Source organism: Podarcis tiliguerta (assembly GCF_965153285.1).
Source record: "Podarcis tiliguerta genome assembly, chromosome: 10".
NCBI lineage: Eukaryota > Metazoa > Chordata > Lepidosauria > Squamata > Lacertidae > Podarcis > Podarcis tiliguerta.
The window spans coordinates 10,609,620-10,837,287 of NC_139543.1; the positions used below are offsets into that span (position 1 = coordinate 10,609,620).

At 43.3% G+C, this 227,668-nt stretch overlaps 2 protein-coding genes and 1 long non-coding RNA gene across 3 annotated transcripts; 1 reads left to right on the plus strand and 2 right to left on the minus strand.

Moving 5' to 3' along the window:
* Positions 1-18,698: 18,698 nt before the first annotated feature.
* LOC310658326 lies at positions 18,699-135,650 on the minus strand. The gene is made up of 2 exons (XR_014502235.1): positions 135,428-135,650; positions 18,699-21,143 (listed from the first exon to the last, which is right to left on the minus strand). It is a non-coding gene; the product is annotated as an uncharacterized lncRNA (long non-coding RNA).
* On the minus strand, positions 23,828-69,990 carry CERK (ceramide kinase). Its single transcript, XM_083399808.1, has 13 exons — positions 69,621-69,990; positions 56,137-56,250; positions 54,224-54,346; positions 52,903-53,028; positions 48,991-49,054; positions 45,307-45,452; positions 37,517-37,591; positions 36,433-36,585; positions 35,818-35,923; positions 32,784-32,854; positions 30,255-30,463; positions 25,701-25,909; positions 23,828-24,025 (listed from the first exon to the last, which is right to left on the minus strand). Exons 1-13 carry the CDS (start codon positions 69,766-69,768, stop codon positions 23,941-23,943), a joined length of 1,629 nt encoding a protein of 542 aa, XP_083255934.1. The 5' UTR covers positions 69,769-69,990; the 3' UTR covers positions 23,828-23,940.
* On the plus strand, positions 102,535-224,114 carry TBC1D22A (TBC1 domain family member 22A). Its single transcript, XM_083399843.1, has 13 exons — positions 102,535-102,848; positions 109,541-109,597; positions 116,078-116,415; positions 117,701-117,880; positions 132,469-132,539; positions 137,730-137,858; positions 139,192-139,254; positions 140,773-140,887; positions 164,981-165,087; positions 169,876-169,951; positions 178,840-178,967; positions 194,182-194,277; positions 220,549-224,114. The coding sequence occupies exons 1-13, from the start codon at positions 102,787-102,789 to the stop codon at positions 220,675-220,677; spliced, it is 1,551 nt and encodes a 516-aa protein (XP_083255969.1). The 5' UTR covers positions 102,535-102,786; the 3' UTR covers positions 220,678-224,114.
* The last annotated feature ends 3,554 nt before the right edge of the window (positions 224,115-227,668 follow it).

Below are 227,668 nucleotides of genomic sequence, written 5' to 3' on the forward strand. Positions count from 1 at the left end.
TTCATCTTTGGGTTTTTAATTCTTCCTGAAGTTTTCCCATTAGCAACTTGGAAACATGCTCCCTGCACACTTAGTACCATTTTCTTCTTTTTTAAAAATACATGATTTGCTTGCTGGAGGCTGAGTGAGTGCTTAGGGAAAGGCCACATATTTTGACTTTGTACTAGTTTTTTAAAAAAAACTAAAATTGGAAACAGCTACGTACAAAAGCACATAAACCATATTCACATGCTTCCAAATAAATAAATAACGCCTTTTATATCCTGTTGCCAGATAGGCTATTGTTAATCAGATAACTGCAATAACTTTAATTTCATTAGATTATGAATTGTATAGCATTGTAGGCTGCAAATGACGGTTTGCATGCAGCTAAGCATTAATTGGAGTAGACCCATTGAAACTAATGGACCTAAATTAGCCATGCCCCTTAATTGGGTCTCCTCACTGATAAAGCAGTACTGGAGCGTTGTAATTGCTGTTCGTCTCTGCGTGCGCTTGCATGGGTGCAAAAGGAAAAAAAGGGAGAGCTAATCTTGGCACAAAAGATTTGTGTTTCAGAACAGTTTCCAACCAAACAGTAGATTTGAACTTTCAAACCTTTTTGCTCCTGTGTTGCTGGAAAGTAATTGAAATGCTTTACAATAAAAGGGAGGAGGGGGAAATGGCAAAAATGCGGCGGCTGTCTGAAGTGGCTAAAATGAAGACGGACAATCTTGTAGAAGACAATCACTCAGCCCCTCCTTTTTCCAAGGATACCCAGTAACAAGCTAATGTATGCCTTTGATTGACCACACTAAACATCTGGGCATTCAGGGACATGATGGAAAGTACAGATTAAGCTGTCTAAGGCAGCGCCTGCCTGCACTTGGGCTTGTTCATGGAGACTGGAGCTATGGCTATCTGGCAGCTAAATTTATCTAGCTCTTTTGCCGCACTGAACAGAACATTTTAAGGCCTGCAATTCCCCAGCAGGTATCTGTCTCGCTGCATTTTTAATTAACGGTCAGTCTTGCGGCGAGGCTCTCTTGACTAGAATATGGGAAAGAAAGGTTGCGGCCTACTTTTTCAACGGGAACTAAAAATGGACAGGCATTTTAGGTTAATATCAACAGTAGCTTATATTGTGCCACTCTGAAAAATACCTCTCTGGAAAAAAGTCGTGCGGTTGGGCAAGAAACAGCCTTTAACAACAAAGCCCATTTCTGGTTCTGTGACACAGGATGCTTGGGAATTCTTTCAGTCAATTATAGTCTTGGGCATTTGAACTTCTCCATATATATATATATATCTCACATTCACTGACTGTATTCACAAAGAAAGAACGTGCTACTTCTATTCAGGCTCAGTGTGTGAAAATCTATTTCTGTTTCTGTAACAGCAAGTTTATATGATCAAGGATTCAGAGACTATTATCTGAGGGATGACACAAACACCTCAGGTTTTGGGGAAAAGCGATTCCAGCTTCAAACTGTTGATGGTTGACCCAAGGTAATCGCAGGTCACGTCGCCTCCTGAGGGAAATTTGCATGGCACCCACCTCTGTGAATCTGAGAAAACAACTCTGCTCTTGTTTGCTTTGTGAGGAAATGGATTCAGACACACTGCTGGGGCTTGACTGTTTAAGGTGGAATAAGCACCACATAGGTAGGTTCGTGAAGAGAAGGTAAGGTAAAGGTAAAGGAACCCCTGACCATTGGGTCCAGTCGTGGCCGACTCTGGGGTTGCGGTGCTCATCTCGCTTTATTGGCCAAGGGAGCCAGCGTACAGCTTCTGGGTCATGTGGCCAGCATGACTAAGCCGCTTCTGGCAAAGCAGAGCAGCGCACGGAAACGCCGTTTACCTTTCTGCTGGAGTGGTACCTATTTATCTACTTGCACTTTGACGTGCTTTCAAACTGGTAGGTTGGCAGGAGCAGGGACCGAGCAACGGGAGCTCACCCCGTCACGGGGATTCAAACCGCTGACCTTCTGATCAGCAAGTCCTAGGCTCCGTAGTTTAACCCACAGCGCCACCCGCATCCGTTGAAGAGAAGGTACCTGGGGTCAAATGAAACTGTTAAATGGTATTATCTGCCCCTGCTTGCATATTATATTCCCTTGTCCGTCTGTGAGATCAGCCCTGAGGGAATATGGCCCTTGATGGTTGTTGTTTTTTTAAAAAAAGGTTCGCTGCCCCAACTTAGATCCAAAGATCTAAGTGTTAGTGACGTGTATGTTTTTTGAATTGCAATGCCCTCTGCTCGATTCCATATGGGATAGTTCCTTTGAAACGGATGGGAGTCTCAAAAGCAGTTTGTATCATTTGGTGTTCTTTTTAATTCATTAATTAGCAAACTCTTTTGAGCGTGTTGATTCTATTGGGCAAGCCTAGAGTCCTAGCCTTTGAGTCCTGGCCACGGAGTGGTAGACCTTGAATCTGTGTTGCCAGTGAGAAGACATATGCTTCTAGCTTATTTCCATTTTTTACCAGCATGAACCAGAATCCACATAGTGGACTAAAAACAGCAAATAAGTAAGTAAGTAAGTAAGTAAGTAAGTAAGTAAGTAAATGAATACCTTGAGAGCAATCTATAATGCATGCTTAGTAGAGGTTCTCTCAATTGGTTCAAATTATTGCCTTGTTGAATAATAACCTCCTTTCCCCTCTCTGTGATGGAGAGAAAGCACATAATGCATCTCACCACATGGTGCAATGGAATGTGGAAATGAAAATACTGCAGCTCAAGTGCACGTGAGCACACACACACACACACACGAGTTGGGACAGCAAATCGTCAACACTATAAATGCCAGAAAGTGGAGATTGCCAACCTGCCTATTGATCCATGCGTACTGCGAGTCCAGTGGGCTCTTATTCCAAAGCAACTACCGTATTTTTTGCTCTATAAGACGCACCATACCACAAGACACACCTAGTTTTTGGAGGAGGAAAACAAGAAAAAAAATATTCTGAATCTCAGAAGCCAGAACAGCAAGAGGGATCGCTGCGCAGTGAAAGCAGCAATCCCTCTTGCTGTTCTGGCTTCTGGGATAGCTGCGCAGCCTGCATTCGCTCCATAAGACGCACACACTTTCCCCCTTACTTTTTAGGAGGGAAAAAGTGAGTCTTATAGAGCAAAAAAATACGGTACTCTGTTCTGAACTTAAAAATGGAAAGCGTAATGCTGGTGGTTAACAAAAGAAGCTTAAAGGCTCTCTCAAGGCAAATCTAAAAAAATGTAGTATAAACACCGACAGCTGGGAAACACTGGCCTGCGAGCGCTCCAATTGGAGAACAGCCTTTACCAAAAGTGTCATCGGGTTTGAAGACACTCAAACTCAGGACGCAAGGGAGAAGTGTGCTAAGAGGAAGGCACACTTGGCAAATCCACACCGTGATCAACTCCCACCCAGAAACCTATGTCCCCACTGTGGAAGGATGTGTGGATCCAGAATTTGCCTCCACAGTCACTTACGGACTCCCTGTTAAAACCATGTTTATGGAAGACAATCTCACTCGGCTGCAAGTGATTGCCAAAGAAGAAAGAATACTGCAATGCAAATATAGCTACAGTGCTGGCAGACTATCAAGGAGGCTTTCAGGGAATCTCTCAAGCAAAAGTGATGCAAACATTATCTGTCACTCATTGTGTTGAAGGATTGATCCTTTCAAGAATCTGTATAAATCCCACTTTTTAAGACCTCCACTTTTGGCAGAAAACGCTGAAGATGATGTGTTCATAGGTGGGGGGTTTTCTGAATATGTCTCGGGAAGGCATACTTTTCTTTTTAAATTTTATAATTTTCATAATCACATAAACAAAAACAAAACATTAAATTAAATTGAACGTGAACTTCCTTTCCCCCATTCCATGGTTCCTTCTGATTACCCCTTACTGCGGCATATTCTATTTATTCCATGTTTTCCCTTTCTCATTTTATCTCAATGTATATATATATATTTACTGCTGCATTTGCTGTAATCCTGCTGACGTTCTAACCTGTTTACAATGCTTCTTCAAATATTCTGCAAACCTTTTCCAATCTTCCTTAAATAATTAAGACATATTTTTCTGATCAGGCTTTCCCTGACCCATAAGATGGGACTTTTGCCTTTCTGAATTCCTGTTTTCACCTGCTTATTTTTTATAATGCTGTTTTTAATTAAACTGTTTCTATTATACTTTTTTAAAGGGACGCGGGTGGCGCTGTGGGTAAAACCTCAGCGCCTAGGGCTTGCCGATCGCATGGTCGGCAGTTTGAATCCCCGCGGCGGGGTGAGCTCCCATTGTTCGGTCCCAGCGCCTGCCAACCTAGCAGTTCGAAAGCACCTTCGGGTGCAAGTAGATAAATAGGGACCGCTTTATAGCGGGAAGGTAAATGGTGTTCCGTGTGCTGCTCTGGTGCCGGTTCGCCAGAGCAGCTTCATCACGCTGGCCACGTGACCCGGAAGTGTCTTCGGACAGCGCTGGCCCTTGGCCTCTTTGAGTGAGATGGGCGCACAACCCTAGAGTCTGTCAAGACTGGCCCGTACGGGCAGGGGTACCTTTACCTATTATACTTTTTAAAAAAAAACAGGGCTAATTTTGTATTCTGCTTAGAGATCTGTTGTGGATGAAATCGCATGGTGTCTTCACTGTGCAAATGTGTCTCAAATCCAATCAGCCTTGTCGCTAGGTGGGTACTTACAGCAACAAAAAGCAAATTAGTAGAAAGGACTACCAGTACAGTACAGTCTTTGTGTACGCTACTGGGGATGAGGAAGAAGTTTGATTCAGGTCTCATTTGAAACAAAATCTATAAAATTAGCACTGTCCCAAACATTATGTGAACTGAAACACAACGTTCCTTCAGTATTCACACTTGTCCACATTTTGCTGTGCCAACCAGTGTTCCCAAAAATGCAAATATTCAGTTGAAGTATGCATAAAAATGAATATAAAGGTAAAGGTAAAGGTACCCCTGCCCGTACGGGCCAGTCGTGTCCGACTCTAGGGTTGTGCGCTCATCTCACTTAAGAGGCTGGGAGCCAGTGCTGTCCGGAGACACTTCCGGGTCACGTGGCCAGCGTGACGAAGCTGCTCTGGCGAGCCAGCACCAGCGCAGCACACGGAAACGCCGTTTACCTTCCCGCTATAAAGCGGTACCTATTTATCTACTTGCACTTAGGGGTGTTTTCGAACTGCTAGGTGGGCAGGAGCTGGGACCGGAAGACGGGAGCTCACCCCGCCATGGGGATTCGAACCACCGACCATACGATCGGCAAGTCCTAGGCGCTGAGGTTTTACCCACAGCACCACCTGCGTCCCTAAAAATGAATATAAGTAACACCAAAATTAGAGGAAACTGCTTGCAAAAATGTGTATGTTGCTGCATATAAAAATGCTGATGATTTTCTTTTTTTAAATGCAAATTGCTGCAAAATGTGACGGCATCTTAAGATTATAAAAATGAGAATCTGAAAGAATCAGATAGATCCCTCTATCCCTAGACCACTGCTGGGCTTTGCTACTCTGCAACTGAGTGCTTCGACCTTTGCATTTTAAATAAAGGATACTGCACAGGTGTAAAAATGGGGCATCATGCATGATAAGAGTTAAAAACATGGCAACAAAGTCAGCCCAGGCAGAACGGCCGGGCAATGGACAATGGCAACAGCCCCTTAAAACTCATTTTATTCCTCATGTGTGCATGGTCTGCACCTTGATTTGTCATGCCTCTTTATTTAATTATCCTAGCTTTCGCCTTTATTTTGCATCCGTGCTACATTAAGTACACAAGCTTAATTGTGATACAAGGAAACACAGAGATAAAGAATGGGCAGTTTGTCTTTGTCAGTTCCAGACAGTTAATTAAACAGGCTGCTGCGCACACTTTTCTCGGCAAACAGAACCTTTTGGAAAGGGATTTGCCTCTTCTGAGTCACATCAGCACAGTCTCTCCTTCTTTCTGCGGCTTGGATCAAGTGTGCGAAACCTAAAGGTGTATAATGAAGAAGCATGGCAGAATGACCACTAAGTTTGAATGATGTGTGGACAGTCTAGTATAAATCCACCACAAATGTACCATTATTGAGCCAATGATGCGGCAGAAAGCACCAGTGGGGAGAGGCCCTCAGCGCAGACTGCAGGGCTGTCCCTGGTGGCGCTGTGGTCTAAAACACTGAGCCTCTTGGACTTGCCAATCGGAAGGTCGATGGTTCAAATCCCCATGATGGAGTGAGCTCCCATTGCTTTGTCCCAGCTCCTGCCAACCAAGCAGTTTGAAAGCATGCCAGTGCAAGTAGATAAATAGGTACAGCCACAGCAGGAAGGTAAATGGCATTTCCGTGCGCTATGGTTTCTGTCACGGTGTTTCATTGTGCCAGAAGCGGTTTAGTCCTGCTGGCCACATGACCCGGAAAGCTGTCTGTGGACAAACGCCGGCTCCCTCAGCCTGAAAGCGAGATGAATGCCACAACCCCAGAGTCGCCTTTGACTGGACTTAACTGTCCAGGGCTCCTTTACCTTGGGACCGTTGTGGTTGTGAGACCTTCTTTAGATGACTTTATCTCCCCTGCCTCTGTTCTCCCTGCTCTCCGAAGGCATTTTGGTGCCTGAGTTGAACCCCAAATTCCTCCCCTTCCCACCCACCCCCAAAAAAGGGGTGAGTGTAGATCTACTCTGGGAACAAGGTGGGAAGAATCAAATCAGTCTTACGCAACAGTTGAACTGGGAATCAGAGGAAAGGGGCCTGCTGTGAATCACACTGTGCGGGTGCAGAGACCAGGAGACCCCAGAGGGAAGCCCCTGCCATTTCCTCCCTAGGGTTGCGAGGAGACAAGAAGCACATCCTATTCACCAAGAGACAGTTGTAGAGGTGGTACTTGGTGTTAAGTTGTGGGTGAACATATCAGACGACACAGCGATTCTTCAAACAGCTCTTGTTTATTCACAAGCCCAGAACAGAACTGGGCTGAAGGGTTCTGTTTATATAGAGCTTATATAGAGCTCAACTACAAAGCGACAGTAACAACTTTCTGTAACTATCCAATCACTGAACGTCACTTTCAATTCCTTATTTGCATATGTGGACCTGAGTGAAAACTATCTACAGTATCTCCCTGCAGGCCCAGGGTTAGAACTTCAGTACATAACATTTTGGTGGAGGGCTGCCAAGGAGACGGCAGATCCAGTCTCCCAAGAAGTTTATAGTACTCATTACTGCCATTGTAGCAGCAGCAGTGGCTTATGCGTTCCATGCCCCTGTGGATCCTGCCACCTGAGGCAGCCATCTCACCTTGCCTCACGGGTGGGCCGGTTCTGCCTCAAAGAATAATAGAATTGCAGGGTTGCAAGGTACCTCAAAATTCCCCTAGTCCCACACCCTGCAGTACAGGATCTTATTAAACTTCATATCTGAATATACTACGTTCTGTCTTGTTTTCTCTTGGTTTATCCTTTCTGGGAGCTTTAATTCCTTCATGGCATCGTATAGGTTAAAGATCCCAAAACATGTCTGTTGGAAGTTCATGTGTGGGGCTGTACTTGAGGATGAGCACTGTGAAGGGCCTGTGGTAGCAAAAGGCATAAACAATTGCAAAAGTTGCATAGAATTTAGCAGCACTCTTAGACATCTTAACTGCAAAGTGAGCCCCGCTGAATTCATGGTTGGGCTCTCCTGCGGTATAAATCACCCTGGGCACCATGTCAAATAAAAGAGACAAAGGACGAAATTAGTGAATTTGCAAATTAAAACTTGACAAATTTCTTTGGATAGAAAACAAATTAAAAGCTGACAAATTTCTTTGGGCAGAGAGCATTCATCAAAGTGTTTGGCCTAAGAACTATTAACTAAAATATCCCTAGAATCCATTTCGCTGGAAGGTGACCAATGTAGAACCAATGAAAAAAAGGCTAATGTCCAGAAAAGAACAATTCTGTCAGCCTCTGCTCCAAGTCAGTTGTTTTAAAAAGAAGAAGCATGAGTAAAGTTTTGATTGTTGAATACTTAAGGGAAGCAAGCATAACTCAAGGAAGTATAAGGCAGTATTATATCTACACAAGTGTTTTTCAAACGTAGGTCTCCGGTGTTGTTTTTGACTACAATCCCCATCATCTCTGATCACCGGTCTTACTAGCTAGGGATGATGGGAGTTGTAGTCCAAAAACAGCTGGAGACCCAAGTTTGGAAAATATTGGTCTACACCGGATTTCCAGAAGCCGTGTCTCCCAGCCCTGTATCAGGAGAGGCCAGGAGCTGAAGCTGGGAGCTTCCACGTCTAAAGAAGATGTGCTACCATTGAGTCATGGTCCTTCACCTTATCCATCATAACTTTTAGAAAAATAATTTTGTAGAAAACAAATTTCTTGGTGAGTATCAGTAGGTGTAGAGTGATTCAGCAGACTTGCCCTTGCCCCTCAGCTTTCTTGGTTCAGCCAGGACAGCTCTAACACTAAGATTAGGAGACATCAGGGTTGCGTACAAACGATGCATTTAAAGCACCTGTCCCCAAGAATCCTGGGAGCCATAGTTTACCCCTCCCAGAGCTACAGTTCCCAGCAGCCTTTGCAAACAACAGCGGCCAAAAGCAAAACTAAGGCAGAGCTTAGTTTCGGCAACACCTCTGTCGAGTTAAGGCAAAACAGGACATTGTGGTGGTGTTGTTTTCTGCTAATAAAAACCTGGCTGAATTCCGGGCCTTTTGTGTGGGTGCCTGCCCTGCGGGTGACCTGGCTCCTTGACAGCTCCTTGACAGCTTTGTAGGCAAGGGGCAAGTGGAAGTGTCAACTAAGTGTGTGATCGGTGCCACCCACAAATCCTTTTCAAGTTGAAGGGGTCCAGGGAGAAACGGTGTGAAGACACTTCTGCTTCCTCCGCAAAGCAAGTCAGTGTGGTGTAGTGGTTAAGAGCGGTAGACTCGTAATCTGGTGAACTGGGTTCGCTTCCCCACTCCTCCACATGCAGCTGCTGTGTGGCCTTGGGCTAGTCACACTTTTTTGAAGTCTCTCAGCCCCACTCACCTCACAGAGTGTTTGTTGTGGGGGAGGAAGGGAAAGGAGAATGTTAGCTGCTTTGAGACTCCTTCGGGTAGTGATAAAGCGGGATATCAAATCCAAACTCCTCTTCTTCTTCTTCTTCTTCTTCTTCTTCTTCTTCTTCTTCTTCTTCTTTCCAGGTTTGCTTGACAATCTGCACTGAAGGATCCTCATTCATCCTTAGTCTTCTCCAATGCGCGAGCAACTGGAAGATGAGGGGGGAAATGCTCTTCCCTTATGTCGTTTGGGAAATCAAAGGCTAACGCCAAGCCTTTTCACAGCAACTTCACATTTGAATAAGTGCACATTTGCTGTTACCGAGGAAATTAAATGGCAGCGTGCGTGTTGTTCCCAATAGATCCCTGTTACATTATGCAGTGGGCAATTGACATTGCTGCATGCCAGGCTGGTATGAATGCCAGGTCTTCTTCTTCTCCTCCTTTGGCGATAACTCATAGCCAAGTAAGATTGTCTTCCATAAACACAGTTTTAACACTGAGTCCATAAGGGACTGTGGAGGCCAAGTCTGGATCCACATGTCTTTCCACAGTGGGGACATTGGTTTCCCGGTGGGAGTTGATCACGGTGAGGGTTTGCCAAGCGTGCCTTCCTCTTAGCATGTTTCTCCCTTTTGTCCTGAGTTTGAGTGTCTTCAAAGCCAATGACACCTTTGGTAAAGGCTGTTCTCCAATTGGAGCGCTCGCAGGCCAGTTTTTCCCAGTTGTCGGTGTTTATACTTTTTAGTAGTGATGTATGGAAGTGAGAGCTGGACCATAAAGAAGGCTGATCACCAAAGAATTGATGCTTTTGAATTATGGTGCTGGAGGAGACCCTTGAGAGACCCATGAACTGCAAGAAGATCAAACCTATCCATTCTTAAGGAAATCAAGCCTGAGTGCTCACTGAAAGGACAGATCCTGAAACTGAGATTCCACCTCATGAGAAGAGAAGACTCCCTGGAAAAGACTCTGATGTTGGGAAAGATGGAGGGCACAAGGAGAAGGGGACAACAGAGGACGAGATGGTTGGATAGTGTTCTCGAAGCTACCAGCATGAGTTTGACCAAACTGCGGGAGGCAGTGGAAGACAGAAGTGCCTGGCGTGCTCTGGTCCATGGGGTCACGAAGAGTCGGACACGACTAAACGACTAAACAACAACAGCAAATACTTTTTAGATTTGCCTTGAGAGAGTCTTTGAACCTCTTTTGTTGACCACCAGCATTAGGCTTTCCATTTTTAAGTTCGGCTAGGTAATCAACCCACTGCTAGAGACTTCCCTGACTATGGAAATCCCTGTGTTACTACAGACGTATCCTGGGGGGGGGGGGATGACTTGGGCCCCTCTTTTGTTGCATACCAATTCTGCTAGTGTCACTCTCCATAAAGCGCCGCTGAAATCAAAGGAGTTGTGTGCACATGCTACGGATTAGTTCTTCGCCTTAACTGCTCCTACCCATTGTGTGCTCGCACAAAGAGGAGTGCGAAACCTGGCTGCTTTCTGTGTTGCTAGCATTTTTGCAGGCTGAAAAGGCTCCGTTAAGACTCTCTTGAACTTCAAAGCACTCATGTAACGGAGCGGTCACACATCCAAGGCTTCAAAGGAGAATCGGCTTGGATTCCATAATCAACACGCCACCGGCCATTGCCTTCAAAGCAGAGCTGAGTACACTTGGAGAGGCTTTGCGTTTGATGGACAACTTTTTCTGTTAAGTAGCTTTATCCCTCTCCTTCCCTATGGGCAGCGCAGGAAAGATACTTTGTCATGCCTTTTGAGAATCTTCTGTTCTGGCTCATTTCTGCTTCAGGCTGCAAAGATCTTAGCACTATTAGGTGGTTGCTTTTATATTATCCATGCTCATCACAAAATATACAAAAGCTTTCTAGCATCCCATTTATTTATCGTCCACGGCTGCTGATGAAATGTGCTTGCAAACATTAGGGTGCTCTATAGGTGAAATTTTGAATTCCATTGATATCAGGCTGCAATGTTCAGGACACCACCACAGCTGCTTTCTGCAAAATCGTGCTTACTCTTGCATTGTCTTTGCCTTGTAGTGCTGGAAAGCAAGGCTGCTGGTATTCACAATGTCCCTACACTAGCATAATCTCACATCCAGGCAGCGACCAAAGTCAACATCTGATGTGTATGGGCAGCTGCCAAGGCTGCAGCACTGGTTATTGGAATAGATCCCTGGTACTACACACACAGGACACGGGACATGGGTGGCGCTGTGGGTTAAACCACAGAGCCTAGGACTTGCCAATCAGAAGATCGGCGGTTTGAATCCCCGTGACGGGGTGAGCTCCCGTTGCTCAGTCCCTGCTCCTGCCCACCTAGCAGTTCGAAAGCATGTCAAAGTGCAAGTAGATAAATAGGTACCACTCTGCCGGGAAGGTAAACGGCGTTTCTGTGCGCTGCTCTGTTTCGCCAGAAGCGGCTTAGTCATGCTGGACACATGACCCGGAAGCCATACGCCGGCTCCCTCGGCCAATAAAGTGAGAGGAGAGCCGCAACCCCAGAGTCGGTCACGACTGGACCTAATGGTCTTTACTACACTATACCCTTTACTATACCCTTTACTACACACACAAAAATTCACCACAATAACCCAGAGCACCCAACATAATGCTAATTCAGGGCCATGGTGGTCCATTTAAAACTGGCTGCTTGGTGCTGATCAGAGGAGCAGTGCCACTGAATCTGGGAGCTGGATGGACAAGACAGAAGTATTTTAGATGGGCGGTTTGTCCAACTTGGCAAATGGCTGGTTACACCAACTGGGAGGGCCAAGGAGGGGAGCTTGCCTTATTTTGACACTTTCTCATTCTTAGTGTTATCTAAGACTAGTGTGGCCAGGTCTCCTACTTTACAGAGTATGGCTCTCTGTTTGAAGGTGTGCTCCGTTTGAAGAACTGTCCGGCCCAAGTCTTGTTTGAGATGGAAGAGCAAGGGCTTGAAGTTGCCTGTCACATTTAGGACCTGGGCAACAGACTGAGCAGACCACCCAGTCACAGTCTTCACCTCTGTGGTGAGCTATATTGGACCTCTGTTCTATTTATCTGTCATATAGTCATCATTTCTAAATTTGAAGCTATAATCTATATAAATGAACAGGCACAAACCAGTATGAGGCTGACACCTAGATTTCTCTCTCTTTTCTTTTCTCATTTTTGTATATAATTTTCATTAAATTAAATTTTCTGTTTTACAATTTAAAGTACTCATTTTCACATCCTTAAGATATCGATGACAGAAACAATGGGAATGCGTAAATGAATATTTACACAAACAGGAATCAAACATGAAAGTTTGGTTGTGCTTAGACTAACCTTCTGAAGAATACAAGAGAATACAAAGATTAGATGGACTATGAAAGAATTTAAGGAAAGGAAGTGATTGAAGAACAGATGTCAAGGTGAATTAGATAACCAAGAGACGTGTGGTGAATGCGGTGGAAGTCTTTTATAATATTTTCACTAGGATTTAAATATTGTAATGTTTGAAGTATGAATTTGGAATAGTTTGCATTCTGGAAAATTGTGTAGATAAAATGTTTTTATGTATGGTTATGTATTGCTTCTATTTCTTTTTTTTTCTATTCATTTTTTTTTTGGTAACATTTAATAAAATTTAAAAACAAAAAAGATATCAATGACTTCCCTTCTTCTCTTTCCATGCTTCATTTTACATATCATAACCCCCTGCATATTTTACAAAAACTATACCATTCAGTATTCCATTATGAAATCCATCAGAACTTATTTACGTTGTTGAATTTATCTAATGCTGCCAGGGTACAAGAAGGCAGGCTGGAGGTGGCAGTTAAAAGATGCTATTACATGAAACAAAGAGTAATACATAACAGTCACTTGGGTTGGTAGGACAGTGATTCAGAAAAAGAGAAAGGTGTTACATCTTATCTGAAATTTCACACACATGCTGTGAGTTCTCGAAAAGGGAGCTTGATGAAATGAAATCTTTTAAAAAGGAACTTGCAGCAGAGGGTGCCATAGGACAAAACCAGCCTCTGTAGATTCTACAACACATTTATCTCTATTAATTCCTGCTTGAGCTATTGAACTGCCTAGCCAAAAGCGATGTTCAGCGACTGGGTGAATATTGGGATTTACTGGGAAATCTTACCGTGTGCTTTGGGGCTGATGAGTATAAATGCCACTTCTTTCTTTTTTTTAATACTGACAGTTTTGTGATTTACTAAGGCAATATCCAGAATTCTGAAGGCAAACGTTCAGTTTTCTAATTAGCTGCCTAATATTATACATCATAAAAGCAGTTGTAAGTTTGGGGGACCCCCCCCAAACCCTAGAAATTAATACATGTTAGGGTTTTCATTATTTGGGATGTGAAGGGAGAAATGCATGCTGCAGAAGAATTCCTGAGCTGGCCTAGGCAAAATGAACTGGCGAAGCTAAGACCATTAAGAAACAAAACAGGGTCATTGAGGACCATTGGCAATGCAAGAAAACTGTAACCATTATATTCATTTGCCTTCAGCAATAAAGCTCTGCTGGATGAAATACAATTGCCTCTGGTCTATATTTTGGGAATCTTGCAACGTGTTTAAGTTTTTACTGTGCTAACTACACGTCAGAGTTCTGCTCTGGATCATATTGAATCAGTGGCGTAGCCTGGGGGGTGCAGGGGGGGCCGGCCGGACTGGGCGCAACATCTGGGGGTTAGGGTTAGGGGGCGCAAATCCACGGGTTAGGGGGCGCAAATCCACGGGCTAGGGGGCGCAAATTACTTGCCTTGCCCCGGGTGCTGACAACCCACGCTACGCCACTGTATTGAATAGAATTTCAATGAGAGTTGGACCAACTCCCATCAGTCCCCCTGAGCCAGTGATGGCCAAACTTGGGCCTCCAGCTGTTTTGCGACTACAATTCCCACTGTCCCTGACCATTGGTCCTGTTAGCTAGGGATGATGGGAGTTGTAGTCCAAAAACAGCTGGAGGGCCAGGTTTGGCCATCACTTCCCTAAGCCAACATTGCCAATGGTCAGGGATCATGGGCGTTGGGGGCCTATGGCTTCTCCATCTGTGCCCTAGAGGAAGAAGAGTACACAACTGAATACCAATCGGTGGGCAGCAGGAAACGCCCCAGGTCTTCATGCCCTGATTCTGAACTTCTGGCTGGGAACAGGATGTGAAGAGCCTTTGGTCTAAACCAGCAGGACTCTATTGAGTAATTAAGAAATGGAAAGATTTAAAGTAAACCCAGTACAGACACTCCTAAACAGTTGGGCTAGCTGTTCTCGTTGATGTTTGCCTGACACTGATCGTATCTGCTCCAGTTATCTCCCCATTGGACTACTGCAACATGCTCTACGTGGGGCTACCTTTAAAGGTGACCCGGAAACTACAACTAATCCAGAATGCGGCAGCTAGACTGGGAGCAGCCACCAAGACCACATAATGCCGGTCTTGAAAGACCTACATTGGCTCCCAGTACGTTTCCAAGCGCAATTCAAAGTGTTGCTGTTGACCTTTAAAGCCCTAAACGGCCTCAGCCCAGTATACCTGAAAGAGAATCTCTCTTTTTTTATATAAAATATTTTATTAAGTTTTACATAAAAGATGAAACAACAAGAAATACACAACAACAAAAACAAAGAAAACACAAACACAAAACAGCAAAAAGTATAAAAAAACAAAAAAAAAAACAAAAAAAAAACAATTTTATCTTCTTTATAATCCTTGCATTAACTTATTTCTCCGACTTCCCCAGACCTCCCTTCCCTGTATTCCAAATCATACATTCAAACAACAAATCCCTGCCCTCTGTCTTAATTAAATTTTAAATCTTAATTTTAGTATCCTAATATAACTTGATCTTCTTGTATCTTAAAAAATTAGGTCTTTTAATTTTTTTTAACTTTTTTACTAAAAACCTTTTACCTTCAATCTGATGTCTTCTAACATTCATTAATCTTATAATATTTCTGTAAATAATCTTTAAACTTCCTCCAATCTTCTTTCACCATCTCTTCTCCCTGGTCTCTGATTCTGCCAGTCATTTCAGCCAGTTCCATGTAGTCCATTACTTTCATCTGCCATTCTTCCAGAGTGGGTAACTCTTGTGTCTTCCAATACTGTGCGATGAGTATTCTTGCTGCTGTTGTTGCATACATAAAGAAAGTCCTATCCTTCTTTTGCACCTGTTGGCCAACCATGCCCAAGAGAAAGGCCTCTGGTTTCTTCAGAAAGGTGTATTTAAACCCTTTTTTTATTTCATTATAGATCATCTCCCAGAAGGTCTTAATCTTCGGGCATGTCCACCAAAGGTGAAAAAAAGTACCTTCGGCTTCCTTGCATTTCCAACATTTATTATCAGGCAAATGATAAATTTTTGCTAACCATGTACCATCTGTATATCATTTTCATAATATTCTCTCTAAGGGCATTACATGCCGTAAATTTCATGCCAGTGGTCCATAACCGTTCCCTGAAGGAGAATCTCCACCCCCATTGTTCTGCCCGGACACTGAGGTCCAGCGCCAAGGGCCTTCTGGCGGTTCCCTCGCTGCGAGAAGCCAAGTTACAGGGAACCAGGCAGAGAGCCTTCTCGGTAGTGGCACCCGCCCTGTGGAACACCCTCCCACCTCCGTATGCCCCACGGAGAGCCTCAAGGTCCATGAATAGCAACACCCTAGTGGTCCCGGGCCCTAAGGAAGTTAGATTAGCTTCAACCAGAGCCAGGGCCTTTTCAACACTGGTCCTGTGATGAGGCTGCATTTTAATATTTTAAAGTTTCAATATTTTAATGTTGTATTTTAATTCTGTTTTTAAGTTGTATTCATTCAACTTGTTTTTATTATTGCTTGTTAGCCGCCCTGAGCCCGGCCTTGGCTGGGGAGGGCGGGGTATAAATAAAAAAATATTATTATTATTATTAATTATTTCACGCAGCCTTTTATTCCAATGAAAACAGGGACTTTGTGCGAGCCTCTCGCTGGAGGCTGGCTCTTTTCAAAAACAACGTGACGGTGATATAATATGGCAGAGCAATTCATTTTCATCTGTTCTTCCTCTCCACTTTTACCTCTCTGATTCGTGATATATATTTATGCTGGCACAGCAACGGGGACCCTTGATCTGTACTGGTTTTCTGGACACAGCTGTGGAACCCTCAGGCTGCGGCTGCGTCCGACGGAATAAGCTCTTTTCTGCGCGAGGTGCACCGCACAATAAATGTGCTCATCTTTAAGGTGGCACTGGGCTTGGTTGTTAAGGCAGGGCCCATAAAATGCCCGGGTCAGCAAATACAAAACAGAACCTTGCCCTGCATTTGCCTTGCCCGTTTCCCCTGCAGCATGGACATTTCTTAGGTCAAGCTGCGAAGGGGTGAGTCTGGGCGTACAGATCGACAGGTAGACTTCACAACTTGTGCCTCGGTCCAGTATATCTGAAGGAGCATCTCCACCTCCATCGTTCTGCCCGGACACTGAGGTCCAGCACCGAGGGCCTTCTGGTGGTTCCCTCGCTGCGAGAAGCCAAGTTACAGGGAACCAGGCAGAGGGCCTTCTCGGTAGTGGCACCCGCCCTGTGGAACGCCCTCCCACCAGATGTCAAAGAGAACAACAATTACCAGACTTTTAGAAGACATCTGAAGGCAGCCCTGTTTAGGGAAGCTTTTAATGTTTGATGTATTATATTATTTTAATATTTTTTTGGGAAGCCGCCCAGAGTGGCTGGGGAAGCCCAGCCAGATGGGCGGGGTATAAATAATAAAATTATTATTATATGATGATGATGATGATGATGATGATGAAACTAATTCTGTGCAGTTACAAGTGTTGTGTGTCGACAACTCTGCCCCTGTAATTGATGAATCCATCCCTTCTGACCCAGGCATAGTGCAGTAGAATGGAAATGCAACTTGATGTAATATCTAAAAAGTGGCAAAACACATACGGCTGTACACAATGACGGCTCATATTTCAGGACGTGGCTTGCAAATTGTATGCTTTCTGTCATTGACTGGACCTCTGGGATTTATTATCTACGCTCCATAATTTATTTATTTTTTAAAGGTGAGGGCCTGAGCTCACACAATGTAAATTTGAGGTTTCCCCCCCACATACATACATACAGGCGCTAGAAATTATATCTTGCTACGTCTAATGAATCAAAAACGTATATTCCTCTAAAATGGTTAAGTGCTGACTTGCTAACCTCAAAGTACTGGAGGTTTTGTACACCCCGTAGAAATTATAATTTACTTTGTTGGCTGAGGCTTTCAACGCCTTCAAATCATTCCACACTGCAGACTCCCAAATTATGGATGTTTATGCATTTTTCTTCTGATTTGAATCCTTTCAGTTCCTAGGCAATACTTAAAACCTTTACTTTCGATACTCAGTAGACATAAACAGGGAAAACTAGCAAATGGGCTGAGGGTTATATACTTCACATAATATTTAACTAAAGATTGTTTATTTACAATACTCTAGCCCAGTCTGGAAAGAGGAGTCACATGCTATCTGCCAAAGCTACATTTGACCATATACATGTCTGTCTGTCTGTCTGTCTGTCTGTCTATCTGTCTGTCCGCCTGTCCGTCTATCTATCTATCTATCTATCATCTATCTATCTATCTATCTATCTATCTATCTATCTATCTATCATCTATCTATCTACAGTGGTACCTCAGGTTAAGTACTTAGTTCGTTCTGGAGGTCCATACTTAACCTGAAACTGTTCTTAACCTGAAGCACCACTTTAGCTAATGGGGCCTCCTGCTGCCGCCACGCCTCTGGAGCACGATTTCTGTTCTCATCCTGAAGCAAGGTTCTTAACCTGAAGCACTATTTCTGAGTTAGCGGAGTCTGTAACCTGAAGCGTATGTAACCTGAGGTACCACTGTATCTATCTGAGGTAGGGCAGAATGCAACAGTCACAGTACACCATTCCAGTGGACAAGAGTTTTGGACACATTTGGTGGGAATGCAAATATAAAAAGGTACTTTGGGACAATATCTAAATCAATAAAATAAATGAAGGGATCCACACTTCCAAATTAAAATTAGATCCTCTGGAGTTTTTTTCCCCTTTCCTCTTTCGGACTGGGCAAAATAATAATCCCAAAGATACTGAGAAATTATTTGATAGCAACTCATATATTAGTTGCTAAACACTGGGAAAAGGAAATTCCCATCTATGAGGGAATGGGTCTTAGCTGTTTGACACAGGGTGCATATACATAATATCATGTATAAAAGGTTATGGGAATGTGCACTAAATACTCAAAGAGCCATTAAAGTTCATAATATACTGAATAACAAATCTCAACATAATAATGCCTGAGCAATATGAGAAATAATTTTCTATGAATCAAAATATCAGATAAACTCTAGAAACTATTAAACCTAATTTTCTAAATCACTTTGGGTTTTTTGCGTTAACTTATGGGAATACATAAATTATTTGTGATACAATCTCCTTTTCTTTCCTACTTCTTTTGATCAAGCACGTCTCCACTGTCATTTGGCTTTCGTGTTCGTTTTTGGAACGGTAGTAAGTATTTGCTTTATAATGTTTGGATTTTTTCCCCCTTTTTTCTTAAGGTCTGGAATATAACAGCAGCAACAACATCACTGAGCTGGGAGAGAATTCTGGGAAAAGGCTGTCCATCACCTTAACAGAGAAACTTAAACACCAAACAGAAAAACACGCACAACGCCTGCCACATAGCTGTTTATTTTGAGAAGAGTTTCTTTCCATCACTCAAGAACAAAACGTTGCTTTTCAATCCTGAAACCAGCAAGATTGATATAAAGAAAAAACAAGGCCCCACAAGCCAACATGGAGTCGTCGTCCCACATCAACAATGATCATGTTGCAACATTCTAGTTTTTTTAACTCCATCTTAAACAGTCAGATACAACCCAGTCTTTGCTCGTTTATTAGGCAGCGACCCTCAAAATATTCAGTGGGGCTTATTCCCAAGGAAACATGCATAGGATCATCAGCTACAGGTTCAGAGCTCTCTTCCTAACTTGAAATGCACCCCATTAAAAGAGGACTGTGCTTTTGTTAGCATATGAAGCTACTCAGATATACAGCAGTCTGAAGCAACACGCTTGATTCTCAAGATGTTGAATTTTTAGCCCAACTTGCAGGGACTGAGCTGGGTTTTCTAATTCTCAGCAGTTACTTTCGCAACGCTGCGTTTATTCGCCACCAGCAGTGAGGATCCTCTAGCCTAGGGGTCAGCAAACATTTTCAGCAGGGGGCCGGTCCACTGTCCCTCAGACCTTGTGGGGGGTCGGACTATATTCTGAAGGGGGGGGGGGAATGAACGAATTCCTATGCCCCACAAATAACCCAGGAATGCATTTTAAATAAAAAACACACATTCTACTCATGTAAAAACACCAGGCAGGCCCCACAAATGCATTTTAAATAAAAGGACACATTCTACTCATGTAAAAACACACTGATTCCTGGACCATCCGCGGGCCGGATTGAGAAGGCAATTGGGCCGGATCCAGCCCCCAGGCCTTAGTTTGCCTACCCATGCTCTAGCCTGTGGACCATTTCAGACCTGATACCATTTGACCTGCAAGACCGCTTTGGCCCAAGGTACGTCCAGCTAGCCCTCCCCTTTACGTCATAAATGGCCTCAGGTGTGGTGCAGGATTGAGTCATCTGATACCACCAATGACACCTGGCAGGGGCTCCAAACTTAGCCCACGGGATGTGGCAATCCTGTTCTACATTACCTGTTCTTTGGAACAGTGATGATTTCTCACAATGGTTTGGCCCTGAACTCCCAGTCGTTCGATGGGTCAACACATCTGGTTGTTAACCAGAAGGTTGGTGGGATGAGCCCACCCAGGAATGGCTGTGGGCAGGATCCGTGCGTGGCAGGGGCTGGGGCTGGATGAGCCTTGGGTCCTTTCTGACTCTACAATTCTAAGGCTGGCATGTTGCATTCAGCTGGGAAGGTTCACGAGTCATGCAGACCCACCTTAGCACAAGAGTCTGCAAACATGTCCCACTTCCCCACGGGTCTCTGAAGATCTCCTGCTAACCTACCAGCGATCTGAAATGGTTGACATTTCTAAAGTATCTGTAGGCTAGGATACCAAAGCGCTTTGACAATAATACAGAACCAGTCCAAAAGCCAAACAATTAAAAACAAACCCAGCAAACTTGGTTCAGTATAGGTCTAAGCAGTTTTTTAAAAAAATCAAGCCACATCAAAGAATGATTACTTCACTTGATTCTTCTGATTGTGCAAACTGGCTTCAACCAAGGAGTCTGGATAGCTCAGTTGGTTAGAGTGTGGTGCTGGCAACGCCAAGGTTGCAGGTTTGATTCCCAGATGGGGCAGCTGCGTAATTCTGCACTGCAGGCAACAGATTAGATGAACCTTTCCAAATCTAGAATTTGATGATTCTAAGGAGTCGTTGGCCACGATCCTAAATTGTTCCTCCGATCATGTAAGGGGAGGGGGGGGGATATTTCTGCCAACTCTCCCTTCCACCTGCAGTCCACTACACCAAATCCTCTACCAGTCCCAAGGGTGACCCAGCCTCCAGGGACTGCAGAGAAAAGGGAAAGCATGTCCTGTGTGCACGAACTCTGTTGCATTCATGGAAAGGAAATGAAGACCCAAGCTATTTTGTTTTCATTTAAAGCACGTTTTACAAGCGGACAATCTGCTGGTGTCTTGCATCAGTTACTTCCACTTTGTCTCTTTTCTGCATCTCTCAAGCCCTGTGGAACAGCTGTCTGGCCTTGCAACCCTTTCAGACAATCCTTTATTCCCTCCTAGAGATGTACAGAAGGGCATCACAGTATGTTTTTGTACGCAAAGGTGTTCTACGCAACACCCTATTGCTTTGAAGCCAGGCCTGTGTGTTTGAATTGCATTGATAAGTTGCAGGCGTGGCTCTGCTCACGCAACAAAGGGGTTTCAGTTATACTTTGGGGAGGGAAAAAATTGGAGTGAGTGATGGCCTGAGAACTTTGATACAAGGGAGCCTTTAAATCAACACGTCAGCTACAAAGCCATCGTAATTCAGCTGGTCGTTTCGAACACACGCACAGCGTTTGGTTTCAAGCAGCTCCTAAGGTGGAAATTACCGTATTTTTTGCTCTATAGGACACACTTTTCCCCCTCCAAAAATGAAGGGGAAATGTGTGTGTCCTATGGAGCAAATGCAGGCTCCTTGGCTTCATCGATAGCAACAGGAAGCCTCCGAAGCGCAGAGGGAGCGCTCCCTCCGCGCTCTCCAGGCTTCGCGTTGCTTTCGCTGAAAGCGCCAACTGAAACTTCAGGCAGTTCACCCCGCGCTCCGAAGGCTTGCGGATAGCAGCCTGCAGCCTGAGGAGTGCAGCGCCAACTCCCGCTGCGCTCCCCGGGCTTCAGGCAGCTATCCGCAACCCTTCGGAGCACGCCCCCAGCCCCGCAAGCTCTAGGAGCAGCGGCAAGGCTGCACACAACCTTGCCACCGCTCCCGGACCTGTTCTGGGGGCTGGGGTCGGGGGAAGCTCAGGCTTCCCCCGCCCCAGCCCCACGGCTAAAAACGAAGCCAAGACAGCGAGCGGGATCCCACTAGCTGTCTTGGTTTCTTTGCTCTTTGGGCCTGGGGGGGAATAATTTTTTCCCCTTTATTTCCCCCCTAAAAACTAGTTACGCCCTATGGTCTGGTGTGCCTTATGGAGCGAAAAATACGGTATTTGCACAAGGGCACCAGTGGTGCAAAACGACATGCCGGCCAACTTTGCACTTAACAACGGAGGGAATAGTCCTAGCTGGCAGCCCAGTGGGACTTTATGGAGTGTCAGGGGCACTGCCATATCTGCAGCCCTGATGGGGCTGGGTCGGAGGTAGGCAGATTGCTATGCCAGCCTGGAGCTGATCCGTAAGGGCTCAGCTGTACCCCTGGGAAGACCTACTGGTGCTGTTGACGGGGGTCCTGCTGTGGGCAGAAGGGGGCGCTCACTAAACTGGCAGCAGCCGGTGAGAGCCGACGGTGGCTGGCTAAGCCAACCCGCTCCATTGCCTGGCAGCCATAAGCAACAAGGAACTCCATGCAAGTGAGTTAGCTTGCTGCAGGAGGAACAGTTCCTCCTCTATTGGTCCACTTGATTTCTGTACATGGGAAGGAAAATTGCTTCATAAATAAAGGTAAAGGTAAAGGGACCCCTGACCATTAGGTCCAGTCATGGTCGACTCTGGGGTTGCGGTGCTCATCTCACTTTATTGGCCGAGGGAGCCGGCGTACAGCTTCCGGGTCATGTGGCCAGCATGACTAAGCAACTTCTGGTGAACCAGAGCAGCGCACGGAAATGCTGTTTACCTTCCCGCTGGAGTGGTACCTATTTATCTACTTGCACTTTGACGTGCTTTCGAACTGCTAGGTTGGCAGGAGCTGGGACCGAGCAACGGGAGCTCACCCCGTGGCGGGGATTCAAACTGCCGACCTTCTGATCGGCAAGCCCTAGGCTCTGTGGTTTAGCTTGAAAATGCAGGGGTCTGGCAGAGGGGAGGATACATCGCTCCATCTGTCTTCCACTTCCTAGAAGGATCCTTTCCCACTTTAACACTAGCCTGCTATGTGGCTGGCATCCTGTATTTTCATGCTGGCTACAAAATAAATGACTATGCCTTTCTGGCCAGTATGGAGATGCATGATACCATCCTCTTAGCAGTCTGATATTTTTGGAGTGGTGGTGGTACCAGGGGGCAGCAAGCTAATAAGGCTGAATTACTGCCTAGTTGTTATTGGAGCATAGTCGCAGGAGGAAGGGCGAAAATAAAGCATGAAAATGCAAGCCATTTGCTCCCTCCAGGCCCACGCAGAGGGGGCCCCAGCCAGATACACTTGCCCCAGGCCTCTGACATCTAAGTTGGCCAAGGGGCTCTGCTAGGGACCGGCTGCTTTTTTGTTTGAGCTGAGTAACTTTATTCTAGCAGGATTCCAGCCCTGGGGCCTCCGACAAGCTACGCTCGCCCTGCTCTGTATCAAATACTCAAGTCTATGTACGCATAGCGGCTTAAAACGCAGTGAGGTCGTTTGTCACATTTGCAAATGTACGGACCAGAGAGGGGTTTGGGGAGCCCATTTCCTGGTTTGAGCCCTAGTCGAGGAAGCTGCCGGCACGTGCGCAACAGCTGCTGGAAGTGGGCGCACCTCAGGCTTGTGTTTTCAAATCAGGGGGAAGCTGGTTTGAGGTCCCTGGCGCCATCTCTGTGGGGCCAAGAAGAAGAGGAAGAAGAAGAGTTCGGATTTGATATTCCGTTTAATCACTACCTGAAGGAGTCTCAAAGTGGCTAACAATCTCCTTTCCCTTCCTCCCCCACAACAAACACTCTGTGAGGTGAGTGGGGCTGAGAGACTTCAGAGAAGTGTGACTGGCCCAAGGTCACCCAGCAGCTGCGTGTGGAGGAGCGGGGAAGCGAACCCAGTTCACCAGATTACGAGTCTACCGCTCTTAACCACTACACCACACTGGCTCTCTACAAGGTTTATTCACCCCCAAAAAGATATCTGTGGGGTCAAGCACGGAGCTGAGAGTGGCACGTCTTCAGTGGCCGGCTCCAGAGGAGCTGCCAGTCACTGAAGCTGCACCCTGTTGGGCTCCGCACTCGACCTCCTCCCGCCACTGCGATGTCACATGCGCACATGATGTCACAAGCACACTGGGCCCCCTCAATCTGGGGCGCAAGTTGGCGCCTCTGCTTGAGGTGATGTGTACATAGCCTCGCTTTCTTCACATGCATGAAGTCTAAAATCTTCGAAGGCATTTGCAGAGAATGCATATGACCAAAACGGATTCTTTTACCACAAAAACGTCTTTGGCTTTAAAAGGTTTATTGACGGGCCTGAGACGCTTGTTCGTCCAGGCGGTTGCCTTCCGTTGCTTGCTTTTCGTTTTGTTTTATGGAGAACGGGCTTCGGTTAACTCGCTCAGCAGAGCTGCCTCTGAATTGCTTCAAGTGTGGAGTTCCTCTCTATTCCTCTTGCAAACAGTTTCATGAGTTGGCAGTGGACCCTGCAAAAGGGAAGAAAAGTGCGGAATAAATGCAGATGTATTAATTGTGAACTAGGCCCGTCATCAGGAGGAGCAAACCCCTTTGCTATTCCAGGGGAACTGGTTGTTCACAATGGCACCCCAGAGAAAGTCAGAGAAAGCCATGGTTGGCTTGTCATATTGGTGGTGAAGAGCTTGTGTTCCCTAGATGAGAGGCAGAGAATAAATGAGCATTGCTGTTGTGGATTTTTTTCAGAAATATTTAATTATGTTACTTAAAATGTGGCATTATTATGGTTGCTATTATTAGTACAGTTGTACTTGAACGCCTTGTGACTCAAACGCTTTGGCTCCTGAACACCACAAAGCTGGAAGTGAGCGTTCCAGTTTGCAAACATTTTTTGGAAGTCGAATGTCCGACACGGCTTCCGATTGAATGCAGGAAGGTGCTGCAGCTAATAGGAAACTGTGCCTTGGTTTTCAAACATTTTCAGAAGTCAAACGGACTTGCGGAAATGATTCCGTTTGAGAACCAAGGTACGACTCGAGTATCGTTCAGTTTGGAATGTGGAATGTTGCATTATATTTCTTCCACTGATTCCCTTTTGGTTGGGAATTACAAACCGCTTACAGATTTCTGCAGAACTATGAACGAAAACAAAACATTTTGGCCACAGTCCAGCCAAATTTGGGGTCAGTTCCCACAAACATACACCAGGACTCATTAACTGAACAGCCACTCGACTAGTCTTTATATTCCTCAAGACATAGGGCCAAACTATGTGTGATGCTAAACATGCAGCGAGGGGTTGCATGTACCATTTTGAAACTGTAAAAGCAGCTGCTGGTTCCTCTGAATTAGGATAAAGACTGTGAGAAGTGGGCTTTAACTTCCTCCTCCCTCACTGAGGTGCCAATGAACTGTAACTCTGCCTTCCTACTGCAATGCGCTCTACGTGGGGCTACATTTGAAGGTGACACAGAAACTACAACTAATCCAGAATGCAGCAGCTAGACTGGTGACTGGGGGCGGCCGCCGAGATCACATAACACCGGTCTTGAAAGACCTACATTGGCTCCCAGTACGTTTCCGAGCACAATTCAAAGTGTTGGTGTTGACCTTTCAAGCCCTAAACGGCCTCAGTCCAGTATACCTGAAGGAGTGTCTCCACCCCCATCGTTCTGCCCAGACACTGAGGTCCAGTGCCGAGGGCCATTGCGAGAAGCAAAGCTACAGCGAACCAGGCAGAGGGCCTTCTCGGTAGTGGCACCTGCCCTGTGGAACGCCCTCCCATCAGATGTCAAAGCGATAAACAACTACCTGACATTTTAGTGTATTTTTAGTCTCTGTAGAAGCCGCCCTGAGTGGTTGGGGAAACCCAGCCAGATTGGGGGGGGGGTACAAATAAATTATTATTATTATTATTATTATTATTATTATTATTATTATTATTATTATTATTCCCTCCAACACAGGAAGTTGCTATTCAGCACAGAGGCAGGTCTGAAAATTCAAGCATGTTATGACCTCTCATTTTCAAGACTTCCCGTGTATGGCTTTGTGTGTGTGCCAAATAACAGATTTCTATCTGCTGTGGAGACCATTTTTTTGCAGCTCCCATCAATTAAGGAGCGAGTGAAACTGCTGCATCTTTAAAAGCACAGATTCTGTTTTTCCGGAAAGGAAGATACTCACATGACTTCAATTGTTGAACAATCCAGCGTCTCTCCGTCGCAGTTCCAGGTGCTGCTGGGAGGAACACAACAGCAAGCAGGGTGGTCTCTGCAGAAATGGCCAAAGCGATTCTTCTGCATTTTCTTGGCATCGCAGTCACCGTCCTCTAAATGTTTCGATGTGAACTGAAACTTCTTGATCCGATAAACCTCCACAAAGCTGAAGTCAAACTGCAGAGAAGGGAGAAGAGGCAATCAGTTGCAATTGTTGACTTAAAACTCAGCAAACCGCTTCTGTTAGTTCAAAACAAGCCAGAGTCCAGCATAAAGAAAGATGCAGGTCACGGATTTCACATCTAAATTGGGACAATTCTGCTCACCCCCATCGTGCAACCCGAACACTGAGGTCCAACGCCAAGGGCCTTCTGGCGGTTCCCTCACTGCGAGAAGTGAGGTTACAGGGAACCAGGCAGAGGGCCTTCTCGGTAGTGGCACCTGCCCTGTGGAATGCCCTCCCAGCAGATGTCAAGGAAATAAACAACTATCTGACATTTAGAAGACATCTGAAGGCAGCCCTGTTTAGGGAAGTTTTTAATGACTGCTCTTTTAATGTATTTTTAATCTTTTGTTGGGAGCCGCCCAGAGTGGCTGGGGAAACCCAGCCAGATGGGCGGGGTAGAAATAAATTATTATTATTATTATTATTATTATTATTATTATTATTATTATTATCCTTCAGTGTTCACCTGGGCCACGTTGAACCAGCTGGATGTCAACAATGGTGGGTGGCTAGCCATTTACAAACAAACTTGGATCTGGGTCCTCCTTTAAAAATCCCGTAAGGCAGGTCAGAATTATTCCCATTTTACAGGTGGAAAACTGAGTGTGAAATACTGAGACTTGCCCACACTATCCAGGAAACAGAGTGACCCTCTGCAAAGTAAACGGAAGGCACATTGCAAAATGTATGGCTGTCCCTAGAATGGCGTTTGAGTGGCTCCTATGACAAGCTCAGGAAGAGGCACTGTCAACTTTTATTCCTTGATATTCAATAGATGCACCTTCGCCTATTCTTAACTATAATGTAGGAAATGAATAAAATCTATTCATAACAAAATATTCATATACCACCATTTATTTTAAAAGAATATTCATAGAATCATAGAATAGAATCATAGAGTTGGAATAGACCACAAGGGCCATCGAGTCCAACCCCCTGCCAAGAGCATTCATATACCACCATTTATTTTAAAAGAATATACAGAAAACTATACAATTAGAAAGAAAACCATATGGAAAAGTTAATATCGGAAATCAGCAAACTGGGGTGGAAAGATGTGTTCTTAATTATCTGCAGAAGACTGATGGAATCTGCAGAAGACTGATGGAAGAGAAACATTTTCAGCATGGTGAGATGCTAAGCAGGTTGAGAGAACATTTTTTCAAAGCTTGCTCCTGATCTACTATCCTCACTGCCAAACCAAATTTGACCTACCTATTCTGAGAAGGGAGTGAGGGGATATTTCCTCCCATATAGCATTCCCTTCTCCAAGTTTCTAACCCAGCTTTGGACCTTTCCTGCAGTCCTGGAGCTGCCTTTAGAAAGTTAAAAAGGGATGTTGCTGCCATCCACTTCGTGGTGAAAGTTGCGGTTGCGCCGCTGGTGGGGACGTTGTGCCCCCACTCCCACACTGCCCATCTCCGAAATGCAGTCTGCTGCTTTCCCCCCGCTAGGAATGAATGGCAGCTGCTCACTTATGGAGAACCAACCCATGAGAACGGTGTATTCAGGGATGCCACTGGATCAGGTGCCAAGGAAAAAACAATGCTGTCCAGGGTTGTAAAGACTGCAGAGAGAATAATTGGGTGCACTCTTCCCACCTTGGATCAAATCTATGCCTCCAGGTGTCATAAGAAAGCTGCAGAGATAGTGCAGGATAGTGCGCACCCCGGAAATGATCTCTTTCAGCTTCTGCCTTCTGGAAGAAGGTACAGGGTTATAAAGACTAGGACTAGCCCCCTGAGAAACAGTTTCTACCCAAATGCAATTCTGGTTTTAAACACAGTATAAGGAGTCTCTATGGGAGTATATTGTACTTTAAAAAGGGGTTTCAGAGTTTTTAGGGGTTATTGAATGTCTTATGTAGATCTTTTCATTATTCTGTATGGGACAATGACAATAAAGATATTGTATCGTAACTTGATCCCTAGCCTTGGTGATCTCTGCCACTGAGGATCAGGTCTGTGTCTATCTGTGGAGACTGCGCGCAGGAACTTTGCAGGGCTTAGTTTATTGTTTCATACAAATATTGTTCCATAGATTGTAAATGCTGTAAGGTAAAAGGTAAAGGACCCCTGGACAGTTAGGTCCAGTTAAAGGGATTATGGGGTTGTGTTGTTCATCTCGCTTTCAGGCCGAGGGAGCCGGCATTCATCTGCAGAGAGTTTTCTGGGTCATGTGGCCAGCATGACTAAACATCCTCTGGTGCAACGGGACACCGTGACGGAAACCAGAGCGCACGGAAACACGATTTACCTTCCCACCACCTATTTATCTGCTCGCACTGGCATGCTTTCGAACTGATAGGTTGGCAGGAGCTGGGACAGAGCAACGGGAGCTCACTCCGTCACGGGGGTTCGAACTGCCGAGCTTCTGATTGGCAAGCCCAAGAGGCTCAGTGGTTTAGACCACAGTGCCACCCATGTCCCTATAAATGCTGTATTGGTTTGTGAATCATATATGACTTTTGCTGCAATTGGGATGATCAGCTTATATTTTTTAGTTGCTGCTTTGTTAATAGTGTTTTATATATTATTTTTCTGGTGAACTGTTGATTGCTCTACATGATTTATACTGCGTTTGTGATGTTCGGGAAGGTAAACAGTGTTTCCATGTGCTCTGGCTTCCATCACGGTGTCCCATTGCACCAGAAGCGGTTTAGTCATGCTGGCCACATGACCTGGAAAATCTGGCTGAAGACAAATGCCGGAACCCTCGGCCTGAAAGTAAGATGAGCGCCCCAACCCCATAGTCAAATTCGACTGGACTTTACCATCCAGGAATCCTTTACCTTTACCTGTGATTTTCTGTTATTGTTATATGTTGTCTGTAAACCGCTTTGGGATTCACTTGAATGAAAAGCAGCGTAAAAATATAATATATCAAATAAAAATCAAATCAACAGACCCATCCCTTCAATTGTACAGCTCTGGGTGGGGGGTGGAGTTCTGTTTATTGGAGCCTAATGGAACGCTGGGAGCTGAAATCATTATTTATAGAGTGCCATAAATGGTTGTGGCACTTTGCACTTTGCAGATTTACACTAAGTAAAACAAGAAAAGGCTCCTGCCCCAAGGAGTATATATCATGCATAAAGTACAGAGCAATGGAGAAACAAATAACTGCCTTGTTTGTAAGTAGCTGTCTTCCTTCGATGTTATTAACCAGTTTTGAATTTGGCCTTTTAAAAAGAGGAAACATAATAGTAATTTTTTTTGGGGGGGGGGTGGATTCTGAAACTCATTTGTCGGCTGTAGGGGGCTGGAACCCAAGGTACAGTGGTGCCTCGCAAGACGAAATTAATTCGTTCTGCGAGTTTTTTCGTTCTGCGAGTTTTTTCGTCTTGCGAAGCACCGCTGTGTATTGACGGTTTCCCATAGGAATGTATTGGCGGTTTTAAAAAAAAAGGCGCAAGACATTTCGCCTTGCGAAACAAGCCCATAGGGAAATCCGTCTTGCGAAGCAACTCAGAAAACGAAAAACTCTTTCGTCTTGCGAGTTTTTCGTCTTCCGAGGCATTCGTCTTGCGAGGTACCACTGTAGTTCAATATGCATCAGTGCAAGGAGAAAAGAACTGTCAGAGCTGGGAGGCTGCAGCAAACATGTACTATCCAGACAGGGATCTGAGCCAAGATAGGCGAGCCAAGCAGGTGGGCAGTCAAGCTGGTCAGCAAACTCAAGCGCCTGATCCTGAGAAATGAGCAGCTCGGGCCAGATGCTGGACTTCTGACTCCCATCAAGACTCCAGCTAGCATGGCCAAGAATCCGACAACATGCAAAGGACCACAGCTTCCTCACCGCTGCTGTGCAGGGCCAGGTAGGACCCGTGACCCCTTTGGCCGCTTGCTCCTTGCTGGGAAAGGTCGATTTCATACAGCAGTGGAAATCTGGCCAGCTCTCTCCTCTGGCCAGCTTCTGCAATAGTGCAGTCAGTATCAATAAAGCACTTGGCTCCCCCAGTCACTACTTTTGAGATTCCTAACGCATTACAAGAACTTCCACCTGCCAAACTTTCCCCCCTCGCCACAGACCAATTAGCGGCGCAGAAATCCAATTCAGGCGAGCAGCTGGCAACTCCACTTTTGCCGGAAAGGGTTTTAACGCCATAGCCAATCCAAATCCTTGGTGTTTCTCCTCCCTCTCCCCCACCCCCCAAAAAACAACCCGTAGGCTGCTATCGGAGCTTCTTTCAAATTATGCCCAATCTACATTTGTGTTTTTGCAATGGGAGCGCGGGTCGGCATTGAATGTCACAAGGCATTTCAGCCCTTTCAATCCGCCACAGCAGATACACACCTGGTCATCCCGGTTCGTGTGCCTGATGAGATACCTTAGGAAATTGAACCGGGAGCATTTGCGAACCAGAATGAGGTCTGCAGAGCCGTCTGCCAAGTGAGCAGCTGGTGAAAGGCCTTTCGGGCTCCGTGGGCAGGCACAACTTATATTTGCGATGTTGATGGCCAGAAACTTTCCTCGGATGACCTTCCATTCTCCTTCGTCATCCCCTTAAAAACGCAAACAGGTATATTTAGCACAGAGGCAGTGGGATGGGAGCAACAAACATGACCATTTGGATTTCTAAAGATGTCTTATGGCATCGCCGGTTCTCTTACGTGTGCAATAATAAAACATGGCACAAATTTATGACACGTTCTTTCATTAGCAAGCTATCCAAGTTAAAAACACTGCACATTTTCAAATACCGGTTGTCCACAAGGCCAACTGGCTGTGCATATTTGTTCTTGGGAACAGGGCTGCAAACTAACTGGCAGGTGAGGTCAGACAGAAGACAGTGTGTTGACTTGTATCTTCAACAAGGTTTGGATGTGCAGGAATCAGAATGCTTTTTATAGCACTTTTATAGCTGTTGGCACCTGATTCGCTCTCGTTACCAAGAGACTGAATTGCTCTAGAAGAAAAGTTACGGGGCCAGAGGCAAGAGAAGGCAGAGCAATAAGTGTTTTTGCATTGTAAAAAAAAAGGGGGGGGGGCAACTCTACTTTAAAATAGAAGGTACTGCCAAAGTCAGTTTTATGATGCTAGAACAACAGGGGTTATGGGTATTCTCTTCTAGTATGTCTGTGGCTGTACTTTAAAATGGACATGTTGGGTTGTATCCAGACTAAGCTGGATGCCTCGGTAATGGACTGGATGAGAGCCAACAAACTGAAGTATATCTGAAGGAGCGTCTCAACCCCCATCGTTCTGCCCGGACACTGAGGTCCAGCTCTGAGGGTTACATTTCCTCTGAAGGAGAAGGTTCGTAGCTTGGGGGTCCTCCTGGATCCCTTGCTGTCGCTCGAGGCTCAGGTGGCCTCAGTGGCCCAGAGTGCCTTCCATCAGCTTCGGCTGGTGGCCCAGCTACGCCCCTATCTAGACAGGGATAGCCTAACTACTATTGCCTATGCTCTGGGAACCTCAAGGTTAGATTACTGCAATGCGTTATACATAGGGCTGCCTCTGAAGATGGTTCAGAAACTTTAGCTGGTGCAGAATTCAGTGGCCAGGGTGCTCACTGGAGCAAGATGGTTTGAGCCTATTATACTGATCCTGGTCCGACTGCACTGGCTACCAATTAGTTTCCGGGCCCAATTCAAAGTGCTGGTTTTGACTTATAAAGCCTTAAACAGCTCAGGATCGCAATACCTAAAGGACTGCCTCTTTCCATATGAACCTACCCGGACCCTGAGATCATCTTCTGAGGCCCTCCTTCGTGTCCCCCTCCTATAGAGGTTCGGAGGGTGGCACCACGAGAACAGGGCCTTCTCTGCAGTGGCTCCCCATCTGTGGAATGCTCTCCCCAAGGAAGTTCACCTGGCGCCTTCATTAGACACCTTTCGGCACCAGGCAAAAACGTTCCTTTTTAAGCGTGCCTTTGGTTGATCTGATTGACATCCTATGCCCTTTTAGAAATGTGGCTCTATTTTGGGTGTGTGTTACTGGGTTGTTGTTTTTATTTTGATTATATATATTGTGGTTTTTCTGTTGATCTTATCTGTGAACTGCCCTGAGACCTCTGGGTATAGGGCAGTATATAAATTCAATCAATCAATCAATCAATCAATCAATCATCCTTCCCCCTCCCCTTTTATGAAGATCACCCGCTCTGAGACCCCACAGCTAATTCTCCCCTGGCCTCCTCGCTGGCCCAAGTAGGACCAATTCAGCCAGCTAGCCTTGGGGATTATCTAATTGATTTTTGAATTTTATTGTTATTCATGTTTTTATACTATATTTTATGCTGCTTTTATAATTAAGTTTTTTAAAGTGTTTTAAATTTGTTGTAATCCGCCCTGAGCCCTGTTTTTGAACCGGGAAGGGCGGGGTATAAATAATAATAAAAGTAATCTGCAATTTGGTCCTATAAAAACCAATGGAGCAAGTTAGCCATGACTTCCGTCCTTGATTTCAATAGGAACTATGTTCAAACAACTACAACTCGCGTCCTAGGTATGTCTGCTCAGAAGCAAGTCCAACCCATTCTAAATTGGACACTTCAGTGGAGATGTGCAAACAGAAAGAAAGAAAAGCACTCTCATATGAAATGCAGATTTCGCTTGCAGGGGCCTGTAGCTTCCATCACAACCCTCATCATTCATACCGAACGATCCATAAATGATGACAAGCAAAAAAGCATCATTTTGAAGACAGCTTACCTGGTCTGAAACCCATGTGAGTCCCTTCTGGGCTTCTGGTTTAATTCATTTTCTCTAGTCATCCAAATTTGCCCTTGCATTTGTTGCTACATCACCCGGTGCATTAAGAGGCCAAATGAACAAATCTGCTAACCATGCGGGTCTGGTCTTCCATATAGTATAAAATTACCTTTAATCTCTCCCCCATTCTTCTTCTGCTCTATCTCCAGCTGTTGTTTACTCTGCTTGCAAATGTGGCACCTGGAGAAGAAGAGTGAGCCTCGTTTTTTCCCCTCTGAAGTCTGAACCGGGCATTAATGTTTCATCCGTTTAGCCAGATTGTCTGCAGTATGTCAGGCTGTGTTGTAAGCAACATTTTATATGTCATTTAAATGAGAAGCAAGCTAACCTCTGGAGCAGCCTTTGGGAATAACCAGAGCCATCTTGAGTTCTGAAGCCACGTTTTCCAAATATATGAGATTTTGTTTGGAGGCAAACAATGAAACTTATTGCCTCTCTTTCGAATACAGTGGTACCTCGGGTTACAGACGCTTCAGGTTACAGACTCTGCTAACCCAGAAACAGTACCTCAGGCTAAGAACTTGGATTCAGGATGAGAACAGAAATTGTGTGGCGGCAGCAGGAGGCCCCATTAGCTAAAGTTAAGAACAGTTTCAGGTTAAGAACGGACCTCCAGAACGAATTAAGTTCTTAACCCAAGGTACCACTGTAGTTGTCACGTGCTTCAAAATTTCTAGCTGAAGCCCTGCAGTGTTATAATGGATGCCTATCTTTTTTCTTAATGGTTCTTTAAACAAAAAACAAAAAAACCCCGAAATAATTGGCAGCCAAAGCATTGCAGGTTCTGAAGAGTTACAGAAAGCTGTTGACTCTTGTTACTGCTTTTTTCTTGTTGACTTTCACAGTGAACCGACACAGAAAACGATCGGTTGCGCTAGAGCAGGAGTCAGCAACGTGCGGCCTATGGGCCAGATGCGGCCCACAAAGACCGTTTTACAGGCCTACGAGCCGTCCCTGGATTGAGTTACCCACTCGGTGAGTCCCCTGCGTGCTGGGCTAAACCGGCACAGCACAGCGCAGGGACTCGCTAAGCAGCGCCGGAAATCACTGTTAGGATTTTTATCTCACCAGCTGCTCAGCAAGCAGCACTATGGTTGTTTGTATCATGTGAGTGTCTGAGAGCGTGAGACAGGAAGTCTCAGTACTGTCGGGTACTGATAGTTTGGTTTGGATTGGATTTGATATCCCGCTTTATCACTCCCCTAAGGAGTCTCAAAGCGGCTAACATTCTCCTTTCCCTTCCTCCTCCACAACAAACACTCTGTGAGGTGAGTGGGGCTGAGAGACTTCAGAGAAGTGTGAGTGGCCCAAGGTCCCCCAGCAGCTGCATGTGGAGGAGCGGGGAATCAAACCCGGTTCACCAGATTACGAGTCCACTGCTCTTAACCACTACATCACACTGGTTCTCTCACGCTGGCTAGAGAAGTTACTTTCTGTGTGAGATGTTGTTTCTGTACTGCTGCTGAGAGAGAGCAGACATGCTGGTGGGTTCTCTGTATATAAGGACTGTAAATAAAGTAGTTTATAGCTACTGATTGTCTTTTTCTTCTGCAATGAGATGTCAGAAGACGGGCGTGCTCCTCTCAGGAGGGAGGGGTCGCTTATCACTGGTCTCTCTGGGCTGAGGAAGATTTACAGCCAGAGAGTGAACACCGGAGAGACGCCCCGGTGTCTTGGGAAGGAAGTGGCCTTCTCGGGTGTTTTCACATCTGTGCACGCGCAGATACCGGAAATCGCATCTGCGTATGTCCAGACGCCGAAAATCGCTTCTGCGCAGGGACCATTTTCGGTGTTGTGCTGCGCCAGTCCGGCCCACGTACAATCTCCGTGGGAGTGATGCGGCCCATGGCTGGTAAACCTTGCTGACCCCTGTGCTAGAGGGGCAATTGGATGACCTCAGGGTGTCCCAACCATGCCTGATGTCCGCTAGTGTGGAGCACCCCAATGTCCCTGCTGCTACTGTGGGCAGGGGCTACTGCCAGCAGTAGCCTGCAAAAATAAAACACCTCCCAACAGGGGGTTTCGATGAGAAAAGGTGGAGCTGGGGTGGCAAGAGATCTTCAGGATCCTGATCGAGCTCTGCTACCATCATGTGGCAGCAATGATCCCAGGCATCTTTGCTGCAGGAGCAGGCATAAGAAAAGGACATATTTTCTTCCCTCCACCTTCTGCTCTAGCTGGTGTGAGCATCAACGTTGCGCATGCAATCACGGGTTGGAGGGAGGTCGCAGCTCAGAGGCAGATGAGGGGGAAAGCTGGGAAATCATGGGTGAGCCAGAACAACACCCAGCTGACACAGTGCCATTAGAAAACATTCCAGACCCACCATCTCCCAGAACCCGGCAAGCCTTAAAAGTAGGAGAGCAAAGAGCATAGAGACAGAGGGCACGTAGCAGCACTCGTAGAAGTGATGAATGAGGAAGTGGGAGAGAAGGGGGGTGGAGATTCACTCGGGACAACATCATTATCCAAGAGGCTGGGTTCTGTAGCCTCTCTCTGTAAAGAATGAAATTAAAAAGGTTGGTAAGAAACCTTCCCTTGTCTTTATACAGTGGTACCTTGGTTCTCAAACGCCTTGGTTCTCAAGCAACTTGGAACCCAAACACTGCAAACTTGGAAGTAAGTGTTCCAGTTTGTGAACTTCTTTCAGAAGCCAAACGTGCTCCGTTTTGAAAGTTACACTTCCGATTTGAGTGCCACACTTCCGTTTTGAGTGTTACGCTGAGATCTGTCTGTTTTTGCTATTTATTTTGCGTTTTTGTTTTTCTGACTGTGTGGAACCCAGTTCAGCTACTGACTGATTGATTGCGTGACTGAGGTATATTGTTTATTGCTTTAATTCTATGGATCAATGGTCTTGTTAAGATAGTAAAATTCATGTTAAATTGCTGTTTTGGGGCTTGTTTTTAACAGATTAACCCATTTTGCATTACTTCCTATGGCAAAGTGCGCCTTGGTTTTGGAATGCTTTGATTTTGGAACAGACTTCCGGAACGGATGAAGTTTGAGAACCAAGGTACCACTGTACTTTCTTGGGCAACCAGCTGGGAGCCGCTGGGAGCATCCTGACAACTCAGTGCAGTGACCTGGGAGCCAGATGTGCTAAAAACAACAACACCCGAATGCAATATAGTTTAGCCTACCCACTTCTGCAGTGCTTCTTATCTCTTGGAGACCCCACGGCGTGTGATGCTGGTAGAAGGGATATTGTTCCCTCGTAGTAATGATGAGAGAGAAAGGTCTTGAAACCTGGGGGGTGAGGAGAATTAAGAAACGACGATGTCTTATAAACCAACACAAATTATTTCTGTCCATTCTGCTAATTCTCTTGCAGAAGTGCACGGAGACACTCGCTCAGCCATCTTCTTATTGATTTTTTTGACATCCCAAGCTTGTTGCTTCCTTCTCCCACCGTTTGGCTCATATGCAGTTGTATATTTAAGCATTAGCCTGCCAGCTTCAGGAGGAGATGGCACCGCATGCAGAGGTTGGCAGAGGAAGGGTCTGGCGCCTTCTGTCTCCTGTGTGGTGGGAGCCCCTGTGCCCATAAGTGGGCTGCTAACAGACGGATGAACCCCTCTGCCTTTCCTTTGCCAGCCCTCAGGAAGCCCGTAAACATTTTTGCAGGCTGGTAACATTCACGGCCTTTTTATAGCAAGGCTGGCTCAGTAATGGTTGTCCTTAGAGAAAAATACTGGTTTTATTGGCAACTTGGTTCTCTGCAGGTTCATACAGAAGGACGAAATACGAAAGGTTACCTGAGAGGTCGTATCTGACGGGTCCCATCCAGCGTTTCCCCTCGCTGTCTTTCAATATATCGCCGTAAAAACCATACCCCAAGAGGGAGACAAAGTATTTCAGTAACGTGTCGTGGTGATGCACTGAAGAGACATCGAGAGGCTGAGTGTCTCCTGTTGACAAGAGACAATTCAGATTATAAGGGAGGCTGCAATTGCATCAGTCTGAAAGTCCAGCATTGAGGCAAAAGGTAAAAGACCCCTGGACGGTTAAGTCCAGTCAAATTTGACTATGGGGTTGTGGTGCTCATCTTGCTTTCAGGCTGAGGGAGCCGGTCTACAGCCCAATTTTCTGGGTCATGTGGCCATCAGGACTAAACCGCTTCTGGTGCATGGAGCACCATGACGGAAGCCAGAGCGCACGGAAACGCCCTTTACCTTCCCGCCACTGCGGTACCTATTTATTTACTTGCGCTGGTATGCTTTCAAACTGCTAGGTTGGCAGGAGCTGGGACAGAGCAAAGGGAGTTTACAGGATTCGAACCGCCGACCTTGCAATTGGCAAGCCCAAGAGGCTCAGTGGTTTAGACCACAGCGCTATTCGCATCCCCAAATCCAGAACTGAACTGAGAGATAAAGAGAGTGCTGCATGACACTTTGGGTCTGTGAGAGTGGTGGAGAACAACAACTGCTCAGGGGAACTAATTCGGCCATTTGGGGGCAAACCACACTCAGCCTGCCAATCACTTGTCGCCATGTGAACATCAGGCACGGGAAAGTTAAAATTATAGCTAACAGCTATGCCGAAAAAGTTTCTACATTGACCGACATATTAAGGCAGGACACTCCACAGAATTCAGGTGCCAGAAGCAGCGTTAACTAATAATTGTACATTTTATGAAGAATGCTTCTCTGTGACTGTCTGACAGAGCAATATTACATAACACGTATTCGTGCCATCACGCCACCAGTGGAATGGTCTCTGGTGTGTACCCAGTCTGGGAGAGGGAAACACATGACCGGAAAATACAGAAACAGTGTAAAATTGGTGGACATTCCCCTGGAAACGCCACCCAGGGCACAAAATCCATAGGCGGGGACTTACCCACAATGATATGCAAGGCTGAAGTTACTGGGTCATTGATGCCAACCGTTGAATAGCAAACACAGTCCGTTGAACCTGGAAAAGGATTTTACAGCACGGTGAAGACACATAAAGAAAACAGCCACTGCTTTCCCCTACCCCCAAACCCACGATCATCTCTTGTCCCTATGAACTGGCTCACTTGCTTGAGTTATCTAGAGCTGGGCAATCTTGAAGCGCCAAGGTTCTGTGCTGTCTACTTGCGCTGTGTGCTTTGTAGGAGTGAGTCAGAGGATGAGAGAGAGGAAGGAACTACCTTAGGGTGGTAAATAGTTTTGCTTAGCTGCCTGTGGTGCTCTGGGCGATCAGGCAGGAAGATATTTTGAAGCCTTCTCTTCCTCTTAGGCTATGAGTGAGCACTGTAAGCAGGTGAGCAACTCTTTTTGCAGCCCAGTAACCTTTCTGAGCTTTTCTGCTGAGCATCTTTACTCATTTCCAGTCCGGTGATTCTAACTTATTGACAGGGATCTTCGAAACCCATTGTGTGAATCCAAATCTGTACAATGTACAGTGACTTAAGGCAGATTCCTTTTGGACGTTCTCCTGCAAAAGCCTTGCTTTTTTAAAAAAAGAAAAGTATTAACTAATTAATAAATTTTACATTCCCCCGCCATCTTTCCTCTGAGGAGCTCAAGGTAGTCTGCATGATTTTCCTCCTCCCAAATTATCTACACAACCAGCTTGCAGGCTTTTTAATTGAACTTTGTGATTTTACAGTTGTAACGCATTTTTTAGTCTTACTGCGTTGGATCTCTTGTACGCTGCTTAGAGATGACTGGGATCAAGTGGTTTACAAATTGTTGAAATAAATAGGTAATCCGGTGAGCTTCGTGGCTGACTGGGGTATCTGAATTCTGGTCTCCTAGATCCTAGGCCAACGCTCTAACCACTACTTCACACTGTCTCTCGATACTTATTTACGTGAGTCTTGCACGGCAGTACACAGATAAAAATGAATGACAGAAATACTGAATGCTTAAAATGTGCTGGAACTGGGAGTGACATTCCAGATAAGTCTTGACCAGCACAGAATAGACTGAAAGTATTACTTCCCATGATGATGTTTCTTTTAATGCAGCCGGTGGCGCTGTGGGTTAAACCACAGAGCCTAGGACTTGCTGATCAGAAGGTTGGCGGTTCGAATCCCCGTGACGGGGTGAGCTCCCATTGCTCGGTCCCTGCTCCTGCCCACCTAGCAGTTTGAAAGCACCTCAAAGTGCAAGTAGATAAATAGGTACTGCTCCGGCGGGAAGGTAAACGGTGTTTCCATGTGCTGCTCTGGTTCACCAGAAGCGGCTTAGTCATGCTGGCCACATGACCCGGAAGCTGTACGCCGGCTCCCTCGGCCAATAAAGCGAGATGAGCGCTGCAACCCCAGAGTCGGTCACAACTGGACCTAATGGTCAGGGGTCCCTTTACCTTTACCTAATATCACATTCGCTTTTTTAGCAGATGCATCAGACTGCTGGCTCGTGTTCAGTTTTGCAGCCAGTCAAGACCCCTGGATCCTTTTCACACGAGCCAGGCCTCCTCCATCTTTTGTTTCTGCTCAGCTTTGCAATGAAGTTCGATACATCTGTGTACGTTGATGTTCACCTTGTTGGTCTGCCTAGATTCGAACCTGTTTTCTATGGTGTTTGCGATCGGTCTCAGATTCAAGTCATCCACAAGTCTGCAGCATCCTTTCTACGTCTGAATCCAGGTCATTTATAAACCTGTTAAATAGCACAGGTCCAAGAACTGAGCCCTGGAATTCCTGAAAACAGACATATATCCCCCCCGCTTCTCGGACATATACTAAGGAAAGCTGACTGCTCCATTTAGGTGACATGTCAACGTTCGCTAGCAACTATCTGAACTGTCAGACACTTTGGATTTTCCCCTCTTGGGGCTGTCTGCTTCCACATGCGAATGTCGACATATGCTGAATATCCAAAATGTGACGAAACAGGATGGAATTGCTTAGGGCATGGTAATGGCCCTGGGACAGCCGAATGTAGAATTTTCTTCCTTTCCATCCAGCAGACAGGAGAGACATTTCCTTCCCTCGCCTCTCTCGCTAACCGTTTTATGCAGTTTGACAGGACAAAGTCGTGGTGTTTGCTTTCTCCTTGATAACTCAGGCAGGAGGGTCAACGCAATGTTTCGAGAGAGGTGTAGAGGGAGATTGATCTGTTGTTAAAGAGCTGCGGTGGAAATCCTTTTGTCAAGCTGACGCTGTTTGTCCAGGGCAGAACAAAAGAATTAGGCTTAGTGCGTGCTTAAGCAAAATTTTGATTTGTCAGGCAGGTGGGTGGAATGAAGGCAGCTAAACAGAGGGAAAAGACAGGAACAGTTTGAGCTGCCCTTTACCGGGCAGGCCAGTAAATTCATACGAACGAAATCTCTGCAAGTTAATAAACATCAAGGTTATATCAAGCAGACATTTCTGACCCGGGGAGATACATCCACGACATTCTGAGTCCGAAAGCAAAGGTAATATCAAGCAGATATTTCTGACCCGGGGAGATACATTTTGACTCCGAAAGCCCACCCAAAAACCCCTGATTCATTTGGGTTCAATTTTTGATTGCGGCACTTCTCTCCGTCTAATAAAAGCTGAAAATCGTAATAGGACGTCCAAGCAACCAAAGTGTGTTTTTAAGGCAGAACATAAGGAAATCAATCCATTGGGGAAAGAGTCGTTCTGGAAACGAGACTGAAATTCAGAATGTAACTTAGTGCAAACAGGATAAAATAATGTAAAACTAATAACAGCCTTGTTAGCTTAGAAGCCCTACCTTCTCATCCTGGGTGTATGGGGACTAGAGAAGTTATTCCTTTTTGAGACCCTCCTCACTGGAAAGCCGACTGATATAAGGAAGGAACCCCCCCCCCAAAAAAATGTGGGGAATGGTGGCCGGGACGTCCCTCCTCATAGAGGTACGACTGGCATATTTGTTCTATAGTGTCTGCTGCATGCCAAAAAGACACCCCCGGCCTTTGATGGTTAAGGCATTTTGTTTTGTAGGACAAAACAAAATATGTTTTGCTGAATTTATATTGTTCTGTGTTCTGTGTGCTTTACTTGGGGTGTTTTTTCTCTCATATAAATGTTTTTATCACTGTATATTCTATTCCTGGTATGCAGGTTAAGATCCTACCTACCCGCAGACTGTCTTGCCAGAGTGGTGCATGCATCCTGCTTGGACTACTGCAACGCGCTCTATGTGGGGCTACCTTTGAAGGTGACCCGGAAACTGAAATTAATCCAGAATGCGGCAACTAGATTGGTGACTGGGAGTGGCCTCCAAGACCAATAACACTGGTCCCGAAAGATCTTCATTGGCTCCCAGTACGTTTCCGAGCACAATTCAAAGTGTTGGTGCTGACCTTTAAAGCCCTAAACAGCCTCTGTCCTGTATACCTGAAGGAGCGTCTCCACCCCCATCGTTCAGCCTGGACACTGAGGTCCAGTGGTGAGGGCCTTCTGGCAGTTCCCTTGCTGCAAGAAGTGAGGTTACAGGGAACCAGGCAGAGGGCCTTCTCGGTAGTGGTGCCTGCTCTGTGGAACACCCTCCCAGCAGATGTCAAGGCAATAAACAACTATTTTACTTGTAAAAGACAACTGAAGGCGGCTTTGTTTAGGGAAGTTTTTAATGTCTGATGCTGTATTTTTTTAAATATTCAGTTAGAAGCCACTCTGCGTGGCTTCCCACTGAATATTATTATTATTATTCCTGCAACCCGCCCTGGGTGAAGGGCAGGTGAGGAATGCTATTTAAAAAATTAACTAATTAAATAAGATGACCGTGACAGAAACCCTGCTAGTGAAAAACAGGTTTCTGAGTTTTGTCCTGGCATGTGACAAGCCCTGCTTAAACTGACAATTAATTTACGTGCCAAAGGTACATCGGTTTTCTGGTGAGCCACTGTTCACCATTGAGCTTTTTAAAATGATACGGAAGGGGCCATGACACCTCCCCTGTCCTCCATAATCCCTCAAGCAAGGTGTCAAGACCCTAATCCTGTCAAATCACTCTGCCAAGCCTTTCCTCCGGGCAATGCCAGGTGGCAGACTATGCATACATGGACCATTGTCTTCTCATCACCGGTACTCAGGATGTGCTTATCTGCGCATATCTCCAGCTCTGCATATTCCCCCCTCCCTCCTCCATATGTTAATTCTGTGTAACCCAACCTCTTCTTAATGTATTCATGATGTAATCTGTGTAACCCAACCTCTTCTTAATGTATTCATGATGTAACTGGTATGTATTTTGCACTGTATTCTGGGACATGGAGGAAGTTTCAAAAGTTCATGTCACCCCTTTCTCGCTGTTCAATCTCGCCTTGAACCTGTTGCGCAATAAACTTGGATCTTCTGCAGTTTGCTCCTGTCTCCGGCTGAGCTCATTTTCCTCCGCAGGGACCCGCGGACTTAGTCCGACGAGCTGGGTGGCAGAGCAGCCTCGCACCCAGATTTTACCGTAACAAAAAAAAAAATAAAAAAAATGAATAGTAATTATACACCCTGTGAGTGGCACTATTCAGTTAGATATCCCTTCGGTGAGAGGTAGTAGCAGCTGCCACCATCACAATCTCCTTCCACGGAAAGGCCCATGGCAGTAACTCAAGTTGCCGCCTAGCAACAAGGAGTGACGGCAAGGCCAATTCCCTCAGCTTCAAGGGACCAGTGCTCCTCTCCTCAGCCCATAGGGCATCGGGGCAGATGGTAGCTGGACTCCGAAACGTCTGGAGGCCACCGGCTTGGAGAAGGCTGGACTACTGCATTAGTGCACTACAAGGACTGCCCTTGAAGATGGTTCGGAAACTGCAGTTAATCCAAAACACAACCGCGAAGCTGTGATCCCTGGGACCGGGCATTGTGATCATGGCACACTTGTGCTCTGCCAACTGTGCTGGCTCCCAGGTCATTTCACGACTTCAAAAGTTGCTTGGGGGCTTTAAGGCCCTTCATAGTTTGTAAGACCTACAACAGAGGTCCTTCACTGGGTGTCTAAGGTGTGGCAGGTATCTGTGCCACAAGTGAAGACCTTTTAAAAATAAAGGAGAATAATAAATCCTGGCTTCTATGTCATGGATAGGCAAACTATAGCCCGGGGGCTGGATCCGGCCCAATCACCTTCTAAATCCAGCCCGCAGATGGGCCAGGAATCAGTGTGTTTTTACACGAGTAGAATGTGTCCTTTTATTTAAAATGCATCTCTGGGTTATTTGTGGGACCTGCCTGGTGTTTTTACATGAGTAGAATGTGTGCTTTTATTTAAAATGCATGTCTGGGTTATTTGTGGGGCATAGGAATTTGTTCTTCTTCTTCTTTTCAAAATATAGTCCGGCCCCCCACAAGGTCTGAGGGACAGTGGACCAGCCCCTGCTGAAAAAGTTTGCTGAGCCCTGCTCTGTGTTAAAGTTGCCTTTCTCTCGCTTTGCATTCGCTTTTACATCTGAAGGCAGCCCTGTTTAGGGTAGTTTTTAATATCTGATGTTTTATCTTGTTTTTAATATTCTGTTGGGAGCTGCCCAGAGCGGCTGGGGAAATCCAGCCAAATGGGCGGGGTATAAATATATTATTATTATTATTATTATTATTATTATTATTATTATTATTATTATTATTGCTGCTGCTGCTGCTGCAATTGCTGCCTGTGTTTTAATGCTTTTGTCTTAATTTGTTTAGCACCATTTAAAACTTTTTGTCAGTTTCCCTGGGAAGCTGTTGAAAGGCGAAGTATAAATCATGTCCATAACCAAATAAAAATAAAGAGACAAGTTTGGAGGATACTTCCCGATTTAAAAGGAAAGCGATAGATTGAGGGCTCATGGGGCAGGTGTGAGGTCCAAACTATTCCTAGCAAAATCCACCAAGATGTGTTCTTTCTTTAGACTAAATCCTGACGTGTCCATAGCTCTCGAAATAGAATTCGCTAGGAACACACATTCAGGCAAACCTGAAAGGCTTGCCTTTACATATAAATAAAAGGACTAGGGTTTGTTCCGGTGGGAATAGACAGTCCCAGAAAAAACATGTCAAGGGTACTAACAGCCCACAAACAACAAACAATGAGACAATGTTAAATCTTCACAAAAGACAAAACGATCTAAATCTAAAACGTAGCCCAAACACTATAAATTTGCTAAAACAATGTAGATTAAATGTAGGGTGGTAATCCTGTGCTGTTCTATTTGCTATAAGCTCCCTGAACTATGGAGGGACACCGATGGAAAACTGAGATGCTGTTCCTAAGCATAGGATTCCAGGCTCCTTTAAATAAGGTCCTTCTGGGGTAAAATTGGCTGGCCCAAGAGAAAGGGGAAGAATGCCGGTGATAATTGGGTAGCAACACGAGAACGGGGCCTTCTCTGCAGTGGCTCCCCATCTGTGGAGCCTCTCCCCAGGAAAGTCTGCTTGGCGCCTTCATTATACACCTCTCGGCACCAGGCAAAAATGTTCCTTTTTAACCAGGCCTTTGGTTGATGTGATTTACATCTTAAAAAGGTAAAGGGACCCCTGACCATTAGGTCCACTCGTGGCTGACTCTGGGGTTGCGGTGCTCATCTCGCTTTATTGGCCGAAGGAGCCGGCGTACAGCTTCTGGGTCTTCCACTTCTGGCGAACCAGAGCAGCGCACAGAAACCGTTTACCTTCCCGCCAGAGCGGTACCTATTTATCTACTTGCACTTTGACGTGCTTTCGAAGTGTTAGGTGGGCAGGAGCAGGGACCGAGCAACGGGAGCTCACCCCGTCACAGGGATTCAAACCGCCAACCTTCTGATCTGCAAGTCCTATCTTATGCCCTTAATATATATATATATATATTATTTTTTGGTGGGGGGCTATTGGGTTGTTATTTTTATTTTTATTATGTATTTTGTGGTTGTTGTTTTTATATTTATTCTGTGAACTGCCCTGAGACCCCTGTGTATAGGGCGGTATATAAATTTTAATAATAATAATAATAATAATAATAATAATAATAATAATAATAATAAAGGCTCAATTATCTCACATACTCTGTCTCCTTGAAATCTTAATACAGTGGTACCCCGCAAGACGAATGCCTCGCAAGACGGAAAACCCGCTAGACGTTTTTCAATGTGCTTCGCAGGACGAATTTCCCTATGGGCTTGCTTCGCAAGACGAAAATGTCTTGCGAGTCTTGAGATTTTTTTTCGCTCCCCACCCCCTTTTTCTAAGCCGCTAAACCGCTAATAGCCTTTTAGCAGCCAATCCGCTAATCCCTTAAGCCGCTAACAGCCGCTAAACCGCTAATAGCGCTAATCCGCTAATAGGGTTGCTAGATGCTAGACGAAGAGACTCGCAGAACGAATTTATTTCGTCTTGCGAGGCACCACTGTATGCCATAACAGTTAGAGCTGATCGCACATCCAGCCATGTAGAATGATCACACAGAAGAGAAATGAGCAGGAAGATATCCGCATGCTCCAGTCTCTGACCTCTATGTATCCATCCATTATCTGTGAACAGAGCCATTCATGGGTTTGGCTAAACGCACAGAGGTTGGGGTGATGGAGGTCTGGCAACAGGTTGTGATCCTGTCGTTTCCCTTCACGTGCTCCTTTTTACACAGATACAGGCAACGTTGAAATACCAGCAGCCAGTTTCTGCCCATGTTGTGTTTCTAGGCTAGGTTCCTTGCCGCACAACCTGGAGGCTGATGAAACATGTAATAAATCATAACCGCAATATAATGACGTATGGCGAAAGTGAGCCGTTTTGTGATTCTTACCAGCCGGGATTATGCCAATCCTGATATTGCACTGGACTAATGGTGCTTTGGGGTTATTTTGATCTATGCCAGAATCCTTCTGCGTCCTTCCAATCAAACCATGCATCACTTCATTGAACATGCCGTCCCCACCAACACAAACAACACTGCCGGAAAATACACAAATTAAAATGCACACTCACAGCAAACGAAGGAATCAACAAATATGTCAAACACTCCCGACACAATAGATATGGTTCGCTTTATCAAGGAAGAAAGAAAAAGAAAAAAAAGAAAAACCTCCCTTATCAAGTTCTTCAGGCTGGTTTACTGTGTGTCTTGAATTAATCCGTTCAAAATGTAATTTCAGATCACAGAACAGTTGTAAACCTGTTTTAGAGGGGGAGGGGGCAGAGTTGGGGCTAATTGTAAAATAATTCTCCTCTAGTTTATGCTGTTCCTTTGCGAGTTCTCACAGACATCGGTTGAAAACAAAACAGTAAACACAAGGCAGACATCAACATGGAATACTGTTCCTCTTCCAACGTACAGATATTTCACCTAATGAGTTATCATTCATAATCCCTACATAAACCACTGCTTCTTATCATCTTACAGCTGGGCTGCTGTTCTGGAGATTTTACCATGGACAGCAAGAGTTCATGAGCGACTGAATGGTCCTTTCAGCGATCCCCCAGGTGTACAAATGTCTGGGAGATCATTTAAATAACCCAGCCACACTGGAAGGGACTAATCCTGCAAATATTTCCAATCAAATTCCTCACCAGTTGGTACTGCAAGATACAGCGGTACCTTGGTTCTCAAACGCCTTGGTTCTCAAATGCCTTGGTTCCCAAACGCCAAAAACCCGAAAGTAAATGTTCCGGTTTTCGAACATTTTTCAGAAGCAGAACATCTGATGCAGCTGTCGGCCATTGTTTCCGGGGCGCCTGCACCAATCAGAAGCTGCACAGTGGTTTTTGAATATTTCGGAAGTCAAACGGACTTACAGAATGGATGAAGTTTGGCGCTTTTGTTTTTGCCATTTATTTTGCGTTTTTGTTTTTGAGGCTTTTTCGGTTAATTTGTTTTTGTGACTGTGTGGAACCCAGTTCAGCTACTGGGTTCAGCTACTGATTGTGTGACTGCAGAAATGGATAAATGCCCCCCATCCAAACAATGACTATCATCAGTGCAGGTAAGAATTAATTTTTAAAAATCATCTACAATACTGTCTTATTTATTTTATAGTACAGTACATTGATTATTGCTTTCATTTTGTGGATCAATGGTCTCATTAGATAGTAAAATTCGTGTTAAATTGCTGTTTTAGAGGTTGTTTTTAAAAGTCTGGAATGAATTAATCTGTTCTGGATTACTTTCTATGGGATAGCGTGCCTTGGTTTTGGAACGCTTTGGTTATGGAACAGATTTCTGGAATGGATTGAGAACCAAGGCACCACTGTACCGGCTTTCTGCAATGGGGGAAATCTTCATTTGGGAAAGTTTTCAAGGGATGCTGAGCTGCCAGGTTGTTCCATCTTCATGTGATGTTTAAACGCACAGCAGAAACGAGAGTTAATTCGTTAGAGGCGGCTGAATTCTCCTACAGTTCAATAGCTGGCTGTGACATGTCGCAGAGACAGACAGAAAGCTCTACATGTCACATTTGGATAACAGGAAAGCCATCATCTCATCTAGCTCTGCATTTGCTGCCTCATCATCTGCTGTGAGATATCTGCCTATATTTGAAAAGGCAAATTGAAACACATTTCCCCCCCTACCGCAACTGCATTATCGTGAGCATCCGCTGCTCAAAGTTAACACCTCCTATCCAAAGCTCTCTCTTACGTTCGTGAGACCAAAGGGACAAAGACAGCAAGCGGAAATGATGCGGGATTGGTATAGAACGCTGGTAATTTGTCTGCTTGTAAGCGCCGGCCGATCTGTCTATAACAACTAGAGCGTCCATATATTCCGAGCCTCGGGAATGATCCAGGACGCCTGTCCCGTCCTACAACCATTTCCATGCCCGGCATAATTGGAATCTCAATACTATTTGACTCGGCGTTGTAGTAATTAGGGGAGGATTAATGCAGGAGGAATTGTGACTTGATGAGAAGGCCTTGCATTAGCAGGGCGCAGGGCGGTTTAATTAATCTCCGTCTTAGCGGGCACGGCAGAAGCAGCGAATTAGCATTCCTATACCAGGTGCCCACGATCCTGAGATCTGTGTGTGTGTTGCAGGATTCAGGGGGAGGGAAACAGAGCTGGGAATGCAGGCAATGCTCTCCCATCGCCAGCGACAGACAAGCCCTGCTATATGCATGGACCAGTTCTGCTGGATTATAGCCTGTATGCGCAGAAATAGGAGAGCAGAAGGGAAATTGCCGTATTTTTCGCTCTATAAGATGCACCAGACCACAAGGCGCACCTAGTTTTTGGAGGAGGAAAACAAGAAAAAAAATATTCTGAATCTCAGAAGCCAGAACAGCAAGAGGAATCGCTGCGCAGCGAAAGCAGCAATCCCTCTTGCTGTTCTGGCTTCTGGGATAGCTGTGCAGCCTGCATTCGCTCCATAATATGCGCACACATTTCCCCTTAACTTTTTAGGAGGGAAAAAGTGAGTCTTTTAGAGCAAAAAAATACGGTAACTTGCTTGGGGATATCTCCCCACAGCCCAACCCATCTTCCTCCCCAAGGGCGATTAGAATTGGCTAAACTTTCTGAGAATATACCGGTGAGGATTATAAACATGCACAATGATAAATAAATGTGCTACGCCGTCGATAAGAGGGCATCATTAGGCATTACAAAGCTTTCCTGGAAGATTTATGGGCCGAGAGGAACTTGTTTCACTGGGCATCAATTAAGGCATCGCCGTTTTTCATGCGTCTCCTAAATTATCAGAAAGCAAAGGCAACAAGCATTTGAGCAGCACGCTCCGCAGTCTGGAAAACTAGCTGCTAGAGAACCATGAAAATTTGGGTCCCGGGCTTTTGGGACTCGTCTACCCACATGTTATCTGAAACCAAAGCGTCACATTGGTCGCCAGATGTGAAATACCGTATTTTTTGCTCTATAAGACTTACTTTTTCCCTCCTAAAAAGTAAGGGGAAATGTGTGTGCGTCTTATGGAGCGAATGCAGGCTGCACAGCTATCCCAGAAGAGCAAGAGGGATTGCTGCTTTCTCTGTGCAGCGATCCCTCTTGCTGTTCTAGCTTCTGGGATTCAGAATATTTTTTTTCTTGTTTTCCTCCTCCAAAAACTAGGTGCGTCTTGTGGTCTGGTGCATCTTATAGAGCGAAAAATACGGTATGTTGGCATTATTTTCAGCTCTCCTACGCCACTAGAGAAAATGCAAGGTGTGCCAAAGCCCACTCGGCAGTACGATGCCCCGATGGTTTCAAAACATCACAGGGACATCTCCGTCCCCTAAGACTGCAATACTAAGCAGGCTCTCTTTGGGGTTCGTTTATGAATCAATAGGGACTGCGGCCTCAGCAGGTGCCTGGGAATAAGGTCAGAAAGAGAGGCGCTAAGCTGGGTGGCCGAAGCAAGCTCCTCGCAGCAATCTGCACACTAAAGGGTATTCCCAAATTATTGGGCAGTCATTCCACTTGTCTACTAAGCAGGGCACGTACAGACTGTGTACTTTATCTTAAAAAAAACAGATTAATGTAAGAGAGAAAGAGAGAACTTACCCATCGTATTTCTCTAGATTAACTTCAAGTAAGTTATCCCTAGCATGATTAGCGCGTTCAGTGACTGAGGGGGGAAAGAAAAGGAACAAACAGCTTTAGGACATAATATTAAAAGGAGGATCATATGTGCACATAAATGGCTAAGGAAGGGAGAAAACTACTGGTTTATGACCATTTTGGTTCCTGACACTTATTGTTGTTGCAGCTGCCTGAGGGAGGAAGCAGTCTAGGCTACTGTAAGGCGCCAGGATTGTGATAAACCTTATCATATTTCACCAAGCTGCAACTCCACCCATTGTTACATAGGGTGTCATCAAGGACTAGCCCATCTATTTTACGTACTGTAACTCTGCTGCCATTTTTTATTGATTACAATTTGGTAATCATTCGCTGCAATCGCTGAGAGTGAATTCCTGTTAAAATAACCTGCTGTTATTTTGAGAGTTCATCTAGCAGTGCATTATTATATTCTTATGGGTTACTTATTACTTTATTCAGTACAAGATCATTTAAAATGCAAGAGTTTTTCATGACCAGGTTGCGTGATCTTCGTTGCATGTTCTGTTGTTTCTTCTGCCTGCAAACCACCTTGTGTATAGCAATATAGGAAGCTGTTATGGAATGCAGGTATGGCTCATTCGTGAAACAGGGCAGGGCTGCAGTAATAATAATAATAATAATAATAATTTTTATTTAGACCCCTCCCTCCCCAGCCAAGGCCGGGCTCAGGGCAGCTAACAAGCAATAATAAAAACAAGTTGAATGAATACAACTTAAAAACAAGATTAAAATACAACATTAAAATATTGAAACATTAAAATATTAAAATGCAGCCCCATCACAGGAGGAGAAAGGAAAAAGGAAAAAGAAAGAGGGGGAGGGAATCAAACTGGCTCCAAGCCAAAGGCCAGGCGGAACAACTCTGTCTTACAGGCCCTGCGAAAAGAAATCAGATCCTGCAGGGCCCTGGATTCATGAGGCAGAGCGTTCCACCAGCCCAGAGCCAGTGTTGAAAAGGCCCTGGCTCTGGTTGAAACTAATCTAACTTCCTTAGGGTGCAGGACCACTAGGGTGTTGCTATTTATGGACCTTGAGGCTCTCCGTGGGGCATACCGGGAGAGGCGGTACCATAGATACGAGGGTCCTAGGCCGTGAAGGGCTTTAAAGGTCAAAACCAGCACCTTAAATCTGACCCTGTACTCCACCAGGAGCCAGTGCAGCTGGAAAAGCACTGGGTGAATATGCTCCCATGGCAGAGACCCCGTGAGGAGCCTCGCTGCTGCATTCTGCACCCGCTGGAGTTTCTGGGACAGCTTCAAGGGCAGCCCCGCGTAGAGCGAATTACAGTAGTCAAGCCTGGAGTAAACTCGCCTCCATGGGCAAACTGCAACCACAACGTACACTGCCACAATTGTGGCATGCCAGCTTCTTCACTTCTTGCTTGTATGATAGCATACCCCGCAACATTCCTCTGATGAAAATAGGGACGTCTTATTCCATAATGATACCGTATTGACCCGAATATAAGCTGCACTCTCAAATAAGCTGCAAAATTCAAGGGCTGCTCAGGGGAGCCTTGGGAGTGGGGGGTGGGCTGGGCAACTTTGCCCCACGCTTCCGGGCTGCTTCCTGGGTGGGGGGTGGGGGTGTCGCTCTCGTAAGGCCATGAATATAAGCCACACTTTAACTTTCACAGTTGGGATTTGGGAAAAAATAGCACAGCTCATATTCAGCCCAGTATGGTAATTTTTATATTTATACCCCACACATCTTACTGGGAAGTTTCCAACATGTATATAAAAACATTATTAAACATTTTTTTAAAAAACCCTTCCCTATACAGGATCGCTTTCAGACGGCTCGGGGCTTGGATAACTCCATACCCTCCAACATTTCTCCAATGAAAATAGGGACTTCCTAAGGAAAAGTGGGACATTCCGGGATCAAATCAGAAACTGAGATGGCTTCTCTAAATCAGAGACGGCCCTGGAAAATGGGGACACTTGGAGGGTCTGTGATAGAGCCTGGCCTGTAGAAATTTCACCAGATTTCCGCCAGCCCCGTGGCCTCAAACGCTGTTTCCTATTCCCAGCTAGCAAATGCTTCCCTTTGGGGCAACGACCCAAGTTTCCTATGGAAAAAAATGGACCGTTATTCCAGCAAAAGAAGGAAGCGCATAATAGCTGGATAAGAAAAGGGGTAAGAAGCTACTCCGTGGTCATCGGCCTCCTTGAAAGGAAAACAACAATCCTGTAATCTATATTCAGCGTGGATTTGGAAAATATCTACGCCAGTGCCAAATCTGAGGTGAACCCTGTACAAACAACATGGCTGCAAAATGCTTGGAGTTTTCACAGCACCTTTCTAAAAATACACACACATAGTAAATTGCCAGAAAGCCTTCCAGCACAAAGGCCTGTCCCAATCTCTTAGGAGTCTTTCTCAGCCTAGTGATGGCAATCTGAACTCGAGCAAGGCTGTGTACATTTAGGAAAGAGGGAGAGGCTCAGGTGCCACTGTGCAGTGCTTGTTCTCTTGTTGACAACTGAAAACGCGCATGCAAGTGTTTTCAGGTGGAGTTTTCCTTTTGTGATATGCATGCTTCTTTGTTTATTTGAGGACTGAGAAAGCACTCTGCATCCAGAGAATTAAATGAGCACTGTGGAGCTTCCAGGGAGCTGCAAAACCTTGCAGCTGTTTCTCAACAAACGGGCATTTTGCGCTACAATGCACTGGGGGTTGACCTGAGATCCAAGCCCAGAGGTTGGATGTGGAAATGCAGCTAGGATGTGGAATCTGCACCATGGTTTGTGCAATCAGAACCAGTGAAGGCCCTGTGTGAATGTCTGGAGGCGGTTGGAGGATGGATGGCGGCTAACAGATTGAGGTTGAATCCTGACAAGACAGAAGTACTGTTCTTGGGGGGACAGGAGGCAGGCAGGTGTGGAGGATTCCCTGGTCCTGAATGGGGTAACTGTGCCCCTGAAGGACCAGATGTGCAGCCTGGGAGTCAATCTGGACTCATAGCTGTCCATGGAGGCACAGGTCAAATTTGTGTCCAGGGCAGCTGTTTACCAACTTAGCTGGTACACAGACTGAGACCCTATGTGTCTCGCCAAAGTGGTGCATGCTCTGGTTATCTCCCGCTTGGACTACTGCAACGCACTCTACATGGGTCTACCTTTGAAGGTGACCCGGAAACTACAACTAATCCAGAACGCGGCAGCTAGACTGGTGACTGGGAGCGGCCGCCGAGACCACATAACACCGGTCTTGAAAGACCTACATTGGCTCCCAGCACATTTCCAAGCACAATTCAAAGTGTTGGTGTTGACCTTTAAAGCCCTAAATGGCCTCGGTCCAGCATCTCCACCCCCATCGTTCTACCCAGACACTGAGGTCCAGCACCGAGGGCCTTCTGGCGGTTCCCTCACTGCGAGAAGCCAAGTTACAGGGAACCAGGCAGAGGGCCTTCTCAGTAGTGGCGCCCTCCCTGTGGAACGCCCTCCCATCAGATGTCAAAGAGAACAACAACTACCAGACTTTTAGAAGACATCTGAAGGCAGCCCTGTTTAGGGAAGCTTTTAATGTTTGATGTATTACAGTATTTAAATATTTTTTGGGAAGCCGCCCAAAGTGGCTAGGGAAACCCAGCCAGATGGGCGGGGTATAAATAATAAATTATTATTATTATTATTATTATTATTATTATTATTATTATTACTACTACTACTGGGTTGCATTGCGGCACAACTTTCCTTACCGGAATCGAAAAACCCCTTTTGTAGGTTCAGCGGCAAACCTCTGTTGCGTAACAGCATTGACATGGAATTAAGTTAAAGGCAGTTCTTTCTAAAACATGCATGAGATGAAGGAATGCATTTTATAACAGACCATTTTTACATTACTCACCTATAACATCTGTTGAAATGGAGGCTAGGCTAAACAATGGAGCTACCTTTTGTTCATAGATCTTCTCTCCTTGTTTTTTCCCACCGTACGGATTAATATATACAAGCAAGTGCTTTGGTCTAGAGGCTGCCAAAATGAAAAAAGGGTATACCAGTTAAAACTAAATAGTTTTTAGGATTATTCGCTCCTCAATTCCTTCATGCGCATCAGCGGGTTGTTTTGTTGCTGTTGTTTTTACAAAGCAATTTAGAGGGCCAAGTTCATTGGAAAGAATGATGCAAATCTAATAAATGCTATCATGACTGAACAGAGTACCAAAAGATTCTCACAAACTTTCAGTCAATTTTTTTTAAATTTTTTTTTGCATTTTAAGCCCTATTCCAGCATTCTTTCCCTTTTTCAGTTTTTAAAAAAGATGTTCAAGTAATAGGCCAGAAAATGGGTAAAGTTGCATGATTCTTTTGGTGATATGTATAGTTAACTGAACTATAATAACTTTGGATAATTTTATCCCATTTTCCCCCAATAAATTCAAGGCAGCCAGGCTACTTCTTCTCCCCCCACCCCTTTTTAAATTTATTCAATGCTTTATTAACCATGGTTACATCCATACATCAAAGACATTTCATAGTCTGTAAACCAAACTCATCAAGATAAAAAATCCATCCAAGAGGTACAAGATATATCTTCATAAATTTGACTACCCATCTTTCTCAACATCTTTTCACTCTAGTAAACCTGTTGCCTAAATTTATCAGCAAAATCATAAATAAAATATTAATATGCATCTGTGTATATTATATATCTGTTTTAACCCATTTAACCTTTATTTACAGAGCTTATTCAAAAGCTGCTACCGAATTCAGATTGCAACTCCTATTTTTTAAGTAACTCTTTAGAGGTCTCCGGTTATCAATGAACTCCTGTTTCTTCTTATCTTTAATCTGCTTCTCCTGCACATATGTCCCAGATGGTACTAGACTTCATGCATCATCCCTGACCAATGGTCATGCTGGCCGAGGCTGCTGGAAGTTGGAATAATGCCACAGGAGAGGACCAGAGGTCCTCCATCCCTAGTCTACAACAGGGCCATGTTAACACTATACATTATTTCTGTGCCCGGGGCTACAGTTCCCAAAATTCCCTGCAAAGAGGGATTGGTTGTTAAACCAAATTGGTAGCTCTAGGAGGCAAATGGGGGTTCCTAATGACTCTCGGCACCTGTAACAAACCCCTTGCCCCGTTTTTCGTTTGCTGTACTCTAGGATTTTGGTCTCCATCCAAGGCAGCGGAGGAGACAAGTTGCGCATCGAGAACTTACTCTGCAAATCAAGTAATTCTCTGAGCGCATGCATCCACTGATTACACAGTTGCTCATTCATGCACCAGAAGGTCACATCTTTGCAACGCCGGCGGTGATTATGTACTCTCTTCGCATAGTGCACTGCAAACAAACAAAAAAGGGTCATGTACACAGGAGGCAGAATTCCATCTGAAGAGTCCTTTAAACGCGGGGCGAAATTAACTCCAGAAAACATAATGGAACTTAGTATTTATACAGAGGTTGGTAGGGTTCAAAGAACTCTGGGTGCATTATCTCATTAAAACGTACAACAATCCAATAAGATAGACCGGCATCGCTATCCTTGTACTGCAGCTGGGAATTTGAGGGAGAAGAAAAAAGAAAAAGACGCCGTATCCAGAAGTGGGCGTGGGCATAATTTGACTAGCTCCTCCCCCAGGGTCACATGTCCCAAGTAGCCCCACCCCATGGGATCTGGAACCCAGAGCAAGGCCTCCCTCTCTGCAGACATTCACACTGTATACACGGAGACTTGGGGGTGGGGCTATTTGTTATGGCCTCACCCACTTATTAGACCAATGCATGAAATATAATTCTGACTGGGACGAGAGAGACCACCAAGTCAGTTATAATACAGCATAGATAGATCTGACTTCCTAATCAACGTTCCTGTCTTTCAGTTGATATGTGACAGTAGCTTCAAGGTATGGGCACCACAAATGGGGAAGGCATTCCAAATCAAACTGTAATTTTATAAAGCTGGCTGAAGGTCTTTCGGGAACAGCCTCCGACTTTCCAGATTTGGGGAAAAGACCCTGGAAAGTCTACTTTCAGGTGTCAGCTACCACTGCAAAGCATGGAACTCCCCAAACTCAGCCCTCCAGATGTTTTGGAACTACAGTTCCCATCATCCCTGACCACTGGACCTGTTAGCTAGGGATGATGGGAGTTGTAGTCCCAAAACATCTGGAGGGCCGAGTTTGGGGATGCCTGTCCTATGCAAACAAAGTTATATGTAACAATTCATTTCAAGGTACCCAGAATGTCTCATATTCCAACACTGTAAAAGGAAAATCCTCTATTTATTCAAAAGGTATTAAAAGGAATAAGAAACAAATCGAGTGCTTGCCCTTTCACCTCAGACAGGCAGGGCTTCTAAAAAAAATTAGGTTTATATTTTGAAGTCAAGTAGGTCTTCCTCTTCCTTTGGGGGGAAAAAAAGAAGAATCTGTTGTGAGGAAAACCACCTGTCAGAATGTGAATAATTACCATTTTGTAAAGTGCAGATACAAGGCAGAAAACCCTGACCATTTAATGGATTCAATAGGGGCAAGATTTAGCAGGACTTTAGGTTAAAAACAAGCAAACACTTTGGGCATTTAAGCAATCAATAAACCCTTGGTTAAGTTTATAGCTATGCCATCAATTTAAAAAAAATTCTTATAAATTATATGTACATAAAATATGGAGCACGTGTGAAAGCATGGATCCTGTCGCTATTTCAAAGCACTTAATAATGCCCTATAATTTGAAGGTTGTGTGGGGTGAAAATTCACACACACTAAGTCCAGGCATATACCCAAGTGGGTCAAAAGACAAATTCAAAACCATTTATTGCTTGCTTTCCCTTAATATGCCCCCAAAGGACCGTTTTCTGCAAGATAGGCAGAGGGGTAGGGTAGTTAATGATGCTATTGTGTTCTGCAGTGGAAATCAGAGTAGTTTTGCGGCAATTTCTCCACTCAGAATTGAGGGTTGGTGAGGGTGGAATACAGATTAGGTTATGCCAAGTGAACTTACTCCAAACGATTTCTTGGCGAGAAATCCAAGAAAGCAGATGAGTGGTAAGATTTCTCTCACCGCTTGGAAGAATATTGCAAACATTTAGCAAACAGGTGTTTTAAAAAAACGGTGCTGCTGTTGTGTTTTACCTGTGAATGCATGCGGCTTTGCCATTTTCTGCCATTTGCCACTATTAGATTGTTTCTTATCGATTTCTGTTTCCTCGACAGCAATAATCTCAGATATGGGCACGGCACAGCTCTCTGCGAAAAAGAGATAGAACAGTGTTGTGAGGAAGATCTACACAGCATCAGAGTCTTTCGGCTTCTGCTTCTAGAAGAAAATGCGAAAAATTAAGAGGTACGATTTGACATGCAGGTATAAAGGCCGGACCAAAATGCAGTACAGTGGTACCTCAGGTTAAGTACTTAATCCGTTCCAGAGGTCTGTTCTTAACCTGAAACTGTTCTTTAATATTTTTTGGGAAGCCACCCAGAGTGGCTGGGGAAGCCTAGCCAGGTGGGCAGAGTATAAATAATAAAATTATTATTATTATTATTATTATTATTATTATTAACCTGAAGCACCGCTTTAGCTAATGGGGCCTCCTGCTGCCGCCGCGCCACTGGAGCACGATTTCTGTTCTTATCCTGAAGCAAAGTTCTTAACCTGAAGCACTATTTCTGGGTTAGTGGAGTCTGTAACCTGAAGCGTATGTAACCTGAAGCATATGTAACCTGAAGCGTATGTAACCCAAGGTACCACTGTAATGGAAAGGTGTGCCATTTTATTGGGAGGTAACTACCAAGAATATTCAGGATACTCTCTGAGAACAAAAGACTTTTAGAGAAGATGCTTGACAAGTCATAATGACGGCATTAAAAAGGTAAAGGTAAAGGACCCCTGACAGTTAAGTCCAGTCGCGAATGACTCTGGGGTTGCGGCCCTCATCTTGCTTTACAGGAGCCGATGTTTGCAGGCAGTTTTTCCAGGTCGTGTGGCCAGCATGACTAAGCCGCTTCTGGTGAAACCAGAGCAGCGCACGGAAACGCCGTTCACCTTCCCACCACAGCGGTACCTATTTATCTACTTGCACTTTGATGTGCTTTCGAACTGCTAGGTTGGCAGGAGCTGGGGCAGAGCAACGAGGAGCTCACCCTGTCATAGGGATTCAAACCGCCAACCTTCCGATCGGCAAGCCCAAGGCTCTGTGGTTTACACCACAAATATGAGAGGCTACCTACTTTATACCAAGTTAGAGAATACAAGATGATTGTACTCTGTCTAACAAACCTTCATGGGCCCAGAGATCTTCAATGGAGGCCCCTCTCTTGGTCTCTCCCTCACAGTCCTCACACTAGGTAGAGCGGGGGTTCGGGGCCTTTTCGGTGGCTGCTCCCAAACTGTAGAACTCCCTACCTAAAGAAATTAGACTGGCTCCTCTTTGTTGTTCTTTTTTCTGGCAGGTGAAGACCTTATTCTAACAGACTTTTAGAAACTGACTTGGGCTGGTGCTGTGATGTTGTTCTTATCTATATTTTTAATAGATATTTAATACAGTGGTACCTTGGGTTAAGTACTTAATTTGTTCAGGAGGTCCGTTCTTAACCTGAAACTGTTCTTAACCTGAGGTACCACTTTAGCTAATGGGGCCTTTTGCTGCCGCTGCGCCACTGGAGCACGATTTCTGTTCTTATCCTGAAGCAAAGTTCTTAACCTGAAGCACTATTTCTGGGTTAGTGAAGTCTGTAACCTGAAGCTTGTGTAACCTGAGGTACCACTGTATATGTGTTGTTTTCATTCTGTGAGTGTTTCATTATGTTTTATGGACTATCTTTTCATTGTTTTTAGTTTCTTCTATTTTATCTGTAAGCTGATTCCTGGTCTGAGGAAAAGGCAGGTAATAATAGTAATAATAATAATAATAATAATACAGTGGAACCTTGGTTCTCGAAGTTGACAAACAAATAGGCTCCTGAACGCCGAAAACCCGGAAGTAAGTGTTCTGTTTTTCGGAAGCCGAACAGCCAACGCAGCTTTCGTTTGAGTGCAGGAAGTTGGACAGACTTCCAGAATGGATTACATTTGAGAATAATAATAATGATGATAATAATAATAATAATAATAATAATAATAATAGTAATAAAGATGATGGTAATAATAATGATGATGATGTCATGCATCTGACTGTGCAAGTCCTCTAAGGCAGAAAGCAGGTCTTTCCCTTTAAACAGATGTTTCCCTTCAAGCCAGAAGACGGAAAACCCTTTGCTTCCAAAATATTGTTACAACGGTTGGGTGCCATCCACAATCTGTGCCAAGAGTCCAGCCACTCTGTGCTCCTTTGAGTAGCAAGACATGGCAGAGACTGTCACAGCTTTAAGAAATATGATTTACCGTATTTTTCGCTCTATAAGACGCACCAGACCATAAGACGCACCTAGTTTTTGGAGGAGGAAAACAAGAAATAAAAATTCTGAATCTCAGAAGCCAGAACAGCAAGAGGGATCGCTGCACAGTGAAAGCAGCAATCCCTCTTGCTGTTCTAGCTTCTGGGATAGCTGCGCAGCCTGCATTCGCTCCATAAGATGCACACACATTTCCCCTTACTTTTTAGGAGGGAAAAAGTGAGTCTTATAGAGCAAAAAAATACGGTATTCACATATTTACACCGGAGTTGGGAGGGAGTGAGCCTGGAACTTGCAACACAGTCAATTCAAGAGGGGTTGTTTCCCACCGCAGTGCAGCACTGGAGCTGAAGCCATCTCTGCCAGCCTGCCAAAGTCTTTTTTTCCCCTCCCTTCTTCTTTCCAGCACACATTTCCTGTTATCGCTCCTATAAATCCCATCACCTTGGCAACCTCTGTTTGCCCAGGACCAAGGATTCCTTTTTGTCATGTTAACACCTCTATCCCAGGTGAGGCCCTGGCTTGCAAAGGAAGCTCGGCCTGTTATTTCTCCACTGGCTTCCCTCCAAAACTCCAAGTATAGGGTTGCCATATTTCAAAAAGTGAAAATCCCGACACAAAAGTGCATGGGCTGCCCTGCGTCCAGATTTCCCCAGACATTTCAGCGATTTCTACCCAGATGCTGTTCACGAAGGCTGAATACCGGCTGTGTCTGGGAAATTCCTATCAAATATTAACTCGATTCTGACGTTCATTCATTTACTGGGTTTAGGGCAGGAATCAACAAACTTTTTCAGCAGGGGGCTGGAACACTGTCCCTCAAACCTTTTGGGGGGCCAGACTATATTTGGGAGGTGGGGGGGAAATGAACGAATTCCTATGCCGCACAAATAACCCAGAGATGCATTTTAAATAAAAGGACACATTCTACTCATGTAAAAACACCAGGCAGGGCCCACAAATAACCCAGAGATGCATTTTATATAAAAGGACACATTCTACTCATGTAAAAACACACTGATTCCTGGACTATCCATGGGCCGGATTTAGAAGGCGATTGGGCCAGATCCGGCCCCCCGGGCCTTAGTTTGCCTACCCATGGTTTAGGGGGGTCTTCCCTCCCCACCCATCAAATTCATAACAATATGTTTAATCGCTTCCATGGAACCCGGCGCAATTCTGCCTTCAATTTAAAGCACATATCAACAATAAATACTATATTTCCAAAAATGTGTTAGTCACATACTGCAATCCTGCTAACTGCAGCAACATGTAAAAGTAACACGTGATAAAACGAGCATCACTGATCACAAAAACTGGAACAGCAATCCAAAGTAAGAATTTGAAGTGCCTGAGGATGATCGCTTAACGTATCTTTGGCAGGTCCACTAGATGGAGAGCAAGTTGACTCCAAAATCTGCGTAACCCGCTATGAGAAATGTCAGGGGTTGATGGGACACACACACACATACAAATGATGAGGATGATGATGGTGGTCCATAAATTATGTGCCTCAGCTATTCATTACCGTAATTATTATTCTATACTAGGGCCAGCTCCTGGTTTTCATACACCGCCAAGGGCCTTCTGGCAGTTCCCTCACTGCGAGAAGCGAAGTTACAGGGAACCAGGCAGAGGGCCTTCTCGGTGGTGGCACCCGCCCTGTGGAACGCCCTCCCATCAGATGTCAAGGAGATAAACAACTATCTAACATTCAGAAGACATCTGAAGGCAGCCCTGTCTAGGGAGGTTTTTAATGTTTGAAGTTTTATCATGTTTGGCTGGGGAGGCCCAGCCAGATGGGCAGGGTATATATAAATAAATAAATAAATAAATAAATAAATAAATAATATTCATTTATTGGGGGGAAAGGACAACACCCACAATAGGATTTACAGGGGTACCTCGGGTTAAGTACTTAATTCGTTCCCGAGGTCCGTTCTTAACGTGAAACTGTTCTTAACCTGAAGCACCACTTTAGCTAATGGGGCCTCCCACTGCCGCTGCACCGCCGGAGCACGATTTCTGTTCCCATCCTGAAGCAAAGTTCTTAATACAAGGTACTATTTCTGGATTAACGGAGTCTGTAACCTGAAGCGTATGTAACCTGAAGCGTATGTAACCCGAGGTACCAATGTACTATAATCTCTACATTTCTAAATGAACCTAAAGTTAAAGGTAAAGGGACCCCTGACCATTAGGTCCAGTCGTGACCGGCGCTCATCTCGCTTTATTGGCCGAGGGAGCCGACATACGGCTTCCGGGTCATGTGGCCAGCATGACCAAGCTGCTTCTGGAGAACCAGAGCAGCGCACAGAAACGCCGTTTACCTTCCCACCGGAGCGGTACCTATTTATCTACTTGCACTTTGATGTGCTTTCGAACTGCTAGGTTGGCAGGAGCAGGGACTGAGCAATGGGAGCTCACTCCGTCACGGGGATTCGAACCGCCAACCTTCTGATCAGCAAGTCCTAGGCTCTGTGGTTTAACCCACAGCGCCACCAGCCTCCCGCAAATGAAACTGGCACCTGGCTAATTTTGAACACTGTCTGGGGGTGGAGGAAACTGTGGCCCTCCAGACGTGGCTGGACCGTTAACAACCTGGCCATCGGCTATGCAGACAATGGCTGATGGGAGATGGAGTCTAAGAACATGTAGAAAACCAGAGATTCCTCACCCCTGTCCAAGGGGTGGGGGGAAACTACAGACACTGATGTTTTTGGCAAGCCTGGTACTATTTAAGGGGCTGGTGATGCAATGCCGTTCCAGCTTACGTAAGCGTAAATCTCCCTATTACAAAAGCCCTTCATTCTTGATTTGACCTATTTTTCCCCCTTCACCTTTTTATTCTTGTCTAACTGCGTAGGGCTGTGTTGTGTTACAGGGCTTCCTGTTATGTAAGAGGCCAGTCTCACCAGACAGCTCACCAGCTGATACTTCCCTTATGTATTAATCTTCCTCAGGTAAACAATGCTTATTTTGGCAGGAGATCAAAGCATGCAGCAGTGCACTTTATTATTGCAGAGGGCTTTTTCTCTCGTTCCCAAAGCCCCGCATTGTCTCGCTTGCGGGTTCTTCGATTCTCTTTCAGTGTATTTTTGGTTGCAAAAGGAGAGCTTCCTGTTTCCTGCAATGGCCTGATCAGATGAAGATTGAGGAGTAGCGTTACAAATCTTTTAAAATGTTGAGTTAAATAGCTCCAGAAGTAGGTCAGGTTCTCAAGTTCATTAAAAAAGGCCATATTCAACAGTCCTGGCATTTTACCACTTATTGACACACAAAGCTTAAGGTGGATTTGAAAGTATTGATGTGAGATGAACAAGTGAAGCAGAGAGGTCTTCTACAGTTACTTGAAGAGGCCATAGAGATATTTAAAAGAGAGAGAGAGGGAGGGACAGAAAACAAATGAAGAAGCCTGTTCTCTGGCTTTTAAGATCTTTTTATCTAACAGAATGCCAGTGGCTTGTCAAAATTTCTCTCAATCCAGCCCCAATTTCCAGCCCTATCATTAGGCACAGTGAGATGATCACTTCAGGCAGCAGATCTTTGCTGGGCTGGGAAGGGCAGATGGATAAAAACCAATGATTAAAAAATAAATAAAAAATCAGATTTTTAAAATTTAATCAGATTTTTTTTTATTTAAATCGGATTTTTAAAAATTTGAATTGGAACTTTTTGATTTAAATTGGATTTTCAAAATAAAATGCTTTTGGAGGATTTTTTCCCCTAAATATAGTTTTCTATTTAAGTTACATTATAGACCAAAGGCTGTTCATCAGGTAATAAGGATTTGTTTTAAGTTTTGCATATGTGCTAAAATTCAGTCTGGTGTTTTTATAAAAAAAAAAAATTGTTTAACCACATCTGTTAACAAACATGGATACATATGCTATAATGTTATTGTTTTAGTTAAATAAATTGTTTAAATTGTTAACAATTTAACAATTGTTAAAGTGTTAAAGCTGCGCACCTTTCCGCTGCTCCCCGACCTACTCTTTGGGGCTGGCGGTGGGGGAAAGCAGCGCTCCCCCCCCCACCAGCCCCACAAGCTTGGCCCCAAAGAGCTAGCCCCAAAGGAACCCGAAGCCTTCACTGAAGCCTGGAGAGCGAGAGGGGTCAGTGCGCACTGACCCCTCTTGCCCTCCAGGCTTACAAGGTAGCCGCCTGAAGGCGACTGAACACACCTTGAACTGCACCTGCCGCTTCGCTGAAGGGGCGCTGGGCAGAGAGGGGGAGATTTTTTTTTCTTGTTCTCCCCCTCTAAAACAAGGTGCGTCCTATGGTCGGCTGCGTCCTATAGAGCAAAAAATACAGTAACTGTAAAAACTACTCTGAGAATTTATTATTCCGAAAACGAAACCTTCATCTGGTTGCAAATAATAGGTTGATACCAGCAAGAATGAGGCTTTCTGTAAAAAAACACACACAACAAAAATCAATTTCCCGTATTTTTTCTTCTATAAAATGTCCCCATGTATAAGACGGCCCCTATTTTTGGGGACTCCGATTTAAGAAAATGGGGGGAGATGTATCCGTGTATAAGACCCCCGCCCATTTTCTGACATTAATTTTTAGGGTGAAAACCTGGTCTTATACACAGAAAGACACGATAAATCAATTCTTACTAACTAGTGATTTAAATCGATTTGATTTAAATCACATCCACCCTGAGGAGGACCAGCATAGAATCATAGAACTGTAGAGTTGGAAGGGACCCCAGTGGTCATTAGTCCAGCCCACAGCAATGAGGAAGCAAGCTCTGGAATACTGAAAGATCCTGTGCTAATCCTACTTCCAAGTGCATTTGAAAGTTTGCTTGAAATTCGAGACTTCCGGGTTGGCGCTTCTGGTAATGGCGGATTTCCTCTGTTTCGGAGGAATCTGCTCCTTGGAAATCAGGGTCTGATTGCCACGGCGAGGCGGAGACCCGCTAGAAACCACGAGCGGAAGAAGCTCGTGGACTTGGGATTCGGCAGGTACCTTTTGCGCCTCCCCTACTCGTGGGGAGACCTGGTTTCGGGGCTTCCATGAGAAATTCAAGGAGCTTCCATGAGAAGGGCTTAATCGGTCATAAACCAAACGACCTAATCTTAGCGGCTCACCTAATCTGATCCTGGAAACAAGGGATGGATCCAGCAGAATGGTGGGAGGCCAAAGAGACCTCAGTTTTAGTGGGCTGTGGGAGATGGTGAGAGAACCTCCAGCTTCAGGCCAAATCTGGATCTGGCCCCTGGCACTCCTCATAAACCAGTCCCTCTTCCCTGCTTGTTGCCTCCTCAGCAGGTAAAGCAGAATGCTCTGTTCCTGCTTGACAAGCCTGATTGGCATTGTATTTTGCTTCCTCAGCAGTACAGAAGCCAGCAAAGCAGGGACAGAACTCTTTGCTTCTCTGGTTGGCTATTATTTCCATACGATGCCATTGAGAAATGGAGCATGAAAGTCAAGGGAGCTGAATGGGGGTGTCTCTATGTGGCCCCAATCCACTTTCCTCGGAGGGAAATGCAGCCTTGGTAGAGCCAGGTGGACTAGGGGGAGGCACCCCTGCAGGAGAAATAACCAGTTGTCTTCAAATCGACTTGGGACTCTGGGAGAAGCCATGGATTGTATGAGATTATTTATCCTTATATGAGTTACTAAATACCGTATTTTTCGCTCCATAAGACGCACCTGACCATAAGATTCACCTAGTTTTTAGAGGAGGAAAACAAGAAAAAAAATATTATGAACAAAACAGTGGATGTATGATATTTGTGGTTCATGCTGTAGCCACAGACATTTGATTTGACGGTGAGTTTGGGGTAGCCCAATGCAAAAATCCTGAGGATCCATGTGGATCCGTGCTTTGTAACCACGTTTTTGCGCCATTGCAGCCCCACGCAACAGTGGGTGCATGCTTTTTTGGGTGCAGGCTGTAGCCATGGACATGCTATGTCATCTGACGGTGAATTTGGGGTGACCCAATGCAAAAATCCTGAGGATCCATAGGCTTTTACCTCCCCCCTCCCAGGAAGCCTCCTTTATCAGTAGCGTCCCCTATCTCCCCTCTGATCCCTTGCCGATCAGCTGCTCAGCGGCTTCGTTTCAACACCCCCTTCCCTCTTTCTAAAAAAAAAAAAAGCATGACCTGCTTTTTGCCCCTGGGCAATTCGGCTCCAGGGACCACGCATTCGCTCCATAAGATGCACAGGCATTTCCCCTTACTTTTTAGGAGGAAAAAGGTGCATCTTATGGAGCGAAAAATACGGTATATGCCTGTCCTGTTTTTCAGTGAAGTCAGTTGCATAGCGGCTAATAATAATAATAATAATAATAATTTATTTATATCCCGCCCTCCCCAGCCGAAGCCGGGCTCAGAGCGGCTAACAACAATAAAAGTAACACAGTTTACATAAAATCACAATCAATTAATTGAAGTACATTCTAAAATCAATTGATTCTAAAATCAATTCAGAATCAAATTAATGGCAACCATTGGGCTAGAGTTCTGTGAGGATTACCAAAGGAGGGGGTCAGAATGTGCCCTGGCCAAAGGCCAGGCAGAACAGCTCTGTCTTGCAGGCCCTGCGGAAAGATGTCAAGTCCTACAGGGCCCTAGTCTCTTGTGACAGAGCGTTCCACCAGATCGGGGCCACAGCCGAAAAAGCCCTGGCTCTGGTTGAGAGCAGCCTAACCTCCCTGTGGCCCAGGACCTCCAAGGTGGTTTTGTTTGAAGATCGCAAGGTCCTCCGTGAGACATACCAGGAGAGGTGGTCCCGTAGGTATGAGGGTCCTAAAACAATAACAATACAGCGGTACCTGGGTCTACGAACAGCCCTATTCACGAACTATTTGGCAACCAAACTCTGCAAAACCAGAAGTAGGTGTTCCACTTAGCAAACTTTGCCTCGGAAGCCGAACAGTGGAAGGGCACTGGCAGCGGAAGGTCTCAGTAGGGAAAGCATGCCTCGGTTTAAGAATGCTTTGGTTTAAGAACAGGCTTCCAGAACGGATTAAGTTCGTAAACCGAGGTACCACTGTACTAGAATAAAAAACTGGAAAATAGTGATGCAATAAAACAGGGCAGAGTAGTGGTTAATACCCAAAAACCGATCAAAGCAAACGTGGTTTTGCTGTGAAAAGGAAGCAGCTGTTCAGACTCCCCCCCGCCCCAGAAAGGTGTGTCCATAGCTTTGGGGCTGCAGCAGTAAAGGCTCTGCTCATGGCAGAGACGAAGAACACATTGACTTGGGTCTAACACAGGCTTCCTCAGCCTCGGCCCTCCAGATGTTTTGGTGCTACAACTCCCATGATCCCTAGCTAGCAGGGTCAGTGGTCAGGGATGATGGGAATTGTAGCCTCAAAACATCTGGAGGGCCGAGGTTGAGGAAGCCTGGTCTAACTGCAGCACAGAAGAGAGGTTGTTATGAAGCCAGAAGCCCCAAAAACAGAGTTGTGATAGTAGCGGCCGGTGGGGAGGAGCTGTAAACTGAGGCAGTGCTGGGAGGCCAGGTTATGTTTTGTTGTTGTAAACTGCCTTGTGTACCGTAATCTAGAAAGGCACCACTGCCAGCCCTTCTTGCAAGCTGCTCCTGAGCTTCTGGGATGACAGGAAGACGGAAGGTGCAATGCCTGGCATGGCTAAGGCTGAGGGTGTGGGACTTTAAATGTGATGCAGGATTATTGCTGTGCGTGCCCTTGCAGAACAAACATACCTGAGTCACCTTGAAAGGATGGCCCAGATCTGTCCACAGTGCACTGCAAGAGAGTTTGGGAACAGCCTGATATACACTTATCCAGGAGTAAGGCCTATTTAACTCAATGGGACTTATTTCTGAGTATGTCCAATTTAACTGCAGTTTAACTGCAGGATCCGCTGCTTGATCTGAGTTCAGAGTTAAGGCCAAGGGTGAAAATGGGATTAGAAGGAAGGAACTGAGGAGAAGACTCCTGTGCTCTCCATATATTGTTGGACTACAAGTCCCATCATCCGTGCCCATTGCCATGTTGCTGGAGCTGAGGTCAGCTGAGGTCCAGCAATGTCTTGAGGACCACAGGTTCCTTGTTGCTGATCTAGATGCGGGGGTGCTAATAATAATAATAATAATAATAATAATAATAATAATAATAATAATTTAATATCTATACCCCACCCATCTAGCCGGGTTTCCCCAGCCACTCTGGGCGGCTTCCAACAGAACACTAAAGTACAATAACCTATTAAACATTAAAAGCTTCCCTAAACAGGGCTGCCTTCAGATGCCTTCTAAAAGTTTTGTAGTTATTTTTCTCTTTGACATCTGGTGGGAGGGCGTTCCACAGAGCGGGTGCCACTACCGAGAAGGCCCTCTGCCTGGTTCCCTGTAACTTGGCTTCTCATAGCGAGGGAACCACCAGAAGGCCCTTGGGGCTGGACCTCAGTGCCTGAGCAGAACGATGGAGATGTAGACGCTACTTCAGGTATACTGGACTGAGGCCGTTTAGGGCTTTAAAGGTCAGCACCAACACTTTGAATTGTGCTTGGAAACGTACTGAGAACGAATGCCTGGTTTAAACAAATTTGTACATAGGAGCATATGCCAGGTCAAAAACTTATTTATTGTGTGGTCAAAAACTGTAGTGTGAACAGGCTCTCAACAGACTCCAGTTCTGATGTGCAGCATGTGGAACTGACACTGAACTAGGCCAGGCCATTTTTTAAAAAGTTGACCTACTGTAATGGGCAAACAGGGACAATTAACTGCTTAAGACTGACAATCGTAAAAGAACTTATACTAGCCATTGTCCAAACACCCTGTATGTAGCAGTGCAAATCTCTCTGTGTTCACTCTTAAAAAATAAAACTGCTAAGACTTTACAAATATATAAAATACAAACACAGCCAACGGCAAAAAATAAAACGAAGCATGTGGTTTTCTTAGAAGGCTTGGGAGCTGTGGCCAGTTTTCAGAACCAGTGACGTCGTCAGCACATCTTTCATTCACACAGACTCTCCTCCCCGCATATCTGACTAGCAAATATTAAACAGGAATGTGAAACCTTTCAGGCTGTGATGCTGACAGATGATGCAAACACTAATGAGAAGAGAACGAAGTTCCTTGCATGGGCCCCTGAATAATAACAGCTTGGGATAATTCATGCCCCAATTTCAAGAGATGTCTAAACTGGGCAGTGGTAGTGGTGCCCTTATGTCAGGGCAGCCCAGCCATGAGGCAAAGTGAGGCAAGAAGACTGCCTCAGGCGGCAAGATCCACAGGGGCAGCAGATCCCAAAGTAGATCTTTATTCCCCCCTTGTTCCTGATGTCAATCTTCACTCATCACTACCCCCCTGGCAGGGAGGGGAGTGCCATTTTGTGGCTCGCCTCAAGTGGCCAAATATCTTGGGCCGGCCCTGCCTGATGCTGATTATCACGGGCCACCAAACAAGACGGCTCTGTATGAGTTAAGTAGCTCAACCATTTTCCAGAGGTATCTGTATTAGCAATACCCCTAAGCAAAGTTTTTAAGTGATGCAGGATCAGCAAAGCTGGTGCACAGTGTTTCAAATCGGTTTGAACCAAAGCTGTTTCTCGATGCTCTATGGCAGTAGCCTTCAGACCTGGGATCCTACTTGTGAATCAAGCATATGGGGATTTCTTAATATTTCCCCATTTGCACAAGGACCAGTCCTGGGTTGTGACAATAGGCCACCTGAAGCCCTTGCCCTGCTCCCAAGCATCCTCAGCGCTCTCCAACAGCCTTCAAAGTCTTGCCCAGCCTTGGGCCCCCAGATGTTCATGGACTACAACTCCCATCATCTCCGGCTACTGGCCATGCTGGGCAGGAAGAGTGGGAGGTTGTAGCCCAACAACATCGGAGGACACAAGGCGATTGCCTTTTGGCGGCAGCACCTTGCCCAAGTGAAGCCAACCCGGCGCCCAGCAGGACAGAGGCAGGGTATAAATGTAATTTAAAACAACAACTTAACAACCATAATCAACAACAACCAGTGTTTAACTGGGAAGGCCCAGAAGTCCCTCTGAAAGTCAACCGAGTTGTTGTTGTTTTACCTAAGGGGGAAAGTGGCAATTCCTTGGTAGTGCTGGTGGGGAGGGAGGGGTGGCACTCTGCACGTGGCTCAGAACCCTAACTCCAACAACATCACAACAACAACCACTGTTTAACTTGAAAAGTGGTGAAAACAGAAGTTCCTCTGAAAGTGACCCTTGTTGTTTTACCTAAGGGAGAAGTGGCAGCTCCTTAGTGGTGGGGGTGAGTGACACTCTGCACATGGCTCAGTGCCCTGAAAAACACCAGAGGCTTTTTTTTTTTTTTTGCCCTAAGGGAAAAAGTGGCAGTTCCTAGCTGGTGGTGGGATGGGAGCAGCACTCTGCACATGGCTCAGAGCCCTGAATCCGAAAGCATCACCACAACCACAACCACAGCTTAACTTGAAAAGAGGGGAAACCGGCAGTGTCTTCAGCACCGGGAGGGAGAGAGCGGCACTCTGCATATGGCTCAGAACCCTGAAAAACACCTGAGGTTCTTTTTGTTGTTGTTGTTTCCCTAAGGGGGAAAGTGGCAGTTCCTAGCTGGTGGTGGGCTGGCAGCGGCACTCTGCACATGGCTCAGAACCTTAACTCCAGAAACATCAGAACAACAACCATTGTTTCACTTGAAAAGGGATGAAAACTGGGAGGGCCCAGAAATTCCTCTGAAAGTCCCCCTTGTTGTTGTTTTACCTAAGGGAGAAGTGGCAGCTCCTTAGTGGTGGTGGGGGTGGGTGAATGACACTCTGCACATGGCTCGGAGCCCTGAAAAACACCCGAGGTTCTTTTTTGTTGTTGTTGTTGTTGCCCTAAGGGGGAAAGTGGCAGTTCCTAGCTGGTGGTGGACTGGCAGCGACACTCTGCACATGGCTCGGAGCCCTGATCCCGAAAACGCCACCAGCACCACCTTAACTTGTAAAGGGGAGAGGAAAGCGGCAGCGTCTTGGAGGTGAGGAGGGAGGCGTCGGCGGCACTCTGCACATGGCCCGGAGCCCTGATCCCGAAAGCACCACCACCACGGGAAACGGCAGTGTCTTGAGCACCGGGAGGGAGAGAGCGGCACTCTGCACATGGCTCAGAACCCTGAAAAACACCGAGGTTCCTTTTGTTGTTGTTGTTTCCCTAAGGGGGAAAGTGGCAGTTCCTAGCTGGTGGTGGGCTGGCAGCGGCACTCTGCACATGGCTCGGAGCCCCCTCGCCCCCCCTCCAAGCGACCTCACCTTTCCCCCCGCGCGGCTGCGGCTGCTCCGTCCACTCCAAGGCGCCTCTCTCCGGGTCCAGGGCGACCTCGCAGGCGCGCTGCCCCAGCACCAGCGAGGAGACGAGCCGGGTCCGCCGGCCAGCCGGAGGCGGGGACCTCTCGCCCATGGTGGCTGCGGTCCCCTTCAGCGGGGCTCCGGCAGCTGCCTCCGCCCGAGCGGCATCGCGGCTGACGGAGGGCGGCCCTCGCTCGCTGGCGCGGCCCGGCGAGGATGGCGAGGCTGCCTGGCGCCGCCGCCGCTCAGTCCGCCTGCGCGCGCGCCTCTGCCCAGCCTGGCATTTTAGAATCTGTTATCCTTCAGAATTTTCGCAGGTCCCATCCCACGGAGCATGCGCGTGGGTAGCGGCGGCGAGGGAGGGGAGCGGGGGGGGGGGAGAAGAGTTCGCGCAAGCCCAGCGGCCGCCCATGAAGCCGCCGCCTCTTGCCCTCAAACCGGAGTTGCCCTCACTACTTCTTCTTCTTCCCTTTGGTTGTTGGACGGCAGGAGGAGGAGGAGGAAGAGGGAGGAGGAAGGCGAGTCTCGGGGTGGGGGGCTGGGGAATCTTCGCAATGGGACCCCCAAGGGTCATCTAGTCCAACCCCAGGCAGTGGTAGCATTTTCATCTGGAGCATCCAGGACACCAAGCTCTTCTTTAAAAACTCCAAAGAAGGAGAGTGCGCCAGCAGGTGCAAGGAAATAATAATAATAATAATAATAATAGACAATATATTTATTATTTATATGTTCAGTCATCTGACTGGGACGTGGGTGGCTTGGTGGGTTAAACCACTGTGCTGCTTGGGTTTGCCGATCAGAAGGTCGGCTGTTCGAATCCCCGTGATGGGGTGAGCTCCCGTTGCTCGGTCCCTGCTCCTGCCCACCTAGCAGTTCGAAAGCACGTCAAAGTGCAAGTAGATAAATAGGTACCGCTCCGACGGGAAGGTAAACGGCGTTTCCGTGTGCTGCTCTGGTTCGCCAGAAGCGGCTTAGTCATGCTGGCCACATGACCCAGAAGCTGTGCGCCGGCTCCCTCGGCCAATAAAGCAAGATGAGCGCCGCAACCCCAGAGTCAGTCACGACTGGACCTAATAGTCAGGGGTCCCTTTACCTTTTAAGGAGAAAAGGAGAGGGCAACTAGTTTAGTTTAGTTTAGTTTAGTTTTTGTTTGTTTGTTTCCCCTAAAACATTTACCGTATATGCCTCTTGATTGTAGACCCAAGGATAAATAAATAGATAAACATAATGACAATATATTTATTTTCTCCCATCTGACTGGGTTACCCCAGCCACTCTGGGCAGCTTCCAACAAATTAAAACACAGTAAGGAGAAAAGCGGTTTAGTCATGCTGGCCACATGAGCCAGAAGCTGTATGCCAGCTCCCTTGGCCAGTAAAGCGAGATGAGCGCCACAACCCCAGAGTCGTCTGCAACTGGATCTAATGGTCAGGGGTCCCTTTACCTTTAAGGAGAAAAGGAGAGGGCAACTATTTTATTTTCTTGTTTGTTTGTTTGTTTCCCCTGAAACATTTATATGCCTCTTGACTGTAGAAAAATGACAACAACCTCCAAGTGGTTTAGCAGAGGAGGGGGAAAAGATAATAAAATCATCATCATCATCATACAATCATGATTCAAAACATACAAAAAGTTTCAAGTCAGGATAAGGCTAGAACATGCATAGGCCAGGCATAGGCAACCATCGCCCCCCCCCCTGATGTTTTGTCTACTACTCCCATGATCCCTAGCTAACAAGAACAGTGGTCAGGGATGATGGGAATTGTAGTCCAAATCATCTGGACTATGCCTGGGCTACAAGAAGCTGAAACTCATCCAGGGATTGCTGCGGATTATAGGGTGGAAAGAATCAGGAACCCATATAAAAGAACACATATAAAAGCCTTCCAAATTCAGCTACATCTTATTTGAAGGCTGGGAAAGAGACACCGTGCCTCAGAGGGCTCAGTGTAGGTCGGTGACAAATTCTCTTGTGACACCCCACTTCCCTGTCCGTTAAATTTAGAATCTGCCAAAGAGCATTGCTAAATTTGACACCACCCTGTTTGTCACCCTGATGCAGACTGTCTAGGATCTGACAACACGCAAGATGCAACAAGGAAGTGGAACGGCTCTGAGTAACAGATGAGGCTCAAGATACCATATTATTTTCAGGAACTAGCTCAGTTTCATGTTTTGCAAAATGCATTCTGGTTTGGTCCCTCGGTTTACCCATCCCAATACGTTCTTCTCGTCTGGGCCTTTGTGGCAGCCCTTGAGACGTGACGCTTGATACAACCGTCAACCAGTGAGGTGGGCTTGTTCAGCTTTTGCTTTCCTGCTTGGAATCTTACTCCCCGCTGCATAATGGGGTCCGTCAGCTAAGCCAGCCTAGACCTTGTCCCAGCTGGCATGTGGCGTAGCAAATTTGTGTGTGGGTTTGTGGGTTTCTTCAGTTCTTTCATGACTTAACGATGCTGAATTAAATGCACAGATTTTTAAAAAACAAGGTGATTTTAAATTACAGGGGTGGGGGTTGACTATGAAGGAAACCTCATCGCTGCAGAGGTGGCACCATACTTGCCTTGCCCCGGGGTGCTGGCAAACCACGCTACGTCACTGCAACCATTTGAATTTCCCACTGGGGCATTGTAGGTACTAACACTCTAGGATGTCCCAGTGCTAATCATGGCACTGCTGCTGTCTGGCACTGTCAGAGCAACCAGGCTAAGCCCATTAGGGCTTGCTCACATAGGAGGGTGGCAACTGATGTGTCACTGTGTCACTCACTTCTGGTTTGTAACACCCATCATCTTCCTGCTTGGAAGGAGGCAAGCCTAGTGAAATCACTTGCGCTGATAGATAGTGGGTATCATCCTCTGAGGACAGAAATCCTTGCATAATCCAGTCATGCCAGTCAGACCTTCTGCATCATTACTCATCCCTAGCTAATGCTAATTGAGAGGCGACAAGCCAGAGGAGTGAACTGTGACAATATAAATACAGTAGACCCAGGGCAGATCCACATTGTATATTTAAAGCATATTCAATCTACGTTTCGATCATGGGATTTCCTTCCAAAGAATCCTGGGAGCTGCAATTTAGCCCTATAGGGCTTCTCTCCCCAGGACCCTCAAAAAACTATATATATGAACCTACCCTGACCCTGAAAACATCTTCTGAGGCCCTTCTTCGTGTGCCGCCTCCACGAGAGGTCTGGAGAGTGGCAGCACGAGAACAGGGCCTTTTCTGCAGTGGCTCCCCATTTGCGGAACGTTCTCCCCTGGGAGGTTCACCTGGTGCCTTCATTGGACACTTTTAGGCGCCTGGCAAAAACATTCCTCTTTAACTAGGCCTTTGGCTGATTGACATCCAATGCCCTTTAAAAATGTGTTGGGGGGTGTTATCGTTTTTCTTTTTATTATATATTTTGTCTTTTTATATTGTGATTTTATGTTGTAACAACCCTGAAACTGCGGTTATAGGGCAGTATACTACTACTACTACTACTACTACTAATAATAATAATAATGTGGTTGAAATGTGCATTGAATGTGCTTTAAATGTAAAGTGTGGATCTGCCCCAAGTCTCCTTTTGCAGATGGGTTCCTTGAGCTCCTTGGGAGCATTTATGTCACTAAAAATTTTCTCATTCAACTTAGCAGTTTGCATTGGGCTCATAGTCTGGGGAAAACTGGGCTAGACGATTGCCAGGATCTTTCTATTCTGAAAGCCCTCTAACTCAATGAATGAGAAAAGAAGACTTAAGATGAAAGGATGCAGGAGACCCACGCCAGGCCCATAGGAGGTATGTAGAGTCAAATTCATTCTGACTTCATATGCCAAAAACCATTCTAAGCTGCTTTTCAGTGATCAGAACGCAGGGAAAAACCGAACAGTCTATAAGTGTATGTGAAATGTCCTTTGATCAATGAGCGGCATTACTCACTGTGAGCGCTCCTCTGAACGGTTTTTAGCCGTCTTTTAAAATAGCATAGCGATTATTGGAAATAGCCTCGTCTGGGTTGGGGAAGAGCTCCCAACAAATCCCTGTCAAGAGGGATTCCAGCCTCTTATTCATGCCATTTTCATTTTAAGTGAAAGGCAATTGAGGGAAAGTTATTGACATAGCAGAGGGCCTGGGAACGGGTCCAGCAGATAATTTGCTTTCCTGTGGATGCAAATACCACAGACGAATATGATCCGCTGAGGTTTCAGCAACAGCCTTTCCCTTTCAAAGCTTGTAAGTGCCCCTAAGAGGCGGAGTGAGATGCTAAAGAGAATCTATACGAAGTCTCTGTTTACGGCTTTAATGGGATTAAGACCAGGCATTAGCCCTATTAAGGTGTCCCTTCTCACATGCTTCTCATTGCTGCTGCTTCTTTCTTCTTTGGCGATCACTCGTAGCCAAATAAGATTGTATTCCATGAACACAGTCTTAACAGTGAGTCCGTAAGTGGCTGTGGAGGCCAATTCTGGATCCACACATCCTTCAACAGTGGGGACATAGATTTCTGGGTAGGAGTTGATCACGGTGAGGGTTTGCCAAACGTGCCTTCCTCGTAGCATGTTTCTCCCTTGCGTCCTGAGTTTGAGTGTCTTCAAAGCCCATGACACCTTTGGTAAAGGCCGTTCTTCAATTGGAGCACTCGCAGGCCAGTGTTTGCCATTGGACAGGTGTGGCTGCATCTCACCAACACACACACACCATTGCCAAGGACTGTCTCATTTACACACCATTGCCAAGGACTGCCGGATTTACATATAAGCTAAACAAGCTATGGATTAGGGCCCCACTCTCTTGGGGCCCCCCAAAAAATGAATGGAAAGAAACAACAACTGGATCTACATTTCCAAAATGTAAGATAAAATAAAATAAAACAAAGCAACAGTGTTTTGTGTTGTGTAGGCTCCTATGATGTAAGTAATGGGCCCCACCTGCTAGCCGGCTCCCTAAAATATCACTGGTTTGCTCCTTTCTATATATAGGGTAGGGACGCGGGTGGCACTGTGGGTTAAACCACAAAGCCTAGGACTTGCCGATCAGAAGGTTGGCAGTTCGAATCCCCGCGATGGGGTGAGCTCCCGTTGCTCGGTCCCTGCTCCTGCCAACCTAGCAGTTCGAAAGCATGTCAAAGTGCAAGTAGATAAACAGGTACCGCTCCGGCGGGAAGGTAAACAGTGTTTCCGTGTGCTGCTCTGGTTTGCCAGAAGCGGCTTAGTCATGCTGGCCACATGACCCGGAAGCTGTACGCTGGCTCCCTTGGCCAGTAGAGCAAGATGAGCACCACAACCCCAGAGTCGGTCATGACTGGACCTAACGGTCAGGGGTCCCTTTACCTTTATATATAGGGTGCCTACATTCTGCATGGACTGGTTGCATGGCAACATGTGCAAATGGCTTGAGACACCTATTAGGTCCATAAATTACCATATAGCATATATTCAACAAAAAACCAGCGGCAATTTGTTGTTGACAAAGGACCGCTGGACATATAAAGGGCCCCATTACATTCAGTAGCTTAGGGCCTCATCAAACCTAAATCCGGCCCTGGACTGTCTCCACCTGTTTTCAAATGGGCACACTGTGGAGTAATGCAGAATCCATCTGCAGGGAGCTTTTATTTTCAGAACGAAACCACTTTCTCAAGAAGCGCTTCACAGTGGGCAAAATAAAATAATGACAATGCAATAGATCTAGATTGTGTATGGACTACACAGGGTGTACTCAAGTCTTTGTTGAAAGTAGAATCAAATGTGTGTATGGAGCCCTAATCTCTACCAGACGGATGTTTCCACATTTGCTTCTTGCTTTTGTTTTTAAGGCCCTAAGATTGAGGATATGTAGAAAAGATTGGTTTTGTTTCAGCTTTCGCTAAACTAGATTAGCCACACAGCACATTAAAGACAATCTGGGAAATTACGGGATCGTTAAATTAGTGCAATTCAGGGGACGCACAAGCCTTAATTTTTTGATTGTGGCAAACTTTAAATGTTTTGCCTTTTCCTCTTCCTGGTTGAATGCAGAAGGAGCTGGTGTTTTTGTGTCTCCTATGCCATGCAATCATGGTGGGAACGGGGGTGTTAATAATCAGAATTGAATTACAGCTAGGATGGAAGCAGAATGATTTTGAACTCTCGCTGGTTGCATCAGAAATAAAGTTTAGCTGATTAGCCAACGCTCTTCACAGGATTAAAGAGCTAATCAATCAGTGTTAGCAGGGTCAGATTTCAGTGTAAGTTGTTGTTAGTACTAGACGTGGGTAGTACTGTAGAGAAGCTGTTAATGCTATTATGCTTTACTGGCAGATCCAGCACAATCCATTCATTCTATCCTTACTTAACCTGGCTCAGCCCATCTGAAATGTGGAGACTGTTTCCTTTATCATTGTCTCGCTTCAAGTTGCTGAGTTCCCTCATCTCCGACCCCTGGTTGATGGGCATTGGTGGAGTTCAACAACAGGTGATCCGCTCTTGATCTATTCTAAGGCATGGGTAGGCAAACTAAGGCCCAGGGGCTGGATCTGGCCCAATCGCCTTCTAAATCCGGTCCGCATACGGTCCAGGAATCAGTGTGTTTTTACATGAGTAGAATGTGTGCTTTTCTTTAAAATGCATCTCTGGGTTATTTGTGGGGCATAGGAATTCATTCATTTTTTTTCTTCATCAAAATATAGTCTGGCCCCCCACAAGGTCTGAGGGACAGTGGACCGGCCCCCTGCTGAAAAAGTTTGCTGACCCCTGATCTAAGGGGTTGTTCCAAGTGGCACAGAGCAGAAACACACGCATTCAAGGTCAAGGGATAAGCTAAATGCTTCATCTTCTTCCAGTGGAGTTCATCATACAACTGGGCAAATTGCCAACTTACATTCCTCACATTGATTCTTTTTTTAAAAAAAAGAAATATTTTTTATTAGTTTTTACAAGAAGAAATTTAAAATAATAAAAAGAAAAAACTTTTAACATATCATATATGAGATTCTCTGAATCCCGTGACTTCCCCCCATCCCCTGCATGGGTCCTTAAAATAATTTTTCTAAGGCTACATATCATTACGTTCTCCAGAGTTTTCATCAATCTAAATTACCCATGTCTTTCGTTTCTTTACAAGTTATTTTTAAAGTCCAGCTAATGTTTTCATTTGTTTACAGTGATCTCCTGAGTAAGTTATGAATTTCCCGCATGCTCTTTTAAAGTCATTATCTTCTTGATTCCTGAGTCTCCCAGTCAGTTTTGCCATTTCAGCAGAGTCCAGCAGTTTGGCCTCCCATTCTTCCCTAGTCGGGATTGTTGGTTCTTTCCATCTTTGGGTTAGTAGCATCCTTGCAGCTATTGCTACATACATAAACAGTCTTTTCTGATCTTTTGGGGTGTCGGAACCTGTAATTCCTAATAAGAAAGCTTCTGGTTTTGTTTTGATTTTTGACAAATGTTATTTTAAACATTTTGTTTTCAGTTCATTATATATCAATTCCCCCAAAAGACTTTGTTATCTTATATTACCACCACATATGATAAAAGGTACCCTCCTTCTCTTTATACTTCCAACAAATATTGGAGCTTGTTCTGTGCATTTTAGATAACTTCGTAGGAGTCAGATACCACCGATACATCATTTTCATATAATTTCATCCCTTTATTCCTGGTTAGGAGCTGAGCAGCCATGGCTGAAGAGGTGAAAGATCTATTTCAGGTTGGTTATATTATCCTAGGGGATGCGGGTGGCGCTGTGGGTTAAACCACAGAGCCTAGGACTTGCTGATCAGAAGGTTGGCAGTTCGAATCCCCGCAACGGGGTGAGCTCCCGTTGCTCGGTCCCTGCTCCTGCCAACCTAGCAGTTCGAAAGCACCTCAAAGTGCAAGTAGATAAATAGGTACTGCTCCGGCAGGAGGGTAAACGGCGTTTCTGTGTGCTTCTCTGGTTCACCAGAAGCGGCTTAGTCATGCTGGCCACATGACCCGGAAGCTATACGCCGGCTCCCTCGGCCAATAAAGCAAGACGAGCGCCGCAACCTCAGAGTCAGCCACGACTGGACCTAACGGTCACTGGTCCCTTTACCTTTACTATATTATCCTAGATCCCAGAAATGGGGGGAAAGCAGGGGCTAGACCAGGCTTCCTCAACCTCAGCCCTCCAGATGTTTTTGAGACTACAATTCCCATCATCCCTGACCACTGGTCCTGCTAGCTAGGGATCATGGGAGTTGTAGTCCCAAAACATCTGGAGGGCCGAGATTGAAGAAGCCTGCTCTTACCTCTGGTTCATACCATTGGTTCGTATTAAATGGGAAAATGTGAATTAAATTGTGAAAACCTATTTCTCTTTTTAATCAAGGCACTCAGTTAAACTTTTTGGCCTAGATACTGTTGCACACTATTGCAATCTATCAAACATGTCCCATTTGGTGACCCAATGCAACAGAAGACAAGTTCTTCCATAACCATCACATGAGACTGACAGTAGAAATAATTCTTGTTCAATGAAGCTAGGCGTTCCTGTAACCAATCCTTACCTATCAGTTGTCGCCGAGGCCAAACTAATTTAGTCAAAATATAATTCATTTAGTTTTGTAACCCACCTTTCTTGAATGAGAACACTAGCCAGGTAATACTCAGAGAGGGGGAGAGGGTAATTGCCTCAAAAATCAATTCAGATATAGATGATTAAACCTCCAAAATTTAATTTTGTAAAAAAAAGAATGCACATACATTTCAAGTCTGCTAAACAGTGCCACAGAACTAGAGGCCTGTCCGGAAATCCTTTTTATTGTGCATTCATGATTTTTTGGCAATCCTCACAGAACTCTAGCCCAATGGTTGCCATTAATCTGATTTGAATTGATTTTGTAATGAAATGATTTTAGAATGTTGTATCATTTTAATGTTGTTAGCCGCCCTGAGCCCGGCTTCGGCTGGGGAGGGCGGGATATAAATAAAAATTTTATTATTATTATTATTATTATTATTATTATTCGTGTTCATTTACGGTATTGTTTGTCTGTTTCTATCCTGCCATTTCCTCAGAAGCAGGATTCAAGAAATGCAAATAAAATGCAGAGAACTAGAAACGTATTACAAATTATGGTTAAAAAGCAATTCAACTATCTACGCAATTAAAACAATGTCGAAAAAAGTCTATTTAAATGCAGATTTGATGGTATTGGAATATATATGATCCAGACTTCAATGCTGTTTGTGCCTGCAAAGGTTTTGGGATAGACCTAGTGCTTTGTTTCTGATGAGTCCATGCTCTGTAGCTTCCTGCTGACATCCTGTGATTTGGCACAAATCATTTCTGAGTTGCTGTTCTTTTGTCCTGATTGGTTGAGCTATAGTGCAAAGAATATCCTTCCAGACAGCGATGATGCTGTAACATCGGGGACGCATTACAGAACAACAAATACAGTGGTACCTCGGGTTACATACGCTTCAGGTTACATACGCTTCAGGTTACAGACTTCGCTAACCCAGAAATAGTGCTTCAGGTTAAGAACTTTGCTTCAGGATGAGAACAGAAATCGTGCTCCGGCGGCGCAGCAGCAGCAGGAGGCTCCCGTAGCTAAAGTGGTGCTTCAGGTTAAGAACAGTTTCAGGTTAAGTACGGACCTCCAGAACGAATTAAGTACTTAACCCGAGGTACTACTGTAAAGCAGAACGACGTGTGGACAACAGTCCAGTATAAATCCACTACAAATGCGGTATTAGTGTGCCGGTGACTTGTTGCAGAATTCACCCACGAAAGACAGCAGTCTGTAGCACCCTAGAAAGATACGTTTCCAATTCTCATTTAGACTTGGAGTTTTGTGTGACCACCGCTTTTCAAAGTTTGCTGAAACCTCACACCATGGGTAGGCAAACTAAGGCCCAGGGGCCGGATCCGGCCCAATCGCCTTCTAAATCCGGCCCACCAATGGTCCAAGAATCAGCGTCTTTTTACATGAGTAGAATGTGTCCTTTGATTTAAAATGCATCTCTGGGTTATTTGTGGGGCCTGCCTGGTGTTTTTACATGAGTAGAATGTGTGCTTTTCTTTAAAATGCATCTCTGGGTTATTTGTGAGGTGTAGGAATTTGTTCATTTCCCCCCAAAAAATATAGTCTGGCCCCCCACAAGGTCTGAGGGACAGTGGACCGGCCCCTGCCTCACACGGAATGGGAATTAAGCTCATTTATATGCTAATCAATAGCACAAATGACTTCAACTAGTGTATGCTAATTGTTTGTGGAAGGAGGAGCTTGCCAATGGAAAGAAGAATCTTCAAGAAATATGCAAACTAATCTCTCCCTTACTCCGTTCACATCTTCAATTGTTATCAGATATACTGAGAATTAAAGCGAGTTGTGTCTGAACGGAATACTCTTCACTTTGATCGTTGTCCGGCTGAATATTGAAGTAAAGATGAAGATGACAGCTGGTTATGAAGTTGTCTGAATTGCTGATACAAGGATGCAAATGAGCTCCGTTGCTTTGCCTAAAAGTGCAGAGCTTAGCTTTTTCCACACTGTGTCTTTTGACAACTCAGCATATACGTTGGGCCAAGCTGTCTGGCTTTCGCTCTCATTTCCTTATAGCATCAGATGGATGTCTAAGGATGTCAGGAACAGCATACATAATTAGCCACAGTCAATTAAACGTGCCTCAGAAAGAGGAAAATATTTATCTCTGCAGATTAGGGTTGCCAGCTGACCGGAAAAAAACAAAGCCCTGGCCTGCTCTTCTGCTTTTTAAACTGTAGTCGAAATCAGCATGTGGTTTATTTATTTTTTCCGGAATAGCGATAACCCTGATCACTACTAATGGCTGCAGATCAAGTTACTGCTAAAATGTAGGAACTACAGGGGAAATGGCAAGTTAAGTCAGGGAACACTGCCATGGTAACTGTCTATTCAGTGCAGAATACTGCCATCTTACAGGAACTAATCACCCCCCCCCTCCAGTAAAAATCTGGGAATATTGACTGGCTTTTATTTGTTGGGGCTGAATGAAAAGATTATGAGGGTCTGGGCACCAGCAGTACAGTGGGAAAAGTGCACAATTGCCTCTCACCACATGACCCAGAAGCTGTACGCCGGCTCCCTCGGCCAATAAAGCGAGATGAGCGCCGCAACCCCAGAGTCGGTCACAACTGGACCTAATGGTCAGGGGCCCCTTTACCTTTACAGAATCACTGCGCAGGAGCTTCTGCTGTTTTTCGGGGTTGAAAAATGGCCTGGGTGGAGGCTGGCTGGTTTATTGACATAAGTGGCTGCTGACTGAGCAGCAGGAGCCTGTTAATACCACATTTTTGGTGGGAATATGGGGATTCAGGGCCGGCCCTACCATTAGACACGGTTCCATCCCCACCATCAAAGTAAGATTGACTTATTTACTTATTGCATTTGTATTCCAGCTTTTTATTTATACCCCGCTCTTCCCGGTTCAGAAAACCGGGCTCAGGGCAGCTAACAACAAATTTAAAACACTTAATTGTAATACAACATAGAAGCAGCATAGAAGCATAAATAACAATAAAATTCAAAGTTCGAAAATCAATTTGGGGGAAATCCATCCAATAAACATTAGATAGTCGCCAGGGCTAGCTGGTGAAACTACCATATTTTTTGCGCTATATGACGCACCAGACCATAAGACGCACCTAGTTTTTGGAGGAGGAAAACAAGAAAAAAAATATTCTGAATCTCAGAAGCCAGAACAAGAGGGATCGCTGCGCAGCGAAAGCAGCGATAACCCTTGCTGTTCTGGCTTCTGGGATAGCTGCGCAGCCTGCATTCGCCCCATAAGACGCACACACATTTCCCCTTACTTTTTAGGAGGGAAAAAGTGAGTCTTATAGAGCAAAAAATACGGTAGTCCTTGCTGCAGCATTATGCACCCGCTGGAGTTTCTGGTACAGTTTCAAGGGCAGCCCCTTTGCAGCAATAATGCAACAATTGTTTAAAATAATTAAACTCTGTAGCTCTGTGGTAGAACATCTGCTTTGGTCCAGTCCCTGGCATTGTCAGGTGGTGCGGGGAAAGAAGCCTGCCTGAAACTGCCTGAGGCAGTACTGACCAATGGTTTGATTCAGTAAGGGCAGCTGCCAATGTTCTTCATAAAAATGCTCCCCAGAATTCTCTGATGATCCCTTCCTTCTACACCTTCCTTCTAAGTCACCAAAGGGACATGGAATCCATTTGAAAACATCAGTATAAAGCTGAAGGCAGAGCTAATATAAGAGCAAAGGCAGAGCTAATATAAGAGCAAAGGCAGAGCTAATATAAGAACAAAGGCAGAGCTAATATAAGAGCAAAGGCAGAGCTAATATAAGAGCAAAGTCTTCAACCTGCCAAGCAAGCCCTGATTCACAGCTGAAGTTCCTTATTCAGGTTGCTCACTCAGGTCTGTCCTGAGCTTTTGTGGGAATGGGAAACCAGTAGCTAGTAACCAAATTCAGCCTCGTGCTCCACCCACTGACTTGGCCACCTTTCCTTTGAAGAAACATTTGCTGGGAGTGTATTATTATTCCATTTCTCTACAATGGGTATAATTAGGTTACTCAGTCATTCTTGATAGGAAGGCTTGGCATAATTACTGCCTGTCTTCAGAGGAGACATGGCCAGAACAGCATCTCATGCAGAAATACAGGGGAGTAGTTCATCTAAGGTCAGCTGGTCCCAGGACTTAATGGTCAAGATGTGGTCATCTAGCCTAGTTGTTTTGGAGAGAGCTCTTGCTCATTCTGCTGAGTGGGGCCCTGGAATTTTGCCCCGAAGGCTTACGCTTACAGTGCCACTATAGTTAGTTCTTTTTTTTCAACCCTACATATCGCTCTTTGGGGGTGTAGGTGTGTGAGCGAGAGCTCAATTCAGACAAATGTGTGCTTCAGTCATCAGACTTTGGAGTTTCTGTGTCTCAATAGCTTATTGTCGCTGGCAATATTCCCAAAGTGACAAGGACTCTGCAATTGTGGGCCACAAGTGAATCTTAATAATAAGCCATCTGCTAGCAGAAGAGTCCCTGTTGTTCTAGTTAAAAGGCGGTTTGTGCCTCTCGGTAACCCTCGGAAAGAGCAAAAATGTATAAATTGGATTTCTCCCGCCAGAATGACTGCACTTCTTTTGTCATAGCGGTTTCCAGTCTCTTTTCTGTGCCTCGGAACGATTTTTGGAAACAACACTTTCGCCACCCACAATGATATGAGAGAGCTCTCTTACCACCAGCTCTTGGAAAAGCCCGGCAAGGATCCCGAAACTGAAAACAACAAGGAAATTGTTATGTAAGTACCATTGGGAAGAAGTTTCAAACCGAACGCTGGAAGGAGAAAAGGCTGTGTACACTGAACCTGTGTAAGACTGACGTCAAGAGAACATTGGGGAATATACTTTAAGAAGAGATCAGGAATGTAGATGGTTTCTCTGCAAAATTGGGAAGGGCAGCTCTGAGCAGATCCTTCTTTGCTGCTAGCTGCTAGCCAGACAGAAATGTCTTGGTTCCTTTCTTCATCGGGCCTGCATGGACACGTCATGGATTCATCTTGTTTCACCCCACCTATTAATTCCTGGTCGTTGACATTCCTTGTGTTACCCAGCCTTCTTCACGCTGTTGCCGTGCCCTTGGCATTTCTGCTTCTAATGGATATTAACATATAAAGGAGAGCAGTGAGGCTTCCCAAAGTGAGCTCCACTTGCAAACCTATTTCTGAATGGCTGCACTTGCAACGAGGAATGAGTGGATATGCCAATTTTGTTTTTTTCCTCAGTTTCTCCTTTTCCCAATCTTAAGTTCAGTTCTCTTCATTTGCGCATCAGGGACGCGGGTGGCGCTGTGGGTTAAACCACAGAGCCTAGGACTTGCCGATCAGAAGGTCGGCGGTTCGAATCCTCGCGATGGGGTGACCGTTGCTCGGTCCCTGCTCCTGCCAACATAGCAGTTTGAAAGCACATCAAACTGCAAGTAGATAAATAGGTACCGCTTTGGCGGGAAGGTAAACGGTGTTTCCGTGCGCTGCTCTGGTTCGCCAGAAGCGGCTTAGTCATGCTGGCCACATGACCCGTAAGCAGTGGCGTAGCATGGGGGTGCAGGGGGGGCCAGCCGCACCGGGCGCAACATCTGGGGGGGGCGCGCTCGCACTCGCAGCTCTCTGCCCCTTCCTGGCTCACTCACTCTCTCTCACTGCAGTGCTGGCTGTGCGAATCCGAGCCGAGCCGCCGGGTCGCCGCCCACTGTGGAGGGGAGGGTGCCAGGCGTGCGGTGCGGTGCGGAGAGAGAGCGAGGGACTATCTGGGGGAGCGACAGTGCAGCGGGGGGGGGCACAAATTACTTGCCCTGCCCCGGGTTAGGGGGCGCAAATTACTTGCCTTGCCCCGGGTGCTGACAACCCATGCTACGCCACTTCCCGGAAGCTGTACGCCAGCTCCCTCAGCCAATAAAGTGAGATGAGCGCCGCAACCCCAGAGTCGGCCATGACTGGACCTAATGGTCAGGGGTCCCTTTACCTTGCAAATTCTGCAGATAACCTGCTTCTGCTCATCTCTCTTCACTCCTCTTCTGGTCCTGGGAGACAGTGAAGCAGGATGAGGAGCTGTGGAAGCCTTTGACTCTACACCAGCCTGGCCTCTCTCCCCCTCCTCCTGCACCTGTTCTCCAATCCTCCAGCTCTCTCCAGTCTTGCATCTTCTCCTGCCTCTGCCTCCCATCCCCTGGCTATTACAGGCTCCTCCACATCACTGATCCCTTCTTCTGAGTCAGTCTCCAGACCCCCTTCTCCACCACCAGCCAGTCCCCAACATCGTTCTGGAGAAATGCCTCTCTACAAAACCCACGTGCAAGCACTCAGAACGAGGCATCCTAAATTGGGAATAGGGACGCGGGTGGTGCTGTGGTCTAAACCACTGAGCCTCTTGGCCTTGCTGATCGGAAGGTCGGCAGTTCAAATCCCCACGATGGGGTGAGCTCCCAATACTCTGTCCCAATTCCTGCCAACCTAGCAGTTCGAAATCACACCAGTGCAAGTAGATAAATAGGCACCACTGCAGCAGAAAGGTAAACAGTGTTTCTGTGCGCTCTGGCTTCCATCACAGTGTCCTGTTGCATCAGAAGTGGTTTAGTCCTGCTGGCCACATGACCCGGAAAGCTGTCTGTGGACAAACACTGCCTCCTTCGGCCTGAAAGTAAGATGAGTGCCGCAACCCCATAGCCACCTTTGACTGGACTTCACCTTCCAGGAGTCCTTTACCTCCCCCCCCCCTAAGTTGGGTGTGTGTGAGAACCACAAACATCAGGTATCACAGAGATCAGTATGTTAACTATTGATTTCCCAGCCCTTCCCTTGTGAATAGCTCAGATGTCTGATTGGAATTCCGTGTTTCTGTTCCTCCCGAGCTGATTGTTCTCCGGCCCCGGAAGAGCAGAGAGGAGCTACGTAAATAAGCTCCTCATCTCCAAGATGGAGATTGCCAAGGTACTGCAAAGCAGTCGCAGCTGCTATCAGCTCTCTTGCTAGCAGCCCCCAGGGGCATCTATCATTAGGATCTCATGATGAAGTCATAACGGGTTCCTCTGGGGAAGCCACTTGCTATTCTTCCTTCAGAGGGCAATAACAGCAGGCTCAAAAGAGGCCAGTTGGTTTTGTCCTGCTGCTAGACCCGGCGCTTGTTCTTACAACAGCACAAATAATTAATCCTCTCCTCTGGGGTTGCCATGGGGAAAGAGGAAGGTTGTTCAGCGGTGCTTGGGGAGGGCAAGGACTCTTCCTCACCTGCCTTCCCAACCTCGCTGCTCCTTCTGCTCTAGATAACAAGAAAGGCACTCTCTCCTATTCAGGCGCCTTCAAATAGATTCAGCGTATGGCTGTGCTGCATTTGCCAAGAGCTCGTTTCTTAGCCCTTTCCATTCCACCCAAAGCCGCCCAGAGGATCCAACACCAAACAGAACCAACAACAGAAGAGAAGCAATGGATGGAACCATTAACTAAGACTGCGAGATTGAAACATTAGGGTGCATTTATCCTCCCAAACTGCAGCAGTTCATTCCAGCCTGCAGCGGTTTGCAGTTCGCCACACTCAGACACAGTTAGAAATAATGGACCAGTTGATGCTGGTCCATTAGGGACACGGGTGGCGCTGTGGGTTAAACCACAGAGCCTAGGACTTGCCGAGCAGAAGGTCAGCGGTTCAAATCCCCGCAACGGGGTGAGCTCCCGTTGCTCATTCCCTGCTCCTGCCAACCTAGCAGTTCGAAAGCACGTCAAAGTGCAAGTAGATAAATAGTTACCGCTCCAGCGGGAAGGTAAACGGCGTTTTCATGCGCTGCTCTTGTTCGCCAGAAGCGGCTTAGTCAAGCTGGCCACATGACCTGGAAGCTCTACGCCGGCTCCCTCGGCCAAGAAAGCGAGATGAGTGCCACAACCCCAGAGTCGGTCACGACTGGACCTAATGGTCAGGGATCCCTTTACCTTTAGATGCTGGTCCATTAGGGCGTATGGGGCACTGCCCCACTGATTTCCTTTTACCTTCAGCCACCTCCCGCCTGTCTGCTTTATTTCTCACATTCAGTCCAGCTGCCAGTGTAGTCTCAGTGTTGCTCTTGTAGAACTCAGCAGGGAGAAGGATGGGGACAAAACTAGAGTTCCTTGGCTCTGCTTGTCATTGGCTCTAGTCATCACTGCTTCCCATTCCACTGGCAGTGCAGATGGTACAGAACAGAAATATTTGTCTGGTGGAGTTAACAGCTGCTTGAAAGAATAGGCACTCTTGTTCCCAAAGGGTACCTCTGTTGGTTCCATACAGATCTTTGGCCCAGTTGTAATGTTACCACAGGGATGCAGTGCTTTGGGAGTCCTTTGTCCCCTCAGGTAGCATGTGAGGTTCCAGCTGACGTGCGAGGAGCCTATTTATTTATTTATTTTCTTGAAAATTTATAATTCCCACTACACACACACACATACACAAGGTGTGACTGGAAAGTTCGGTGAATGGTCACAGAAATTGGACAGCAAGAAATATTCTGTCCATTACAGAACTACAGGGGTAGCCCCACATCCAGACCAGGTGACTGATCGACTTTTATTTTATCAACAAGGCCAAGTACCACTATTGGCCTCAGTCCCTCAGATTTCCTTTGTGTGAACAGGGACCGGGATCCGCCCTGTATCTTCCACTGCAAAGACAGACACCAAGAATTCATTCAGCTTCCCTGAAACCTCTTTTTCTTCCTTCAGCACACCCTTGACTCCAGCCATCTCTGCAGCAGGTCTCTTGCAGCTTATGTATTTAATGTTTGTTTGTTTGGTTGGTTGGTTGGTGGTGCTCTGTAGGTTCTTCACAAGTGCCCTCCAAATTCTTCTTTTCTAAAAGCACCTCCCCATTGTTCGCTTGCATTTCTCTTGCCAAAGTCTGCCTTCCTTTTTTTGTTCTCCTCATTTGCACAATTTCCCAAAGAAAGCCATCTTGCCTCTAATAGCTTCTTTGACCCTGCTTGTTAACCACACTGGCATTTTTTTGGCCCTGACGCTCTTTCCTGATCTGCTGAATGTCTTCCATTGCGGTTTTAGAGAGATTTCTCATTAATAAGGATATTTCTCCCTTCCCTTTTTCCAATGGGTTTATTATTTTCAATTTCACATCTGCCTTGATCAGAGTTGTTAACTGTAGCCTTTCCAAAGACAAGACAATTCAATTAACCAAAAAATGAAACAACCTTTCAGTGTACAGTGGTACCTCGGGTTACAAACGCCTCAGGTTGCAAACACCTCGGGTTACAGACTCCACTAACCTGGAAGCAGTACCTCAGGTTAAGAACTTTACCTCAGGATGAGAACAAAAATCGCACGATGATGGCGTGGCGGCAGCGGGAGGCCCCATTAGCTAAAGTGGTACCTCAGGTTAAGAACGGTTTCAGGTTAAGTACGGACCTCTGAATTAAGTTCGTAACCAGAGGTACCACTGTAACATGTTATGCTAGAGGCTTTCCAAATACTGAGAGATTAACAGCTTTAAAGGATGACACCCTTACCAGATGAAATTGGGGTGGGGTTTTTTTGTTAATTAAATTCAATCGACTGTATGTTCTGGGTTGTTACATTTCCTAAATAAATAAAATAGTTCAAATGCTCAATGTGATCTGGTTTGGGCAGCTTCCATAGTAATAGGAATAGCTTAGGATCCATGTACCTACGGGACCGCCTCTCCTGGTATGCCCCGCGGAGGACCTAAAGGTCCACAAATGACCACACCTTGGAGGTCCCAAGTCGCAAGGTGGTTAGATTGGTCTCAACTAGGGCCAGGGCCTTTTCAGTACTGGCCCCGACTTGGTGGAACGCTCTGTCACAAGAGACTAGGGCCCTGTGGGACTTGACATCTTTCCGCAGGGCCTGCAAGACAGAGCTGTTCCGACTCAGTCTGACCCTTATGTTTCCCTCCCCTTATGGTTTTGATCTATGGGCTACTATTAAAATGAGGCTGCATTTTAAATTATATTTTAACCTGTATTTTAAATTGGTTTTTGTTTCATTGTAATTTTACTGGTGTTAGCCACCCTGAGCCTGGCTCTGTCCGGGGAGGGCTGGGTATGAATCATCATCATCATCATCATGTCACGTTCCTATGTTCATAAACACCGTCAAGCATGTTTAAGCAGAGTCCTGCTGCTGCAACTTTTGGTAGGCAATGTCAACATTTTTCTTGGCTCATTGGACAGGCTGGACAACAGAACAGCTGGTTATTCTGGCCAATCAGTGTCATAGCATAGCATGGGAAGGGCCACAGGGGCGGTTGTCCTGAGCGCAAAATTCTTAGAGGCACAACATTTTAAAAGAAAAAGAAGGAAAGTAGAAAAGTAGAAAGTAGAAAGCTAAAAAAGCCAATGCAATTCTGGGCTGCATCAATAGGAGTATAGCATCTAGATCAAGGGAAGTAATAGTGCCACTGTATTCTGCTCTGGTCAGACCTCACCTGGAGTACTGTGTCCAGTTCTGGGCACCACAGTTCAAGAAGGACACTGACAAACTGGAACGTGTCCAGAGGAGGGCAACCAAAATGGTCAAAGGCCTGGAAACGATGCCTTATGAGGAACGGCTAAGGGAGCTGGGCATGTTTAGCCTGGAGAAGAGGAGGTTAAGGGGTGATATGATAGCCATGTTCAAATATATGAAGGGATGTCACATGGAGGAGGGAGAAAGGTTGTTTTCTGCTGCTCCAGAGAAGCGGACACGGAGCAATGGATCCAAACTACAAGAAAGAAGATTCCACCTAAACATTAGGAAGAACTTCCTGTTAGTAAGAGCTGTTCGACAGTGGAATTTGCTGCCAAGGAGTGTGGTGGAGTCTCCTTCTTTGGAGGTCTTTAAGCAGAGGCTTGACAGCCATATGTCAGGAGTGCTCTGATGGTGTTTCCTGCTTGGCAGGGGGTTGGACTCGATGGCCCTTGTGGTCTCTTCCAATTCTATGATTCTATGATTCTATGATTCTATGAAATAACTTACACAGCAAATCTTCCAATGTTTGTGTGGGCAGACTGAGGAGCAGATTTGGACAGCGGATGGTTTCTAGGGCACCCTCTGCACGGGGTTTATGAAGATACCCCTCCTGACCAATTCCCCATCCCACTCTCCGCCGTGCTCGTCTCAAGTGATTTGATACCCTGAAGTCATGGTAGAGTCTTTCATTGACTTTATTCAATACTGGACTGGTGGGAAGGACTCAGGGAGTGCTAATGGTCCATGGGTTTCGGGGCGCAATACTTCGCTTGCCCCGGGCACTGTAAACCCACGTAATGCCACTGCTACTCATTGATGTCTAGGAGCCAGGACCTTGTTTGGGACCCCAAGGTGTGGCGTTTGCCTCCTAGGATGGGTCATAAGGAAAGGGTTAAAATAGGTGTGATGTGATTGGCCAGTGAGAATGCAAGGGGCAATAAATATTAGAGTGGGAGGTTTTGAAAGTCAGTGGAGGTTTGGGAGTTGAAGAAGGAAGAGGGAGGTTAGGTGTGGGTTGATAGAGTTGTATTGTGAGAGTGAGAGGAATTGTTAGGTGGAGTCAGATAGATAGTTGGAATAATCAGTTTGGAGTTGTTAGGAACTAAGAATAAGAAACTGACAAGAGAAAAATTAACGGAAACCATAAGGTTGTTCCTGCATTTAAAAATAAACTTGATTATTTGTTTACATTAACAACTGACTGGACTCCGTGTGTCCCCGTGAGATACGGGGTGGTGGCAGCGGAAAAAGCAATCGCAGTGGCGGCACAGGGTCAATAGACCGTCAAACAACCGGGGGCCCTGTGTGTGATCACCACACAAGGATATCACAACTGGGCCTTTAATAAGAAATGTTGGTTGTATTCTAGTTTCACATTTTGGGATAAGAGTCATTCCCTTAAAATGAAGGAAGAGCGAGTAGCCTTTGGCCTGCCAGATGGTGCTGATTCACAGCTCCTACTCTGGTCATGACATTTGGAGCTACAAACCAATGTACGCAGTGTTACAGATGTGGTGTTGATGAACTACAGCTCCCATCAGCACCAGCAAGCATAACCAATGCCAGGGAATATGGGAGTTGTAGTTCAGCAGCGTCTAGAAGGCCAGAGGTTCCCCATGCTTGCAATATAAGAATGATATTGTATTTTTAATATTCTGTTGGGAGCTGCCCAGAGTGGCTGGGGAAACCCAGTCAGATGGATGGGGAATAATAATAATAATAATAATAATAATAATAATAATAATATATCATGACTAGTAAAAATATATATCTAACTTCTCCCAAGCAATTCATAAAGCGGGCAGCAGGTCTGGTTCATAAGGAGCGAAAGAACAGTAGGGGATTTTTATTTGTATTTCAAACATATCTCACTTTTCCACTGCACTTTGGAGAAGTTTCTCAAAGATGATGGTGAATGACATACTCATTTCCTCCGGCTACTTGTGAAATCTCATTTTAATGATCATACACGCCAGAAATATTTCTACAGTACTTCAGTGTCTCACTAGAAAAGATTAATCCTCTGAGCCTTTTCCATTTAGAATGCTTCTGACTTCTGAGATAGTCTGGTTGCCCTCTCATCTATTTCCCAGGAAGCACGGATTCTCTGGTGGTCCTCCGCCTGTATTCTAAGGACACTTCTCGTAATAAGATAGAAAGACCCTGAAGCAATTGTCAAGATCTTTCGAGTGAACTTGAAATTGAATTACTGAAGATTTAGAAACTAACCTGATCTCGCTTTTGCATGATTTTCAGCCTCATTCAGAGAAGCATCTAAGGGAAGTGATATGAGTGTTGCACTCTTTCGTGCAATTGCTCGCCTGCTGGCAGGCTTTCTTGCACAAGCCCCTATCGCAATGGATATGAAATTGATTAGCAACACGTAAATCAAAAGGACTTTGTTGATGCATTAGGAGTTTGGGGGGGGGGGGGGACGATGACTGAAAACCAGGCCTTTCTTTTAGGATTTAAAGCACACTGGCCTCCAGCAGTCAAAGCCGGGAACTTTAGACTCCAAACTTAATGACTATATGGTGGGAGGGGCAGGGGTGTCGCAAGGGGGGTGCGGTCCACCCTGGGTGTCATGCCTGGGGTGTGTGTGACAAAATTCCCCCGGACGGATCGGCATGGCAGCACTCGCATCCCTGGCGGGCATATATTCACGATTGGCGTGATCGTTGCCGTGAAAATCCACCCACAAATCTGACCGGCGATCAGCCTGGCACCCCCCGGTGGGCGGCACTCGGGTCCCTAGCTGACACGGTTTTATGTGATCATTGGTTGGATTTGCGTGATCTGTTTCGTGGCCAACCCTCCCTAAAATTCCGCCAACAACCTTGGGGTACCCTCCTTTAAAAAAGCTCAACAACTCTCTGGGCAACATTCCCACAAACTGCTATGTGGGGGAGGGGGTGACAACAATTTTTTTTACATGGAAATGTAAAGAAAAAGAAGGAAATCAGCCGTGAGTGCTCACTGGAAGGACAGATCCTGAAGCTGAGGCTCCAATACTTTGGCCACCTCATGAGAAGAGAAGACACCCTGGAAAAGACCCTGATGTTGGGAAAGGTGGAGGGCACAAGGAGAAGGGGACGACAGAGGACGAGATGGTTGGAGAGTGTTCTCGAGGCTACCAGCATGAGTTTGACCAAACTGTGGGAGGCAGTGGAAGACAGGAGTGCCTGGCATGCTCTGGTCCATGGGGTCACGAAGAGTCAGACACGACTAAACGACTAAACAACAACAACAATTTCTAACACTGGAGTAAAGGGCATGTCTGGCTGTCCTCATAGTTCACAGGGGGCAGCAATGAGGCCCAATAAGTCTCCAGAAGGGCCCACATGAGTGGGGGGCATGCGCTTGAACATGAACATGAACATTAGAAATCTTCTGCAATGATGAGCCAAAGTTTGGTGGCACCTGTGTTCCTCAGCAGGTTGATTGATATGGAAAGGATTTTGTGAAGTTGGAATGGCAGCAGCAGACCAGCTGACAAGGGTATTTCATGTTGCGCCATCATGTTGTTTCACTGCACTGTCAGCTGTGTAATATGAGGTAATGCATGTTCTTTGTACTTTTGTCCATTTACTGTATTTATTTTTCCCAATTTGAACTATAAAATGGTGATTTTCTTGAGTCAAAATGAGAGGACCCCTGAACATTTTATTTTGTTTTTAGGAAAAAAGCACTGGATTATATATCCAAGTTTTTAACACTGCTTTGCTCATTGGGTGGATATTTGTCATTCTTGCAGAAGCTTGCCCATCATTACTAATCATGTCGTCAACGGATTGTTGATGGTACTTGGAAAGCCCATGAGATGAGCATTTGAAGACCATTGTAAATGAGGAGCCCCTGAAACCCACTCGTCTGCATTTTTAAAAAAATACATTTCAAAAGCCTTCTTTCATTGTCTAGCAGCGGCAAGAGAGCCCGCTCCCCCTTCCTCTCCTGGGTTGAGAACGTGTTGGTTTAATTTGACAATCTGCTGAAGTTGTGCCGCTCTATAATACGGCACTTGAACTTTTGATGCATGTGCTTGAGGGGTGTGTAATGAGATAGATGTGGGAAGGAAGATATGGTCATTCCTTTTGATGCCAGGAAAACCTCCGTTGGACACTCTTTCCTTTCCTGTCTTTGGCCGTTTCCCTGCCGATTGTTGCAGAGTTTAAGGGAACTGTTAACAACCCTTCATTGGATTATTGGACTCTTTGAACAGAAAGGTGGAATAGATACTTATACATGTATGGACCTTATGCATGAACTGACTAGAGAATGAACTGATCTACTGGGTCTTCTGCTTTTCTCGTTGAACTTTATGAGACTTTTGTTGAAACCTACAATTTGATACAAAGGAGGGGACATTTTATCATATGTGGTGGGATTGTAAGATAATTAAACAATTTTGGGAAATGATATACAATGAATTGAAGAAAATGTTCCATTTAACATTTGTTTAAAAACCCAAGGCATTTTTGTTGGGGATTGTAGGGAAAGACCTGCCAAAAAAGTTGAAAAACATCTTCATGTATGCAACAACGGCCGCGAGAGTTCTGGTAGCACAAGGATGGAAGACTGAAGAAACCCCAACTAAAGAATCATGGCAAGAAAAATTGATGGACTATGCAGAACTGGCAAAACTGGCAAAAAGTTACGGGACAAGGATAACTGTAACTTTAAGGATGAATGGGAACCCTTTACAAAGTATCTGAAGATGCAACAAAGCGAACTGGACTCCTTGGCAGGTTTTGAATAAACATTCACAAACCTTTTATTGATAATAATCAGCTAAATAGTTTGAGGATCTATACAACTTCATAACATGCAGAAAACAGCATTCTTAGAGAAACCAAAGACTGGAACTGAGGGAAGTCGGGGGGTGGGGTGGGTGGGTTTTGGGGGGGGAGGGAGGAAAAATGGGGGGGGGGAACAAGGATGATATGTTTTTGGATAATATGTCTTGTTATAATTTTGAATAAAAAAAATTAAAAAAAGAAACCTACAATTTGATACAATGAATAGTATACCTTATTTATTCAAAAGTACAGCCGGTTACGTCTTGTGTGTTTATTGAATTGTTTAATGGAACGTCAAAAGGCTAATGCTCCCTGGTGCACAACGGTCTGCTATAGGTTGCGACTCAAAATGACATGTCACTGCATCGGTTGAACCATTGCAACATTAACGGGGGGGGGGTGAGAAACGAGCTCCTTCTCTTAAAAACAACAGTGCATTAAGCGTAGACATTAGCCGCGCCGTGTGGTTGAGTGACAGCTTTTGTTTTAAAAACTACCTGCATTGATTACTCATCTTGGGAGAACAACATTGAGCATTAACAGACATTTGTCTGCAGGGCAATGCTTGTTTACAGACTCTCCATCTGCAGCACGTGTCTCCCCACCTCCACTTCTGATGGAGACAGAGTAAAATGTTGTTCAGGTCAATGAGGCCGAGGCAAGAGCAGAATGGTTTGAACTTCTCTGCCCCTACTCAGAAGCAGCAGCAGGATTAGAACCCTGTGCTGCTGGGGTATTACGCAGGCACCTCCACCGCTCCTCAAAACAATGTTCGATGTGCAGGCATACAAAAATCCCCACCCTTTTCAAAGCTGCAATCCTATACACACTTTTTGGGGAACAAAGGTCCATTTAACTCAGTGGGGCTTAGTCAGCAGGCAGGCAGAGGAGTGAGTTATCAAAATCGGCAAAACGTCCGGGATTTTGAGTACAGTGGTACCTCGGGTTACATATGCTTCAGGTTACATACACTTCAGGTTACAGACTCCGCTAACCCAGAAATAGTGCTTCAGGTTAAGAACTTTGCTTCAGGATAAGAACAGAAATCGTGCTCCGGCAGCGCTGCAGCAGCAGGAGGCCCCATTAGCGAAAGTGGTGCTTCAGGTTAAGAACAGTTTCAGGTTAAGAACAGACCTCCGGAACAAATTAAGTACTTAACCAGAGGTACCACTGTACTACTATTACAAACAAGGGGCTGATCTGTGAACTTGTGATGACTAAGTCCTACCACAAGGCAAGAGAGATTTGGGAAGCAAGGAGGACCACTAGGTAGTTTAACTCTGTGTTCCCTTGCCAGGGACTATTGTACTGAATAGGACTTGCTTCTAAGTAGGACTGCCTATTCAGTTTCAGAGACTGTTTGGATCGTCCCTTCTTGCTGCTTGCTGGCTTCTAATGAATGCCTATGTTCTTGGGTAGAGTGAATTCCACTCTTCTTTAGAAAAAGAAAGATAAAACATCAGAAGATTTAAATCTCCACTCAGACCCATTTTGGCTAAGCAAGGGGGAAACTGAAGCATACGTTTTGTACAAGGTGTGGGGATTACCTCTGTGCCACTCTCCCCAGTTACACGCCTGTCAGTCAGTCTTAATATATTAGCCCATATAAATGGCAGTGTGTCAGAAATCTGAAGGGTAGACCCCCACAACACACCCCTGCCAGAGTCTACATAAGTTGATATTACGTCTAGAGTGGCAGCCTTCTTACATAAAGGGCACCATAAATCCAAGCACATTGTGTTTCATCAAAGTACGGTGTACTAAATGAATATTTCATGTATTATTCTTTTACTTTTTACACTGTTTACTGTCAAATGTAGTTCAGGTTTTTGTGGAAAGTGACACCCCTGGATCTAATTTCAATTTATCCGGTTAAGACTCAGTAACGATTTGCTCATGACCTTGTCATTCACTCCCAGTCAAGTCCTAGCTTCTGTTACTGGAGGCAGTTCATATTTCATTAAGCCTCTTGTATAACCTCTGAAAATCTAATATTAAAGGTCAGTAAATATTTTAGTGAGCTTGCAGAGCCAGAACGAGAACTGAACAGTCTGCTTGGAGCACAAAAGAAATAAGCCATTAAATGTAAGCTGAGTCTGGAGAAATGTATTTGAATTTTACTCGTCTGCTCACGAATTTCAGCTACAGGGTTTCATTTGGGAGGGCTGGGGAATCCCTGGCAAAACTGGCATGTTGTGGTATCCCAACATGAGCACCCACACCTGGATAAGTTTATTGTGGGTGGTACAACATACCCACTACCGTTTCCAATGAAAATAGGTGTTATGTGTTCAGTGGTCTGTGTTTGCCTGAGCTTGAGTCTGGACTAAAGATTAGTCCAGAGAAGCGGACACGGAGCAATGGATGCAAACTACAAGAAAGAAGATTCCACCTAAACATTAGGAAGAACTTCCTGACAGTAAGAGCTGTTCGACAGTGGAATTTGCTGCCAAGGAGTGTGGTGGAGTCTCCTTCTTTGGAGGTCTTTAAGCAGAGGCTTGACAACCATATGTCAGGAGTGCTCTGATGGTGTTTCCTGCTTGGCAGGGGGTTGGACTCGATGGCCCTTGTGGTCTCTTCCAACTCTATGATTCTATGATTCTGAGCCCCTGTGTTCTGATTTGATACATGATCTCCAATCACAGAACATTTCAGGATTTGGGACTCTGCCATTGGTCCTTAAACTCTGACTTATGATTCGCAGCTTGGAAGTTTGGACAGCCAATCATGTTGGGAGTGGGCGTGGCCCAGGTCCTTAGAAATGTATACAGTGGTACCTGGGGTTAAGAACTTAATTTGTTCTGGAGGTCTGTTCTTAACCTGAAACTGTTCTTAACCTGAAGCACCACTTTAGCTAATGGGGCCTCCCACTGCCACTGCACCGCTGTCATGCAATTTCTGTTCTTATCCTGAAGCAAAGTTCTTAACCCGAGGTACTATTTCTGGGTTAGCGGAGTCTGTAACCTGAAGCGTCTGTAACCCGAAGTACCACTGTATAAGCTTTGCTCCTGTTGTTCAGTTCTGTTTGTTCAATAAATGTTCCTGCTGTTATCACTGTGTCTTGCCTCGTGGGGATGCCCTATTCCATAAAAATTATTATTATTATTATTATTATTATTATTATTATTATTATTATTTATACCCTACCCATCTGACTGGGTTGCTCCAGCCACTCTGGACATAACAGATATAAAAACACAATAAAACATTTAACATTTAAAAACCTTCCCTATTCAGGGCTGCCTTCAGATGTCTTCTAAAGGTTGTATAGTTACTTTTCTCCTTGGCTTGGGGGGATCCATGCCCTCTAAAATTTCTCTGATGAAAATAGGGATGTCCTAAGGAAAAACAGGGGTGCAGGTGGCGTTGTGGGTTAAACCACAGAGCCTAGGGCTTGCTGATCAGAAGGTTGGCGGTTCGAATCCCCATGATGGGGTGAGCTCCCATTGCTCAGTCCCTGCTCCTGCCAACCTGCAGTTTGAAAGCACACAGTGCAAGTAGATAAATAGTTACCGCTCCGGTGGAAAGGTAAATGGCATTTCCGTGCGCTGCTCTGGTTCGCCAGAAGTGGCTTTGTCATGCTGGCCACATGACCCAGAGGCTGTCTGTGGACAAACACTGGCTCCCTCGGCCAGTAAAGTGAGATAAGCGCCACAACCCCAGAATCGTCCGCGACTGGACCTAATGGTCAGGGGTCCCTTTACCTTTACTTTTAAGGAAAAACAGGACATTCCAGGATCAAATCAGATATCGGGACAGCTTCTGTAAATCTGGGACTATCCCTGGAAAATAGGGACACTTGGAGGGTCTGGGTATAATGATCAGCAGTGGTCAGTGGGTGATTGTGAACCATTCACCAGCCTATGTTTTCTACAAATGTCTGGATATGGCATTACTAACAGGAAGTTTAAAAAACAGCAAGTGGCTCACAATTGCAGGGCAGGGGTGACTCAGTTTGCAGACATTGGCACTGCAGCAGCTGCCTGAGGATGCAAGTCCTAATGCCAGGCTTGCTCTCTCCGAATATAATGGATTCTCCCTAGTATATTTTTGTTAATGAAAATTCAGTGGAATTTTTTGCCCCCCAACAAGTCACGGCTGTATGCTGCAAACCTTTTGACAGAGGTTTTGTGCAATCTGTTCCCAAGAACAGGAGCAGTACTAACAATAGCAGCCATGTGGTATTTGTAAATGTCTCAGGAAATGGCAGAACGGACTGATAACTCAGCTCCTCAGACCACAACTCTTCTTTTTCTCAAAACGTTGCAAACACTTAAAGCCAGCAAATCAGTCCCTATCAATGTTTCAAAGCGAACCTGAATGTTATCATCGGAGCAGGAATTCAGTACGTACAACGGTTATTCAGGGACAGAAAAGAGATGAGCAAGCCCTGCAAAAACTACAGGTAAGAACCAAGAGCAATGTGTTCACTCTCCTCACCATCTCACTATTAGGAAAACTTGCTTCTGTTCTTTTCCAAGCAGAGTCAAAATATCTCTGTGTGTCAGTCTATCTGTCCTGCTTTTCTCTATAACAAAAGAACTCTCTTGACTGCAGCAGAACAAATCAAAGGAATATAACTGTTCCCTGCCCTTCCCCTCTATTTTCAAGGGTGGTGATCAGACAGGACAAAAAAATTAATTTATAAGTTCTGTTGAAACAATTTTTAGATTTCTAGCTTGCAATGTAGGCAAAGCCGCCTTGCTTTCTCTACAGAACACAGTGGAGGCTTCCATGTCCAAACTCATGTTACTCCATTCAGTGTGGGATTTAGGGAAGGAGAAAGGGAAAATGCAAATTATAAGGCTCTCTGACTGGTTCCAGTGTTATCACACTACCCTCTCTTGGGTTTTGCCACCAATGGAAAAGATGCTCTCAATTTGCCCTGGTGGCTTGTGAGTGTGATAGCCAAACAGCACCTGAGAGGCTACTATCTGTTTGGAAAGATTTGTTTTAAATAGATCAGTAGAAACCCAATTAATACATTCCAGCTCATGAAAGATATAAGCGTAATGGAATCAAAGGGAAACCAATAGCATTTTATATGCAAATGAATGTTGGGAGATGGAGAAATAAGGAACAGTGTGTGCAAGTAATAATTACGTGTAAAAACAAAGTAGAATATGAATTTGCAACATAGCTAATTACAGTGTACACTTACTTGCACACACGTAGTAAATTCCAACACAGCTGTGAAACAGGGACATCCTTAAGATATCAAAATAGATACAACTGTCATATATGGTTGTGCATTTCCTGATTTCTGGTGTTTTTAAAGAAATTGTTGTTATGGATGCTAGTTAAATTTTGCTCAGGCCTGAACTTTTCTCAGATAGTTGATGACCTAGCTTCCTTTTCCAGACCCAAATTCCAAAATCTCAAAGAGTAGTTTCAGAGTAGAAAAGGATTTCCTTGCATTATTCACTTCCCCGTGCTTTTTAAAAAGCAAAATAGCCCTCTCCTATTTGTTGAATTAAATGATAAGAACATGTTGCACAGCTAGCTCTGGGGGGAAACAGGATGTGACTAAGGATATTCTGTTAACAATGGGCAAATGCATGCGCCTGTCTTTTAATTTTAATTACACTGACTTTACGCCAACTCTGGCAGCAAAATATATCACAGCAAAGCATGCTGAATCTATTTGCTACAAGTGATACCACCTGGCCATATTCAGGTCAGGCATGTATTTAAAGCACACGCCTTGTGGCGAAAGCTAGCAAGGAATTCCAGAGAGGTGAGTGAGCAGGGTGGCAGAGGAGAGGTGGAGTTTATCATCCTTCCTTGGTGCCAAGCATGGAAACCAAGTTGGCTTCCAGAGGAGGGAAGCCCTTTCAACCACATGCTGCAGAAATGTACAGTGGTACCTCGGGTTACATACACTTCAGGTTACATACGCTTCAGGTTACAAACTCCGCTAACCCAGAAATAGTGCTTTAGGTTAAGAACTTTGCTTCAGGATGCGAACAGAAATCGGGCTCCGGTGGCGCGGCAGCAGCAGGAGGCCCCATTAGCTAAAATGGTGCTTCAGGTTAAGAACAGTTTCAGGTTAAGAACAGACCTCCAGAATGAATTAAGTACTTAACCCGAGGTACCACTGTAATAGGAAAAGGAGAGTTCTCTGTTCTTCCTCTGCCAGACCCTAGAAATCTAGTACAGTGGTACCTTGGGTTACATACGCTTCAGGTTACAGACTCTGCTAACCCAGAAATAGTGCTTCAGGTTAAGAACTTTGCTTCAGGATGAGAACAGCATCCTGGTGGCGCGGCAGCAGCAGGAGGCCCCATTAGCTAAAATGGTGCTTCAGGTTAAGAACAGTTTCAGGTTAAGAACAGACCTCCGGAACGAATTAAGTACATAACCCGAGGTACCACTGTATCACTTTCTGCAGACTAGCAACTTTTGTGGCCTTGTTTGCAAAGATGTAATATTGTGTTGTAATAATGAAACTTTCTAAGCAATGTGCCAAGGGTCACCGACTCTACAGAGGACCGGGCTGCCTGAAAGCAGCTGGAGCTGGAAGCATCTTTATTTATACAGCCATTTCACTTTTGAACAACTTCCCCCTGTCCTAACAATGCCATATCCAAGCAGGAGCAATCTGTTTTATAGTCAACCACGCTTAGAATTGCAGCCTTAACAATAAAAGGGAGTAGACCAACCAAGCAAGAGCTGCTTTGCCAAGAAATTAACTGGAAGGCTGTGAGTGCCCAGTGCTAGCCAAAATTTAAACAGAACCCGTTGTGCCTTAGGTTTCATTACCCAATAATCGGTATGGAGATCAGCCTGCACTTTCTCCCTTCAGAAAGCCTTTTAAGCCAGCGATGAGAAGTTCCTGCTCTCCCCCCCCCCCAAATCTTCCAGTGCTTGCAGCTTTCATATTCTTACACGCCACCCCAATCCCCAGAAGCAGTTTCAGGGGTTGCAGGTGTACTTACCAGGATCTGTCTTCCCTTTGGGGGCAATGAGGCACAGCAGAGACAGTGGTGCCTTTATGATATATGGTTTTATTTACACCGACATACAACCTGCCCCTAGATGGAGTGATTGCAGAGCATTCACATCCTATGAGCAGCTACCCCCCAATTCAAGTAAATAAATAAAAATACTTAACTAACTGACCAATCGCGTCACAGATAACTCGGTTCTGCGCCCCCCCCAACATTAAGCATGCCCCTAACATAAATCATGAGGGACGTGGGTGGTGCTGTGGGTTAAACCACAGAGGCTTGCCGATCAGAAGGTCGGCTGTTCGAATCCCCGTGACGGGGTGAGCTCCCGTTGCTCGGTCCCTGCTCCTGCCAACCTAGCAGTTCGAAAGCACGTCAAAGTGCAAGTAGATAAATAGGTACCGTTCTGGCGGGAAGGTAAACGGCGTTTCCGCGCGCTGCTCTGGTTCGCCAGAAGCGGCTTAGTCATGCTGGCCACATGACCCGGAAGCTGTACGCCGGCTCCCTCGGCCAATAAAGTGAGATGAGTGCTGCAACCCCCGAGTTGGTCACAACTGGACCTAATGGTCCGGGGTCCCTTTACCTTTAACATAAATCATGGCTAGACCCATGTGGGTTTCCGTATTTGACAAAGTTTGATCAAACCTTCATGAAGTCTGACTTTTACTAAATCCAGGAATTATGGGGAGTCTGCTCCAACCACCGCCCCAAATTCATAACAATATACCAGACTCTCCAAGTGTTCCTGTTTTCCAGGGTTGGTCCTGGATTTACAGATATCGTTGTGGTTTCTGATTTTATCCCAGAATTTTGCTTTTCCTTAGGACGTCCCTCGTTTCATCAGAGAACTGTTGGAGGGCATGAGAATAATATAATAATAATTTATTATTTGTACCCCACCGATCTGACTGGGTTGCCCCAGCCACTCTGGGCATCTTTCATCCTATATAAAAACATAGTAAAACATCAAATCTTAAAAAGCTTCCCCATACAATCAATCACCCCCAAAACAAGAAAGGGCTTTAATAATAATAATACTTTGATTGATCTGATTTACATCCTATGCCCTTTTAAAATGTGGGTTTTTGTGTGTGTGGGGGGATTGGATTGTTGTTTTTATTTGTATTATGTATTTTATGATTTTATATATTGATTTTATTCTGTAAACTGCCCTGAGACCTCCGGGTATAGGGCGATATATAAAATCAATAAATAACAACAACAACAAAACAACAACAACAAATAATAATAATAATAGGAAGATTGGATTAAATTTAATGATTATTTAGTTAAATATGTTAAATTAACTGGAAACAGCTTGCAGATACTTAATTGGCTTAGGATTTTATTTAAGTTAAGTGATGAATTAATATGTTTAATTTCAAAATGAAAAGATCTAAGGATGTTAATGGACTAAGTTTATAAGAACTGTGATTTGGAAAACCATTAAAAGGACATGCAATGAAATTCAATAAAGGGGAAGCGAGGAAGTCACATAACAATGTTAATAAGTGTAATTTTTAATAAGGTTATGATTTATGTTTGTTTGTTTTATGCGTTTGTTTGTTTATAATTTTGTGAAAACCAATAATTTTTTTAAAAATAGAAATAAGCCAACCCTTTGGCTGGTTAGCATACTGTACCATTTTAATGTGTTGGTAGGAGCTATTGTTCTGTTCTTGTTTTTATTATGAATTTTGTGCTTTTATCTTGCCTTTTTATGCCGTGAACTGCCCAAGATCTCCAGAGGAAGGGCGGCATAAATAACACAATAAATAACAGAACAATAATAATTTTTAAAAATGCACGTTTAAGTAGCTCTTGGAAACCAGAGAAAAGAATCAAGGCATGAAGGAAGTGCATATCCGATGCTTGCGGGTGGCGCAAGCCGAACCCCTTTGAAACGTGACTATTCTATAAGGGATGTTTTTGAGTCCTAGCGTCTAATTGACGCCGATTTATCAGTGCTCAGCTGTAAAGACGCCAAGCGCCTCCAGGCAAATTATAGCCACTTCAGAGTAGGCGGGGTCAAGCGGCGCGAGGCCGCCAATGAACAGCCGAGAAGCAGCGAATGCCATAACACCTGGGCTTCCATTGGCCGAAATTCCAGCTCCTCCTCAGATCTGATTCGAGGATTTTGATTGGGCGAAAACCGAAAAAACCCACATGCCAGGCAGTACGCTCACTCGCGACTGGGCGTAGTCGACAGCTGTTCCCCGGCAGCCAATGGGGAGAGGGGTTGTTGCAGGGTGCCAAGATGGCGGCGCGCTGCTTTCTGTCAGGGAGAAGAGGGGCAGGGATGGAGTGAGGGCCGCGGCGCTCGGCTTTGGGGTGGGGGTGGGGAATAACGGTCGGGGCCCCCGGTCTGGCTCCGGACGTCCCTGCGCTCGAGGCCGCGGCGGCGGGGGGGGCTCTCGCTTTCCGGGTGAAAAAGGCTATGAGGTGACGGGAAGATGGCGAGCGACGCGGGTAGGAAGCAGTTCTGGAAGCGGAACGCGTCCCGGGTGCCGGGCAGGTAAGCGAGGGCGCGGGTGGAAAAGTTTCTCCCGGGGGACGGGAGGCTCCCGCTGAGGCGGAAATCTCGAAATGTGACCAGCTTGCCCCTGTTTTCTTGGTTTTCGGTGGGGCTTTGCGCGAAGTAAACATGCCCGCCGGTGTGGCGCTCGCTGTGGGGCGGCAGAAATTCGCGAAGGGGGGGGGACGGTTGGGGGTTGCTGCCTCTATTGTGGTACAGAGCACGGGCAGGATTTGTGTTAGGGGTGGGGGCAGGTAGCCAGAATGTAGGTCGGGGAGGTGGACCAGGAGTCCCAGTGCCGGATTTGTTGTTGTTGTTTAGTCGTTTAGTCGTGTCCGGCTCTTCATGACCCCATGGACCAGAGCACGCCAGACAGTCTTCCACTGCCTCCCGCAGTTTGGTCAAGCTCATGCTGGTAGCTTCCAGAACACTGTCCAACCATCTCGTCCTCTTGTAGCCTTATGAGGCTTTGCCCTCGGGTGGGAAAAATATTGCGCCTGGGAAAGGGAAGTGGGAGTCAACAGACACTCAAGGAATATTTTCAGAGAAAAAGGTTTTATTTCTACCATCCATGAACCGGTAGAAGGAGCAAGTGTGATAGTCCACAAAAGCATGCACGAGTTCACAATCATGTGCACAAGCATATATACCCCTTTCCAGTTCCCTCCTCCTTTCTCCTCCCTCAGGAGTCCTGCCCCATAATGTGTTCCCCTGAGCATGTACAGAAAGCTGTCTTGGAACTATTGTGGACTCTTGGCAGGAAAGGGGGTGAGGGGGTTTCAGTGTGTTCCAGTTGTTTCATTCTTGTGCTTTGGCATGGTTCCCGGACAGAAAGCAAGTTGCAATGTGGTTCTTTAGCAAGGCCAGAAGGCATGAGAAAGGCCTGAGAAACAATGGACTGTTCTCTACCTTTGTTACAGCAGAGCGGAATGTTTCTGATGCTTAGCTGCTGAGAAAATGATTTTGAGAAGCTTTGAGCCTGCTTTGGTGGGGGGGGGGGTGACTTCGGGCCTAGGTGAGGTCACCTGTCCTCACCTTCCTTCACTCTGTCATCCCCTTATCCTTGTGCCCTCCATCTTTCCCAACATCAGGGTCTTTTCCAGAGAGTCTTCTCCTCTCAAGAGGTGGCCAAAGTATTGGAGCCTCAGCTTCACGATCTGTCCTTCCAGTGAGCACTCAGGGCTGATTTCCTTCAGAATGGATAGGTTTGAATGGATAAGCTCTGCTTGTTGTTGTTTAGTTGTGCCCGATTCTTCGTGACCCCATGGACCAGAGCACGCCAGGCACTCCTGTCTTCCTCTGCTTCCCGCAGTTTGGTCAAACTCATGCTAGTAGATTCGAGAACACTGGTACCACCTCACCTTCCTACGCTTCTGCAGCCCAGGACCTCCAGACACACTGCCCAGACTAGCAACCCAGGGAGGTTACTTTAGTGCTACTAATGCAATGGTTTGACTTCACCCCCAGAGGCACACTGTCTCTTGAGACAGATGCATGGCAATGCTATTGCAATGAAAAGGCCTGTGTTGAATCAGAAATTTGAAGTATATTAGAATGGATATTGTGAAAAAGAAGGAGAATGAGTGAAGAAATAGAGGTGGCAGGGAGCATATGAAATTAAGTGTGGGGATACATTTTTAAGGTTCAAAGGAGTCTTTTAGTGAGTTCTTCTAATGCAAAGACTAGGAATGTGGAACAAAGACAAATACCTTGCTTTGCTGTTGTTTAGTTGTTAGGTCGTGCCCGACTCTTCTTGAACCCATGGACCAGAGCACGCCAGGCACTCCTGTCTTCCACTGCCTCCCGCAGTTTGGTCAAACTCATGCTGGTAGCTTTGAGAACACTGTCCAACCATCTTGTCCTCTGTCATCCCCTTCTCCTTGTACCCTCAATCTTTCCCAACGTCAGGGTCTTTTCCAGGGAGTCTTCTCTTCTCATGAGGTGGCCAAAATATTGGATCTTCAGCTTCAGGATCTGTCCTTCCAGTGTGCACTCAGGGCTGATTTCCTTCAGAATGGAGAGGGTTGATCTTCTTGCAGTCCATGGGACTCTCAAGAGTCTCCTCCAGCACCATAATTCAAAAGCATCAATTCTTTGGCGATCAGCCTTCTTTATGGTCCAGCTCTCACTTCTATACATCACTACTGGGAAAACCATAGCTTTAACTATACGGACCTTTGTTGGCAAGGTCATGTCTCTGCTTTTTAGGATGCTGTCTAGGCTTGTCATTGCTTTACGTATAAGCTAAACAAGCCATAGCTTAGGGCCCCACTCTCTTGCCCCCCCCCTGAAGCATCTGTATCCCGAGGTATGATTGTACAATTAAGAAGTATATTAATAGTGAAATAATTTTGGTAGGGAAACATAATTTCTGACCTTTTTTTTTTTTTTGCTTAGAGTTACTTATAGCATTCAATGCTTGGGTCTCTCTTCTGATATGGTTCCTAGCTAGAAGAGGTGAAACTATTTACAATGGTTCACCTTTATGCTAGTGAGAAGGAAGCTGTACCTGTTGAGTTTGTGTGTGTCATGTATCTGTTAAGGATATGTGGACTCTGCCATAAACAAATGTGAGAGTTCAACAATGGGAGTATGTTGATAACAAGAAAATCTGTTGAGGTGCCTGTGCATTTCATTGACAGTAAAGAATGTGATGCCAGAATAGGACAACAAATACCCATTGGAGAAATTGAGGCGGTGAGTTTGCTTTGAACAGTATGAATTACAGTACAGTATGTTCAAGGCTGTTGTGTGGGTTTCTCTACCTCTTAAAAGTAGCATAGTTAGTAGAATGTCTACCATTTATGGAATCCCTTTCCTCCCAGGTCTTGGCGCTGGCCATTATCTTATTTCAGCTCAACTTTAAAACACGTTTATTTGCCCAGGCATTTGTAGGGTGCTATTTCTTTCCAGCCTAAGGGATGCTCTGCAGCCTTATGGATATTTTATGATCGTACATATTGTAGACTGTTTCTCTGTGGTTTTATGAATGAACTGTTTCGTTTTAACTTGTTTAATCTTTGTTGCAACCTGCCTTGGGATTGTTAGATGAAGGGTTGGTTAGAAACATTTAAAACACATGCATTATAGTGTTGCAAACAGCAGGTGTTGATGACTACAACAGAAAAGAATGTTCAGATTGCTGGGGTGGGGGAGCACATCTCATTACCTTTTGTGATGGCCTGTTGACAACTGTCTTTAGAAGGTAATAGGCATTAATTGGCTAAAATTGAGAAGACAGAGCTTGTGGATTTCATTAATAATTTGAATAGCTCCTGGAACTTTTGTTCCCATAGTAAAGCCCTCTGTACTTAGCTAGAGCAGGGTGAGAATATTTGGCTGAGGTGGTTTCGAATACTAGTCTAGGTTAAAATGGTGGGGATTTTTGAAAGGTTTATGGGGTGTTAGGAGAGTGATAGTACCTCTGGTGGGGACATATCATGCTCTTCTGAGGTAGTTTGTCCACCTTTGGTCCCCACCCTGCTCAGATCTCACCTGTGACTCCTAGAAGCTGTCAGCATGTGACAGCAGCAGGAACAGCTTTGACTGGTCGGCTAGGCTAAACCAGGTGAAGGTAGCCGATGGGTCTCATACCATTGGTGAGTTAGGGACTTCGTCTGCATGCGAAGCCAGAGTCTGGTGGATTGAGCAGACAAGACCAATAGTGGGTCCAATGGTCAAGAAGGTGGTTTCAGCACGTGCTGTCAAGGGAAGTGAGGAGCAGATGGGGCTCGTCAACCTGGGTAGGTAGCCAACCTAGGAGAAGGAAAACTCTGATCCTAAACCTCCATTGCCTTGCGGGATATCTTTGGAAGAAGAAAAGGCTAAGGCTTAAACCCTACACAAATCCGGAGTGGAGTCCCTAAGACAGTTGGATAGCACCTTGTACTGTACAAGTACAAGGCAACTCTGGCAACTACTGCAGCTAAACTAGTGCCAAACATATTTCTTCTTTCTATTGGACCACATCAGCGAGACTAAGAGGGCAGTCTTGACGTCTAGGCAACCCAGGATCTCCATACACACTGCCTAGGTTTGCACCTTGGGGAGATCTCTTTAGTGCTGCTAACACAGCGGTTTTACTCTACCCCTCCACTGTCTCTTGAGACAGATGGATTCCAATGCAATGATAACGACACATGTTGATTATCAGACATGACTGTGGAATAGATTACAGTGGTGCCTCGCAAGACGAAATTAATTCGTTCTGCGAGTTTTTTCGTCTTGCGAAGCACCAATGTGTATTGACGGTTTCCCATAGGAATGCATTGGCGGTTTAAAAAAAAAGGCGCAAGACGTTTTGTCTTGCGAAGCAAGCCCATAGGGAAATCCGTCTTGCGAAGCAACTCAGAAAACGAAAAACTCTTTCGTCTTGCGAGTTTTTCATCTTCCGAGGCATTCGTCTTGCGAGGTACCACTGCACCATTCTCTGGTTCCCTATAGATTTTACTAACCTGAAATAGAATCTTCATTTCATTCATAAGAATATATTGAAAAGGAAATCTTTTGAACATGCTATTTTACACGACTAATCTTAAATTATATTGGGGATATATACTGAAAATTCCATAATACTTTGGAACTGGACAGATTTCTTGTATGTGTGAGAGAGACTGTCGCAGTGGGTAGTGCTGGTGGGAATGTTGCATATCCCCATAATTTATAATAGGGTCAAGGAAGGAAGATGTTAAAGCATGCATGGAAGAATACCCCCCTAAATCAGGGGGACTGTTCTTCAGGTCCTCTCCTGGGGCCAGTGCTTGGCCTCGTCTTCAGATGAATAACCAATGAGGTTCATCTGAGACACGATTATTTACTAATAAGTGCTGCCAGGTAGTTTGATCCTGTCCCTCAGTAATCACATGGGGTCCTGTTTATGTAAGGAATGTTTGAAGGATGCTAGTGTCGGGCTAGGAGCATTGTGGATTCCTGACACATGGGATGCACTAGAATGTTTTTCATCAGCAGGCTGTGTCCATAGCATAGGAAGATGCCCGTTTTCCTCAGCAGATAAAGAGTCACTTGTAACAGCACTTAATAGTCTACAGTTGTTATACCTCTTACTTGGCTTCTCCACCCACATCTCCCAGTCCCAGTCACTGACTTTCTTGCACAACCTCTCCCTGGCAGCATCCACTGAATCAGGTTATGGTATATGAATATGCAAGTGATATATTAAAATTCACTATAGATACTTGCATAGTATTTCTACATCTAATCTTGAAGAATGTGGTATGGTGTGTGATACTGGAGAAGGAAATGTGGACAATACCACATGTAGGAAGTTCTACACTACAATATATGCAATACTTGTAAAAACAAACTGTAGATTTATTTGTTTCACAATTAGCCTACTAGGATGCAATTTCTTAGTAATGCAATATTCAAAATTAGTGAGTGCTTATGACTTCTAACATGGTATATAATTCCAGCATTTAAAACTTTGATGAAAAGGGGTGTGATGGAGATAAGTCCTTGAAGTATTAATTCTAGTCTACACTAGTAAGTTGCATTCAAGTATTTTGAGTTGGATGCTTTCTATTTCAATACTACTTTAAGCAAGGCACTTAAAACATCACAAAAATGAAATTAAGGCATATTGAAGTTGACTCTTGTGTTTTTTTATATATATAATGGCCGTGCATGATTTTTCAGGAGAGTTCTCCTGGAAACATCACAGATGTGCAAGATGTGCAGTGACCAAATGTGGCTTTTGACTATTATTAGGCTAGTTGGGTTTGCTTCACTTGGTCCTGGTCTACCTAGTTATTTGATAAAAACCAATCCATTAAATTTTGCAAGTAAAGCATTAGTGTGGTACATTGTGAAATATTCCCTATAGTTAAAAGAAATAAGTCCAGGTGAAATGATGATTTGGGCTGAAGCGGTAGCAAATTTCAGTTTGGTAGGGCCTCATCCTTGTTACTTACACAGTATTTTAAACAGCGTTAATGCAGCAGTAGGTGAATCTTTACCTATTGTGTGATCATCAGCTCAAAGGTCTATCTAGTGCTTTTCAGTACAGAATAGTTTAACAAGCTTGTTGTTGCTGAAAGCATTTTAATGTGGAGAGGGCTGACATTGTTGTCTTGCTTATCTGATAATGTTAGGGTTTTGTCTGCGATCCGACACCTACTACACCACTTCTATTGGCCATGCTGACTGGGGCTGATTGGAGATGTAGTCTTAACAACCTATAAGGGTCTTGGTTTCCCTGTCTCTGATGAGTGTTTGCAGGTGCTTTCAGTATAGCTATGATCCAAATCTTAAAAGGATGTACAGAAGGTGACCATTTTATGCATGTCCAATTGACACTGTTCCCGTTTTGGCAGATGGGGGCAGGGCAAACTTATATGCGCACAAGGGCCAGGAATGGAAACTCTGCATGAAATGGTTGCCCCCGTATGTTTATTGTCTTAAGCTGGATGGCCTCATCTGTTTATATAAAATACATTTCTGTTAAAGAGTGCAGCATATCCCTTCTTACCAATGTATGGTTTAGTTTAACTGGAGTACTGTTTATAAATAGTATAAATTTATAGTATAAGACTTCTTATTGTATAAGAGAAGTCTTGAGTTATTTTTGAAGCCTGCTAAACATACTTATTAGGGAGTCAGCTTCATTAAAATTCCATGTAAATAGGTGTTGGATTATGCTGTAATTGTACTAAACATTCTTTCTTCCTTTTTAGTATTCAACATGTATACGGAGCTCAGCATCCTCCTTTTAATCCACTGTTGCACGGAACGTAAGTTTTTTTCTTTTTCAAAGCAGATAAAGGACTTAAATCTTCTCAGTATCTAATCTTTTGTTGAAGTCAATGCTTTAGTCATCTTCTCTTTCTGCTTCTGACCATATTGCTCTCTTCGTTCCTGCTTTCCACTGGCTTTTTGAATTTTATTGCTAAACATTTAATTACTTTGGCTTAGCTTGAAAGTCCCTTCACTTTATGGAATAAGCTAATCAGTTTGTAATGCCGTATTCTGTTAAGTAATTTTAATTTAAGCAACTGTGTTTCTTTACTATTGACAACTGTTGCCAAAATTAGGGTAACTTATTTTCATTTTTCAAAGCATTTGACTCTGTTTCAGCTGGCTTTATTAATTGTGTTCATATTACAGATTTGCAAACAATGTTTTAACATTTCTTGGACCAATGCTATATTATATTTGGGAGTGGTAATTATTTTTCCTTATGTCAAACTAATATTTTAAGTTTTGTGCTTTGTCGATGTTTTCTCAAGGGCTGCTTATTATTTATTTGTTTAATTTAAGAATATTTTTAATAGAGCTATTATCTCCCAGTTTAGCCTGGGAGGCTGTCCCCCCCCCCCCCAACTGTGCCTGCAAGTTGACAAAGTGGGTCGTGTCAGCACTTTTGAAGTTGTTATTTGACAGCTTAATAATGTCGGGGGACAGACAGGTGAGTTGCCCCATGCAACTGTCAAAATGGCTTATGGAGCCCTCAAGCTGAAAAAGGTTCCCCATCCCTCACTTAAACCAAGAAATGTATTATATATTGTGCACAATGAGCTGACATAATGTTTCCCGTTGTTGTATGGACCTCTTAAAGAAGCTCTGGCCATTTGGGAGCACGCTAGCTGCCTCCTCAGTTTCCTTTGCGTGAGGGTCTCTTGTACTACAAGTTCACTGGATATACGTGAAGCAATATAGATACACATCCATCTGTATTTACATTGCAGTCTTAATTCCTACATAGAAGTTTCACTGTGACATCTTGTTTTTTTTTGTTCTTTTTTAAAAAAATAATATTTATTAGATTTTTTATAGTTGTAAAAAGAAAAACGGTGGAGAAAAACAATACACAGATTCAACAGACAATACATCAACAATAAAAAAGATACAATACAACAGTACAACAACAACAAAAAACAAAAACATTTAAACACACATCCAAATTTCATATCTATATCTTTCATTTGCTTGTTTCCTCGACTTCCTCGCACCTCCCTTTTTTGTATTCTAGTTCAAATTAGCTGGTTCAACAAATCCTTTCCCTCTTCTTCAATTTTTCTTCTATAATTTATCCTAACACAATTTAACTTTAAATTTTCCACTTTAGCGCATTAACAATTAATATTCATATAGTTCTTAATAACACTTCTGCTAAAACCATGTAACTTCATTCCAATATTCTTCTAACATTCATTAATTTTGCAATATTTCTGTAAATATACTTTAAATTTTTTCCAATCTTCCTCCATCGACTCTTCTCTCTGGTCTCGGATTCTGCCAGTCATTTCCGCCATTTCCATATAGTCCATAGGTTTTTTGAGAGGTTCACTGTGACATCTTGATTGGTGATGGTAATAGGAAATAGTTTCCCCCCAGTCTTACTTGTAAGAAATACCATGTATGGTCTCAACAGTGGCAGGAGACACGTTTTTCCTCCTGTAGAGCTAATACAACAAAATAATTTTGTTTCATTGATAATGCTACTCAGCCCTGGATTGCCCACCAGATTTTAAAATTGGTCCCTTTTGCTTCTCCGATCTTTCGTATCACTGCGGCTTTCCTTCTTGCACAGGCAAACTAGCTTAAGCAGATATGAACTGAGAAATAGCAGGAGGTGAATTATTTGAGAGGCTTGCTTTCTGTCGGCTGGAGGAGAACCAATTTATGAGCTGGCAAAAAGATGCAAACTGTAAATGTCAAGTCTGGAGGAACTGAACTAGAGTATGGATTTTATCGCTCCCTGTTCATACTACTATTATTTCTGGAATTGGAGTAGTTTGGCAGTGCAGCTGTAATGTGCTGATCTCTTAACCATTTTTAATACATTGGGATTAGTTCCTTTCCTCCCCCGCCCTGTGGTGTGAATTCTCCCTCTTTCCTCTGCCCAGTTTAACAGGAGTCACTGTCACGTATAGCTACACTCGCTATGGTTGATGGTTACCAAGCTTTGAAACCAGTTTGTACACCCTAGTTAGATTAATCATACTTGTTCACATACTGATGGTAAGCCATAGTTGAGACTGGGAAGGTTGGTAAAATCTCCCGAGGAGCTAAGAGAGTGGCAGTATTATTTTGACACAACGTCAGGCAATCTCTTGAGGCTACTGAACTTCCTGACAGTAAGAGCTGTTCGACAGTTGAATTTGCTGCCAAGGAGTGTGGTGGAGTCTCCTTCTTTGGAGGTCTTTAAGCAGAGGCTTGACAACCATATGTCAGGAGTGCTCTGATGGTGTTTCCTGCTTGACAGGGGGTTGGACTCGATGACCCTTGTGGTCTCTTCCAACTCTATGATTCTATGATTCTACTCTGCGAATATAATACCGTTTATCAACCTTGTTGGGTAGTGACCTGGATGGTCAAGATTTTTACATGTTGCAGTAGGTCTGTGAATGATTAAAAATTGCAAGTATTATATTGGGTTTGCAAATGACCGCTTGTCTAGTGATGAGGAAAACAAGCTTTATAAAAGTTCTGTTGAATTAGGTAACTTTCTGACAAAGGTATCTCTGGCAGGTTAGCTTAAATAATTTACAGACTTGTTTGTGGAGCTGAAATACACCATCTTTTTTTTTAACCATTTGTGAAACGTGTAATGTGGTTCCTACCTCTTTATTTTAGTACTCTGTAATTAATAAGTTGTCACAAAGGACAATGAAGAATCTGAACAAGCTAGGAATTGTATATTGTTGTATAATCTTGCTCTCTTCCCCGCCATCATGATGCTACGATTTTACATTGTCTCTCTGATTCAGTGTCTGTAGTATAGGCATCTAAAAGGTGCATGGTAACCTTCTGTATAACAATAGTTTGCACCTCATGGAAAGTCTTTACTTCACTGGGATATTTTCTTAAGCAGATAAACTGTGGTTCTGCCTTCCCATACCCAAAAGTGAGTGTGCCTTCTACTATTTGAAGAAGAAGAAAATGTTTCCTGACAAGCAGCAATAATAATTTGTATGTCTATCAAACATGACAACACAGTGTAAAAGAAATGATTCTTTAAACCTACTTGTTTCAGTGCTGCTTAAGATTTGTATTTTAAGGCAATTAAATTAGGCAGGTTCCTTAGACTTGACAGTGAAGTTTTCTTCAGCTTGATAAAAGCTAGGAAGATCTTGGAGGCTAAAATAATCAGGGCCATTGTGCACACTGTATTCTGCATACAACCCTGCATGGAATGGTAGCTAATCACAGCTTTCTCACTAGTGTGTCTTTATGATGTCTGCCATTCCCACTTTACTTGTTTAGACTTGTATTTACAGTGCAGTCGTACCTTGGAAGTCGAATGGAATCCGTTCCGGAAGTCTGTTTGACTTCCAAAACGTTTGGAAACCAAAGTGCTGCTTCTGATTGGCTGCAGGAAGCTCCTGCAACCAATTGGAAGCCACGGAAACCTCATCAGACATTCGGCTTTCAAAAATAGTTCGCAAACCGGAACAGTCACTTCCAGGTTTGTGGCGTCTGGGAGCCAAAACGTTTGAGAACTAAGCTGCTTGAAAACCAAGGTACGACTGTATTGTGTATGTGTATGCCAAAATTGATGAAGTAGCCCTCACTTATGACTCCTTCCCTTTGTGTAAAACAGAAGTTTTGCCCAGTAATTCCTATGAGACGCAAACTGAAATCTGAAATAGTTGCCTTTAAAACATTACTTGCTAGGCTTTTTTTTTTTAAAAAAAGCATTGCTCCTATGCAGTAGATGACATGGCTCAAACACACTTTGAATTCAAAAGAAAAGAAGAAGGAATAGGTTTATATGTCTGGAGAAAAATAACCCCTCTTTGTACGAAATCATTTTTTTTTAGCCTTGTGCTACTGTCATGTGCACATTTGGGACATGGTGAGGTTTACTTTGGAGAGAATATGTATGGAAATGGGATGTTGAATAGTCTGAAATAAAATTCAACCAGTAGCTAAACTTTAACAGGATTGCACTTGGTTCTTTGTACTGAGCTAAAGGTGTTTCAAGATAAGCAAGCTAATTCTCCTGCAATCTCTTGAGGTTCAGACAGTTTCTACGATATTTAAAGGGAATTGCTCACGAGGTCCTTCACCTATCAAAGCAAGCACACACAATGCAAATATGTCATTTAATGTTCAAGACAATGAAACAATATCTTTGAAAGGCTGTATGAAACAATAGGTTTGTGAACGCAGAAGGAAATAAAGGAGTAACAAACACCTTTTGACCTACATACCTTTCTTGGTTTACTTTATAGAATCTGTCCCCCCCTTTTTTTATTAAGCTAGCAAAGCTTTCTCATTTATAAGCCTTAAAACATAAAATTACAAATAACTCTGGGAAGCTTTCCTGTGCGAGTCCCATTGAAATGGACTTACTCAGCTCAATTAAAATTAATGGGGCTTGCACAGAATTTACCAGAGGATTGTGCTTGAAATAAGCAGGAAGTAGCGTAATGGGGAGAGAGAAGAACTGGATGGAAAAGAGGGACTGGAGCAACTCTGAGTTTATGTAGATGATCTGGGAAATGGATCAAAATGGATTTCAGTCCTACTCTTGTGTGGCTAGCAGTACTGAGCAGCATTCTGCTCAATCCCTCTTGGATTTGTTGAGCTGTAATGGTAGGCTATTCTGCCCACATTTACTGTCAGTGATTAGTGTAATAGAGAATTTTGGAGGTTTCATTAAATGTTTGTTTTGCAGAAAAATGTTTCGAAGCCCCTCAAGTTTGAGTTTGTGGGTTTTTTTTGGTAAAAAATTTCTCATAAAAATTGTTCAAGTTAAATGACTTTGGGAAGTGAAGAGTAATTTATTTTGAGTAATTTTTAGGCATGAAAGAATGGGGAGCAGGGAAAGGTCCTGGGTTCAGAATTAGCACGGTGCCAGGCACATTTTGCGCCTAAAGATTCTCCGTTTGCGAGCACCTAAAAATGTCTGGGTGCCATTTTTTGCGCCTGGCTGATACTGAAGGGTTACTGAAATGCATGTGCTTTAAAGCCTCAAAGTATATGTTAAGGATAGACAGTATGTTAAGGAGTTTAACAATAAGGAGGAGAATGTTTTGAAAACTGAAGTGGAGTACCAATATTTTTATTGTAAACACCAAATTAAACATGCATTAACAATATCTGCTAAAAATGTGATATAACAATGTGTCACTTATGTAAATTGCATATTAGTTCATGCTTATCAAAACAATAAAAAGAGTTGCCACCCCCCCCCCCCCCCAGTTTTGGCACTCACAACCCAGGTTCCAGGAGCCGTTCGGCTGCTAACTTTTCTATTCCACTTTCTAACACTGGAGAGGGCAATACTACAATGTAAAAGAAATGGATAAGTGAAGGGAGAGGCAGGCTGTGCTTGAAAGTAGCACTTAATATGTGAAAGATGGAAAGTATTTTGTGCAAAGTATCTTCTTGAACAAGCTATTATTTATGAACTGGAAAAATACACACAGAGAAGAAGAGGAGTTTGGATTTGATATCCCACTTTATCACTACCCTAAGGAGTCTCAAAGCAGCTAACAATCTCCTTTCCCTTCCTCCCCCACAACAAACACTCTGTGAGGTGAGTGGGGCTGAGAGACTTCAGAGAAGTGTGACTAGCCCAAGGTCACCCAGCAGCTGCATGTGGAGGAGCGGAGGCGCAAACCCGGTTTCCCAGATTACGAGGCTACCGCTCTTAACCACTACACCACACAGCGATCCCTTGTCCAAGACCCTTGTCCAAAATATGCCGGGCATTCTTCACAGCATCACTGCTTCTGAGCACCAGCTTGAGACCAGCCTCTTCCATTGCTCTTCAAATTTAAAATCCAGAAATATCCTTTTAGTTGGAGCTAAAATGGGGTTGTATCCAGCAAAATCACCCCCTTAGTGCAAGAACTTCATCTGTCTGCATGCCCCTGGTGGTCCCCCAATCTGCTTTAGGGGGTTGGGGGAACCCCCAGAACAGATTTAAGTGGGTGCAGGTCATGGGAGGGAGAGGAAGTCATGTTGTGCTGATGGAGGGCCTTGCAGTAAGATACAAACCACAGTAACTAGATATGCCAAATGCTATGGAAAACTGAAAAAGCTGCACATCTTAACTAATTTTTGGTTAGCTGCACATTGTTTGCTGATTAGCAGCTCACTTCTTACCAAGTCTTCTCAGAAATATGTCCCGTTGAATTTGGGCCAGCCTTAGTATAACTTTTTGCTTTAGTGGGGATGAACTAGTTACTTAGTCAGGTAGCATAATAAGCACAAAAGTGCCTGTTCTTGTGTAAAGTGCTGGTTTTTCTTTTAAACAGCTTAAAACCTGGAGCCAAGCCACCAACAACTCCAGTGAAACTGAAGAAAATCAGCACGTTTCAAGAATTCGAAAGCAACACGAGCGACGCTTGGGATGTTGGGGATGATGACGACGAACTCCTAGCGATGGCTGCAGAAAGCCTTAACACAGATGTAGTCATGGAAACAGCTAACAGAGTAATTCAGAATCACAGCAAATTACAAGAACAGCACAAATTGCAGGAGGAACAGGTGGAAAAGGAGCAACCACAGCAGCTTTCAGAACTGCCCTCAGCTGCGTGTGGTGACAGCAGACTGGTTAAATCTGTCAGTGAAAGCAACACATCAAGTTCTGCAGGTATATTAAACCTCAAACTCCATTGCCATTCATTGTTTCTCTAGGTTGAAAGCTGTAGTGTATGCCTTGTTCCAGGATTTCTTGAGGGCTTGGAAGCTTTCACTTCCCTCTTAAGCCAGACAGTAATTGAAAGGGTCATGTTATCCATTCAAAAATAAAAATAATGAGAAGTTGGGAAAATGTGCTAGTAGTTCTTGTACTTTAGACTCTAAATCTACCCCACTAATGTCTATGGGACTAATCCAAATAGTGGCATTTAAGGACCATAACTCAGAAGGGCCATTTAATTGAGAAGTCCCCTTTCCAGTCACCACTTGCTTCGCATGTGATATTCATTCGTAGGGGGTTCTCCATGATTACCTATATGTGTGGGCAAGTTGATGAAGGAGTAGGAGTTCAGACACCAAGCCATGTAGGGCCAAAGCTCAACGCTGCTACAAGTCAGTGTAGACAATGTCTTGGACAAATGTCTTGACTTGGTATAACGCAGCTTTCTGCATATACTATTTAAACTAAGCACCAGCACTTGGTTTGGAGTTCACAAAGCGACTAGAAATCAGTGGAGCTTTCAAGCACTGATGACACACCCAGTTGTCTTTCATAACCTCATAACTGTAATCTTCTTTCTCAAGGCTGTCTTCAAAGGCAGCCCCACAAACACCACATTGTGACAGTCCTAATTTTGAGGTTATAGGACCATAGATAAGAAAGTGGACAAAGTAAACTTTTCTACTCTGAACTGCGAACAAGGCGCTCTTGACATGAATACTTGGTAGCAGGCTGCATGTCATACAAAAAATATCATGCATGACTATATTTATGGAGGTGTTTTTAGTATTTTCATGTAATCCTGAAGAAATGAGTCCCGAGTTGTTTTTAAGACACACAAAGCACTGTTTCCTCTTTGTCTTGGAAGCAAAAAACGGGAAACCCTGCTACATCACTGTGGAAGTGTTTAATAGAAGAAAATATTGTAGGAACCATTTAAAACATTAATACTTGAAGTGTGTGTGTTTAATGCCATTCTATATGAATAACCCATCAGTTGTTCTCGGCTGCTTCTTCACAAACGTGAGATTCTTGGTATTGACATGATGACAGGGAGTTCTATTTTTATAGCTGTTTTGAAGCCACAGTGGATATAACATTTTCTGTCTCTAACCAAACAACTGTTACAAATACTTGTGTCCCAGTGTTTTTCTGTTTTAAATTAAAGTTTTACCTTTGCATTATAAAAAATAGATCACTTGATGTCTGTCTGTTTGCTCCTTTATATACTCTACAGATGGTGCTGATGAAGTTATTTCTGTGCCAAGATCTCAGTCCCTTCCACAAGCCTCCACTGTTACTCTGGTGGGTGGAGTGACAGACCACAGTAGCTCAGGTATCCCTATGCTATCGGAAAGAGAGGCATCACGTTTAGATAAATTCAAGCAACTTCTGGCTGGCCCCAACACAAACCTTGGTGAGTACTGCTTAACCATTGGTCTTCAACTGGTGGGTTAGGACAGAGGTCTAGGTTGCGACCAGAGGTCACAACAGCAGTGCTGCCAGCTTACAGATATATGGCAACAAGTAGTGGGTTCTTCAATGCATGCTTTAAGTTGAAGTTGGGTCTTGTGTAGCAAGGTTATCTCTGGCAGTTTGAGCCCTGCTGAAGTGTGATATGTACTTCTCTAGGGATTTAGTTATTTTGTAAGGAACAAAAGTTTTGAGCTTATCTATTTCAGCCTTTCAAGGATTTTAAATTGTGATTCTGTTTTATGGCAGGTCTTAATTGGTGTTACAGTGAAATTCCCTTTTTACGTGTTTGGTACTGAACATTGATTTATTCTCTGGTTTCAACTGCACTAGTCATGAATGTCCATTTTTACACCACTTCAGCATACATGGTTTCCCCCAAAGAATCCTGGGAACTGTAGTTTTTAAGGGTGCTGGGAATTGTTAGGATACTCCTTTCCTGCTCGCAGAACTACAGTTCACAGAGTACTCTGGAAAGAGGGATTGTTGTTAAACATGTTTAAGTTTGTGGTGTGGGCGTGCCCCTCACCCTTTCAGCCACCTTGAATTGTGTTCGATTTGAAATCAAATATTCTAGTTTTATAAAGTAGGGCTTGATTTCATAACCTGATAAGGACTTTGTTCACGTAAATAAAGGTTTATATTGCACCGTCTGTATATAAATTGTATAAACTACATAACCTTGTATGCATTGACTGTTTTGTATAACACCCGCTTCTGTTAGGCAAGGGGAGCAGCAGGGAACTTGAATTGAATTGAATTGAAATTGAATTCCTTCCTATTCATTTTATATTTATTCTGGAAAGTGAAAATGTGTAGTTTCTGAGTTGTTCTTTTTCACTCCCCCGCCCCTTTCATTACTTTGTTCTGTCACCTTCGAACCTTTTGAAAGCCTGGCAGCTTATCTGTTGGCAACAATTTGAAATCCATGTTCACTTTACAACCAAGTTAAACCCATGACATCAGTTTCATTTCAGCGTTTGATTCGGTTACCCACATTTTGTAGCAGCCCCTCTCAAACTCCCCAAGTGACGCCTAGTCTTTCCCCCTGATTTCCTTCCCCAGCTCTTTCTAGATCAAATGTAAAGCTGATCACCACTCATGAACATTAATGGAAATGCAGAGCTCTAGTTATCTGACAGAAGATAGTTAAAAAGCCCCGAGGTCAGTTTGCCATAATAGAGCAAATGGTGAAGACTGCTCTGATTTGGAATAGCATGATGGATGGCATCAAAAGCTGCAGAGAGGTGCAGGAAAACCAGTAAGATTGCAGTCTCCCATCAATTCCCTCGTGCAAATCATCCACCAGAGTGACTAAGGCTGTTTTCTGGCACGAATCCAGATAATCAGTATCTCTCCTGTGGAAATTGGACTGGAATTTCACCTCCCAGGACACACAGGCTTGGTGGAGGGGCAGAATCTTGTTTCATTTCCAGATGCTTCTAAGAAGGCAAGAGGTGGATGCAATTCCTTGCACTTTATGCTGAATTCTGAAAGTTCCCCCTCCAAGAGGAGGAAAAGATGGAAATTGCACTACAAAAAAGGAAGAGCTGCTCGCTGCCTTCCTCCATCAAGTGTTTATCTCTCCCTAATGACTAGATCTTTTTAGTGCCTGGGATTTCTGCTCTTTCTTGCTTTTTCTGTGCCTTGTTGGTCAGAGAACCATAAGTTTCAATAGCATGTGCTTAGGTGGTGAGTGTCAGGCTTGGTGGGCTGTCTCTAAAATGCAGCAACTACCATTAAGCCAGCTCTAATATGCCATCAGCTTTCCTACCTCACTCCTGAATGACAGATAGTTTGTAAAACCATTAGGCACCTTATGTACAAGAAGTGTGATCATGGGAATTGCAACAGTGAAATGCCTTTATAACTCTCAATAATGGGACTCAATTGTTGAGAGATTTGGCCAGGTTACAGACACATTTGGAGCTTGCTTAATTTTTAGAATTAAATTATTTTTTTCAAGGATGTGGCATTAGGCTTTCTGGGCATTTTGTAATTGCCAGGGACTTGTCTCATCAATTGAGAGAAAGCAAGAGTCTTCAAATCTTGGCTAGCTCTGGTCACCAAACACAACCTTTTGGTTACTATGAGCTTACCTTTCCTGTTCCATGCAACTGTGTGGAAGTTCAAGTCCTGCTATGTTCAGTTGGGTTACTCCCAGAATGGTATACATAGGATTAATGTCTTGGTTCCTGATGTGCTATATAGTGGTTTGACTTCACGCCTAGAGGTGCACTCCATTGTCTCTCAAGACAGACGGATGCCAACCAACCAACACCAGTGCAGGAAGCACAGTGGTACCTCTGGTTACGAACGCTTCAGGTTACGAGCTCCGCTAACCCGGAAGTAGCTGCTCCTGGTTGCGAACTTTGCCCCAGGATGCGAATGGAAATCATGTGCCAGGGGCGCATTCCCCATTAGCGAAAGCGCGCCTCAGGATAAGAACGGTTTCTGCTTAAGAACGGACCTCCGGAACAAATTAAGTTCATAACCAGAGGTGCCACTGTAAAGTCATCTGATGTAGTCATCTGATGTAATCTCTTTTTCAGCTTCAGAAGTTTGGAGCTGGGGGAGGGAAGTGGGGTGTCATTTTGGCAGTGGGTAGCTGAGGAGCATCTTGGTTGGTTGCCTGCTTCCAAAACAGCTAGCACCATCCTTCCTCTTTGGTAAGGGGGATGAGTAAAAACCTTAGTGAAAAGCATTGCATTTTAAAAATACTCTGTACAAGCTATAAATGTTTCCAGAGGGAAAAAACCCCTGTATAGGAAGGAAGTTTTATGAAGTACAATTGCTATGTAGATCAACACTTATTTCTACAGCTCTCATTTGCCCTTTTGACCACCCACATTAAAATTCTCTCTTAATGATCTTCTAAACATTCTGTGCTTCCTTTCACTTAAGCTCTTATGCAGTTATTTTCTGTTTCTTTCACATCTCCACCTCATCTATTTCACTATTAAATTTCCCAACTTTCTGCCCTAGTTAGCTAATCTAGCTTGCTTTTTTGTCTAGATTTCTTTCTGAACAGGTTAACTCCTTCAGCACACTTGTATTTGACTTATCAGTTTCTGTATGCATTCAACTGACACTTTTGCTTCATTGAAGATTAAGGGCTTTATTTGCTAGGATTTTTTTTATTTTTAATGAAGCACCTAACAGAGCTATTACTCTTAAAAAAATGCTTGCAGTCGTTTCCATAGTGATATCAAGCCTTTTTTATAAAAGCCATTTTCTGTATGTGCTGTTTGACTTCCCAGATGCTGTTGGGGGAGCTGGAGTTCCATGAATCTATTGTCTTGGAAGAATATTCTAGTTCTTTATAGTTAAATTATGCTAGGATTCTTTTTAATAAGGATGTGAAGCTTATAAATCTAGTTTATCATGTCTATCATTTAATTGTTCATGCAAACCGTTACTTCATGTAGCGATTTGCATTCATCTTGCTGAATTAACTGTTTGATGTCGCAGGATGGATAATGCATGTGCAGGAATTGTGGGTACCCTTAAAATTATGATTCTAGAAATATGATACTTAAAGGGAAGTATAGAAGAATGGATATTGGTTTTGAACACAATACTGCATTGAGTTATGTGTGTGATTTCAAGGAGACCCACAGTCTGGCAGTACCCATTAGTTTGAAGCTGGGTGGCCCTATAATTTATAATAGAGAGAGATGTTCTGCCATGCAACTGTGTGGTATAGTTCTATGAATCAAATTGCTGTTAGGTAATATGGTATTTGTTTCAACAAAAATCTGTCACAGACTAAATGAGGATTGTGTTGTAGAAACACATAATTGACATATCTGGTTCAGCCATTTTTAGCTAGATATGCAAGCCCCAATGAATTCAGTTGGATTTCAGGAATGTGTAGGTTTTGCCCCCTTCCCTGAAAACCTGTTGGAGCCTGCCTAGCTCCAGCTGTTGAAAATTCCTATGGTCTGTTTCCTACAGCTCCCCCAGTAAGGAGAGGTTGGAGAAGTTTAAAGTATTGGCTTACTTGTCATCTTTCCCTGCCCTTCGAGGAAAAACAGGGATTCCTGTGTAAGAGGAGCAGGAATAGGTTCTTGTCTGGGAGAATGGGAGAAGGAGTTAAACTATTTGCTTCCATAAGAGGTAGTGATGGCCATCAGCTTGGATTTCTTTAAAAGATGATTTGACAAATTCATGGAGGACAAGCCTAATGGCTATGCTGTACCTCCACTATTGAAGCAAGTAGGCTTCTGAACACCCTTTGTTTGGAGTTTCAGGTGTGGAGAACGCTGTTGTGGTCAGATCCTGCTATTGTATTTCCCATAGGCATTTGATTGGTAACAGTGAGAACAGGATGCTGGACTAGATGGGACTTTGGGTTGGTTGATCCAGCAGGGCTCTTATGGCCTGTAGTGCTAGGGCAAAATTGACTGCCATTTCTAATTAGCGATTTCAGCCGGGCAACCTAAAATAGCTTAGTGTAGACAGCAAAATGCTCAGTGGGCACTGAATGCTTGTCTGATGGTTGGTGGAAATTGGGGCAAGGGAAATTGAGTGGAGTATTCCTGGAAGAAGGCATCTATGGGTGGGTGGCACCCTGAATGGGAACAGTTGCACAGCAACATTTACGGGTCCAACTTGATGACTAATGGCCATTGTTACACAAATTCATAGAAGACATGTCTAATTCAAGGTAGTGGCCATCGCTACATTGATTGTGTGAAGCTTTTTTCCTGTGTGAATTTGCTTCATCTGTCTGCCACAAATCTCTTCTATCATCAGTTTTATAGAATGACCCTTAGTATTATGGGACAGAGTAAAATGTTTCTCTCCCATCTGCTTCAGAAGCACTGTGCATTGCTTTTGTTAAAACACTTGGTTAAAGACATTTCAATCTAATGGCTACATCAGGATAGATATTCTTTGTGATACCTTAATGTTCCCTATCCCTACACTCAAAAGTAATTTCTCTTCCACCCCCTTGATGTTGCTTAGAGACCCTGGGCTCATTAAATTTTTGGGGTCTAAAGCAAAAAAAGGGAGAGGAGAAAAAGCACTGGTCATTGCTGTTGTCTTCCTTTTAAGAGGAAAAACAGAGTGTGGATGAAGTCTGGGTTTTTAGTTAAAACAACTGGAGTACTTCTCTGCCTGGCAGCTGGAAGAAGAGTTACTCCTACCAATGGAATTTTTCTTGCAAAAGAAAATGAGCTGCTATATACCTCACAAGTGCCCTTATTGTCAGAGAACATCCCTGTAAGATTCCTTGACATTTTCCATCATCACTTTCATCATTATATATTTTTCTCCATTAGTTGTTTTTTTAACAAGAAAATTGGTGCCTCTCAAACTAACATCCTAGCTGCCCTGTTACTTTAATGGCTATAACTTGTTTTTCTAGCTTTTCAGGTTTGCTTCTGTATGGTAAAATAAATCTGCTTGGTTCCAGAAACTCCCCATGGAAAACGGACCTGTAGGACAGCCCATTTCTGCAAAGACCAATTAAATCCCCATCACATAAAAAAGCCAGGGCTCTTCCATTTCAAGGTTGTGATGACATGGCTCAAAGAGCCCTCTGATTTTCAAGCTTTTTTGAAAAGTTTGTTGTTGTAGGAGAGATGGCAGACTGCCATTGTATTCATGTGCATATTAGTCCCAGAACAAAGGACCAGGGCACTTATTGAGTGGCCAGGCATTTCCAACTGGAAAGTCTCTTGAATTTCTGTCCTTTTTAATAGACATTGTCTGGCAGGGAGAATGAATGCCACCTTTGGAATGGGTGAAGCCTGTATTGGATCTGACTATGCAATGCAAGGCTAATTGGAGAAGATGACATGTTATGGGGGTTTTCATTGCTCATTCAAAAGTGGGGAGTTTGAAACAAATGCTGAACAATTACATTGGTACCTCAGTTTACGAATTTAATCCATTCCGGAAGTGCGTTCTTAAACCAAAACCATTCTTAAACTGAGGTGCGCTTTCCCTAATGAGGTTTCCCGGCCCTTGTGCCCTTCCACCGTTCGGATTCCATTCTTAGACCAAGGTAAAGTTCTCAAACCAAGACACTATTTCCAGTTTTGCTGAGTTTGTAAACCAAATTGTTCTTAAACTGGACTGTTCTTAAACCGAGGTACCACTGTTATTGGAATCTTAAAATTGCGGGCATGCTACTCCTTACAGGACATGATAATAAGAGTGAGGAAATCCTACTTAAAGTACTTACAGAATGTTCAGAATTGACTTAACAGCACTTAACAGGATGGGGGTGGGTAAGGTTTTACGCTTCTGCTGTTTAATACCATGCTGCTCAGCAAAGTAAATTAAATACTCTGATATATCAGCAGCTAAACTGTTGAACATTTCGTATGTGCCTTAGGAAACTTGAGCATATCATATTAAATGGAACAGATTCTAGACCAAGGGTTCTCAACCATTTGGGATTTATGGACACATTGGGAATTTTGAGAGTGTTGTGGGTACCATCACAAAACGCGCAGTGCGGTGTGTGGCCTGTCCAAAAGTGGCTGGCTGCTGTGGGGTGTTGCCAGGCTATTTATTCTAAATATGAGAGCAAACTCACTCAACCAGTGGTTGAAGCACATTTCCCCAGCCTTTTCTGATGCTTGATACATTTCAAAGAAGGCAAACTGGAGAGGATGAGGTTTTACTCCGTTTCTTGGGCAGGTTACTTTGGAGTACAATGCAATAAACCTTACCCACCCAGGTCACCCCAATTTAACTTCAAATAATTTGCACTGCATCCAAAATCAATATCCCACTGGCAGGCAGTTTTTGGAGGGGAGGTTGCTGAGCCTCTTATGTGATCTGTGCCATTTGGCTGCCATCTTGGATCCTCCCCATTTGTAATGCAAGCACTGTTCCCTGTCAGATTAGCACATCTGAGGGAATGGGTTGTGTATCTGGCAGTGACCACAACCAGCACCCATAGGCAGGACCCATGTCCTCTTAACCATTAGGATGTGTGACAAAACGGATTCCTGAGGTAACGGGTGTCAGATTATTTGCTTTGCGCAATATCTTTTCTCATTTCATTTTCATGTTATAGGATCTTTCTATTTTTTTACCTCATTTTAAGAACCTAGCATTTGAAATACTTGCAGCCAACCTGTTGCAGGGATAAATGATGTGTTGGATTTGCACCTGCTAATAGTCTTCTGTAGTATTGTGAAAGTAATCTTGCTGTTGCATGATCAAAGTAGTGGTTTGCAGTTGTTTACTAAGAAGCAACCAGCTTTCTCTTTTTAAAATGTCTTGCCTGTGATCACCGTAAACCTGTATAGACTTTTGCTATTTTAGTCACGGGAAGCTAGAAAAGGAGGGTCCATATGATGCCATACAATATTAACCTTTTCCTAATTAAATCCTGTAGAACATTGGCTGTGAAATCAGCAGTATTGAGAGAGTAGTGTATGTAATTAGACTTTTTGGAAGTGTTTGTTTACAGTTGATTTCAGACAAAACTGTTTTTATATGCACAAAGCAGATGGTAATATTTGACACTATATCCTTATTGGAATATGTTAAAGCCTCGATTTAAACTTTTTAAACACTTACTGTGAAATGCAGTCTTTGTCTTTTTCATTTAAGATGAGGGAGAGTAAAGCGCAAAATTTCTGGAATTGGAGCAGTGTTCAACTCTCCAATATGTTAAAACCCCTAAAGGGAGTGGTGGCCCATGTGTTTTACATACTAAAGGAAAGATGAGATAAAAACATTTATGATTAATTCCTGAATATCCACGTAGGGCTGGGAATGGCTCCTGAATAGATACAGTCAGTCGGTGTAGAAAATCTCATGCTTTACCAGCTGAGCTATCTGAAGTCACAATTCATCATGGTTTGGCTTAGCGTTACATAAAGCCAGGCTGTTGGGGCCCTAACTTAGTGCTCTACTAACTAGGGTTTAAAACTTAGTTATCCTAGCTTCTTTTGAGAGAAATTTCACAACAGAAAAGCTTAGTAATATCTCAGAGAAGATGCTTCTAATATCTGGGCGTCTACTCAATGTCATGTATCCTTCTGCAGAGCACAGCTTGTGTGGAAATGTTTGAAATGAAACGTAAAAGGAGAATTAAGTATTTGCAGGAAAAATCCTCAACAAAGGCTTTATTCCCCCTTCCCCATTCAAACAGAATGTATGTATATAAACAGATTAGATCAGGTAAACAAACTTATGCATAAGTATTCTGTAATGACTAGACAAGCAGTTGGAAAACACAGCAATTGTGTTTTGAGTAAAAGTATTTGAACAAATACTTGTTTTTTCCATTATTTAAATCTTCTGATTCTTTGAGAGCATGGAAGCAGATCTCTTTGTCTGTCTGCATAGTGAGTGTGCAATGCAGAGAGATTGGAAGATGAGATGAAAAATGCTTGAAGTGAGGTCACTGACTGGTTAAGACCTTTATGATTTCACTGATACCTCAGATATGCTAAAATGTGCACTGGAAATGCCCTTAGATCTCTTGTAGATGTAAAGGTACCGTATTTTTTGCACTCACTTTTTTCCTCCCAGAAAGTAAGGAGAAATGTCTGTGCGTGTTATGGAGGGAATGCCTACAGGTGGCGGGGGGGGGGGGATCTGCTGCAGTCGTGAGCAGAGGATCCATGGTTCCCCTTCCTTCCCTCCTCCGTGGCTCGCTTTGAAACAGCAAAGCGGGAGAAGAGCCGCTGAGTGGGGAGGAGAGAGGGACAGAGAGCTTGCTTCTTTAAAGGAGAAAAGCGGGAGGGTAGAGGAAAGTCGTGTAAGCGGCTCCTGTCCGGTTGGTTCCTTTAAAGCAAGCAGGCTCTCTGTCCCTCTCTCCTCCCCACTCAGCTCGCTAAATAGCAGCAAAGTTTTTCAGCAGCAAAGCCGGGGATGAGCGGGGAGGAGGGAGAAAAGCAGAGCCTGCTTGCTTTAAAGGAGCAAAGTGGGAGAGGAGAGGAGCCTTCTCCCCTTATACCCCTCTTCTGCATTATTAGCAGCATCCTTCTCCACCCACCCTACGCGTGCTCCTTGTCCCTTGAGTGCTTTTCCTTCCCTCCCCACTTAAAACTTAAAATGTGGTTACAAAGCACGGATCCACATGGATCCTCAGGATTTTTACACTGGGTCACCCCAAATTCACCATCAGATCACATAGCATGTCCATGACTACATCTTGCACCAAAAAAATCACGCACCCACTGTTGCCTGGGGCCGCAGTGGTGCAAAAACGTGGTTACAAAGCATGGATCCACATGGGTCCTCAGGATTTTTGCATTGGGCTACCCCAAACTCACTGTCAGATCACATGTCCACAGCATGGACCACAAAAATCATACATCCACTGTTTCGTTTAGAATATTTTTTTTCTTGTTTTCCTCCTCTAAAATAATAATCTGTCCATAAAGAGGGACTGTGCACATTTCCTGGTCATGTGTAGTCTTCCAGGAGGAATGCAAGTATCACATTTGTATTTTGTACATTCTCTGGGCATTATGCACAGTTTCCAATAAACAAGTCTCTCTCTCTCTCTCTCTCTCTCTGTGTGTGTGTATGTGTATGTGTGTGTGTGTGTGTATATATATATATATATATATATATATATATACACACACACACATATACATATATATATATACACATATCTACATATACATATATATATATACACACACACATATCTACATATATGTAGATATGTGTGTGTGTGTACACACACACACACATATGTACACCCCACCCATCTGGGTTGTCAACAGTATGCAATCTGCACCCATTGGGTTGCTTTTGACCCACTCCTAATCTTTTGTGGCTCACAACATACCACTTAAGCAGGGAGAAGAAGGGTTAATCTTTTCTGCAGTCCATCTTCTTTTCAACTGTTCCTTATCACATGGATTACGGATAGAAGAGAATTTTAAACCTTTCTCCCTCTCCCTCCTCAAAAAACCTCCTCTCACCATCCTGATGAAAATTGTCAGCCTCTGCTGTTATTAAACTTAGGAAAACCTTAGTAGTAACATGTTCAATCATAATTGGGATTGCTGGGGAGGGAAGAGTGTAGCAGCTGAGGTAGGATTACCTAGCAGGAAAATCAAAGACGAACAAGAGAGGTAGTATATAGTATTCCTGGTCCCATCTGCTGCCATTTCTGACCCTGCACATTTGTTGACAGATTCCTTCCAAGAGAATTCAGCTTTTTTATGGGAAAAGGTTGTCCACTCCTAATCTCATTGATGTAGTCTTTTTAAAGGGGGAGGAACTCAACACCCTTCTCTGCATTTATGAAGGGATCAACTGCTAGGCAAACAGGTCTCTTAAATGCACTTGCAGCATCTGGTAATGATACAGCTTGGATTAATTATCTCTTGGCTCAGTAGAGACAAGGCTGTCAAGTAGCCAAACCTCAGGAGAAAATGGGTGATATCCAGTGATGTGTCTGCCTGCATGTGCAATGAAGATCCACTTGCACAGCGGGACTTATGATTTCTCTTCCCCCATCTGCATGCCTCCAAATTCTGCCCTAGAGGGTTCTTCAATCATCTGGAGCATATTTGGGTTAGCGGGCCACACGAGGGGAACTGCAGGGTGCAAGGAGAAGTTTAATCTTGAGCTCCTTGTCCCTAGATGCAAATCCAGTACCTTTTTCATTCTTGGGCTTGCCAAAATGCAGCATACTAGTTCTGTGTGCTTATTGTCCACTGTCCCTGTCTCTGGCTATTTACCAATCTCGCCCAACTTTTTTTAAAAAATCAGTGGGACCGGTGAACTAAAGGAAGAAAAATCCTGAATGCTAATGCAACCTTTTTTTACTGCATCTTTTGGATTCTGGCCATGTGCATCAAGAAGTCACAAGTGGGCAGACTATGACTAGCCTTGCAGGGATGAGGGCAGAGGTTCCTGGTCTTTCTAACAGATGGCTCCATGACACTTCTGAAAGGTGAACCTTTTTCTAATTCAAATACAAGATGGCCTGCTGAGGAATTGGCTTTCTGCCTTATTGTTCAAGTATGTTTTGAGACTTGCTTCTATAGCTTTATTTTCTTAGCTTGTATCTTTGGCTTTCTCGGCTATACATAGTTGACAGTGTGGATATGTTAACCTTATTCAGGTTCCTCAGCAATGCTGGCCAGCCAGCCTCTTTTTAAGAACGTTTGAATTACCAGAAACATCCAGCATTTAGAATCATAGAATCATAGAGTTGGAAGAGACCACAAGGGCCATCAAGTCCAACCCCCTGCCAAGCAGGAAACACCATCAGAGCACTCCTGACATATGGTTGTCAAGCCTCTGCTTAAAGACCTCCAAAGAAGGAGACTCCACCACACTCCTTGGCAGCAAATTCCACTGTCAAACAGCTCTTACTGTCAGGAAGTTCTTCCTAATGTTTAGGTGGAATCTTCTTTCTTGTAGTTTGGATCCATTGCTCCGTGTCCGCTTCTCTGGAGCCGCAGAAAACAACCTTTCTCCCTCCTCTATGTGACATCCTTTTATATATTTGAACATGGCTATCATATCACCCCTTAACCTCCTCTTCTCCAGGCTAAACATGCCCAGCTCCCTTAGCCGTTCCTCATAAGGCATTGTTTCCAGGCCTTTGACCATTTTGGTTGCCCTCCTCTGGACACATTCCAGTTTGTCAGTGTCCTTCTTGAACTGTGGTGCCCAGAACTGGACACAGTACTCCAGGTGAGGTCTGACCAGAGCAGAATACAGTGGCACTATTACTTCCCTTGATCTAGATGCTATACTCCTATTGATGCAGCCCAGAATTGCATTGGCTTTTTTAGCTGCCGCGTCACACTGTTGGCTCATGTCAAGTTTGTGGTCAACCAAGACTCCTAGATCCTTTTCACATGTACTGCTCTCAAGCCAGGTGTCACCCATCTTGTATTTGTGCCTCTCATTTTTTTTGCCCAAGTGCAATACTCTACATTTCTCCCTGTTAAAATTCATCTTGTTTGTTTTGGCCCAGTTCTCTAATCTGTCAAGGTCGTTTTGAAGTGTGATCCTGTCCTCTGGGGTGTTAGCCACCCCTCCCAGTTTGGTGTCATCTGCAAATTTGATCAGGATGCCCTTGAGTCCATCATCCAAGTCGTTGATAAAGATGTTGAATAAGACCGGGCCCAAGACAGAACCCTGTGGCACCCCACTAGTCACTCTTCTCCAGGATGAAGAGGAACCATTTAGAGAGCATCTAGAGAGCATTTATGGCATAGCTTCTGCTGTGTTATAAACTTCAATATTATCTACCTGCCAAGACTACTGGTGGTTGGGATAGTCTCGGGAATGTGTTGTGCCTAAGAAGATATAATTGCATTAATCTGCTGCTTGCTAAAATGATGTTTAAAATTGCAAGTAATGCTTAAATGCTTCTTGAAATAGATGGAATAAGGTGTAATCAACCTAATGTGCTGAAATATTTCTATTAATATATCTTGTGCTATAGTAGGACTAGACAACTTGATTTTTGAATTGGGCTTTGAGGGAGAATTTAGAATGTGACATTGAAGATAACTCCCTCTTTTATATTAAATGGCATTATACTAAACTGTATTAAAAATATGTTTCTCTCCAAGTTGCCAGGTGTTACAACAGGGTGTGATCAAAGGGAGCCAGCATTTTGTGTTGGACTGGGAGTTGGGAGACCAGGGTTCAAATCACCACTCAGCCATGAAGGTCTATTGGGTGAGCTGGGGCCAGTCACTGTCTCTCAGCCTAGCTTACTTCACAGGGTGGTTGTGAGGGTAAAATGGAGAAGGGGGGCAGTGTTTTAGCAGTGGCAGCACAATAAGTACATATGACACCATGGCTTTCTGGCATATTACACCGATCCTGGTCTGACTGCACTGGCTACCAATCCAGGCCCAATTCAAAGTGTTGGTTTTGACTTATAAAGCCTTAAACGGCTCAGGACTGCAATACCTCAAGGGCTGCCTCTTTCCATATGAACCTACCTGGACCCTGAGATCATCTTCTGAGGCCCTTCTTTATGTACTTCCTCCTTGAGAGGTCCAGAGGATGGCAACATGAGAACAGGCCTTCTCTGCAGTGGCTCCCCGTCTGTGGAATGCTCTCCCCAGGGAAGCTCGCCTGGTGCCTTCGTTACATACCTTTAGGATTGAGGCAAAAACGTTCCTTTTTAACCAGACCTTTGGTTGATTTGATTGACATCCTATGCCCTTTTAAAAATGTGGCTCTTTTTTGGGTGTGTGTTATTGGGTTGTTGTTTTCATTCTGATTATATGTATTGTGGTTTTTATGTTGATATTTTCTGTGAACCACCCTGAGACCTCCAGGAATAGGCTGGTATATAAATTCAATAAATTCAATAATAATAAAAAAAAAAGATGATTGCACTACCCCGAAACTGGAGAGATGCCTTTCATCTGAATTTGCCATGGTTGGCCATTTTATTCTGCCTCCTTATTCTGTGTACTGGATTATATAGGTGGTGTTTTGTAACATTTAAAAAAATATATATATAAAAATAAGATGTAAGAAAGCTCAAACGACACCACAGCTGGCTTTTCAAGGCAATCCACTTCACCTTGCTTCATTATAGGGTGCCTTTTATAAGTGTCACACAAGCTAAGAAATTATCAGTTCCATTCCAGATTGTATAGTCTTCACTGGTCAGTTGTCAGCAAACAGAAGGAGACAGCATGGTTTCAGTAACAACCGTGAAATTCCATATATTTCTGTCTGAGTTGCAACACCTGTATGATCTATGCTTTATGAAGGCAGCTTTATCTTGTAGGTGACTTTAGTGGATGCAATGTGCCATATAATTCCAGTCCAGATTGCATATGTGCCAGTAAATTGCAGTATGTGTGTATTTATTTCCAAAGATAAAGGGATGTGACCAGCCCTGTGGCTTTGAAAGTAGCCCTGAAGTAGGTCTGGGAGAACCTGCCAATCTTGAAATGTTTTTTAACTACTACTCCGGTTCCCTGACTATTGGCTATGCTGCCTAGGGTTGATGGGAGTTGTAGTTCCACAGTGTCTGTAGGATGGCCACATCCTTCCTTATTGCTGCGAAGTTTCCAAAGTGCAGTGCAACTGTATTGTGATAAAGGTTTTTCTCCCTCTGCTGGGGTGCTGTAAGATCAAACTGTTAATTTTGTTACAGACCTGCTGAAGATCCTTATTTTTGTTCTTTAGGATTATGTGACACAAGATCCATGTTGTTTTTTTCCCCTATTCAGTGATGATGTTTAGAGCCCAAAGTTGTGGTCAACTGTTCTTATGCTTCATGCACAGTGCCTTGTATGACATATACCATATTTTCCCGTCTATAAGACTAGGTTTTTTTCCTTAAAAATAATGTCAAAAATTAGAGGGTGTCTTATACACTGGGCCATCTCTCCCCATTTTCTTAAATCTGAGCCCCCCCAAAAAGGGGGTGTCTTATACATGGGGGCGTCTTATAGACAGAAAAATACGGTAACTTGTTAATGTTGTATAGCTTGATATCTAACTTGGTATTTTTCTATTCAAGTGGCCTTAATTTGAATGCTTTTTGGTGCTGGTTTCTAACTGAAGTTTGCTCTTTCTTTTTTGTTGGGAGAGTAGAAGAATTACGGAAGTTGAGCTGGTCAGGAATCCCGAAAGCAGTTCGGCCAATTACATGGAAGCTCCTTTCAGTAAGTACTTCAGTATTTTGTGATGATAGTGTTATTTCTCTCACCACATATAATTTTGCTTGAGTCATAGCTAATCAGTAGCGCTCCAAAACAGTGTGACAAAAAGGACGTTGTTCTGTTCTCAATTTCAAGCTTGGTTTGTCATAAGAGAATAGAGTAGTAAATCATGACAAGTGCTGTATTTTTCTTTGTTGCACTCCCTCCCCCAGCTCCTAAATGCCTTGTAGTGTTAAATAAAAAATTAGTTTCAAACAATAAAGTTAAGTATATTCCAACTATGTGCATATGTGTTTCTTACAGTATTGGTGTAAATTAGAAAATGGTGTTTATTGATACTGGTGTTAAGTAGAATTGTTTCCTTGCTTAGTGGCAAAATGTTTTGAGGAAGGTGTATATATCTATGGTATCTTGCACCCAAGTGAACATGAATTCTGCTTCATCAGCGAATATTCATGTTGGCTTTTTAACATTCCAAGTTATACATCCCACAGTTTAGCACTGTTGAATTTTTTAGAGAAGACTTAAAACTGCGTTCTTTTTTACCCCCCCCCTTTTTTTTTGAGAAAGATCAATCTGTGGGGAATGTGAAGTGTTCACTTCAGAAGAGGTCTGATTTCCAGTGTTTAAAAAGATTCTTTCTTGCTAATGAGTCTCGATAAATTTCTAGGCTTAGTGCTTTCTAATCCAAAATTCAGATGCAGCTCTTAACAGTGAATATTTAATAAGTAGTCTCTTGCAATTAAAATTAAGTACACAGAATGCAGTAGCTGTTTTTTTCCTTCCCCTGGTAAAGTATACATTTAAAATGCTGACTCTTCATCCTGAAGTTCAAGCCGAGTTAGGCCATCTATTTACCCTATGATGCTGGCTTGATAGAAGAATGGGAAAAGCTATAAGCCATGTTGGCTGCAAGGTTATTACTTTGATTAGATTGGGATTTTTTTAAAGAAGCAAGGCAGAAATTGTATAACGTTACACACTCCTTCCTTGTCCCTGCTTCCTTGAATCCATGTTTCCTACCCAAAGTCAATGTCCCTAAGATGGATTTCTTATTGAGCACTTCTCCACCATTTGAAATGATGGTGTTTTGTCCCCTAGTCTCTGAATATTTGACATGGTAGTGATCTTAATGTAGTAGAAGTAATGCTTTATTTAATGTTGTATTGAAATGTTTGTAACCCGCCCTGAGACTGCATGGTGAAGGGAGAGCTTTAAATATAAGTCAGTAAGTGTTTTTTTTTAAAGAATCGTCAGTAAAAAGAAAACATATTAGAATTAGAAAACATATTAGAATTAGAAAAAAGAACAAAGGTTCTCTGAACAGCCATTAGTTTGACATAAACACCCCCATTTTATCTGAATGTCTTCTAACTTGTCCACATGCACAGATGAGCCCTTGAAGTATAATTTTAAATAAGGCTGTAAGATCTCCTAAAGCCAGAAGGAGAGGTAAATGATTTGAACTAGTGGCTAATGTGTGCTTTCTTACCTGCAAAAATAAAACATGGCTTGCGAGGGAACAGGATATTGAACTTGTCTAAAAGAGAGGGTGTGTTGATTAATCTTTGAAACTGATTAGCAGCAAATGTCTCTGTTCTAAGGAAAATATTGGTATATTTAGTCATAAATTAAATTGCTTTCTAATGGGACAAATAATGTATTCTGAAGAGTACAGACTCCTGAAAAAGAAATGCAGTCTTGACGTCTTAATATCCTAGCTCACTACTTTGCATAAGGTTAAATATTGAATTCTAGAGATTGCATCTGGAGCTGATACAATATCTGGGAAACCTTGCCCTTCTCCAGCTTATTGTTTCAACAGAAATGTTTAGCTGGTGTCAGGGCTGGTCCAAGACATTTTGTAGCCTGAAGTAAACAGAAGGATGGCGCGACCTATTCAAAATACAAAAGTTGTTTGGATTCGCTGTTGGATCTGTTGTCAATAATGCCATGGAAACAGTGTTCTGTGCTACACTTGAGGGTAGCAGGCTAGCTAGGGAGCAGAGAGCAAGGGTGTGTTTCACACAGCTATTTTCCGAAACCTCACTGCCACTTCATGCCCCCCAACACCTGTCTCTTGAGGCTGCTGCCACTTAATGGCTGGCCCTGTTTAGTGCTGAAAATGAAATGTTCCAATAATGGGAACTTTTATTCCTGTCGTTGGCACCAGTGTAATGGATAACATGTTGGATCTCTGTGAGAGAGACATGAGCCCAGAGCCCAGATGAACCATGAAGCTTGCTGGCCGCCTTTGGACAAGTCACAAACCAAGTTCAGACATAGTAATCTTTTTAATTATGACTCTCCCCCCCCCCCCCCGCACACTTGCTCTTCCCTTTGGTTGTGTGCCATAATGCAAATCTTCCAGGTTTTGTTAAACCACAGCCACCCATTGCATTTGGATAACAACACTGATATAATCTCTACTTACAAACCAGAATATGAAATTGATATGAAATCAGTTTCCTGATTTGGTTGTAATTGGAAGTTTAACAAACCCTGAAAGATTCCCCTTACAACAGATGAAAATCCCCTTAAATTCCATGTTCGAATAAGCCTTGGTTTATTAGACCAAGTTGGTTACATTTGAAATTCGCCATTGTCGCCAGGCCTGCTACACCTGTGGATTCTTCCTTTTTAGGCCTGGGGTATGACCTCTTCCTTTTCTCAGACTGACATTATAAGGGTGGCTTATGAAAGATAAAATGGGGCCATTAAGTGCTTACCTGGATAATAAGTCTATCTTTTTTTCCTTGACTTTGATTTCAGATGACAGATTTGAGAAAGTGGTAGCTAACTGCTTCACGTTAATATGCAGGACTTTCCTATGAGTCCATTCCTTGGCTGTATTTACCGTATTTTTCGCTCTATAAGACGCACCAGACCACAAGACGCACCTAGTTTTTGGAGGAGGAAAACAAGAAAAAAAATATTCTGAATCTCAGAAGCCAGAACAGCAAGAGGCATCGCTGCGCAGTGAAAGCAGCAATCCCTCTTGCTGTACTGGCTTCTGTGATAGCTGTGCAGCCTGCATTCACTCCATAAGATGCACACACATTTCCCCTTACTTTTTAGGAGGGAAAAAGTGAGTCTTATAGAGCAAAAAATACGGTATGTGAAAGACTTAATAGAACAGGAAACACGAGAATCCAGTAAATTGAGGAAATGGCTGTCCTTTGATTTAGCTTTTAAGATAAGCAGTTTTTAACATCGATAGCTTCCTTTTCCCAGACTTTTTATAACTTGTGTGTAATGTTTATAAACTAGTTGAGTTCTCATACTATCATAGTCTGTAACACTTTATACAAATAGCTTTGCAGAAACACTTCCTGCATTGTATACACCAAGCACATAGGCTTGATTACTTAAATCCAGATGAGTTTATTGGTTTGCATCAAAGCTTTTTATTACTTGTTGAATTGTTTTGTACACTACACTTCCCCTACTTCATAGACTGTAGCCTTGTTCTTTTGAAGGTTGTAAAAGTTCTTCAATAGATCCCTGAATCATTTCACTTAATAGTATTGGTACTTTGCCATGCATACACAAATACTTGCTTAATTTACATTAAGTTTCTTTTATCTTGTCTCCTGGGGTGTGATATATCAATCTTGTCCAAACTTTGTCAGAAATGCTCTGGTGTGCAACATATGGTTTGATTGCTCTGAAGCTTTTCATTTTTCATCAACAGCTATTTCTCACTTTCATTTTGTTTTCAAAATGTTTTAAGCACTCAGTCCGAAATCCAAAATGTTTAATCTACTGAGTAATAGGACTGCAGGGGGGAAAATCCTGTTCTACAAAGACAAATACATTCCCTTTTAAAAATACTGTTGATTCCCATTGGGATGTGATTGGAGAAAGCATTTTCTGGTTGCAAGCCAGACCTGTCGGTCACAATTTTTTAGCTCCCCTCCCACCAACTCTCCCATCCCCCTAGCGGGCATTTCCCTTTCATGGGAAGAGATGCATACATTTTTAAGACTGCTCTTTGTGTGTCTCCAAAGTGTTGGGGACAGACTAAATTTGCTTTTCTTCATTCTGACCAAGTCTGAAGTGGCCTACTTCACTTTGGGCTGTGAAGCGAATGTGCACACAATGACCCAGTATAATTCCTCAGTGCGACTTGGAATATATTAGCACAGCAGCCATAGCTAGTTTGCTCAAGCTTCCCTATCTGTGGTTTGGGTTACACATTCTTTTTGTTAGGCTGTATATGGTCACTGTTGTAGCCTTTTATATGAAGTGGAGAAACTATTTACAAGCATCTTAAACGGGAACTTTTTGGAGCTATTACCTCTTAGAGTAGACAATACAGTGGTACCTCGGGTTAAGTACTTGATTCATTCTGGAGGTCTGTTCTTAACCTGAAACTGTTCTTAACCCGAAGCACCACTTTAGCTTATGGGGCCTCCCGATGCCGCCGCACCGCCAGAGCACAATTTCTGTTCTCATCCTGAAGCAAAATTCTTAACCCGAGGTACTATTTCTGGGTTAGCAGAGTCTGTAACCTGAAGCGTATGAAACTCGAGGTACCACTGTATTTGGTTAGATCAGGGTTTCTTAAAGTTGGGTCTCCAACTGTTTTTGGACTACAATTCCCATCCCTGACCACTGGCCCAGCTGGCTAGGGATGATGGGAGTTGTAGTCCAACAACAGCTGGGGACCCAAGTTTGGGAAACCCTGGTCTTGATAAACCAGTGGAGTGATTTGGAATAATACACCACATAAATGGAAGAGAAATGCAATGCTATATTGAAGTGAATGCTTTCTTTAAAAGAGGAACAAAATGGATGGGGGAAAGTGACTTAAATTCCATTTACAATTGCACTGGAGAACCTGTGTTTTGCATTGAATGCACAGGCCCACTTTGAATGTACATCCCTGGTTCATAAAATATGGATTATGAACCCCCCAAAGAGTTGGGGGTCAAGTGATCTGTGCAAGTGGAAGAGGTTCTGGTTTGTTTTAAGTCAGAGGTCCCCAGTTTGGATGTAATGAGGAACTCTGGCTTAAAACCAGGATACCTGCGCCAAAGCCAGTGCAAGATGAGAGAAGTAGCCATGGCTTGTGAAACTGTTAATTTGCATCAGAAATGGGCCATAGAACAATTTTCAAGGGAGGGAGAGTTTTTAATGAACAATTGGTAAACAATTTTTCTACAATTTAAAATGTGTGTCACTTTCTAGGGTTACCTCCCTGCAAATATAGAACGGAGAGAAGGCACTTTACAAAGGAAACGGAAAGAGTATTTTGCTTTTGTGGAACAATATTATGATTCAAGAAATGAAGAAACTCACCAGGAGACATACAGACAGGTGAAGGAACTGAAAAATGTCTCCAATTAAAGGAAATTTCACATGCATTCCAATGCCTTTTTCGATATTACATCACATTATTTCTGAGAGTGCCCCTGGCTTTTATTGAGCTTCTCATTCACCCTTCCAGGCACACGAAGAGGAATGGGACCAGGCTGTCCAGCTTTTCCTTTCTGTGCCTAACTTCCTTTTTCATTCATTTTCTTTCTCAATTTATAGTTAACACTGGATACAGATATGGCCTTTGCATGCTTAGCGCACTGGTTTCCAAATCTTCTGTCTTCATGGAATACTTTGCGCATTGACTTTGGGAACCCCTGGGCAGCTGCCAGTGTGAATCTTGTGCATTTAAAATACTGGTGCAGCCTTTCGTAGAGGTCAATTTGCACGGAGCACTCACTGGCTTAGGCAGCTGGGCTTCTCCATTGCCACACCTGAACAGAGTCTGCATCTTGGAATGCACCTAACATTCTCCTGCATCTGAACCTTGTTTAGAAAGTGTAGTGAGCAAACTGTCTTTCAGGGAAGTCTGTTGGCCATTATTGGTCCTCTCCCTGTGAAATCCCTGATAGGCGTCCAAGATATTCTAAGATTCCTAGGAACATAGTTTAAATACCATGAAAACAATGGAAGGGAAGGGATAATCCAGACCTTCAGGAAGCCTTTCTTGAGGGGCTAATAGAAGGGACACTGGAAAACTAAGGCATCTTGTAAAATATTACAAAATCGATCCTGTTAACCAGATGTTGCCCTGTAGACTTGATCTACCATTTACTTTGTGGGTATGTCTTTAATATTTGTGTTGTGCTTTGTCTGCATTTTGAAGGGGTTTGTGCAGGCAGCAACTTTTATTCCTTGTACTAAAATAGTTTTGTTTTTAAAGCAGATTGAAAGCGTTATTCTGTTTCTTCAGTTCTTGGGGAGTGAGAACAAATACTGTTCATGAATTGTAAAAAGCACCACTAGATAAATAGTGGCTTCATAGCTTTGTTTCTGCCTGTGCAGTACTTTCCTGCATAAAAAATACGAAGTATTTGCAAAAGGGAAATGTTAACCTACGTACTCCCCATATTCAGAATTACCATTGATTTCCCCCCCTTTATGTGTTAATTCACTGTCTATCAAATGCTCAAATTACTGAGTCCTGTGTAACGCATATGCACTTTAAATACTTTTTAAAGGCTTATAGGGAAGGCCTGTAAAGAATAAGGAAAATTGAAAACCTGCGTTACTCCACTAGCTTTTTTTTAAAAAAATAAGAAAGTTCAACAGTAACATTATACACTTAGTCATCATTTGAAGGTTTCTGAAAATTAAGAGATTTCTTTTTCAGATTCATATAGATATTCCTCGTATGAGTCCGGAAGCTTTAATTCTTCAACCCAAAGCAACAGAGGCAAGTAATACTGCAAGATAATAAACCCAACTGTCCCAACTGTGTGATTTGCTTGTTTGTGTATTGTCAGAGTACACATTTCACTTTCTCTGGAGATGCCATACTGAAAAGTTCTTCTTACACCCATACAAGACAGCCATTTCTGCATTCTTGGGGAAATTCCCTGGGATATATATTTTTTAATGCCCCCAACAAGGGGTGAGCATGCTTATTGTCCTTCAGGAGCCCTAATGTTGACAACTGAAGTTCAGTTGGGGCAAGCAGGGGAAGGCAAATGAGGCAGAAGATGAAAACTGGTGGACTCAAGCCACAGTTCATAGTCTACTGGAAAGAGGGATACACTCTCCTAAGGCTTGCATTACCCACATCTAATCCCCCCCCCCCCAATTTGTGATGCTGCAAACCTTTAGGGGCTTTGACCCTTTTGGTATGGAAATAATTTGGGGGGCATTTATTAGGATAAGAGTAAATATGCCCTTAAAATTATAAATAATCACTCAACCCATGAAATCTCTTATCTGTCTTGGAAGGGCAATAAAATTAAGTTGGGGAGGCATATTTTCCATGAGGCATCCATCAGTTTAGTTGAACTGGCCCATACAGCACCACCAATTCTGCACAGTGCCACTCAGATTTGGGGTTAGATGAACAGTTCCCACTCACCTATCCATGGACTTCAGTAGGCTGTTCTATAAAGCAATTGTACTATAGTGCTGAGGCTCAGGGTTAGTTGAGCAAGAAGCTAATCTTCCAGACCCAGATCTTGGCACTACTGGGGAGATAAGTTTCCCAGTTGCCTTTTTTACTGGCTCTCATTTTTTGCAAGTCACAGTCTACTTGATCTCAGTTCTTTGACTTTACAGCAGCAAGAGAAGTGATGCTTCTAATGATTCTATGATCTTATTCTATGATCTCCTGTATCATCATGACAATATAGCTTCCTAGATGCACCCCCCCCCCCAGTGTAATGTCTGTCTTGCTAAGGACATATATGTAGAGCAGAGGTATTTTTTGGAACTATGCATAACTCTCCATTGTAGAAAATCAGCTTTCTACAACATGGCAGGAGGTGAAAGAGTATCCAAAGTCCTGAAGCACTCAAGTAGCATTCTTGGCCCACTTCCAAATGGCAAACTGCTTTTGAAGCTGATAGGTGTTTCAAAATATGTTTGTTATGGTGTGAGAGGCTGCTTTAAAAGAGAAATAGTCCAAAAGGCTTCTGGGTGTGTGCAGGACCCTGAATGCATCTTAAGAAGCTCTTTGAATTTTGTCTATGAAATGTAGGAAGGAGTATAAGCCTTCCTTGTTTAAAATGGTACATTTTCAACAATTTAAATTTTGTATAAACGCTTAATTTTTACATAGTGCTAGTAATCTTTAAATGTTTTCCTTGAATAATCAAGAAACTATATTAACATTTGCTGATTATGTATGCTGATACTCACTTGCATTTCATTATGCCTACATTTTGTGCCTTCTGAGTTCATTGCTTTACAGGTCTTTACATTTCTTCCCCAGATCTTTGAAAGAATTTTGTTTATCTGGGCAATACGTCATCCAGCCAGTGGATATGTTCAGGGCATAAATGATCTGGTTACTCCATTTTTTGTTGTCTTCACATGTGAATATACTGGTAAGAAAAGTTACATGAACATGTATATTATTGTAATCTGAAATTTTAAGAATGTCAGGGTATAGTATCTTTATAGAGATTTAGGGGTTAAGTTATTAAAAATGTGCTTGTGTATGCAGAATTGCCTGTCAGTTAAATTTTTATTTGAAGTTGTTTTCTCTCTCTCTCTCTCTCTCTGTGTGTGTGTATATATATATATATATATAGATAGATAGATAGATAGATATAGATATAGATATAGTGGGGGGAGGTAATATTTGAAAGCCATGCATTTCAAGAATAGTTTTTGTGGATTCTTACAGCCATGGTCATAATTTTATTTGTATGCCACCCTTCGACAGTTAAAACCATGCTCAATGTGGCTTAAAACATGAAGAAAAATGCATAATTCCAAACCTAACAAAAGTTGTTGGCACCCATCTTTCTCAAGAGACAGTGGAGTGCCAGGGGTGAAATCAAATGGCTGTGTTAGCAGCACTGGGTGCAAGCCTGGGCAGTGTGTATGGAGGTCCTGGGCTGTCCAGATGACAAGACCCTCCTCTCGGCCTCACTGAGGTGGTCCAAAGGAAAGCAGAGCAATATGTTTGGCACCACTGCTGTTGCAGGAGTTGCCAGAAGGAGGCAAACAAATCATAATACATTATAAAATAAAGATACTGAAATTAGTATCAATAACAGCAACAACCTCCCCCTCCCCCAAAGACTCCAGTCCAAGAGGCTGTTCAGCAGCCTCAGCTTTTGTAGTTGGAGTCAGTCAGGACCCTGCCCTCCCATGCCAGGTGGAAAAAGGCCTGCAAGGCAGGGAGCAGGTCTTCAGGACTCGGCCAAGATGGTCAATGTTCCATCCCCCTTCTCTCCCTCCATCCCTTCCCAGTTGGTTGTGCTTCACACGCCTCATCAATATAATAAACTAGATTGATTTTGTTTATAATAGAGGGCAGATTACCCTTGAAGAGTTGAACGGCTGTCCACTTATTTGACAGGAAGGATTCTCTTTTGCTGTGCTTCAGTTCATAGGAAGTCCTTTCCCCCCCATACTGAGCAGCTAATGAGAATTGCTGTTGCTTGCTCCCCTAATAATCTATTAAGTAGAGTAGGGGGCTACTCTAGAGAGTGTTTACAGTTTCTGCCTCTTACTCCCTCATTTGACAGATAATGAAAATGTTCCTAATGAGCCTAGAACAGTAGGATCTGTGCTGGTATACTTTAGAGTTGTTAATTGAAATAAGTTTAAATGAGATGTGATTAGAGGATTGATATTCCATGTTAAATAGACCATTTAATTAATATAGTAAATATGTTTGTCTTAAGTACTTTACCATCAGTTTACATTTCAAGTATATTGTCTGCGTTTTTTTCTGAAATTTGCTATCAACAGACCAGGGTCTGTCTAATGGTCATTTGTCGTAATTGGGGACAATGCCACTGAAAAATGGTTGCTGAACTACCATTGGCATTAAATTTATTGCTGTGTTTGACTGGTAGAAAAGTGTATATCAGGCCACAAGTGTATATACTGTAACTATAATCCCTGCTCCTAGAACATCTGCCCAGCTGTGGACCACTGGTGCTTTGAGTGCTCTGAGCACTTTTTTGGCAGTTCAAGAGTACATGTAAAGGGAGGCGACATTAACTCTAACCAGCAACACCTGAGCCAGTTCTGTGCACCTTTAAATAAAAAGAGTGGAAGTTTGATTGGTTCTCTAGTATTGGGTGGATGTACATGAAGTCTGCTTTTGAGAGGGAGATTGCTGGGCTACAGATCTCTGTTAAAATGCAGTCCTAGTTGGCAGGCTCAGTCTGCACAAGAGTATCTGTATTCTGTTGCCGTCATAAATCTTCAATGTTGAGGTGGTGCTGTTAAGGGAATCCCCAGAATAATGACAGTTTTAGCAATGCCTTCTCCTGTAGTCATGAGAAAACAGTATGCAAACAGTGGACTGTTGTGAAAAGCCAATCTTTAGCTTGATTTAAAAAATATTTATATAAAAACTGTAATAGCAGCTTATGAGGATCTGCAAGAGCCTCTTTCGGATAAAAGAGATTAACGTTTGAATGACTGAAACATTGCAGTAAGGAGATACATTCAGCCCATTCAGAAGAACAGCAAAATAGAGAGAGAAAGCTCAGCTAAGAACCAAACAGTCTGTTGTCACATGGACTGCATTCAAACAATAACTCAAACCTTCATGAACTGAACTGTGGACAGACACTGGTATGTGCTTGTCCCTCACCCCTTCCTATCATGTACCAGCTTCATCACAAAGATCCTAGCTTGCACTGATCCACAGCTCCCCATTGTGCATACAGGGGAATTTTGGCTTGATGGTGGTTACCAAATCAGGGAAATAAAACACAATCTCATCCTGCTTTGGTCACTGACATTAAACTAGAGTTTCACAGTTTGTATACAGTGGCCTGGCATGCATGTCACGGCAAGCCCAAACTATGGCTTACTGGGACCATCCCAGTGTACTGGCTCCCAGAGAGGAACACACACTTGCTTGTGGTCCTCCCTGGTCCTTTTAGCACAACATGACGGCTAAGCCAGCTAAGCTGAGGTTTGACTTAGCATATTGTCTGAACCTAAAGGTAGAGGGACCCTGATTGTTAGGTCCAGTCACGGATGACTCGGAGGTTGCGGCGCTCATCTCACTTTAACTGTCTGAACCTAGGATCGTGGTTAAGGCCTCTTCTCCTATAACCACAAAGTGTAACTGTAGGACACACCTTGCTACAGATTGTGATGAAGGAGGAGAAACCTGAATCAGGATCCCAGGTTGGGACAACATGCAAAGGCTTTGCTGCTGCATTGTGGTATGAGAACTGGGGAGGAGGAAAGTAGGTGCGAGTTCCTCTGTTTGTGTAGCCTGGGTAAGCCAAAGTTTGGTTTACTGTGATGTGCAAACAAAACCAATGAGGAACAGAGTTTAAAACAAGCCAGGAAGAACTTCCTGACAGTAAGAGCTGTTGGACAGTGGAATTTGCTGCCAAGGAGTGTGGTGGAGTCTCCTTCTTTGGAGGTATTTAAGCAGAGGCTTGACAACCATATGTCAGGAGTGCTCTGATGGTGTTTCCTGCTTGGCAGGGGGTTGGACTCGATGGCCCTTGTGGTCTCTTCCAACTCTATGATTCTATGATTCTATTCTATGATTCACACAGAAGTCTAGGACCTGGGGAGGGACAAGGGAGGTGTGTGCAGCCACAGTTCTTCATAAACCATATAGTTTCATGAAGTATAACTTATTAAACTTAGCTTATCGTGCAAATTAGTCCGTAGTCCTGTTCTAATGAACTTTCAGATTCCCTCTCATTTAAATGGCAACTCCAGTGTATGTTTCAGAACAGAGCCCATGAAGGCTCACTTGTTAACAATTACTCTGTTAATAATAATTAGAGTATCCTTGTGACAAGATAAGTAGATTTACATTGGCCCATTGGGATATAGCAAGGCACTAATGCACAGAATTTGCCATAAGATGCGTTTCAGTGATATAGGCATTCTTTCACATATTCCAATTATGAATTGAAATTGGATGACATTCACGGGAAGAAAAGCTATCATAGTTATGATGTTGATACATTAGATTATTATGAAGCTGACCTTGTAACTATTTGCATTTAATTTGCATTTGATTGCATTCCATTTCATGTGTCAAGTTGACCGGTCTGCTAAACCCTTATAGAATTTTCCATCATTGTTTGACTTCATAATTTCTGAAGCCAAGTGTTTAAGGTTTTTGTCTAGTTAAACAACATAAACCATCCTAAACTTAAATTTCAAAGGTTTGGAAACTCTATTACATGTGATTTGGACATTGGACGCGAAAGGGTTTTAACATTTTTGAGAGCAAGATCGATGCAGCACAACTTGAAAACTCATGGATGTGATAAATTAGCTTTCATTGTTGAGAATCCTTAATTGTAGCATGTTATATTGTGTCTTGCTACTTTATCTAGGGGTTGTACTGTATTAAATTTAAGGATTCCTGTTAAGGTGATACAACTTTGGTCTGTAAGTCTATGATGATACATGGTACATGATCATGGGTGCAATGAGGGAGGAGAAAAAGGAGCTTTTCTACTAAGAAAAGCAGTTAACGCCTGTCTAGGTTTGCTGTGTCTTTATATTTAGCTTGAAGCATCCAGAAATCCACTGTTCCACTGGATGATCTTTCAGGGCATCTAAACTTTAATGAGTGTATAAGTCTCATCCATAGAGCAGGCAATGCGTCCGCATTTTTAAAAATCCAACACATCTTCTGGCAAGACCCTGCTCCCTGAGGGTACAGGGAATTGAGCCTTGGCAGTTGTTGATCCCATGTAGTCCTTTAGAGCCAATCCTTTCCCAGTCAACTCAATGAGTTTTAATCAGCTTGTTTGGTCTTCTGTTGTAAGACTAAACTTTAAATTTCCCCTTAAATTTTGTATTTTGAAATATATAACGCAAAACTCGCAACATCAAATAATCCAACTCCCCGCCACATGCAACCAGTCGCCGGCACTTCATTTTGTGTTGCTGTTACTTATTCATTTTGTGTCGTTTTAGTTATTGTTAACATTCTTATGAAATCATGGACCTCCTTGAGTCTCAGAGTCTAAAATCTACATACCTTCCAATATTTGCTGGTACTTTTTCTATTGGTATAATTAACTCTTGTTACTGATAGTAGCTTTTACTGTAGGTGTCCTTATGCTAATAGTCTTAGTGATCAAGTAACAACCAGGAAGGCCTCTTAATGGGATGCTTTAAAACCATGTTCATTTTCCCAGGGCAGTAATAGAAAAAGTAGACTCGTATCTCATTCTCTGTTACAACCCTATCTGCTAGCAAAGGGCTTAACCTATTTGCTAATGTTCCATTAGACGCCGAAGCCAATAGAGGACTGATGAGACTTCAGCCTACCACTGTAATAGCTACTTCAAAAGGCTGCACTTGGCTGAGTGCAGGTTATATTTATAGCTTGGTAAGTTGTTGCTATTCAGCACTGTGTCCTTCTGCGTTGCTCTGTTTGCTTAGCCTTGCTGGTGTGCTTGTCCTGTCGGTCTTTCCAGATGTGTAGTGACCATAGTTTCAGTTTATTTAAGCTTCTCAGCCTTATCTGTAGGGATATATTCATGTAGCTACTATGTGACTTGACCTGTTCTGTGGACACAGGTGTAATTTTCTGCACCTTCAGGAGTCTCTGGGAATAGAAATTTGCAGTAAGAGTTTCCTTTCGTTTTCCACGGTCGTGGTGACATGCTTTCCCCATGGCTGCAGCTTGTGTGACACGGTCCTTTCATGAACATATTGCATTCTCAGTGCAAACACATCCTTGGTGATGGCAGAGCTGAATCACGTGAGGAAAGTTTCTAAAACATCTGAACCGGCCCATAGAGTTGGTGGCAGAAATCCAAGGAGCTAAAATAGCTGGTTTATGTTCTGAAACAATGCACTCCAAGGTGCAGTGTCCAAATTGGGTTTCTGCTGCCAGTGGGAGTCATTTCCAAAGCTGCAGCAACATGTTTTGCTTTCCAATGCCTCTGATCTATAGCATGCAGGAGGCTTGCTGCAGAACATAGCTCTTTTGGGGAGACAGGTTTTTTTCTGTGGCAGTTCAATCAGCCGCATGAAAATGTTGAGGGATAATTTGAACTGGGAGCACGTCCATTGTCATCCGGAAGAGAAACCTGGACCCAGAGTTTACCGAACTTAGCAGATGCATTGTGTTTAAATGATCTGAATACACAACTATACTATAGTGTTCCATCTGAACTCTGGCTTTATAATTACCTTTGCTGAAATATCACAATGTGGCTTTTGCAAATGCAGTTGCTTCCAAATGCCACTCTTTATCAGTCAGCCTCCTTATGTTTGATGTATTCTTCTCATGCTTTCATTGAAATGGTGTTTGATAGGCCTATTGTGAGCATGATGCATGAGAGGTTATGGAAGGACAGTGCATTGTTGCTAATAAAAAAGATGCTGACAAAAGGGATCTAGCATAGCTGCCGTCTTTAAAGGATGGTTTATTGCACCGGTGTCAAAATGGAGAAGTGAGAGAGCACTTGGAGTAACTCCTTTGTCATCTTTAAAATAGATTTCATGAGCGTGGTAGCCTTAGTAAGCATCTCCAAGGGAATTGTGGATGTGAATAACAGAAGTTCTTCAAGTGCTCTCACTTCATTTTAGTGCCTAGTTTGTTAGCGCCGTGGGTGAAGCTCCATGGCAGCTGTATGCAAAGAGGAGCCCCATTACAACTTCTCCATGCATATTGGCTTGAAAAGCAAAGTGCAGTGGAAACCTCTACATACAGGCAGAGCTGATGAAAGCTTTAGTTTCTAAAAATAAATTTTTTACACATTGTAGGATTCTGACGTTGCCTACTTCTTTCTTTAATGAAGTCAAGTTTTGGGAAGGTAATTAGATAGGTCTTTTTGGTATGGTTATTGTAGTGGTTGTCTACAACTCTAGACATTTGTTTTCCATTCTTGCAGTCAATCAGATGTCATAGTTATTACCTAATATGTGTAATTAGTGCTCTGTGCTAATCATAAGTTAAAATAAGGCTTATTTTTAGAGTTTCCTGTAGGTTTATGCTCCATATTTCTCAGTAAAGCACAGAGGATTTAAGTTATGGATAGTTTTATATTAGGAAGCATTTTCCCCCCATGATTATAGTATGGCATCTTTTTTTTTTTTACCTCGAACTCTTGTACTATATAGCACATTTGAGACCACAACTAAAAGTCATGTGTGGTGATGGGAGAACCATACCTGTGCACAATTTCTCACTGCTGCTGTTCTTGAAATGGCCAGAGTCCACAAATGTGCTCCCTAGGTTGCCATATTTTCTAGTCAGTGCCAGCTGGGCTTCAGAAGTACTTGAAAGCAGCAGGACACTTTGCATCTTGACAGTATCTCTGAAGTTGTGTGGTGGTAAAGATGATCCTCTGTTTTCTTTGAAGCCTGGAATTTAGAAGGCGGCGTTTGTCTAAAGTGCAGCACCAAAGATGAAGCAAGACTTCCTCTCCCCAAGGTGTGGGAGGAACAGATAGTAACCACAACTTTATGGTAGTTAGCACCACCACAATAAAGACATATTATCATTGCTTCAGGAACGACTGCAGAATCTGTGCGCCTGAAGTTGATGGTTTCCAACTCCCATCATCTCCAGCCAGTATAGCCAGCTGTCAGGTGGTGATGTGGTTGTTCACGAGTAACCAGGCAGGACTCCGACCTATCTTTAGCAGGTTTTTATTTGTGCAAACTATTTACAGTCCAGAACCAGAAAGTTCATGTCCGTCTCAGTCACTTGCAGTTTCCGGTACTGTCCCCTTCCAGTGTCCCCTTCCGGTCCCCCCCCCCAGCATAAGAACTTAGACACCCCAAATCTCCGCCTCCCCTCCTTACGTTTCACCCCTCTGTGCAAACAGGGCAACGTGCCTGTTTCTTGGCCAGCCGGGCTAGGTGAGGCGCTTGGGCTCTGAGTAGCATCTTCGAGCCCTCCCCTTGCTCGGCTTCCCCCTTCCCCCCCTGCTCCACTGGAGGTGTGACTTTCTCCACCTCTCGAAGAGGGGCTGCACCTCAGAAGCATAGCAGGCACTCTGTATCCCCCTGCCTCCCCCTGTTGTGATGGCAGTTCCCAGACACCAATGCTCAAGGATAATGGGAGCTGAAGTTCAGCAACATCTGGAGGTTGACAGATTCTCCAATCCTTGCCATAAACATGCATCACACAAATGTACAGATTTCCTTACACCAGCTATAGGGAATCTTCCTATCGTCTCCCTACTGTTAGCCATCCTGGTGGCCTTGATGGGAGTCAACTACATCCAGAGGACCACAGGCTCCCTATCCTGACATAACATCTGAAATGACCCTAAAAGCCCTAGGTACTTAAATATTATAGGGACGCGGGTGGCGCTGTGGTCTAAACCACAGAGCCTAGAGCTTGCTGATCAGAAGGTTGGCGGTTCGAATCCCCACAATGGGGTGAGCTCCCGTTGCTCGGTCCCAGCTCCTGCCAGCCTAGTAGTTCGAAAGCATGTCAAAGTAGATAAATAGGTACCGCTCCGGCGGGAAGGTAAACGGCATTTCTGTGCGCTGCTCTGGTTCGCCAGAAGCGGCTTAGTCATGCTGGCCACATGACCCGGAAGCTGTACGCCGACTCCCTCGGCCAGTAAAGTGAGATGAGCACCGCAACCCCAGAGTAGTCTGCGACTGGACCTAATGGTCAGAGATCCCTTTACCTTTAAAGGTAAAGGTAAAGGTACCCCTGCCCATACGAGCCAGTCTTGACAGACTCTAGGGTTGTGCGCTCATCTCACTCTATAGGCCGGGAGCCAGCGCTGTCCGGAGACACTTCCGGGTCACGTGGCCAGCGTGACAAGCTGCATCTGGCGAGCCAGCGCAGCACACGGAACGCCGTTTACCTTCCCGCTAGTAAGCAGTCCCTATTTATCTACTTGCACCGGGGAGTGCTTTCGAACTGCTAGGTTGGCAGGCGCTGGGACCGAATGACGGGAGCGCACCCCGCTGTGGGGATTTGAACCGCCGACCATGCGATCGGCAAGTCCTAGGCGCTGAGGCTTTTACCCACAGCGCCACCTGGGTCCCTCCCTTTACCTTTACTTTTGCTTAAATACTGTTTTGTGAGAAATATGAATCAACTGTCAGCTTAAGCTGCTATTTTTTCTATATTTCCTGGCTATGCTATTTCCAACTCCGTAGCATAACCACAGTTGTACGCAGTATTCTACATGTAGGATGTACAGATCGGAGGTTTATTCGCTATTTTGTTTTCAGTACCTTTTCTTCAATTTACAACCATCTACTGTTCCTCTTAATTTCAAAGCCTATCCAGGAGTACATTTTTGAGCAGCACATATATATGTGTCTTCTTTCCATTCAGGGGCAATGGCTGACTGCTATGTCAGTGTAATATGGGTTTGCTAATTAAGTTGGTCTTGAAGAACTCTGAATTGTCCAAAATCATATTAGCAAATTACCTATTTGCCTATATTCTGCTGATTGTACATTCCAGTGCTACTAGAGATGGTTTATATTGTATGTCTGCAGCATCTTAATCAGCGCTAGAAACATCTCATTGATGAAAAATCAGACGTGTCTTTATTCCAGCAATATCATTTTCCTTATTACTGCCAAAATCTCCTCCTCTTCAGGAAATCCAATTAACAAAATTATGATAAATTGGGTTGTTGCTACTCATGTCTGTGGGTTTGTTTACTGCTTTTGCACATTATGTACAATGATGGCATTGCATTGTGTGCTTGGATACTATTCATTATACACTGTCTATCTCAGTCCATTTACCCAGTCCAAAGATGCTTGCTCCTCTTTTTAAAGAACTATTTCCCAGCCTTCTCCAAGCTTTCACAAGCCATGGCTGAAACAAACTAAACGGCCTCGGCCCAGTATACCTGAAGGAGTGTCTCCACCCCTATTGTTCAGCCTGGACCCTGAGTTCAAGCTCCGAGGGCCTTCTGGCGGTTCCCTCACTGCGAGAAGCGAAGTTACAGAGAACCAGGCAGAGGGCCTTCTTGGTAATGGCGCCTGCCCTGTGGAATGCCCTCCCATCAGATGTCAAAGAAATAAACTACCTGACTTTTAGAAGACATCTGAAGGCAGCCCTGTTTAGGGAAGTTTTTAATGACTGATATTTTAATGTATTTTCAATCTTTCGTTGGAAGCCACCCAGAGTGGCTGGGGGAACCCAGCCAGACGGGTGGGGTATAAATATTACTATTATTATTATTATTAGTGTTAAATTTCAATGTACTGTATCTACTAGTGGCAACTGAAGGCCAGAAGATTGTTGCCTCACTGATCGCCACAAACAAACACTGAATTCTGCTTAGCATGAATACTGACTGTAAGCTGCCGGGGGGGGGGGGATTTTGTTTTGAAAGACGACATGTAAATACTTCAAGTAAAGTAAATACTTTGTATTAGTTCCTCTGTAGATTCACTAGCTTAGATCATCGCCTTCTACTGCAAATTATCAGCAAACTTATATAGTTTTAAATTGGTATTTAATTGTGGTAGAGCCAGTAGCCTAAAAACCAAATTTTGCAGCATTGGGAATTTGTACATAAGCTATTGATGCTTCAAAGTAGTATGTTTTGCGTAATTGATTTGTAGACAGTGTAGATACACCATAACATTGATTAGTTATAGTTGAAAGTATTGTGCTGCTAGTTTACTAATGGTGCAGTCCTGTGCAGATTTTCTCAGATGTCCTATTCAGTTGAATGGGACTTATTCCCAAGTAGGTTATTCCCAATTTCAGTAGAAATGGATATTTCTTTTCTTTTTGCAGTTGCTTAATTTTGAAGGTTGTCAGTCATTTTACTTCAATAAGTAAACTAGATTTACATTAGTTAAAGTGAAATAAATATATGTATTAAAAAACCTCAGTTAAGACACCTTTTGCGAGATCCTGAAGGGAAAAGAAGAAGCTGTAATGCAAAATTACTATTTTAACCATCACTCACAGGCTGGAGAAATGACCGTCTTTGGTAGTACATCATCACTTTTGGGATCAGGGTATATTCTGCTTTAAATGGCTTTCAGCATAAGCAAGATCATTTCAGGATGACTGGGAAAGATCCAGTTTAAATGACACATCGACTTCAGCTGCAGACAATATCAATTTGCTGCCATTCTTTCCATTAGAAGGAATGCTAATGGTGGAAGTTGTAATCCAAAACAGCTAGAGGGCACCAGGTTGGGAAGGCCTGTTCTAGCCTGATATAACTTATTCTTCTCTCTAACTGCTATCTTAACTCCTAGCCCCTTTACTAGACCTACTCTCTCTCCTCTAACTCCTGTTGGAAGACAAGTTTTTATTTTCAATTCATTTGTTTTTTACTGAAATAATATTCGTTAAAAAAAATAAAGCATTAAAATTGGATGAAATTGTGGCTTTTTGAAACACTTTATGTTTAACTGCTGTGCATTTGAAACTAAAGAGGCCATTTGGTTGGGAGTAGTTCCCTCCAATTGGAACCACTTCATTTCACACATGCAGTAAAAATAGTAATTTTTGTGCTGTTTGACCTACTTACTTAAACAGAGCAGCTTCATGGGATATAATTATTTGAGTGAGGTTTATTCATTCTAAAAGCCATATTGACTGTGGAAGTCTCAGTGCTCTGTTGCACTCTCTGGCTGTCGTTCGATATCTTGTCAACCCCGGCAGCTTCTTCTGCATATCTGTTTATGCAACACTTCCCTTCTGCATACGATAGCTCTTGATATTTAGGTGCGTTGGAAAGTTTTTAGCAAACCTTATGGTATAAATCTCATATTTATTTTTATTTTTTAAATTGAGACTGATGTGATTTCCCTGCCTCATTTTCAAATAAAGTTGCTGGAGCAATGTGCCTGAAGACTTGCAATGAGAACGAGATGTTTTACACTTGCAAGGTCTTGTTTACAAGCCAAAAGTCTGGATAGTGACATTATTTGAAAAAGTCAGAGACCTAGTCATAAATGCTTGTTATGCATTGTAGAGAGAAGAAAGCTTTAGGCTGCAAGCAGAGGAACGGAGAACCTCCCAGATCTTGATCCTTGGATTAACAGCCATAATGGTTCAAGAGAGAACTGCAGACCCGCTTAGTCATATTTCAATTCCAGCTGTTCTATAAGTTGAATCTGTACTACTCAACATCTTGTTTCAGCTATTTTGTTGTGTGCATCTGCTGCAGATGAACATTAAAGGTAAAGGACCCCTGACTATTAGGTCCAGTCGTGACTGACTCTGGGGTTGTGGCACTCATCTCGCTTTATTGGCCGAGGGAGCCGGCGTACAGCTTCCGGGACATGTGGCCAGCATGACTAAGCCGCTTATGGCGAACCAGAGCAGCGCACGGGAACGCCATTTACCTTCCCGCCGGAGCGGTATCTATTTATCTACTTGCACTTTGACGTGCCTTCGAACTGCTAGGTTGGCAGGAGCTGGGACCGAGCAACGGGAGCTCACCCCGTCGCGGGGATTCGAACCGCCAACCTTCTGATCAGCAAACCCTAGGCTCTGTGGTTTAATCCACAGCGCCACCCGCATCCTTTTTCTCTAAACCTTTTCTTTTGGCTCAGTGGCAAAACTGAGTGGTTATCATATGCAAAATAAAGAACAGAACGATAAATTATTTTTATTACCAAAATCTGTATCTGACCTTTTTGTAAAATAAATGAGGTGGCACATATATTAAAAGTGCACCATCATTTAAGAAAGGAATCAGTTCTGACAGATTCAAGATGTTAAGTCACAATAATTTGGCACCACAGTCCCATGCTTAACTAATCTGAAGTAAGTCCCATTGAGTTCAATTGCACCTACTCCCAGGAAAGTGTGTAGAGGATTGCAATCTAGTTCTCCCAAATTATGCTTGTAATGTTGCATGCTCCTGAGAGTAATTCTTTCTTCACTGAGCTTGAGCAGGAAGTGTTTTTGTCGTTCGGAAAGCTCTTAACTCCTACGTCTTCCTTACCCTGTAAATGTTTTGTGATTGGCTTCCCAAATTCCTTACCATGGTTCAAGAGTGTGCTGCCTATTTTGTATATCCCGGTTCCATCATTAATACACCTGTCAGAATGTGCTCCTGCACATTTGTAGAGGGTGTAGAGGTCAAGCATCTATCCATGCAACTGGTTGGTTGAATTATCCCCTCATGAAAATATTTTGTACGTTTCCAGCTATTGCATATAACTGTCTCTTCCTTCATTGTGGAACATTGTATTCACATTATGTCGTGTATTGCAAAGCGGAAAGTCCAGTTCATGTCCCTTTTGCAGGCAACTACTTAATCATGCACAAATCATTTTAGCAGATTATCTGGCAACGTTCCTAGCATCATTGACTAATAATTGTTAGCAAATAGTGAGGCAAACGTCGTAGGCCTAGCGATCTGCTCCACTTAAAGTGTACAGTTTTGATGTATCAGCATAGCAAACCATATTTGTGCAGCCACAGAACGTCCTGGTATATGTAACCATAAAATTGTAAACAGTTCTTTCATTTGAATGAAACCAGGCCATTTTGAAAAAACAAACAAATATGAATTAATTGCAACCATGGAAGGGTTAGCTTTGTAGTGTTTAATTGAACCCACAGTAACTTTCTGTGTTCTGTAGTAATTAGCACAGATTGATTACAAAAGTTTAATAGTTGAGGGTTGTGGCAAAATGTAATTCTTGACTGATTCCCGCCCCCCCCCCCCCCAAATTTTGTAAACATATTTATAATCCTAGTAACAGTATTAACAGTGACTTGTGGAATAATGAGTTGCTCTGTAATTAGGTTATGCTAATGAAACAGTCTGTTGCATGCTGTGTATTTCCTTATGAAAAATTAAAATACAAATTATGAGTCTTTGATTCACTGTTCATACTAAAGGAGCTTTCTGAATTCACTTTCACTTATCCAAAGGTGCTTTTAATTAGCTAAGTATTGGCAATTTAATATATCTGAATATATCAAGGCAGAGCAGTGGTCAAGGGCATTTAGTAAATGGCATCTAAAAATAAAATTCCTTTCCTAGTCCATTGTTTACTTGCTCTTCAACATCTTGTAGCCTTTTTTGTGATTTAGTATCACTGAAACAGAAGTGGCATTTTATTCAGTATTCGTTGTGAATCCGAAAATGTTTTATAGCTTGTTTATAACATGAGTTGGTGTACTGATTCTAAGCAGCACATAAATCAGATGTTCTTACTGTGAGCCATGACACTAGTGGGCCCCACTAGTGGGTCTTTCCTTATTTCCAGGGTTCCACCCTGAGACAGCAACATGCCATTACTGCTCTGTAGCCGTTTTAAGAAAGCGGCTCCCCCTCCCTCTAAATATGTCATGCTTGAATTCTATGTACACATCTATTAACATTAAGAAAGAAAGAAAAATAAGATACATATTCTTGCATTTTTATTTATTTTTGCTTTAAAGGGGGGTAAGGTAAAGGGACCCCTGACCGTTAGGTCCAGTCGTGGCCGACTCTGGGGTTGCGGCGCTCATCTCGCTTTATTGGCCGAGGGAGCCGGCGTACAGCTTCCGGGTCTTGTGGCCAGCATGTCTAAGCCGCTTCAGGAGCAGGGACCGAGCAATGGGAGCTCACCCCGTCGCAGGGATTCGAACCACCGACCTTCTGATCGGCAAGTCCTAGGCTCTGTGGTTTAATCCACAGTGCCACCCGCGTCCCATTTAAAGGGGGGAGTAGAGCTCAAAAGCTACCAAGTTTTGTTTAGAAGTGGGTCCTGCTTCAAAACCTTTGAGAAGTGCAGATATACCGTATTTTTTGCTCTATAAGACTCACTTTTTCCCTCCTAAAAAGTAAGGGCAAATGTGTGTGCGTCTTATGGAGTGAATGCAGGCTGCGCAGCTATCCCAGAAGCCAGAATAGCAAGAGGGATTGCTGCTTTCACTGCGCAGCGATCCCTCTTGCTGTTTTGGCTTCTCAGATTCAGAATATTTTTTTTCTTGTTTTCCTCCTCCAAAAACTAGGTGCGTCTTGTGGTCTGGTGCGTCTTATGGAGTGAAAAATACGGTAAATTATTTTTGAAATGTCATAACTTTTCAGACTCAAAATAGTCATTAATGGAGAACACGCAGCTACTATGGGAAAAGTCGACATGGTGTTGTGTTGTAAGCTGCTCAGTCTTAACTGGGGGTTGTGTGTAGGATCAGAGAAACTCAAAACAGTGTTGCATCATGCATTGTGAGGTAGCAGTATGCAGTTCTCCTTGAAGGAAGTGCTTATTTAATGGCATCAATAAACTAGTGCGGCCCAGCCACCAGAACAGCATGTCTCTTTCTCAGATTTGAAGCTTGCTATGAAAGCAGTGGGAGATTTTACTGTCTTGGGTTCCATGATCACTGCAGATGGTGACTGCAGTCACGAAATTAAAAGACGCCTGCTTCTTGGGAGAAAAGCAATGACAAACCTAGCCAGCATCTTAAAAAGCAGAGACATCACCTTGCCAAAAGGTCCGTATAGTTAAAGCTATGGTTTTCCTAGTAGTGATGTATGGAAGTGAGAGCTAGACCATAAAGAAGGCTGATCGTCAAAGAATTGGTGCTTTTGATTTATGGTGCTGGAGGAGACTCTTGAGAGACCCATGGACTGCAAGAAGATCAAACCTATCCATTATTGAGGAAATCAGCCCTGAGTGCTCCCTGGAAGGACAAAAAAGCTGAGGCTCCAATACTTTGGCCACCTCATGAGAAGAGAAGACTCCCTGGAAAAGACCCTGATGTTGGGAAAGATGGAGGGCACAAGGAGGAGGGGACGACAGAGGACGAGATGGTTGGACAGGGTTCTCGAAGCTACAAACATGAGTCTGACCAAACTGCGGGAGGCCGTGGAAGACAGGAGTGCCTGGCGTGCTCTGGTCCATGAGGTCACAAAGAGTATAGGTGGTAGTCTTTTCAATCCAGGCAGCAACCACACAATTTGATTGTACTTTCTGGTGCTTTTGAACCACCAAAAGACCATCACTGGTCTTGCTCTCAATTTCACAATTCAGTAATGCATCTTGCAAACTGTAATTAATTCACTTTTCATTGTGTTGCTTTGCTGCTTCCTGTGGAGAAGGCGTCTTGTTAAAGCCCTTCTAAATGAATTACTCTTTTTTTTTTGCTCAGAGGAGATTTTCACAAGAATAGGATAATATTCTGTGAAGGAGTAAACAGCAGCTAACAGCAGTGCTTGCAGCAACCGTAGCACTTGGATCAGCATGTCACAGCAGTTTTTCTTTAGGCAGCTATTTTGCTATCTTCCACACTTACACAGACAGCGTGATGAGAATCGCCGCAGGAAGCTGAAGAAAATGAGAGACATTGCTGTGAGACATTATAATTGGGATTTTTTGTACAGTGATATCTTCCTATCCACCTATATATTGACAAAGATGCATGTTGTCCTGCTACTTAGAAAAGAAAAGAAAATCTACATACTGTTTAATTCTTATGCTGCAACGTTTGTGGATTAAACTTGTTGATAGCCCTAAAAGACATCTTAACACTGCTTCTAAAAGGATTACATTATTCATGCAGTTCCATTCTCAGCATTCGCTCTGCTTTATTCAAATGGTCCCTTATTCTGTATTCTTAATGAGTCTGTATGGATTGCTCATCATATTCTACACACTCTCTCTGTTGGTTAAAGCAGAGTTCCGTGCCCAGCGGAAGGATGAGGAGTACGTGCTGCATACTCTTGGTTGCTTTATTTACAGTTCAAAGCAGTTATATTACAGAAAGACATCTTGCCTCTGCCGGAGCAGAAAAGCATCCTCTCTCCTCGACAGCTTGGAGAGAAACAAAAACAGTGAAAAACAGGAAACCAGTGTACGTCACATCCAGTCTCCCTTTCCCGTGAGAAACTCCAACAGTACAGTACAGACTGTGGAATGTAAACACCTGTCTCGTGACAAGCCCTTTCGCTGCACAGTGAAGGAAAACAGAAACCAACATCCTCCCCCTTTCTGTGAACATCACTGGGCAGCGTGTTCGTACAATATCAGTACAAACCCAACTTCTGCACATAGGTACAGTGTTGATCCCTTGATACAATCTTGGATAATACATCAGCAGGAATTTTATTACCTGGCATATAGGACACCGTTACGAGTCCCTTCTGAATACATTCCCTAGCATGCTGCAATTTTAATTGCAAGTGCTTCGTGCTTTGCTTACAACCTTCAGACTTCAGCAAAGCCAAACATGCTTTGTTGTCCTGGTAAACCTGGATTGGACATTTGACAGGAATTTTCATATCTTTGCACAATTGTATCAACCATTCACAATCCTTAAGTGAATAAGACAGTGCATTCAGTTCAGCTTCACAAGTACTTAAGCTAACTGTTGTTTGCTTCTTGCATGACCAATCAAACAGAGCCTGACTGTACATGTAGCAAACTCCAGACGTACTTTTCCTGTCTTCAGTGTCACTTCCAAAACTTGCATCTGCAAATATCTCAAGACCACCAGACTTCTGATTGTTAAATCTCAGTCTGTAATGCATAGTGCCTTTCAAATACCGCGCTATGCGTTTCAGAGCTTTCCAATCCTTGACACTAGGATTGTTGACTTGTCTGCTTAGCAAATTACAGCTAACAGCAATGTCTGGTCTTGAACATCTGGCAATGAAGTTTAGCTTGCCTAGCACACTTCTGTACAGTGTAGAGTCAGAAAATGCTTCTCCAGTGTCATCTACCTGATAACCTGTTGTCATCGGTGTGTCTACAGGGTTAGCATCCATCAGGTTTAGTTTGCTTAACACATCAGCAATTTTCCGTGACTGGTGTACTAGAATGTTACCATCTTGATCTCTTTCTATTTCCAGAGATAGGTAGTTGTTTACCTCACCAAGATCTTTCATGTCAAAGTGCTCTTTCAGTTGAGCTAGGGCGTTATTGTACATTGCGACATCTTTCCAAAAGAATAATAAATCATCAACATAAAACAAACAGTACAGTTTCTTTTGCCCCTCCTCTTTGACAAATACACATGGATCAGCTTTCCCTTGCTGAAAACCTAGAGAAAACAATACTTCAGTGAGTTTTGTGTGCCAACACCGTGCACTTTGTTTGAGACCATAAAGGGATTTCTTCAGAGCACAAACAAATCCCTGTTTTACCTGTACGCCATCAGGTGGAAGCATATAAAGTGATTCATCCAGAGATCCGTACAGAAAAGCTGTATTAATATCATGGTGACTAATGTGTAGATTTTCCTCTGCAGCTAGCTTGAGCATAAGCCTAATGCTTTCATACCTCACTGTGGGTGAGTAGGTCTCGTGATAGTCTTCACCTGGTACTTGTGCAAAACCTCTGGCTACCAATCTGGCTTTGTGTCTGACTATCTTGCCATTTTGATCAGTCTTCGCTTTGAAGACCCATTTGCTTCCAAGCAGTTTCATTCCTGGAACTACTGGAACTAGCTCCCATGTTTTGTACCTTTCCAAGGAATCAAGCTCAGCCTTCATGGCATTTAACCATGGTTCAGCTTCCTTTGAATCCAAACCCTGGATTTCTTGGAAACTTGAAGGTTCAAATACCTTCTTGGAGCTTTTAACAGCTGTTACTGCTATCGTAGCAAATTCATCAGCAAATCTCTTTGGAGGTTTGCCTTTTGTGGCTCTCTGTGACCTACGAATTAGCCTTAAGTCTTCAACACTCTCCTCTTCCTTCTTAGGAGAAAAGCGACCTATTGTGAACAATGGTTCTTCCAATTCTTGATCAGAGCTTTCAGAGGGTCGCATAGAGGCTTTCGCACTCTTGAAATCCTCTGAATCACCCGATTCAGTTTCAGATTCAGACTCAGAACCTTCATCAGTGGGTGTGGGTTGTTGTGGTTGCTTCTGACTATCCTCAGTCTCATCACTGTCATCAGGATAACATTGGAAAATTCCCACATTCTCCCCCCACTTTGCATTGTATTCAACACTTCTCGTGAGCTTAATTGTCTTAGAGTCAGTCATCATTATTCTGTAAGACCCTTTCTGATAACCTAGAAAGATACCATGCAATCCACGCTTGTCTAACTTTGAATTTTGTGGTGAATGAACCCACATGTCAGAACCAAAAATTTTCATGTGTTTGATGTATGGCTTCTTGCCAAACATCTTCTCATAGGGGGTACAACCAATCGCTGAAGATAACCTGCGATTGTAACTGTAAACAAAACACGAGAGAGATTCGGCCCAATAACTCTCTGGAAGATTGGCATCATGCAGCAAGGTTTTTAACCCTTGAAGCAATGTCTGATTTGCCCGTTCCGCAAGTCCATTCTGCCATGGCGAGCGAGGACTAGACAAATCGTGTTGAATTCCTTTCTCAGTCAGAAAAGCTTCAAACTGCTGAGAAGTGAATTCTCCCCCGCGATCACTGAAAAGAGTCTTTATCTTCTTACCATGCACATTTTCCAACCAAGCACAGAATTCCTTGAACCTAGGAAAAGCCTCTGATTTCTGCTTGAGATTGTACACAAAAATATATCTAGAAAATGCGTCAATGAGAACCATGAAGTACCTATTTCCACCCAAAGAGGGCGCTAGTGGTCCAACCAAATCAGCATGAATAATCTGGTATGGTTCCGTAGCTTGCCTACTAGACACCTTACCTTTCGCAGCCATTTTCACCTTGTTTGCTGCGCATGCTTTGCACTTCATGTGGTACCTGCAGGGTCTAATAGTCATACCTTCAACCAAGGCAGGCATTTTAGATACTGCCTCAAAATGCAAATGACCAAATTTTCGATGAAAATCATGAATACATCCTGCATGCAAACTTTTGTTAGAACCTGCAATGCAACAAGTGTCATCCTGCACAACATCATCATAATACAAAACAAACAAACGATCAACATATTCAGCATGCAATTCATAGTCATTTTTCTTTGTGATGATGCACTTCTTGTTCTTGAAGGAAACGTCAATGTTCCGCTCATTCAGTTGTCCAACGCTGAGCAGATTATGTTTGGCGTCTGGCACGTAAAGGACATTCTGTATCGATAAGTCCAAACTGTGAAGAACAACAGTTCCGTAGCCTTTACTGGGAATAGTGTGGTCATCCGCCTGGTGAATCGCACCTTCCTGCGGTGTAAAAGACACAAAAAGTCTCTTATCGTTGCACATGTGGTGGGTCGCCGCCGAATCAACAACGAAGAAAGATCTAGACGTCTTCTGGACCTCTGCAACCTTTGGAGTGAAGCGTGAAACCATAGCCTTGTGCTGCGTTGTCCTAGACACCGGACCTTTGCCTTTGCCTCGGCCTTTTCCACGCGATGAGCTTTCGCTGCGCTGCTCTGTCTTGGCCCTGGGATATCTGCATTCCCTCTTCATATGGCCTAGACGTCCACACGAGTAGCATTTCACTGCCTTCAAAGCTTTGGCGCCATCTGGTGGTTCCACTGCACTATGGGATGACGTCTGTGAAGACTCCCCCTTGCCCATGCAGCTAGCACCCCGGCGATCTGCTTCATTTAACACCACGGCAGTAACAAAGTCCACTGTTAGCTGAGCTGTTGGCTGCACAGCAATCTGGGTTGCAACAGACTCCCAACCTGAACCCAAAGATTGTAGTATCATGAAAGAATACACAGCCTCTGGAAAGTTGAGTCCTCTCTGTTGCAGCTCATGTCTCAGATTTTGCATCTCCATCAGATGTAAACGCACATCTCCACCTTCAGCAAGAGCCATATTATGCAGCTTGTTAAAGTAAAACATAGTAGATCCAGCTTCTGTCCTTAAGTGAGCCTCTCTCAACGAATCCCAAATTTCCCTGGCTGAGGTCTTATCACGCAATAGACAGAGCTCTTCTGGGGATACTATCAATGTAAGTGTTCCCCGTGCTTTGGAATCCTTAACTTTCCATGCATCTGTAACTGGAGCTGGGGGGGTTTCTGTAATGACCTCAAACAAACCCTCTTTCCGCAGAATTGCCTCTGCATACAAAACCCAGTCGGCATAATTTTTCTTGTTGAGCTTAGGAATCCCACAAGCATCCTGAAGGGCCATCATGACTCTGGCATTAGCCTTCAGCGTCATATATGCTGCTTTAAATCTTGCTGCGTCACTGCTGCACCTGCTTTATTCCAAAAGCGCACTTAAAAGTTACTTTCGATTTCCCCAGCATAGTAACTTGAGCCTGGGAGCCATTTTCCTATTCCCGGCAAAACGGCTTTAACAGTTCAAAGTCCAGCCATAAAGCCATTAACTAGAAGCTGGCAGGCTGCCCGGAGCAGTAGCAACATACCTCATCAATCATGTTTATGCGCAGAGCAGATTCCAATCCGATCTGTCCCTCTGCATTCCGATCCTTTGCCGGCACTCCGATTCGACTTCTGGGCCCATAACCACGTGTTGGTTAAAGCAGAGTTCCGTGCCCAGCGGAAGGATGAGGAGTACGTGCTGCATACTCTTGGTTGCTTTATTTACAGTTCAAAGCAGTTATATTACAGAAAGACATCTTGCCTCTGCCGGAGCAGAAAAGCATCCTCTCTCCTCGACAGCTTGGAGAGAAACAAAAACAGTGAAAAACAGGAAACCAGTGTACGTCACATCCAGTCTCCCTTTCCCGTGAGAAACTCCAACAGTACAGTACAGACTGTGGAATGTAAACACCTGTCTCGTGACAAGCCCTTTCGCTGCACAGTGAAGGAAAACAGAAACCAACACTCTCTCCCTCTGTGCTCTGCAGATCTGCTAGTGAATTTACAGCTGGCAGCTTTTTCTCTGGTAGCATTCCTGTGCCATCTAGTAGGATATAATACCCAGAAACCAGCAGATGAAGCCTCCTCATTGAGTCTTTGCGGCTGAAGATGAAAGAGTTCCACCTGCTCATTCTTGCCTGATAAGAACCAGTTAAATACACAGGCACAGCCAGCAGAACATTGGCAGTCTTAGCTGAAATTGGAGCTAGAAGACAAAATGGGGCAAATAACTAACCACTCTGATTGAGCACACCCCAGAGTTTACTTTCTGATTGCACTGTGGAGACTGGTAGTCCTTAAGATTTTGAAACCTTTTTTTTTTAAGGCCAGAGGAGTAACATTTACACACTTTGGACATTCTTTTTCTTTGAATGCTAGATGGATCTGTTAGGATTCTTGATCCGTGTTTGCAGTCATGGGATTGTTGTCTATCACGTGACGGTGTATGTTTTTATTCCACAGAGTGGAAAGTGACGGAGACAGGATTATTTTGGTATTACTGTGTTCCGTGAAATGGGACTATTGTCATTTGTTCTTTCTCTCTTTGCTGTCTGATGAGAAAGAGGAAGGAGCTAAGTCAGAATGCTCCGAGTGTATTATATGTGAATAAAGTAGATTAGCCAAAATGCTGTGCTACTGAGTTCTGTTACACAAACTGCAAATACTCTGCAGGATCGTAAGTGTGCTGATGCTTTTTGATGCAAGTCGCTGTGATGTTTGGGCTGAATAATGCTTTTGAAGCTCCCGTCAGGCATGTGTCTCTACCAGGGTCTTACACAAGTGTAGGACGATCCTAACAGGATCATCAGGCTAAGAGGTATCTGCAAACGCAGCCTCTCAGAATTGTTTCTCTCTTCCCCTTTCCGCAGGGATGGGGAACCCTTTTCAACTTCAGAGGTTCATTCCCTACTGGGCAGCTTTCTCAGGGCTACGTACCAATAGTGGCGGTGAGGACTGGAGGCAAAAGTGAGCAGAGCGATTAATGTAGATTTTCCCTTTGCATAGTAGGTTAGTTTCTGTACATACCCACACGCCTTTCTGTCTGCCAACCAGACAAGCAAAATGCATTATTGGGAGCATTCCAGCCAGGCAAAAATGTCTGGTGTGAATCAGGTCATAGAATAGAACCCCAAGGGTCATCTAGTCCAACCCCCTGCAATCCAGGAATCTCAGCTAAAGCATCCATGACAGATGGCTATCTAACCTTTGCTTAAAAACCTCCAAGGAAGGAGAGTCTACAACCTCCCGAGGGAGACCGTTCCACTGTTAGAAATATTTCCTGAAATTTTGTCAGAATCTCAAAGCCATTCGTTTGAGTCCTACCCTCCAGAGCAGGAGAAAACAAGCGTGTTCCCTCTTCTATGTGATAATCCTTTAAATATATGAAGATGGTTATCATATATTCACTCAGTCTCCTCTTTCTTAGGCTAAACATACTCAGCTCCTTCAACTGTTCCTTTATAGGCATGGTTTCCAACCCTTGAGCATCTTGGTTGCCGCCTTCTTTCTTGAAGAGCATTCAGGTTTTGGCATTGGCTAGCCCAGGGGTCAACAAACTTTTTCAGCAGGGGGCCAGTCCACTGTCCCTCAAACCTTGTGGGGGGGCAGACTATATTTTGGAAAAAAAATAAATGAACGAATTCCTATGCCCCACAAATAACCCAGAGATGCATTTTAAATAAAAACACACATTCTACTCATGTAAAAACACGCTGATTCCCGGACCATCTGGGGGCCGGATTGAGAAGGCGATTGGGCTGCATCCGGCCCCTGGGCCTTAGTTTGCCTACCCATGCACTAGCCAATACAGATCTTCCTCCTGCCAGGCCTTCTGAACATAAAACAGAACTATAGGTCTGGTTTTGTCCTGACTTGTGGCTCACCTCACTGACTGTGCAGCAGCTGTTCTAAAATGCACCATTACTCTGTGACATAAGAAAAATTACTTTATTATTACCATGGGTTTGCATATGGAAATTGAGGTATGTTGCTATTTGGCAGGAAAACGGATCTTAGGGCCACAGACCCCTCAGAGTCAGGCACACTTGGGTTTGCTTAGCCTGGATTGAATTGTAAATTTAGTCTAGAGTCTCAAGTACAGCATTGGTCAAAAACGGCCATCAAGTTTGGTTTTGATATCTTTTCTTTGCCATCACTAGTAAAAGCAAATCTAAGCTAAGCAACAACTGCCGCTTAACAAGCATTTCATTATTTTTCCAGAGGACGGGGTTGGATATCAGTAGACTGCAGTTGTGGGAGGAATGTAACTTTATAGCAATTAATTTTGAAGCAATTACAATTCTGATAAACTTATTCATTGCTGATACCTATTCACACTTGTTTGCTGATCTATTAGGGCTTGGAGCAGAAAACGTAACGGGAACTTGTCCTTCAGTGTAGGGTCTCTGTGTATACTGCAGCAAATATGCGTCCCCAAGTGCTAGAGGTATGATATTACTCTTGGGGACACTTCTACATCTCTCTGTGCCCTTGCAATCCTAACTCAACACACGTAATCTTAAGAGGGTGATCTTGGTTGGCCTTGGAAGTTGTGATGTGAAATGGGCTGGAATTAGTTGTGGATAGATTTCATGCATTTTCAGATTTTTATGGTGGTGTGCCATAGTCCTTTAAGTTTCCACAGTGGATTTGATTTGATTTTTTTAAAGCTCCTGTGCATTTCTAATATCAGGGGTGAATGATTGTTCGAAAACACCAGGTTTAGCTGAATAGTGCTTTTAGTCCTTAGTAAAGGTCGTACGGTTTAATGTTTATGGATAAGGTTAGTGATTGCTCTTTCTTGTATATGTGTGTAAACCTTTTGTTTATTCCGTACACTTCATTGGTGTATCTTTTTTCCCCTCTCTCTTTTACCAAACAGAAGAAGAAGTGGAAAATTTTGATGTTTCCAGTCTGCCCGCCGAAGTGCTGCAGAACATTGAAGCTGACAGTTTCTGGTGCATGAGTAAACTGCTTGATGGCATTCAGGTAAATTGATTTCCCCTTCTCTAACCATTGGGATAACTGATTAGCATTGTGGCCAATAGCAGCATTAAGAGTGTTGAAAAAGAATATACCTGATGAGTAGAATAGGGCAGTAGATGCCACCATATTTAAAAAATGTGAAATGTAAACAGGACATTGGTATTTATGAGGTACATTTTGAAATTGGTTCTCCTTCCTGGTGTGCATCAGTAGAACCTTTCTTGAGCTTGATTGAAAACATACTGTTTTTCCACATGTTGGTGGACAGTTTTCTTTTCTTTTTTAAAAAGCAGATTATTCTGATATGATTGCTATTTTATTGTGAGTGTTTCTGGTCAGGGATGAGGCCAAACAGTTCGTAACTTGCTTCTCATCTGTGCAGTCTGGCAGGTTTCTTTCTGGCAGGAATAAACTCCCTGCAGCTGCTCCTTCTGTTGCCTAGGAGTGGAGGGAACATTTTCAGCTGGAAGGTCTTATTCCCTCCTGGGCTGGTTGCCTATGCTTTATATGTTAACACAAGCACACCATACAGTTATTTCAAGATTGGTGTTACACGCTTCTGGTAGGTTGTCATATAACAGCTTAGCCACTGCATTTTCCACGAACCGCAGCTTCTGAAATATCTTCAAGGGCAGCCCCACGTAGAGCATATTGCAGTAATCTATCCTTGAAGTCAACAGCGCATGGTCACTTCGGTCAAGCTTTCCAAGTCCAGGAGCAGTTGTAAGTAGCAAATCAGTGTGATCTGGGATAAGGCTCTTGATGGCAACTAGTCATGATGCCTATGCACTTTCTCCAGGATCAGACGCAAAGCAGCTCTGAATGCCAACTGTTGGGGAATAACATTTTCCTCATATCCTTATTGTAGGCTTTCCCAGAGTCATTTGATTGGCCAGTGGAGGGAAAAGGATGTTGGACTATAGATAAGTCTTTGGTCACATTCAACAGGGCAGTTATACAGTGGTACCTCGGGTTAAGTACTTAATTCGTTCCAGAGGTCCGTTCTTAACCTGAAACTGTTCTTAACCTGAAGCACCACTTTAGCTAATGGGGCCTCCTTCTGCCGCCGCGCCGCCAGAGCATGATTTTTGTTTTCATTCTGAAGCAAAGTTCTTAACCTGAAGCACTATTTTTGGGTCAGCGGAGTCTGTAACCTGAAGCGTATGTAACCTGAGGTACCACTGTACAGTTTTGTCCAGGAAGCATGCTGGGAAGAAGAAGCAAAAAAAATCCTGGTCTGTATGGCAGTCCACTACACATGGTTGTGGAAAGGATTCTTCCATTGCCTTCACTGATGCTCATGAATATCATCATCAAACCTTTGTTGGCATCATTTACAAACATTCAGAATAAGTAGGCCAATGAGATCTTGTCGCCATTTCAACAGTACAATCATTTGCCAAAGTGAAGAAGAGGCGAGCAATCTATTTCACCTCTGTGGGTCTCCAGGAAAGGCAGGGTCCTGTAGCATACTTCGGCTGCAAAAAATCAAATAAAGGAACTTAGCTATTGTCTTGGTGAGCTCCTGGCCTCTCCCCTGTAATAAGAAGCGTATAACCTTTGTCTCTGGTTTCCATATTGGGAAACATAGCTGGTCTAAGAATTGTTGGCGGAGATCATCATACATTTTACATTTGAGGACCATGTGAGCTAGAGTTTCCACCAGGTGGGCATCACATGGGAAGATCCTATCCCCTTCTGCCATACCCGCGAACCTACCCCAAAGGAAGTTGGAAGGATTAGAATTGAACCTAGCCAGCAAAAAAGCCCTTCTTTCTTGCGGGTTAAACAAAAATTGTAGTTCATGAATATGCCCTGGTTCAAAGATGAATGGCCAATAACTTAGAAGTGCTCCAAAAAGCTGCCTTAAAGAGGCAAGTTTCAGTTTTGGCACAGTGCATCACCTACTTCGTAATGAATCAGGGATTCATTTGCGAATACATTTTGAGACCCTGTGAGGGCAGAGGGAGATTGTTTTACGCTTCACTGCCAGTTTTATTAAGCTATTGATAGGTGTACCTTACTGCCTTTGCTAACTGCAAGTGGTTGCTGACCACATTAAAACACCCCCTTTGTTTTTGTTGCCATTCCTTTTTGAAGTTTCCTCATCTTGCATAGAATGTGCCTTCCTGTCGAAAGGTTGGTTTGTAAAACATGTCTTGCAGCAACCAGTGAGGATTTAAGATGGGGAATTAGGCTTGAGAAGTGGTTAGCGGAGTGGAAGCTTTAATGTGGCTCAAATATTATTCTGTTCTGAAGCACTGAAAAAAGAACCTGGATCTTACAGACTTACCTGGGAGCAGGGTACAATTATTTTCACCACTTAAGATCAGAGCTTCCAATTTCTTTGTGGCCATTATTCCTTTTCAGAGCACAAAAACTATTTTGCTCCGCTCCAATTGTAAATAGTAATGTTTAAGCTTGTTATACATAACAAGTTATCAAGAAAACAGATGTGTTGTCAAGAATATGTGATACTTTGAAGAAAAGGCAGTTTCTTGCACATTTCTTATTTAAGGACTGCTTCTACATTATGCCACGTGGGCAAATGGAGCTTCAAACTCTTGGGGAAATAATTTTAGGGAAATGGGAAAATCTAACCCTTTTTGGCCTGAGGACAGTGTTCCAATTTACCAGCTCCTTTAGGCACATCATACCAGTGGTATGTGTGGCAACTGCTACTGAGCTCAATTTTGGGGGTAAATATCTCTATGGTGAAGATGAGCACTCTAGAAACTGTGCAGTGGAATGGAAGAAAAACTTTGGTCAACTGGCTCAGGCTTGATTCCCCATGCCCTCTGTCCCCGCAAGTAGCCACGCTGGGTAACTGTTGTGAGTCTCCCTGTGCTTCGATAAGGCTTGGGATTGCATCAAGCCCAGAAACAGTGGGAAAGTGTTTCTGCAGGTGTTTGTCCCATTTCCTGCCATTAACCAACTGAACTGCATTTGAGTGAGAAAAAATGAGGAGAGAGAAAAGGACAAATCGCAATGCTGACAAGTTTGGGTTTCAGCAGGGACCAAAAAGAGACTGTACTCAGTGCTAGAACTCACTCCTCTTTCTTTTCTTTATTTTATTTTTGCCTAGACTCAAGTTTTTCTTACAGATTTTTGCGTATTCTGAAGCCTTTGGAGACCAGTTCACTTTTTTGCTCTCTCTTTGAGAGAAATTTTGTTTGTTTGTTTGTTTTTTCCTTGTAGCTAGTCCCTAGCTTCAATTTTGGAAGCTGCTTTTCACCATTTTCTCTGAATTCACCATTAGGGCCTTGACTATTTGGCTGATGAACAATTTTGAATAGATGCAATTTTCATAGGTTTTGACTTTGAGTTCATTTTCTCTTTATTCCCTTGTGTGGCACACACCTCACTGTTCAGATTTAAAATGTTTTCCATTTATTTTTATTTTTTGCATGTGTTTAGTTTCCATTTGTACTATGCTTGATCCTATACACTAGATCCTAGACTCAGCTTTCTCAACTTACTCCTGAGACCACAGAAGCTGCTTGGAAATTGTAGCTATAACCCCTCCCCTTCCTTAATCTGTAGGTTAAACTGCTATAAGGCTAGGAATTTAGTAAGCTTTTAACAAGTTTGGACTGGTAAAAGTTTTATGGCTTATTAATATACATGCTGTTTGCCTATTTAATACTGTTTTCCATTTATGAATTGCTTTCTTATATTTTATTCATACATTTTATTATATTTCAGTTTTTGCCAAGTTTGTATATTTTCTTCATTTTTGTTTACTGATGGAAATAAATTTCTCCAATTTATTTTATTTTTGGTCTGGTCTGATCCCTTTCTGATTACTCCCAATAACTCAATGGAGCAAAATTTAAGAACCTATTTGTAGATACCTACAGCTGGCATATGCTACAGACATGTTGCACACACTTGCATGCACACACAACATGCTCACACGAGGATGTGCGCTGTTATGGGATGTGAATTGCTCCTTCCTCTGCTGACCTGGCGAGTGACCTGTATCCTGATGTGGGGCTGGGCTGGAGAGCTTGGCGGTCTGCTGCCTGTCTCAGCTCCTCAGTGGAGATGAGAGATCTGGTGAGCTGGGAGAAGCAGCAATCTGTTTCCCAATCCCACCCAGATGTGAGCCAGTGAGAGCTTTTGAATTTGCCCCCTCCAATTCCAGGGAGCTTCAAAAGCAGGGAATCAAAGGCCAATCTAGTAGATTAGGGGACCGGGAGGCTGGTGTGGTTGGCCTAATATGGCCTGCAGGTTTGCTACCCATGGTGGAAAGTTATGCTATGGAATTTATCAACCGGGAAGTTTCCAGATTTTAAAAATACACAGGGGTGGGTTAGCTGTGGCCCTCCAGATGTTGGACTCATATAACCTTAACCAGGATCACCAAATTTTGGGGTGATGGGAGTTGTAGTCCAACAATACTTGGGGTGCTACAGCTTCTTTATTCTGTTGTAAGGTGGGCATTCTTGGGAATGTCTGATGTTCTTGGGGAGTTTATCATGTCTCTCCCCACAGCCACGGAAAGGAAAAGAAATAATCTAGCAGCGAACCATGGCCATTTTTGCATGATTCCTAATAGACATGTTTCTGTTTGTTATTGATACACACGTTTTACTTAAGCAAGTCGGACAGAGCCTCTGTTGAGATACCGACTGTGTTTTGAATGGTAATTTTACCCACTCTCAGCTGGTCATTCTGCAAGGTTGAAGTCAGCTGCCAGCAAGACATTGATTCAGCTGTTTCTTTTTTGAAGCAACTGTGTTCGTATCTCTTTGTCAACATGCTTGCTTTATGATCTTGTCTCCTTAGGATAACTACACCTTTGCTCAGCCTGGTATTCAGAAGAAAGTGAAAATGCTGGAAGAACTGGTTAGCCGAATTGACGGTACGTCTTGAAAACTAAGCGAGACTGGACGTGGCTTGGTTGAAAGGGTTTAGTTAGAAGACTTTGCTAGCAGCCTGGGCAATACCAGTGCAGTGATCCGTCTCTACCATAATGTGGCCTTTCTCAGGCGAGGTGTCACCCTTAATCAACTTGTGGCATAGTGGCCTTTTGCAAACTTACTGCACTGTATCACTTAAAGGAAAGCCACTAGAGCATGCGCCACTCTCATTACTTTTTATTAAGGCAATGTAATCAAAATCCAATGCCAATCTTTTTTGCTGCAGACTAATGGCTACATACAAAAGCCAGCCAGCATTCATTTTACATTAAGCTCAATGATTGTAGTAATTCGGGAGAGTCGCAGTGGTTGTTTATACTTGTCCTTTGGCACTATGTTTTGTGCCTTTGTGTATCGTTTTGCTATCAGGAATGTCTGAATAATTTCTCTGTGGAATCCAATTAATTACCAACTTTGGAAATAACATCTTTAATATTGGAGATAAATTACAGCGGGTGCGAGGGTAATTTTAGATTATGCTTTCATGTTTTTCGCAGGACTACTTTGAAACATTTTCTACCTTCATCCTTAAAACAATTCCCATCATGAAATGCTGACTGTCATATTGCTGGAGCAGAGTTTAATTAAATGAAATTTGAGAGATAGTGCTTGCCCATTCTAAGCATATTCTCTTGATAGTTCGTTAAATTAACGAGCACAGCAATGCCGAGCAGAACTAAGCATATATTTGTGACACTGCCTGTCAGTTATGTGTGTGTGTGTGTGTGTGTGTGTGTGTAAGTCAAAAAATGCTGTTACGCAAGTAACTCAACAGTGGCTAAACTTATTAGGAAGATGATTTCTATTGTTTCATTATGCACAGTGTAAGCTTTGTTGCAGCAGCATTTACTGCAACAATTTATATATTTGCTTGCTTGTATTTGAACAATCTAGATTGTTGATAGTGACATTGGCTGTGCTTAGAGGTGAACATTCACATAACTGATGGTGATGAAATGCATGAGTTGCCATCAAAGAAAGCTATTTAATATGCCTAGTCGCAAATAACTTACTAGTTAGCAGCTGTTGTCTGCGAAAAGCATTGGTTTGATCCTTCCTCACACGAATGACACCCTTGGTGTAAATGTATTGCATGGGAAGCGTCATTTTCCAGCAGTAGATCATACGCTTTTGTTGCAAAAGGTCCCAAACTCAGTCTCTCTGTGGCATCTCCAGATAGGACTCTTGTCTTGTTTCCTTGGAGTGCCTCTTCCAATCAGAGATGACAATACTGAGCTGGATAGTCCAATTATGTGGCAAGGTATGCTACTATCTCTAAGTTGCAACTGGGAGGCAGTATGCTCCCTGGCTCTTCATTTAGCCCTTGTACTCCAACCCGGAGATCTGGTTGGAAGTTTACCCATGCTTGAAATTAAATATGGCTCTCTAGCTCTCCTGAGTTAAAGGAATGGGTGGAATATTCAGAAGCCTCCTGGTTTCCTGCTCTTGCAGCCGTAGTACAAACTCTGGAAGACAGAGATTTATTTTTATTTTTATTTAGCTTTCCCTGTGTGTATGTGCGTGTTGGTAGGAATCTTGCATTATGTACTTGCCCAAACCATTGGCAAGCTTTTTTTGTACATGAGGAACAATCACTGCACGTCTTAACATAACTGGTTAATGAAGATAGCAAGGCTTGAATTAAGAAGAAGGTTGATACGTGGTGACAAATATGCTCTGCTAGAACAATCTAAGATGGAAAGAGGGTGTGAGTGGGGTGCGGGAATGTTAAATGGAAAAGTGCTTTAATGAAAAAGTGGAGTGATAAATAATATTTATGTTAATCATCCCTGATGTTTGCTTAAAATATGTGAGGTTGGAAATATTTATGGCTTGGTTATTAGATGTAGCCAGTCAACCGGAAAATATGGCTTTATTCTCAAAGGATAAGATCTTTCCTCCACAAGCTACTTAGCTTCCCTGCAACTTCTGCACCTGTCACAAAGTTAAGCTGATGATAACCAGCAGCCAGAAAAGCCCGTTGGCAGAATGGAAAGGTGACTGATCTGTGGTTTTAATAAGTTTATTTATTTAGCAGTCTTTACATCCCACCTAGTGATTGAAATTCTCAAAGCAGTTTGCAATGTATTTGCAGCATGATAAAACAGACAGTGAAGCAACTGTCACTGCAGCATGGCACGGGTGTGTACAAGTCACATGCACACACACACACACACACACCAGTTATCTGATGGTCCGACAAATGCCATTTTGTGGCAGAGTCTCTGTTGACACAGCTAGATGTGAGATCCACAAAGGCCAGGACTTTCTCAGTGGCTGGTGCTGCTGTCTCTCAGAAACCCAGCCCTAGTGGCAGACTCAGGGTGTGATGGGGGAATATAGATGCCTCCCTTCCAGTTCTAAGATGCTGCAATCAGTTAAAGTTAAAATCTTAAGCTGTGCCTAATGGGAAGAGCCTAATGGTGACAGCAGCCACGAAATTAAGAGAAGCCTGCTTCTTGGGAGGAAAGCAATGGCAAACCTAGATAGCATTTTAAAAAGTAGAGACATCACCTTGCCAACAAAGGTCCGTATAGTAAAAGCTATGGTTTTCCCAGTAGTGATGTATGGAAGTGAGAGCTGGACCATAAAGAAGGCTGATCGCCGAAGAATTGACGCTTTTGAATTATGGTGCTGGAGGAGACTCTTGAGAGTCCCATGGACTGCAAGAAGATCAAACGCATCCATTCTTAAGGAAATCAGCCCTGAGTGCTCACTGGAAGGACAGATTGTGAAGCTGAGGCTCCAATACTTTGGCCACCTCATGAGAAGAGAAGACTCACTGGAAAAGACCCTGATGTTGGGAAAGATGGAGGGCACAAGGAGAAGAGGACGACAGAGGACGAGATGGTTAGACAGTGTTCTCGAAGCTACAAACATGAATCTGACCAAACTGCGGGTGGCAGTGGAAGACAGAAGTGCCTGGCGTGCTCTGGTCCATGGGGTCACGAAGAGTCAGACACGACTGAACGACTAAACAACAACAACAATGGGAAGAGAAGGCAAAGCAAAATGCAGTAGAATCAGAGCTTGAGCCATTAGTCCCCAGTTCTTTCTGTTGACAGAAAAGCAGGGCTGGGGCTTAGGTTGTTTTACAGTGAGGACTGAACATGCTCAGTGGGCATGAAATGCCAGCTGACTAGGTTTTTTTGGGAGGGAGGCAGCGGGGAGAAAACATAGGGTGGATGGGAACTGGCTGAAACCCTATTCAGAAGCACTCCAGCGCACAACATTTGGTTGCGGTATCCTACTTGTATATCCATGCCTCGATAGGCAAAAATACAGCGTTCATGCATGAAAGAAGAGGTATCAGTAGACTTGAAGTAACTCAAGACGTTTGCAGAGTATATAAAAAAAATGGGGAAAACCCTCTGAGCAGACCCATAATAACTCAAGGGCATTGAGTATCCGAAAAGGGGGGAAACCATTGGCAACTGGGTGGAAGGTTGAAGGGAAGTGGAATAGAATGGAATGGCTGGAACAGGACTCTCACACATGCACATATATGTTAGAAAGAACAGTCTCATTGTTTGTTCAGTCATTTTCATAGGCTCCTGGTTCATACTGGGAAGCTGCTTTCCCAAAGAATGGAAGTGAGAGGTGCCCCTAGGCAAAAATTGAGCCTAGATGAAGATTTTAATGTAGCTGAGATTTTAGGTATTCAGCCACCCAACTCTCTCTCTTGTTCTCAAAAATAAAATGATTCTGAATACGCATATTACGCTGTATCAGATCCAGTGGTCTCAGGACTGCTGGATTATATAACCCTCCTAAAGACTGAAAGGGGGAATGATTTTTCACCAATCCTCCTGCATCTTTCAGCTGCTGAATCTGCTTTATAGGGTTGGGAACCCTCCAGAACAACATCGGAGGTAGTGCAGGGGGAAGGAGAAATTGCCTTTTCCATTTTGCCCTGCAGATGATGAATGGAAGGAAATTCTTTGGATTGAGCCCTTTATTTCTATTAATGTTAATACATGCAGTTTAAAAAAAATATGTATAAACAGTTTCACATACAAGTTTTTTCTTTCCTAACCCCTTTCTCCCTCTGTTGTTTTCTATTAAAATACCTCTCTTTTAAGGACCATGATCTGGCAAGTTCTGAAAGGGTCACTTAACATTGGTGGATGTCTCAGAGTTTCTGCATTCTTGATTTCCAAGTGGTATAACTGAGGACAGAATTTTACCCATAACCTTGCTGGAATAAATCCTCGTTCTGGGCATTTGTTTTTTCATTCATATATTGTGAGGACCACATATGTATTGTAATAAATGTAGGATCTTCAGAATAACCTGTTCTTCTCATCTTCTAAGGGAATTGTTTTCCAACCCTGTGGATTAAGCTTTCAATTTCAAAGGATTTGTTATTTTACAATATTTATAAGAAATGTGATTACAGTAATTCAGTAAAGCTGTTTTAAATCGCATGCCAAGCATTACAGGAAAAACAATTTTAATTACTTTTCTAAGGTGTTTTAAAGTTGGATGATTTAGAGGCTCAGCGTTAGAACTAAATTCAGCATCTTGTATGAAATAGCAAGCCCTTTTCCCAACCTTATGCTGTGTGATATTTCTGCATGTTTTATGGAACTCAGCGGTTCAGTGTCTTACCAGTAGATTTTACTGCCTCATTAAACAATTGTATCGATTGAAAATAACTTTGTCTTTTGGGGAAGTTCAGCACGAACGAAACTTATTTGAGGTTGAACTGCAATGACTTTTTTCTTTTCTTTTTGTCTAGTAGTACCATATTTTAAGTCATAATGGACTTTTGGAGAAAGGTTAAGCTAGGTAACCTTGATTTTCAGTGGTGATGACCAAGAAGGGCTTTCTAGAGTGTCAGGGGTAAACAAGCAGGACTGTCTCATGATTGTAGATCTTTGTAAGGAGAGGAAGACAAAGACTATCAATAGGAGGGTTCCCTAACATAATTCAAAGTGTTGATGCTGACCTTAAAAGCCCTAAACTGCCTTGGCCCAGTATGCTTGAAGGAGTGTCTCCACTCCCATCGTTCTGCCCGCACACTGAGGTCCACCTCCAAGAGTCTTTTGTTGGTTCCCTCACTGCGAGAAGCGAAGTTACAGGGAACCAGGCAGAAGATCTTCTTGGCAGTGGTGCTCTCCTTGTGGAATGCCCTCCCATCAAATGCCAAGGAGATGAAGAACTGCACAACTTTTAGAAGACATCTGAAGGCAGCCCTGTACAGTCATACCTCGGGTTAGGGATGCTTCAGGTTGCGTTTTTTCGGGTTATGGACCCGCCAAAACTCGGAAGTACTGGAACAGGTTACTTCTGGGTTGTGGGGGTTGCACATGCGCAGAAGTGCCAAATTGCAACCCGCACATGCGCAGATGCACTGCTGCGGATTGCAAATGTGCATCCCACACGGATTACGTTCACAACCCGAGCTTTAAATGTTTGATGTTTTATTATGATTTTATATTTTGCTGGAAGCCACCCAGAGTGGCTTGGGAAACCCAGCCAGATTTATTATTATTATTATTATTATTATTATTATTATTATTACATTCAGTAGTTGATGATGGGCTGGGGTGGCAGTGCTCACCTGCACTCTGGTCAGCTGTGATGCTGGTGCTTATTGGGGAGTAGAGGGAGAAAGGCAATGTTGCAAACACACTGGCGTAACCAATCTGGTTATCTTGCCAGTGCCAAACTCTGGTTCTCTTGTACCTTGCCAAACTTGCTGCCGCTTTGCCCCTCCCCTTATAGCTCCCAGTAGGCAGCAGCAACACAACCAGCTGAAGGTCAGATAAGTCCTGCCACCCCAGCACAACATCCACTACTGCAAATGAGTGTTACAGTACTGGGTGCAAGTCAGTACTGTATGGTGTATGCCAGTACTGGCAATGGCCAGTTACAGATGCATCTAATGACCATACAAATGACCCACCCTTGCAACGTGGGCGCTCCTCCCAAAGTAGCTTCACTGTCCGGATCATCCTGCTAGTTGTTAAGGCTGGCTTTCTTAATGGGCAGCTTATCTCTTCTCCTAGATATCCCCTGATGGTAGGATTGCATGAAGTCTAGGCGTAGCGATAGGAAGGCGAACAGCAGGTATTCAGCTAGACTTCAGCCTTCACCAAAATTGCTTAGTTGCAAAATCTGAGGCAGTTAGGAACTTGGCAAAGATGGGAATTTAGAGAAACATCTGATGTAATGAAAGAAACTTTCTTAGCATATGGAAGCAGGGTGTCATTTTTAGCAAACACTATTTCTTTATATTCTACTTAAGAATGGAGTATGAAATGATTATGCTTCTAGGTACCAACACACAGTGCATTTTGCATAAACATGTTATTTAATAAGACTGAACACACATAAATCCATGGTATAAAATATGCATGTGTAACTTTTTTTTTTAATGGAAGGACCTGTATCAGCACATTTTCAATAGGTTACTATAAGTTTTTTTAAAAAGTGCTGAGAAGACTGTTAAACAAATCCACCCCTTATTTCTTTTGATACAAGAACTATTATTTCTTGAAGATTTAGCATAATTTTATTATCGCAAACTGCTGTATAAGTATTTTATGAAAAAATACTTTTAAGTCTGAAAGATGGCAATAATTACATCTGCCGAGTCATTCATTACATCTGCATGCTTACTATCAGTGAAATGGAAAATTTAAATTTGGAATTATTGCCAGCCAAATTACCTTTATCGGTGAAATAACATCTGTTCACAATTACTTATAAAAAAGGAGGAATGAATCTTTTCAGCCTGTGCATTTTCGTTTTGTCTCTGAATATATTATAAAATAAATTGCAAATAAAGCTTTGCACTTAGTGGTCCATTTTTCAACATGTTAGGGAGAAATAGAGGCAAGCCCACAGGAAATTCAGTATGCTTAAATTTGTATTTTTTCTAAAGTGATTTGAAATATGTTGCCCCAGTTTGTAGCTTTTCATTATTTTCAGAGGCTTTCCAATAATCCGAAGTAAATATGTAGCGGCTGTGGAATCTACTATTTATGAGTAGCTGCTGCATTTACCTCTGAGTAAATGCTTCAATTAGCTTGAAATAACTTCTAAATCTAAAGTGATGCAGCAAATTTGTCAACCTACGGTATTTGTGCCTGCCTATGACACATTCTTAAGCAAGTTAAATGCTCCGCCGTATCTCACTGCTTTGCATTTCCTACTATATTTGCTAAGGGGAAATGTAGGCTTTTCTCATTCTTCGCTTTGAGCAGCAGTTGTTGATTGGACAATGGTCTTTCTGAGTCCTCTGAGACCAGTGCAGTTCTATCAGTATTGGCAGGTACACATTCAAGACTCGCTGCATATATGTTTGTGCTCTATAGCATGCAGGAGTGTCAACATGGCCTCGCAACCGTGGGTGCCATGCAGTGTGCATAGCCATGGCACCAAAATTTGTGGGTTCCTGGCCCCTTCATGGGGAATTTTGTGAGTGCTCAGGCACCCAGGGAGTTGGAGTTGTAAGGGTTGCATGTGGGGAAATTTAAGATAAAATCCCCGGCTTCTGTGCTTCATATAGAATGTGGGAAACCCCTGCTTAGTGTGTGTGTTATTTTTGTCTTGCCTTTCTTCTTAGAAGTATTGGCACGCCAGGGGTAAGGGGCGCTCTTTCTCTGCTAAGCCTAGTGGTCCGCTTTGATGGGAGGGACTGCAAAGGAGGATCCTTGGCAACATGGACTTTGCAGCCATTGCTGATCATCTCATTGGCACTGTCCTCAAAACCCAACTCTATCAGGGACCAGCTACACTCAGAAGCTCTGATAGGGAATTGATCGTCATGAGACTTGCATCTGGCGCCATGTTTAAGAGGCGTCAAATGCAAGCCCTGCTTGCCAAGATACAGTGAAGAATGCTCTGCAAGGTTCCCAATGCTTTCTGTGCAGCTGGGTCTCAACTAATCTCATATCTGACATCAGATTTGTAGCAGGTGGGTGTAGCTTGGGGGAAACGGCCTCATAGGCCAAATTAGAAACCATGCCAAACCTAAATGGGCATGCAGTTTGGAGGTTACCCACTGCTGTCTTGAAAATTTAGGAGGGGAAGAGGAAACTCATTGTGAAGCAATGTAGGGGTAAATTGTAGTACCGATTCGTCAAGAGGCCAAATCTCCTTGGGCCTCACCACCATTCAGTCACAGATCTACCAGAAATTTTGGTTGTCGGATTGCGCGTTATATGTATTTATTAATTTATTTACTTGCAATATTTATTTTAAGGAGGATACTCGATGCTGCTTTAATTTTAAAACACACATGTTCACATGAATCATAAGTAACTCTTAACTCCCCATAGCTTGTTTTTAGTGGTGTGCATGCAGTGTAAAGTAAAAGAAATTCTGCCTTTTAATGAGAATTTTTTTTAAAAAAAAAGATAATGTATTCACGGCTTGGTTTTTAAGCTACAATTCCATCCTGTGTTCATGCAGCAGACACATTCTAAAAGGACAAGTTGACAATGTCACACAATCACATCTTAACATTTAATACTTAAAAAAGAAATGAAAAGCACTAGGACAAACTTGGGACTAAATCAGTGTGCCAGAAACAAGTAGCTGTATTGAAACTCTGTACTTGCAGTATGATTTTCATTCAGTTATTTAAATATATGGAAACTATTCATCACTGAACCTGTCAGTAGATCCTTATGAACGTCATCTACAATGCTGGTGTAAAAATTACTTGCTGTTTCTGTTTGGGCCTCTTTGGAGGAAATTGCTTGCTTATATAATATTGAATTTGGGGGGTGGGTTGTTGGTTTTTTTAAAAAAACTGCTTGTGATTAATGCTGCATAGAGCCCTCTTGGTAAACTTATTTCAATTTTTCTCTTTCAGAGCAAGTACACAGACACTTAGAACAACACGAGGTGAAATACCTTCAGTTTGCTTTCCGCTGGATGAATAACTTGTTGATGAGAGAAGTTCCCCTGCGGTGCACCATAAGGCTTTGGGACACATACCAGGTGAACTGCTGCTTTGAGCCCTCATTATGGAGCACAGTGCTGTTTGAAGCCGCATGCCTCTCCCGTATAGACTTGATTTAAGAAACAGAGCTGGCCGATTTCTGTTGAGCTTCCGAGTATTTGACATTCTAGGAGCCTTAGATATTTGAAACTAAAGTTGATGAGCACGTTTGCCTATGGTTATCTGCATTTAGCGGAGGGAATAAGAGTCTCTTTCAAGATCACTGCACACCCATATGATTTTGCCCTCATCATGGTTGAGCAAGTCCTTGGAGATGTCACCTCCATGTGCTGCAGCTACCAAGACGGCAGACAGATTATGAGAAGAGGGTTTAGAGCAGCACAGAAAATGCCTCTAACAAAATACAGGGATTCGTTCTTTAACAACAAGCCCCTTTTGAGGTCTGTAGCTTTTGGCCTCAACCCCTAACCCTAAACTTAAATGAAGCCAATATTTCTCAAGTACGCTTCCTTGTATCTCCCTCGTTTACTCTGGCCTTCCCTTCCCCTACTTTCAAAATTTAGATTGCAAACTGGACTGGTTTATATTACTCTGTAAAGTGCCATGTATGTTGATAGCACTACATTACAAAAAAACAAAAACAAAGCCTCAATTCTCAAAATCGATGTATATATTAATTGCTTGGCACTTGCCAGTTGATGACATAAATATATCTCAGCAACAGATAGCCTGGATTTAGGGTTGCCATGTATCCTCTTTTTCCAGGACATGTCCTCTTTCTGGGATAAAATTTCTTTCTGGGTGGATTTTTTTATTTTGCCAAAATGTCTTTCTGCATGAGACATAGACATAACTGGTGGTTGAAGACTTGCTTTCCTCTACTCTTCTCCTGCCCCCCTCAGCAATATATCACAGCTTCTGTAGTCTACATATAGTAGGGGTATTTAAAATGAGAGTGGTCATAGCGTCCTCTTTTTCTCTCTTCAAAATATGGCAACTCTATATATGCCCCACATATGTTATGAGTACACTATTAAAAATGAGCTGTCTTTCATGGCTGCATATAGGAGAGCTGTATATTCCAAAGAAGGCTCACAAAAAATCTTTTGTCATTGACATTTCATTTTATTTGAAATGTCTGAACCACCACCCGCACATACATTTCAATGCAGCTAAGCAATATGCCAAACAACACATATAAAACAATCAAAATACAATGGTACCTTGGTTTACAACCATAATCTGTTCCGGAGGTCCGTTTGTAAACCAAAACAGGTTGTAACCCAAGGCACGCATTTGCCAATGGGGCCTCCAAAAAAAATTTGTTCGTAATCCAAAAAAAAAAAAAGGGTTGTAATCCAAAAAAAGTTTGCAAACTGGGACACACACTTCCGGGTTTGACGTGTTTGTAATCCAAAACATGGAAACCAGACTGTTTGCAAACCAAGGTACAGTGGTGCCTCGCAAGACGAAAAGAATCCGATCCATGAGTCTCTTCGTCTAGCGGTTTTTTCATCTTGCGAAGCAAGCCCATTAGCGGATTAGCGCTATTAGCGGTTTAGCGGCTATTAGCGGCTATTAAAGGCTTAAGGGATTAGCGGATTAGCTGCTAAAAGGCTATTAGCAGCTTAGTGCCTTAGAAAAAGGGGGTGGGGAGCGAAAAAAAACCCCCAGGAATCGCAAGACATTTTCATCTTGCGAAGCAAGCCCATAGAGAAATTCGTCCTGCGAAGCACCTCCAAAACGGAAAACCCTTTCGTCTAGCGGGTTTTCCGTCTTGCGAGGCATTCGTCTTGCGGGGCACCACTGTACCACTGTATACATAAAGGCAGTAAACTATATGCCTAAACAATAATTCTGTGTCAGCAGTAAAAAGAATTAAGTATGGAAATGTTAATTATTGGTTTTGTCCTCAAATAAATGTCTTAAGCTTGTCATCTGAAACCTAAAGCATTTTGGCTCGAATGAGCCTTCTTGGGGGGGGGGGGGTTTCTATCTCATTTGTTTCTTTATCAGTGGCTCAGAAGCCATCAGTTTTAAAGGCATGGAGATTCCATAGGAGCTTTGCCCTGGAAGGTCATTAAAACACAAGAAACAAGGGAGATAAACCCATGAAGACAGCTCGTTGGAGCTGAAACGCGTTGGGCTAATATAACAATAAGCTACCATTCTTTCCAGTATCTCTGAGAAACAATTCCCCTTTTTAGTTCACATTTTTGGATGCTTCCATTTCTGTGTGTTTCCCTGTGAAACCTAGCAAACCCCTCCCCCTTTCAGAAAAGAATCTCACAATCTAGGCACCATTACAGTCAAGGCTCCATCCTCTGCATCCATTCTGCTCATGTCTGGGAGTGGGGAAGTAGGATACAAAATAGGACCTCCAGAAATAGCCCTAGTGCATAGGCAGATTAATATGGGAGAAGGTGGGCTCAAGGGATAGGAGGGGTATTTTATATGGAACTCTGTAGTTTTCTGTTGATTAACTCTGAATTAATCTTTAACCAAACAATTCCATTTCTGTCATTTCCCATGCTTTTTTGATACCCCAGCATTAGACTGAAGATGCCTACTAATTGGCAAGAATGGTCTGTTCATGAGACGAGTTATATTAGCCGCCTCTTGAGGCTTTCTATTGAAAGTGAGAGCTCCTGATTATTTCCAAAGAGAAGACTGGCAATTATTATTTCAAATACAATATTAATTAAAATAATGCAGTCTCCGGGAAGTAAACTATTCAGATTCTGTACAGATTAAATCTTCATACTTGCAGCAAGTATTTTGCTTTAATGGTGGTGGTCAGTGGTTCACTAGAAAACGAAACAAGGCAGTGGGGAGATTTATTGCATTTCCAAGCATTTGAATATTTCTGAAAGATGGCATGTAGGACAAATCTGAACTGTTAGTCTTGGTTGTTGCAACCTAATATGTGGTTATTAAATATCCAACTGTCTTGCCCAATTAGCCAGATAGACTCGGGCATTCTCAACTAGCTTATTATTTTAATGTGTCTAAATTTTATTTCATATAATAGTAAGTGTTGATTAGTCTAATATTGGGTTACATGCATTTCCCAATTAAGGGAGCTGAACATTGTTTAATGGTTTAAGTCTGTAAGTAGCTGTAAAGGTGAGCACTTGAATAAAAATCTCACTCGTAAACGGAAAGTTAAAACATTCAGCAGCTAATGACATGGAAAATGTAGTATATAAATCTGAGTATAACTATATACAGGTGCACAAGCATGCTTGGTTGTGCTCCTAAATAACCACATTAATCTGGGGGAAAATATCCCAAACAAATCCCCTCCCCAATAGAGATGTCTTTGTATGTCTCCACATTTAAACTTTTAATAAAAGGCAAAGTATGAGCATATATACACAAACTGTTTGTTAAGGTCTGAAAATGATCTGAGCCTCATTGTCCAAGAAGCAATGTCTTGCTACTGCTCCCAAGATAAGTGGTTTCTTGTCTTCTGCCTTATCCCCGTAGTCTTGCTAACCCTGAGCCCTTGTCCAGAGCAAGAGTGGGAGTGAAACAGGAAATCCCAAGTGGCTGAAGAGAGCAACTAATTTCATGTCTTCTGGGTTGGTGGCTGGAATAACCTCCTCCCTCCTCTTTGAACTATGGGGTATTGAGGTTTTTTTTTTAATGCAATCAAGTGTGGTCCTTATATGGTGTCACTGAGGCTGAAGCCAGGCAAGAGAGTTGTAGGTGGCAGATTGAGCAGAAGGCAGATAACATGAAAAAGAAACTAATACATATCTACTTACCCAGATTTGCTTCCTCAGCAGCAGAGTACCGTTACTCTGCTGTATGCAAGGATCTCTATGATCACCTCCTGAACAGATAGGTGGTGCTGGATTGCGGTGGAGATTGCATAAGGTCGAGTAAGCTTAGAAGAGGGGCCAAAATGTTGGCAGTAATGTTCCCAAATGGCCATTATTGTAAAAGCAAACATTGGGAGAATTTTTTTGCTGAAAGAAAGGATATTGTAATGGGGGTTTGTTGCCAAAATTAAGTGTGGCATAGAAAGCTTCTAAACACAATCTTGCAACAAAAAGATTCCATGTACATTATTGTTTTTTTGAGGCAGTGATCCTAAATACTGATGAATCCCATCCTTTTATTCCATAGCCTAGTTCTGTTTTATAGCAACTTACAATTTTGCTTGGCATAAGCCTCTTGGCACAGCAGGAAGAATGTGAAGCTAATTTGATTTTGGGCTTGCATTTCATCAGTGGAATAACAAGTCTGGGGTTTAGAGTTATCCTCTCCCTTCTCAAGTATTCTTGTGATTTTGATTGTATTGTTCAAAGCTTCATTCCATCTTGTCTGTCTGACATTTTCTCCCTAGATGACTCTTGGCAGCTTCAATTTAAAGGAGTGAAAGTACTCGAGATTCTTCCTACCACTGTCTCTTCCCTCTCCCCCTTCTATAATTTATAAAAGCAGAACAGCCCTTTCTGTGGCTGAAGTTCATAATCCGGAGGATCATCTTGACTGTTGCATCACATATGCTATCACATCCAAGTTTTTTCTTAGTGCTGCTGTTTCTCTGTCACATCACACTGTTGTGTAGACTTTGGAGGGGGGTGTTTCATTGATATAGAATAGCTTTATAGGAATATCTTTCTTTTTGTTAATAGGGAAGCCTTAGTTTTGTTACACACTAATCAGGCAGTACTTCCAGTTGCACAGTAGCTTCTAAGCATGTTCAGCCTAATTCAGTTTGTGTCATTTTTCCCATATGGGCTGTAGATAATTTATGATACACAAAAGCTTTTACCTGGGAGCAGTAGGTGTCGACAGCTGCTTCTATGTCTTTCCTGTGGTAGATAATTCCTGGTTACCAATCTGGCCTTGTTGATCTGTGTTTTCACTCTTTCGGGTGAGTAACTGTAGTCTAAGGAATGCCATATGTCAATATTTTTGGTTGTCAGTCTCTGTCCAAACCTAATGTGGCTTCATCTTAGATCTTTGCTGTGGTCCTGTGGATTTTGTGGTGTGTTTTGGGCAGAAGTACAAAGCCTGTAAGTATGCTTAGCAGTGTAAGGTTGAACTTGGTGAAGTCCTGCTAGAATAGCACAGATGCTTTCTGTCCATGATTCCGGATGATTCAATGTAATGTTTTTATCTACTCTGGAAGAAGCTGAGAAAGTGGTGTTCTAAGTCAGCCTTAAAGATGTTGGCCTACTGTGGAACCATGTTGGTGCTCATGCCAGTGCCACTGATCTGAACATGCATTTTTTATTTATTTATATTCGTTTTATTGTTCAATAATGAAAAGTTACAGTTGTAAAATCGTACAGTTACATATTAACAAATTCAAACTCTGTGTTTATCAAATTAAGTGAAACTATACTATATACCCACGTGGCTTCCTCCCACCTCAGTTTGGCATCCTTTAATCTTTAATATATCTGGTCACTGCTGATTTTACTTTATATTAAATCATCTTTACATACTTAATCTAGGCAGAACAACATATTGTTTTTGGAACAGTGTTTTTTCATATAACCCTCAAAAGATTGCCATTCCTTCCTCAAATTCTGGTTAGAATGGTTCCTTATGGCTGCTGTTAGTTTGGCCAATCCTATAAATTTGCACAATTTGTTTATCCAATCCTCCTTTGTGGGATGGTATCTCCTTTCCAATTTCTTGCCAACAATAGTCTGGCAGCGGCTGTGGCATATACAAATAATCTTTTCTTATCTTGTGGGATGTCTCCCCCTACAATGCTCAGTAAGAATGTCTATGGTTTCTTTTCAATTGAGGTTCTGAACATCTTTTTTAATTCTTCGTGTAAAGGTAAAGGGACCCCTGACCATTAGGTCCAGTCGTGGCTGACTCTGGGGTTGCGGCGCTCATCTCGCTTTACTGGCCGAGGGAGCCGGCATACAGCTTCTGGGTCACGTGGCCAGCATGACTAAGCCGCTTCTGGTGAAACAGAGCAGCGCACGAAACGCCGTTTACCTTCCCACCGGAGCGGTACCTATTTATCTACTTGCACTTTGACGTGCTTTCAAACTGCTAGGTTGGCAGGAGCAGGGACTGAGCAATGGGAGCTCACCCAGTCGCGGGGATTCAAACCTCCGACCTTCTGATCGGCAAGTCCTAGGCTCTGTGGTTTAACCCACAGTGCCACCTGCGTCCCAATTCTTTGTGTATACACCCCCAAAACTCTTGACTTTCTCACAGCCCCACCAGACACTGAACATTCATTTTATTCCCAGAGCTGGGTTAGTACAGAGTTGTAGTGTTTGGAAATTCATTAAGAGTAGACACTTGTGGGTTGAACGGGACAACTGATTTTTTTTAAATCATCCTGCATTTGTTATTAGGCAAGACAGTGCCCAGGATTGTTGTGATATCAACAAATATTTTTTGTGTGTGGGAGTAATATATATCACTGTAGTTTCTCAGTGTTTGGGTGTGTGTACAGAAACACCAACTACAGCTCGGGGGAGCACTACCCGTATCTGCTGAAATGCACAGTAGTCTACAAAAGCTTATGCCGTAATAAATTTGTTAGGCTTTATGGTGTCACAAGGCACTTTCCATAATGTTGATATGTAGCAGGGCAATTCCACTTCAAAGCAGCAAATGACATTCCTGACTCTGAAGAAGTATCTCAGCAGGTACTTCCACATTGTGTGTGAAAAACACCTTAGCAATTCAGGGTACAGTTTCTGAAATGTTATGATTTCTATAGTACAAGCAGGCTTTTTTTCCCCCTCAAGAAAGAGAGAAGGATGTGGGTGCAATTGCCTATAAGATACCGTATTTTTCGCCCTATAGGACGTACTTTTCCCCCTCCAAAAATGAAGGGGAAATGTGTGTGCGTCCTATGGGGCGAATGCAGGCTTTCGCTGAAGCCTGGAGAGCGAGAGGAGTCGGTGCGCACTGACCCCTCTGCTCTCCACGCTTCACGGACCTCTCCGCAAGCAGCGGAAGCGCTCCCGCTGCTTGTGGAGAGTTGCCTGCATGCTGAAGCCTGCGCGCACCGAGCTCAGCGCGTCCAGGCTTCGCGGATCTCTCAGCAAGCAGCGGGAGCCAGCGCTGGGCTCCCACGGCTTGCAGAGAGCTGCCTGTTTGGGGGCTGGGCTGGGGCTGGGGTCGGGGGAAGCTCGGGCCTGGAAGGGAAATAATTTTTTTCCCTTTATTCCCCCCCCCCCAAAAAAAAACTAGGTGCGCCTTATGGGACGGTGCGTCCTATAGGGCGAAAAATACGGTACATCCGAGGGACTAAAATTAGGATAGCACCTAATAAGGTACCATTTTTTTGCAAACATGTCCCAGATTGTGGTCAGGGCCATCCATCTTTTAAAGTAGCCTGTGACACTGGGGAAGTTCTGTTTCTGCCTATCAGTGAAATCCATTTCACCACCCCTATGTTACAGGGTTGCAGAATAGATGTGCAAGATCTCCTTTATTCTAACCCATGGCATTTTCAGGATTCAGGAGACCACAAAATCAGATTAAAAACATGCTTGCATTCCATACCCATGTACATTGAATCTGGGTTGCTCAAAGCTCTGTACTGCAATAATATGCAAATATAATATTAAAGGAACTCCACTTAGCATATATCTAGCAACATGCTGAATTGGGGAAAAAATTACTGCAGTGTTATTTCTAAATTGGCAGGGTACATTGTTGGTACTAGTTTTCTTCTTAGGCAATTCAGAGATCTTTAAGAAGTAGAAAATTTAGTTTTGAAGCCTGCTTCCACAGAAACATAAAAAATGCAACTTCTGTCAGATACGCATATATGTGCTAATTCAAGATAAAAATAAAATCAAGCTACAATCCAGCTCCACTAAGTGGGAATTGGACCACTTAAATGGGATATTGACTGCACCTTTGTTCCATCAGGTCCGTTTGGAGTTGTATGACCTTCATTTCAGGAAGTTAAGATGAAAAGGCATGATGATGCCACTATTAATTTTAATTCATCTGTGGATGCTGCTGTCAGTCTTTCCCATGGCAACAAATGGTGCCAAAACTGATTTGCGTTAATTTAATCGTGCTGGTATAGGAACCTCTCTTGCAAAGCCCCCACATCCAAATATTCATCAGGGATCGGAGTCGGTATAAGAGTATTTTTTCCCAATGCAAAAAGCAAGGATGTGACTCTTGTCACAGTGAAATGGGTTTCAGAAGAAGTAATCGTTACAAAGGTTTAACTAGCAAGCGGATGAGAAGTTTTTGGAAAGGACCAGGAAGAAAACCCCTGTTATTTAATGTCTATGTAGCAGTGTAAAAATGTAATGGTTAATATTCATTTGACCTTAGTGAGCTCTTCAGAGGGGATTCACTGGTACAAAAGGGGAAAAAATGTGTGGCAATTTTTGATCTGATTTATAGAAACATCGTTTTTTGAAAAAGTATAACAACATTAACTAAAATAAGTCAAATATTAAAACCTGTTCCACATTGCCTCATCAGCTAATCAGCTCTAGGCTTCCTCCATTGAAGAGCAATTGCTAAGAAGGTTTGCCCACAGGCTGTTGTGGTCTTAAATTGTTTCACAGATGGTGCACTTAAGAGCTTCTTCTGATTGATATCATTTATTTATTTCTTCCATTTTTATGCTGCCCTCATGGAACGCAGGGGTTCCACCCAGGCACTGACCAGACCAGAAGACAGTGCCAGATATTGGAGATGTGAAATAAGCGGGGACTCCTCCAGATATATCAGAACTGAGCTATTTAAGGATGTTAAAATTTCACCCAGCACCTTGAAATGAATCTGAAACATAGCATAGGAGCCTTCTCTTTGGGCTGACCAGATGTTTTGAACTACAGTTCCTATCATCCATGACTATTGGCTGTGCTGGGTGAGGCTGATGGGAATTGTAGTGAGAAGACTCCAGTACAGAGTCTATGCAGAAGCTGCAGTAGTGGAGTAATGTTTAATGATCAGGAATCGAGCTTCTGCTTTGTATGAAATCTAAATCTTTCAAATTGAGAACATTCAACTAGTCCAAAGCCATGAATGAAAGTCGCTTAGTCTGGCAAGTGGTTTCCTTGGCAGCCTGCCCATTGCTTCCAAATCACCTCCCTAGCTCTCCCTCTTGTCATTGATGTTTGGTTTCTGGTCAGATATATGGATGAACTGTGGCTTTTGGGTAAGCAAGGAAGTTCATGGCTTGTCTTAAATGTGCAAGATAGATCTTGTCACATCAGTGTTAGCTGTTTCCAATTAGGACCAGTTTTTAAACATTTTAACCCGGCAGAACAAGTCACTTTTTTGTGCATAGCTATAAATGTAATAGTAATGTTGCCTCTATAAGGCTTGCTGTCCTTGATTTATCATGGTTTTTCTATGGGTAATAGGAGATGCACAGAATCATGCTACATTTTATGTAATCTTGTGTTTCAGACACATGACTCTTCCTCCCCGGTCTTCAACTGTTGGAATTCTAGTTTTTTTAACCTGCTGGTCAGCGACTCTTATCTCCCTGATCTTATTCCGGCTTGTTTTTTTATAATTATTCTATCTTGCTTTTATAATTTTGCATTTTAGCTATTTTTAAACTGCCAGTCTATGGCCGTAATAAACTGATTGAGTGATTGCAAAGCTATAAGCGCTGGAAGTAAATGAGAATTCAGACACCTACAATACTACCCCAGTTTGCTTATCTCTTCAACGTAGAAACCATGCAGGTTCCCATCCCCTAAGAAAGCATAAAAAGTGTTTGATAGTTTAGGAAGTATGATCTCTGGTTGAAATTCAGAGCATCTTATTGTTAATAGAATGGGTTCTAGGATTTTTCCTCTGTACTTTCTCAATTGCAAAATAAAGCCTGTCAGTTTTATCTCTGTTATGATGCGACATTAGTTTATATCCTCTCCAGACCCTTCTCTTTAAAGAGTGACATGCTCTGCTTTATATTTTATTTATATTTTGTATATCTTTCTCAGCATCTGCACCTGAGAATTTTAATTTTTTAATTTTTTGTCATTCATGCATTCATTCTGCAAAAGCGAGGGAGTGTGAAAGGATGCCTTCAATTGAGTCTACTTATTGCTATTCCAACTGTGTGACTCTGTTTCCTTAGCAGGACTATTGAATCCTTGGCATTCATTCCCTCATGCGGATGTGATAACAGAATAAAGAAGCTTTACAGCTGGTTGCAGTCAAGTAGCAAGGCCATTGTAAAAGCTCACAAGAAAATCACTGATGAATGCCATTACCGCTGGTAGCAGGTTTAACAATTGGGAATACCTATATTTTTCCCTGGAGGGATGATCAGTTACTGCAGATGTGTCTTTCTGATATTCTTAAATGGTTTATAAATTGCAGGATGTTTGTTGAAGAGGAATCTGCAAATAACAGTTTAATGTGTTTTAAGAAGGGAGGAAATATTATATAAACTTGTCATTTCTCCCCTAACGCTAAATGAAATGTCAAGTTGTCAACCTCTGTTTATTCTAAAAGGGAGGGGGGAGGCAGAAAAGAATAGAATTGTGGATGCTTGCATTCTTATCCAACCGTATTATCCGACAATCTCAAGTTTAGGATACAGTGGTACCTCTGGATGTGAACGGGATCCGTTCTGGAGCCCCGTTCTCATTCTGAATAGAACGTAACACGCGACTGCACGTCTGTGTGTGTGTGTGGGTTGCGTTTCGCTGCTTCCGCGCATGTGCAAGCGACGAAACCCGGAAGTAACGTGTTCCGTTACTTCTGGGTTGCCGCGGAGTGTAACTTGAAAATGCTTGACCTGAAGCACATTCAACCTGGGGTATGACTATATTGCTGTATTCCAAATTAGAAGATGCCTTTGGACTTCATTCCAGGAACATCAGACCTTTTGTGAGTCTATAAATGTTCTTTTCCAGGTGAAACAATCTTGGTTGGTGAATGAGCTTTGTTGAAGGGCTATCAGAGGCAGTTGCTGTTAGATTTATTTCAGCCTGAAATTAACCGTTTTAATTTCCTCTACCTAGACTAGACTCATAAAATTATTTCCCCCTGAAAGTTTTCTACCTTTCAGAGGGTAGGAATTTTTGATGACAAAAACTTATTCATAGTTCGTATTGTCTTAAATATTTAATATTTAACGGTGTGGTACTTTAAAAAAAAACAACACTTGAAAGAATACTGTTAATATTTGATACCTTTAAGATTCATATTGCAGGTCTAAAATGTTACAACTTTAAAAGTTATTAGAAATGATATAAAAATGGTGTTAGGTTTGTAGCCTCTTCCAAGGCTAAGAATTGACCCTTTAAACCAGTGTGGTCCAGCGTGTGGCCCTCGTTGCCTTTTTGGCGGCCCTCGGCAACATTTGACACCTCTCCCAGCCCATCCCCCATCGCGGGGATTCGAACCGCCAACCTTCTGATTGGCACGTCCTAGGGTCTGTGGTTTAACCCCCAGCGCCACCTCCGTCCCAATTCTTCGTCTATACACCCCTAAAACTCTTGACTTTCTCACAGCCCCACCAGACACTGAACATGCATTTTATTCCCAGAGCTGGGTTAGTACAGAGTCGTAGCGTTTGGAAATTCATTAAGAGTAGCCACTTGTGGGTTGAACGGAAAAACTGATTTTTCTTAATCATCCTGCATTTGTTATTAGGCAGGACAGTGCCCAGGACTGTGATATCAACAAATATTTTTTGTGTGGGGGAGTAATATATATCACTGTAGTTTCCAGTGTGGTCCAGTGTGTGGCCCTTGTTGCCTTTTTGGCGGCCCTCGGCAACATTTGACACCTCTCCCAGCCCTTGCACTGCTTTCCCAAGGCTGCGAAAGCAAGGCACTGGGCTTTGGGAAGGAGGCTCTGATATGGTCCTAGAGTCTTCCTGCCTCCTTCTCAAAGCCTAGTTAGCACTTTCCCAGCTAGGACCCTGCCAGAGCCTCGTGCCTCCTTCCCAAAGCTCCAGCTTTGGGAAGGCAGCACAAGGGCTGGGGCGCCAAATTTAAACTTTGCTACCCTTCCCCACCCGCTGCATGGCATGGCAATGTGCAGCCCACAATTTCCGTTTCGAAATACACTTGCAGAGGAGAGCGCAAAATATGGTCTGAAGCTCAACATCAAAAAAACTAAGATCATGACCACTGGTCCCATCACCTCCTGGCAAATAGAAGGGGGGGAAATGGAGGCAGTGAGAGATTTTACTTTCTTGGGCTCCATGATCACTTCAGATGGTGACAGCAGCACAAAAGTAAAAGACGCCTGCTCCTTGGGAGAAAAGCAATGACAAACCTAGACAGCATCTTAAAAAGCAGAGACATCACCTTGCCGACAAAGGTCCATATAGTTAAAGCTATGGTTGTCCCAGCAGTGATGTATGGAAGTGAGAGCTGGACCATAAAGAAGCCTGATTGCCAAAGAATTGATGCTTTTGAATTATGGTGCTGGAGGAGACTCTTGAGAGTCCCATGGACTGCAAGAAGATCAATCCTCTCCATTCTTGAGGAAATCAGCCCTGAGTGCTCATTGGAAGGACAGATCCTGAAGCTGAGGCTCCAATACTCCCTGGAAAAGACCCTGATGTTGGGAAAGATGGAGGGCACAAGGAGAAGAGGACGACAGAGGATGAGATGGTTGGACAGTGTTCTCGAAGCTACCAGCATGAGTTTGACCAAACTGCGGGAGGCAGTGGAAGACAGGAGTGCCTGGCGTGCTCTGGTCCATGGGGTCACGAAGAGTCGGACACAACTAAAAGACTAAACAACAACAACACCAATTAAGCAGTATTCTATAGATAAAAGCAATTTCTTTTTCAACTGTTGCGGTGCATTGTTACCAAGAACATGTTCTGCTTTACTTCTTTAACTTTCCCACTGGTCTACGTCCACCCCCTGATTAATTCATGAGATTTTTGTGGGCCAAGTCTGAAATAATGGCTTCGATTTCATCCACAGAAGCGATAAACTTTTTGCAAGGCAATGTAATATTTGTGATGCTAACCTTCTAAATGATTTTTATTGATGATGACAGATGCCTCTGTGGTGATGCGCTCCGAGTCATGCCTAATATGTTCAGAATAAGTCTTCTGGAAGGCTGTACATCTGTCTTAAGATCGTTTGCTAAAATATTTAAATCAAGGTCATTGTTTATATTTGATATTTTTTATTTTTTTCAAAAAATAGCTTTTAGCTATTGGCCCGCCGTTTTATACATTTAAAGATGAAACCAGTCATAACTTCAAGGGCTGCAAATGGAAAGTTATAATAGGTAGCAGGTGCTGGGAAAGGCAATTATGCATAAGGTGTTTTGCTCAATTTCCAAAACTGTCCAAGACTATCTGTTTGAAATACTTTGTAGCCTAGTTTTATCTCTGAACCATGATGAATTCTTAAATCTAAAGGGAATATGCATTTTTCCTTTAATGAATTGAATACTTAAGCCTATTTGATTTGATTTAAAAGAGCCTAGGAAAACAGTATTAGAACGCAATGTGGAAAAGGAAAATATCCGGAGCAAATGGCATGTTTTACAATTATTTTGAAAGAGCCGTTGGATGTAGCTTGTATAACAGCAGTGTTCACTTTTGGTAAAGATTATTTGAAGGTTCTGATGAACTTTGTGTTCAGTTTCTTCTCTGGCTTTGTTTAGTTCGTCTTGGACCTAGACTGAAAACTGCTTATGTCCCGCCCCCCAAACCTCCATTTGAGAACATTAGGGCCTGCTTGGTCAGAAGTCCACAATATCCACAGTGAAGTCCACAAATGGGACTTGAAGAGTACTAGCACTCTTCTGCTATTATTCTCCAGCAATTGGCATTCAGTGGCATACTAATAATAGTCCCCAATTGCAATTCGCCCTTTTCAGAGCAGTTTTAATTGAACTATCCACCATGACCTCCAGATTTTCTTGCTTAGTTACCATCAGTTCAGACCTCACCAGTGAATGTGATGTCAAGGTATTCCATGTTTCTCAAGTTTAAATGCCAGAATTTCATTGCTCATCCCACTTTAAATGAACACTTTAAATAGCATTGGGAATCTCACAGCTTACTTCCATTTTGAGTACTGTCTGTTTGCTTCTACCCCCTATTTCCTGTTTATTTAGAAATAATCCATAGGAGAACCCAACTTCTTATCCTGTGTCTGCTAAGTTTACTCAGACCTTTGATGGAGGGACTTTGTCGAAAGCCTTGTGCAAGTCCAAGTACATCATGACATACTCAAAGATGTCAAATACTTGTGACAGAGGATTTAACTTTGCAGAAGCAATGCTGATTCTTCCTCAGCAAGACTTTTTCTTCCATATGCTTAATAATGTGTTACCTGTAATAATAGTTTCCACCAATTTACCTGGAAAAAAATCTAGGCCAACTGGCTTGTAATTACCTGGATTTCTCATGATGTAATGGTATTGTATTGAGGACATTCAACTTCAGAAGCTCTAATGATCTCAGCTTCATGTTGATGTTAAATAGTTTGATGGGAAATAAGATTTATCTCTGTGGTATCCCACAAGCTGGGTCTCAAGGGGCAAGCACTTCCTTCCTTTCTGACAGGTAGGAATGGAAGCATCATTCCAAAGGCCAGGACTAGCCGCCTGAAAAACAGTTTCTACCCTAATGCAATTCTGGTTCTAAACGCAGCATAAGGGGTCTCTGTAGTATAGTGTATTTTAAAATGGGGTTTTAGAGGTTTTAGGGGTTTTTGAATGTTTTATGTAGTTTTGTAGTAGTTTTATGTAGTTTTATGGTAGTTTTATGTAGTTTTCAATTTCATTGTTCCGTAAGGGACAATGACAATAAAGATATCGTATCGTATAGTATCGTATCATCGTATCGTATCACAGTGCGATGCTCATATTCTCAGTTTTGGCAGGCACTGTATAATGTTACTATGCTAAATGGTGACAAAGACAATCAAGAAGTCAAGGAGAATAAACAGGATTAAAACCCCACCGTCTATTCCTCTTAACAAAAGATGGTTCACTGACACAAGGCAGTTTTCAAAACAAAGACTGACACCAGAAATCTTTACTTGATGCTTACTGCAAAGCTTAATTGATACAGCATGCCTTTTATATAATTGGATAGAGTACTCTGAAATAGTGTTGGTTCCTGGTGAGCAATTCCCCACCTGAAATAAAGATAAAATTATTTGGGATCTGATTTTGGAGTTTGATTGAATAAGTCAATCATAAAAATCAGCAACAATTTTACCTCCTGGAGCTAATTAACTTTGGAGTAACTAGAAAAATGACAGAATATAATAATGAATAAACTGCAGTTATTGTCTGGTTAGACATAAATTCTCTTTCTCTCTTTCTCAGTCTGAACCAGAGGGATTTTCTCACTTCCATTTATATGTGTGTGCTGCCTTCCTTGTCAGATGGAAGAAGGAGATCTTAGACGAAAGAGACTTTCAAGTAAGTGAAGTAGCCTTTGTTTTCAGTAAAAGAAATAAGCAGACGTCTTCCTTGAAACTGTTTCAGATGCAACTATTTTATTTATTGAATTTATAGATTGCTTTTCACCGCAAACGTGGTTTACAGCAGCAATAAAAAACATAACAAAACAAAAAAACCCACACGGAAACAATGCAGCTGGTAAAACTAGTAGCACTAGAATAACACATAGTGTACTATGCAGACTCAGCCAGCTCCTACAAAAGCTTGGGGAAGAGATGAGTTCTTAGTAGGCAGTGTGGCCATCTGTGCTTCCAAGGAGAGAGAATTGCACAGCTGAAATGCAGTACTGAAACCAGATTGTAATGGATCCACATAATTGGCTCCATCCTAGTACTCTTGAAGCTGTGCCATCACCACCCTCTCAAACACCTTGCCCAGGAATGGGCTATTGGCAATTTGATGGTAGCTCAGGTTCCAGGGAGGACTTCTTAAGAACCACTGCCTCTTTCAAGGCAGCTGGGACTATTTCCTCCAGCAAAGAGACATTCACCACTGCGATGAGGGACAGTAATCAAGGGAGTATGCATTTTATATGGTTTGTGTGACTGTGTTGCTGGCAGGCTTGTTTCGTTGTCGGAGTACCGACCCGGCTTATTCCAGGTGAAAAGGCAACGGAAGGAAAAAGCAATGGCCACTTTGCTATCTGATACAAAGCTGGCTCATCTGGCCCACTGGAGTTTTGCAGAAAGATAAGAGGGATGTGCCCTGTCTCACATATGTGATCAAGGGCTGTTGGGTTACCTTCACTGTCATAAATCTTGCCTGCGTGCATTGTACATACAGAGGTAATTTGGAGTGGCTCCTGGTCTCATGGAACTTCAGACATATGCTATGTTTCAGCCAGCCGGTCACATGGTCATTTTAATTCCCCCTCCCCTTTTGAAAATTATTACTGGGACATGGACACCTGAACTTTAGGGGGTTCATCTTTCGATCTAAGCTGATCAATCAAAATGTCCCAAGTTTTCGGCTGCAATAAAATACGCTCTTGTGAACTTACCACTTAGTGAAGCAGTGGCCAACATAAAGCTGCTATTATAACTTAAGCTGAGGCCAGAAAGAGCCGTATATCACTCACATTAATAAAGGTAAGTCTAGGCATATGTTAGTGTGGTTCAGAAACCACACTTCCTTCAATTTCAGCCATTATACCATTCTACATAGAATTAATATGTCGAGTCGTTTGTTCTCATTGTATTTTAATGTTGAATAAGTTAAATTTCATGCACAATTATTTTATCTCCTGGCACCGTCAAGCGTTTGCATCTATTTTTCTTCAGCCCTGTGAAAATCTCAAATGTCCCAGCTTTAGCTAAAGAAATGAACAATAAGTCAACGTCAAAGTCATGGGGGTGAATATGAAGGGAGTCATCATTTAGCACTGTGATCAATTAAGCATAGACAATGTAAATTAATGAATTTTACATCTTGCACACAAATCATGAGACAGGTTGTACTGCACTTAGAAATGTTCTACATTTATCTACATTAAATCTACCTTTTCAGAAACTTAAATAGAATTGACACAAATGTTCAGTAGTGAAGGAGGGGAATATTCTGATTTAAACATCCAGTCTATTTAACCCAGTATAGCTATAACATGCCATTCCCATGACAATCTCCAGCTAAGATGAGATCATGGGATGGGATTGCCTAAGACATTCTGACCCTAGGACAGTGGCTACAATTAGCAGAATCACTTTTCTTACAGCCTACTATGATGCCAAACTTTAGTTTAGGCTCTAATATAGCAAGTCGTGTGTGTGTGTGTGTGTGTGTGTGAGAGAGAGAGAGAGAGAGAGAGAGAGAGAGAGAGAGAGAGAGAAGTGGTGGTCTTATCAATCTACCTCAAGGAAAAAAAAATGATAGCAATAAGGAGATATCCTAGGTTTTTTTATGAACTGGATGTGGTTGTGGTCCTAGAAGAATCAGGAATGTAGTTCGGGGTGTTTCTGGAACTGGAGAGACTCCTAGAACCACTTATGGTGTTTTTTTTCAAGAATGTGCCTTTTACCAACTTTTATGCTCTCCGACCTCTAGGAAATGACAATCTGGCTTGTGAGCTGTTGTGCATTCAAACAGCTTTTTATTTTCTGCTTTTGATATATTACATGTATCCGACGTTACACTTCTGTTGATCCTATTCATTTTATTTTGTAATTCATCGTGAAACTCTGAATCAATGTTTACTAGGATGTACATCTTTATTTGTTTAAAAACTTGGCAGAATGTTCTAGGCAGACTTTGCTCATGCATTAACCTTACAATCACTTTATTTGAAGTAAGTTTAACCTGCAACATCTAGAAAATGATTTTATTGTTGCGTTAGCAGAGTTGCCCTCTTTCTTCTCCTTTTGTACCTCTATGTTTGCTTTCAGAGAAGATGCAAAAACAGCATTAATGTTTTATTATATTAGCTTCTATTTTACCAACACTTTCAGAGAGTGGAACTTGCTTTCCAGACCAATTAAATGGGCTCACTTAAAAGATTGTCTTATATGTCAGCATTTACGGTATACAAGTCCTATATGGAGCTGCCCAAGCATAAAGTTGAATGGTTATTCTCTAAGCCAGTATATATAAAAACTGGTATAAAGGCCTGCCAAGAACTGATTGGATGTATTTTATCGATTTGTTTAAATGCTGCCATTATTATTCACTTCAGGCAGGTACCTAATTAGATAATCACTGTAACATAGCAACCTAAGAAGCATATCAGCAACATATCACTTCACTTTGTCTCTGAAGAGCTGCAATTATAGCAGTTTCAGGGTCGAAAGGTGGCCTGAAAGAAAACAAAGGATTGAAAAGGACAAAGTTGTATAGGCTAATCTGCACCTAAGGGCTTTGAGGATCATTCCACTAACACTAGCTTATGCAACATTTCATTTTCGAGCCTACTCTATTCTATGGAGTCTCTGATCCTAACATTTTAATCCCATAAAGCATAAGTTTAGTGTGTAATGCCATCTTTCTGCACTGTTCAGCAGTTTAATAAAATGCAGATTCCAATAGACTCTCTTTGAAACTTGAATATTTCTAATATGATTAGGTCGGGGCTATTAACCTTGTAATGTCATTGGTCAGCTCTTGGTATCTGCCCCAGGAATGCTTTTTGAATTCTTGAAATAGCGAAACACATAATGAAGTGCATACTAACCAAAGGGTTTTGTCTCCATTAATGATTTTATTTTAATTGAGGCAGCGTGTTTAATATGGGCTAATGTCCCTTATGTGATTGTATTTGCCCAAGGATTTCCTTGTGGTATTTGAAAGAACTGATTCAGGATAAAAAGTCTAGGCACTGACAATAAAAAGTGAATACCAAATCAGTCTTGGAAGAAAGTCTGAGGAGACAAAGAATATGGTTTGCTTTGGTCTTAGCTCTAGAGCTGATTTAAAAACAAAACAAAACAAAACAAAACAAACCCAATTTCTCAGTTACTTTCATTAGGATGTTTCCAAGAGATGGCAGCATTCAGGCCATTTAGTGCTCAGCTGTTAAACATTTTGCTCAATTGAACACTGATAACTCTTCGCTCAGGGAAAGAAAATCCCATGCGCTTGTATTTTGAATCTGTCACTAGAAAGCACATGCACAATTCCATGTTGATTGGTTCTGCTGTGTTGTGAAATGCTAAACAGTTTTGTAGCAATAAACCCTGTCAGGGTATGGATCCTAGCAGATCAGAGTCCTAATAACTTGATAGTTCCAACTGTTACCAGTCTTGATCAGTTGCCCTGTTAAATGTTGTTGTTGTTTAGTCGTGTCCGACTCTTCGTGACCCCATGGACCAGAGCACGCCAGGCACTTCTGTCTTCCACTGCCTCCCGCAGTTTGGTCAGACTCATGTTTGTAGCTTCGAGGACACTATCCAACCATCTCGTCCTCTGTCGTCCCCTTCTCCTTGTGCCCTCCATCTTTCCCAACATAAGGTTATTTTCCAGGGAGTCTTCTCTTCTCATGAGGTGGCCAAAGTATTGGAGCCTCAGCTTCACGATCTGTCCTTCCAGTGAGCACTCAGGGCTGATTTCCTTCAGAATGGAGAGGTTTGATCTTCTTGCAGTCCATGGGACTCTCAAGAGTCTCCTCCAGCACCATAATTCAAAAGCATCAATTCTTCGGTGATCAGCCTTCTTTATGGTCCAGCTCTCACTTCCATACATCACTACTGGGAAAACCATAGCTTTTACTATACGGACCTTTGTTGGCAAGGTGATGTCTCTACTTTTTAAGATGCTGTCTAGGTTGGTCATTGCTTTCCTCCCAAGAAGCAGGCGTCTCTTAATTTCATGGCTGCTGTCACCATCTGCAGTGATCATGGAGCCCAAGAAAGTAAAATCTCTCACTGCCTCCATTTCTTCTCCTTCTATTTGCCAGGAGGTGATGGGACCAGTGATTACTACCTCTTGTTGGATAACTTGTGGGTCAGATTACGTTTTAACAGCAACAGTTAAGGACAAATAAGGACCATTCTTGAAATCCCTATTTATACAGGCTTTTTCAAGGGGGTTGTAGTATAGCACAGTCACCTACTTCTAGGGAAGAACGGTGGTAGCCTCCTTCTCGCTTTTCCCAGGCTGTGTGATGACCGTGTGCCTCTTCCATTCAGTAGAGACAGAGCAAGGGTTTCTGCCTCCTCTTGCTGAAAGGCTGCTCATCTGCCCAACAGCCTGAATATCTGTTTCAGGGGCACCTCCACCTTTTCAAATCAATACTTTAAATAGAAGTCTCAAAGTTCAAGAATGTCATATGAATGCCTAGAAAATCCTGTCTGCAAAAACTCAAGCTAGGAAGCGGTTAAATAAACTCGACCAAAATGACCAATTTCTGGCTACAAAATCCTGTTGTATCTTAAGAGTTCTGTGCTGCTGGCTGAATGTAATGAGTTTGGACTTTTGGGATGGGAACTAAGTGCCTCTGTAGAGCCCCATGACACTTGGGTTTGAGTCATGAACCATAAGGTTTCTCTTGGTTGATGGTAAAGATTGAGTTTGGATTTCTGGGGTGGAAACTAAGTGCCTCTGTAGAGCCCCATGACACTTGGGTTTGAGTCATGAACCAGAAGGTTGCTCTTGGTTGATGGTAAAAATTGAAATGAAACACAGCAGTTCAGAGGTATCCAGTAAGCAGTGTTGCTTCAAAAAATGCAAGCGCACACTTATTGAAATCTCGATTCTGTGTCTGTTGAAAATGTATGATGATTAGAAAACATTATTTCATTTGAAGACATTGATGCAACCTCAGACAAATGAAGATGATCAAACTTGTCTAAACACGATGCTACAAAGCTCAGGGAAGCGAAATAAAACATTACGTTGAACTATTACGTTCAGCGTATTTTGAAACATGTAAGTTCTGAATTGTTCAACAAAGGTGGAATATTTATTAGTCATTTTAAGAACGGGATTTTTCCTGATATTGGTATATATCCACTGATAGAAGTCTGTGAGCCGGCAGAGGATGCTGTTAGCAAAAAGCATGAGAAACCGTTTTCACTACCGTATTTTTTGCTCTATAAGACTCACTTTTTCCCTCCTAAAAAGTAAGGGGAAATGTGTGTGCGTCTTATGGGGCGAATGCAGGCTGCACAGCTATCACAGAAGCCAAAACAGCAAGAGGGACTGCTGCTTTCACTGCACAGCGATCCCTCTTGCTGTTCTGGCTTCTGAGATTCAGAATTTTTTTTTTCTTGTTTTCCTCCTCCAAAAACTAGGTGCGTCTTGTGGTCTGGTGCGTCTTATAGAACGAAAAATACAGTACTTCCCCCTTCCCTCTGCAGTCACTTGTGCATCCTCCCGCCGCCCCCCCCCAATAAAAAAAAAATCTGCTCAAGAGTGTTTGGGGACCTTTGGAATAACATTGTACTCAATTCTCCTTCCTCCTGTGCCTAGTCCTTTGAACTCTCCTGCCTCCATTTCTATCATGATATTTGCTAATTTTGTTACAGGGCCATTTCCCATTCCTAATTTGGTCACATTCCCAAGGTAAAGCTGAGAGGTACTGACTGGCCCGAGATCACCTAGTGAGCTTCATGTCTGGCTGCGGTTTTCAGCCCTGATTTTCCAGGTCCTACTGCGACCTTCCTGGCCAGCTGTTTTTACAAAGTATCTCCACAGCTCCCAGCCAGATTTAGTTGAGGCAGTTGATCCTTTACTGTGTATAAAACACTTCAGACATTTATGAATGCACAACGTTACCCCAGAAACGATACGATTTTTCCACATTCGTATGTTGTTGTTGGATTTAAGCTTTTTCAAAAGGAATATAGCTTCTTCCTAAAACTATTTTCTCGGTACAGTGGTACCTCGGGTTAAGTACTTAATTCGTTCCAGAGATCTGTACTTAACCTGAAACCGTTTTTAACCAGAAGCACCACTTTAGCTAATGGGGCCTCCTGCTGCGCCGCTGCGCAATTTCTGTTCTCACCCTGAAGCAAAGTTCTTAACCTGAAGCACTATTTCTGGGTTAGCAAAGTCTGTAACCTGAAGCTTATGTAACCTGAAGCGTATGTAACCCAAGGTACCACTGTACCGTATTTCTTTTAAGGTCCTGCTTTGTCCTGTTGTTATTCCCTGTGCCGCTTGCCTATTCTCCAATAAAATAATCGGATCATTCCTTATTAAATCTGTATGCTTTGCTTGCATTGGGATAGACTGTATCCTGAACATGTTTACATTCATAGTTGAGCACTGGTACATGCTACTTACAAAGGACATTGCATAGCCTTCACTGAAATATGTTAGGTTACGCTCATCGTAGACCAGGGATAGGGAGCCAGTGCCCTTGCCAGATGTTGCATGACTGTATCTCTTATAATCTGTGTCTATTGGCCTTGGTGACTTGGGGTGATGGGAGTTGGAGTCCATTAGCACCTCAGTTTCCCACCTCATCTTATGCCTTCTTCTTGCTCCATATGCATGGGAATTGGATAGTGTGTGTGTGTGTTAATTCATATGTAAATTGCACTTTTGATCAGTATTCCATATAGATTTTCTTTACAAATGTAAAAAGAGAAGAAAGTCTGATCATTTAATGTGTTTATAGAAGCCAGAGCATAAAAACAAATTGAGCCTCACAGCAACTAATAAAACAACCATCCTATTACAGGGAAAGCCAAGATGTTCTAAAATGTGCACATTTCAGAAGGAGTTTGTAAAACTAAAATAGGAAGGTATTTACTGTACCTCCCTATTTGCTGTGGTAATAGTCATTTGTGCCAGCATACTGAGGGGAAATTAGTACTACTATAAACATGGGTCTAATTTAGAGAATGGCCCCAGTGACCTGAAAATATTTAATTTGGCCAACTTCATGAATTTAAAGTAGTTCATTTAATAAATTGGGAGCAATTGCAGTGATTAAAAAGCATGAATTCAGCAAGGAATTACATATTATTGTACAGTGGGATATATTTTTGCCCACGCTGAATTATTGCAGTATTTCAGCTACAAAATGGAAACTTGCTTTTTACATCAAGGTTTAAAAAGGGTGTGCATGTGATAATTGTATAAAGAAGAAGAAGGGTTTGGACTTGATATCCCGCCTTTCACTCCCCTTCAGGAGCCTCAAAGCGGCTAACGTTCTCCTTTCCCTTCCTCCCCCACAACAAACACTCTGTGAGGTGAGTGAGGCTGAGAGACTTCAAAGAAGTGTGACTGGCCCAAGGTCACCCAGCAGCTGCATGTGGAGGAGCGGAGACGCGAACCCGGTTCCCCAGATTACGAGACTACCGCTCTTAACCACTACACCACACTGGCTCTCAAATCTGTGTTAAAATCTGTGTTATCACTTCCCCCATGGCCATGACCCCATGTTGTAGCCGTAACAGTATAAGGTCATTCTCCGCAGCAATAGCAAACTCTTCTGAGTGTCTATAGGCCAAACTACACAGGTGTCATTGCCTGCTTGGCTCCACCAGGAACCGAATTTGGCAGCCCCAGGCACAAGAGGAGGAGGAGGCGGAGGAGCAAACGACAGAGTGGAAAGCTCAGGGATGGCAATCCTCCCCTTGTGACTCTAAATGTCAGAGAGGAGGAAACAGATCTGCCAGTTCTCTCCATCATCCCTCCTGCAGCGTGCACAGCCTGGACAGGGAGGGAGGAAGGACTTTGACCAGCCAGAGGAAGAAGAGGTGTCAGAACTGGACTCAGGTGGGTAGGAAACAGTCTTTTTGCTGAGGACCAGATGCCACATTTGTAGGTGGGATCAGATGCATTTTCCATGAGAGAGTGGGTGTACGCATCCACAGTAGGATGACAGAGTTAGGTTCCTGGGCGTGAGCCCACCCTGGCCCTTCCTTAAAAGCTTGGCAGAAGGGGCACCTAAACTGCTGGGACCTCACTGTATCTTCCATTGACCTTCTCAACTGGCACAGAGAGTTGAGTGAGCTTTGACCTGTTGCAATAGCTATAATAAACGCTGGGCCCCTAAATCTGGATGCTGGACTTCTTTTGTTTTTCAGAAGGTGGTTGTTCCTCTACCTGGGTAATGAACAAGGTGGTGCAGAGGTGAATTCTTACCACAGTTATGAACCTCTTGACTTGCTCATGCGCCTTGAAAGCATGACTTCTGGGCCTTGTGCTTGCTGTTGAGCCGGTACCACTGTTAGCCCAAATAAAGATCTCTTCCTTACTTGCGAGTAAAAGTCACTATTGCTGCATATTGTGACAAGAGCTGGACAACAAGTTAAAATGCAGGAGTGCGTCTCGTGTGCTAAACACCCAACAGAGGCCTCAATTATGACTCAGTTTGAGAGGGAACCTTCCACTGCTGCCAATTTGATGTCTGCTTTTCTGCATAACACCTGCATCTTCTGCAAGAAAGAAAACCATATCCAAAAGAAGCATGGAAACTGCTTATCAGCCTTCTGAGGCTACTATCAGCGATGTTGAACGTGTTGCGCTTATCAAAGCATTCATTCAGGTTCATGTTATCATGTTTCTTTTTAGAAGTTCCCATGCCAGCATGCTGTTTGCTGCATGTGTGATAAATTTCAGTAAGTGAAGTCACTGTTGTGCGGCTGCTATTTATTTAACTTATTTAATTCAGTATCTTGAAGTGCTTTCACAGTAGAAACCTCAAAAATAAAAACAACTACTGTATTTACTCGAGTCGAATGTGCCATCGAATCTAATGTGAATCCTAATTTTTGCAGTGTAATTTGGCAAAAAAGGGTGCACACTAGAAATCCCCCAGCGCTGCTGAGCACCTCAAACTATCTTGTCTTACAGGAGGGGCGGCCTCCTTTTTTACAGTCCCCACCCACCCACAGGCTCCTTTGCTGCCTGGGCACACTGAGGACTGGCCACGTGGCTGGCATGCTCTGGTTGCCCAGGCTCAGGTGTCCACCCCAAATGCAGCCCAGCAGCCTCCTGGCCTCCTCTCGTCCAGATTCACCAGTTGCACAGCCCTCGGCTCTGACTAGTCTGGCCGGGCAGCAGCTGTGCGCAAGGTGGCAAGGCACATGAACTGAGCAGCGCAGTGATGCTGTGGCCCGGGCAGAGGAGTGGAATGAAGCAGCGTGCCCCCGGCCCAATGACAGCCGGCTGGGAGGGCGCACCTGGCCCTGCGCAGCCGATTTGCACCCGGGGGTACCGTATTTACTCGAATGTAATGCTCCATCAAATCTAATGCACACCTTAATGTTCGCAACATACCATATTTTTGTCTCTATAAGACGCACCAGACCACAAGACGCACCTAGTTTTTAGAGGAGGAAAACAAGAAAAAAAATATTCTGTATCTCAGAAGCCAGAACAGCAAGAGGGATCGCTGCGCAGTGAAAGCAGCAATCCCTCTTGCTGTTCTGGCCTCTGGGATAGTTGCGCAGCCTGCATTCGCTCCGTAAGACGCACACACATTTTGCCTTACTTTTTAGGAGGGAAAAATGAGTTATAGAGCAAAAAATATGGTAATTTGGCAAAAAATGAGATGTGCATTAGACTTGAGTAAATACGGTAAAAACCATTTCCTTTTTTTTGAAAAAACAGAAAAGCGGCTTCTTAAATAAAAGCCATTTCAAATCCAAGACAGATATAGGCTGGGAGAAAAATGTGCACCCTTGTTGAAAAAGGACGGTGCTGAAAAGACACCAGAGGTGGCATGTAATGGGGATGCTGGAAAGTATTGGCATACTGTGCACCTACCAGACTATTGTTGCGCAGTCTTCCATCAGCCTCTTCCACTGTGTCAGGTGGCCTCTGTTTTTAATGTTCTCATCAACCTTTGTTCTGCGACGAGATCTGTCCAGAATCTGTCAATCCGGTGGATGGAGTGAAGACTGTTTGATATGGATTGATTACGGAGCCAGTCATGGATTGAATGGAACAGCTGCATCACCTGCAAGTACATAGCTGGCGCACTGAGCACATCCAGTAACTGCAAAATAGTTAAGTGTGTGACTTCAGTTACATGTAGGTTCCAGTTACCAATACATTTAGCATCAATGTGCTTCTGCTATCTCAATGCTAAATCTATAGTCTTTAGTCTTTAGCTTATATCAGTCTTTGCATTTCTATAGTTCTGGCTGAACATGGTTTAGTGCTGTATTTTCTCTCTCTTTCAAAAATACATGCAGATAGGTATTGTAGGGTCCTAATGCATTGTTGTTCTGCATTTGAAGTAAGTAGGTCAGATTATACCTTAGTCTTTGGATGCTCGCATTATGTCTCATCTGCTATGCAGTCTTCCCTGAAATTGATCAAGGCTTCTTTCAGTCTCTGCTTTGGCTGTGGAAATGCGGCCGAGTCGTCGCTGCAGATTCTTCTCAAAGCTGCCACTCTGGCTCTGTCTTACCTTCCCTCTTCTCTCATTTGTTTCACAGCCGCAACACCTCCTCTGGGACAAAAATAAAAATAAATAAATTGCAGTCTGCTCCTTCGGGAGAAAAGTGCAGTTGAATCCCTGCAGTCGTCACAAATAAAATGAATGATTCACAGATAAGGCAGGGAGGAAGTTAGGAAGCTAAGGGTGGAAGGAGGAGTTTATTGCACCCAGAAAGGGTGCCATAAATAAATGGGTGTGCAGCTGATTGTATCAACGAAGTAAAAAGGAGGTATAAAGAAAAAGGAGGGAGTCACTTTCTGATATCATGTCAGGCGGAAGGGAAGGGATCTAGACTTGTATTAGTATACCATTCACTTGAGAGATGATTTTTGCATGCTGTACTACCAGAACAATAACAGAAGCTAAGATATGACTGGGACACGGGTAGCGCTGTGGTCAAAACCACAGAGCCTAGGACAGGGGTAAGCAACCTAGGGCCCAATCATCTTCTCAATCTGGCCCACGGACAGTCCGGGAATCAGCGTGTTTTTACATGAGTAGAATGTGTCCTTTTATTTAAAATGCATCTCTGGGTTATTTGTGGGGCATAGGAATTCATTCATATTTTTTTTCAAAATAAACTCCGGCCGACCACATGCTCTGAGGGACGGTGGACCGGCCCATGGCTGGAAAAGGTTGCTGACCCCTGGCCCAAGGGCTTGCCGATCTGAAGGTCGGTGGTTCGAATCCCCGCGACGGGGTAGCTCCCGTTGCTTGGTCCCTGCTCCTGCCAACCTAGCAGTTTGAAAGCATGTCAAAGTGCAAGTAGATAAATAGGTACCGCTCCGGCGGGAAGGTAAACGGCGTTTCCGTGTGCTGCTCTGGTTCTCCAGAAGCAGCTTAGTCATGCTAGCCACATGACCCGGAAGCTGTCTGCGGGCAAACGGCGGCTCCCTCGGCCAGTAAAGCAAGATGAGGGCTGCAACCCCAGAGTTGTCCGCGACTGGACTTAACAGTCAGGGTTCCCTTTACCTTTACCCTTTAAGATATGACTACACTTGGCGAAACTAAAGGTTCTACAAAAACAAGGCTTATACCTTCATGAAAGCTGAAGCTATGTACAGCATACCCAAAATTTGCTTCTTGCGTGTCATGTGTTTTTGTGTTTTTATATTGTCAATCGCCCTGTAATTATCAGATGAAGGGCAGTATGAAAATATAATTAATAGAAACAAACAAAATTTTCTTTTCAAATCGAAATTTAACATTCTGTGGCAACAGAGCATGCACAAATCTCATTGGCCTTTTGGCAGGGGGATTCCCCACTCCCCAGATTCTGTTATTTATTATTATTATTTTCTGCCAACCTTGGAGTTCCTCCAAGCATACCGAACAAAAATTTACCGCCATTTCTGTCACTCTCACCACCTGAGTTTACCTTTAGAGGAAGTTGCGGTTTTGGGGGGTGGTTGTTTCCCCCCACCCCCCAGTTTGCACAAGCATGGAATCCAGCATATCACAGCAAAGTTTCACAGCTCTCAGTTGTGACATAATATAAAAACAAGAAGCAGAAGAAGAAGAAGAAGAAGAAGAAGAAGAAGAAGGAGAAGAAGAGGAAAATGGCAGAGCCGGTTCCTTGTTTTTTACACGGACATCTAAGGCTGGAGCTAGGTTAAATTAAAGTTCAGCCATTTCAGGGCATTTGATCGCATTTAACTGGCTCATCCTTTCAAGCAGTAAAGGTCACCTTCTGTTTGTGCTCTAACTGTCTGATAATCTGTGAAAACCACTTTTGTGTGCATTTATTGTTCAGTAACCACATAAGGCAAGTTGCCATGTAACAGAGTTCTTGGCATTTTGTGACAAATATATGAAGTTTGGGCATGGCCTTGAGCAACGGGCTCTTGTTTCAACATGTTTGATCTCTGCAAACGTTAAGTTTAAAGTTAACATTAAAGTTAAGGTGTGTGTCGGGTGGCTTGCAGGGAGAGGTGGTGTAGGAAAGGGTTAGCACGTATTATCTCTGCGGCATCCACTCATTCACACAATAGGGGCCACCACATGCTGTGAAATCTACAAGTTTTGAGTTTTCGGGTGAATCAGATTAGGGTTTCCTGAGAGTTAAAATATTGCTCTCTCTGGGAAAAATCCTGAACTCATACGGTACAGTGAGAATTTGGAGTGTGGGAATCTGCTGGCCACCCTCTGCAAACTTTGAATAGCTGTAGCACACTTCTAAACATAAAAATATATAATTCCTAGGTGCCAGTCAAAAACTTTCCTCTACACCCATCCCTTTGGCTTTAACTATTCTATAGCCTTTTAGAAATGGATGGGATGTTCTTAATTTATATCCACCTCCCGCTGGTTTTAATGTATCTATGTGGAACTTTTTGGTTGGTTGGTTGTAAGTCGCTTTGAATTGCCTTGGGCAAGATAAGGCAACAAACACATTTAATAAAAAACAACAACAATTTGGAGGCACCCTCCCCAGGTTTACCTGTAGAATATGTAAGGTCTATGCTAGAATGGACTGCATGGGAGGGGAGTAAGTGTTTGCTAGCCATGGAAGGCAAGCTTCCATTCTCAGGAAGCTCATAGGGAACCTTTTTTTTTTAGGAGAGAGGGATTTAGTCCTTTTTTACCAGTGAGGGCACAATAGGGTTAACGCCCCTCCTCATCCATCACAGTCTCCTTCCTCCTCCTTCCCCTACATCTGCTGTTCAGTTGTTGTTTTTAAGCCATATATCATTAACTGAGAATTGCAATTGCACCAGTACAAATAACATCACATCTAACATAGCCCTAGGGACGCGGGTGGCGCTGTGGGTTAAACCACAGAGCCTAGGTCTTGCCGATCAGAAGGTCGGCGGTTCGAATCCCCGCGACGGGGTGAGCTTCCGTTGCTCGGTCCCTGCTCCTGCCAACCTAGCAGTTCGAAAGCACATCAAAGTGCAAGTAGATAAATAGGTACCGCTCCGGCGGGAAGGTAAATGGCGTTTCCGTGCGCTGCTCTGGTTCGCCAGAAGCGGCTTAGTCATGCTGGCCACATGACCCGGAAGCTGTACGCCGTCTCCCTCGGCCAATAAAGCGAGATGAGCGCCGCAACCCCAGAGTCGGTCACGACTAGACCTAATGGTCAGGGGTCCCTTTACCTTTACCTAACATAGCTCTATGAGCTACCTGAGTTTAGAGCAGTGCTTTTCAACTGCTGATATTTATACCACTGCTTGAAGAGCATTGACATAGGCACTCGCCTCCTGCATTTCTCCATAAGTCTCAGGTTTGGGAGCGCCTCGTGACTCCTGAAAGTGGCAAGAGCATGACTTGTATAGTGATGCAGTGGGGAGTTCTCTCTGAAGGCAGGAATTTTTTCTCTGTTGGGAACGCTTAACTGATTCTGTTACACCCAGTGCAGAGAAACAACAAGAGGTATCCATTGTATTTCAAGGAGATAAGACCAGGGACGCGGGTGGCGCTGTGGTGTAAACCACCGAGCCTTGGGCTTGCCGATCAGAAGGTCGGTGGTTCAAATCCCTGTGACAGGGTGAGCTCCCGTTGCTCGGTCCCAGCTTCTGCCAACCTAGCAGTTCGAAAGCAAGTAGATAAATAGGTACCGCTCTGGCAGGAAGGTAAACGGCATTTCTGTGCGCTGCTCTGGTTTCGCCAGAAGCGGCTTAGTCATGCTGGCCACATGACCCTGGAAAAACTGTCTGCGGACAAACGCCGGCTCCCTTGGCCAGTAAAGCGAGATGAGCACCACGACTGGACTTAGCTGTCAGGGGTCCTTCACCTTTATGTTTAAAACCAGAAAAGAGACACATGCTGGGGTACAGTAGACAGCCTCTTCTGTGAGGAGAGAATACTTTGTGTTCACAAGTGAGCTGGTCAACAAAATGGGCAATATGGAGTTAACACAGCTGGCTAATAATTCTCTTTCCCAGGTCATTTCCTTATTCCCCACCCTGCCCAAAGAAAGAAGCAATCCAAAAATTCTCCTTAGGATCCCCCCCCCTTTTTTAACAAAACAACTGTGACATTCTCCTAAGCATTGTGTTAGCATCCCTTCTTGTCATTGGTAGCCTTTTAGCTACATAAACACCTTAGCCAAGTTCATATATCTGACCATGCAGTAAATAATTTAGCCCTAAGTTTTCATTGGTGGCACCAACAATGTGTGATGCTCTTCCTGGTGAAATAAAAGAGGTCCCATCAGTATTGGCATTCCACCAGCTCTATTTGTTTCAATAGTTTTTAACTGCCTTGTTTCATTATATATTTTAAGTATGGATGTTTTTAATGCTGTGATTCAACTGGTTTATTCTGTATTTTAATTCTTGATTTTATAGTTAATTGTAAACCACTTAGGAGCCATTTTCTCATTTAGGCAGTACAGTGGTGCCTCACAAGACGAAATTAATTCGTTCCGCGAGTTTTTTCGTCTTGTGAATTTTTCGTCTTGCGAAGCACGGTTTCCCATAGGAAATGCATTGACGGTTTCCCATAGGAATCCATTGACGGTTTTAAGAAAAAGGCGCAAGACGTTTTTGTCTTGCGAAGCAAGCCCATAGGGAAATTCATCTTGCGAAGCAACTCAAAAAACAAGTTTTTCGTCTTGCGAGGCATTCGTCTTGCGTGGTACCACTGTATATAAATATGTAGAACAGAAGGAACAAACCATAGTAGTATTACTAAATATAATTTTACTTGCCTATCATAGTCAGCACTTATCTACCATGTGTTTTGAATCTAGCTCTCCAAGGTTTCCTGCGGTGTTTGTTTGAAGCCTCTTCACTGGAGCTCACAGGATATCAATGCCTATGTTCTACCATTGAGCTCAAGGCCCAGTTTCTTCCAGGATCTACTTTTAGTTGCAATAATAAAAATTAGTAAGCATTCCAGATTTCTAGGGATTATTTCAAAAACTCACTTGCGTTCTTGCTGTGTAAAATGGATGAAAAGCCGCTGCAAAGCCGGAAAAAAAATAGAAAAACCAGTTTTCCCATAAGGCCTGGAAACACAACTTTATGTAGCTGCTTTTTGGCTAGGAAACGATTTCTATAAAGTCTGTCTTAACATTAATGCCCCATTCCTGTACCTATTATTCTCACTAAGGCCTATGAAACTCTTGTATAATCCTTGAGAGATTTGTTAAACTTGAATTGGCTCAAGCTGAAATCTCAAATAAGAATACCGAGAGGCAAATGTTGTTTGTCCGGACACGTAGTTTATCTTCTACATTTCTGCACTTGATTTGACCGTGATGAAAGCCTCATCATAAAGTAATGCAGTAACAGCATCAGTGTGGCAGAATAGCAGCATGAGTAACCAGCACGACGCAGCAGGCATACAATTGGGCTTGCCAACTCTCTACTGCAACCAGCCTACCTCCGCAGCACGTACAGAAATAAATGAGGTGGTGGTATGTTTGGAGTGGCTCCAGCTATTCAAAATGGGCCGAATTCATGCTCCTCTGATGATTCAGTCATGTTACCTTGTCTCTCTCATGTCTTGCTCAATATGTGCCACCATTTCCCCTGAGCATGGATATTTCTTCGCCGGTAAGTGATGCAGCACCGCTGATCGCTAAATGAACTGCGCGGTTAAAAGAATCTAGCACTTTTCTTGTTCGTTATTTCATTTTGTTTCCAGAGATTCCCTTCAGAGATGGTGCACTTTGCCAATGATTTTGAGCGCTCCCCCTTGCTTGAGCCTTAGCAAGTGTGCACACAAACACATTTTTTTAATGCACAGAGGCGTCCCTTTGGCAAAAAAAGGAGAAAGCTTTTAAGGGGGTGGGGTGGGAAGCAAACTAGAAAATGCTGTATGTAAAATTCCTCCTGGTAGTTAGTTTTTAAAATAATGACTTTCCAGATTTTTTAAGCAGAAAATTACTGGCTATTCAAAACTAAATTGAACAGTTCTGTTCCCAGTTACTTGAAAATCAGCCTGTGTTGGATTCTAATGGCAAGAATAATTGGTTTAGTGTTCAGACTTGGATGTCTGTATACACAAGACACTCTTTAGATCATACTTCTCTGCATTGTTCTGTCTAGCAGCTGCATACCTCACAGTAAGGCAACAATAGGTTCATTTTCACTAGTGTTAAACCAATCTAGGCTAAGTGCATGAGACAGTTCTATTCAATATCGTTTGTACTTCTTTGGAGCTGGGCATGATGGAAGTAGTTTCCCTGTCTTTTATATATACTGTATATTTTTATTGCTCTCTTGCCAGGCACAGTGGCAGGACCCTAAAACCAGTGCTGCAGAATTCAGTGACAAATTGTGCAAGCTTACAAAGACATACCATCCATCATTTTTCTGATGAAAATAGGGATGGTATATTTGATGATAATAATGATGATGATGATGATGATGATGATGATAATTTATTTATACTCCACCCATCTGTTTGGGCTGCCCCAGTCACTCTGGGTGGCTTCCAACATATATAAGAACATAATAAAACATTAAACATTTAAAAAAAAACTTCCCTCTACAGGGCTGCCTTCAGGTGTCTTTTAAAGATTGTATAGTTACTTATCTCCTTGGCTCGGGGTGTGTGTGTGTTTGTGTGTCAGTCACATAACTCCATATTCTCCAGTATTTCTCCAATAAGGGTTGTCTTAAAGAAAAGTGGGACTTTCCAGGATCAGATCCAAAACTGGGGTGGCTTCTGTAAATCAGGGCTCTGAGCAAAGGACTGTTGATAGGGCTGGGCGATACCTGGTTTTCAACATTGTGATATATCACCAGCTAAACATCACAATATACTGATATATTGCAAAGTCGGAAATAAGGGTGGATCTATGTAGAGGCATTGGCTGGCTTCATGGTTCTTCCTGAATCATGATTTTTGCATGGCGTGTGCACACACACACACACACACACACCAGGATCTGTGAAATATTGCCAGGTCTAAAATGATGAAATTGCTATCATGATATGCACTCCAAACCGGTTTTGGATGATATATTGATATATCGCCCAGCCCTATTGATAGCAGGTAGGAACAAATGAGTTTTGCTTGGAATTTATGGGGAAAAAGCTTGACAGTCTTTATTCTGCTCACTGGAATCTTTCTGAGATTCACTCTTTTCAAAACCCTTTGTAAGTACACTTTTAATCCTATTTGAGCACCTCTCTCTAACTTGAAGGTTATGGCCTTTAATATGTAATGAACCTGTAACCTCAAGGGGCGTGTTTAGCTCCCTCCTTTTCTCTACTTTTCCATCTGGCTTTTTATGATAACTGAGAGAGTTCTGTGCCCCAGTTTTCACTCTCACTGTTGTTACATTGCAGTTTATATTGAATTTTATTATTGTGATTTCATTGTTCGCATCTTAAGGGTATGGTTGTCACCATGGAGTCTTTTGACCAAAAAGCAGCATAAAGAATAACCTCTCTAAAAACAGCATTCTGAAAAATGGGTTTTCAAAGCTATGGCCAATCAGTGTTTGTACCATGTTACCATTTCATACAGTGTGACAGAGTTCCTAAATGTTTCTGGGAGAGAAGACGCACACTTTTATTTTTTTGAAGTGCAAGTGCAAGTAGATAAATAGGTACCACTCCGGCGGGAAGGTAAACGGCGTTTCCGTGCGCTGCTCTGGTTCGCCAGAAGCGGCTTAGACATGCTGGCCACATGACCCGGGAGCTGTACACCGGCTCCCTTGGCCAATAAAGTGAGATGAGCGCCACAACCCCAGAGTCGGTCACGACTGGACCTAATTGTCAGGAGTTCCTTTACCTTTATTCCTGCATTGCAGAGAATTGAATGAGATTACGCTTGTGGTCCCTTCCAACTCGTTCTATGATGCTATGGTACTATTACTACACATTTGAAGCTTACGTAGGCAGGAGAGAGATTATTTTGGCAGTTTCCAAGTAATTCCTGTCAAACTAGCAGCAGGGATGGGGTGAGATTCAGATGGCCTTGGAAATAAGCCAGACCATTTTCCAAAGACCCATAAGTGATTCAGGTCATCTCCAAGCCACTATAATGCTCTGCTCATGCTCCTCTCTAACATGTGCTATTTCGCTTCCAGAGTATACTTCTATAACTCATGGTTGGGATACAGTATGGAGATTTCCACTGCACACTGAAGTATAGGATTGCAATCTTCTCTTCATTCATCTCTGAAAATTCTAAATACTTTTATAAACCCAAATCATATCTGTTTTACAAGACTGTCAGATGAAATTACTGACCTCATAGAATCATAGAATCATAGAGTTGGACCTATAACTTTCTATCAGGGCAGCTTAGTTAGTTTCAGAACATCTTCCCCCCTAACATTGTGGTGAGTGCATTCATTTTTGTAAGTGCTGCAGAAGAACTACCTGGTGCATTTCCCCCAATTTCAATATAAAAAGCCCCTTTAGGAAAAGCAGGGGATAATCTAAATAGTGCTGTGTGAACAATTTAGTTGACCTGCCCGACTTAAATAGCCAAGCAATCGTTTTGTTTAGTTGGTAATTCGAGGCTGTCACTGGAGATGCCTCACTTGAAATAAAATTGTTTTCTTTTCTTGTTTCTTTCTTGGGTAGAAACTGAATAACAATGTCAATTATTGTCTTTATCAGTATGTAGCCCCCAGAGAAAATGAAAATCACAGGAGCCCTGTATACTTAGCTACACAATTCAATCAAAGCTGCTGATAAGAGGGCAAATAGAAACAAAACAAAGAAAAAAGCTTTTGGAGTATGAAATGGATAATATGCAATGAGGTGATGGATGCCTTTCTTTGCAGACAAGCTGATGGAAGGGGAACTATTTTCTTTTCTTTCTTTTTTGCACCTAGCCCCTTATGGCTGGCTAAATGCTGGTGCATGTAGATTTTGCTATCTTACAACAAAACTGTCAGACTGCTACAGCTGGATTGAAAATAAGCAGAATTATAAATGTGTGTTGCTTTGTCGTTAGGTTGTAAACAAATTAGATTTCGAATTCCTTCCAGAAATGGTGTTTTTAACAGATTGTCTATTGTTGTAAGCTCTGGTTGACTCTTGCAGGCGTAACAAAATGGAATGATCTTTCCACAGAATAGCTAATTACTTCATGTCTCTGGGCACATGGGTAAAAGAGGCCCATGCATTTTCGCAGATATCCACTCCCTACTACAATAATAATAATAATAATAATAATAATAAATGTGTTTGTTTGTAAATAACCCTAACCCTAACCACAACCACTCTGGGCGGCTTCCAGCAGAATATTAAAATACAATGATTAATCCAGGATTAAAATCTTCCCTAAACAGGGCTACCTTAAGATGTCTTTTAAAAGTCCGATAGTTGTTTATTTCTTTGACATCTGATGGGAAGGTGTTCCACAGGGTGGGTGCCACCACTGAGAAGGCCCTCTGCCTGGTTCCCTGTACTTTCCCTTCTTGCAGTGAGGGAACCGCTAGAAGGCCCTCAGCACTGGACCTCAGCGTCCGGGCTGAACGATGGGGGTGGAGACGCTCCTTCAGGTATAGTGAACCGAGGCCATTTAGGGCTTTAAAGGTCAGCATCAACACTTTGAATTGTGCCTGGAAATGTACTGGGAGCCAATGTAGGTCTTTCAGGACTGGTGTTATATAGTCTCAGCGGCCACTCCCAGTCAACAGTCTATCTGCCGCATTGGAGGACTGTGTTAGGCATAGGGAATATGTTCTTGGCTGCATAAACTTTCTTTTTCTGCCAGTCACGACGTATATTCTGCCTGTCACCACTAGAACAGTTGAAGCCTTAGAGATGTCATCAGGATGGTTAGTGTACTGATCAGCTGTTGGAGTGATGCCTGCACTCCATTTTCTTTCCAGATCACCGAGACTGTGTTCAGCATTTAATAAGCCTATGATCAACACGGGGGGCTTTTTAATTTTGGGATTTTTGTGGCTTACTGTGATAACCTCCTTTGGGTTCCATTGACCTCTTCGAAATATGTTGGATTCATTTCAGTTACTCTGTCTAGCACTCATTCCACAGTTGTAAGAAATCAATCTTTTAATGTGGTCAAACCATTACACCCCAGTTTCACCCCAAGTTACAATACATAATCTCCTATATCCCTCTGTGCAGTTTTACTGAAGCCTAAACCAGGATTGTGTGTCCCAAAGGGTACCTAATCACGTTTCCATGCTGTTTGTGGGTGCTATACTATCGCTGTTACATTAAATGACCTGTATGGGCATGGGTATACTGGATTCTTAATTTCTCGGTAACCGAAATATATATTTCCCCCTGACTCGGCACCATGTTTAGTTGAAAGCTAAGTTCAGCTTTATCTCTACTCCTTTTTAAAACAGTTGAATAGAGAGCTGTTGGCAGGCCAGCCATTGTGATAGAGAAAGAGGCAAAGACAGAAATGCCAGAATGGTCTAGCATAAATGTGGGGTCCTTGAAATGGTGTATGAATCTTCATTTGGGGCTGTGAAGTTTCATGGTCAGGACTTGGATACCTCCCTATACCCGAAGTGTCAGGGCATTTACAACATAAAGGTAAAGGGACCCCTGACCATAAGGTCCAGTCGTGGCCTACTGGGGTTGCAGCGCTCATCTCGCTTTATTGGCCGAGGGAGCCGGCGTACAGCTCACCCCATCACAGGGATTTGAACCGCTGACCTTCAGATCAGCAAGTCCAAGGCTCTGTGGTTTAACCCACAGCGCCACCCGTGTCCCTTTTACAACATAAAATCACAATATAAAAAGAGACCACAAGCAGGAATCTTTTGCCCAACATAGGGCTTCAACCCATAACCCAATGATTGAGAGTCTCATACTCCATATTCCGCCTTTCCATCTAAAGAGCTCAAGGTGGCATACATATGTTGCCCCAAGGCCACCCAGTGAGCCTCATGGCCGAGTGGAGATTTGAACTCTGAGCTCCCAGGTTATAGTCCAGCACTCTGACCACTATTCCACACTGGCTTCCTATAGTGGTAGAGAATCTTGTTGGTTTCCTACCCTGTCAGGTAACAAGAAACCTATTGTTGTTGTTGTTTAGTCGTTTAGTCGTGTCCGACTCGTGACCCCATGGACCAGAGCACGCCAGGCACTCCTGTTTTCCGCAGTAAGAAACCTATTAGGCCTCTGTAATTAGGATTCTGTAATTAGTTCCTGCCAACCTAGCAGTTCGAAAGCACGCCAAAGTGCAAGTAGATAAATAGGTACCGCTCCGGCGGGAAGGTAAACGGCGTTTCCGTGCGCTGCTCTGGTTCGCCAGAAGCGGTTTAGTCATGCTGGCTACATGACCCAGAAGCTGTATGCTGGCTCCCTTGGCCAATAAAGCGAGATGAGCGCCGCAACCCCAGAGTCGGTCACGACTGGACCTAATGGTCAGGGGTCCCTTTACCTTTAATTAGGACTCGTAATCTGGTGAACCGGGTTCGATTCCCCACTCCTCCACCTGCAGCTGCTGGGTGACCTTGGGCTAGTCACACTTCTCTGAAGTCTCTCAGCCTCACTCACCTCACAGAGTGTTTGTTGTGGGGGAGAAAGGGAAAGGAGATGGTTAGCTGCTTTGAGACTCCCTAAGGGGAGTGAAAGGCGGGATATCAAATCCAAATTCTTTTTCTTCTTCTCCTCCTCCTCCTCCTCCTCCTTCTTCATTTCGTGAACCCGATACTACCTTATGCTTTCAAAGATGTACAAACAGTCATTCTTTATTTCAGTCCAAAGACCCACAAAAAACAGTTTTGAAAGCAAAATACAGCAGGAATACCGAGAAAACATTCCAAGGCAGTCATTATGTTTTATCCAGAGCATGTTGATTTCTAATTCTCACTACCTCCGGAAGAAATTTTGTCACGGCCAGGGTAATGTCATTTGTCTTGTCTTTGAGAATGTACATCTCCCCCATGTGACTTGACTAGGCTTTTCTGGCAATGCTCTTGCAAGACTTTTGCTAAGAACGGGGAGTGAAGATAAAAAAATATTCTGCAGATGGATTCCTATTAGATAAAATGGAGATCCATTTAAGATTATTTTTCAAAATACATTGCACAGTGCCCTGAAAATATGCGGCTTTGTATGTGATTTGACGTATAAAAAGGGAGGAGAAGAAAAAACCACCAGCCGTCCAATTGTTAGCTTATTTTCTGCATCCTTTCATGAAACTGCTTCCCCTGGAAAATATGAAATTAATCACATGGAAAATATATCTCCCTATGTTATCAAAAGATTAATGGAAGATTGTTCTGTCAAAGTGTCACCTTTTCAGTTTCATCTTGTTGAAAACTGTCATCCCTAGTTGACCAATTTTAAATGCTGGCAGTGGAGTCCAATATAACTATCACTTATTTTCTATTTTTAGAGGCTGGTTCTTCCAGAACTTGACAAGGTTTCTCTCCCCCCCCCCCCGACTAATAACAGAATTGTCAAAGAAATCAGCTATAAAAGACGACATTTGCTGATTCGTTCAGGGTTGAAGCATGGTATGTTTCTGGATCCACATCTGTGAGATCAGAGATAATTTCGAGGGAGATGAATAAAAGAAGTCATACCACACTGTTCCAGCTTTGAATATTGAAATGTTCTCAGGGTGGTGACATTTTAAAAGGCATTGCAGGTGTGCTACATAAAAACAGGAAAAATAGTTTTTGTGTGAAAGCGAAGTATCGCCATTCAATCCGATGCAATGGCTTAGAAAATTTGGTTTTTACGATGTGTTCTGCATGTGTGTGTGTGTGTCACATATCTGCTTAAAGATCTAGCTATTCTCATTGGTGTGTGGACTGACCTTTTTTGTCCAAACACAGTTTAATCTTTTCTATGAATCATGCTTGTGTTCTGTTTGATCTATTGGTTGAAAGGTCAGGGAATGTGAAAGAAAGGTTAAAAATAAGATAAGAATGTTCCTTTTATAGGCAATTGGCTTGCAAGAAACTCGCAGACTCCATTGAAGGATCTAAAAATATAGGGAGGAAAAATAATCCCTGAATTTTTGGTCTTTCTAGTTGTCACCAAGAAAAGTAAGAAAGTTCAGCATTAAATCAGACTACCAAGATTTAATAAGCTGGATCTTGAGTCCTTCAGCATATATTGATTGTTTTCTTGTAAGCAGTAAATGGAGAAGGGAATTAGACCTGTTAAACGACCAGGTGGAGTTCGTAAGTGACACTGATTTATGGCATATCTAGAATGTGTGGCTCCAGATTCGCCCAATTCAACTTATCACTGGCATTTTGAAGTATTTCATGAATATACGTTGGATTTCCACTGAAAGCTTTTTGCACACACATTTATAGATCTGTACTCATTGTTACTGCTAGTATTCTATAGTGTTAAAGAGCCCAGCAACAACATTTTAATATTAAATTATAGGTGCAATGTGTATAATATTTACCATAGTGCTGATGTATCCGATGTCCTAAATAATGTGTACATTCCTGTTATTTCCATAAGCTGTGAAGGGCCAGAATTAGCTTTCCATAGCTCATGAGATTACTAGCTGGTTCCTATTCTAGCTGCCGTCGAACTCCAATAGAGCATAAGTGGTGTGTTTTGAGCAACTAACGCAGAATCAAAGCTGTGAAGAAATGCCAAACGGTAACAATTTTAACAATAGAATGATAGATTTGTTTATTCAAAGGCACGGGAAGACAAATAGAGCCCATACTCTCACTTCCACCACATGTAATAGGAACATTTGTGAATATTTCATGCTGTTCCATTGAGCTGAAAGGATAATAGGAATGTGGTCTATGGCTGTCAGGGACTGGACTGAGGAGGAATGGTGGAGACCGCCATCCCCTCCTCTTCAACTTTCCAGGAAGGCAGTATAGATTTACAACAGTGGTTTGCAGAAGGTCACCGTAAGGGGGCTGGTGCTATTGAGGATCGAGAAGGGAAGGGGGTGGTGGAGCTTACTTAAAGCAACTCTCAGAGAGGCAGCATTTCTAAGCCTCTCTCTGTGACTATTGAATAAAAGACTTGGTAAGAGTATCTTGTCTATCAGTTACTGGCAGCCCGCTGTGGGGACCGGATTCTTGGAAGCCAGACACTGGCTGCATCATGAAATGTAGATTACATGGTTGAAATTAGGGATGGATAAACTAGTTTTTCCAACCTGCCTTCTTTTCATTGTGTTCACTTATAAATCCATTGCTGTCTGCTTTCACATTAATTGTGCATTCTTTAATGAGACATGGACATTGTATTTACATATGTGTATTTGAATTTGTTTAGCTTGAAAGCATTTTAAAACACATTTTGATGCATTTTTGAAGCAAGGAAGGTGTTGGAAAATTCAGACATGTGTGAAATCCAATGGTTGTCTTTCCAATCCAAACATTAGTGCAGGATCTCTGGATCAGGTCAGTTCATATTGGAATTTCCAAAGCTCAAACATGCCTGTGGTTTTTCTGGCTCTTGAGTTGCAGCGGTCATTGAATCATAGAATTCTAAAGTTAGAAGGGACCCTGAGGATCATCTAGTCTAACCCCCTGCAATGCAGCTGTCCCATCCCGGGATCAAACTTTCAGCCTTGGTATCATCAGCACCATGCTCTAACCAACTAAAAGGACCCATTCAACTGTTATTTTCAAGCCTTTTGGATGGGAATGGTTGCAGAAATAAGCTCTGGGAAATAAACACACAATTAAAATTGAGATAAAGTATCTTATACCTCTTAATAAGTATCTCGACCTTGACCTCATCTGCACCATACATTTAAAGCAGTATCATTCACTTTAAACAACCCCAAAGAATCCTGGGAATTGTAATTGTTACTTGAACTCATTACTTGAATATTCCTATTTTGTAGCAGCTATGCACATCGAAGGGTTCATATGATGGCTATGTGTTTGCCAAAGTTACACCATTGCCTCTTTCTTGCAGCAATGTGGATTGCAATGTATACAAGCATTTTTAAAAACAGACTGAAGGGGCCAGAGTTCCCTGTCGTAGATGGTTGAAGCCATGACTGATGCAAGATTAAAGGCGTATATTCACTTTGTTCTACTCCGTAGCTGCCTTAGAAAACACCTTTCCAGTAAATATCATTCACCTGTACTGGAGTAAATGAGAGATCGGATCTGCAATGAAAATACTTAGATTAAACCTAGGTATTCATGAAAGGAACAAATAACAAGAAAGGTGTATGCACAGATCTAGATAAGAAAATTCCAGATAAGAAAGATGTAACAAATAATTTTTTAGAGTTGTCTCCACCTCTCTTTTACCATTCCCACATCTATTAACAGCTGGATGAGTTTCCATCCTTAGCAATTATGGTTAGCTAATGTATTTGGATTTTTGTGCTAAAAAGCATCACGTGTATCATCACATGGCATCACAAGTTTTATTTTACCTGTGTGCATGCAGATGTTCAAGATCAAGCCATTTTAGAAACTGTCGCAAGTAGCATTGGAGTTTAGTCGCTCAAAAAAACCCCCACCCCAAATCAGCCTGACGTTTACTGAAATAGTTGCGTTATAACCCATTCTGCTGTCTTTTTCTTCTTTTCCCAAGGAACTGCTCATCTTTCTGCAGAACTTGCCCACGGTGCACTGGGGAGACGAAGATATCAGTGTCCTCCTCGCAGAAGCCTACAGACTGAAATTTGCATTTGCAGACGCCCCCAATCATTACAAGAGATGAAAGCAACAAAAACCAGATACAACCAATCTGTCTGCTGTGGCATAGGATCATTTTCATTATTCTGGTTGTGCAGACACGCAATTACTCGCTCCTGATTTCATACGAAGCGTCCCAAAATAGTTCAGCAAAAAAAATGTGGTTGGTGGATTACCAAAGAAATCGGCAAACAGGTCATCAAGAAGATTGTGATTGACTTAAGTGAACGTGGCTACAAAAAAAACCGAGTCTGCTTTTGTTCCCCCCCCCCCTTTTCTTTTTATAGTTGCTATACGAATGAAGAAAGTGTTTTATGTTCATTGGTATCTAATGACTTATTGTCTTGTCTCCATGAGCCTTGTTCCTAGTTGATTGTGTTCATTATTTTGATGGAAGTATTACTAGTCTCTGGGGTACTTGTGAGCTAATAGGAATGATCTGTCTTGAACAGAAAATGAGGGCAGATGTGTATCAGGCAGTAAGGTCATCTAAGGGCCATATGGACTTGCTTTTGATTTTGGTTTGTAACACAATTTTAAAAAAATTCCTTTTAATGTTATCTTTGTTTACAGCGTGAAATCTAGGAACACCGATTTTAATGGAAAACAACATCTAGAATTTGAAAAGAATGCCACCTACTTGGGTGCTATGCCTTGTGGTATGCAGATAGTTTTGTATAAATTATTTCACTTTGAAGTGTCTGAACTGTACTAACTAAAAAAGAAAAGAAAATAGATTTATTCTGCCATAATAATGTATACATAATTTAATGCTTTAAAACTATCAAATATTTTTTCAGCACATAGACTTTTAGCTTCAATGCTTTTTTCCCCCTAGTAAGATTTTTAGTTCACAGTGAATATATTTTAATACATTATTGCCTTACCTGGAATTTCTAGCATGGTAGGAATACTTGACGGAAAAGTCATGTATGCATTTTTAGGCCTTCCATCCTTGACATAGACTGGCTTGAGCATGGAAAAGAAGCACAGATGGATACAGTCACCTGATAACCATGATTCTGCTCCACTTCCAGAATAAACTATGAATTTTGCAGTGTGTAAGGGAAGGTGACTGGTGAAAACTTGATTCCAGTCTGCTCTCTTTCTTACCAATCAGGTTGGCTGACTGGTTAACATGCCAGCCAGTGTGTGTATGTGTGTGTGTATGTGTGTGTGTGTAGATATATATAAAAAAGGAATGTGTCAAGTCAATTTATCTGGAGGAAGTCACCTGCATACAATTGACATGCACTTAAGGATTTTGCACAAACCGATCGGGAAGCTTATCTCACTTGAAGAGCAACTAACAAAATTCTTCCGTTATTTTTGTGACTTAAGTTCTTAAGTTGTGACTAAGTGGCAGTACATTATAGAAGGCTCTGTCAAAAGTTAACACTCCATTCACTTTTTGTAAGGGCCAGTTTATCCAAATAGCAGAATAGCAGGGGTAGGTAGTAAAGTTTTTTCCTGTGCTGTATCACTTTAGAATAAAGGTATGGGATTGCATATACACATAAAAATTCATTGAACGTGGAAATCTGGAAGGCTAGTATGGATTTTTTTCTCCCTGATCTGCTAGATTTCTGTGTGCAAGTAGGTTTGTTGGAGGAGCATTCTAGAATGTGCCTGCTGTCTGAAGTGTGATTGGTTCTTGTCGATCAACTAAGTTTGCATACTATCAATCCCAAATTAATTTATACTGTAAATGGAACGACTTCTTTTCAGGAGTTTTCCAAGTGTGCCTTTAAGTCATTTTTGGTTTGGGGAAATTTTTTTGCCTTTCAGTTTGGCTGAATATGTTACCTTACTGCTTGCCATATGTAATAGATGCCTGAACAGATAAGAACCATAGGCAAGATTGGCCTAAAAATATGGAAAATGCTTATTCTAAGAGGCTATGAAGATTTCTTGAGGATTAGTTTCCTTAAGGTATGATTTGCAGATTAAGTTCAAGTGTCTTAGTATTGAGCTGTGCATTTAGATTGCTTGGGACATTTGACTGTGAAACACATCAGTTTAATAAGCAAGGTTGTTCTGTTACTTCCGCAGTAGAAGTAAAAAGGTGTGGCCTTTTTCACAGCGATAAAATAGTTGTGAAGGTGGAGTTGCATTGCTGCTACTTAGGAGTAGCAGCAGCAGATATGCCCCCCTTATCTTCCATGCAGGGATTTGCTTTGCTTGAGAATTCAGAACTATTGCAGCCTTACTTGGGCATTGCTTTAGCTTATTACATACTAATACTGCAACTAGAGATAAAATTCTGTGACATGGTTTGGCATGTCTACAGGTCTTAAGATGTGTCTTTCCCAAGCATCAGGATAACTTCTCATTCTGCGTTCAGTATAAGATTTTCCTCTTAAGTTTCTCTCTTTTAAGTTTACAGTGTCGTTGTGCCTAACAAAGTATCTGCCAAGAACAGAACACGCAAAGTAAAAGGTAGAATACAGAAAAGTCTGTTAAGAACAGTGAACATTTTATTTAATAGCAAAAGGAAGAAGAAATCAGCTGCAACATGCATTAATGATGGGGCTTTTTAAATATGTCATTATTTATATAGGAATTTGAATGGTGAGACAGGGGTGCAGACAAGTTTACTGTGTTAGATGCAAGTATACAATAAAATGTGTATATCTTAAAAACACACACCTTTCCTCTGTAAAAATCCATGGAGTTACCATCTCAACTTCCAAGCTCCCTTTGGATCTCTAAGTGTTTCTCATTTAAGAATTGAATGCTATCATGCCGCAAAAAGGATTTACATTTGTAGGAGACAAATATTGAGCACATTGGTAGATGAGGGTAGAGACTTCCCTAAATGCATAACTTTTCATTCTTATTTTATATAAAAAGGGGGTATTATACAGACAACTAATCCCATGCATACTTTCCCCTATATACTATTCTATATATTCCCTATATACCTTTTTCTTAAAGGAGAATTATGCTTGGCTTTTGATAATTTTGTATCTCAGGTAAGTGCCATCCCAACCAAATGTTATGTGGAAGAAAGGTTTCCCTCATTTTTATACTCCTTTATTACAAGTATAAAAGTAAAAAACAAAGCAAAAGACAAATAGGTATCTAATAGATATTTTTTATGTTGATATTTTTCAGCATAGAAAGGAATCAGGACACCTCATTAATTTAGCCTGATTTGTAATTTAATAGAGTTCATACAGGAGGCACTCTGTCATAAACGCAATATTAGCTAACAGCTGTAACGAAAGAACCGTGCAGCACAGATAACCAATTTATTTCTATAGTATATGCTTAGAAATGTAAATAGTAAGCAATATATTGAACTATGTAAATACAATACAAGAAATAATATAACTATCTTGCATTCATCTGTACATCTTAAATATAACGAACTAGTTGCACTAGTCTTTAATTTCTTATGGAAAAACTCATAGATTTGTATTTAACTTGAGAACTCTACAATAAAATGTAAGTACCCAAGACTCTCTCTCTCTCTCTCTGTAATATATATTTCTGAATGAATATAGTATCACGTTTAAAATGAATAATCCAACTCTTTGTATCACAATAACGAGGTGTAACTGAAGAATGGGTAAGACTCAAAAGGTGTCAGATGACAATTTAAGAAGGATGTTGACAAGCTGGAACGTGTGCAGAGGAGGGCAACCAAGATGATCAAGGGTTGGAAACCATGCCTTATGAGGAACAGTTGAAGGAGCTGGGTATGTTTAGACTGAGAAAGAGAAGACTGAGAGAATATATGATAGCCATCTTCATATATCTAAAGGATTATCACATGGAAGAAGGAACAAGCTTGTTTTCTCCTGCTCTGGAGGGTAGGACTCGAACCAATGGCTTCAAGTTACAAGAAAGGAGATTCTGACTAAACATACGGAAAATCTTTCTGACAGCCAGAGTTGTTCAGCAGTGGAACAGTCTTTCCCAAGAGGTTGTGGACTCTCCTTCCCTGTGTCACGGTTCGGTCTACGGGCGATCGAAGTCCCGGTTGAGGACGTCGGGACTGGGGGCAAGATGGCGGGGTGGGAGCAGGAACAAGAGTCCAGAAGCCAGGGGTCTGAGGGTCAGGAAGCAGGGAGTCACGAAGTCAAGGGTCCGAGGGTTGAGAAGCAAGCAGTCAAGAAGCCGAGGTCCGAGGATCTGGAAGCAAGACGCCAAACGCAGCAAGGCAGGAAACGTGTTGCTGTGGCAAAGAGCCGAAGGGAAATGCTGACCTTATATCCCTTCCTGGCTCTTGCCACCAGGTGCAGTGAGTTACCAAGCAGCCTCACCTGTGCGGCTGCGCCTTGCCTCTCCAGAACAAACTTAGGAAGGCCCCAGTCCTGCGAAGCCCTACTGGTCACAGGGCCTGGCTCCTGCATGCACTCCTCGCACCCTGGAGGTTTTTAAGCAGAGGTTGGATGACCATCTCCCATGGATACTTTAGTTGAGATTCCTCCATCGCAGAAGGCTGGACTAGATGACACTTGGGGTCCTTTTTAACTCTACATTTCTATGATTCTATGAAGTTTTTTTTTTTAAATGATATTTATTAGAAGTTTAAAAATTACAGAAAAGAGAAAAAGGAAAAAATAAAAACAATAAAAAGTTTAACAAAACATACATTACAATTACAATACATAATAAAAAACAAAATAAAAAAAGGAATATGGAAACATAAAAAGGTAATACAACAATGCAGAGAAGAAGAAAAAACACCACACAAAACACTAAACACACACATCCAATATTCCATATCTTTACCTTTCATTAACTTGTTTCATCGACCTCCTCACACCTCCCTTTTTTGTATTCTATTTCGGTTAACTATTTCAGCAAATTCTTTCCATCTTTCTCAATTTTTGTTCTATAATTTATCTTAACGGTCTAACCTTAAATTTTTCATTTTGTCCCATTATCAATCAGCTTTTACTTAATTCTTTATTACATTTCTGCTAAAACCATATGGCTTCATTCCAGGATTCTATGAAGTTATTGGTGTCAAAGAAACCATGTAATAAAGACCAAATAAGAATTTGCACACTGACAAATATTTAAGTATAGCTAGAAGCTCACAAGAGGTGGAACCCAACCAAGTCGTGCTGATGGAAAGACTTCTGCTGCACAATGAAACTTTAAGAACTATTCTGCTATAGCTCTAGGGAGAAATGGTGTGGAGTCGAATGCAGCAAGCAGAAGAAACAATGTTTGGGTTAGCCAGATTAAGTTGCTTGGCACTAATATCACTGAGGACAGCCTTCAAGAATTACTTTGCGCTCTCTGTGGGTGAACACGATCACTTCCTCTGGTTTTAGTTTGTAAACTAAGCTATCTCTTAAGTTTCCTCTAGATTCCAGAAATCTCTTGAGCAACATTCCTCTTCGTGCCTTTGGCTGATCAATATTCTACAGCCTTTTCGTTGTGTCTGTGGGAAGGGGGTTGTTAATGTTTTGCTGCCTTTTTATTATTTACTTGTTTTTCTCCTGTATTTTATTCTGTGAACCACCCTGAGATCTAATGATGAAGGGTGGTATATAATTCTAATAAATAGAATAAAATAAAATATACATTTCAGCTCAGAAGTAAGCCCCATAGAATTATAGAATTAGAAGGGATCACAGGGGCCATCTAGACTGACCCTGAATATTTTGCCTAATGTGGGGCTCGGACCCATGACCCTGAGATTAAGAGTCTCATGCTCTACTCACTGAGCTATCCCACAGGATTGCAGCCTCAAACTCTTCCTCCAAAAAGAAAAACCGAAATCCCTAGCGATAATACCCTTGAGCCAGTGTGGTGTAGTGGTTAAGAGTGGCAGTCTCGTAATCTGGGGAACCGGCTTCGCGTCTCCGCTCCTCCACCTGCAGCTGCTGGGTGACCTTGGGCCAGTCACACTTCTCTGAAGTCTCTCAGCCCCACTCACCTCACAGAGTGTTTGTTGTGGGGGAGGAAGGGAAAGGAGAATGTTAGCCGCTTTGAGACTCCTTAAAGGGTAGTGAAAGGCGGGATATCAAGTCCAAACTCTTCTTCTTCTTCTACTTGCTGTGGCAGGGAATGGGAGAGGAGTGTGGCACTAAGATGCCACATGTGTGAATTGTACAAGGGCTTCTCTTTATTGGTAAGCTACATCATGGTGTCAGAATAACGCCTGGAGTCACACGCAGCCTCTGGTGTTAGAAAAACCTCTCCGGTGTCTTCCTGATGAAGCGCACTCCAGAACGTCCATAAATCCTTAGCCCCGACACGCTCCCAGCGACACACATCAGAAGACTATGTGCACGCTCTTATCAGCTGTTCAGCAAAGTACAGTGGTACCTCGGGTTAAGTACTTTATTCGTTCCGGAGGTCCGTTCTTAACCTGAAACTGTTCTTAACCTGAAGCACCACTTTAGCTAATGGGGCCTCCTGCTGCTGCCGCACCACCGGAGCACGATTTCTGTCCTCATCCTGAAGCAAAGTTCTTAACCCAAGGTACTATTTTGGGGTTAGGGAGTCTGTAATCTGAAGCATAGGGACATGGCTGGCGCTGTGGGTAAAAGCCTCAGCGCCTAGGGCTTGCCGATCGAAAGGTCGGCGGTTCGAATCCCCGCGGCGGGCTGCGCTCCCGTTGCTCGGTCCAAGCGCCTGCCAACCTAGCAGTTCGAAAGCACCCCCGGGGGCAAGTAGATAAATAGGGACCGCTTACTAGTGGGAAGGTAAACGGCGTTCTGTGTGCGGCTCTGGCTCGCCAGAGCAGCGATGTCACGCTGGCCACGTGACCCGGAAGTGTCTGCGGACAGCGCTGACCCCCGGCCTCTTGAGTGGGATGGGCGCACAACCCTAGAGTCTGTCAAGACTGGCCCGTACGGGCAGGGGTACCTTTACCTTTAATCTGAAGCATATGTAACCTGAAGCGTATGTAACCCGAGGTACCAATGTATAGCAGAAACGAAGTGGAGCGTTGGTGTGTGTGCATTCTAAGTATTTATTAAGCAATATATACAGCACAAAGCAATCATGGTGTCTTTCCTCCTCCAAGAGACAGCGAGAGAAAGTAC

Coding starts and splice junctions, on each gene's coding strand:
- CERK (XM_083399808.1), bottom strand. CDS start 69,768: ATGGGCGAGAGGTCCCCGCCTCCGGCTGGCCGGCGGACCCGGCTCGTC. Junction 45,453..48,990: donor AATCTAGAGAAATACGATGG/GTAAGTTCTCTC, acceptor ATTTTCCGGCAG/TGTTGTTTGTGTTGGTGGGG. Junction 36,586..37,516: donor AGCCTTGCATATCATTGTGG/GTAAGTCCCCGC, acceptor TCTTGTCAACAG/GAGACACTCAGCCTCTCGAT.
- TBC1D22A (XM_083399843.1), top strand. CDS start 102,787: ATGGCGAGCGACGCGGGTAGGAAGCAGTTCTGGAAGCGGAACGCGTCC. Junction 117,881..132,468: donor TGGCCCCAACACAAACCTTG/GTGAGTACTGCT, acceptor TTGGGAGAGTAG/AAGAATTACGGAAGTTGAGC. Junction 137,859..139,191: donor ACCAGGAGACATACAGACAG/GTGAAGGAACTG, acceptor TTTCTTTTTCAG/ATTCATATAGATATTCCTCG.